Raw genomic sequence first — 288,358 nt, forward strand, 5'->3', positions numbered from 1 at the left:
TCACATCATCCTCTTTGAAGGGGTAAAGTTTAGCCATCTTGGATACTAAGGAATTCTTTCGTTCCACCTTTTTCCACTCCTCCAAGATGATTTCACCCAACTCTCCCAGGAAGGGAAAATTAACACGCTCCTTATTGAGCTGTTTAAAGTACTTCTTCTGCTTGGGAGGGGGAACAGCTGACTCCTCCCAATTTAAGGTCTCTCTGACCGCTTTAACTAGGGAAGGCACCAAGGTATATTCAAAACCCACGCAGGGATCCTCATCTTCAGAGTCGCTACCTGACAAGAGCATCGACTGATGGCTTGTGTGGGCTGACTCGAAATCTTCCTGTACCTGTAGTGCTACAGGGGAGGGGCTTGGGGAAGCCGTTGCAGTGTCTTGAGAACGACTGACACCCAACTCTGCCAAAGAGTCCTTAACCACTCTCTTGACCAAAGCCTCAATGCGCTGATCGGAAGTATCCCTTTCTCCCGCAGCCTGGGAGAAACATCTATCACAGAAAAGCTTCCTCTCCGGGACACTAGCGCCACAGCCTCTGCAACCTGCTTTGTCAGGTCTCCGTGCGTGGCTGGCTGAAGTAGATGATTTTTGATGATGTGAGCCCGAACGGGACTTTCCTGTAGAGTGCCGGTGGCGAGAGCTTGAGCGTCTTTCACTTCTTTGAGAAGAGTGCCTAGTCTCTGAACGAGGAGGGCTGTGAACAAGAGAAAAAACAGAAAAAACAGACAGGAAGCTAGGAACACTTGAGTTCCTACCCCCACCCCCTATAACCCACAGCCCCACTAAGAAGCCCCAAATACCTGTTAGGGGCGGGCTGACCACCGGAGGGCAAAGTAGCTTCCATTCTGATGCTGACCTACAAGAATGAGCCGGACAGCAATGTCAGAAAACCAGCAAAAGAGGAGGGGGGGGGAGGGGGGGGGGGGCTCCCAAACTGGGGCCAGTACTCACCAAGAACCAGAGGTTAGCAGGCAGAGCGGCAGCGAACAGCAGGCGTCCAAAAACCGATCAGATGCGGAGTATGGAACACCCAGTATCAGCAGTGTGTATAAACACAACACTGCTGACAGTTCTGGGGTTTAAATATGGCGCCTGGTGACGTCATCAGCGCTCGCCGCCGACGCCAACTCACTGCGCATGCGCCGCGCTCTTACTGCGCACGCGCGAGAGCCAAGCCTCGTTCTGGAGGCGCCGCACATGCGCAGTAGCGCACCGCACCGGCGGCCGGTCAGGAAGTGAACCGCTGACCGGCCCCGGACCACTAGCCACCAGGGAAGGCAGGAAAGACCAGGTAAGAGAAAACATATAAACAAAGGCAATATAAGCATACAAAATAGCTGCCATGGAGTGTACTCACGAACCGCAGACCACCAGGGATGGATGCATACCGGACTTATCTCTTTCAAGGGTACCGGCCACCCGCAGCAGCTGGGCTTTTTGGCCAAGGCTGCTACATCTTCGCCCCTCCTCCATACCCCGCAGCAGCTGGGGCTTATTGGAGAGCTCCATACCCGACAGGTAGAGCCATCCATCACCCGGAATCCATCTTCAGGTAGGATATCAGGTAATCCTTTGGAGGACAAAAAAAGAACACGTGTGCTGAACAGGAGCAAAGATTTATGGGAGTGAGGTCCTATGGGTAGGTTTGGAGGCGGGGCCAAACCCGATACGTATGCTGCCATGGAGTCTGTCAGGAAAAGCATTTTTAATTTAGTAATTGTAAATCTTGTAGGGGGTTAAGATTTGTTTTAGGTAAGATAAAAAAGCAAAATGCGCACTATTGTTTCTGGTCCCCACTACGGGTACAAACAACAAATAACATACAAGTATGTGGAATCGCTGCGATCATCAGGAGCAGGAGAATAAATTATGGGATGTTCATTGTTGGTAGATTATGATGATATGCGGACATTTTTTATATATTTTATAAATAAATGTATTAAGATAAGATATATTAAGCCTTTTTTTTTTTTTATATTTTGTGCCAGTTTTTCTTTGATAATATAAAAAGTCAGGAGATATCCATTACCACCAAATGAAAGCTAAAAAAAACGGTATAATTTATCTGGAGTAGTTGCAATGATATGTACAGTTTTACTTACACATGTCAAAATTGCAAAACTGTGTTCAGGCATTAAGATTTGTTTTACCCTTCAGCAGCACTTTCAAAATGCATTTATTGCCCCTTTTCCCTGATCTAATATGTTCCGCCCTCACCCTCCACAGAAGTATACTTACTGAGGTCTGATAGTTACGGCATCCGTTGTTTGTCTACATCCAGCTGTGAAAGGCTCCCTCTAGACTTCTATGGGGCTCAACTTCCGCCACCCCTGGTCAGGAGAAGCCTACAGGGCTGTCATGCACAAGCATGCCCTGGAGAGGAAGTCTTTCAAAACAAGGTCCCTTCACAGCCCTATATTCCCCCTGCTAGCCTACCCCCTCAGTACAGACTACCACAGCACTAGCCCCTTAGTACAGTCGTCCCCCCCCACAGCATTGAACCCTCTGTACAAAACCCTCCCCAGCAGAGACCTCTTAGTACAGACACCTCAGTACAGACACGTGCCCCCTACCCCCTACCCCCTGAGTCCAGACTACCACAGCACAGACCTCTTAGTACAGACCCATGCTAGCCTACCCCCTCATTACAGACTACCACAGCACAGACCTCTTAGTACAGACCCATGCTAGCCTACCCCCTCATTACAGACTACCACAGCACAGACCTCTTAGTACAGACCCATGCTAGCCTACCCCCTCATTACAGACTACCACAGCACAGACCTCTTAGTACAGACCCCTCAGTACAGACCCATGCTAGCCTAACCCCTCAGTACAGACTACCACAGCACTAGTTCCTTAGTACAGACCCCCCCCCCCACAGCATTGAACCCTCTGTACAAAACCCTCCCCAGCACAGACCTTTTAGTACAGACCCATGCTCCCTTTAGTGCAGACCTCTCAGTAAAGCCTCCCCCATCCAGCATAGACCCCCTAGTACAACCCCCCCCCCCAAACTCACTCACCAGATGTAAAGTTCAGAATGAGAGGGGGTATTCCCCTTGGCTGTGTCATATGACCAGATCAGGGAAGGGAAGGTCTTCTCTTGGTTCTGAACTGCCACTGTCAGTGGAGCAGAAGTGGCAATGACAACAGACAAAAAAAAAAAAATCTTAGGAGGACACAACACCCACAAAGAGTCAACACTGTTAGCTTATGTATGCAGGCAGGTTAAAGTAAACTTCTTTTCCATTTTGGATTTGTAAAAGTCTAAAAGGAAATGCCTTAAGACGCCTGCTTTTACCTTCATTCGACCAAAATGTGCACCTCTGATTTAGTTTTCCTTTGTTACCAGTGACTGACATTGCTGTTGACACCTGTACCTGCTGTGACATTTCCAAAAAGAGCTACTCTCATTCATAGAGTAGGAGACCTCAGAATTTCTGTCACTGGTCATACAAATACTTTCCCAGCTGTGCAGTACGGAGAATTATTTTAGCTTTAATATAATATTGCCTTCAGAGTGTCTGGTCATCCTGGCCAGCACTGAAATTAATCCTGTATGTCTAATGCATTAAACTATGGTTTAGAAAATATATATTTTATTGAGAGAAAATAATTGAAGACCTATGGTTTGGAAAAGACCAACCACATAGTTCCACAAAAGAAAAAACTGGACTTTCTAAGGCACATTGTAAAATGAATCAATACGACTCACAATTGATAAAATGTAATTTTATTCCAAAACAATTATTAAAAGAGTGAGGAGAAAATAGACAATCCTCATTCAAATGACATACATAAAAAAGAAGAAAAAAGAAAAAGAAACATTGCTACAATAGTAACCCAAAACAGTTTCTATCCCAAGTGGTCACAGAGGACCAAAGGGAGGACTGTAAAGGTGAGTACTAAAATTGTTACAGTGTCATATCTATTTAATCATTGCAGAATCATATCTAATCAATGGGTCTACGCGTTTCGCAGCGTGCTTCTTCAGGACCGATTTATATCAGAAATTTCTGCTCAAAGGGTGTAGCAAATACCTCCCAAGCGGACATAGAAGGCGCGGAAAAAAGGGGGAGGGGGGGTATTGTAACCTTGTGAGTTGCACTTGAATTGCCTTCTTGAACAGATTGGCAGTCAACCAAATAAGCCTTATTTCAGGGTTCCAGTGAAAAAGATTTTTTAGATAGTTGGACAGAGGATCAAAAAGCCCCGTAGTAGAAAATCACTGAGTATATTACATCAGTGATTACAGATATGTATTCTTAACTCAATAAAGTACCTTCTTTTGCTCTCAGTCTCCTCCAAAACTCCAAATCCATTTTTTATGCTAGTGTGGTTTGACTTCTTGTTTGAAGTTGGCTATGTTTGTTCTCCATGGTCCCAATGCATGTAGGAATGTAGCCACCCTCTCTTGCTTGCTCCAGAGATGGACTATGGGATTTGTGGTGTACATAGAGCAGTGCACATGACCACAACTAAAGTACTCTGATCGTTTCAAACAAATTGAAGTAAGAAAGAAAAAGAAGAGGTTTGGGAGCCCACAGAGGAAATTACAAGAAAGCAGAAAGACAAAGTAAGACATTTTGTGAAAGATAGATCACATGGTCATTAAGTAGTGGATGTGTATTGATTATTTTTGGAGAGTAAGGATATTGTTTAGTGCCGCTTTAAGTGCAGAAAATTGACACGCTAAACAAAGTTGCAATTCATTTTGCCAGCAAAGCTGCATTCCTGCTTTAATAAAAGATAGTCAACAATGATTAAATCAGGTCTCTGATACTAAAATCAAGTTTGAAGTGTAACCTTAGCCAAAATGTTTGCTTTTTTAAAGTTAAGCTAAGCACTACAGCCCCTACTGATTAGTGATTAGTGACACTTTATTCCTTATGAAAGAGGAAGTAAACCCTCCCCTGTAAAGCAAAGGCATAATGAGCTAGTATGCATCTCATACTAGCTCATTATGAAATACTTACCTTAGAACGAAGCCCCGCAGTGCCACCCACTCAGCGACAGGACGGCCAACATGTTCAGCCGTCCTGCTTCCTGGTTCGCGTCCTCCGGCCATCTGATTGGCCGGAGACTTGATTACATCACTCTCGCGCATGCGCGTGGGAGCCACAGTTCACGGCACAGGGCTCTGAAAGAATGGCATGGGTGGCCGTTCCTTCAGAGCGCATGCACCAATGATGTCATCGGCTGCATGAAAAATTCATATCTCCTAAACGGTGCAAGTATAGGAGATATTTACAGGACCTATAGGTAAGCCTTATTAAAGGCTTACCTATAGATACAAGTCCCAAGAGAGGGTTTACAACCACTTTAAGAACCCTGCCCTGAAGGCTATGCTACATTGTTTGGACTAAATGTTGCCAAATGTTTGGAACTGTATTGCATACAGAAGAACGGATGTTTGTGAAGATATTTTTTGGAAAGTTAATTAAGTTCTACAACAGCCACTGCTATGCCTCGCTACTGACTATGGGCAGGGCCGCTGATAAGGCAGTACAGGCGGCCCTGCTGTACTTTTATTTCTAGGGATTTTGCAGCTGTGACGGCAACTCTGCACATGCTCAGTTTTCAGTGAGCATTTCCTCCCTATCACATCTGAGCAGCCCATGTGACTATAGAGTCACACATGTGGGCATACACACAGTGGTAAATGACAGCCCACTCCCTCCTTCCTCCTTCATGCCCACTAACCAGCTAAACACAGTGGGAGCTGGATATTACATGTAGATTAACCACTTCTGGACTGGAAGAATTTGCCCCCTTAATGACCAGGCTGATTTTTGCGATTCAGCACTGCGTTACTTTAACAGATAATTGAGCCATCGTGCGACACTGTACCCAAATAAAATTGATGTCCTTTTTTTCCCACAAATAGAGCTTTCTTTTGGTGGTATTTGATCACCTGTGCGGTTTTTATTTTTTCCGCTATAAACAAAAAAAACACAATATTTTTCACTTTCTGCTATATAACATTCCCCAAAAAAAAAATTCGAAATCTAATTTTTTATCCCTTTAGACCAATTTGTATTCTGCTACATATTTTTGGTAAAAAAAAAAAAATCGCAATAAGCGTATTTTGATTGGTTTGCGCAAAAGTTATCGAGTCTACAAACTAGGGGAAAGATTTTTGTCATTTTTATTTATTTATTTACTAGTAATGTCGGCGATCTGCGATTTTTAGCAGGGACTGCAACATTGCGGCAGACAGATCGGACCCCTAACTGACATTTTTGACACTTTTGGGGGGACCAGTGACATTACTACAGTAATAAGTGCTAAAATTATGCACTGTTACTGTAATAATGACACTGGCAGGGAAGGGGTTAATCCAGTGGTGATCAAAGGGTTAAGTGTGAGCCTAGGGGGTGACTTCTAACTGTGGGGGGAGGGGGGTTGACAACAGCTGACTGTCATTCTCTCTCAGCAGGGAGCAATCGCGCGTGCCCCCACCAGTGGTCCCGCGAAACAACGTACAGTTACGTCATTTATCAGGACAGAGCCAACTTGTCGCAGTATATGTACTGCTAGTGGTCAGCAAGTGGTTAAAGTGATACTAAACACACACTGTTTACACTTTACATTGCCTCTTCTATTTATGTATGTGGAAGAAGGCACTGTAATTACTGTAATAAAAAAACATCTAAGTACCTATGTGATATCCAGCTGTCACTTGACCCTGATCTCTCCCAGCCTGTCTGCAGGAAGCATAAGCAGAAAGAGCTTCTAGTGCTTCTCTGCTGCTGATCACATGTAAAAAACAGCCTTTGGAATGCATTGTAAACTGTGACAGGAAGTCAGGTAAATCTGGGAATGTAGTCACTGAGAGGAGACACATTCCCACCTGCTTTGAAAAGTTCACTAATTATTATAGGGTGTCGGCTGCCAAAGGCAGCAGGAAGGTGTAAAGAAGTTGAAAAACCATTCAGCTGTTCAGAATGAGGAGATCAAGGCCTCTATAATTTGTCCAGAGAAAATCTATTGAGTGCTGCCTCCTGTCGCCGTGTGGGCTGGGAGAGGAAGGCAGACAAACGGCTGCATCCTGACGCCATGTGGGTAGAGGACAGTCCTGTGTGCCCCCTGAAAGCTGAGTGAGCATGGGGAAGACCTCCTGAAGCGGTGTGCGCTCAGGAGGGTAAAAACGAGTGAAGACGTCTCAAAGGTGAGAAGACGAAGTGTTTCTGTGTGAAAGAAAACAAAGGGACATGTTCAATGGACAATGTTTTGTGCTGTGTGAAAAGCAAACAAATGGACATTTGAGTGTCTGCTGTAGGATCAGCAGTGTCGGCCCAACAGTAGGTTGGGAAGACTTCTTAGGTAGGTTCCAGCTGTGAGAAGGTAGACGCCCACAGCGGCCAGGATTTATTTTGTGTTTTATTTTATTTTGTTTTTTTTTTTCTGTCAGGATCTTCTCTCCTGCACACATAGATTGTGCAATCTCATGCACCAGATAAAGTTCATCAAACATTTGCACTTCCTTGCAGGGATCTTCGCTTCTGCCCGCATCCTCCACCATATGTGAGGGATTAGCTCGGTGGTAGGCGTAGATGACTCCTTGGGGAGTGCGTTTTCACAGAGAAATAGCCCAAAAGTGCTTGCAAACAACAGGTTTATGGTTTATTCTTCCAATTTCTTCAAACAAGTGCATGCAGCAAAACAACAAAATAAAATAAAACACAAAATAAATCCTGGCCGCTGTGGGCGTCTACCTTCTCACAGCTGGAACCTACCTAAGAAGTCTTCCCAACCTACTGTTGGGCCGACACTGCTGATCCTACAGCAGACACTCAAATGTCCATTTGTTTGCTTTTCACACAGCACAAAACATTGTCCATTGAACATGTCCCTTTGTTTTCTTTCACACAGAAACACTTCGTCTTCTCACCTTTGAGACGTCTTCACTCGTTTTTACCCTCCTGAGCGCACACCGCTTCAGGAGGTCTTCCCCATGCTCACTCAGCTTTCAGGGGGCACACAGGACTGTCCTCTACCCACATGGCGTCAGGATGCAGCCGTTTGTCTGCCTTCCTCTCCCAGCCCACACGGCGACAGGAGGCAGCACTCAATAGATTTTCTCTGGACAAATTATAGAGGCCTTGATCTCCTCATTCTGAACAGCTGAATGGTTTTTCAACTTCTTTACACCTTCCTGCTGCCTTTGGCAGCCGACACCCTATAATAATTAGTGAACTTTTCAAAGCAGGTGGGAATGTGTCTCCTCTCAGTGACTACATTCCCAGATTTACCTGACTTCCTGTCACAAAACATAAATAAATAATATCAATAAACTGTTTTAAATTGTCGAACAAATATATATTTGAATCAAATCTTTCTTATTTTGTGGAAATAACATAGTGTGGGCGGATTTCTGCCAGTCACAGGCGGTGTTGCACCCCTCCATTCTGTGTCTTAGATTTAGAGGGAGGTGAAGTCTACATTAACCCGCTTGACAAACGCCTGCCCCAGATATACTGCGGCAGGCTGACTCAGCTGCTCCAATCAACGTATGGGAATGTGTTGCATGCCGGACTATGACCATACACTGTGATCTGCATTTACGCATTTTTTATATAGAGTTTCTGTTTACAGTGGCTGCTAGTGTATACATCAGAGTTACACATAATTTTATTGCACAATTTATTCTATCTTTTAGACCACAATATTTATATATTTATATATATTTATAAATTATATATTTAGATTGGGAGCGCCGGGCGGGTGTATGCAGTTTATCTTCAGACACCTTTTTTAGTGTATGGGTACGTCGGTTCGCGGGAGCGGTCCTGGGGGCGAGTCCCGCAATAAATCACTGATCGCCGCCATTACTAGTAAAAAATAAATAAATAAAAATGTCATCTTTCCCCTAGTTTGTAGACGCGATAACTTTTGTGCAAACCAATCAATATACACTTATTGGGATTTTTTTTTTTTACCAAAAATATGTAGCAGACTATATATTGGCCTAAATATATGGGAATGTTTTATAGCAGAAATTATAAAATATTGTTTTTTTTTTCAGAATTGTTGCTCTTTTTTGTTTATAGCGCAAAAAATATTGCAGAGGTAATAAAATGCCACCAAAAGAAAGCTCTATTTATGGGAAAAAAAAGAACGTCAATTTTATTCGGGTAAGGTGTCGCACGACCGCGCAATTGTCAGTTAAAATAACACAGTGCCGTATCGCAAAAAACGACCTGGTCATTAAGGGGGAAAACCTTCCGGTCAAGAAGTGGTTAATACCTTAATAATGGAGCTCTGAATTATATTCTCTTGATGTTCATTTATCTGGTAATTGTCGTATAGTATTTGGCAATGATATGCAGCGATGGTGACTTCTTGCAAAACTGCTGCAATTTCTCATAACAGATGATTGTGTCTGGATTTCCCCCCCTTCTTTAGGAAATGTAATCAGCAACGTGAAACTGTACTGCTGATAGGGGTCAGACAAGAATGGCATTTTACTTTTTTCACTGTGTAACTCAAGAGAGAATTTCATTGATGGCTGAAAAGAGATGCAGTTCCGGAGTTCCTCCAGAGGAGAGAGCTACAGTGCTGCAGGAGGCGAGCTGCATCCTGGAAAATGCCTTTATAATCAGTTACATATCAGTTACATCTCCTACTCACAAACACACACATACATAGACCTTATCCCAGTGTCTGACTGATCTCAGTATGTGGTACTTGCTAGAGTGACCTGCTGCTGGTTGCTACCAGAGGCTCACAGATGTGGACAAGCTGAGAGGGGACAAAGTGACAAAGACTGCAGACTGAGCAGACATAGAGCAGTAAAGAGAAGAAAAGTACGAGGATTGCCACAGGAGAATGGGACGTACACATAATATAAGCTAGAAGCGTGCACTGCGTATCTGGATTTCCAGTAAGAGCTTTATGAAGAGCTTGGACTAGGAGAATGGATGACATGATACTGCCAGGCAATGCCACTCTTCTGCACAAGATGCTCTACTGGCAAAGAAAATACCTAGCTTGAACCTCACCAGCAATTTTACAGGTGGCCTTCAGAGATTAAAGCAATATTAAAGTCTAATTAAAAAAAAAAAAAAAGAAACATGTTATACTTACCTGCTCTATGCAGTGGTTTTGCACAGAGCAGCCCGTATCCTCCTCTTCTCGGGTCCCACTCTGGTGCTCCTGGTTCCTTCTTTCTGCCAGGTGCCCCCAGAGAAGGCAGCTTGCTCTGAGGGCACCCAAGCAGGCGCGCTCCTGACCTGTGGCTCCATGTGTCTATTCACAAACAGAGCCGCGGCCTAGCCCTGCCTCCCCCCCCCCATCTTCTGATTGGCTCACTGGCTGTGATTGACAGCACCCACTGCTGCCAAAAGCCAATCAGGAGTGCAAGTCCCCAGAGAGGCAAGGCTCTCGTGGACATCGCTGAATAGAGAGGGGGCTCAGGTAAGTGTTAGGGGGGCTGCTGTACACAGAGGGTTTTTTACTTTCATGCATAGAATACATGAAGGTGAAAAACCTTGTGCCTTTACAACCAACCACTTTAAACCTCAGCTGTGATTTTCTAGAACAAAGGAAAGTTTAAGAATGTCCCTTCTACAGGTAACAGAGTGTCGCGATCCGGGGTAAGGCCCGGAGACCAGTAGCTAGAGCAGTGGAAGCTCACACAGGAACCAGCAGGATAGGAACACAGGCAAGTCATCCAGGCAGATGACGCAGGCTCACCTGAGGTGCGGAGTCTAAGTACTAACCGGTTTTCACCAGCGATCCCGATGGTGGAGATGGATTTTGCTGCATGTTAGCACCAGGTCGCGGTCCTAAGGATTGCCCCACCAGGAGGTGAGCAAGACAGGGTCCAGTAGCAGATAGGGATCAAGCTGAAGCATAGTCAAGGAGTAGCCAAAGGTCGGAAACGGGTAGTTGCAGGTTGGGATTAAGCAGAAGAGTAGTTGAGGAAGAAGCCAAGTGTCGATAACGGATAATAGCAAAGATACGGCCGGCAGCAGGAGAGACAAGTGAGATATTGGCAGGTGAAGGCACAATATTCTGTCGACCAGGAAGTGCAAATACATGGCTTAAATCAGGAAGTTCATGGGAGGAGCAAAGGGTTTAAGGCAATTAAGATTCACAGCAGGATCATGCAAGGATTTGTACAGGGAGCTGTCCAGCATTCAAGGTAGCTCAGCGAGTAGAGTCATTGCCAGACGGTTCATGTCCAGGTCCTTACACAGAGGCTGTTTTTCAATGGGGTAGGAGAGGCTGTTCTGTCCCTCCATGGGGTGGGAGGAACAGAGGCTTCTTTGAACTTTCTATATGTAATATAGGCTGTTACATATGGTGGTAATAGAGGTGTTTTTCTACAGGAGGAGCTAACTGGGGCTTCTCTGTCCCTTCCACAGGTGGTGGTGGTGGATGTAATGGAGGATGTTCTGTTCTCAGAGGGTAGGGGTAATACAACCCAAATTCCAAAAAAGGTGAGACGCTGTTTTAAAATCTACATTAAAACAGAATGCAAATCTCATAAACCCATATTTTATTCACAGCAGAAATAGAAAACATATCAAACTTTTAAACTAAGAAAATGCACCCTTTTATGAAAAGAAATGTTAGACAGGGTGTAAGGTAAACTGGATTTCTAGTACCAAAAGGCAAGTGCAGATTCATGCTCATGCACATTCCAGATGTGCTAATATTAATGAGCAGAGGACCAATGTCACCTATGCAGTGCCAGTTCATTGTGCGCATATTCGTGCGCACACACTCATTCATTCGTGAGCACTTGGCGCCCAGTGACCTATTTATATTGGTCTATCACTGTTAGCAGTTGCTGAATGGTCTTCAGCTCGTTCCTGTGTTCCCGAGACCTGATCTGCTGTACCTGCTTACTCATATATGAACCAGCTTGCCTTTGGACTTCACCCCTGCTCTCGCTCTAGCTCTGTTACCTACTACCCTGACCTTGGCTTGTTTACTGGATCTGATCTGCCTGCTGACTCTGTACCACTTTGGCCAGCTGTTAATGACCTTGGCATATCTCCTGGACTTGCTTTGCCGGCTGATTCGGTGCCTCGTTGCCTGGCTGCCGCTGACTGTTGCTCGTCTCCTGGTTCTTCTTCTGTCCCATGGTCTGGTGGCAAGCTGCTACTGCATCCTGTTCCAAGGACTGCGACTACCCGCCCTACTCATCCACAGAGTGGACAACACCAGCTAGCTGCTACGGCACTTGTGTCACTCCTTGCCTTTACACTCTCTGTCTCCACCTTCAGGATTGTTAGGCGGGGGGTGCAAGAGAGACCTCCACAAGATTCCAGTCTTTACCAGGTACCTGATACAGGGCAACAAAAAGCTGGAAAAATAAGTGGTTCTAACAAGGAATTAAAAAATTGGAAAAATGGCAGCAGGTGCTCTGGACTGAGTCAAAATTTTAAATATTTAGCTGTAGCAGGAGGCAATTTAAACACTAAAGTGCAGGAGAGGGGTGCAATAATGAGTGTCTGCAGGCAACGGAGAGGATGGTGGAGGTTCTTTGCAAGTTTGGGGCTGCATTTCTGCAAATGGAGTTGGAGATTTGGTCAGGATCAATGGTGTCCCCAATGCTGAGAAATACAGGCAGGAATTTATTCATCATGCCATATCATCAGGGAGCCATGTGATTGTCCCCAAATTTTTTCTGCAGGACGACAACTGCAAACAAGCCAATGTCATTAAGAACTATCCTCTGTGTAAAGAAGAACAAGGAATCCTTGAAATAATGGTTTGCCCTCCACAGAGCCCCAATCTCAATGTTATCAAGTATGGTTGGAATTACATGAAGAGACAGAAGGATTTAAAGCAGTCTACATCTACAGAAGATCTGTGGTTAGTTCTCCAAGATGTTTGGAACAACCTACCAGCCAAGTTCCTTCAAAAACTGTATGCAAGTGTAACTACATTGAGGCTTTAAGTTATGCAATGCATTTTAATGGGAACATGTAACAAATATAAAGTAAGTGTCAACTCAACATGTCTGCAAAAGTAAAAATACACTTTGAGTAAATCCAGAAAGTAAAACTTTATTTGGAGCACTCTCTGTTTTTACCTATTGTGTAGACTTGTTCAGGTATTGATGAAAAAGCAACTAGAGAAAAAAGATTAACCACTTGAAGATTTACCCCCCCCCCCCACCATGACCAGGCCATTTTTTTGCAACACAGCACTACGTTACTTTAACTGACAATTTCGCTGTTATGCGACTCTGTACACAAATTTGATTACGTCTGCAGGTGTTTTTTTTTTTTTTTTTTGCCCTATAAGCAATAAAAAAAAAATAACCATTTTGAAAAATATATATATTTTTTTTACTTTCTGCTATAAAACATATCCAATAATAAAATTTAACAAATCAAATTTCTTCATTAATTTAGGCCAATATGTATTCTGCTACATATTTTTGGTGAAAACAATCCAGATAAGTGTATATTGATTGGTTTGTTATAGCGTCTACAAACTGTGGCATATTTTTATTTATTTATTTATTTTTTACTAGAAATGATGGTGATCAGCGACTTATAGCAGGACTGCAATTTTGCATTGGACATTCGGACACTAACGGAAACTTTTGACACTTTTTGGGGAGCAGTGACACTAATATAGTGATCAGTGATAAAGAATATGCACCGTCACTGTACTAATTACACTGGCTGGGAAGGGGTTAACAAAAGGGGTGGCAGGTGCTTTTACTAGGGAACTAGCTTTTGCAGGAACACAGGATCCATGCCTTCCCTACTGACAGAACAGCAACCTCCCTTGTTTACATAGGCAGTCTGCCGTTCTGTCTCTCTGCTTGATCATTGACAGGTGCGGGCAGACATTGAGTCTGTGGTACCCACCGCTGGGCTCCCGTTGTGTGTAACGACAGTGGGAGCAAGGGTCCAGTGCAGTGCATGCGCACCCCCAACTCGGAAGAGCCGGATCGCATATATATATACATGATCTGGCGCACACGTGCCGCCCTGTAGCAGTAAAACTGAAGTAGTTAAAACACTGAATAAAAATTAAACTATGGGCCCATTCACATCAGTGATCACTTGCGTGCGATGGTATGTATTATTCACAAGTGCTGCAGTGCATTGTTGCAATGAATCGCAGTGGTTGGGTTTGTTTTTATTTTTTTTATTTTTTTAAATTACATTTATTGAACTCTTCGTAATGGTAGCTCATTGCCAGGCATTATAACACAATTTTTTTTAATAAAATGTAAGTCTGCATCATTTTATCACAATTCGCACCAATGCAGCACACATGGCACTGCGACTGGGCATTAGATGTAAAGTCAATCTCCAGATTGCTTTAATTTTTCATAATTTTGCAAACAGTCACAATTTAAAATGTACTAATATTTGTTTATTATTGACTCAATACAGTTTTAGTTTTACATTTAGCAGGAATTGTGTAAGTTAGGTTGTGTTTCTGAGGACTAATAAAGATTTTTAGTGTATTTTATTGAGATTTGAGAATATTGTTTTTGATAAACATTTTCACAGAAACCTACAAAATTAGCAGTAGTTTATTTTTATTCTATTGGTCCTATGCAGAGATGTATAGTAACTAAGTAGAACTACTTTACTTCTGTACTTAAGTACTGAAAGGCGGTATCTGTACTTTCCTAGAGTATAATTTTTTTCTCCTACTTCCACTTTTACTTCACTACATTTTTTCGATGATTTCAATACTTCTACTCCGATATTTTTTTTTGTGCTGCATAGTTACTCGTTACAATTATAACAATTACCACTGACAGAACAGTAGATGGCAGGTTTCATGAGGCTCAAAACATGTGTATTATCAGCGCATACGAAAATAAAAGCTACTGTATGTATAAATAAAAGCTGCATTTGAAATAATAAAAAACAATATGATGTTCAAACTTTTGACTTCTTTCTTTAATAACTACATAACACAGTACTTGTACTTTTACTTTCAGTACTTAAGTACAAAAAATGTTGAATACTTTAGTACTTCTACTCAAGTCACTTTTTGATCGGGCACTTGTACTTTTACTCAAGTATGGGTTTCGAGTACTTTATACAATTCTGGTCCTATGGTTTCAGAAAATGTATGGTTTTAGAGTTCTTTCATAAACTCTGTAAGCTGTAAGTGAAAAATTATAACCTCCAGAATATTAGAGTAAGTTGTGTATCTACAGTTTTGCATAGCTGCAATTTTTATCTTTTCTTTAACAAGGGTAATTTAAAATATACAAATATTTGGTATTTGTTGACTTAATATTTTATTTTTTTGATTTTTAGATTTTGTAGGATTTTGGATGAAGTTTGTATGAAAGTTATGGTTCATTTTTGAGCGTTTATAATGATTTTAATGTATTATGAAAAATATAATATTTGATAAACATTTGCAAAACTATCACGGGGGGGGGGGGGGGGGGGGATTCTTTTAAAAACCCTGAAAGAAAAAAAAAAAGTGGAAAAAAAGTTGAAAAATTGCAACTGTTGTCTGGTCCCTGAGATTTAAAAAAGAGCACATGGCCTGGCAGTGAAAGCATTAAGGATAACATGACCCAATAACAAAAATTGAATACAGTATATTGTATCTTACCAGTCCTTGGATGTGGTGGCCTCATTAGTTTCTTTATTTTTCAAACTAATAACATTTTCAGATAGAACAGAAAACAGATTTTGATTGTACTAGAAATTTGGTATCCTGGTCACTTCCTGTGAGTTGAACTAGAAGTACAAACAAAGTTGTTTTTAAACTACCAATCTCGCACCCCCCATGTAATAGGGATGAACAAAGGAAGATATTTGAAGTCAAGCCTGGGTGACTTCCATTAATACACATATTCCCTTGCACACTATAAATCGTCAGATATCGTCAAAAACATTTATTGCACACTGATTACATCAGAAAGGACCAAGTGCAACATTTTGGAGCCTTGCAGGATCCCTTCATCAGGAGGTTATCTGATGATCCATGGTGTGCTAGCAAATATATGTATTGATCTATCATGGGTCCAGTTTCCAGCTGGCAATCACTTCAACACCCACTACCGATGAGCTCATATCCAGGAACGTGTGCGATGGTAATATAGACATTATACAGGGGGACAACCATGGCTCCCCTAAACTCTAATGGGCAGTTTTTGGGCTTAGATGCGCTTTATCATTATATTCACAATATTCTCTATTCTTACCTTCTAAAGCACACTGAAATAAATCTGATGCAGCTTCCCAGTGGATTCTGGCCTGGAAGTTCAACACTGAATCAGATATTTACTTTAACCTGAAAGTACAGAAATACATATTTATGTTGACTCTAGGGCTGCCTATAACAAAGAAACCAAGATAAACTTTACTCCATGGAACTTGAAAATTCATCAAGTTGCTAAGATTGATGAAGGCAAATAAAAAGTGTGGGTTTCCTCACTCAAGAGATAATTACTACAGCGTTTGAGAAGTCTTAAAGTATAACTAAGACCCCTTTCACACGGGCGCCCCCATCTTGCGGATTCCGCTTGCTCAACGGGGGGTCACTCCACTGATCCCCACTGAGCAGGCGGATGACAGGTCCTGTCCGCTCCGCTGTGCAAAGCAGACACGGTTTCAGTCCCGCTTTCCTCTATGGAAAAATCGGGTGGAAATGGACCGCCTTTCCATTTTCATCTGATTCTATCCGATCTGCAAAAAGGACCACCATCCTTCTAGATTTTGTGGGCAGGATGAGATCGGACATGTGTCCGCTGACATCTGCCACTCCATAGAGGAGACTGCAAGGTCCGATCAGGTCCGCCTGAAAAACTGACAGGCCGACCTGATCGGAAAGCCCGTGTAAAAGGACCCTAAAGGAAAATTGTTTTTTTTTTGTTTTGGATAGAGTGAATAGGGATTAGATCACTTGTCAGTTTTTAACGCTGTCTGTACCCCCATTAAGGAGATTCACCCTCCCTATTTGTTATTTGTTTACTATTATCATTGAAAGTGAAAGTAAAAATCTTTGGGTTGTCCCCAGAAAAGTAATAGAGGGGAAATCTTCCAATGGGGACACTAGTTCTGATGACCTTTTGGTCCCCAAGAAATTCCCTTAATTTGCAGGGATTTCCTCTCCCTTCCTGTTTGGTTATGGGACAGGAAGTGAAGGGAAATCTCCACAATGGGACAAAGATGGTGAAAAAAAAATCTGACTGGGATTATAACCCTCCCTTACTCTATCTCAAATTTAAAAAAAGTTTTGCCTACAGTTCTACTTTAATGAAGAGTAACAAAGGGCAGCTGATTACGGTATATCTTCCTCAATTGTCTAAAGTAAAAGATACATAAAAAACACTGTCTGTCGGCAGTATCAATTAACTTGATAAAACGGATAAAAAAACATATTTTATGTAGAAATATTCACCTGTTAGCCCCACAAGTGAATTCAGGCACATGGGATAATTAGGGTAGTATATAGCAGGTTCAGATAACACAACATTCCCACAGCTCAATAAAACACATGTAGCACCCTTGTTTTAATGCAAGGTTGCTGTTAAATTTAGTTGCTGGGCCTTAAATAGCCTGGCTGTAATTCTACTGTGGTTAATTGAACTTCCCCTCTTAATCTGGTTTGACTGCGTTTCTCCCTTCCATCAATAGGTGGCACTGTTGCCTCTGACACTAGTGTGAGAATTACAGTTAAACAAAGTGTTAATGTCCATGTGTCTCTCAGCCAATTACAGTGTCACTATGGCATTCTGGAAGATCTTATTTAAGAGGGGGGAGGTCCAATAATCGGTCTCTTCCCGCCCGGACCCCCTTGGGGGAGGGTGTGTATTGCTGTGCTGCTGCTGGCTAGGCCTGAAGTCTGAAGCCTGGTCACATGCCTGGGATTCTGCTGAGGAGAGCCAGCGACCCACATGGGAAAGATCATCCACAGACGTCCAGCAACCTGTGTGAGTAACCTGCCTGTTTCTTATGGAGGACAGCTGTCCAGACAGTACAGACCACAAAAAGGGATTGAATCTGGTGGAGAGAAGTTGCCTCCCAGATCGATCTGAAGTTTTATGGATACCTAATGATTCTCAAGGTCTGTTATCCTGTACCGCTGTCTGAGTACCTGTCTTTTGCAATGGGAGTCTGCCTAATAGACTGTTCTTAAAGGGTGTCCTGGACCCTACCCCTCTCTCCCTCAGTTTATTTTTGACCTGTTGAGAAGAAATAAACTATCCTGTTCCTTCAGCATAAAAGTGACTGGCGCCCATCATTTATTTTACCTGCATCACTACCCACCATGCCTGACAATCCACACCCACAGGAGGTATGTAGCCCCTCTCTGCCTCTGAAGGTCATCACTAGGCCCTAGGGGGTTCTGGGGGTCCGCTACACACATGAAATTTTACAAAGTCAGTTTTCAAAGATCAGCATAGATACCCGTAGATAGCCATCCAGTATTGTAGATACTGTAAGTTCCCTTACCAAATTCGTAGTGTATATTCCAAGTACAGTAAGTACAAGAGCAGTAATGTCTTACACAGTCCAGGCCACAAGTTTTTTGAGTTAGCAGTAACATACCTAGTTTAGGGGTGCACATACATGGGTAGTATCACTCATTACTAGTATACTGACAAAGCCTAATGCATTTTAACAGGACTTCCCATCTTTCAAGGAGGTGTTAGAGACTGTTCTTCCACATCTTTTTAATAAGATGTTACATGCTTGCTGCTAGATATTGCATATACTGTACGTATTCACCAGTCCTATTAGACTGTCACATTGGAGGAGATTAAAGCGGAGTTCCACCCAAAATTGGAACTTCCGCTTTAGGGCGTCCTGACCCCCTGACATGCCACATTTGGCATGTCATTTTTTTGGGGGGGGGGGGAGCGGGTACCTAGTTTTGACAGGTACCCGCTCCTACTTCCGCTTGGAGCGCCGTGGCGCCCTGAACGGGAGTTCTCCTCTCCCCCTCCCTCCCTGCAATCTTCTGGGACACGTCAGAGGTCCCAGAAGATTGCCGGCCAATCAAGACGCGCAGCGTGACTCGCGCATGCGCAGTGGGTACCCGGCTGTGAAGCCGCAAACTGTCACAGCCGGGTGCCCACAGCAGTGATGCCGGCGCCGAGGGAGAGGATCGAGGCTTCGGGCGGCCGCATCGCTGGACCGTTGGACAGGTGAGTGAATGGCTGGAACTCCGCATTAACTAAAACTGGAGTACTCACAATCTGGTGGAGCTGTGCATGGTAGCCAATCAACGTCTAACTTCATCTTGTTCAATTAGGCTTTGATAGTAAAACATGGAAGCTGATTGGTTTCTATGCAGAGCTGCACCAGATTTTGCACTCTCCAGTTTTAGTAAATCCCCTCATTGGGTCTAATTTCTTTGAAGAAGAAAAAGGCTTCACTTTTTTCGCACATCTTCTACTAGATGTTATATTCAAGTTGGAAGATAATCTATGTCTCGTTATGAGAATAAATAAAATGACAAAGTCAAAAGCAAATAATTCTTTATAATTATTATTTTTTCCTCGATTATAGAGTCTATTACCTCATCATTCATTGTGTAATCTCATGTCGTGAATATTTATTATAACACTGCCTTTTCTCATCTTTTTGTCAAAACAGGGGAGGGAAATTTTTTTCGCTTAAATATTACTGTTGTTTGTAGTGAGTGCTTTTCATATGTTTTATTTACATTGTAATACTCTAAATCTTTTCAAAAAAAGAATGCATAAAAGCAAATAATTCTATATAATTTAGTAGATCTGATGTATCACTTGTTACAGAAGCATTGAATTTCATATATAATATCCTTAGGCCTCATGGGGCTTTTATTTATTTATTTATTTTTTATATATAATCTTCATTTAACATTTTAGGAAGTAGAAATCGTAAATAAAATGAATAAAAACAACAAAAAAAAAAGGAGTTATCATTTGCTATTCAGGTGAAAACGAATAAAAACAATGAGTTATATCTGCACTATAAAGGGAGATTCTCCTATGTCCCAGAAAGTCAGCCTGTGGACATAACCCCTCTCCCATGGGAAGAGGACAGGAGGACCTTATTAACATTGAGCGCCATCTTTAACAGACATAAGACTGTGACATGATGACAAAACTACCGGTAGTATAAAAATGAGCTATTGTTCACACAACAAGAACATGATGTTCACACCCGTTTTGTTAACTGGTTAGATACAGCAATAGAAAAGTTATCACCTGCAGGATTTTGGTTCGCCAGAGCCAGTTGTTTAAATGTGGGGTCAACAGTTTTGGGGCTTTTGGAAGTTTTTGCCTAGACCCCTGAATGCGCCTCAATAAAAGTCTTAGTGGAGCAGGTAATAAGAGCCTTCATTTTATGAAAATGCGTGTTACTAAAACTCAATTTTTGAGGCTTTGGTGTTTTTTAAGCAGCGCAACTCCCAAGCAATACAGACTGACTGGAACTGAAGGAAGTGGCTTGGAGAACTTATGAATAGTGTTGAGCGAACACGGACTGTATTATTCGTGTTCGTACCGAATAATTGGATTTTTTGTACCCGAACACGGACACGGACACTTTACTGTATGTTCGGGTAAAAATCCGTGTTCGGTCGTTTTATTTCCGGGTTTTGCATGCTTTGGCGCTCTTTTCATGGCGGGCTTTCAACAGCCAATCAACAATCGTTTAACTGGTGTGCCTTAAGCCATCCCAGCCATGCCTGCAAATGTCTCAGTAGCTGTGATTGGCCGTCTGAAGCATGTGACCAAGTCTTTATAAGTTCGAGGCAGCCGCAGCGGCGTCATTATGCTGCTTAGATTCAGGGACAGAGCACACATCAATGTGCTGGCTGCTGATTAGGGAAAGATAGGCAGGAAAAAACCATTTGTGTCCGGATAGAATTGAGGGACAGGTCGGAGTGTTTAGGCAGGGCGAGTTGTAGGCATTTTAGGGATAGAGTCTGCTGAATTATATAGGGTCAGTGTCTTCTACAAACTACAATCGATATTGCTGTGTGGGGGGTGGGGTCTGCACTCAATCCTGATCTACGATCTCTTCTCAATCCTGTTAGGGACAGAGTCTGCTGAATTTTAGGGAAACTGTGTTCTACAAACTACAATCGATATTGCTGTGTGGTGTGGGATTGGAGATAGGCAGGTGTCAGTGATCCACATCCATTTTTCTGTGTGTGAGCTGCAGTGAACACAATCTTTTTGGGCTGCAGTGAACACAATCTTTTTGGGCTGCAGTGAACACAATCTTTTTGGGCTGCAGTGAACACAATCTTTTTGGGCTGCAGTGAACACAATCTTTTTGGGGTGCAGTGAACAAAATCTTTTTGGGGTGCAGTGAACACAATCCTTTTTGGTGTGCAGTGAACACAATCTTTGTGGGGTGCAGTGAACAAAATCCTTTGTGGGGTGCAGTGAACACAATCTTTTTGGGGTGCAGTGAACAAAATCCTTTTTGGGGTGCAGTGAACAACATCCTTTTTGGGGTGCAGTGAACACAATCTTTTTGGGGTGCAGTGAACAAAATCCTTTGTGGGGTGCAGTGAACACAATCTTTTTGGGGTGCAGTGAACACAATCTTTTTGGGGTGGAGTGAACAACATCCTTTTTGGGGTGCAGTGAACAAAATCCTTTTTGGGGTGCAGTGAACAAAATCATTTTTGGGGTGCAGTGAACACAATCTTTTTGGGGTGCAGTGAACACAATCTTTGTGGGGTGCAGTGAACACAATCTTTTTGGGGTGGAGTGAACAACATCCTTTTTGGGGTGCAGTGAACAACATCCTTTTTGGGGTGCAGTGAACACAATCTTTTTGGGGTGCAGTGAACACAATCTTTGTGGGGTACAGTGAACAGAATCTTTGTGGGGTGCAGTGAACACAATCTTTGGGGGGTACAGTGAACACAATCTTTGTGAGGTGCAGTGAACACAATCTTTGTGGGGTGCAGTGAACACAATCATTGTGGGGTGCAGTGAACTCAATCTTTGTGGGGTACAGTGAACACAATCTCATACTGAAGGTTTGAGGGTGCTGCCTGTTCCATACTCCCCCTACTCCTCATCTAGCCTTTTAGGGGTACAAACAATAGTAATTGGGGCCTAGTGTGGTTGTGTACGTGTGATATACATACACTTTTTTGGGATCATATTTTCTATTCCGCTATTTAATCAAAAACCTTTGGGGATCAGTTAAATTGGGGGATAGTCTGTGTTGGTACGTGTGAGAGAGATCCACCTTTCCAAGTTGTTGGGGTTCATCTCATACTTCTGAAGGTTTGAGGGTGCTGCCTGTTCCATACTCCCCCTACTCCTAGCCTTTTAGGGGTACAAACAATAGTAATTGGGGCCTAGTGTGGTTGTGTACGTGTGATATACATACACTTTTTTGGGATCATATTTTCTATTCCGCTATTTAATCAAAAACCTCTGGGGATCAGTTAAATTGGGGGATAGTCTGTGTTGGTACGTGTGAGAGAGATCCACCTTTCCAAGTTGTTGGGGTTCATCTCATACTTCTGAAGGTTTGAGGGTGCTGCCTGTTCCATACTCCCCCTACTCCTAGCCTTTTAGGGGTACAAACAATAGTAATTGGGGCCTAGTGTGGTTGTGTACGTGTGATATACATACACTTTTTTGGGATCATATTTTCTATTCCGCTATTTAATCAAAAACCTTTGGGGATCAGTTAAATTGGGGGATAGTCTGTGTTGGTACGTGTGAGAGAGATCCACCTTTCCAAGTTGTTGGGGTTCATCTCATACTTCTGAAGGTTTGAGGGTGCTGCCTGTTCCATACTCCCCCTACTCCTAGCCTTTTAGGGGTACAAACAATAGTAATTGGGGCCTAGTGTGGTTGTGTACGTGTGATATACATACACTTTTTTGGGATCATATTTTCTATTCCGCTATTTAATCAAAAACCTTTGGGGATCAGTTAAATTGGGGGATAGTCTGTGTTGGTACGTGTGAGAGAGATCCACCTTTCCAAGTTGTTGAGGTTCATCTCATACTTCTGAAGGTTTGAGGGTGCTGCCTGTTCCATACTCCCCCTACTCCTAGCCTTTTAGGGGTACAAACAATAGTAATTGGGGCCTAGTGTGGTTGTGTACGTGTGATATACATACACTTTTTTGGGATCATATTTTCTATTCCGCTATTTAATCAAAAACCTCTGGGGATCAGTTAAATTGGGGGATAGTCTGTGTTGGTACGTGTGAGAGAGATCCACCTTTCCAAGTTGTTGGGGTTCATCTCATACTTCTGAAGGTTTGAGGGTGCTGCCTGTTCCATACTCCCCCTACTCCTAGCCTTTTAGGGGTACAAACAATAGTAATTGGGGCCTAGTGTGGTTGTGTACGTGTGATATACATACACTTTTTTGGGATCATATTTTCTATTCCGCTATTTAATCAAAAACCTTTGGGGATCAGTTAAATTGGGGGATAGTCTGTGTTGGTACGTGTGAGAGAGATCCACCTTTCCAAGTTGTTGAGGTTCATCTCATACTTCTGAAGGTTTGAGGGTGCTGCCTGTTCCATACTCCCCCTACTCCTAGCCTTTTAGGGGTACAAACAATAGTAATTGGGGCCTAGTGTGGTTGTGTACGTGTGATATACATACACTTTTTTGGGATCATATTTTCTATTCCGCTATTTAATCAAAAACCTTTGGGGATCAGTTAAATTGGGGGATAGTCTGTGTTGGTACGTGTGAGAGAGATCCACCTTTCCAAGTTGTTGGGGTTCATCTCATACTTCTGAAGGTTTGAGGGTGCTGCCTGTTCCATACTCCCCCTACTCCTAGCCTTTTAGGGGTACAAACAATAGTAATTGGGGCCTAGTGTGGTTGTGTACGTGTGATATACATACACTTTTTTGGGATCATATTTTCTATTCCGCTATTTAATCAAAAACCTTTGGGGATCAGTTAAATTGGGGGATAGTCTGTGTTGGTACGTGTGAGAGAGATCCACCTTTCCAAGTTGTTGAGGTTCATCTCATACTTCTGAAGGTTTGAGGGTGCTGCCTGTTCCATACTCCCCCTACTCCTAGCCTTTTAGGGGTACAAACAATAGTAATTGGGGCCTAGTGTGGTTGTGTACGTGTGATATACATACACTTTTTTGGGATCATATTTTCTATTCCGCTATTTAATCAAAAACCTCTGGGGATCAGTTAAATTGGGGGATAGTCTGTGTTGGTACGTGTGAGAGAGATCCACCTTTCCAAGTTGTTGGGGTTCATCTCATACTTCTGAAGGTTTGAGGGTGCTGCCTGTTCCATACTCCCCCTACTCCTAGCCTTTTAGGGGTACAAACAATAGTAATTGGGGCCTAGTGTGGTTGTGTACGTGTGATATACATACACTTTTTTGGGATCATATTTTCTATTCCGCTATTTAATCAAAAACCTTTGGGGATCAGTTAAATTGGGGGATAGTCTGTGTTGGTACGTGTGAGAGAGATCCACCTTTCCAAGTTGTTGAGGTTCATCTCATACTTCTGAAGGTTTGAGGGTGCTGCCTGTTCCATACTCCCCCTACTCCTAGCCTTTTAGGGGTACAAACAATAGTAATTGGGGCCTAGTGTGGTTGTGTACGTGTGATATACATACACTTTTTTGGGATCATATTTTCTATTCCGCTATTTAATCAAAAACCTTTGGGGATCAGTTAAATTGGGGGATAGTCTGTGTTGGTACGTGTGAGAGAGATCCACCTTTCCAAGTTGTTGGGGTTCATCTCATACTTCTGAAGGTTTGAGGGTGCTGCCTGTTCCATACTCCCCCTACTCCTAGCCTTTTAGGGGTACAAACAATAGTAATTGGGGCCTAGTGTGGTTGTGTACGTGTGATATACATACACTTTTTTGGGATCATATTTTCTATTCCGCTATTTAATCAAAAACCTTTGGGGATCAGTTAAATTGGGGGATAGTCTGTGTTGGTACGTGTGAGAGAGATCCACCTTTCCAAGTTGTTGAGGTTCATCTCATACTTCTGAAGGTTTGAGGGTGCTGCCTGTTCCATACTCCCCCTACTCCTAGCCTTTTAGGGGTACAAACAATAGTAATTGGGGCCTAGTGTGGTTGTGTACGTGTGATATACATACACTTTTTTGGGATCATATTTTCTATTCCGCTATTTAATCAAAAACCTCTGGGGATCAGTTAAATTGGGGGATAGTCTGTGTTGGTACGTGTGAGAGAGATCCACCTTTCCAAGTTGTTGGGGTTCATCTCATACTTCTGAAGGTTTGAGGGTGCTGCCTGTTCCATACTCCCCCTACTCCTAGCCTTTTAGGGGTACAAACAATAGTAATTGGGGCCTAGTGTGGTTGTGTACGTGTGATATACATACACTTTTTTGGGATCATATTTTCTATTCCGCTATTTAATCAAAAACCTTTGGGGATCAGTTAAATTGGGGGATAGTCTGTGTTGGTACGTGTGAGAGAGATCCACCTTTCCAAGTTGTTGGGGTTCATCTCATACTTCTGAAGGTTTGAGGGTGCTGCCTGTTCCATACTCCCCCTACTCCTAGCCTTTTAGGGGTACAAACAATAGTAATTGGGGCCTAGTGTGGTTGTGTACGTGTGATATACATACACTTTTTTGGGATCATATTTTCTATTCCGCTATTTAATCAAAAACCTTTGGGGATCAGTTAAATTGGGGGATAGTCTGTGTTGGTACGTGTGAGAGAGATCCACCTTTCCAAGTTGTTGGGGTTCATCTCATACTTCTGAAGGTTTGAGGGTGCTGCCTGTTCCATACTCCCCCTACTCCTAGCCTTTTAGGGGTACAAACAATAGTAATTGGGGCCTAGTGTGGTTGTGTACGTGCGAGATACATACACTTTTTTTGATCATATTTCCTATTCCGCTATTCAATAAAAACCTTTGAGGATCAATTGAATTGCGGGATAGTCTGTGTCGGTACGTGTGAGAGAGATCCACCTTTCCAAGTTGTTGGGGTTCATCTCATACTTCTGAAGGTTTGAGGGTGCTGCCTGTTCCATACCCCCCCTACTCCTCATCTAGCCTTTTAGGGGTACAAACAATAGTAATTGGGGCCTAGTGTGGTTGTGTACGTGCGAGATACATACACTTTTTTTGATCATATTTCCTATTCCGCTATTCAATAAAAACCTTTGAGGATCAATTGAATTGCGGGATAGTCTGTGTCGGTACGTGTGAGAGAGATCCACCTTTCCAAGTTGTTGGGGTTCATCTCATACTTCTGAAGGTTTGAGGGTGCTGCCTGTTCCATACTCCCCCTACTCCTCATCTAGCCTTTTAGGGGTACAAACAATAGTAATTGGGGCCTAGTGTGGTTGTGTACGTGTGATATACATACACTTTTTTTGGATCATATTTTCTATTCCGCTATTTAATTTAACTGGGCCTCCATGCGAGACCTGTGTGCCTTGTTGCGCTGTTTTGAGTACTCCACCAACATGGCCAGTGGCAATGACGCCGTTCTCAGCTTAACTATCCCACTTCTATGCCTCCTTGAAAAAACAATTCGGGCGATGATGGAAGAGGATGTGGCACAGGATGAGGAGGAGGAGGAGGATGAAGAGGTAACATTTCCAAGGCTTTCAGGGCAGTCATTCGCAAGGGGCTCCGAGGGTGGGTTCCTGCACACGCAAACGCCAGGGACGCAATTGTCCAGCAGGGGCACAGTTCTGGAGGATGAGGAGGATGAGGAGGAGGAGGAGCTGGAGGAGGAGATGGAACCATGTTCACAGCAGGGTGGCACCCAGGCCAGCTCATGGCCATCACTGGTGCGTGGCTGGGGGGATACAGAGGACACGGACCATACACCTCCCACAGAGGACAGCCTTTCGTTGCCTCTGGGCAGCCTGGCACACATGAGCGATTACATGCTGCAGTGTCTCCACAACGACCGCCGAGTTGCCCACATTCTAACTTGTGCTGATTACTGGGTGGCCACGCTGCTGGATCCCCGTTACAAGGACAACGTACCGTCCTTAATTCACTCACTGGAGCGCGATCGCAAGATGCGCGAGTACAAGCGCACGCTGGTAGACGCCATGCTGCTGGCATTCCCATCTGACAGCGGGGCCACAGTGGAAGCACAAGGCAGAGGAGGAGGAGGAGGAGGTCGCCAACGCAACCAGGGCACCGCCAGCACCTCAGAAGGCAGGGTTAGCATGGCCGAAATGTGGAAAAGCTTTGTCAGCACGCCACAACAAACAGCAGCACCAGCAGCTCAGATGGAACGTCTTAGCAGGAGGCAGCATTTTACCAACATGGTGGAGCAGTATGTGTGCACACGCCTACATGTAGTGAATGACGGGTCTGCCCCCTTCAACTTCTGGGTCTCCAAATTGGGCACATGGCCTGAGCTTGCCCTTTACGCCTTGGAGGTGCTGGCGTGCCCTGCAGCCAGTGTATTATCTGAACGGGTATTTAGCACGGCTGGGGGCGTTATAACAGACAAGCGCAGCCGCCTGTCCAGAGACAATGTGGACAAGCTCACGTTCATTAAAATGAACCAGGCATGGATCCCACGGGACTTTTCCGTACCTTATGCAGAATAGCAATGGATACCGACCTTACCCACCCATTGTTCCATTTTTGCTCTTTCTCACTCTTTTGGGGTGTACCCTCATTTAAAATTTGTGAAAAGAAGCAGTGTTGGCTACCTCGTCCTCCTCCTCAGGGCCAGATTAATGTAGGGGCTATTGGAGCTGCAGCTCCAGGCCCCTACCTTTTATATAGGCCCCGGGTTGGCCATATTCACTGTTACCGCTCTTCTGTCACTTGTAAACACAGAAGTCTGGCTTCTATGCTCGCTTCCCCAGGCAGCACCCTCAGAACCTCCCCACACAGCGTGAAGGCCGGACAAGGAGGGACAGTTGGCGATGCATGGATGTGTTTATGGGCTTCAGAGACAGCATCCCATGTTGAATTAGGCATGCATGGCTGCACCCTTCCTCCTCTGGGTGCATGGCAAGGCACGGCCCTAAGGCCCTTCAAAATCCTCAGCACCAAGCCCATGATGCTGTTAATCCGGCCCTGGTCCTCCTCCACCGCCGCTTCCACCTACACCGCCCATAGGTGTGCGCAGCCTATTGCATTAAGGTGTGCACCCCAAAGTTGAAATACACATGCATGTGTTTGCCAGCAGGGAGAGTAATGTATCGGGGCCATGTACCTGTAGGCAAGGAGAAATAGAGCAGAGCAGGTCCCAGGGAGATCTTTCCCATCTCCTCACTGGCAATGCTATGTGCCCTAGGTGATTAGGGTGTGCCCAGGCACACCCAGCACACCCTGTGCGCACGCCTATGTCACCGCCACATCCACCACCACCTTAACCTCCCTCCTACTCCATATGGGCCTCGTCCTTCAGAGATGAAGAAGAACATTGTTTTATTTTTCTGTTTTTTTTTGTTGTTTTAAGTTATTTCCCTATCCACATTTGTTTGCAGAGCACTTGCCATGCTCTTAATTACGTTTTGCTGCCATTTGCAGCACTCTAGCCCTTTCCTTTGGTGTTTTAGAGCCATTTTAGTGCCTTAAAGTTCGGGTCCCCATTGACTTCAATGGGGTTCGGCGTCCGGGAAAAGTTCGGTAAAAGTCCGGGACACGGACCCGGACTTTTTTTTAAAGTTCGGCCGAACCCGTCGAACACGGACATCTAGGTGTTCGCTCAACCCTACTTATGAAATGTCTTCAACATTACAGAACAAGACCAGTTGAATGTACCTACTACTAGTTATGTAGCCTATTTCTTACTCAAGGCAGTTAGACGTAGACATGTGCAGTTTGTTTCCTTCTGAATCGAAATTCAAACCAATTTTTAGATATTTGGAAATTCGGATGGATCCAAATTTTTGAATCACAATAGGAACGGATTTTAAACAAATCTTAAATAATTTCTAACAAAACGAAATTTCATCTGAATTCAGATCAATTTAGAATCAAAATTAATTTGAATTCCAAAACGAATTTGTGTGCAAAAGAATTGGTGCTGTTTTGAAGCAAAGGAGTATTTAAATATTGATTTAACTTAGATTTTTCTTCTGTTCGCTCACTCTGCATTCTTTAAATTGATAAAAATGAACAAGTAAAATATATGTTTTTGAAAGAATTCTTACTTTACATTATTTTCTCACACCTGCCTAAAACTTTGCACAGTACAGTACACAGAGACAACAAAATGTTGAAGACTTTTATAACTTAGAACACTTCACATATTCTGGATAAACCTTAATAATACAAAGAAGATTAATGTGTCAAAAATCAAACTTTTAATATTTCTGGTAAATTAATAATTTTAGCATCATTTGTGTCCAGATCAACTTATATGCCTATTATAACCTAGGACCCTTCAATTTCTTTTCTGATTTAATTATTTTGAATATTTTAATTAATTTGATATAATCCATGCTTCCACACAAACAAAACAAAACAATAAAAAACATGATTAACAAAAAACGTCTGGACGCCAAGTATTTCATTACACAGGACTCTATCATGGCTAACCGCCATATATGAGTTTATCAATTGCAGTTTTGGCAAATATAGTGTCCTTTGTGTTACTCTCCTTGGGTGGTTGAGCTACACCTATAGATACTATCTAACAGCACAAAATAAAAATCTATAAAAAAAAAAAAAATATGTAGCAAAAAAATTATATAAATATATATATATATATATGTGTATAACCCTCAAGCAAAAGATTCCACTTTCATAATCTTAAAATGCTGTATCATAAATAAAATCCAATGATAAAAGGAAAAAAATATATATATAGTTGTGTACAGTGCGATTCCTAGAAATGAATATGAATTGTGCTAGAAAAAAGTGCAAAGTGCTAAATCACAAGTGTGTATCACAATAAATCCTTGTGCTTAAATGTACTGCATATCAATCCATACAATATATAAAGTGCTATAAATGATAAGTAGTATCTGTGGTAAAATAATAAATATATAAGTCCATGCGGCAAATATCAATCAAGTGTCCAATAAAGTCTTTTGTGACAATCTGTGCAAATAAATCTTCTATAAGTGTTCAAGCCACCAATTCGTGGCGGTGTCCCCAAACCAGGTGAGTGACCGGGGTGTCACAACTCACTCCTAATCGTGCACCCTCTTGTGATTGGGCGCTCACCTTATGTTAGATTCAATTGGGCTCAAATGCTGGATATCAAATGGTTAACGCCTCCAGGTGATCATATCCCATATATCAGCCACTTTCTCCGTAGTAATCAGCATATCATGAAAAATATAAAAGCTCACAATGGTGCTTATACCTTTTAAAAGCCTTTATATTTTATTAAAAATGTGGTAATGCACTCACATGCTTTGGTGCATCCATGCACCTTTAAAAAGCCATCCACGTGTAACAATCTTTAAAGTACCGTTGTGGTATAGTGGGAGACGCTAAAGCTGTGTCCTATCCTCTGCAGTGGATTCAGTCCAACAGCCTGACAGTCTCGCAAATTTCTCGGCGAAGCGCCCTGTCCGTCCTTGCCCTTCCCCTACGCGTGACGACACAAGTGCAGAGGATAGGACACAGCTTTAGCGTCTCCCACTATACCACAACGGTACTTTAAAGATTGTTACACGTGGATGGCTTTTTAAAGGTGCATGAATGCACCAAAGCATGTGAGTGCATTACCACATTTTAATAAAATGTAAAGGCTTTTAAAAGGTATAAGCACCATTGTGAGCTTTTATATTTTTCATGATATGCTGATTACTACGGAGAAAGTGGCTGATATATGGGATATGATCACCTGGAGGCGTTAACCATTTGATATCCAGCATTTGAGCCCAATTGAATCTAACATAAGGTGAGCTCCCAATCACAAGGGGGTGCACGATTAGGAGTGAGTTGTGACACCTCGGTCACTCACCTGGTTTGGGGACACCGCCACTAATTGGTGGCTTGAGCACTTAAGGAGATTTATTTGCACAGATTGTCACAAAAGACTTTATTGGACACTTGATTGCTATTTGCCGCATGGACTTATATATTTATTATTTTACCACCGATACTACTTATCATTTATAGCACTTTATATATTGTATGGATTGATATGCAGTACATTTAAGCACAAGGATTTATTGTGATACACACTTGTGATTTAGCACTTTGCACTTTTTTCTAGCACAATTCATATTCATTTCTAGGAATCGCACTGTACACAACTATATATCATTTTTTACCTTTCATCATTGGATTTTATTTATGATGCAGCATTTTAAGATTATGAAATTGGAATCTTTTGCTTGAGGTTTATACATATATATATATAATTTTTTTGCTACATATTTTTTTTTTTGGATAGATTTTTATTTTGAGCAACATTAATTATATATTTATTGGCTCTTTGCACTTTATGAGAAGTGAAGTGTTTGCGGCATTTTAAAAATCTAAGACAGGAAGGTTGCTCGCAGGAATCTTTGATTCTTTTACTATCTAACAGCAGCTCCATGAAAATCTGCTCCACAAGTGACACCCATCATTCCTAATATAATCAGTAAGACTGTTGTATCTATCTACCTGCCTCAAATCCAGTTCTGGGTTGGATAAATTCTCAATAACTGTTGGAACCACTATTAAAACATTAGTGGCATGTTGGAAATCTTAGCTCTAAAGGGGAGTGTATTTACCCAGCTATAAAATTAACATATCCAATCCCTTACAGCTCAAGCACCCAAGGGGGTTCACACACAGGATGTCCTGTGTGTGAACCCCCTTGGGTGCTTGAGCTGTAAGGGATTGGATATGTTAATATCTTTGCCAATACTGCAATTGATAAACTCATGTACGGCGGTCAGCTTTAATAGAGCCCTGTAGTGAAATACTTGGCGTCCGGACGCTTTTTGTTATTCGTGTTTTATTTGTTTCGTTTTGTTTGTATGGAAGCATGGATGATATGCACTGCTATTGTGAATATGTGTGTTTTCCTTAGTCTGGGTGTCCTTGATACCCTCTATTTTATAAGAGGCAATTTTTGATATGAAATAAATGTATAAATAAACACTATTTTTAAACTACCCAATTATGCTATACTTTTTGTCCTAGGAATAGTAACATTCTCTGTAGTCTCTAGTTACAGGGACCACTTTTTCTTATTTTGCTGTATAGCTATAGTGACAATACCGTATTGGTGAAAGGTATATTGGGTGAATTATATGGGAAATTCCTTTCTTTTCCTGGCTTATGGCCTTAACTTTCCTTGTTTTTGTTTATACAAAAAGATAGTGTCATCAATCACATGAGTTTCATGTTAATAATAGTAATTACAGTTTTATACAACTTACAAAGTTGCTGCCATAATTTGAAATATCAATTTTATATCTGTTATTAGAATCACATATTTACAACAAACTCTTGCAAATATTTCCTTTCATACTTCGTATGTATGTATTGGGTCTTCTGCCTACTGAGTCCCTCGGATTCTCACATGGTTACTATGCCGTTCCTGGTTAAAATTTAGTGACTATGTTGTTATTTTAGATAATGTGCCAGACAAGTCTCCCCTACAAATAGTGATAATTTCTATCTGTACTACTTACGGTACTTATCACGCTTGCCATCAATCCAGATCAGTCACACTCCAATATTCCATGGCATTCATCATAATGGAAGAGAGGAAGGGTGCATAAACCCAAAAAAAGATTTATTGAAGGAACAGTGAAAATACACTTACACTCTCATGTGTCATTCCTGACACTGGAATCAAACTCTCAAATAATAAAACACCACCCAGGTCCCAGCCGCGAGCTCAGGCTGCAAGCAGGGCCTGTTGGTGTCCTTTGCCACCCAAAGTTTTTAGATACTTTTGTTTGGGTGAGTACCCATTTCCCTACGAAGGTGGAGGACACTGGATGCATATATTATTCTTTCCTTTTATGTGCACGTCTTACACTCTATGTTTAGCACTGTTTGCCTTTTTTTTTATATATAAATCTTGTTACACATTGGTTTTTCACTTTCTTGAACACTTTTTGATTAATGATGAACTTTTACACTTCTATGAACTATTTTGATGATATTGATGAATTTGTATACATTTTTATACATTTGATTGATGAATTTGGACTTTCACATCTATTTACCGGTTCAGCATTTGCACTTTATTATTGCATTACACTAATTCACTCACTCATTTATTTGTGTGGAAATTTTGATTAGTATATTTTATTGGAGTTGATCAACACTTAGTGTAGCCCAAATAAGTGTTGAGCGCGGTTGCTAAGGCTTAAATTATAATTTCCCTTATGGGTTATCACAATGGCTGCTGGTTTTCTCTGATGTGTGGCACGAGATTTTATTGTTCTTTTTTTGAAAAAGTAGTACCTAACAAATTTTTGGATATTCAAATTAGGGATAGCCGATATGGTTTCTTCAGGGCCGATACCAATACCGATATTTTGGTCACAACGTATCGGTATGGGCCGATATTTTGTACATTTAAAGTTTTGAAAAATAAAGACAGTTTTTGACACAAATCTGGGACTGAACATGTTATTTTTTGTTTAATGTTTAATGGCTGGCTTGCTGGCACCCTGTGGTGGGTGGCTGGCTGGCTGGCTGGCACCCTGTGGTGGGGGGCTGGCTGGCACCCTGTGGTGGGTGGCTGGCTTGCTAGCACCCTGTGGATGGCTGGCTGTCTGGCACCCTGTGGTGGGTGGCTGGCTTGCTGGCACCCTGTGGTGGATGGCTGGCTGGCACCCTGGGGTGGCTGGCTGGCTGTCACCCTGTGGTGGGTGGCTGGCTGTCTGGCACCCTGTGGTGGGGGACTTGCTTGCTGGCACCCTGTGGTGGGTGGCTGTCTGTCTGGCATGCTGTGGTGGGCAGCTGGCTGTCTGACACCCTGTGGTGGGTGGCTAACTGGCTGGCACCCTGTGGTGGGTGGCTGTCTGGCTGGCACCCTGTGGTGGGTGGCTGGCTGTCTGCCACTCTGTGGTGGGTGGTTGGCTGTCTGGCACCCTGTGGTAGGTGGCTGGCTGGCTGGCACCCTGTGTTGGGTGGCTGGCTGTCTGGCCCCCTGTGGTGGGTGGGTGACTGGCTGTCTGTCACCCTGTGGTGGGTGGCTGGCTGTCTGGCACCCTATGGTTGGTGGCTGGCTTGCTGGCACCCTGTGGTGGATGGCTGGCTGGCACCCTGGGGTGTCTGGCTGTCTGTCTGGAACCCTGTGATGGGTGGCTGTCTGTCTGGCACCCTGTGGTGGGGTAATCTTGTTACACATTGGTTTTTCACTTTCTTGAACACTTTTTGATTAATGATGAACTTTTACACTTCTATGAACTATTTTGATGATATTGATGAATTTGTATACATTTTTATACATTTGATTGATGAATTTGGACTTTCACATCTATTTACTGGTTCAGCATTTGCACTTTATTATTGCATTACACTAATTCACTCACTCATTTATTTGTGTGGAAATTTTGATTAGTATATTTTATTGGAGTTGATCAACACTTAGTGTAGCCCAAATAAGTGTTGAGCGTGGTTGCTAAGGCTTAAATTATAATTTCCCTTATGGGTTATCACAATGGCTGCTGGTTTTCTCTGATGTGTGGCACGAGATTTTATTGTTCTTTTTTTGAAAAAGTAGTACCTAACAAATTTTTGGATATTCAAATTAGGGATAGCCGATATGGTTTCTTCAGGGCCGATACCAATACCGATATTTTGGTCACAACGTATCGGTATGGGCCGATATTTTGTACATTTAAAGTTTTGAAAAATAAAGACAGTTTTTGACACAAATCTGGGACTGAACATGTTATTTTTTGTTTAATGTTTAATGGCTGGCTTGCTGGCACCCTGTGGTGGGTGGCTGGCTGGCTGGCTGGCACCCTGTGGTGGGGGGCTGGCTGGCACCCTGTGGTGGGTGGCTGGCTTGCTAGCACCCTGTGGATGGCTGGCTGTCTGGCACCCTGTGGTGGGTGGCTGGCTTGCTGGCACCCTGTGGTGGATGGCTGGCTGGCACCCTGGGGTGGCTGGCTGGCTGTCACCCTGTGGTGGGTGGCTGGCTGTCTGGCACCCTGTGGTGGGGGACTTGCTTGCTGGCACCCTGTGGTGGGTGGCTGTCTGGCTGGCACCCTGTGGTGGGTGGCTGGCTGTCTGCCACTCTGTGGTGGGTGGTTGGCTGTCTGGCACCCTGTGGTAGGTGGCTGGCTGGCTGGCACCCTGTGTTGGGTGGCTGGCTGTCTGGCCCCCCTGTGGTGGGTGGGTGACTGGCTGTCTGTCACCCTGTGGTGGGTGGCTGGCTGTCTGGCACCCTATGGTTGGTGGCTGGCTTGCTGGCACCCTGTGGTGGATGGCTGGCTGGCACCCTGGGGTGTCTGGCTGTCTGTCTGGAACCCTGTGATGGGTGGCTGTCTGTCTGGCACCCTGTGGTGGGGTAATCTTGTTACACATTGGTTTTTCACTTTCTTGAACACTTTTTGATTAATGATGAACTTTTACACTTCTATGAACTATTTTGATGATATTGATGAATTTGTATACATTTTTATACATTTGATTGATGAATTTGGACTTTCACATCTATTTACTGGTTCAGCATTTGCACTTTATTATTGCATTACACTAATTCACTCACTCATTTATTTGTGTGGAAATTTTGATTAGTATATTTTATTGGAGTTGATCAACACTTAGTGTAGCCCAAATAAGTGTTGAGCGCGGTTGCTAAGGCTTAAATTATAATTTCCCTTATGGGTTATCACAATGGCTGCTGGTTTTCTCTGATGTGTGGCACGAGATTTTATTGTTCTTTTTTTGAAAAAGTAGTACCTAACAAATTTTTGGATATTCAAATTAGGGATAGCCGATATGGTTTCTTCAGGGCCGATACCAATACCGATATTTTGGTCACAACGTATCGGTATGGGCCGATATTTTGTACATTTAAAGTTTTGAAAAATAAAGACAGTTTTTGACACAAATCTGGGACTGAACATGTTATTTTTTGTTTAATGTTTAATGGCTGGCTTGCTGGCACCCTGTGGTGGGTGGCTGGCTGGCTGGCTGGCACCCTGTGGTGGGGGGCTGGCTGGCACCCTGTGGTGGGTGGCTGGCTTGCTAGCACCCTGTGGATGGCTGGCTGTCTGGCACCCTGTGGTGGGTGGCTGGCTTGCTGGCACCCTGTGGTGGATGGCTGGCTGGCACCCTGGGGTGGCTGGCTGGCTGTCACCCTGTGGTGGGTGGCTGGCTGTCTGGCACCCTGTGGTGGGGGACTTGCTTGCTGGCACCCTGTGGTGGGTGGCTGTCTGTCTGGCATGCTGTGGTGGGCAGCTGGCTGTCTGACACCCTGTGGTGGGTGGCTAACTGGCTGGCACCCTGTGGTGGGTGGCTGTCTGGCTGGCACCCTGTGGTGGGTGGCTGGCTGTCTGCCACTCTGTGGTGGGTGGTTGGCTGTCTGGCACCCTGTGGTAGGTGGCTGGCTGGCTGGCACCCTGTGTTGGGTGGCTGGCTGTCTGGCCCCCTGTGGTGGGTGGGTGACTGGCTGTCTGTCACCCTGTGGTGGGTGGCTGGCTGTCTGGCACCCTATGGTTGGTGGCTGGCTTGCTGGCACCCTGTGGTGGATGGCTGGCTGGCACCCTGGGGTGTCTGGCTGTCTGTCTGGAACCCTGTGATGGGTGGCTGTCTGTCTGGCACCCTGTGGTGGGTGACTGTCTTGCTGGCACCCTGTAGTGGGTGGCTGGCTGTCTGGCATGCTGTGGTGGGCAGCTGGCTGTCTGTCACCCAGTGGTGGGTGGCTGGCTGTCTGGCACCCTGTTGTGGGTGGCTGGCTTGCTGGCACCCTGTGGTGGATGGCTGGCTGGCACCCTGGGGTGGCTGGCTGGCTGTCACCCTGTGGTGGGTGGCTGGCTGTCTGGCACCCTGTGGTGGGGGACTTGCTTGCTGGCACCCTGTGGTGGGTGGCTGTCTGTCTGGCATGCTGTGGTGGGCAGCTTGCTGTCTGACACCCTGTGGTGGGTGGCTAACTGGCTGGCACCCTGTGGTGGGTGGCTGTCTGGCTGGCACCCTGTGGTGGGTGGCTGGCTGTCTGCCACTCTGTGGTGGGTGGTTGGCTGTCTGGCACCCTGTGGTAGGTGGCTGGCTGGCTGGCACCCTGTGTTGGGTGGCTGGCTGTCTGGCCCCCTGTGGTGGGTGGGTGACTGGCTGTCTGTCACCCTGTGGTGGGTGGCTGGCTGTCTGGCACCCTATGGTTGGTGGCTGGCTTGCTGGCACCCTGTGGTGGATGGCTGGCTGGCACCCTGGGGTGTCTGGCTGTCTGTCTGGAACCCTGTGATGGGTGGCTGTCTGTCTGGCACCCTGTGGTGGGTGACTGTCTTGCTGGCACCCTGTAGTGGGTGGCTGGCTGTCTGGCATGCTGTGGTGGGCAGCTGGCTGTCTGTCACCCAGTGGTGGGTGGCTGGCTGTCTGGCACCCTGTTGTGGGTGGCTGGCTTGCTGGCACCCTGTGGTGGGTGGCTGGCTGGCACCCTGGGGTGGCCGGCTTGCTGTCTGGCACCCTGTGATGGGTGGCTGGCTGTATGGCACCCTGTGGTGGGTGACTGGCTTGCTGGCACCCTGTGGTGGGTGGCTGGCTGTCTGGCATGCTGTGGTGGGCAGCTGGCTGTCTGACACCCTGTGGTGGGTGGCTAACTGGCTGGCACCCTGTGGTGGGTGGCTGTCTGGCTGGCACCCTGTGGTGGGTGGCTGGCTGGCACCCTGTGGTGGGTGGTTGGCTGTCTGGCACCCTGTGGTGGGTGGGTGGCTGGCACAGGGGATGTGGGTGGCTGGGTGGCTGGCTGGTACAGGGCCTGTGGGTGGCTGGCTGTCTGGCACCCTGTGGTGGGTGGCTGGCTGGCTGGCACCCTGTGGTGGGTGGCTGGCTGGCACAGGGGCTGTGGGTGGCTGGCTGGTACAGGGCCTGTGGGTGGCTGGCTGGTACAGTGCCTGTGGCTGGCTGGTACAGGGCCTGTGGGTGGCTGCCTGGTACAGGGCCTGTGGGTGGCTGGCTGGCTCGCTGGTACAGTGCCTGTGGCTGGCTCGCTGGCACAGGGCCTGTGGGTGTGGGTGGCTGGCTGGCACCGGGTTGCTGTGGGTGTATGGGTGTGATACACTCCCGCGTGACTAGTCCCAACTCCAGACAAGGCTGTCCAAGGTGAGGGAGGGGGCCTAAGAATACAGAATGATATCACAAAAATATTGGTAATATCGGCCAGTTCCGGGGGCCGATACCGATATATCTGGAAAAGTTGATATCGGCCCCCTGATAACCGGCTTTGCTGATAATCGGTCGATCCCTAATTCAAATCAAATTGATATAGATTGAAATCTAATTTGAATAAATTCCATTAGTATACGGCTGAAAAATTTGAATCAAATCGAAAAAACTAAACTAATTATGAAAAAGAATCATTCTAACATAACAAATGTAACTAAAAATAATTTTTAACTTAACAAATCCATCTGAAACTAAACAAAACATATTTTTTCATTCTGCACATGTTTAGTTAGACCCAATGTGACAACCTAATGGGACTAATGAACGCACATACGCAATGTCTAGAAGCAAGAATGTAGCAACCCATTACAAAGATGCAGAAGAGCAATGTCAACCACATTCAAGGAAGTTCCGTCAAATGCTTTAGGTTCTGTGGGTTTTCTGCAAACTAGGTTTGCTACTGGTAACTGTAGACACCACCAGCCAGGTCTCCAAATGACATTGCTGCTCGGAAACTTAGAACAATCTCTACAACACTGCATGGATATCCATGCCGATTTATGAAAACTGATATTGTAGGAGCTCATAAGTATTATTGAGCTGTGGGCACATTCTGTAATTAGAGCCTTTTTTGGCATCCCAAGTACCTGAATTCACTGGCTGGTTGACAGATAAATACTCCTACAGACAAATAGAGGAACTTTTACTATGTTTTATCAAGCTGTCCAATATTTATCAACACTGCTAGTGTATAGTATATATGATTGGTGAAGCATTTGCTCCAAATCCAACCATATCCAAAACAGATCTATGTACTGGTTAAGAAGAGGTGCTTCCCTCACTTGTTTCTTCTCCAATTTTGACCTTGAACCAGCTGTGTTAGACTAATACCTCGTACACACGCATCGATAGTTGGCCGTGAATTTTCGGCCAACGTCCGATCGGCCGATTTTCGGCTTGTTAGTATGATGCTTTCGACAACCGACTCCGACTTTTTGGCCGAATAAAATCTGGTGTGCAGGCTATAAAATTTTTGTTGGCCGTCAATACAACGGCCGATTTTCCGTCAGTCAGTACAGATTTCGGCAGACAAAAGTCTGATGAGCAAGACTGGGCATGCTCAGAGAAGAAAAAACACACGGAAAGTAAACCAGCACATGACATCATTTCTGAAGTTGGTTTTTGTTGGCCGAGAAAATTCGTGTGCAGTCTAGAGCACATTTCAACCAACACAACAACACTGGACAAAAGTCGGCCGATCGGTCGGCCGATTATCGTTGCGTGTGTACGAGGCATAAGGTTTTCATACCAGACCAATGAATTTCTACTGCAGCTATTACAGCAGATTTTTTTTATTCTAATAATTTAAAAAACACCTTGGTAACTACTGTGATTGAGAAATTGAATACATTGAATGCATTTATTTTTATAGAGCTATATTTCCGGAACATTTGGTATCAGTCAATGGCCTTCAGTTTATTTTATCTGAATTTGAAAGGTTTACTGAAGCTTGTGATTTTCAGCATACAATAGTCAGACAGATTCAGAGAACTGTTAAAATAGTCAAACATTTAGGACCCATTCACATCATAATGCAGTGCACATGTTTTCATGCATTAAGGCACGTTGTGTCTGGTTAGACAGCACATTTCAAATGAATGGGCTGTAATACACTTTAACACATGAAATAATAGGTCATGCTGCATTGTTTTCAGTTACTGCAACACAGTATTGTGAACAAGCATTACTCTCAAAGGTATTATAAAGTAAAACAGATCCTTATGCAATAATATTGACATGTGGTATTGCTGAAATAAGTCTCCTAAACACAAAGGATCACTAGCTAAGTCTCCTAAACACAAAGGATCACTAGCTAAGCTATTCAAGAATCACTGACTTTGCTCCATTCTGCCTAGGACTTGCTGGTCAGTGTCTCACAGGGGTTGATTTATTAAAGACAAAAAGACTGTGCACTTTGCAAAGGTGCCTTTAGCCAATCATGGCTCAGGGGCTAAGTCAACGCCCCACACTATATAAGGCTGCTGCTTACACGGCAGCCGTGTATAGTGTGATACAATAGAGATTAGGCAGGTAGTTAGTGAATAGTGTGTTGAGTTAGTTTAGTGTAGTCAGTGTAGCGTAAAGGCATACCCCACTTTTATAATGTATAGATATGTTGTAGTCTTGGGCCCCCTCTCAGTGTTCCCCAAGTTTTGTGTCCCTGTCATTTATAGTTCAGGAGCAGTGCCATGCCAAGCTGATCAATATTTCCCATAGATGCTAATGCTAAAGACAGGGAGTAGTGCCATGCCAAGCTGACCAATACTTCCCATAGATGCCAATGAGCACTGAAAGCTGACAACTGGTTTAGGCAGGAAGGGGGTGAAAGTGCCCTCTATTTTAAGTGGGGAACCCTATGACAGAAAAAAAACAGCATGGGGTCCTCCCCAAAATCTATACCAGGCCCTTTGGGTCTGGTATGGATTTTAAGCGGAACTCTAAGCCAAAATGTAAAAAAAAAAAAAATGGTGTGCCTCCCCCCCAAAAAAAAATCCATACCAGGCCCTTTGGGTCTGGTACATATTTTAAGGGAAACCCCACGCAACATTTTTAATGTTTCTGGGGTCCCCCCCAAAATCTATACCAAACCCTTATCTGAGCATGCAGCCTGGCGGGCCAGGATAGGGGAGGGGGACAAGTGAGTGCCCCCCCCCTCCTGAACCATACCAGGCCACTTGCCCTCAACATGGGGAGGGTGCTTTGGGGTGGGTGCTTTGGGGACACCAGTCTATCCAGTTCAACCTGTGATGTGTGAGTTTGCTTGTGTTTATGTCAAAAGTACATTGTATATTGTATGTTGTGATCGTTAAGGTGCCCATCTAACAGTTTTTTTAAACTATCGATCTTTCCTGCTGATACCACTGCCTGTGGAAGGGAATTCCACATCCTTACCGCTCTGACAGTAAAAAAAAAAACCCTCTACACAGTTTAAGGTTAAACAGCTTCTCTTCCAATTTCAGTGAATTGCCACGTGTCTTTTTAAATTCCCTTTCACTGAAAAGTTTTTTTCCCTATGCTAGGGTCATCAGCACAGTATTTGTACATTTCTATCATATCCCCTCCCAAGCATCTCTTCTCCAGAGAGAATACGTTTTCAAAGTTTGTACTCTTTCCCCATAGCTGAGATCCTCTAGTCCATTTATTAGCTTTGTTATTCTTCTCTGGACTCTCTCCAGTTCCAGCACATCCTTCCTGAGGACTGGTGCCCAGGACTGAATGGCATACTCAAGATGCGGCCAGGCCAGAGTCTTGTAGAGTGAGAGAATTACTGTTATATCTCTGAAGTGAATCCCCTTTTTAATGCATGCCAATATACTGTTGGCTTCATACAGATTCCCCCCAGATGTTCTCCCCCAGCGAGTAACTTCATATTTTAGCTCCCAAATGCATTACTTTACATTTTTCAATATTAAACCTAATTTGCTATGCAGTTGCCCACCCCATTATTTTAGTTAGGTCTTCTATGTAAGGTATCCAAATCATACGCAGAAGTTATTGCCCTGCTTAACTTTGTATCATCCACAAATATTGAGCTTGAGCTATTTATCCCATCCTCTATATGGTTTTGAATAAATTAAACAGAATTTGTCCCAAGACAGATCCTTGGGGGACACCACTTACCACACCAGACCATTTCATAGTTACATATGTAGCACTGCCCACTAGGGGACTGCTGAGAATTAGACTTTCTGGATTCCCCTGGGTTACCTTTAGCAACTGACAGCAGATAAACAGTAATGAAAGTTCTTGGCTCAGTCAATAATCAATCCAGGGGATGTTGATTTTGAGTTTCTATTGAGAACTTGGATAGGAGAAGGGATGAGTGGGATACTCCAACTATTAACTATTCACAGTCTTGAGGACAGCTAACTGTAGAATGTGGCAAGGCTGTTGCTTGTAACGCTCCTGCGTTTCATGTATGGTGTGGATTTTCAGCTGCAGAAATATTCCACTTCAGTAGTCATGTAAGAGAGATGCTGAGATACCATTCCCAACCTCAATGACTCATCATGTGTGGAAGGTCTTAATTCAGCTAGTAAATACACACACTCAACAAGCTGGTTCCTAGAGTGACTTTATGTATGTAGTAACACAGTGATGAAGATTTAAGAGACAGGTTGAGTGGAGGTGGTAGGTGACAGACACTTGAAGGTAAGACAGTAGCAGATGGATGCAGGTAGGTTTAGCAATCATGTATGGTAGCAGATGACAGAGTAGCAGGTGGACATACAAGAGTGATCAACCCAGTGCAGGAATAAGTAGCAGTAGTCTTAAGAGCTAGCAATCTAGATATGCAGATGTGATAAATAGTCTTTACTATGCAGAGCTAGATAGTGTAAGCTTAGTATAAGTTTATAGAGGGTTCCCCTGCGGGGTACTTAGCACTAATAGCAATACAGCCGAAGGTTGGTTCAGGAGGAGCGGATGATCCGGAAGCGGGATGCAGGGATCAGCGCAGCGAGGTTCCGTCAGCGAGGTATGCTTGCAAGCACGAAAGCTTCAAGCCAAGTTAGCATCCAGGTAAGGGTGTTTGAACGAACACATGTGAGTGAGAACCGGCGATTTAAATAGCCATCTAGTCCGGCGCTGAGTGATGACAGCTTCAGTCTTAAAGGTGTATGCGCACCTTTCCAAAAGAGAATGGTGGGGCGCATACACTTGTGAAAAGAGTAATTTAGGGTACCAAAGGTACCGGAACATTACATTGCTTCACTCTGCCACTGAAGTGAAGATGCTTTAAATGTTCCTGCTGGGATATTCTCTTCAGGGTTCTAAACGTGGCACTCAGTTTACTCTCACTGCCTGTGTGCTGACACCTGTCCACTTACTCTAGCCTCTGCAGTGGTCCCCTTCCTGGTAGACCCCTGGGCAAGTTACTCTGTACTCACAGACACTGTTTTTCCAGAATCACTGTTGCCTCCACCGGACCTCTGGGTTCAGCCATACTTTCTGGTTCACCAGGCCGACTGCCTGTGATCACCTTCCACAGCTTCAGAAGAGGAGACAGCAATCACCCTCCTTCTGGGACTTGGCTTCCCACCCAAAGACCCCCCTGCCACATGTGCCCTTGGCTTTTATGTCATATCCCAGGATGCACCACTTGTCTGTGCCAACTCACTGAGACAGCTACAAAAGCCTGTGTGTCACTGGCTGGGTTTCCTCCACTGTCAAACAGGCCTCCTTATTGGACACAGTGGGGACACTACTTCAGCCCAGGTAAATCACACATGGACACATGGAACAGGCCTAACAAACAGATCCTGTTCCCTGTGAAGCAGGGAGCACATAGATTTGCCTTGGGCCGTCCGTAGAAGTCTTTTGATGACGAAACACATCAGCACGTGGACACGTGGTCACCCTGACAACCGGATGCAGAGCAGCTGCCACGAACCTCTTCGGAAGCTTCTGGACGCTGACGAGCGGGACGATGAGCCTCCAGTGGCTGAGCTGGCGACCGGGATTGTCATATTTGTGCTATGTTATACACTACTTTATACATTTTTTCATTGTGAGTGTACATGTAGAGGGATAATGGTGTTTTAATAAAGTATTGTTAAACATATTGCCCTATGAAGCCCTTATTGTTTTCTCTCCATGCTGCATCACCCCGATTGAGCTGACTTTTAGTGGCAAACGATCTGTATTTCACTGTGAATTGGGCAGACTTGTATAAAGTACTCAAAATTTCTACTTGAGTAAAAGTATAAGTGCTCAATCAAACAGTGACTTGAGTAGAAGTGGAAGTGCTTGCAGAAAAAGTTACTTAAGTAGAAGTACTAAAGTATTCAACATTTTTTTTACTTAAGTATTGCAAGTAGTTTTTTCAAAAAATGTGCTACTTAAGTACTAAAAGTAAAAAGTACCAGTAGTTTTGAAAAAAAAATTCTACTCAAGTACTGAAAGTAGAAGTACAAGTACTGTGTTATGTAGTTATTAAAGAAAGAAGTCAAAAGTTTGAACATCATATTGTTTTTTTATTATTTCAAATGATTTATTCAAATGATTAACCTAAAGGACAATCACAATTCCTAAAGCCCCGTACATACGTACCGATCTTCGGCCGAATGATCGGCCGTCTTTTGTCCGAGGGCTGTCTTGTCTGTTGAAAAGTGCAAAAGACTGCACACGAATTTTGTCGGCCAACAACAGCCGACTGCAGAAGTGATGTCATGTGATGGTTAACTTTCCGTGTGTTCTTTCTTTTCTGAGCATGCCCAGTCTTGCAAATCTGCTGTCTGTCGGCCGAATTCTGTACTGACTGGCGAACAATCGGCCGTTCTGGTGATGGACAACAAAAATTTTAATGCCTGCACGACAGATTCTGTTCGGCCGAAAATGCGCTGTCGGCTGTCGGAAGCATCATACTAACAAGCCTACAATCGGCCGATCGGTCGTCGGCCGAATATTTACGGCCGACAATCGGTACGTGTGTACGGGGCATAAGGCTTTAACTTTTTGTAAACAAAAAAACAGATAAAGTATGTCCCTCCCTTCTCCTTTTAAAGCATCCACCTTTTAAAGCCAGGGGTGGTCTCCTTCCTGAGCTTCCTCACTCTCACAGCCAGGCAGATCACTTGAAGTTGAAGGGCCAGGGGTGGAAGGTGGTGTTTTTGGTTCATGTAGTGCTCATTTGCTTTGCTCAAGTCAAGTGCCACTGTCAGTGGCCACTGCAGTGCAGGCACAGCAGCACAGGCAGAGGCAGGCCGCAGGAAGCACAGGCACCACCACAACACAACACTTATGGTCCATGGATGGTCGGATAATCATCATAGCTGTCAGTCTCACTCTTCTTGGCTCAAAAAAGCCACCCATGACCCGTGTGTATATAATATTATTAATATTTTATATTGATTATTTGATTCTCAAATGGCACATTTGCCATGGCAAGGATTAGGCCCTCTCTTCACGGTCCACCTCACTCGCCTCATAGAGAAGAAGATGAGATAACAAAGAAAATGCTCCGAGTCCTGCTCCCGCGTCCCGCCGCCCGTGTCACAACTCCTCTCAGTAAGGGCCCTAAGGGGTGGAGTCTGAGTGACACACAACACGTTTAGAGGCGGAGACCTCGAGCGGGAAGACGGCAGCACGGCTCCTCCAGTGCGGTCTTAAAGCGGAGTTCCGGGCACAAAATCGATATTTTTTTTTGTGCCCCTCCGCTAGGTAGACATCACCTGAAAAGGAATTGGATAGTTAGGTTTTTTTTTTTTTTGTTTACTCACCTTGTAATTGAAGATCGTAAATACTCACCTCAGAGTACTTCCTCCCTCAGCGCCGCGGCTCACCCGTCACTTCCTGTCTCGCGATGATTCCTGGGAGCTGAACGTCATCGCTCCTAGGAATCAATGCGACGGCACCGGCCCCGCTCGTCACTTCTGGGCGACGCCGCATTCCCCTGCTAAACAGCTTCTGGGCATGCCCAGAAGCTGTGGAGGAATGCGGCGCCGCGCCGGAAGTGACGAGAGGGGCCGGTGCAGGCGCATTCTGGGACAAGAAGACGCGGAAGAAGACACAGAAGAGGACCGCGCCAGCTTCAGCTGCCCACAAGAGAGATGGAAATGCTGTGGAAGAAATTTTATAAGTAAGTATTTCTTCTAAAAGGTAAGTGGGAACCGGGACAGATCAGAGGCTAGCCATTGTGGAATGTACTAGCCCTGACTGTCCCGGGGGTAAGTTCATTGAAAAATGACTTCTGTGCCCGGAACTCCGCTTTAACTTGATGATCATGACAGTGATTCCGCAGGCCGCGGCGCGAGCGAGGCTGTGGGATTGATTGAATTGAGTTGTGCAGCCTACTGCTACACGCTACCCACTACTACTAAATTGTGAGTCAGTATATTTTATTTCATTTTTATATATAAAAGCGGTATTGTTGTGCACTACTAGCCACTAGATCTCCTGGCTGTCACTTTGTCACATGTTGGGGAATCACAGCGGCTCGGCTCCAGAAGTGGCAGATGTCCCCGTCATCCTGCCAGGGCCGCCAAGAAGTTCATCACCTAATCTTAAGTTATTAATAATAATATCTTATGAGGAGAGGACCTATGAGATTGAGAATTGAAATAATTAAATATATATGGCTATTCGAACCAGTGCAGTCAGTGCCAGTGCCACAGTGCCACCGAGACGCTATCCACCAGTGCCACCACCATTAAGTGTGTTGGTCGGTCACTCGAGCACTGAAGGAGGTGGAAGCATCTGACAAGCAATGTTCCCTCTAATTTTTTACTGTGCTGAGCAAATAAAAAAATTTCTGAGCGCAAACCTTTAGATTGAGCAATGGGGGGGGGGGGGGGGACGTCAATGCAGAGTGACCAGCTTGCCCCAATCAACTGCAGAGTGCCACAGCAATGCCCCCAATAAACTGCAGAGTGCCACAGCAATGCCCCCAATAAATTGCAGAGTGTCACAGCAATGCCCCCAATAAATTGCAGAGTGTCACAGCAATGCCCCCAATAAATTGCAGAGTGTCACAGCAATGCCCCCAATAAATTGCAGAGTGTCACAGCAATGCCCCCAATAAACTGCAGAGTGCCACAGCAATGCCCCCAATACATTGCAGAGTGCCACAGCAATGCCCCCAATACATTGCAGAGTGCCACAGCAATGCCCCCAATAAACTGCAGAGTGCCACAGCAATGCCCCCAATAAATTGCAGAGTGTCACAGCAATGCCCCCAATAAACTGCAGAGTGCCACAGCAATGCCCCCAATAAACTGCAGAGTGCCACAGCAATGCCCCCAATAAATTGCAGAGTGTCACAGCAATGCCCCCAATAAAATGCAGAGTGCCACAGCAATGCCCCCAATAAACTGCAGAGTGCCACAGCAATGCCCCCAATAAATTGCAGAGTGCCACAGCAATGCCCCCAATAAAATGCAGAGTGCCACAGCAATGCCCCCAATAAATTGCAGAGTGCCACAGCAATGCCCCCAATAAATTGCAGAGTGCCACAGCATTGCCCCCAATAAATTGCAGAGTGCCACAGCAATGCCCCCAATAAAATGCAGAGTGCCACAGCATTGCCCCCAATAAAATGCAGAGTGCCACAGCATTGCCCCCAATAAACTGCAGAGTGCCACAGCAATGCCCCCAATAAATTGCAGAGTGCCACAGCAATGCCCCCAATAAACTGCAGAGTGCCACAGCATTGCCCCCAATAAACTGCAGAGTGCCACAGCAATGCCCCCAATAAACTGCAGAGTGCCACAGCAATGCCCCCAATAAACTGCAGAGTGCCACAGCAATGCCCCCAATACATTGCAGAGTGCCACAGCAATGCCCCCAATAAAATGCAGAGTGCCACAGCATTGCCCCCAATACATTGCAGAGTGCCACAGCAATGCCCCCAATAAATTGCAGAGTGCCACAGCAATGCCCCCCCGCGACCCCGTGCACTTACCTCACGGACGGTCACGGCACTCTGTCTTCAGTCCCCGGCTTCCAGCTTCCCGCGTCTCCATCCTCCCGAGTCCCGGCGCCTCCTCCTCGGCCAATGGCATGAAGTTGGCCTTTCGGCCAATCAGGAAGCGGGAGGACCCGCTCCCTGATTGGCCAGGAGGAGGACCCGTATGACAATAGCGAATTTTCATTCGCTATTGTCACACGATGGGCGTGCTCTCGGGGTGCACGCTCTGCTCCCTGGCCGCTCCGTCTGCGGCTGCGCCGTCTAACTAGGTGCTTGCGCGGGACGTAATTTCCACTGCGCGTCCGCGCACGCGCGCACCTTAAAGGGAACACTGCTGACAAGTGAAGTGACACTTTAGATTTGCACACTGGAATTCATTTATGGACTTTTCGTTATAGATAGGTTTACACACTTCAACTTGTTGCACGCACCTGACCTAACTTATTTCATAACTTATTTTATTGAAATTTATTGTCATATTTTATATGAATTGAATTTACTGTTACATTGTGGGAATAATTATTTTCACTGCATTTAGGCTTTAGCACATTCATGTCACTTTATTTTTGATACTGTGTGGAGTGTGGGCAGGGCACTGGGGGCAACGATGATATTATATCGATTGCACAGGCACTTTATTCGCACAGCCAAGTTGTGTTTGTTAGTAGTTTCTTGATGCACTTTAAGCGCTGTAGCACCCTTTATTTGTTTGTTTCATATTTTCTTTTTATTGGAAAGATTTGGTATAGCAGCTTTTATTATACACAGCCTTTATTTTCGTATGCGCTGATTTACAAATAACATTATACACATTTTTTTGAGCTTTATGCAACCTGCCATCTACTGTTCTGGCAGTGGTAATTTTTTTAAAAGTAACGAGTAACTATGCAGCACAAAAAAATAATATTGGAGTAGAAGTATCGAAATCATCGAAAAAATGTAGTGAAGAAAAAGTAGAAGTAAGAGAAAAAAATTCTACTCTAGGAAAGTACAGATACCGCATTTCGGTACTTAAGTACAGTACTTAAGTAGTTCTACTTCGTTACTATACATCTCTGGAATTGGGACTCACTGCCTGTGGGAATGTTTAGAGATATCTATGGACATCTGAGGTATTCTCCCTGAGCTGACCCACAGTGGTGGATAACCTGCCTATTACAGCGATTTGGGTGCTTGCTGGCCCTTTTGGTGGATTTAAAGGCATAGTACATACTTATATTTGGTGAGTGAGCAATACTCGGGGTTTGGGCACGTGGTGCGGTGAAGGTGCATGAGCTTACTACACTCTATGGTGAACTATCATCCCATTCTTCGGATTGTTTCCATGTAATAAGGTCTCACCTAGTATATCTTTTCTATATTACTTTGTGAATATAGAATGTAATAGCACTGCTTATGTGTTTAACCCCATACGCTGATTAGCATCTAGGAGGTGTTATACACATCTTTTGTATTATCTTTGTTTATTTAAGAGGCAGCAGCTTCACCGTAATGGTATGTTCATTGTTGATTGTATATTGATTTATTGATACTGTATAATTTATTGATATATTTATTATTTAACTTCTCCTAAGTGCTGGGTGATTGGGACAGATTTGTGTTTACAGTTACTCCCAGTCTTATTTACATAGATTTGCCTGCTGCTCTGCTGTTAAGCAGACAGAACCAAAAACTATTCTGTCTATCTAGCACCTTACTAGAAGGGTGCTATACATAGTTACATAATTAATAAAGTTGAAAAAAGTCCATCTAGCTCAACCAATAATAAACAAACATAAAAACACAACCATACAATCCCATATACACAATCCTATACCCACAGTTGATCCAGAGGAAGGTGAAAAACCCCAGCAAAGCATGATCTAATTTGGCACAGCAGGGGAAAAAATTCCTTCCTGATCCCCCGAGAGGCAATCGGATATTCCCTGGATTTACATTACAGATAAATATTAGTACCCAGTTATATTATGTACACCTAGGAAAGAATCCAGGCCTTTTAAAAGCAATTTACTGAGCTGGCCAGAACCACCTCTGGAGGAAGTCTATTTCACATTTTCCCAGCTCTTACGGTGAAGAAACCTTTCCATGTTTGGAGACAAAATCTATTTTCCTCTAGACGTATAGTGCCCCCTTGTCCTCTGTGATGACCTTAAAGTGAATAACTCAATACCAAGTTCACTATATAGACTTGGGTATTTGTACATATTGATCATATCCCCCCTTAATCTCCCCTTCTCAAGAAAGAATAAATTAAGTTCCTCTAATCTTTCATCAAAGCTGAGCTCCTCCATGCCTCTTATCAGTTTGGTTGCTCTTCTCTGCACTTTCTGCAGTTCCCCTGTTATCCTTTTTGAGAACGGATGCCCAAAAATGAACTGCATATTCCCGATGAGGTCTTACTAATGATTTGTACAAGGGCAAAATTATATCTCTCTCTCTCTGGAGTCCATGCCTCTCCTAATAGCAAGAAAGGACTTTTCTTGCTTTTGAAACAGTAGCTTGACAACATTGCATGCTATTATTAAACCTATGATCTACCAGAACACCCAGATCCTTCTCCACTATGGATTCCCCCAGTTGTACTCCCCCTAGTATGTATGATGAATGCATATTCTTTGAGAGATATTCAAAAGAAAGCTCTCTCTCTGGAGTCCATGCCTCTCTTAATACAAAAAAGGACTTTGCTTGCTTTGGAAATCGCAGCTTGGCATTGCATGCTATTAAGCTTATAATCTACCAGAACACCCAGATCCTTCTCCACTATGGATTCCCCCAGTTGTACTCCCCCTAGTATGTATGATGCATGCATATTCTTAGCACTTAGTTCTCACTATTTATCACCACCCTTTGGACCTGCCCTTGTAGACACTTTTTGATCCAGGTACTCACCCTATTGTCCATGCCGCTATACCTCAGTTTGTTAAGTAAACATTTGTGGGGAACTGTATCAAATGCCTTTGCAAAATCCAGATACACCACATTCACAGGCCTTCCTTCATCTAGATGTCAGCTCACTTCTTCATAGAACGTTAATAGAATGGTCTGGCAAGAAGGATTTTGTGGATTTAGTGGTAATCAGCACGGATGAATCCGTGATGATTACCACTAATGATACCGTTTTCATTACTAAAATCTTGGATATAGTCCCTTATTATCCCCTCCATTAGCTTACATACTATCGATGTTAGGCTGACTTTTCTGTGGTTTCCAGAGATATATTTTGGCCCTTTTTTAAATATTGGTACCACGTTGGTTTTTCTCCCATCAGCCAGTACCATTCCAGTCAGTAAACTGTCTTTAAAAATTAGGAACAATGGTCTAGCTATCATCTGGCTGAGTTCCTTAAGGACCATCGGGTGTAAGCCATCTGGTACAGGTGACTTATTTATGTTAAGTTTTTTAAGTCCATTTCTGATACTGTCTTCTGTTAGCCATGAGAGTACATTCTGTGACATTTTATTAACACTACAGTCTTGGCTACTATATCCCTCTGTTTCCTTTTTGAAAAATGTGCACAGCGCTTTACAATATAAAGAGAGACAATACAGTTACAATACAATAAAATACAAGAGGGTTAAGAGGGCCCTGCTCATGAGAGCTTACAATCTAATAGGGTGGGGTATGTGGTACAAAAGGTTATAACTGTGGGGGATGAGTTGATGGAGGTGATAAAAGTTCAGTTAGTTAGAGGTGTGATAGGCTTCCCTGATGACATGAGTTTTCAGGGATTGTCTAAAGGCAGCTGGAGTAGGAAATAGCCGGACAGACTGAGGTAGAGAGTTCCACAGGATTGGAGAAGCTCTGGAGAAGTCCTAGAGGTGAGCATGGGAGGGGGAGACAAGGGAGCCTAGAGAGGAAACATGAACCCCTCTCTCCTTCCTTTTGTTTAGATGTAAGTACAATTAAAAACTAGTACTGTGTATAAAGTAAAGCATACTTCCAATAGCAAATTCTATCATTCGCTTCTACTAAAATAAGAAACAAATGATACAAGGGGTTTGGATTGTAGAAAAGAGTGCCAACACGATACCCTGGCAGAGAAACATCCATCTGAGCTATTGCAGCTGTGAATCTGACAAAATTCTCAATATTTTTAGCTCCTTCTATGTTCTACATCACAGGTGTCAAACTGTGGGCGCTCCAGCTGTTGCAAAAATACAAGTCCCATGATGTATTGCAAGGCTGACAGTTACAAGACTGACTCCCAAAGGCAGAGGCATGATGGGACTTGTTGTTCTGCAACAGCTGGAGGGCCACTGTTTGACACCCCTGTTCTACATAGATGGATGAAAGAATGGAGAGAAATGTAAGGAAGACTTTTCATAACACTAGAAAATCTCACTGTGCGATACCAATTCTTCAAAATACCAGTGGCATTTGGTATCATCCTCTTGGTGGTCAGAAAGAGCTTGGCTTTTGCTAATTGCAAGCAGTGCTCAGAAATGGGGACATTGCTTGCAGTCATTGTGCTGCTTATGGCCCATTTCACAAGGGCGCCTCTGCCTGGCGGAGTCCACTTGCTCAGCGAGGGATTGCTCCGCTGATCCCTGCTGAGCAGGCTCACTGTGCAGAGCAGAGACGGACGCAGTCCACTCTCCTCTATGGGAAAATCAGGTGAAAACAGACCGCCTCTGTCTGTTTTCATCTGATCGTATCCGATCCAAAATAGGAAAATTGGACCACCATCCATCCGTCTGGATTTTGCGGACAGGATCGGATCAGATAGCAGCAGATGTCAGCGGGGCCTATAGATACAAAAGTGGCCTATGAATACATAATGTTGCAATTTGAGATTTTTAACTTTAATATTTTTCTTTAAATGAAAATGTTGTCTAACAAACCCTCCAAATCTCTGACAATGTGGCACCAGTATTATTAAACTTGATTGTCCACCAGGCAGTCTGATGAGAACTGACTTGATGTCACAAAGAAGTATCGCATAATTCTGCTATGATTAGTGACAAGCCAAGATTCAGTGGAGCGTAATTAAGTGTTCCAGGAAACTGGTACTGACAGCTTTAACAAGACAACTTACTTTATCATAACATCACAAATTGAATCTCATAACTCATAACGTGAGGTCAAGGAAAATACGCTGTGATTGCCAAATTTTAATTTTAAGTCGCTGAACTACTGGGCAAGAAATCATCAATTCACATTCAATCAAACACTCATTTTACAGATTCATATTTTCTGCAAGATTTCTAGAAAGTAAGAGATATTCTTAAAAACCTACTTGAATAGTTCAGCTGCATACACAAGTTACACAACAAAAGGATTGTAGTATGGGCAATCTGGGAAAATCACATTGATAAAGCAGAAATGTATCACATGAAATCATTTAACTCAAGAGCTCCAATAACAAGAATGAAATATCAGCTTCTTACTGTAAGCAACATAAGTCCCCCAGCAAAGGATGAACATTTTTTTCTCAGCAACCCTGAATTAGGAAGCATATTAACAACATTGTATATGATGGCTAACTTCAAACTACATAGGCAAAAGCAGGTTTCATGTCTGTATGTTATTTTGCCTGATTAAGATTACCCACCTCAATGTCAACCTACTAAACCTCTTCCTTTCGAGGCCATTTTTTAGCTTTCTGTACTGTGATTGTTTGACTGACAATTACTCAGGCATGCAATCGTGTACCCATATTAATTTGATATATAATTTATTTTTTTTTTTTGAAAGATAGAGCTCATCAGGAGGTATTAACCACTTGCCGACCGGTCATGTTGACCGTACGGCGGCAAAGTGGCTCGATATTGTCCAGCGACGTAGACCTACGTCGCTGGACTCCTCCCCTTGTGGGTGCCGCGCGCGCGCCGCCGGAGGCTCGCTCCCGCTGTATTCAGTCACAGCGGGAGTCAGGCCAGCGGATGAGCGGCGGTGATCACCGCTGCTCTTCCTTGATCATCGGGATCGAGTGTGGAAATCCGCCCGCTTGTGTAAACAAAGCAGGCGGATCTCCTAAGTGACAGGCAGGGACAGATTGCAGGATTCAGCATAGCTGAACCCGCGATCTGTGCCTGTGTCACACAGTCCCCTCCCCCCACACACGTTAGTAAGCATCAGGCATACATTAACCCCTTAATCACCAATAAAAATTAACCCCTTCCCTGCCAGTGTCATTTTTACAGTAACAGTGCATATTTATAGCACTGATTACTGTAGTAATGTCACTGGTACCCCCAAAAGTGTCAAAAATGTCAGTCAAGGGTCCGATCTGTCCACCGCAATGTCGCAGTCGTGCAAAAAAAAAAAAATCGCAGATCGCCGCCATTACTAGTTAAAAAAAACAATAAAAATGACATAAATTTCCCGTAGTTAGTAGCTGCGATAACTTTTGCGCAAACCAATCAAAATACGCTTATTGCGATTTTTTTTTACCAAAAATATGTAGCAGAAAACAAATTGGCCTAAAATGTTAAAAAATTTTGATTTTTACATTTTTTGAGGGAATTTCATATAAAAAAATGTGAAAAATATTGTTATTTTTTCAAAATTTACGCTCTTTTTTTGTTTATAGCGCAAAAAGTAAAAATCGCACAGGTGATCAAATACCACCAAAAGAAAGCTCTATTTGTGGGAAAAAAGGGACATACATTTAATTTGGGTACAGCATCGCACGACCGCGCAATTGTCCGTTAAAGTAACGCAGTGCCAAATCGCAAAATATGGCCTGGTCAGGAATGGGGTAAAATCTTCCGGTCTTAAAACGGTTAAAAATACGCTCATTGAGAATTTTTTTGTCAAAGACATGTAGCTAAATACATTTTGGCCTAAATATATGACAAAAATTGAATATATTGGATATTTTTTAACTGTCAAAGTAGAAAAATATTGTTATTTTTTAAAAATTTTCGCATTTTTTTAATAATATTGCAAAAAATGAAAAGCACAGAGGTGATCAAATACCACCCAAAGAAAGCTCTGTTTGTGGGGAAAAAAAGGACGTAAATTTCGTTTGGGTACGGCGTTGCATGACCGCGCAATTGTCAGTTAAATTCGCACTGTGCCGAATCGCAAAAAGTGGCCTGGACGTAGGACAGCAAAATCCTCCGGTGGTAAAGTGGTTAAAATGAAAATAAAAATGACCCCTCTTTGAAAAATAAAAACTTGTTAGGGCGTTTGTTAAGAGACATGATGAGTATGTAGGAGATCTCATTTTTTGACACAATTTTTTTGAAGGATAGGGAAATATGCTGGTGTTAGGGTGGTTGAGGAAACTCTGAAAACTCAGGTTTTTGTGCACTGATCAAAATTCAAAAAACTTTTGTTTTTGCCCCCATTTTTCATGAGCTGAACTCAAAGATCTAAGACTTCTTGCATGGCCAGCATACTCGCCAATTGAGCATGTTTGGGATGCGTATACAACAGCAGGACAAGCGGCTCATTATCACCCTGGAAGGTTTGGGTCCGCAAACTAGCAATACCATGTCACAACGATGAAGGATACTTATTGGAACCCTTCTCGTGTCCTGTCTCCATAATCCCCCTCAGACTACATCAGAGCACATTATTGCACTGTGCGGCGCCTCTGGGAAAGGTTCGTCCACTAAAGTTGGAGCCCAAAGATTGGGTTAGAGAATCATGCCTTTGATACTAATTTGAGAAGCCAGAATGCAGCGTCACTCCTGACTGGTTTAAATCATCAAGAGGGGATATCACTGTAGAGGGCAATAAAGAGCACGACTACAACACGGGGGACCTATACTAACTGAAGGATCAATAGTCAGACTGGTCTACACCACCAGTCTTGTGTTTATAAGACATTTACTAATACAGGAGCCTATATATCCTGCCCACTAACAATACTTCTACATACAGCAAGAAATATCGGTATTGCTCGGTCTCTTTGGCCCTGACGAAGCCCGATGCGAAACGCGTTGGCTCATTGGGACCCTCAAACCGAATATCAACCAAGACTTCTTGCACCAACATCAGCTTGAAGCATGTATTAGTCCCCTATTAGCGGTATATTTCTGTGCTGTGGTTTTTAATGTTTTTCGGTAAATATATGGGGGATTCATTTCTTTTCTTCTAACAATCCCTCATATACTACAATACACTTTTATGATCAAAATAAATAAAATGTTCTATTTTTTATGAATCATGGATTCTTGGTTTTCCTTTTTCAATTAGGCCCTTAAAACCCATACTTTCTCTATTTTGTGATATATGTACCCTTTTGGGGCTTGGGCCAACTTCACGGTTATTTTTTACAGGTACACATACCTGTTGGCAGTTCTGGATTTAAAAGGGGGGGGGGGCAATTGTTCCAGACCCCCTATCAGAGAGGACCCCCCTGCCATAGGGGGCCCCAGACGTTCTTTATGAACAAAATGAAACCTTTTTTCCCTTAAGACTTCAGTAGTGTGCTAGTTAATGAAATTGTCCAGTTTTCAGCCTTTACCAAGTTATAGTCATGTCTCACTCCATCTCAACAGGCAGTTTTATTACATGATGAAGGGCTTGCTGATACCTTTCCAGGTGTTAATGTAGCTCTTAGAATATATTGGAGCTTGACAGTCACTAGTTGTTTGGGAGAAAGGCCATTCAGAAAATTGGCACTTATAAAGAATTATCTGAGAACCACAATGACCCATGAAAGACTAAGTGCTCTGTGTCTACTGCCTGCTGAGAGCAGTGCCTTCAAGATGATACAGTTTGATGAGTTAGTTAAAGATTTTGCAGATGCTAAGTGAAAGAAAGACTTTTTTCTAAATATTGTGTGATACATGACTTGCCAGTTCCAATTACCCAATTAATGTGTATTCTTACAGTCAATAAAATTGAGTAAAAAAATAAAAATTTGATTTTGAGGGGACCCTGAACTTAAATATGCCCCAGGCCCCCAAAGGCCTAAATCTGGCATTGTTACTTAGTTACATAGTCAGGTTGAAAAAAAGACACAAGTCCATCCAGTTCAACCAAAAAAAAAAAAAAAACAGTATTGAAAACCCAACCATACAATCCCATATACACAATCCTATACCCGCTGTTGATCCAGGGGAAGGCAAAAATAAACCCCAGCAAAGCATGATCTAATTTGCTACAGCAGGGGAAAAAAAATTCCTTCCTGATCCCCCAAGAGGCAATCGGATATTCCCTGAATCAACTTTACCTAAAAAAAATGTAAGTACCCATTTATATTATGTACACCTAGGATAGAATCCAGAGGCCTTTTTTAAAGCAATCTAGTGCCCCCAAGTGCATAACTTTACATTTATCAACATTAAACCTCATTTGCCACATAGTTGCCCAATGAAACAGTAAATTAAGGTGAGCTTGTAAGTTGGAGACATCCTGTAAAGAAGTTATTCCACTGCAAAGCTTGGTGTCATCTGCAAAGACTGAAATGCTACTTTTAATCCCAGACCCTATATCATTTATAAAGGCATTAAAAAATAAGGGTCCCAACACTGAACCTTGGGATACACCACTGATAACTTTAGACCATTCAGAGTAAGAATCATTAACCACTACTCGCTGAATTCTATCTTTTAGCCAATTTTCTATCTAATTACAAAGCGATCTTTCCAAGCCAGTCAACTTTACCTTACACATTAGCCATGTGTGGGGAACTGTGTCAAACGCTTTTGCAAAATCCAAGTATACTACGTCCACAGCCACCCCTCTGTCCATGGTTTTACTTACCTCCTCATAAAAAGAAATCAGGTTTGTTTGACCACTTCTGTCTTTCATGAATCCATGCTGTCTGTTGCTTAAAATATTTTTTTTCCAGCAAGAACTTATCTTTATGGTCTTTTATTAAACTTTCCAATATCTTCCCGACTATAGAAGTTAAACTAACAGGTCTATAGTTACTTGGCAAAGACTTTGATCCCTTTTTAAATATAGTCACCACATTGGCCCTACGCCAATCAAGTGGTACTATTCCAGTCCTTAACGAGTCCCTAAAAATTTGAAACAAAGGCTTAGAAATTACAGCGTTCAATTCTTTTAGGATGCTTGGGTGGATGCCATCTGGTCCAGGGGCTTTATCCACCCTTATTCTGTCTAAATATTTCTGGACCATATCACTTTTGAGCCATGGGAGCGATGTCTGGAGGAGGAATTAGAACTTCTCCCCTGGTGTTGGATCCTTGCCGGAGAGCCATGGTGTCTGGATCTGGATGAAGAATGCCGACTTAGCGGCCTGGTGAGGTCTCTATTGTCTCATGCGGGCTAACCACAGGGAGGCAGCAATTTATCCATTGCTGATAGAGGAGAGGGGGGTCCTGCCGGACTGCTGGGAGGAAGCAGCTGGTACCTGTGGAAAGACACACAGGGCCTGGGGAAGCTGCCACACACTGCCCGCAGGATTTCCCACTAGATAGGGGCTTGACAGCTGTTTAAATCCCACACCCTGTAACATCACGACCGCCTCCTCCAGCGCACACGCGCTGGAAAGGGCCAAACGCACAGTGAGAGCAGGGACCTGGAGCAACCACACATGCACGAAACTAGGCCTCGGATTCACTCGCTCATGCACAGAAGCCCCGTCGTGGCCTGGGAGCCGGAAGAGCTGTGGTGGCTTGGAACGCAGGATCGTTCCAGCCACTATGAGAAGCCGTTTAGCTCGAGCAAGGGAGAAAGAAGAAGATAAGGAGCAAACAGGACACATAATGACATAAACTGCTGCCATGGAGGCCAGTAGCGAGGACCATCTTCTGAGACCTTCCAGCTGCACCAACCGCGACCAACCCAGGCAAACATATAGGCAACCCACATCTCCATGGGGCATCCTGCCTGACTGCCATTTGCCCACCCATGGCTGGGTCTTGGGCTGGTTGACAATGCACCATCCAAAGTGCCCAATCAGACCCACAGCTGGGGATCAGTAGAACTAGGCTGCCACCATCTTCCTGGTAGGTGAATATAGGGTTCACAAGAGGAGGGAAAAAAAGGAATGCAGTCCCTGGCCAGGAGCTAAAATTTATGGGAGTGGGGTCCATTTGAATCTAGGTGGATCTCTCTTTTTTAATTTCTAGTGTGAATTAAAATTTTTGTTGATTAGAGCTGGCCACCAGAGCAGATGACCAAATGTATGGCAATTTGTCTGTCTGCAGCCAAGATGCAGAATTGTTGGATGGATCGATATGTCTAAGGACAGCATTAGGTGTGAACTGAGTGCATCATCTTTCAGTTTCCTTACTGACAAGTCTGTTGGTAGGCCACCTTTTCTGGAGCAAAATTTTTGTTCCTTTCCAATAAAAATCCTCTATGTGTCAGCTAATAAAGTTGGAAGCCAGTGTTCATGTCTTGATTTAGTTCCACAATCAGCGTTCAGTTACAATGGTATCACACTGCTGGAATTCCTATTTGCCTCCAACCACAGGATTGAAAGCTCAGCCTATTGCTTATGGAAGCTGTTGCTTAGCTGGAGGCTTGAAATGCTTCCTGCCAGCTAGGATATCATCATCTATTTCTAGGATGTTAATATAATTGGATTAGTGGAAAACAGTTTACCAAACACACAGGAAATGTAATTACACTGGTAATATATTTGCAAATAGAATGATTTTAGAAGGACTAATTGATTCAAAGATTTGTTCTTGCCATAGAGGTTCAAAAAGTATAATGGGCCCTAATAGGTAGAACTTGTGACATAATTGAGTAGATGCTATCTGTGTATTTTATTTTTGGTACAAACATTTTCATTACCTATGCTAGTACAAACATTATTACAGACAAAAGGCAGCCATTTTTTGTGCTCAGGAAAAATGCTTTGCATTGCATACATTAGGAATATATTAAACAAATGCATCTTGCAATGCATTCCTATGGGAAATAAATTTAAAAGAGCCAAAGCCAAACCTGGCTGGCTTAGCCGTAAGGTAAAGAAACTTATTCAAGAAAAAATGATGGCCTTCAAGAAATATAAATCGGAGGGGACGTTAGCGGCTTTCAAACAATACAAGGAATTAAATAAGAAATGTAAATATGAATTCTTTAAATATATCAACAGCAAAAAAACGAGGTCAGAGCATGTTGCACACATAATTAACGATGTTGGGAGGATGGTCAGAGAGGACAAGGAAAAGGCAACTGTGCTTAATGCTTTCTTCTCGAGGTGAAACGATTTTTGTAAAAAATAAACACTTTATTGAACTATTTACAATATAATACGAAATAACAAGTGTTATGGGTATTTGCCCATTGTATAAACATTTAGTGACATGGGTTGAGGCCCATGGTGAAAAGTGAAGGAAAGGGTATGAAGGTTTGTGACAGGTGAAGAGAGTGACTTTGTCAGACTTTTATTCTGTCTGTTTTTCTATGGGTTGGGAACTGTATTCAGAGAGAGGTCTGTCGTGTTATCCTACGCGTTTCGGCCAAGTATGGCCTTTTTCAAGGATTAGTCACCAATTCTATGAATGACAGTAATAAACATAATATTAGTATTGATGTGTACATACAATACTGTTAAAGAGTGATGTAAATTTCAATGTGTTACATACATCTTATTTTGAGTCCGTTCCATGCGTATGTGTATGCCTGTTTCCAGTATTTTTAGATTGCAGCAGGAACTCCAGCTGATGGAGATTGGACCCTATACAATCACCAGCACACGATACATGTCTGATGGTCTTGAGAAAAAATTACATTTCCTTTTTCCTTCTGCCAGGAGGTCTAAGAATACACCATCACTACATCATCCGCATGGGAGCAGCTGGAGTTCCTGCTGCAATCTAAAAATACTGGAAACAGGCATACACATACGCATGGAATGGACTCAAAATAAGATGTATGTAACACATTGAAATTTACATCACTCTTTAACAGTATTGTATGTACACATCAATACTAATATTATGTTTATTACTGTCATTCATAGAATTGGTGACTAATCCTTGAAAAAGGCCATACTTGGACAAAACGCGTAGGATAACACGACAGACCTCTCTCTGAATACAGTTCCCAACCCATGGAACAACAGAGAGAATAAAAGTCTGACAAAGTCGCTCTCTTCACCTGTCACAAACCTTCATACCTTTTCCTTCACTTTTCACCATGGGCCTCAACCAATGTCACTAAATGTTTATACAATGGGCAAATACCCATACCACTTGTTATTTCGTATTATATTGTAAATAGTTCAATAAAGTGTTTATTTTTTACAAAAATCGTTTCACCTTTCCCTTAAAGTCCCAACCTTTGGGTTTGAGGCACGCAACAAACCTCTAGTATTATATCACGGGACGGCGGCAAAAAAAACGACTATCTGGGCCATACAGAGACAAAAAAAACCCTTTTCCTAATGCTTTCTTCTCCTCAGTCTTTACACAGGAAAAGGAGGGGTACACTGACCATGACTGTATGGTTAACAGTAATTCACAAGACTGGATAAAATGAACACAAATAAATCACCAGGCCCGGTTGGTGTTTATCCGAGAGTACTTAAAGAACTCAGTAAGGTTATATCTAGACCACTGTTCCTGATCTTTGCTGACAGTATTATGACAGGAACTGTACCAGGTGACTGGAGAAAAGCTAACGTGATACCAATATTCAAAAAAGGGCAGAGGCATATCACGGGTAATTATAGGCCAGTCAGCCTGACGTCAATAGTATGTAAACTTCTGGAGGGGATGATAAGGGACTATATCCAGTTTGCTAAAATCAATATCATCAGCAGTAATCAGCACGGGTTTACAAAGGGGCGTTCCAGTCAGACCAGTCTGTTAACATTCTACGAGGAGGTTAGCAGTGAGCTAGACAGTGGGACACCAGAGGATGTGGTGTACCTGGATTTTGCTAAGGCGTTTGATACAGTTTCCCCACAAACGGTGGGTTTATAAATTAAGGTCCACAGGCATCGACCACAAGGTTTGCTCTTGGATACGGAACTGGTTAAAGGGGCGGGTCCAAAGGGTGGTAGTAAATAATGCATACTCAGACTGGTCTGAGGAGGTAAGTGGGGTCCCCCAAGGCTCAGTTCTGGGTCCAATTTTGTTCAATTTATTCATAAATAGCATTGAGGACGGGGTCAGTAGCTCAATCTCAGTGTTTGCAGATGACACAAAATTGAGCAGGGCAATAACTTCACATCAGGAAGCAGAAATCTTGCAGAATGACCTGAACAAAATAACAGAGTGGGCAACTACATGGCAAATGAGGTTTAATGTGGATAAGTGCAAGGTATTGCACTTAGGGACTAATAACGCATTGGCAAAATACACGCTAGGGGGGGAACCTCTGGGGGTATCAAAAATGGAAAAAGATCTGGGAGTCTTAGTAGCAGATAGACTTAGCAATAGTATGCAATGTCAAGCTGTGGCTGCCAAAGCCGGCAGAATCTTAGCATGCATAAGGAAGGGGATGTATTCCAGAGACAAAACTATAATCCTTCCATTTTATAAATCACTGGTCCGACCGCATCTGGAGTATTCTGTCCAGTTCTAGTCACCAGTCCTCAGAAGGGATGTGTTGGAGCTGGAGAGAGTACAGAGAAGGGCAACAAAACTGATTAGGGGATTAGAGGACCTTAATTACGAAGAGTGTTTAGAAGTGCTTGATCTATTCTCCCTGGAGAAGAGACACCTAATGCCCCGTACACACGTGCAGATTATCTGAAGACTTTTGTCTGTAGACTTACCAAAACCATATAATATGAGGTCAAACCTAAACACTTTCAATTTGTATGCAATCCGGCAGTCCCTTGCACTACATAGAAAAGGTAAATCTGAAGACAAAAGTCTTCAGATAATCTGCACGTGTGTACGGGGAATAAGAGGGGACATGATAGCAATTTACAAATACCTCAATGGTGATCAGAGCATAGAAAAAAAACTATTCAGTCGCAAGGAATGTGTCATGGACTTGCAATAGTTTGGCAAAGCTTACCTGTCCCATCATGTCTGTATTAGAGGTCAGACTGCACTTCTGGTTCCTTTTTATCACCTCTCCTTCCTGTTCCTGCCCCACCCAGGTCATCACAGGAAGCCTATATTAACCAGTGCACTGCAGGCCTGCTTTGCTGTTCAACAGTATTAGTTCCTGTTTCCTGTTTGCCGTGTGCTTGAAACTACTCCTCTGTGTACCGACTTTGGCTTGTCTCTGACTATTCCTGTTTGCCTGTTACCCTGACCTTTGGCCTGTCCATTGACTACCCTTGTCTGCCTGTTACCCCGACCTCGGCTTACCCTTCACCATTCTGTGTGTCCTGAGTGGCTGCTTCCCTTCTCTCCCTACGGAGCGTGACGTGGGGGACCCCAGGGGCCGCGACCTGGGCCCAGCTGCAGCGAAGTCCATCCTCACCACTAGAGGCCCTGGTGAACACCTGCTGGGTCTTAGACTCCGCGCCCTGGGGAATCTTGGGTTCACGTTCCGGTCCATCTGCAGCAGTCTGCTATAGGGTTCACTACCTTGCGCTGCACCCCTGCCTCCAACAGGGTGCAGTTGTCACCTGGCCACAGGTGACCTGACAGAATGCATGAGGACACGAGGTCATACAATGCGATTAGAGGAGAAGCGTTTTAACCTCAGGCTACGCAGGGGGTTCTTTACAGTAAGGGCTAAAAGACTGTGGAATTCTCTACCACAGATGGTAGTAACTGCGGGGAGTATGGCTACTTTTAAAAGACTTTTGGACGTACATCTCAAGGACATTAACATTCAGGGGTATGGGAAATGATCACACCTACACAGGTTGAACTGGATGGACTATTGTCTTTATTCAACCTCAACTACTATGTAACTATGTAACATTTTTTGACTACTGACAGCATGACTTAACACAAAATAATTTCTCTGAAGTCAAAGATTGAAACTGCAGTCAGGGATTTTATGAAATCTAAAGGCTGTGTCCAGAATGCCTTCAGGAGCCATATTGTGTTGATTTTTTAGGAGATTACAGGGGCTGCAGTTTGAAAAGGAAAGGTAATATTTAATGACATTAAATTACAACATGGCTTGTGTAGCAATTGTATATGCTATATATATATATATATATATATATTTTTTTTTTTTACTCACTATATTGTTTCCCACAAAAGTGGAGTTACCTTTTAAGGACTACAGTGATTATGAAATGTGAGGTTCAACAGTTACTTTTGTACACAATCAGTTTCTGGTGCTATAAAATGCAGGCCATCTACTTCCTGTTCGTCAAAAAATGATCTGCCCTAAAGGTCAGCGAGAAACAATGTAATCCTGCGGAGCTTTTGGAAGAAAGGATCTCAGACATAAACAAGCAGGCAGAAAAGCTCTACTGGTGCAGACATGTCGTGTAAGAAAAGTGACTGCAAATTAAATTGTTTCAGTGTCACATAGCATCTATTCTCAGTTCTACTGTCATTTTTTTAGTAGAGGCACGGAAAAGAGACCTTAGCTATTAACTAATAAACAGTTATTCTGGGGCTTTTCCTAATAGCAGAATGGCTAAACACGAGTGATACCCAGTGGGATGAGCATTCCATGTGGCATGGATTTGCCATTGAAGTAGTCAATTTCTTTTTGGAACCCTATACCAGCTGTACACTGGATTTCCGCATATTTTTCCTGGATGTTTTACAATATTTGTTAACACACAACTTTTTTGTCTTCAATGGGGAGTACTACTTACAGAGGTGCGGGGCCACGATGGGGCGAAATTTTCAACCTCACTCGTCAACCTCTACATGCGGTGGTGGGAGCGGGAAACCCCTTTAGACAGCATATCAAGCTGTTCCATCATTACATAGATGGTTTAATATTCATTGTGGATGAATGTATGTGTATTATGGATGGAGGATCAGATTTGTGCTGATCTTCTCAAGGTTGGAATCAATATTGTACCCAGGAGGGCCCCCACACTAGGGAATTCACTGTCTCCCAGCTTTTATAATCCTAGTAAAATACAGTCTGCTGCATGGCTTCAATTCAAGGGCAACTGTTTCTGTGGTGACACTAGTTGCCCCTGTTGCAAGCACATCATTAGGGTAATGTTGTTCGCTCCTACTCGGCTGAGCGGGAGCATAAAATACTTTTGTTTTTTAACTGTAACACCAAATATGTAGTGTACATTATCCACCTGCAAAATATGTTACGTGCAGTACCTAGGACGCACAAATAGGTGTTTAAGAGAAAGATTATATGAACATTTGATTAGTTCATGTGCATGTAAAGGCAGGAGCCCCAATACTTTGGTAATTTAGTGTATACTATATTGTTCTGTGATTCTATTGCCTTTTTCTTTTTAATGTTTAGTTATGTTAGTATGGATTGATTAATGATTTTAAACAACTGTGTCCACATGTCATGAATTGGTTAGCTGGTTACCAGAGTAGCTGCAGGTGCATTTCCTGTTGGGTGTGCACAGCTGGGTTCTGGGCTACTTCTGTGCTAGGAGTAAGCAGGAATTGTCCATGTGAAATGCGTCAACAGTGTTCCTGTCTTTTCCCTGGCATAGTGACAAATAAAGAATTTTAAAGGCTTCTATTCCATTGTGGTGTTTGGCCATCTCTTTTCCATTATCTGCATACTGACGGTGGTGAGCCATGTGGAGCACCTGCAGCGGCCAGCAGCTCATTACTTGCCTGAGTGGTATGCACATCATGTTGAGAATGGTTATGCTGCAGCTCCACAAGTGGCTAAAATGGCAGGTTAAAGCATATCTATGGTCAAAATATTAATCTGAATGATATTACGTTGAGAAGAACCCCACACATTTACTTCTTTGAATTCATTATGCTCTGTGAGTGTCACAGAACTGGCATTCTGAATTACAAAGGTGCTGAGAGGAGGAGTTTCAGGAGACAATAAGGGTATCAATGTTTTTAGGCAGAAACGTACTGTACCATGGGATATGTTGTCCTTAGAAATGGAAAGTAAACAGCAGATGGGAAGCTGAAAAGCACATAGGGCAGTGGTTCTCACCTCCTATCCTGAGGACCCATTAACAGGCCAGGTTTTGAAAGATAACTGAAATACATCACAGGTGATCTCATTTGCTGCTCAGTGATTGCAGTATTCTTGTCTGCATCTCCCCAAGGTAATACTTAAAATCTGGCCTGTTAGTGGGTCCTGAGGACAGGAGTTGAGAACCACTGATGTAGGGAATCCAAGTAGTTGTAGAACGAGATTACCAGCAGACAGGCAGCAATTACAGGGGTCGCAGAGGTCGCAATTGTGACCCGGCCCCATGCGGCCCCCCTGTATGCCTGAATAGTTGAAGCGGTGGGGCAGCTCCATATGGGACTGAGCTTCCCGATCCTCAGAAGAACTGTAAATCAGCACTGCAGGAGAAAGTGAAAGCAAGGGAGAGGTGTCTTGCACAGTGTATGCTCTCTGCCTCCCCCTACATTGCAGTACCCAGCAGGGAGAATGAAGGTACAGTGCTAACAATTTTTTAAAAAGGCTGTATGTATGTATGTATGTGTGTATGTATGTGTTTGCTTCTGCATGTCTGTGTGAGTCCGCATGTGTGTGTGTGTAATGTCTGCCTGTGTACATGTGTTTATATGTGTCTGCATGTCTGTGTGTGTGCATAATGTCTGCATATGTGCCTGTGTTTATGTGTCTGCATGTGTGTGTGTTTGTGCATGTGTGTGTGTATATATGTGTATGTATATGTGTGTGTATGTACGTACATGTGTGATTGCATGCGTGTGTATGTATGCACATTACTTTTAATTCTGATCCCCTATTTCTGTAGGATAAGAACTGATTTTTTTCTATGGCTTGTCTAGAATACCAACAAGAAAATACTGTTCCTCTGAAAATGAATCCAGGCTCAGATCAGATTTTCAGAGGCATTTGACAAGCAGTGAAGAGGCAATATGTTGTGCCGTGATTGTAAATATGTTGAGAAACACTGATATAGAGGAACTGATCCCTCCATTTTCCTCCTGCAGCCACTGAATGCCTGCGGGAGGGAGAGGCGAAGCGGCCGGAAAATGGAGAGATCTGTTCCTCTATATGCAGTTACCCCCCACTGCTGCTCCAATGCAGCTTCTTTCTGCTGCCCCCCCTGTGTATTCTTCAGCCGCCCCTGTGCTTTTCCTGGTCTCCTGCCCCCCCCCCCTTATTCCAATAGGTATGCAGGAATCCCCCCTCCCCTCTCCCGCCAGCTGCTGCAGGGTATCTGTCATGATGAAGCCTTTCCTGAATGGAAAGTTATGCCCCGTACACACGTGCAGATTATCTGCAGACTTACCTTTTCTATGTAGTGCAAGGGCCTGCCGGATTGCATACAAATTGAAAGTGTTTAGGTTTGACCTCATATTATATGGTTTTGGTAAGTCTGCAGACAAAAGTCTGCAGATAATCTGCACGTGTGTATGGGGCGTGTGTATGGGGCATTAGTGATCCGTACCTATTCCATTCATAACTGAAATATCCAAAACTGGGTTTACTATGCTTCAGTTTGTGAATGAACAGGAAGCCTCTGTACAGAGCTATTCCCGTCATTACATTCTGTGCAGCTGAGGCTGCATAGATGGAGATTGCAGGCCGTGCCCTCAATCTCTCTGTCTCGAAAGTGAAACATCAGAGGTTTGTTTAGACCCCTGATATCTCACCAAAGCCCCCAACAGGGCTCCTTAAAAAGAATATTGTAAAAAATAAATAAATAAAATTAAATGGTAGAAAAATAAAAACTACTGGCACCAGTGGCAAAACTACCAGGGTCACAAAAGTCACACTTGCGACCCGGCCCTGGCGTTCTGCAACTTGGCTCAGAGGGAAGGGCCCCGGCCGGGTGTCAGGGAGGCCCTTCATGGTTTCAAGCAACCTAAATTGGATTGTCAAATATATCTATCGTTTGTACTGTTTTTATAACGCTGACAGCCTTCAACCAGTGTAAGACAAGTCAGTTATAAATTATTATGTACAGTGGGTAAAGAAAATAATCACCCCTTTAAAATAATCACATTTGCATCCTGAAATGAAGACAGACATCTTTTGTTTTATCCAGCTGTTTTTACTCAGTGCAACTTATAACATCCAAGTGAAAGATATAACACCAACATATCAGAGAAAAAAAAAATCAAAAACAGAATGAGAATAACTGAATAGGGGAAAAAGGATCACCCCCCTGTGTAAGTATTTTGTTGGACCATCTCTTGCTTTAATTACAGTCTTTAGTCTGTTGGGATATGTCTCTACTAACGTTGCACATCTAGACTTTGCAATATCTGCCCACTCTTCTTTGCAGAACTGCTAAAGTTCAGCTAAATTTGATGGTGACCGTTTGTGGACTGCAGTCTTCAAGTCATTCCACAGATCTTCAATGGGGTTTAAGTCTGAGCCCTGACTAAGCCATGTGAGGACATTCAGCTTTTTCTCCTTTAACCACTGTGTGGTCATTTTTGCTGTGGCCATATGGCCTCAGAATCTTCGAGGTGCGTTTTGGCAAAGCTCAGTCGTGAATGCATGTGGCCTGTCTTAATGAGTGTCTTTTTTTCTTGCAACCCTCCCATATAAGCCACATTTGTGAAGATTTTCTGACATTGTTGTAACAAAGCACATGATGACCACTCTATCATAAATTTCTGCAACTGCTTCAGAGTTGCTGTAGGCCTCTTGGTAGCCCATCTAACCAGTTTAATCCTGGCTCTTTATTCCAGTTTGGAGTGCCGTCCTGATCCAGGGAGGGTCTGTGTTGTACAAAATACCTTACACTTCTTAATAATATATTTCACTGTTCTTCTAGCCATTGATAAAGCCTTTTAATTTTTTTTGTATCCATCTCCTGACTTGTGCCTGTCCACAACTTTATTCCAGAGATTTTTTTGACAGTGCCTTGCCACCCATAGTTGATTGTTTGCTTCAGTTGCACTACCAGTGGCTGAATTGCTGCAGGTAAGCTCTTTTCATGCTGAGCTAATCAAAATTACCACAGCTGATCACAGTTAAAAGTCAAATGGCCATTCAGAAGGGGATTAGCTACACCTGATAGAGTTTACAAGTAATTTTAAGGGGGTGATCTTTTTTCCAACTCAGTGATTCTGTTTTTGAATTTGACATGTTGGTGCCATATCTTTCACTTGGATGTTATAAGCTGCAGAGTAAATACAGCTGGACAAAAACTGTGTCTGTCTTCATTTCAGTCTGCATAGCAACAAAAACGGAATTTTTGTAAAATCTTACCTGTAAAATTCCTTTCTCTGAGTCCTCCGACAGTCGCCGCCTCTTCATATTCGTCACATATGGGGTATTAGACTTTGCTCCGAAGGAGTAGCTAGGCAACAGAATATGTTAACATTAAAGCTTTTAACATATCCCACCCTCAAGGGGTGGTCCCCTCAGTCAATACCCTCCTACTTCCTGCAACCATATCTCAGTTTCAGTGGAATAGCAGTAGAGTATACAACCAAACCCCAAAAGAGGGGCGGGGGCGGCGACTGTCGGAGGACTCAGAGAAAGGAATTTTACAGGTAAGATTTTACAAAAATTCCGTTTTCTCTTACGTCCTCCGACAGTCGCCGCCTCTTCATATTCGTCACATATGGGGACGTCCCAAAGCAGTGCAAACATGAGGGGTGGGAAACGCATCCGCGCCGAAAGGCAACGCAGTCTCCGCATCAAAGAAAGGAACCTTACCAAAGGAAGGAAACCAGCTGGGCTACAGGAAAAATAATTGCTCAACAGGAGCAACAACCCAGGAAAAGACAAAGAACCAGGGGATAAAAAACTTATCCCAACAGCCAGAGGTCCCCAACAAGGGACCCTAGGGAATTGCCGCACTAAGAACCTTGCGGCCAAAAGAAGCATCCGCCGATGCCTGAACATCTACTTTGTAGAATTTTGTGAAAGTGTGTACGGTCGACCAGGTCGCCGCCTTACACACCTGGGCTACAGAAGCCCCATGACGACAGGCCCAAGACGTACTCAGAGAACTAGTAGAGTGCGCCTTCACAGGCACAGGGGGAACCTTCCCCTGCAAGGCATACGCCTGTTCAATGGTCTGCCTGATCCATTTGGCGATGGTAAAGGCCGACGCCGCCATGCCCTTCCGAGGACCCTCAGGAAGAACAAACAAGGAGTCCGTCTTTCGAAAAGACTCAGTCGATTTAAGGTAAACCCTTATCGCCCGAACAACATCCAAAGAATGTAGTCTCACCTCCTTTGGATGTTTAGGCTTCGCGCACAGCGAAGGCAAGACAATATCCTCATTAAGATGGAATTCCGAAACTCGCTTCGGAAGAAAAGAAGGATTAGGTCGTAAGACCACCTTATCCAAATGAATAACCAGATAAGGAGACTTGCAGGACAAAGCCGCCAGCTCCGACACTCTGCGAGCCGAAGTGATCGCAACCAAAAAGGCGACCTTTTTGGACAACATAGACAACGAGATCTCCCTGATCTGTTCAAAAGGAGCACGTTGTAACACAGATAGAACGAGATTCAAGTCCCAAGGGGGCAGAGGATCCCTCCTAGGAGGAACCAGATGCCGCACTCCCTGAACAAAAGTGCCAACCAAGGAGTTGGAAGCCACGGGACGTTGAAACAGAACGGCCAGCGCAGACACCTGACCCTTTATCGTAGCCAGCGCCAAACGCTGATCGACACCTGTTTGAAGGAAGGACAGCACTCGGGAAACCGAGTACGTGCGGGGTGAAAACCCCCTGGACTCACACCAGGCAAAATAGGCCTTCCAAGTACGGTAATAAACCTTCCCCGAGGAAGACTTCCTCGCGTTGATCAAGGTATGAACGACCTCTGGGGAGAGACCCTTCTCCTTCAGGACCTCGGTCTCAACAGCCAGGCCGTCAAAGCCAGCGACTGTAAAGCAGGATGGTATATCGGCCCTTGAGACAGGAGATCGTCTCGAAGAGGCAGACGCCACGGGGCGTCGACCGCCAGATTCACGAGGTCTGCGTACCAGGACCGGCGAGGCCAGTCCGGTGCCACAAGAATCACCGTGCTGCGTTCCGAGTGTAACCTGCGAAGGAACCTGGACAGCAACTGAATCGGTGGAAACGCGTACATAAGCTTGTACTGATGCCACGGGGCCACTAACGCGTCCGACGCGTCTGCCCGAGGGTTGCGCGTCCTTGCCACGAACCTTCTCACCTTGTTGTTGAGACGAGACGCGAACAGGTCCACATCTGGAAGACCCCACTTCGCGCACAACATCTGGAAGACAGCCGGGTGGAGAGACCATTCCCCCTGATCCAGGGTCTGGCGACTCAGATAGTCCGCCTGCCAGTTCTCCACCCCCGGAATGTGCACCGCCGTTATCGCCGGGACATGAGTCTCAGCCCAAGACAGAATGTCGGCCACTTCTCGAGCCGCTCGGGCACTCCTGGTGCCCCCTTGGTGGTTGATGTAGGCCACCGCCGTGGCATTGTCCGTCTGCACCCGAACCGGGCAGCCCTGCAGCCGGTCCGTCCAGCGATGAAGACAGAGATTTATCGCACGCAATTCCAGAATGTTGATCGGAAGGGAGGACTCCCCCTCCGACCAAGTTCCCTGGGCGGACAGAACACCCAGAACACCACCCCAGCCCGACAGGCTGGCATCCGTGGTGATTACCGTCCACGAGATAGGACGAAACGACTTGCCCCCGGACACCATCGGGGACTGGAGCCACCACAGAAGGTCTCTTCTGGTGCGATGACTCAACGAGATTTGAAGATCCAGAGATTGAGGTCGCCCGCCCCACATGGGCAGGATCTCCGCTTGGAGACCCCGCGTGTGAAACTGGGCGAAGGGAATCGCCTCGAAGGCCGAGACCATCAATCCCAGACATCTCATGCACGTCCGCAGAGACGAGTGCGGAACGTCCCTGAGGGACCTGACTTCCTCCTGAAGAGTTCTGAGTTTGTCTTCCGGCAGGAAGAACTTCGCCTGCACCGAGTCCAGGATCATTCCCAGGTAGGGAAGACGAACCGACGGACTCAGTGTCGACTTTGGAAAATTTATCGTCCAACCAAACTCCTGCAGAGTTTGCATCGTGACAGACAGGTCCTTCTCCAGACCCTGGCTGGTCGCAGACCGAACCAGAATGTCGTCCAGATAACCCAGGACAGAAATGCCCTGGGCCCTCAATAACGCCAGAACCGGTGCAAGCACCTTGGTGAAGACCCGCGGAGCCGAGGCGAGACCAAAAGGCAACGCCACGAACTGGTAGTGATCCTCCGCAATGGCAAATCGAAGGTACCTCTGGTGACCCTCGAAAATGGGGATGTGAAGATACGCAACCTTCAAATCGATGGAGGCCATGAATTCCCCCGGAACCAGGGCAGCCACCACCGACCGAAGGGATTCCATGCGGAACTTGCGAACCCGCACCGAGCGGTTTAGAGCCTTCAAGTCCAGAATTGGACGAACCTTGCCCTCCTTCCTGGGCACGGTGAACAGATTGGAATAAAACCCCCGAAATCTGTCCCGATGAGGCACCGGAACCACCACTCCCTGAGCCCTCAGGTCCCGCACCGCCAGGTGAAGGTCCCGTAAACGCTCTGGAGACAGTTGAAGATTTGAGGGAAAAAATTTGCTCTCCGGCCGAGAGAGAAACTCGATCTTGTAACCAGATCGAACGATCTCCTGAACCCATCTGTCCCGCACGCGGGCCAACCAGGGTTGAAGAAAACCGAGCAAGCGTCCCCCCACCCCAAAACTGGGTGAGGGCGCCCCTTCAGGCCGCACTGTTATGGGCTGCGGATCCGGATTGACCGGACTTCTGTTTCCCAGACCAGGGCTTCTTCTGAGAGCCTTGACCTTTGAACGGTTTGCCCTTGTAGTGCGACCGAAAGGCACGAAAGGACCCCTGAGGGGGCCGAAAATTAGCATGCTTCTTCCCAGAAGCCCCCTTAGCCTTGGGGAAATGGGGCAAGAGAGTGCTCTTACCTCCGGTGATCCCCTTAATCAACACATCCAAGGACTCCCCAAAAAGGCGAGACCCATCATAAGGCAGATTGGCTAAGGTCTTACGTGAAGATTGGTCCACCGACCAACATTTCAACCAAACCAGGCGGCGAGACAGCACCGCCACGCTGTGCACACGTGCAGCCAACGGGACTAAGTCCAAGTCCACATCACACAGATACATGACACCCTGGTGGATTTGATCCACCATATCCAGGGTCGCCGGCGAGGCCGAATCGGCCACTAGGACGCGCCTAAGCATCTGCGTCCAACTTGCGACAGCCTGGGCCGCCATGAGAGAGGCAAACAGAGCCTTAAGCATAGAACCCGTAACAGAATAAGTATGACGGGCAAGAGACTCCAATCTCCTATCCGTGGCATCACGGAACACAGGGGAATCCTCTGCAGGAATCGCAGTGGATTTGTTTAAAACCGCAATTGCGTGATCCACTGGGGGTGGCACACACCACCTTTCATCAGTGGAAGGCGAGAAAGGATAACGCAGCTTGAACCTACTTGGTACAGCAAAAGGTTTGCGTAGATTGCGCCATTGTTCCTTAACAGCGCGCTGAAAATCATCATTGCAGGGAAAAACCTGCGGCCTCCTGCGTTTTCTCTGCATCCCATAAGCCGCCAAGGCAGCGGGGGGACACACTTCATCCTGCAAATGCAGCGTTTGTTTTATGGAAGCAATCAATTCATCCATGATTGCAAGCTCTTCAGGCGAGCCAGGGGGAGAATTATCAACCCCTTCAACTTCAGCCTCCACCTCGGACCCCACTAGATCCAGGGAGGAGCGGGACCCCGATAAGGAGGCCCCCGCCATAACAGCCCCATCACCTTCACCCTCAGAATCAGAGGAAAGAGAAACTCTGGGTCTCTTAGTAGATTGAGCAGCCACCAGCATCTGCACCTGAGCAGCAAGGCCAGCCACAATAGTGGCTAAATCCCCCCCTGGGGGGGAAACAGCGGTCCCCTGGCTTTCCACCAAGGCGGTAGGAAATTTGCCCTCCTGAGAATCCATTGCCCCAATATCAAATGCCGAATAATAAAGGGTTAACTGCCCCTTTAACAAGCGCAGCGAGCGCAGCCCACCGCACCACACACAAGCACAATGAGACCCCAACAGGGACAATAAAACTGACACAGGCAATGGATAAGAAGGATATAACCTGAGGAGACCCTCGCCGCTGCTGCTGCCTCGATCGGTGAATCCTGGAGAAGAGGAAGTGATGCGGCCAGGGCGCTCTATTAAAGCCTATGGGAGGCTACAAGAAAATGGCCGCCATGCATGTAAAACATGCGGCCGGAGCGAGTGTAGGCAAAATGGCGCCGTTTGGCGCCGAAACCGCCGCTCCACAGTACAGTAATGCACACATGTTATCCATGTATAAAAAAAAACATGCTAGATCGCCGCAGCGATCGCTGTATAGTGCCCAAACATGCCCAAAACATGCCCCACAGCACACAGCTTCTCACACTGACAAGGCTGACACACACAGTGTCACACAGCTCCCCCCCCTTGCAGCCCACAGCATGCAGCCGAGTGATAGGGAGACAAACAGTGAGAACAGAGGCAGGTTACACAGTCCCAGACTGACACCCCCCCAGACAGACAGGTCCCCACATAGATACACTTACCTCACAATGGCGTGGGGGACCCGCACAGGTGAACAAGCCGCTGCACATGAGGCAGGGAGAGTCGCATACAAGACGCACAGAATGGGGGTTAAGAAACCGCACAGCGTCCAGTGAGGTAGCCACCTCACCAATCATCCCTGCACCGAACAGGGATGGGTCGTTCACTGTGCCAGGAGCGTTACCTGGCTGAACGCTCAATGGCAGGCTGGGAAGCCACTGACCCACGACCTGCGACCAGGGGGATCAGCCCGAGACCCAGCCCGCATGATCCTCTTCATCCGAAGAACTAACTAATGCTGAAAAAAAGATCAGCTAAGTAAAGGTAGAGAGAAAACTCAAACAAAAAATCAAAAAAAAGAAGAAAGAGTCTGGGGCACAAAGCCCCAGCACAGAGAGAGCCAGCCACTCCTGACAAGCTAGACATTGAAACTGAGATATGGTTGCAGGAAGTAGGAGGGTATTGACTGAGGGGACCACCCCTTGAGGGTGGGATATGTTAAAATCTTTAATGTTAACATATTCTGTTGCCTAGCTACTCCTTCGGAGCAAAGTCTAATACCCCATATGTGACGAATATGAAGAGGCGGCGACTGTCGGAGGACGTAAGAGAAATGTGATTTTAAAGGGGGTAATTCCTTTCTATACCCACTGTAGCACCTACAGTAGGCATTCTGCAACTATTGCCCAGGCCAACATTCATTCATTCATTCATTCATGTGTCACTTGGAACAAAGTGCTAGACCACTCGCAGATGACTCCATCAAGTGAATCCAGTAATCAGAAGAAGTGGACAAGATATGCCTATTAAACTCTTGAGATAGGTAACCCCCGCGCTGCTGGAAGAACAGAGTGTGCCTAGACAAGGTTACATGTGCAGAAGGGCTTTGCTGCGTCTAATCGGTTATTATATGATAATGGTGCATTTCTTACAGATTCAGTTGTTACATTTAACTGTATTAGTGGATCCTGATAGACAGTCAAACTTTAGAATGGTAGTAGAAGTACATTCGCTAATTACTCCCGATCATCTTTGTTTCTGCTTTTGCCTCCTGCCTACCCTGGCCTCCAGCCTGTCTATGTTTCTATTTTGTAGTTCTGTACCATATTTTGTGTTGCCTGTTCAGGAAGAAAAACATTTGTCTCCAACTGCCTTGTACAGACATTGGAAAGGCAAAAAAAAAAATGATATATATATATTTATTACAGGCAATTATATTTTAATAGATGAATCACCAGACTTTAAAAATATAACATGAGACAAAAGAAAAAAGGTTAGGGTAGCGACCAAAGATAATTGTACAAAATTACAAAATGCTTCATTAGACAAATATTTCCCAGCCCTTTAGCAAGCAGGCCACCTTCTTAAAATAATTTATAATAGAACAGTGGGCCACACATTGTTCATCAACTAAGTTAGTCCTCCAAACTGTGCTTGAAAATCAGAGGTCGCTCAACAACTATTTAAAGCGAAAATATATTTAGAGTAAAGGCCCGTACACACGATACGAAAATCGGAAGGAAAATTTAGTCCGGCGAAGGATCTGCCGATTTTCGGTTTGTTAGTATAGTGCTTTCGACAGCCGATTACGAATTTTTGGACGACAAAAACTGGAAGTGCAGGCTCTAAAATTTTTATCGTACGACAACCCACGTCCGATTTTCATTTAATTAGTACAGTTTTCGTCCGAAAAAAATCATAAGAGCAAGACTAGGCATGCTCAGAAACTAAAGAACAAATACAAAACAATTCAACACATGCCATCACTTCTGAAGTTGAATTCTGTCGTACGGGAATTTTCGTATAAAAGTAACCTCTTCACTTTCGACATGAGACTAGCATGCAACAAAAAATGGATGACAGATCGTTCGATAATCTGATCGTGTGTGCAAGGCTTTAGGCTTTAAGGAACTGAGCTATTTCTTTATTATTAGTTTTCTTTCCATCTCAAAAAGCAATTGTTCCAAACAACTTACTTTTAATTTAGTAGTTTGTTGTGGGATTTGACATACAATTCTTTGTTTTTTAATAGTTTCTCACACATTTTTCATATAAAAATGTATGGATAATAATCATGTTTCTGCATTTGTCAGCCAGTTTTATTCTAATACATTCATATCCAGAGAGAGTCTTTATAACTTCCTGCTCTCTATCACTTAAAATACTGTTGATAGTCATACTTGCAAAAAGAGTTGATCAACGTCTTTAGAAACTCGGCTGACAAAGGAAGAAATGTTGGCATTAAGGGCCAGAGAAAGGAATAGTAAAAAATGAAGGCTTAAACCTTGCACCTATTGGAGTATTATGTCCACTAGGTTCACTTTGGTTGTCATCATCCACATGGCGTTTCTCCTACAAATCGCTCAGACCTTTTAATGCTCTGTATTCTCTTCTGCTAAATTGTCATCCCCATCCTCAATGAAGTCACTTCTTTTAGATGAAGGTATTTTAGGATGTTTTTTAAGCAAACATACATAAATCTTTGATAGCTTCAAACATATCATTCTAAGAGAAAGTGAAGGTGGACCCTATTCAAAAAATTATAAGTTCATCCAGTGACATTTTCCTCAGGGATAAAGTAGTGACTAGATTTTTCATTTCTGTGGAATAGATAATTTTCCAAGTTGCCAGTTTTGGGATAGCACCCAAATCTTGTGAGAGAGCACATATTGGATGTTCAAACTCGTTCGGGTGAGCATCCAATGTGGATAGTGTAGTACTTGATAACATAGAAAAATGAAGCTATACAAGACAAGATATTGAAGAGGTTTATATATTTTGTGCAATCCACTCTTTTGGATTAGAAGTTGTTTGTGATTGCATAGTAGATGATGATTTTTTTGCTGGGCCACATTGTCCCCTAAGGTTCCTCATTGGATCCTCTTTACTCTGGATTGCCATATCACAGTGCTTATCTACCTTTCAATAGGACTGTGGCCTATAGTGACATTTGATACCTGCTTCATTGAATCCCTGTCACAGTGTCACTATTATAGTGTACAGATCTTTTTTCTGATCACTGTATAATTGTCACAGGTGCCATCAATTAGCGTTAACGTTAGATAATGTCAAAACAGGATAGCGTCAGATTGCCTGCCGCATATTTAGTAATACATTTTAACCCTTTGATTGCCAGTGACACGCACACACTAAACACCTCCATTACTAAGTATAGTGTCTGAACGAATCAATATGTTTGATCTGATCAGAACTATACTAGCATCCCGAATAGTTTAGTATAGTGTTCAGAAAATACAGCGTTAGCAGGATCAGCCCAGCATCTGCGTTTAGCCCCTCCACCCCCCCCCCCCCCAAGAAGTGAGGAATCAGCAGATTACTGTCACTTCCAATACACAGCACACTAAACTGCAGCCTTAGCAGTTTAGTCAGGCCTGACCTCTGCTAGCACTAGCAGTTACATTTTTTGGTAGCGGTTCAAACAGTCCTTGACAACCAGGTGCTTTTTTACCTGTGAGTCACACTAGGTACCGATAAATTTATTGGCCAAAATGTCCAAACAGAGGTACACTAGTGAAGAGGCCTACTTGATGCTGAGCATGACAGATGAGAGCGATGGGGAAGCCTTACTGTCAGAATCAGGCTCAGTATATGAACCTGAACAGAACAGCAGCACTCTGACAGATAGCTCTGATGACAGAGTAGTGGTCCCTGCTAAGGTCAGGCTTACCCGACCCTGTTCTTCTGTTGTTGAGGTGCAACAATCGCAGGCTTCAGATCTGAAGAAGGGCCATGCCCAAAACGCGTTGTCAGGACAACCAGACACACAGCAGCTACTCACTTTGGTCCCTTGTTTCATCTGCACTGTCACCGGCATTGCCACTCACCATCAGCGGCTGATCAGCGGTTCAAGCCTCACTCTGGATATCGTACCCCTAGGGTCTGACGTCACGTCCGGGTTACCTCCCGGTCGGTACCCCCCGCGGGTGGTTTAGAGTGGCCACACACGGCGACCCTCTCAGCCTTTCAACATCTGCAAATTTCCATCCTTCTTTGTCACCACCTTCTACTAGCCCGGAGTACAGCAGAGCTGCCCCACACTGCTGCACCGTCCCTGGCAGGTCCCATGCCTTCCACAGCATGCTGGATGGACACCCATTTGTGAGTCTCTGATCCCTTATTTGGCTTCACCCCTGCAAACTAAGAGGGTATTTATGCATAAGATGTACTGCTGTCTTATACCACTGATTAACATTTATGGAACTAATTTTATAATTAAACCTTTTATATTTTATTTATGACACAGTACTTGGTATCAATTATGACCACTATCGTTATCATCGCCTATCATCTGGTGGGTTCATATAGCGCTTACATGTAGTTACGCTTTGCGTGACTGTGTTTTTGAGTATCCATCCTGGTGCTCTTTTTCCACATAGCTGCTTCTTGACCCCCAGGTGTTATTTGTCATTCACTATGGAGGGGGCGCTGGTCCTGTTATATTAGCGCCGGATCTATTCGTGTTTACAGAGAATAAAAAAAAGAACATTGCATGTATGCCCATCATTAGAAGTGGGTGGATGCTGGAACTCTAATGGTGGGCAAACCACACACTTTCTGGTATCGCTTTTTGCGGTCGGCTTTCATGTAAACTAAATCCTAGCAGATAATTAGCCGCTAGACTGCTTTTACAAGCAATGGGAGGGAACTCCCCTCCTCCCACGGTTTTCTTGGGCTCTCCTGTCCCACCAGAATGGCTCCAATCATCTCTATGGCCTAAGATACCAGAAGCTACAAGCATTTTATGACTTTAGGTTCGCAAGATATAAACAGCACCATTGGGAAATTGGGAAAGCATCTTATCACACCAATCTTAGTGTGGTCAGATGCTTTAAGGGCAGAGGAGAGATCCAGACCCCATTTTTTTTTTAAAAAGAGTACCTATCTACTTATTGCTATCATAAGGGATATTTAAATTCCCTGTGATAACAATAAAAATGACAAAAAAAAAAAAAATGAAAGGGAAGATGTCAAATAAAAAAAAAGAAAAATAAATAATAATATAAAAAAAAGTTCAAGCACCCCTGCCCCCCCCCCCCCCCCCGTGTTTGTGCTCAAAGGCTAACACAAGCATCAGTCTGGTGTCCTATGTAAACAGCAAGTGCAGCATGTATGTTAGGTATCGGCGCAAATTTCAGATCGAGGGCAGTAATTCTAGCAGTAGACCTCCTCTGTAAATCTAAAGTGGTAAAGGCTTTTAAAAATGTACGTAGTTTGTTGCCGCTGCACGAGCCTGCAAAATTTTAAAGCATGTCATGTTTGGTATCTATATACTCGGCCTAAGATCATCTTTTATATTTTATCAAACAATTGGGCAATATATAGTGTATTTGTGCATTAAATTTAAAAAAGTATTTTTTTCCCCAAAAATTGCGTTTGGAAAAAAGGTATTTGCTAAGAGGCACTGTGAGTATTTTGCAGCTCTCATTTATTTTGGAAAATGAAGAAAGAAAAGGAAAATGTATTTATTTTTTAATTTTCAAAATTTTGTGCAAAAAGCGAGATCTGCAAATTACTCAAAATGCCTCTCAATAAATAGCTTAGGGTGTCTACTTTCCAAAAAGTGGTCATTTGGCAGGGTTTTGTACGGTCTTGGCATTTCATGGCCTCCAAAACTGTGATAGGTAGTGAGGAGTGAAATCAACAATTTACACCCTTAGAAAGCCTGAAGGCAGTGATTGGTTTTCAGGGTACCATACACAGCTAGACTGCCAAAAAGTCTCACACATGGGGTATGTATGAATGTATTTTGGGGTGAAATTCCACATATACCCATGGCATGCGTGAGCAATATATAATTTTAATAACTTTTTTTTGTAATTTTTCAAACACCAATCTCAGGAAATTCCTTGGGCTGTCTACTTTCTAAAAAGGGGTAATTGGGGGGGGGGGGGGGGGTTGTACTGCCCTGCCATTTTAGCACTTCAAGAAATGAGATACGCAGTCAGAACTTCAAGAAATGAGATACGCAGTCAGAAAGTAAAAGCTGCGTAAATTCCAGTATATACACCATAGTTTGTAGACCTATAACTTTTGCGCAAACCAATATGCGCTTATTGAGATTTTTATCAAAGACATGTAGCTAAATACATTTTGGCCTAAATGTATGACAAAAATTGAGTACATTTTTTATAAGAAAAAGTAGAAAATGTTATTTTTTCGTTTATATCACAAAAATCACAGAGGTGATCAAATACCACCAAAAAAAAAAAAGGTCTATTTGTGGGGAAAAAAAGGACATAAATTTTGTTTGGGTACAGCATTTCATAACTGCGCAATTACCAGTTAAAGTCACGCAGTGTCAAATTGCAAAAAATGACCTGGTCATTAGGGGGGGTAAACCTTCCGGTCCAGAAGCGGTTAATTAAAACCCCAAAATACTGCCCCCTTAAACAGAAGCCCATTTTTTTTTCTTTTTTTACGGGGAAGCCTTGTTGCAAGGAGAGCTAACCAAACCCACAACGCCTATTAGCCATTGTAAACCTGCTGGTCATAGTTGAAAGATCATGCAGCGATTTGTGGTTTTACATGTAGGCCTTAAGCTCATGGTAGCAGTCATGGGCATCTGAGCCTTTTAGTAATAACAGTAACCCTTACTATGACATGCCTTTGGGTTGTGGTATGCGGCCAGGTTACTGAACTTACCCTATACACATTTCCACTCAGAAAGATTGACCAATGGCAGCTAAAGACATACTTGCTGTCTGGTTGTTGTCTCCCTATAATAAAGGCAGTAGTATATCAGTTCCATCATTTTGGATTTTTGCACCAATTCCACATTGCCCTATAAGGTTATACATCTGGCTTTCTTATGTCTTCCTTTAATTTTCTACATTATAGATTTTTAGATAGTTATGAATAAAAGTGAAGTTTTAGGTCATAGTGGTCTTGGTGTGCGGGAATAGCGCACCCCTGCTGATGTTTATCTATTAACTACTTCAGCTCTGGAAGGTTTTACTTTTGATTAGCAGGAACACAATATCTCTTCCTCCCTCTGTGACAGAACAGCGGTCTGCCTTGTTTACATAGGCAGACCGCCGTTCTGTCTCTCCTACAAACAATTGGTGGGTCCCGGCGGCCATCGCACCCGCCGAACCCGCTGATTTGTTTCCGATTGTGTCCAATCCGGCGCGCAGCCCAAAGCCAACAATGGGAATCACGTACAGATACATGATTTTGTGCTCAAGGGCTGACCTGCCGCAGTAAATGTACGTAAGGCAGTTCTTAAGTGGTTAATATTTCCCACATAAAGACCAATCTTACAGTATTAATGTACATCAGGTAGTCTTTTGTTTATTCAGATTCAATATTTGTCATACTGAATGCCCTCTGAAGAACCCTTTGGCTTTTACAATGGCTATCACATGAAGAATTCATCTGACAATGTCCTACTCAAGGGGCAGGTACTTCCTTCCACTGGAGCCATAGGAGCATCTTGGACTGTTCAACATCAGGTTTCCATGTCTCAGATGTGCAGAGCTGCCACCCAGCCTTTGGTTCAAACATTCACTAAGTTCTAATTTCTGGATGTGACCGCTTCTGCAAAAGGCTTGCAAATAATTGTGTGATGATCCAGACCTAACATTACCTCACAGTTCCTCTTAAAGTGATTTTAAAGTAAAAAAATGTATTTCCCCAAATTAAATAAAACTAACAAAACATGCATTTTCTTTAAGTTCCTTCTCAGTGCTTCTGTTTTTAATTGGCCCTAGCCACACCACTATATTCCCATTCTCTCTGTGCCCCTTGCACTGCTGGAACATATAAAGTCCTGTGTGAATCTCCTGAACATGCGCACTCGAACTCGCACTATATATTACAACTCTATGTGCTGCACACACAGCCAATGCGAGAAGGACACAGAGCAACTGTCAATCACTTATGTGGAGGATAGGTGTGACTTTTGCTTTTTCTCCCTCTCTAATGATCCTAAAACATTAGGGAACAGAGAATGGACTAGATTTTGATGCTCGTCAGCATCTCCACTCACAGAACACCTTGCATTTCGTGAAAATATTGCAAGACATTTTTTTAACTGAAGAGGTACCAAGCAAGCAAACCGCTATGATCTGTGAACTGCAGCCGGATCTGTAGATTTCAGAGCTGGTAGATTGGCACTTACTGTACAAGCTGAATGAAAGTAAAAGTTTTCCTTTATGCAGTATCAGCCACATGTCACAAACTTCATTAGTGGCAATTCAATTTTACAGTGCGAATGTCCAAAAATAGTTTTTTTGATCATAGTTCAACTTTAAATTGAAAATAAATTTCTGCTCATTGACTCAGTGGGGGGCCTCACATTTCAAACCTGTAGTTTATGCCAATTACAACCATTCTGGTTCCGTTTCTCTTTTTTTGTTTGCACTATAAAAATAAGAACTAGATTATCATTGCTACAATCAACACAGATGCATTAGATACAAGACACCCACTGTTTAGTTCAGTAAAAGCTATCAGAGGTAGGAATAAAATGAGTCACATTTTAATAAACAATAAGGTTATTTTCTAATTTTAAAAAACAAGGAAACATAGTATAGGTCTTCAAGTGAATAACGCAAAGAGTGATTGGCCAATATCAAAAAAGGAGTAAAAATAAAACCTACACAAATTACCAGTACAATAAATCACACACACGTTCAAATTCATTAAGCAGAACCAAATTCGCCCATCCATTTCTCATATTTCTCTAGATCTGCAGCAGAAACAGATTTTGAGATTTTCTTTAATGCCAAATTAAAGTCTGTCATTGTCACAGGCATCTGTAGTTCATCCTTTGACAGTGCACGGATCTGTTCTGGAGTTAAGCCCTGGATTCTCCTGCGCATGGCCATCATGGAGGCATCTCTGGAAAACAAGTCAACATAAAAATGTAGTTTGCTACAAAAAGTGCAACACAGAGATATAGTATTGTTTATAATTTATCGTAGAGTCGGTTGCAAAATCAGCTCAAGCTGGATAGTTTCAAAATACCTAAAGCAGCTGGTATCCTGGAATGCCCCTGAATCTATTTCTATCATGGATATTAGCCAACATGATATGCAATGAGCAGGCTACTGTACAAAACAGTTGTCAGGCTTCGATATGCTACAGAAAAATGGTGGCCATTCACACTCAGGGCACGGCTTACTGTGACCAAAACTGAACTAGGCAGTATGGGATGGCTTAAGCTCCACTCTCCACTCACAGGAGAGGTCCTTCAGACGTGTTTCACCCCCCCCCCCCCCCGGTGGCCTTAATTGTTGAGCCTTAACGATAAAGCCCACTAGGGCGAAACACATCTGAGAGACCTCTCCTGCGGGTGGAGAGAAAAGTTGGAGTCATCCCATACTACCTGGTTCAATTTTGGTGACAGGGAGTTGGCATCCTAAGTGCGATTGGATGCTTTAGTTTTTTTTTTTTTATTGCTAGCAGATAAAAGATCTTTTTTTGTTTTTTTTGCAGAACAGACTTTGCATATCACTTCTGCTAAAAACAACCCCCATAGCAATTTTTAGAATGTTATACATCAGAAGTAGCCAGTGAAGGAAAGGACATCAACAGCGTAGGACTCGGAAAAAAATGGTGAAGAAGATGGCAGCTCCAGCAAATGGAGTGGTGAGGGACAGCTCTGATCTGTTATCGCTGGAGTTAAAAACCGGCAGGTGAGTGCAGTTCAGTTTTAAGCAGCTTAAATCAGCTAAATACTTTTCAACAAAACAAAAAGTGTCCAAAACCTTGTTTGAATTCTTTACACAGCAGATGCTGCCTGATCAGAAAAGACTGTCTCCACATAGAAAGCAAAGGTCCTTCTCTCTCAGCATACTTGCAGAGGATAAGTTCTACTCAAGCTGTGGTTTTCTAAAGAAAACAAACCAAAAGACTTTACACACCTTTTGTTTTAAAGCACCTGGAATGATGGGCCCAGCTGATGTAAACAAAATCCAGTTGGGCATTAAAAATAAATACAAAATAAAAAGCATGGGATGGAGGTGACCAATGTGCGGGAGTGTAAGAGTGTTCTTGTGATCCTCTTGTTTTCCAGGAAGAGTGGCAACGCCCTCACATAGGGAAAACGGGTCAAAAGCATGGATCTGAGTTAAGGGCCACTTTTTTTTTCTCTCTAATCGTTGGGGTTTTTATTGTTTGCACCTAGCAAATTTGAATTGGGTTGGTTGGGCCTCCAACGCCCTTTAAAACATAAATAAATAAATAACAATAACTATCAAACCCCCAAAAAAACACACTCACTTCATATAGCCCCCCTCCCCCTACTGTAGTATCCTCTGCCCCTTCACATCATCCCCACTGTAGTATCCTCTGCCCCCCCCGCACTAACCTGTGCATCCCTTCACATCACCCCCCCCCCGTAGTGTCTTCTGCCCCCCTTTAAATCCCCCCATGAAGTGTCCTCTGTTCCCACCATAGCAGTGCCCTGTGCCTCCCCTAAAGCAGTGTCCTCTGGGCCCCCTTCACCTTACCCTCCCCCACTGTAGTGTCCTCTGCCTACCCCTCCCCTGATAGCAGTGTCCTCTGCCCCCCTTCACATCACCCCCACTGAAGTGTCCTTTGCCTTCCCCCCATAAAAGTGTCCTGTGCCCCCTTTACAGTCCCCTCCATGTAGTGTCCTCTGTCCCCTCTAAAGCAATTTATCCTGCCCCCCTTCTCATTAACCCCCCCCACTGTAGTGTCCTCTGCCTGCCCCTCCCCCGTAGCAGTGTCCTATGTCCCCCAAAGCAGTGTCCTCTCTTATGTCCCCCTTCTCATTACAACCCCAACAATGGTGTCCGCTTAGCCTCTTAGCCTCTGTCCCCTTTACTTCACCCCCCCAGTAAAGTCCTGTGCCCCCCCCTCCTCCAATAGCAGTGTCCTGTGCTCCCTGCCACCCTTCACATCACCCCTCCCTGTAGTTTCCTCTGTCCACCCCTTCAAACCCCCCCCCCCCAACACACACACACACACACACACACAGTGTAGGTAGATGTCTACCTTAACACTGGTACACACGGAAAAGCAGAGAGGAGAGTGAGAGGTGTCACAGTACTGGATGGAGGGAAGGAGTGGGAGCTGCCAGAGTTAACTTTTCACATGAACAAGCTGGTGATTGCTTGCTAGGACCGCCCAGCTTCCTAGCAACCAATTACCTGCTGGTTAATGTAAACTCTGGCAGCTCCCGCCCTCCATCCAGTTCTGTGATTTTGCCTGCTCTCCGTTTTGCAGTTTTGGGGGGGGGGGGGGGAGACAGCGAAGGCTGAGGGGGAAAGGACTGGCAATGCACGGCAGTGTTCCCAATCTGCCTATCCGCTGGACAGGAATCACAGCTCCCGGACTCTTCAAACTTTGGCCATCTCATCTAGGCCTCACCTGTTTTTACAAATTAACTACAACCAATGGACCCATAACATTCCAGCGCTTGAGGGACCAACATAGCCTCCCAGCCAGCTAATGAAGCTACAGGTCAAACAGTACTTTCATACAAGCATTTTAAATCCACAACAACATTTCACCATATTTAAACAATGGTGCAAAGATGACCCCACTCCCTCAGACTTGTATCCATTATATGCTGAAAGCTATTAGAACATTCCGTAAATACACCACCTATCAAGTAGTGCAAATCAGACCCTGAGCCTACACTAGATGAAGACTGAAATTAAATATGTCTCAATAAAAGCTTGATTGCCCTAGAAAGGAACTACAAAAAAAATGTATATGCTGGTGTGTGGTTCCAAGTTGCATAGCCAGCTTTATACCCAACTACCCATCTGTCTCGTTTCAATGATGCATGAAAACAGGGATATTTCTTCTCATATGGCTGAGGCGCCATGGCAATCAAATTCCAAAGTATAAAGCATAATATATGCACTTTGGGGCAACCACATATGTAAAGATCCTTTTGAAGCCTTATCAACTCTCATACTGACATATATTGATAATTAAAAACATTTAAGTTTCTTAACCACCTGTGTATGGCCACTAAACAAACTACTGCCAAATCACGAAAGAGCCAAATCCTTTCCTGAAGTAAAAGTGTGACTGTCTCAGACCATGGTCTTTAAAAAAACAGATGACCAAAATAACAGACAGAATGGCTCCGTATGAAAAAACCTGGGAACCATGGGCACTATATTACTTCCAGGGAAATTTGACTGTTATCTTCTGACACTCAAACGCTACTTATAAGTCCAACTGCCCAGTTTCCCCCCCTTCGCCCATCTATATCTACCTCCTCTCTTTCTCTTTCTTGCATTTTTTCATCTATCCATTTAGTTATGACATCTTGATACCTACAAATCATACACTCCTGGTAAAAGCTAAAGCATAGCCACTTTACAATGTTATTCCATACCAGACATCTTTGTATGTTCTATGTATACACATTTTGTGTAACTGTATTGCTGTACTGAAAAATGCTAACACCACTGTCTTTACATTACTTGTACTTTTTAAAGAAACATATAGAGATATTGAACAAGAAAAAGGCTGGCTATTTAGTCCTTAGGGGATAGGGTGGAAAGACAAAAAGGATACTGTAAATGTACTATGCTTGAAAGTCCACTTATGCTTTAATGTCTGTGTAAAAATGTCTTTTTACTGAGAAATAGCCTTCCTAAAGATAATTAAATAAAACTGCAAAAATATTGGCAGAGATATTAAAATTTGTAATTACACTTCTAAGGAACTAAAAACAGATGATTAATTGTACAGGCAGAAGCGACAGCTAATGGACTACTAAATCATTAACAAAAGATTATTGTTTCATTCAGTGAGTTTTCACCTTTAGCGTTAAACAGACAAATGAATTGGGCATTACAATGAAGGAAAATTACACATTAACATTGTGCATATTAAATCACCTTGTGTCTAGCTCTTGGCCATCCATCTTTTTTTTTTTTTTTGAGTGGTCAAACAGAATGGAAAAGTTTTTAGCATTGGATGAACATGGTCCTAAAGGCATACTATGACACCAAGGTGAACTCATATTAAAGAGAACTGTAAAACCTTAAAGAGAACCTGTCCATAGATCCTTATTTTTTCACTTCCTTTAAACAGGGTAACAATGCTGTATTTTTCAGTCAAATTGCACAGCAGTGTTGTCATCCTATAGCCTTGGTAGCTTTACCTATATATAGGTGATTTTAAATGGAAGTCAACGCTCTTCCCTCCCAACAAATTTCTAGCTCCCACAGTTTGTACCCTCAACAGTTCTCTTCTGATAAGCCCTGTTCTGTGGTTGGTCTATTTTTTTCATGTTAAGGTCAACTGGCAGGTTGTAATGACAAGCATAATAGTTTGCAAATCAGGCTGAGTTACCTATTAGCTCCATCTGCATCGTCAGGTTAGAAGTGAAAGCAATAGTCATGTCTAATGCAGAGATGGGCCAGATAATTGAGCATGCCAGGAGTGCTGATTGTTTGCCCCTAGTCATGTCCGTAACTTTGCAGACATCTGAGCAAGGTGTTGCATGTATTGGGGGGTCACTCCCAATGCTGGAAGGGGCTGTGGAGTAGTGGCTACCGGTGGGGTCTGTTGGTCATCTTGGACAAGCCCCACCCTTAACAGTTATACAGTTTCTACGCACTATCCAAACAACATCTCCTAAACATTCTTTACCTCCCACGCAGTCATTCAAACTTTTAAAATTTCACACTGTCTCTGCTTTCTGTACCTAGGAATTAAAAAAAAAATCATACCTGCAAACATTAGTTATATCAGCACCAGAATACCCCTCAATTTTCTCAGCAATGACATCCAAGTCCACTCCAGAATCCAACTCAACTTCTCGTAAATTTATCTTCAGCAATTCAGCTCTTCCAGCAGCTGTAAGAAAAAGGGAATTTTGTTTTTTTTGTTTTGGATAAAATATGGTAGAGATAATTTAGGTTTCCTACAATAAAACCAGAACTTTACAATATTCCATTTGTTCATTCTAATCTAAAAAGACTAGGCACAAACTCTCCAAAATATTATCCAAACAAAAGAAAAGAACTTTATCTTCAAGAGCTACAATATCCAATGATAAAACAAAAGCATTAAAGCGTAACTCCACTTTTGTTAAAAAAAAAAAAAAAAAACATTCCCCCCTGGGTGATCTATGTACATTACAAGGATCATAACAAACTTTGTTGCAGATTCCTACCTTCTGTTATTCTGAAGAAATCCCTGTTTGTTCCTCTGTGCTGAGTGGGTCTAATGGGAGTGGTTTCATAATTATTAATCAGCTGTGGCACCTGCAGGGCACTAATGAGGAAAGCTGCTGGGCCTGCATCCCTTTAGACGTGTACCTATTGGGAGTATCTCACCAAAAATAACATTTATGTTGCAGGGGGTGCCTGAAATCTGACTTGTATCTTAGTGTAGACTTCTGGGAAAATTGGTGAGCCAATCACAAAAGCAGGAAATTATGTTTCTGGGGTGTGGTCAGCATGCATTCTGTGTACAGAACAACTTCAGGTGGCCATATTGCATTGCATTTCCAGAAAATTACAGCAGGTGCAGATTGAAACAGAAAGGTCATTTTTAATAACCTTAAATACAATATGACTGGTGTCGCAATTGAATACACTATATTTTTTTTCTTTATTTGCTATCCCCCCCCCCCCCCCGAAAGTGGAGTTACCCTTTAAATACAAAGACCTATACGCACAGTAGACAATTGTCATATAACACCTGTGATACAACAGTAGTGAATGACAATTAGGCTGCCCATTGGACAGATCATATACTCTAGGGATACCAGTTTAGGTGAGAGACAAAAGTTAGGTTTTAGCCAGAAGCCTATCTTGATGTAGAGATTAAAGCAGAAAAAAATATTCTTGTGTAAGGTGAGGATTTTTCAATAACTGATATAGAATAACTTCAGTTTTTCTGATTTCCCCTAAACATTAATTTCCATCTTTCTATTGGCTAACTATTTTCAAATAATCCACTTGCCAACTGTTGCCAAAAAAAATATCAAAATGGAGGGCAACTGATTAGTCACCAGTATTGCCTGTAGCCTCTGTGCAGGCGATCTTTTCCCCAGAACCTACTTATCATGACTTTACCATTTTCCTGTGTGGAAGCGACTAGCTTGGTAGGAGTGGGCTTTGCTTCCTCATGTCAAGCCCGCCTCTGAGGAGGGCCTCAGAAGAACAGTAACCAGCACAACAGTGACATTGCCAACTAGCACAACAGTTTGATTCTTGTGAGATAAGCAGTCATTGCACTGCGTTAGCAATGGACTTAATTTATAAAAATAATGAAAGAAAAGGGTCTGTGTTACTTAACACACAGGATTAGATTTCTACCTTTATTTTTCAACAGTGGGTTAAAACTGGGATGTATTCACCATACGAATTTGGGCTTGTGCCTAGGGCTGTGCCAAAGTCTTCTTTTTCTCTAATAATTATGCAACCTGAGTTACTGGGAATATCTGTGAAAGAAGGCGTCATTATGACAGTATGAACCCTAAATATGTCATGGAAAACTGAAAAATACATAGAGATTGACTATGGCCCTGGACCTGTATAGCACCCTGTGGCTCGCTACACTTGTTGAAACAACATGCCAAGGAGAGCAGCTAACGCAGGATCCAGTGCCCAAAGCAAACATTACAGGCTAGCCCAACTACAATGGGGTCTGGGTACGGTTCTCAAGGTAAACACTGAGGGTTACCAACATGTAAACTGCTAGGTCCCCAAGGGCAACAGGCAGTCAATCCTTTATGGAAGCACTTGAAGAAAAAGGAAATAGTTTAAAATAAGAAAAAACCCCAAAAGCAGGTCTATCACCTATGGACACTTGCAAAAAAAGAAAACAGAGTCTTTATGGAGTGGGTGAGGTTATTTGAGAGTGCACCTGGGGCAGCCCTAGCAAATTTCTTCATCAGTGTCCAATTACCTGAAGGTACGATGCATATAACCCATATGTACCCTGTACATTTAACATAATCTGTTATTGCTAGAAGAGGCTTTATGTTTCTTCTGACAAAAAATAGGTTGTTCCCATTCACCATGAAATTGGATTTTTGACTTACTGTAAAATCTATTTCTCTGATGTTCATTGACAGACACAGCCCCTGTCATTCTTGACCATTGGGTTATGCAGCCCCCTACAGAAGTAGGACACTAGGCAGAAAAAAACTTCAGGGTACACCCATGGGCAGTCCCAGGGGGTATACTCCCTCTCCCTGCTATAGTCACTCAGTTTTTGTTACAAGCAGTATAAGGAGAATTATAACTCCACAGAGGAGTGAGTGCTGTGTCCATCAATGAACATCAGAGAATTGGATTTTACGGTAAGTCAAAAATCCCATTTTCTCTTTCGTTCATTAATGGACACAACTCCTGTTATTCTTGACCATTAGGATGCCCCAAAGCAGTATTAAATATGAGGGGTGGGAAACAACAAAAAATTCCCAAGGTTAAACATTAGCCAACCAGGCAACAGGGGCTCAACCATTTGGAACCCACCTGAAGAAAATAATACACCCTCAAGGAGGATCAGGTCCTCTTAAACACCAGCCTGCAAAACCTTGCGGCCAAAGGAAGCATCCACAGATGCCAACACATCCACTTTGTAAAAGTGTGCACCTACAACCAGGTGGCCGCCTTGCAAACCTGCGTCACTTGAAGATGGAAGGCCCAGGAGGCACTAAGAGCCCTAGTAGAGTGTGCCTTGACAGGGAAAGGACGAACCTGACCCATGATGGAATAGGTCTGAACCACCATCTGTCTGATCCATCTGGAAATGGTCGAAGGGAAGCGGATAACCCCTTGCGAGGTCCATCCGTGAGCACAAATAGAGAGTCTGACTTCCTGAAAGACTCCATAACTGCCAGTTACACCCTAGTTGCTCGGACCACATCCAAGGCATGCAAGGCAATTTCCTTCAGATGTTTAGGCCTGGGACACAGGGAAGGCAACGCAATGTCTTCATTCAAATGAAAGTCAGAGACTGAGTGACTATAGCAGGGAGAAGAAGTATACCCCCTGGAACTGCCCATGGGTGTAGCTAGAAGTTTTTTTCTGCCTAGTGTCCTACTCCTGTAGGGGGGCAGCATAACCCAATAGTTAAGAATGACAGGAGCTGTGTCCATCAATGAATGAAAGAGAAAATTATTTTTTTTGAGTCCACTGAAGGACAAAGTCATCAATGTGTGGTTACTCTGGTGCCTATAGGAGGATTGGACATTGGCAAAAAAATAAATTGAAAGCCATCTTACTACCAGCATGCCTCAATTTGTAGCAAGCAGTACCAAGAACATGATCATAAGCACTGTGCCCTCAATGGATTCCAAAAAAGGATTTTGAGGTGGGTATTTTCTCCCCCTTTGAAAGCCACAAGAAGTCATTAAAGGCTAAACTTTTTTAAAAAAGAAAAAAAATAATATATGCTCATTTGTTTCCAGGTAAAAAAAAGCCATGGTGGAAGATGGGACTTGTAGTTCATTTGTTCACAGAGGAATATGGATACATTGCACATTATGGCAGGAGCTTCAGAATCCTGCAGCAGACTGAGTTTCGCTTTAACGCAAAATGTTCATAATGCATACAGAATTCTTTTATACGAAGTCTCGATTAGGTCATTTTAGATATGAAGCAAACACTAACTAAATGTTAATGACTGCTGACTAAGTTAATTAATTTGCTGCCAATGAAGCAGAAAAATACTCAAAGTCAGAGGGAATGGTGTAAGCAGTTTTACAAGCAGATATAAATATATCTTAATTCACAAAAATACATAATTAGAGAGCTTCATAAACTCACAGAGCCTCTGGCTCAATTGATAAGGACCAACATTAATATTTAGGGCCTTGTACTGGCAAGATAAATACCAAATGATATGTTCCTTTGCAAGACCAATTCCATCATCTCGCCATCAGTGTTAATTTTGACATCAAATTTCGATTTAATTTTAGTCATAGTCATAGTCTTTTGACTAAAATGGCGTTTTAGTTTTAGTCGTATTTTAGTCTACTATAATGTACATTTTAGTCGACTAAAAACGAATGGGTTTATTTAAATTGTAATGCGTTATTTAAGCATTTCTCAACTCATTATATACTCCCGGAGTAAAAATCGAACAACATATTATTTATGGTATGAAGGTTTGAACATGCACAACAGGCAGATTGAGCCATCGTAATATATAATCAGTGTTCATTTTGACGTCAATGAAAATATTTTCGTCGGCAAAATTAACACTGCTTACCACTCCACTTCATACTTAAAGTCCTGTATCAATCCAACTCTGTGCTCATCTGCAGGACTTCTCTCCTCTCTCTGCTCTCTCATAGACTTGGCTGAGAGCAGCAGGAGCCATTGGCCTCTAATGCTGTCAGTCAAACAAAGTGAGGAGGAAGCGAGGGGTGGGGCCGAGCTATGCTGTGTGTGTCTATGGACACACAGAGTCTGTTTTAGAAGCGAGCCTGCACGTGTGCCACCACAGGAAGCAGCTTCCTATAATGGCACACAAAGAAGAAAAGCCTAGAGCACCCACAGGGGACCCCAGAAGAGGAGGTTCGGGACTGATGTGTGTAATACCACTGCACAAAGAAGGGAAGTATAATGTGTTTTTTTAATTTAAGGGAAAAAAAATAAACTTTACAATCACTTTTACCGTTTCTGAGTGCTCGCAATATACTGTAGGTTCCCTCGAACATTCCAGAATTCTACAAGCCCAAGTTAGATGATTTATTTGGAAGCAGGGATGACTCGGAACATCTACTCACATCCCACACCTTGGAAGACTAAATTGCACAAATCAGCCAACTAAAAAAGTGCCATACCACAACTGAAACCCCCCTTTAGAGGAGTATAAAGGCAATGGAAATTGAACCTATTTTATGGCTTCTCCCAAAACAAATCATTTTACAGTCCATTCCAAAAGAGTTTGGGACTCCAATAAATACTCCAGCAACCTCTCATCGACATAACATATCTTTCAGATGATAGCTTCAATCTAATATTACATTACTAGGAAAATTATACTCTGTGGATGCAATAAAACCCTTTAAAATTTTTCAGGAAAAATACAAGCTCCCTGCCTTCGAACTCTTCCTATACATTCAGAATATAAATTTCATCCTAAACACTGTTAAATCACAGCAACCGAAGGACTTTTATACACAATTTGAGCTCAAATATTGGGATGATCCCCCAGGCCTAAACTCCCTACTCCTGAAATCTCCTTTCCAAGTCACCCCAAGCATATGTTACAAAATTGCATGCAAATTTAGGTTCCCCTTTTAGCAATAAAACATGGGCACAGATGTGGTCTACCATCAAGTCCTGCTACCCAAATGTTCCCGGTTTTGGAACAAACTTCAAAATCATCTGATGGTACTTAGTGCCAGAAAGAATAGCAGATAGTAATCCCAAGAGTTCCTAAAGCAGTAATAAACCCCAAATCAAACATTTATTTTATTGCAGCTTTCTAATCCCAAGATGTGGTGGCCGCATTTCTTTTTTTTAGGCTATTTCCCCTCTGTTTTCTACTAGTAACTTGGCCAGTAATGCACCACCTGTATTAGAGTGCCTACACTCTGGATGAAGGATTGACAGAGACACGTTTGGACAGCAGCATTGTTAATCTTGGAGGGGGGGGGGGTGTTAGATGTACTAGCAGATTTAAATACATTAACAAAGTGAAGCTAAGCTCCAGCTAACACTTTTGAAGGAGATACAGCAAAAGTTATTTTCCTTTTAGGATAAAGGTTTTACATAAATAAATAAAAGCAGAACATTGTAAGACCTCTGTAAGTAGTAAATTGTTTGTATAGTCAGATCACCAGTTGAAAAAAAAAAAAGGAAAGAAAGCTTTAAAAAAAGAAATGGTAAGCTTCAGTATAATAAATGTTTGTTTTTGGATTTAATAACACTTTAAGCCCTCCATTGGCATTGGATTGCTGAGTGTGCTCCAGCTGGACAGATTTGCCTGCATTTTCTGTCCCAAGTGATACTCTATGTATCAGTATGAGACAAAGTGCCACCAGGACAAGAAGCAAGAGAATCTACCAATGTGGATGCACAAAGAAATAATAACCTAAGAGGTTCTAAAATGTACCCACTCATTCAAGAACAAAAAATGTTTTGGCTGGAGTTGGGCTTTAAGTCTTGATCGAACCTGAACTACCATTGGTATTTTGGTACCTTTCATAACCCATTAAGGATATAGATGATATAGCAGGAATGATTAAAAATGATTTACTGCTTTATCTGTCCTCACCTGTAGGTAAGGCTATGTATATCCTTTTCTCTAATCTCCTTCGTAAAGCCTCATCAATGTCCCATGGGAAATTGGTAGCAGCCAGAACCATCACCATTTTCGATGGATCATCATTTTCCAGGGCACCTCCAACACCTAGTGTAATAAAGAAAATGACATTAGTAGAAGTAAACAACAAGAACAAACTAGTATAAAAAAAAAAAATATGCAGCATGATTTCACTGGCAAACAAACTTCCCCTCAATGCTTTTAAGGATTTTGAAATTCTGTCATCTCATCACAGAAACTCACAAGATTGTTCTGGTAGTTCAAGGAGGTATATATTTATAAAGCAGAATGACTCCCGCAATCTTTCAGATGGTATCTGTGTACATAGTGACTGGAGATTGGACCTTGAAGGCTGAACATAAAATAACTAGCGCTTTGCAGAGGAAAATGGGCTACATATAAAACTGTATCCACTGCCCTCAGACTGTAATTATTACATTTTTCTTTGTTTAGCTGTGCCCATAGAAGCATTTAGCTAGTTCCACACACAGCAGTTCCACTGGTATATCTGCTGCTTTTATGATTTTTTTTTCTGGTTCAGCTATAGATGTGTTCTGTCCTCTCCTGATCTTCTTGATAATTAGAAGATATAGGCTTTAAATTCTGCAGAATACAATGTGTTATACTCTAATGCTGGGCATACAATAGGCAATTGCATCCTGACCGCTTCGTCTGCAAGCATTTTGAATATTTATCAGCGCAAAATCTCAAGTTAGACTTATTGGTAACTTGTTTTCCAGTAGTCTTTCAGGACAGCACCTGAGAAAACGTAGCTCCTCCCACCAGAAACAGGAAACACTTCACCACCAAAGTTTAAAAGGAGGCTTCTCCCTACACATCCTCAGTTGTGAAAAAAATTGGTGATAACCAAACCGAACTGCGCAAATGGGTGTTCACACACAAATAAATTACAGTGTACTAGAACTTTCTATTAGTCGTGAATACATGAATAAATAGATAAATATGTGAATAAATAATTCTGTATAAATATGTGAGAATGCCTTCCACACTGCGAGCAGCAAACAACCAACGTGTTAACATGATGAATGTGAAATTTAAAAGTATATATTGCGCTCAACAATAATTATTCACAAAAAGTGCATTGGTGCAAATAAATAAATAATTAAAAAAAAACAGTCAATTTGTGCTTAAAACCATCAATGGTGATTGAAAACCACAACAATTGAAAAAAGCACGGGCTTATCATAAATAAATAAATAAATAAATAAAGTCCTTTGGTGCTTAAAATATCAAGGTGATTAAATGGTTAACCGCAGCAGTGATTAAAAGCACAGACTTGATAGAAGTGGTGTCTAAAACCTTCACCTCCACACCTTCACCCAGTGCTCTTAATAGATACTCCTTGCAATAAGCATTGGTTTCCACAAAGAATCCCGACCATCCACATAACATTTCCTCTCACCAGCAAGGATGTATGACCAGATGTTAATGGAACTCCAAATTAAAGGACATATAGGGGCAATAAAAAGAAGGCTCTCATTGTGCAGTATAATCAGTGCAATCAGCATTTTATTGATACAAGTTGCATTTACTACATTTCGTATGTTATTCTGCCTTAATACAATAAAAATTCTTGGTTTGTTGGAGTGTAGAACGCCGATCCACGCTTGCGTTGCACCAACCCGGAAGTCTACGGTCTCACGTGTGTAGGGAACATCTAAAATTTTATGCACAGGACCAATTTGTTCAGTGATCTCAAATTGAGAATTATGCAAAAAATGTTCCCGAAGATTTTTCCATAGGCAGTAGAGAACCCCTGCTGTTGTTCTTCTGGCAGTACCGGTATAGCAACTCTCAGCAGAATAAGTTCTGGATCAGGGAACTGGCCAGAGATTTGATCGTATTCTTTGGAATATTTGTTACTAAACATCTTCTTGGGGGGGGGGGGGGGGGCTCCTCCGAATTCTAGGACATAACTTTGGTAGACCATATCCAAAATTAACCGACTTAAAGTAGTGATGGTCTTCCATAGCAGAAGAAACCCCTGCAGTCATTAGGACTTCTCGAACTGTGCAGGTGGATGGAAAGGGACTTTTTTTTTTTTTTTTTGTTTAAAAGGTCTAAGTTTTCCTTTTTCTGTTTTTTGAGTTATTTGAGGACAACAATTGTCTAGATGGCTGTGCTTTCTTCCTATTAACAAGGAAAAAAGTATTTTAGAAGTGGAGTCCCTAGCCTGCTCCCAGTTCCTAGGTGTTCTAGGTGGGGAAAAGCCTCCTTTTAAACATTGGTGGTGAAGTGTTTCCTGTCTCTGGAGGGAGGATATACGATCTCTCAAGTGCAGTCCTAAAAGATGTTTTGGGAAAATTTCACTCAATTAATATTTTTTGCATTAACCAGCAGAATACTTTAACTGTATATAAAATAATTTTTTGCTTTAGATAGACAGGGAATTTTTTTTTTTGCTGTCTATGCCCTTTATAGGGGGATTCATTCAATGTGTCCTGATGACCACTATTACCACAACTGAAAGTAAGAGAAATTCCAAACTTTCAAGTTGTTGCCAGCTTGGACCAATCTAACTGTATATACCATACCTGGGTGATGCCCCTGGAAATCACTGAAATAAACATCACTACCTCAGTGATCTCCACTTGTTCAGGGTATGGTGCTACGTGGCTGGCCCGATGCATTGTAAAAATGGGAGGTCGGCCACTCAGCAGTAGTCTCTGATTGAATGAGATGGAGGGCGTGACATAACCCCCAACCTCTACCCTTCATCCAATTGGAGAACACTTTATATTTATTCAGAAAAAGCAAAGCATTCTCACTCATGCCAAGCAGCCGACCTCTTGTATTCACAATGTATCCAGTGGTGAAGATTTGTTAACTGTTATATTTTGAGATTTAATATATCTCAGATATACTTTGGGTTAATAAATGTTCTTTGATCATGAGTGAAAGCTTTAACACAACAAAAATGTATTGGTAAATAGCAAGGGGGGCTAAACTAATACACAGCAATCTATCTATACTACAGAAAAGGGGGAAAAAAATCATAGGTTAAATAAACGAATACAGAGAATAATATTCAAAACATTAAGATACAAACAGCAAGACAGACAACACATAGAATAAGCATTTAGATATAAGTGCCAGAGGTATTTTCCATAATTACCATGCACACGAGGGCCTCTTCTAGTCTGGTGTTTCAGAGCGTTCTCTCTTCCAAGAGTTAAGCTAATATAAACCTATCTCTCATAGACTTGCATAGGGCCATCCTGATCAGAGGAGCTATCTTACCCCTCTCCTCCCTACAGGCGTATCTCATCCAGGATTGGACAATTTCCCCATCCCCTAGGTTTAGCATAACTCAGCCCCTAGCTAGCACCTCCTCTCGGGGGGGGGGGGGATAATAAGGTTAGGTCATATCCTGAGAAAATTGTCCATTCCTGCATAGATGGCCACTTTCACCGCATACCTAAAGAGAGCGTCTTTGAAGTAGAGGCAGAGATAATGAAGGAAGTGAAATGGCCTGGTCTAATCTGCCCCGTAAAATCTGCGAAACTGAACTTAATTAAGGTGTTGTCTTTTCTCGCATACAAGTTTACCATGGGTAAATAGCAGAACATCTTTAGGGACACACATTTGTTTAGCCCAACCTAACATTCCTGCACTTCAAAAGGAATTGGTAAATCAATTAATTTCTTATACTAAAGCCTGAAAACTGTGTTCACACAAATATCTCATACCACTAAGTCTATATATACATATCTATTTACAGTTGCTAATGGAGATTACACATAAACTCCTCATAGGGCAACAGATTGGATGGCAGCAAGTGAGTGCTTTGATTTTTTGCAGTGCTGTGCTGTTATACCATGTTGTCAGAGTCTTTTATGTACTGTGGGCTTATTTGAAACAAGGAAAAATAGGAATTTTGAAGTACCTGTAGAATGTCATATCTCTGAGTAAGAAATCGATTCATAGACCATGGGTTACATGCCACTACCTTCATGTAAATTGACACTGGTAAAAGCTTAGCTGGGTCTGCCACCCAGTGTACCCAATATAACCGCTGTCTACTTCATGACGCTCTAGTATTTTTAGCAAGCAATGAAGAGATCACAGAAAAAAAGAGGGGAGGGACCTGCTTCCTTTACTTTACTCCAAGACATAGAATATACTAGTACGTCAAAATTATTATCATTATCATACTATGCACGAAACCGGAATCGATTCATAGACCATGGGAAGTCCCCAAGCAATATATAGGGGGCTGAGCAAGAAATCAGCTACACAGCAGCCCCACAGGAAAAAAAAAATAGCAGCAGAAGCACCTTGCAGCCAGAGCAAGCGATGGCCCAAACAGCCACTTTGCAAAAAAATTGTTTGGGAGAAAGGTTAATAGAATTTTAGGTGGAGGCTCTGTGTTTAGCGCACTTGATTTATTTTTTCTACACATTAATCCACAAATAGCAGAAGAAAGTAAGTAAGCCAAATCTTACTGGATGTAATAGAGAACAGGAGCAGCCAGAGCCAACTCATGCATACCAGTGCATTGGAACCAGGGCCGCTGATAGAAATCATGGGGCCCCGTACAGCCTACCTGACGGGGCCCCCTTTAGCCCCACCCTCAACTCCGCCCCTGGTCCCGCCCCAGACCCTGCCTTATATGTGCTGCTTTTACTAACAGAACAGTCTGTTTTTTCTCCTTGCTTTGCAGTGAGACTAAATAGCCAGATTGCTGATCTGTGTACAAAGCATACAGCAAAGTCAGTATAACTAGCAGAAGATGGAGATATATAGGCTCACAACATGCACTGCTCTTTTACGTTTGGAAAATTGTTACTGCCATCAGAACCTTATCACACAGGTATTTTGTTACATGACAGGGTCTCTTAAAGAAATACAGTGATTATAAAAATTTGTAATCAGCCATTGCTGACCATTGCTTTTGAAAATGCTAGCTGCTTTACTGGCACATGATGCAGTGGCTTCAATACATTCTGCAATTTTAGCTAAAATTAGCAAAACTAATTTAGGTGGGTCTTATATTACAAAGCAAAGTATGCTTATTTATTTAGGGCCCCTTCTCCATGCTGCAGTACAATTAAAAATAAAAAACCTGTGGGGGAAAAAAAGTTAATAATTTACTTAGGAAACGTACTAAACCTGCAGCTTACATGTGCTCCATCCACAATATAGTGTGGCTCCCTCTGCTCACTGTAAGCTGTCTCTCCTTGCCACTGCTGCTGCCACCCGCCTCACATAAGCCTCTTGATCTCGGCTGCTGAGTGGGGACCTGAGTGGAGGAAGATCACTCCGCCAGGGTAGGCAATGGGCAGCCACAGTGGCAGGCATCCAGGACTTTAGCACAGCAGCCAGCAACATGCGGAGCAGGTGCGGGAATGCACATGCGCCCAAAATTGAAAAAAAAAAGTCCCTCAACTGCTCCGCCTCCACCATCCCATAATCAGAAAGGGGCCCTGGAATTGAATGTAGTATATAACACTCCCTAAGCTAGAAGGAGTGGAATGAGCGGGGGTGCATTTTGTCTGTGAGGCTGCCCGGGCCCTCCCTGCTAAGCTCATGTACTGGCTTATCAGTGGCCCTGCACTGAGAACCCTCAAGTGTTTTTCTAATGGGGTAATGTCTGTTGAGGACCATAGCATCAGGAAGTCCTGAACCTCTTGCAAGTCAGAACCCGGGATCCATAGGACCTTGAAGTGCCTAGCCCCGAACTGATCAACAATGGGGTCGGGCCCCAAAATCATGCCAATCAATAGCCCTGTCTATGAATGACTTGTAATGTCTCTATGGGTGGCCAGATGTAAATGCACTCATATCCATTTTTACATCATGCTAGCTTTGATCTATAACATTTAGGTCTGCAGACCCGGAGGAAGGAGGGTGTATGGACACAAGTCCATTTACATCCAAACCCCCATAGACCTACATGGAACATTCAATCAGATCCGCATGTAAAGCTGACAGGCGGACCTAATTGAAAAGCTTGGTTGAAAGGCTATTTAAGGGGAGCGGTGGTAGTGGGAGGTAAAAACATGGCTCAGCTGCATGTTCTTACTCCCCCCTTTCCCCTTCCAAACACAAGAGTGAACTAGCAACTCATGCTTATAATCATATTCATTATGATGATCACAGCACAGCATGTACTTTATGGCTCTGTGTCACATGGCTGCTGGGTGCTGACTTTGTTAAGGCTGCACTGTGTTACAATCAGTATGGCCATAAGTTAACAAAGTCTTCACCCAAAAGCCATATAACACAGAGCCAGAGCCATAAAGTACATGCTGTGCTGTGATCATCATAATGAATATGATTATAAGCACACAGTCAGGGAGTCAGAGCTGTACCTTCCTTCCATAGAAGTCTGCCAGTGTCACTGTGTACTGCTGAGCCCTCTCATCCATCTCTCATCAGTCACTTCCTCATTCCACAGCATGCACAAACGAATCACTCCGCCAGGGCGGCCGGAACTACATATTCATTCAGTGCAGCATAGACACAGTGCACAAGGTTAGTGTGCCTACGCCCCGAAAATGGAAATAAAGTCCCTCCTCTGCTATCACCTCCTGGGCCCCTCTGTTGACCTCATGGGGCCCAGGAAAATATATTTATACACCCTGTAATGAAATTGAAGTGGGGGATGGAATTTAAAGGATTTCTATTTATTTAGGCAGAAGTTAACTTTAAAGCTGCCCGGGCCCCTAGTGGAGCTCATGGAGCCCGGGCCCGGTACAGCAGGGCTGGTTGTACTGCCCTATCAGCGGCCCTGATTGGAACTCTCCCTGTGTGCCTTCTCTCTCAGAATGGTTTTCGCGCATCAACAAAGTAGCAGAAATGGAGGAGTTGATTCATATAGCTAAAGAATATCCAGCCAAATATAATTCAACATTTTCAAACAACAGATACATATCACCGCATAATGAATGCTCTCTGTCACTCACAGACCCATACCGACACTACAAATACATGACTGAGACACTCTTTAAAAAAAACAAAAAAAAAAACCATCTTCATTACCATTTTAAACAGATTAGACACTTTTATTCCTATGGAGCTCTGTCTTGAGCCTACCGTTGACATTGAATACCGCCTCCATGGCTAATGACACACTGGAGATACAGGAAAGGAAGCTGTAGAGTGGCTTTCTGTGAGATCTCACCAGCGTCTCTCATGCCCCCCCCCCCCCCGACTATATTCCCCTGGCTTTTGGCAAGGGTTTTCCATCCTCATTCCACTCCCTTTCTACATGATTCCTTTCTATCTAAATACCCTGCACGAGATTACAGGCTTTAAAAAACTGAATTTTTGTAAAATCTTACCATAAAATTCCTTTCTCTGAGTCCTCAGACAGTCGCCGCCCACTCATACAGTCTTCACCAATGGGTATTGACTTAATCTCCACAGGAGTAACTAGGCATAAGACTTGTTAAAAAACAAAGCATTTACATAGACACACCTATGGGGCTGTCCGACTGGTCCAATACCCCCCTGCAATCAGCCATCCCAACTCAGTTTGGTAGCAAGCAGTTAAGTCTATAAGAACCCCAAAAGAGGGGTGGGGGTGGCGACTGTCGGAGGACTCAGAGAAAGGAATTTTTACGGTAAAATTTTACAAAAATTCAGTTTTCTCTTACGTCCTCCGACAGTCGCCGCCCACTCATACAGTCTTCACCAATGGGATGTCCCAAAGCAGTGTAGACATGAGGGGTGGGAAACGCAACCGTCAGAAAGGCAACGCAGTACACACATCAGAGAAAGGAACCTTACATGAACAGAAAGGTAACCCTCTGGGAAACAAAAGCTCAACAGGAGAAACAACCCAGGAGAGCAAATAACCAAGGGGATAAACAACCCCAACAGCCAGGGACCCGCAAAAAAAACAGGGTCCCCTTACGGTACTGCCGCACAGAGAACTTTGCGGCCAAAGGAGGCATAAGCTGATGCCAGAACATCAATTTTGTAGAATTTTGAAAAGGTGTGCACTGACGACCAAGTCGCAGCCTTACACACCTGGGCCACCGAGGCCTGATGCCGGAAAGCCCATGACGCACTCACCGCTCTGGAAGAGTGCGCTTTGACAGGGAAGGGCGGTACCCGTTCCTTCAAAGAATAGGCCTGTACAATTGTCTGTCTGATCCATTTTGAAATGGTCGCCGCAGACGCAGCCATACCCTTCCGAGGTCCCTTAGGAAGGACAAAGAGAGAATCCGGTTTCCGAAAGGATTCAGTCAACGACAGGTAAACCCTGATCGCCCTGACAACATCCAAGGAATGCAAGTCAACCTCCTTAGGATGCTTAGGATTCGCACAGAGCGAAGGCAGGTAGGAGTCTGATAAGCACTATGTCACTAGCCAGAGAGGAACTTTTGGTTGCAAGGTGAAAAAGCATCACCAAATTTAAACATGTAAACGTTCTAAAAACATCACCTATAATGCCAGAGAGTGAGACAATAAAAAAAGGTAGGGAAAAATCCTAAGATTGTAAGGCTCCCCCACATGTGTGCCGTGCAAACCTCTTGTCCATCAAGACATGTAAAGCCAGGAACCAGTGTGTATAGAGGTAAAAGGGAAACCCTATCTTACCTGCTCAACGCAGCTGGGCCTGTTCATGTTGCAAGATACTCTCAGCATGATGGGCATACCCTAGAAGGACTCCTAGGGTCTGGGTGCCACATAAGAGTAGACCATAGCCCTGGACCTGTAAAGCTACCTGCAGCTAACTTCACTTCTTGCACCACTTGCTAAGGGGAGTGCTAAATGCACGATCCAGTTCCCAAAGTAACATTACAGGCCTGGGTACGGTTCTCAAGGTATAGACAAGGGTAACCAATCCGGAAACTGTTAGTAAGCCATTAATGCAATAAGCAGTCAGATTTTGATAGAAGGATCAGTAAAGCGAGGTAAACTAAATTTGGTGAAAATGGCAGGAAATTCTTCTCCAAAAGGAGAAGGCGTCCGTTTCCTAAGTACACTAGCAAAAAAACTGTAGCCTCATGAAGTGGGCGGGGGTTCTATGGGTATACAGAAGGGAGACCTAGCACAGCTTTTGCCAGTGTCCAATCAACTGAAGGTAGTGGCATGTAAATTACAGTCTATAAATCGATTAATGTGTCCTGTATTATATGTTAAAGATCCAGGTGCTACCTATAGCAACCCATTAGGTTTGAATTCATGTACACTACCAATTCTACACTGTAATAGGACAGCTTAGTTCTTCAGTGCTTAGCATTTAAGCCTTGTAGCACTGGGGTTCTCAGTTTGAATCTAGACCAGGACATTATCCATGTGGAGTTTGCATGTTATCCCTCTGCTTGTGTGGGTTTTCCCCTGGGTATTATAGTTTCCTCCTACACTCCAAAGACATGCCAGTAGGTTAATAGACACCTGTCCTAAATTGGTCCATGTATGTATACATGTGAGATAGAGACCTTAGATTGAGGGCAGGGACTGTTGTGAATGTACAGTATTGTAAATCACTATGTAAATTGATGATACCATATAAATACCTGTAATATACATACTGTATACTATATATATATATATATATATATATATATATATATATATATATATATATATATATATATATATATATTGATCTTATAATTGGTATGGTATTTTTGACAATTAAACAAAAATTGCCTTGGTTTCTCTGATGCAATTCAGCAATTGGTTTTAATGGAGTTAGATATATTTATTGATACATGTCACACAATGATAATCCATAAACAGACATGACTGTTAGGTACCATACCATCCATCTGAACGAGCAGCTCAGACTTGACTCTTCGGCTGGCCTCATGTTCATCAGATGTTCCTCTACGGCTGCAAATCGAGTCAATTTCATCAATGAAAATAGTAGTAGGTGCATAAAACCTTGCCTGTAGGAAGCAATATCTTTGTTACTGATAAAATATATAATAGTAAATCATAAATGTATAGGTGTGCATGTATAACAAAATCACATGAAGGAAAAACGGAATTTTTGTAAAATCTTACCTGTAAAATTCCTTTCTCTGAGTCCTCCGACAGTCGCCGCCTCTTCATATTCGTCACATATGGGGTATTAGACTTTGCTCCGAAGGAGTAGCTAGGCAACAGAATATGTTAACAATAAAGCTTTAACATATCCCACCCTCAAGGGGTGGTCCCCTCAGTCAATACCCTCCTACTTCCTGCAACCATATCTCAGTTTTAGTGGAATAGCAGTAGAGTATACAATCAAACCCCAAAAGAGGGGCGGGGGCGGCGACTGTCGGAGGACTCAGAGAAAGGAATTTTACAGGTAAGATTTTACAAAAATTCCGTTTTCTCTTACGTCCTCCGACAGTCGCCGCCTCTTCATATTCGTCACATATGGGGACGTCCCAAAGCAGTGCAAACATGAGGGGTGGGAAACGCATCCGCGCCGAAAGGCAACGCAGTCTCCACATCAAAGAAAGGAACCTTACCAAAGGAAGGAAACCAGCTGGGCAACAGCAAAAATAAGTGCTCAACAGGAGCAACAACCCAGGAAAAGACAAAAAAACCAGGGGATACAAAACTTATCCCAACAGCCAGGAGTCCCCAACAAGGGACCCTAGGGAACAGCCGCACTAAGAACCTTGCGGCCAAAGGAAGCATCCGCCGATGCCTGAACATCTACTTTGTAGAATTTTGTGAAAGTGTGCACGGTCGACCAAGTCGCCGCCTTACACACCTGGGCTACAGAAGCCCCATGACGACAGGCCCAGGACGTACTCAGAGATCTAGTAGAGTGCGCCTTCACAGGCACAGGGGGAACCTTCCCCTGCAAAGCATAGGCCTGTTCAATGGTCTGCCTGATCCATTTGGCGATGGTAGAGGCCGAAGCCGCCATGCCCTTCCGAGGACCCTCTGGAAGAACAAACAAGGAGTCCGTCTTTCGAAAAGACTCAGTCGATTTAAGGTAAACCCTTATCGCCCGAACAACATCCAGAGAATGTAATCTCACCTCCTTTGGATGTTTAGGCTTCGTGCACAACGAAGGCAAGACAATATCCTCATTAAGATGGAATTTCGAAACTCGTTTCGGCAGAAAAGAAGGATTAGGTCGCAAGACCACCTTATCCAAATGAATAACCAGGTACGGAGACTTGCAGGACAAAGCCGCCAGTTCCGACACTCTGCGAGCCGAAGTGATCGCCACCAAAAAGGCGACCTTTTTGGACAACATAGACAACGAGATCTCCCTGATCTGTTCAAAAGGAGCATGTTGTAACACAGAGAGAACGAGATTCAAGTCCCAAGGGGGCAGAGGATCCCGCCGCGGGGGAACCAGATGCCGCACACCCTGAACAAAGGTGCCAACCAAAGGGTTGGAAGCCACGGGACGTTGAAACAGAACGGCCAGAGCAGACACCTGACCCTTTATCGTAGCCAGCGCCAAACGCTGATCAACACCCGTTTGAAGGAAAGACAGCACACGGGACACCGAGTATGTGCGGGGTGAAAACCCCCTGGACTCACACCAGGCAAAATAGGCCTTCCAAGTACGGTAATAAACCTTCCCCGAGGAAGACTTCCTTGCGTTGATTAAAGTATGAACGACCTCCGGAGAGAGACCCCTCTCCTTCAGGACCTCGGTCTCAACAGCCAGGCCGTCAAAGCCAGCGACTGTAAAGCAGGATGGTATATCGGCCCTTGAGACAGTAGATCGTCTCGAAGAGGCAGACGCCACGGGGCGTCGACCGCCAGATTCACGAGGTCTGCGTACCAGGACCCGTGAGGCCAGTCCGGTGCCACAAGAATCACCGTGTTGCGTTCCGAGTGTAACCTGCGAAGGAACCTGGACAGCAACTGAATCGGTGGAAACGCGTACATCAGCCTGTACTGATGCCACGGGGCCACTAACGCGTCCGACGCGTCTGCCCGAGGGTCGCGCGTCCTTGCCACGAACCTCTTCACCTTGTTGTTGAGGCGAGACGCGAACAGGTCCACATCTGGAAGACCCCACTTCGCGCACAACGTCTGGAAGACAGCCGGATGGAGAGACCATTCCCCCTGATCCAGGGTCCGGCGACTCAGATAGTCCGCCTGCCAGTTCTCCACTCCCGGAATGTGAACCGCCGTTATCGCCGGGACATGAGTCTCGGCCCAAGACAGAATGTCGGCCACTTCTCGAGCCGCTCGGGCACTCCTGGTGCCCCCTTGGTGGTTGATGTAGGCCACCGCCGTGGCATTGTCCGTCTGCACCCGAACCGGGCAACCCTGCAGCCGGTCCGTCCAGCGATGAAGACAGAGCCTTATCGCACGCAATTCCAGAATGTTGATCGGAAGGGAAGACTCCCCCTCCGACCAAGTCCCCTGAGCGGACAGAACGCCCAGAACTCCACCCCAGCCCGACAGGCTGGCATCCGTGGTGATTACCGTCCACGAGATCGGACGAAACGACTTGCCCCCGGACACCAACAGGGACTGGAGCCACCACAGAAGGTTTTCCCTGGTGCGAAGACTCAACGAGATTTGAAGATCCAGAGATTGAGGTCGCCCGTCCCACCTGAACAGGATCTCAGCTTGGAGACCCCGCGTGTGAAACTGTGCGAAAGGAATCGCCTCGAAGGCCGAGACCATCAATCCCAGACATCTCATACACGTCCGCAGAGACGAGTTCGGAACGTCCCTGAGGGACCTGACTTCCTCCCGGAGAGTCCTGAGTTTGTCTTCCGGCAGGAAGACCTTCGCCTGCACCGAGTCCAGTATCATTCCCAGATAGGGGAGACGAACCGACGGACTCAGTGTCGACTTTGGAAAATTTATCGTCCAACCAAACTCCTGCAGAGTTTGCATTGTGACAGACAGGTCCTCCTCCAGACCCTGTCTGGTCGCAGACCGAACCAGAATGTCGTCCAGATACCCCAGGACAGAAACGCCCTGGGCCCTCAATAATGCCAGAACCGGTGCAAGCACCTTGGTGAAGACCCGCGGAGCCGAGGCGAGACCAAAGGGCAACGCCACGAACTGGTAGTGATCCTCCGCAATGGCAAATCGAAGGTACCGCTGATGACCCTCGAATATGGGGATGTGAAGGTACGCATCCTTCAAATCGATGGAGGCCATGAATTCCCCCGGAACCAGGGCAGCCACCACCGACCGCAGGGATTCCATGCGGAACTTGCGAACCCGCACAGAGCGGTTCAGAGCCTTCAAGTCCAGAATCGGACGAACCTTGCCCTCCTTTCTGGGCACGGTGAACAGATTGGAATAAAACCCCCGAAACCTGTCCCGATGAGGCACCGGAACCACCACTCCCTGAGCCCTCAGGTCCCGCACCGCCAGATGCAGGTCCCGCAGGCGCTCTGGAGACAGTTGAAGATTTGAGGGAAAAAATCTGCTCTCCGGCCGAGAGAGAAACTCGATCTTGTAACCAGATCGAACGATTTCCAGAACCCATCTGTCCCGCACACGGGCCAACCAGGGCTGAAGAAAACCAAGCAAGCGTCCCCCCACCCCAAAACTGGGTGAGGGCGCCCCTTCAGGCCGAACTGTTATGGGCTGCAGGTCCGGATTGGCCGGACTTCTGTTTCCCAGACCAGGGCTTCTTCTGAGAGCCTTGACCTTTGAACGGTTTGCCCTTGTAGTGCGGCCGAAAGGCACGAAAGGACCCCTGAGGGGGCCGAAAATTTGCATGCTTCTTCCCAGAAGCCCCCTTAGCCTTGGGGAAATGGGGCAAGAGAGTGCTCTTACCCCCGGTGATCCCCTTAATCAACACATCCAAGGACTCCCCAAAAAGGCGAGACCCATCATAGGGCAGATTGGCTAAGGTCTTACGTGAAGATTGGTCCACCGACCAACATTTTAACCAAACCAGGCGGCGAGACAACACCGCCACACTGTGCACACGTGCAGCCAACGGAATCAGGTCCAGGTCCGCATCACACAGATACATGACACCCTGGTGGATCTGATCCACCATATCCAGGGTCGCCGCCGAGGCCGAATCGGCCACTAGAACGCGCCTAAGCATCTGCGTCCAACTTGCGATCGCCTGGGCCGCCATGAGAGAAGCAAACAGAGCCTTAAGCATAGAACCCGTAACAGAATAAGTATGACGGGCAAGAGACTCCAGTCTCCTATCCGTGGCATCACGGAAAACAGGGGAACCCTCTGCAGGAATCGCAGTGGCTTTGTTCAAAACCGCAATTGCATGATCCACTGGTGGAGGCACACACCACCGTTCATCAGTGGCAGGCGAAAAAGGATAACGCAGCTTGAATTTACTTGGTACCGCAAAAGGTTTGCGCAGATCGCGCCATTGATCCTTAACAGCGCGCTGAAAATCATCATTGCAGGGAAAAACCTGCGGCGTCCTGCGTTTTCTCTGCGTCCCATAAGCCGCCAAGGCAGCGGGGGGACACACTTCGTCCTGCAAACGCAGCGTTTGCTTAATGGAAGCAATCAACTCATCCATGATTGCAAGCTCTTCAGGCGAGCCAGGGGGAGAATTATCGACCCCCTCAACTTCAGCCTCCACCTCAGACCCCACTAGATCAAGAGAGGAGCGGGACCCCGATAAGGAGGCCCCTGCCAGAACAGCCCCATCACCTTCACCCTCAGAATCAGAGGACAGAGCAACTCTGGGCCTTTTAGTAGATTGAGCAGCCACCAGCATTTGCACCTGAGCAGCAAGGCCAGCCACAATAGTGGCTAAATCCCCCCTGGGGGGGAAACAGCGGACCCCTGGCTTTCCACCAATACTGTAGGAAATTTGCCCTCCTGAGAATCCATTGCCCCTGTAATGCCAGACAACCAAGGGTTAACTGCCCCTTTTTAGCAAGCGCGGCAAGCGCAGCCCACCGCACCACACTCAAGCACAATGAGACCCCCACAGGGAATATGCAAACTGAACACAGGCAATGGATAGCAAGAACAGAAGGATAAAACCTGAGGAGACCCTCGCCGCTGCTGCTGCCTCGATCGCTGTTCCTGGAAAGAGGAAGTGATGCTGCCAGGGCGCTCTATGTAAGCCTATGGAGGCTACAAGAAAATGGCCGCCATGCATGTAAACCATGCGGCCGGAGCGGGCGCAGGCAAAATGGCGTCGTTTGGCGCCGAAAACGCCGCTCCACAGTGCATTAAAACACACATTACATTCCAATATAAGAATACATGTTAGATCGCCGCAGCGATCGCTGTATATGCCCAAACATGCCAAAAAAACATGCCCCACAGCACACAGCTTCTCACACTGCCCAGCCTGACACACACAGTGTCATACAGCTCCCCCCCCCCCCCCTTGCAGCCCACAGCATGCAGCCGAGAGATAGGGAGACAAGCAGTGTGAATAGAGGCAGGTTACACAGTCCCAGACTGACACCCCCCCAGACAGACAGGTCCCCACATAAATACACTTACCTCACATGGCGTGGGGGACCCGCACAGGCGAACAAGCCGCTGCACATGAGGCAGGGAGAGTCGCAATTCAAGACGCACAAAATGGGGGTTAAGAAACCGCACAGCGTCCAGTGAGGTAGCCACCTCACCAATCATCCCTGCACCGAACAGGGATGGGTCGTTCACTATGCCAGGAGCGTTACCTGGCTGAACGCTCGATGGCAGACTGGGAAGCCACTGACCCACGACCTGCGACCAGGGGGATCAGCCCGAGACCCAGTCCGCATGATCCTCTTCGTCCGAAGAACTAACTAACGCTGACAAAATAACAGCTAATTAAAGGTAGAGAGAAAAACTCAAACAAAATATTAAAAAGAATAAAGAGTCTGGGACAGAAAGTCCCAGCACAGAGAGAGCCAGCCACTCCTGACAAGCTAGACATTAAAACTGAGATATGGTTGCAGGAAGTAGGAGGGTATTGACTGAGGGGACCACCCCTTGAGGGTGGGATATGTTAAAGCTTTATTGTTAACATATTCTGTTGCCTAGCTACTCCTTCGGAGCAAAGTCTAATACCCCATATGTGACGAATATGAAGAGGCGGCGACTGTCGGAGGACGTAAGAGAAATATATTTTTAGAAATGTAAACTAAAACATATGGGGGTAATTCATAAAGGGTTTCATAGATGCCCCTTGAATTTTATTGGGCCTCAACACTGCAATTGCCAGAAAAAAGGAACATGAATCTGTCCGTGGCCATCTAGGAGTTACGTTGTTACACACTGGACACTCCTTCCACAGTGCGCTCCTTCCCTGGCTGGTTTTGTAGTGGAGTGGGTGGAGCCTGATAGAGAACTGAAAGACTAATTCTCCATCAGGTCTGCCTTGCTCCTAATTGCCAGCAGATGGTAGTGTGTGGATTCATAGCCACTATTTAGTCCAATAGCAGCTTTCTAGTACACCCACTGCCATCTGCTGCCAAATAAAAGCAAGGCAGACCTGATGGGGATATAGTCTCTCAGTTCTATCCACCCAAAAGGCACTGTGACCATCGGGACTAGTTCCCCATCAGGTCAGCCGTTTATAAGAATTTGTGCTCATTCAGCCAAAAGAACGTTTGTGAGGTCAGGTACTGATGTTGGTTGAGTAGGCCTGGTTCAAAATCTGCATTCTTAAGCTGGCTATAAATGGATTGAAATCCGATCAGTTCAGCAGGAACTGGTCAAATTTCAAACAAAGTATGGTCTTTCCTGTTTATGAGAAGTCAATCAACTTCTCACAAACAGGACTGCTATAAAATTTGGGCTCGATCAGCATTGCAGCAAATAGGATGGAGGATTTGGTTCAGTTTTTTTTAGTTGAGCTGGTTGGCTGAACCTAGAAAAACAGAGCAATGTATAGGCAGCCTTACTTCTCTCAGAGGTGTTCAATAGAGTTGAGGTTGGGGCTCTGTGCAGGCCACTTGAGTTTCTCCACACCAAACTCATCAAACTATTTTTTCATTGACTTGGCAAGGGGATGCAGCATTATCATGCCTCTGTACACAAAGCCAATTATTCTGTGCTGAGAAAACCTAACTTCATGAAAATTATAAATCTCTAGTTTGCAGTTAGATGTGAAACAGGGGCCTAAATATTGTTTCTGAATTATCAGTGATATGCAAAACTAAATTCAAGACAAATGTGAATGCTGTCAATTTGGATCTCGTAGAAGTTGCCTAGCTGCCTCTGGCTTAAATTCTGACTTGGAAAAGCATAAAAACGTAAAAAGTCATAACTCCTGATGTGTATATTTGTTCTAAGATAACACAAACACCATAACAGTAAGGCAATTAAGGTTTTCAGAAAGAAAGGTTAGCAAAAGCAGCCTCCATATTCTCTCACTACAGGTTTCCTTAAATTAATTAGTTTGGTAATCCCTGGCATACACGCATACAAGCTTGCTCAGGATCTGGTATTCACAGAAAAGCACGCTATAGGAGACCATATGATTTTACAGAAGGAGGTAGCTTGGTGTACTTACACAAGAATGATGAAAAACAAAAGCCCTGGGCAGATATTTTAGATTAACCACTTACCCACTAGGCACTTAAACCCCCTTCCTAACCAGATCAATTTTCAACTTTCAGTGCTCTCACATTTTGAATGACAATTACTCAGTCATGCAACACTGTCCCCATATGAAATTTTCATCCTTTTTTTCACACAAACAGAGCTTTCTTTTGGTGGTATTTAATCATAATTGGGTTTTTTATTTTTTGCGCTATAAATGAAAAAATACCAAAAATTTTGTAAAAAAAAATGCATTTTTCTTCGTTTTGGTTTTAAATTTTGCAAATTTAGTCATTTTTCTTCATAAGTTTTGACCAAAATTTATACTGCTACATATCTTTACAAAAAATAAACCAAATAAGTATACATTTTTTGGTCTTTGTGAAGGTTATAGAGTCTACAAGCTATGGTACCAATCATTGGAAATTGATCACACCTAAAGTACTGACGGGTAAAATAGTTTAAAAGATCGTATCACATCCCTGGTGGTCTAGCGGTGCGGGCTGCTTGTTCTCCTCGCGGTGAGACAAGCTACTTCCGGCTTACGGTCCACTCGGTATGACGTGATGACGTTTGTGCGGTCCAAGCTGATGCGTTTCGTCACTTCCGGTGACGTCTTCAGAAGCTCCAAAGACGTCACCGGAAGTGACGAAACGCGTCAGCTTGGACGGCACAAACGTTATCACGTCATACCGAGTGGAGCGCAAGCCGGAAGTAGCTTGTCTCACCGCGAGGAGGACAAGCAGCCCGCACCGCTAGACCACCAGGGATGTGATACGATATTTTAAACTATTTTACCCGCTATATGGGAAATAAAGAATTTAATCCTATTGAATTGCGCTATTTGGAGCCTTCTTTCTTTTACATACCATCATCGATACCTCGGACGGAATCACCTGTCATTGGAGACCATCCAAAGAGGTTACCTATTGATCCCAGGGGGCTTCTCAAGCCTGATAGGTTCTAATACCGTATGGTATATAGAACCCACTACATCTGGTAAGTGATCCAGCCCTTTTATTCAGCAAGAATTTGATGTCACAGCGTTTTCTTGATCAAGCACATGCACTTTTTTGAATTGAATATCCACCTATTTTTATTATCAAGGACATTTTATTAATCTTTGAACACAGAAGTCAAAGTTTTTTATATAATATATATAATTTTTGGACTGTATATCTATTAAGGACACGCATTCTCTCATCTATATATATTTATTCTTTGAGCACAAAAGTCACTTGTATCCCAATTTTTTGTTGAATTTTATATATGCAGATACACCATTTTCATGGATTTATTTATTGAATTAATATACTTATTGAAGTAATAATTTTATAATTTTTAACACTATTGGTATTTTTATCACTCATTATTTGCACAATATTTTAGATATTTGTTCACAGAAATTTTGGAATATATATACTGGTATCATACCAATTACTGAAACTCAGGCAACCTATACAGGTATTCATGGCTTCGAGCAAGCGCTGTACTTTGGTCTTAAATTAAGACCTTAGATATTTCACTGACGTGGCACGGATGAGCACTGAAGTGGCATGGATGTGGCATGGATGAGCACTGACGTGGCATGGATGTGGCACAGATGACCACTGATGTGGCTTTGATGTGGCACGGATGTGCACTGATGTGGCATGGATGAGCACTGACGTGGCATGGATGTGGCACGGATGACCACTGGCGTGGCACGGATGAGCACTGAATTGGCATGGATGAGCACTGAGGTGGCATGGATGTGGCACGGATGAGCACTGATGTGGCATGGATGAGCACAGATGTGGGATGGATGAGCATGGATGTGGCATAGATGAGCACTGAGACGGCATGGGCAGGCACAGATGTCGCATAGATGAGGCACGGATGAGCACGGAGCACTGAGGTGGCATGGGTGGGCACGGATGTGACACGGATGATGCATGGATGAGGCACGGATGATGCATGGATGGGGCACGGCTGAGGCACTGATGGGACACAGATGAGGCACTAATTGGGCACAGTTGAGGCAGAGGAGGCGTGCAGCTGCAGTTTCTCTCCTCTCCTCGCACGCTGTACCGATTGCTGTGTACAGCGTACGAGGAGAGGAAAGAAATGAACCGGACATGCAGCGGTTTGTTGTGATGTAATCGCTCCGTCATTAGACGGATCGATCACGTGGTAAAGGACCACCCTCATTGGCCCTTTACCACGATCCGTGATGCATCGGGTCCCCGGGACCTGGCGAGCACGGACACTCCCATGTGCGTGCCCCAGGGGGCTCGCGGGAGCGCGATTCTGGGAGGACGTCCATGTACGCCTTCCCAGAACTAGACAACCACTTTGCAGCCGTATTTAAACCATGGGCCAGTCGGAAAGTGGTTAACTGGAGTATGCCAGGAAAGATGACCATTAGTTGGCTGGCCTAGCCCATTACATTTAAATAATACGTTACCCCAACAATTCATATTCCTGACACATGTCTGTTGTACCATGTTTTTATATGAAAATGTATCCTGTTCCCTTTGTATTGCTTCCTTTGTGTGAAATCCTGCCAGTCCACTGTTTTCCTAATAAAAACTGACCACACTAGGAATGAGAGCACAGTCTGGTCAGTTTTCTGGCTGTGCTGGGAACTCAGCCTGATCTTGTGCTGACATATCCTTCCCTTCCACCCTGCAGAGCCATTCACTGGGACGACCAGTGTACTGCTGTTTCTTGTCCCCTAGATCTCTGAGCTCCTTATGCAGTTAAGAACAGAGGGCATGTGATTACTTATAAAGAAAAAAAAACAAAAAAAAAAAAAAGGAGAAAAAAAAATTAGTTGCTTTACAAGGTGAGGGTTCACATGTACATTAAGCTATCCATAGAGAAGAGATGATACTCACCAGATATTTAGTTTTTTGATTGGACTAGACAGTATGTCTATGGTGGCAACATATAACTCACAGTTGACCAATCCCTGGAGGAGAGAGCAACCAAACTGGCTAAAAGCTAGATGTGGTCTTGTACAGGGTAAGGCATGGTAAAACCCTGCCAATTTTTTTCTCTTTACTTTCTTCATATTAGCATGTGCATTTGGGTGAGCCCTGTGCACACATTTATGTGACACCTGACTGAAAGATATACCTTCGTCTACCCTGGTATGTCCATGATCCAACTATAGGATCCTACCTCATTTAATAGTAGCAGACCATACAAACCAGCCATATTTGTCATACTGGTAGTCAGAATGTTTCTGTCTGCAGTACTTGCCATAACTTCATGTTTTATTTTGCTAGATTAAATCAGCATTTCAGAACACTGCATCTTCTTGCAAATACTCATACTGTACGCTTTCTTTAATTTTATCCTCATTTATATATAATTTTCCGTATCCCTAGATGTCTCTCTCTGCTGCTTTCAACATTTTAGACAGATGCAGCTGAATCATGCAGTGAATTACAAAGAATAATGTACCATTTCAAATAATAAGCGGACCAGCTTTTCAGACTCCCCTCTGTACTTGGATGTTAATGTTGAAGAAGAAACATTGAAAAATGTTGTTCCGCATTCTGTGGCTACAGCTTTAGCCAGCATAGTTTTGCCAGTTCCAGGAGGTCCAACCATTAGAACACCCTGAAAGGGAAATATTGGGTTAATATTACAATCTTGTTTATATGCAAATTTTAGGCAAAGATTAGGGGGGTGTCTAAAAAGGGGAGCTAATACTGCTCTTTGCTGACACATCAGATTTTACTTTATTTTTCAAGGCATTCATGAAAAAGGCTGTGGTGCAGAGCCTATGCTGTCTGCCAGATTTGTGACTTAGCAAATCTGCCTTGCAGCAATGGGGTCCTCAGTTCAAATCTTGGCTAGGACACCATTTGCCTGGAGTTTACAAGTTCTCCCTGTGCATGCATGGGTTTCCTCTGGGTACTCTAGTTTCTTCCCACACTCCAGACATTCTGACAGGTAATTGCCCCCTGTCTAAATCGGCCCTACTATGTGTACAGGTATGTTTGCACATGAGACAAGCACCTTAGACTGTAAGCTCCTTGAGGATAGGGAATATATAATATGTAGGCACTATATACATGTCTGTAAAAAAAAAAAAATGTATTTTAGAGATCCATAATGGAAAGCAACCAAAAGCAGGCCATTGATTATGCGATTTCTTTCCTGCAACCTTGTTCATTCCCCTATCGACACAGTCAGTGTTGATGGGGGAATCCCTCCCGTGGAGCTATTGTGTTATCTCAGTGGAGGGGTGTGGTGAGCCGTCACTGCACGGACAACAACATGATGACAGCTAGCAGTTATAGCCACTGGCAATAATTGTATGCTAAAAATCTGACATGCTAGTTGTACCAAAGTCAATCGATGGATAGACTTGGATACAATCAGCCTGCCCACAGATGTATTGAATCTCAGCCTCTCCTCCTGAACCAGCCCAGATTTGATCCATCTATGGCCAACTTTTGTCCAATTTAGGAATATAAAGAACACCCCACTACCAAATTACTGTCTGGTACTACGGTAGTAAGGTTTTACTTTAGTATACTATCTAAAATAGACCTACAGATCCTACTGAGCCTAAAAGCTCTATGTAGGAGAAAAGGGAGGGGGGCTGTGGCTGATGCCATTTTTTGGTTACAGGATGAACTGCAGATGGGATTCAGTGGTGCCTTCTCTCCACCTACAGCCTGATGACGGGAGAGTTAGGCCAGCCAAACCGTTAATGGGCATCGATCAACTTGAGAACAACCAGCCTGCCAGTTTGTCTTAGGATTATTGTTAGCGTCTGATGTAGCTGCTAGGGATAATCACTGTTTTCTCCTGGAGGGGATGGCTACCCCTGCCAGGAGCAGACAATAGCTCAGCAAGAGGGATTACCCTGTCAGCACTGCCTATGTTGATGGGGGAATTGTGCCAATTTCACACTGTGTATAGCCAGGCCTTAGGCCTTTCTCTTGTGGGTCTAGCTACCGACTAGCAATCCCCAGTGGATCACGCCATCAGCAACAACTGAACCACACTTAGCAGGCAATCAAATGGTGATATGCCACCTCTCACACACCTGTTTCTCCACCATGCTGCAATCACATCTATTGGAAACAGCTGCAGGGATGCCATGTTTACCCCTTTGGTACATACCCTATTTATTTTGGTGCACAGAGAAGCTCTCCGGTGGCCATTGCCTAGTTTTGACAGTCAAAGGGAGTTAAAAACCTGTTTCAAACCACCTGTTGCCACCTGACAGAATCCATGTGAAAAGGGCATTAGAGAGCAGGAGTAAGCTGATGTAGTCATCTATCTGCTCGCTCTATACTTTTCACCTAGGAAGCTAATACAAAATCAAACATAGGTACTTGCACTAGCTGCATTTAAAGCCTAACACGGAGGAGAGTAAAAATCCTCCCCTACAGTGGGTCTGTTCCTGCACTGCAAGAGTTAAACAATCATTTATGCCTAGGGGAAGGGAAAAGCAGTTTTACTTACCCAACCCTTTGCTCCCTTTGCAGCCAGCACTCCCCCATGTCCTAGTAATGGACTGCTTCTTAGCATTCTCCCGTCCCTTGCAAGGCTATGGGCCCTGCATCAGTCCTGATGTTAGAGGGCATCCAATAGGGGAGAACAGGCTGAAGGACCAGTCTTGCAGTGTGTGGGAGCCTGCAGGAGTGGAGGATCAGGAAAGCAAAACTGCTTTTTCCCAGTCCCCTAGACATAAGCAAGCATGTAGCCCCACTGCAAAGTGCATGGTATATTGCTGCCTGTAAGTGGCAATTCCTGAACTGACTCCACCTCCTGAAACCTTTCCCTCCAGTACCCCTGTAGTTCAGAAGGCAGGCTCTGTAAATGTGTGACACAGCAGTGCCTACTCACAAGGGCATTGTGAATATATGTCACAGAATTTAAGGGGGGTGTTGAGATGCAGAACTACACTGCATCTAAACACCACAAACCAAAATCACTATTCAATTCATTTTTGACATTCAAAGCAAACTCACCCACCCAGCCATGCTTTATTTTGCTGAGAAATAACTTTGAAAAACACCCTCCTATTATTTCTGGCTGTGGCAATCTTGATTCTATGATTCATTTAGCATTTACTTCCTGCAGACCATCTGCCCATTGCTCAGGCATGCAGGCAGTAGGGCGTGCTCAGCTGAGAAAACCCCTCCTCCCCTCCCATAGACTCCAGGGATGTATGACATAATTTGCCTAGGCCAGAAACAAGGAAGTAACTAAAGAAATGTAAAAAAAAAAAAAAAAAAAAATAGCCAATGTTGATTTCGCTCTTCCCCCATGATTAAACTCCGGGGGCACAGCAAAATGGGTTGTGGGCATGGCCTGGTTGGAGCCCTGGCTAAGACTGCCACATACCCTTTTCAGAGGACTTGCAGCGATGTGCAGCTTATGGGATACTTTTCCTGCTACATGGCAACGTCTGCCAAGACAAGCTCCGTTTTCGGCAGGCACTTCCAGCAGTTGCCATCGGATGAGGACTCTCTAAAGAGCCTGAGCGGCATCTATACTTTCTATCTGACCTATTCAACTAAACAATCCCGGCCCCAAAATTCCAGATTTAGCCAGCCGGGGCAGGCACCCAGTTCCTTCTCATTACTGAATTTTAAAATGTTGGGTGTACTAATCTTTAAAAATTTTTATGTTTAACTTTTACTGTATTGATACCTTAAAACAAAATATCAGTGATTATCAGTTCTTTACTAACCCGCCAGGGTCTTCTGATACCCTTGAAGAAGTCAGGCATCCACATTGGCAGGACTACGGCTTCTCTTAATAGCTTCTTTGCTTCCTCTAGATCAGCAATGTCGTCCCTATTTAATGAGATGGACAAAAAAGACAATCTGTAAGTCCTATAAAGCATCAATAATATTTTCATAAACCATTGGGGAGATTTATCAATTTCTTTATTTCTATGTAATTTGACACTACAGAGCCAATTTAGGAGCTAGACATACGGATCTCACAAAAGTGAGTACACCCCTCACATTTTTGTAAATATTTTATTACATCTTTTCATGTGACAACACTGAAGAAATGACACTTTGCTACAATGTAAAGTAGTGAGTGTACAGCTTGTATAACAGTGTAAATTTGCTGTCCCCTCAAAATAACAACAGCCATTATTGTCCATACTGCTGAAGGACATAGGTCTAGTAATCCATGTCCTTAGTCTGCTTGTTATCAGCAAACTGTTTTTCGGCTTTCTTGTGCATCATCTTTAGAAGAAGCTTCCTTCTGGCACGACAGCCATGCAGACCAATTTGATGCAGTGTGCGGCGTATGGTCTGAGCATGGGCAGGCTGACCCCCCACCCCTTCAACCTCTGCAGCAATGCTGGCAGCACTCATACGTCTATTTTCCAAAGCCAACCTCTGGATATGACCCTGAGCATGTGCACTCAACTTCTTTGGTCGACCATGAGTGGAACCTGTCCTGTTAAACCACTGTATGGTCTTGGCCATAGCGCTGCAGCTCAATTTCAGGGTCTTGGAAATCTTTTTAGCCTAGGCCATCTTTAAGTAGAGCAACAATTCTTTTTTTAAGATCCTCAGAGAGTTCTTTGCCATGAGGTGCCATGTTGAACTTCCAGTGACCAATATGAGAGAGTGAGAGCGATAACACCAATTTGAACACTAACGAGTCACATTTTCCCTCACACCGGTGAGGGAAAATGGCTAATTAGGCCCAGTTTGGACATTTCCACTTATGGGGTGTGCTCACTTTTGTTGCCAGTGGTTTAGACATTAATGGATGTGCATTGAGCTATTTTGAGGGGACAGCAAATTTACACTGTTATACAAGCTGTACACTCACTACTTTACATTGTAGCAGTAATTTCTTCAGTGTTGCCACATGAAAAGATATAATAAAGTATTTACAAAAATGTGAGGGGTGTACTCACTTTTGTGAGATACTGTATAAACCACCACTGATAATGAAAGAGAGTTTTGCAAAACCCTATGAATAAGTCACATAGGATGAAAAGCGTCAGAAGCCACAATTTTCCACCTGTAATCACTCTGTTTTCTACAGTACATGCTGGTTACCTATGGATGTCTGTAAGTGTTTTTGACCTTTTTAAATAAACCTAATTTTTAGCAGATTTACACTATGTATGTGCACTTTGGATTATTTCCACATATCGGTGTGCTGCAGGGAGACAAAGCCATCCCAGTCCAGGAATACATTGACACACTTTGATCGGCCATCCCTCGCAAGCAGACCACTTTATCCCATGGGGATTACTTAGCTTGATTGACCCATTTGCTATAAGGTACTTGGGCCCATATTTTCTGGTGAGCACATATACCTTTCTGTGTTGGTGTTGGGTGGCTTCTCACTGACGACTTTGAATGTTTGAACACTACAGCTTCACGTTTGGTTTTCCAGTATTTTTTTCACATCATGTTATGAACTTTGGACTTACCATTGGGACTTAAATGTATCAATTGATTTTTACTTTTTTATGCACAATTCTTTATGCATATTAATTAAGAGCTGAACTTTTATTCTATGTAATGTGTGTCTCTGCACAGTCCGTCTCCACCAGAAGTTCATTTGACAGGGTGACAATGGAATAGCACAAGTAGGAGATGGCTGTCACCCCATAACAGAACGTATAATAAAAAAATATATAAATGAGTGCTGCGCAGTACTCAAATAGAGTATACCAGGTGAATTTGTGCAAATGTATAGAACAGAATGTTCACTGAATAATAAAAGAATAATATGAAAAACAAAGTGTCCATGTACTTTCTTTAACCAATTAAGCCCCGGAGGATTTGGCTGCTAAACGACCAGGGGGTATTTTGCGATTCGGCACTGCGTGACTTTAACGGACAATTGCGCGGTCGTGCGACGCTGTACCTAAACAAATTTGACGTCCTTTTTTTCCCACAAACAGAGCTTTCTTTTGGTGGTATTTGATTACCTGTGCGCTTTTTACTTTTTGCGCTATAAACAAAAAAAGAACGTAAATTTTGCAAAAATATCAATATTTTTCACATTTTTTTATATGAAATTCCCCCCAAAAAAATGTAAAAATCAAAATTTTTTAACATTTTCGGCCAATTTGTTTTATGCTACATATGTTTGGTAAAAAAAAAAAAATCGCAAAAAGCGTATTTTTATTGGCTTGCGCAAAAGTTATCGCGTTTACTAACAAAGGGAAAGATTTTTGTTGTTTTTTTTTTTTTAACGCGTAATGGCGGCGATCTGCGATTTTTTTGCGGTACTGTGACATTGGGGCGGACAGATCGGACCCTTGACTGACATTTTTGACACTTTTGGGGTTACCAGTGACATTTCTACAGTAATCAGTGCTATAAATATGCACTGTTACTGTAAAAATACACTGGTAGCGAAGGGGTTAACTTTATTTGAGAGGGAGGGGCTGTGTGTGTCCCTAGGAGTGTGATTCTTACTGTGATTGGCTGTGACTTGAGGTGTAAGGACACTGATCAACGGTTCTACATAGTAGAACCGTGTGATCAGTGTTTTTAAACCGAGGAGAATGACAGGTGGCTTGTTTACACAAGCTGCCTGACTTTCTCCCTCTCCCCCGACGATCGCCGAGTGACCTTCACAGTTTGTGCCACATAAAATTCAGTGTAAAAAAATCCATATGTACTCAATAAATACATATGTACCATCATGCACAAATAATAGGAAAAAAACAAAAAGTCAGTGTGTTCTCCTAAATCTTCACACATCTCCACTCAATTTGTCTGTATACACCATTCAACACGTTTATCCTAAAAATGTAATGTAATTCCTCTTTTTATTTCAACGTCTTAATTTCCCCCCCGTGAATATGTAGAGTCTCATAGAGTGCACATCCCATCACCATAATACCTATGCTCTCAGCTTATAACTAGACCTAACAGATATTAGGATATATTCGCCTTCTCCTTTAAATGGAGTTCTCACAAGGCACAGCAGGGATCTCCACTGCAATATATAAAGGCTTCACAATACACTTCTATCCTCCATCATGTTAAGGTCCAGGACAATATAAAGCTAAAAAAAAAAAAAGAAGAGTATATAGTGCTCTCTGCTACGAATGTTATTTTTATTACAAATGTACTGCAGTATAGGGCAATACAATAGGATAGACCTCCAGCAAGATGGCTGCTCGTTCACTTCCGGGTTACAGCATGATGTTACCGACTTTCTCAGGAGTTCATGTTATTTCTGTATTTCTGGGTTTTCACTTAGGGCTCTTTCACACGGGCGTTCCGTATGTCCGTTTTTCATCCCATCCGTTTGCGGATGAAAAACGGACATAATGTATCTCTATGTAAATACGGATGTCATCGGATGATCATCCTCTGACATCCGTTTTTTGTCAGTTCAGTTCAGTTCAGTTTTTTTGAACGGAGGAGAACCCTATTTTTTCTTCCTTTCAAAAAACGGAACTGAAGCAAAAACGGATGTCAGTGGTGTCATCCGCAGACATCCGTATTTACATAGACATGCATTATGTCAGTTTTTCATCCACAAACGGATGGGATGAAAAACGGACATACGGACCGGATGACACAAGTGTCATCCGTGTCCGTTACAAAAAAAAAAAAAAGGACCTGATCGGGCAAAAAAAAAGGAACGCCCGTGTGAAAGAGCCCTTACAGGAGTGCTTGGGTATTTTTTGTTTTACCATAACAGAAAGTGCCTGAAACAGGACCTTTAAGGATAAGTTCACCTTTGAGAAAAAAAAAAAATGCACATCGTTTTTCAGGTAAAAAAATGTGCATTTTTTTTCTTTTTTACTGAAGGCCCGTACACACGTACCGATCGTCGGCATACAAACGTCGGTGGACGAAGGATCTGCCGATTGTACGCGTGTTAGTATGGTGCCTCCGACAGATGTCTGCGCACAATCCGCGGACAAAAGTCTTTCGTGCAAACATGAAAATATTTGTATGCCGACACCAGAACGGACGATTGTTCGCCTGTCAGTACACAATTCGGCCGACAGACCGCAGATTTGCAAGACTGGGCATGCTCAGAAAATAGAAAACACAGGGAAAGTTAACCATTACATGACATCACTTCTGCAGTCGGCGGACAAAATTCTTGTGCTGTCCTTGTGCTGTCTTTGCACTTTTCAGCAGACACCGACATCCCGGGGAGAAAAGAGGAACATTTGTAAGCCGACCATCGGTACGTGTGTACGGGGCTTCAGAGTCTGCAAAGTATTGAACCACCAATCTGCTGATCGCATGTGCAATCTGAGGCTCTTGCAGACTGTGTATCTGTCTGCTTGTATCTCACACAGGCAGGCAGTTACATTCTGACAGGAAGCTCATTGAAGTACCTACACCGACCAACAGCGCCATGGTAAGTTAATTGAGAACTACAAGCTGACAGCCGCAAAGGCATCTGTAGCATGTTACACCCATATTCAGGGTGTAACGTAACAAAAGGTGAACTTATCCTTTAAAATTACCGAAATGACTTTAAAAATCAAATTAACATTCTAAAGCTGAATTTCAGGAATGTGCAGGCATAGAAACATAGAAACATAGAATGTGTCGGCAGATAAGAACCATTTGGCCCATCTAGTCTGCACACTATGAATCAAGACCAATTAGGTGCATGTCACCTCCAGGACATGTCTTGATTTGTTGCACTCTCGAAGGACACACTCCAGCTGTGAGAGGAGAGAAGCACACACAGAAGCCTTTGAATTTTGTGAATGAGTCCACATAATACAAAGGCTTCTGTGAATGGGCAGAAGGAAGGGAGGGAAGGGCATAGCAGGCCCAGCGACTCTGCTCTTGAAGGAACAGAGACCACAGTGAGCCGCATTGGAGCTCCGGAAGTTATATTCCTGGATCACAATAGGCTTGTCAGATGTGGGTAATAGAGATAAGTCTACAAGGCAGTAGGCATCTTGTTAGACTTAACTCATGGTATGCCTGAATTTTTATAAGCTATATTATGGAAAGAAGTGGACTAGGTATGTTAAAAGTGCTATATAAAAATGGTGATAAAATCCAAAAATATTGATGTAACCCACCTAAAACTTTAAAATGTATGTGATGCCTAAAAATAACCTTACATTTTTGGTTAGATATAGCATTAAAGTGTTTTGCTATATCTGTGTGATCCTTTCAGAAATCTTGTGAGCGGATAACTTTCTGTGCTCTCTACCTGTGAATCACTCTAATCAGTGGTTACAAGGTATCTATGTAGACTACAGTACACAGTACACCTCCCCCTATGTTATGGAGGAGTAAAAGATGTGCTGTATTCCCCGTCCAAGGGTGACAACACTGTTTTTATACAGTGCCTTGAAAAAGTATTCATACCCCTTGAAATTTTCCACATTTTGTCATGTTGCAACCAAAAACGTAAATGTTTTTATTGGGATTTTATGTGATAGACCAACACAAAGTGGCACATAATTGTGAAGCGGAAAGAAAATGATAAATGTTTTTCAAAATTATTTACAAATAAATATGTGAAAAGTGTGGCATGCATTTGTATTCAGCCCCCCTGAATCAATACTTGTAGAACCACCTTTCGCTGCAATTATAGCTGCAAGTCTTTTTGTGTATGTCTGTACCAGCTCTGCACATCTAGAGAGTGAAATTTTTCCCCATTCTTCTTTGTAAAATAGTTCAAGCTCTGTCAAACTGGATGGAGAGCGTCTGTAAACAGCAATTTTAATGTCTTGCCACAGTGTCTCAATTGGTTTTAGGTCTGGACTTTGACTGAGACATGAATATACCTTGATCTTAACCATACTATTGTAGCTCTGGCTGTATGTTTAGGGTCGTTGTCCTGCTGGAAGGTGAACCTCCTCCCCAGTCTCAAGTCTTTTGCAAACTCTAACAGGTTTTCTTCTAAGATTGTCCTGTATTTTGGCTCCATTCATCTTCCCATCAACTCTGACCAGCTTCCCTGTCCCTGCTGAAGAAAAGCATCCCCACAACACGATGCTGCCACCACGTTTCACAGTGGGGATGGTGTGTTTAGAGCGATGTGCAGTGTTAGTTTTCTGCCACATAGCATTTTGCTTTTAGGCCAAAAAGTTCAATTTTGGTCTCATCTAATCAGAGCACCTTCTGCCACGTTTGCTGTGTCCCCCCGCAAACTGCAAGCAAGACTTCTTATGGTTTTCTTTCAACAATGGCTTTCTTCTTGCCACTCTTCCATAAAGGCCACATTTGTGGAGGGCACGACTAATAGTTGTCCTGTTGACATATTCTCCCACCTGAGCTGTTGATCTCTGCAGCTCCTCCAGAGTTACCATCTTCAACTCTTGGCTGCTCCTCTGATTAATGCTCTCCTTGCCTGGCCTGTCAGTTTAGGTGGGCGGCCATGTCATGATAGGTTTACAGTTGTGCCATACTCTTTCCTTTTTTGGATGATGGATTAAAACAGTGCTCCATGAGATGTTCAAAGCTTGGGATTTTTTTTTATAACACAGAACAGCTGTAATTATACTGAGAATAAATTACACAAAGGTAGACTCTATTTACAAATTAGGTGAATTCTGAATGCAATTAGTTCCACTAGATTTTAGTTAGAGGTATCAGAGTAAAGGGGGTTGAATACAAAGGCACACCACATTTTTCAGATATTTGTAAAAAAACTTTGAAAACCATTCATTATTTTCCTTCCACTTCACAATTATGTGCCACTTTGTGCTGGTCTATCACAAAATCTCAATAAAATACATTTACTATTTTGGTTGTAACATGACAAATGTGCAAAATTTCAATGGGTATGAATACTTTTTCATGGTCACTAAATCTCAAGACTGTTAAGCTCCAACTTATTACATTATTTTTCTGGGATTTGAAGGCACTTCAGCCTTTTCCACACTGCAGCTTGAAAACACCTTGTACAATGTGTTTTTTTACTTATCTAAAATGCAGCCAATTGTTTACAATGTGCCTGTATACACAATGTGACTGCCTTCGAAAGACTTTGTGTTGAGACTGGCACCCTCCTTCGCACCCTCTCCCAGATGTACTCCCAACTGATCTCCCAGACCTACTACCAACTGATCGCTCTAACTGATGACTACACTCCTCCTTTCCTACAGAAATGGGAAATGACACTGAACAGAACCTTCTCCTCGGATCAACAAATTTTCTCTTACGTCCTCCGACAGTCGCCGCCTCTTCATATTCGTCACATATGGGGTATTAGACTTTGCTCCGAAGGAGTAGCTAGGCAACAGAATATGTTAACATTAAAGCTTTTAACATATCCCACCCTCAAGGGGTGGTCCCCTCAGTCAATACCCTCCTACTTCCTGCAACCATATCTCAGTTTTAATGTCTAGCTTATCAGGAGTGGCTGGCTCTCTCTGTGCTGGGGCTTTGTGCCCCAGACTCTTTCTTCTTTTTTGATTTTTTGTTTGAGTTTTCTCTCTACCTTTACTTAGCTGTTCTTTTTGTCAGCATTAGTTAGTTCTTCGGACGAAGAGGATCATGCGGGCTGGGTCTCGGGCTGATCCCCCTGGTCGCAGGTCGTGGGTCAGTGGCTTCCCAGCCTGCCATCGAGCATTCAGCCAGGTAACGCTCCTGGCACAGTGAACGACCCATCCCTGTTCGGTGCAGGGATGATTGGTGAGGTGGCTACCTCACTGGACGCTGTGCGGTTTCTTAACCCCCATTCTGTGCGTCTTGTATGCGACTCTCCCTGCCTCATGTGCAGCGGCTTGTTCGCCTGTGCGGGTCCCCCACGCCACTGTGAGGTAAGTGTATTTATGTGGGGACCTGTCTGTCTGGGGGGGTGTCAGTCTGGGACTGTGTAACCTGCCTCTATTCACACTGTTTGTCTCCCTATCTCTCGGCTGCATGCTGTGGGCTGCAAGGGGGGGGGGGGAGCTGTGTGACACTGTGTGTGTCAGCCTTGTCAGTGTGAGAAGCTGTGTGCTGTGGGGCATGTTTTGTGGCATGTTTGGGCATTATACAGCGATCGCTGCGGCGATCTGACATGTTTTTTTATATGAAGACATGTGTGCATTACTGTACTGTGGAGCGGCGGTTTCAGGGTCAAACGGCGCCATTTTGCCTACACTCGCTCCGGCCGCATGTTCTACATGCATGGCGGCCATTTTCTTGTAGCCTCCCATAGGCTTTCATAGAGCGCCCTGGCAGCATCACTTCCTCTTCTCCAGGAACACCGATCGAGGCAGCAGCAGCGGCGAGGGTCTCCTCAGGTTTTATCCTTCCTATCCATTGCCTGTATCAGTTTTATTGTCCCTGTGGGGGTCTCCTTGTGCTTGTGTTGTGGTGCGGTGGGCTGCGCTCGCCGCGCGTGTTAAAGGGGCAGTTAACCCTTTTATTATCCGGCATTTGTTGTAGGGGCAATGGATTCTCAGGAGGGCAAATTTCCTACCGCCTTGGTGGAAAGCCAGGGGACCGCTGTTTCCCCCCCAGGGGGGGGATTTAGCCACTATTGTGGCTGGCCTTGCTGCTCAGGTGCAGATGCTGGTGGCTGCTCAATCTACTAAAAGACCCAGAATTGCTCTTTCCTCTGATTCTGAGGGTGAAGGTGATGGGGTTGTTATGGCGGGGGCCTCCCTATCGGGGTCCCGCTCCTCCCTGGATCTAGTGGGGTCCGAGGTGGAGGCTGAAGTTGAAGGGGTTGATAATTCTCCCCCTGGCTCGCCCGAAGAGCTTGCAATCATGGATGAATTGATGGCTTCCATAAAACAAACGCTGCGTTTGCAGGATGAAGTGTGTCCCCCCGCTGCCTTGGCGGCTTATGGGACGCAGAGAAAACGCAGGACGCCGCAGGTTTTTCCTTGCAATGATGATTTTCAGCGCGCTGTTAAGGAACAATGGCGCAATCTGCGCAAACCTTTTGCTGTACCTAGTAGGTTCAAGCTGCGTTATCCTTTCTCGCCTTCCACTGATGAAAGGTGGTGTGTGCCACCCCCAGTGGATCACGCAATTGCGGTTTTAAACAAATCCACTGCGATTCCTGCAGAGGATTCCCCGGTGTTCCGTGATGCCACGGATAGGAGATTGGAGTCTCTTGCCCGTCATACTTATTCTGTTACGGGTTCTATGCTTAAGGCTCTGTTTGCCTCTCTCATGGCGGCCCAGGCGGTCGCAAGTTGGACGCAGATGCTTCGGCGCGTCTTGGTGGCCGATTCGGCCTCGCCGGTGACCCTGGATATGGTGGATCAAATCCACCAGGGTGTCATGTATCTGTGTGATGCGGACTTGGACTTAGTCCCGTTGGCTGCACGTGTACACAGCGTGGCGGTGTTGTCTCGCCGCCTGGTTTGGTTGAAATGTTGGTCGGTGGACCAGTCTTCACGTAAGACCTTAGCCAATCTACCTTATGGTGGGTCTCGCCTTTTTGGGGAGTCCTTGGATGTGTTGATTAAGGGGATCACCGGAGGTAAGAGCTCTCTCTTGCCCCATTTCCCCAAGGCTAAGGGGGCTTCTGGGAAGAAGCATGCTAATTTTCGGCCTTTCGTGCCTTTCGGTCGCACTACAAGGGCAAACCGTTCAAAGGTCAGGGCTCTCAGAAGAAGCCCTGGTCTGGTAAACAGAAATACGGTCAATCCGGATCCGCAGCCCATAACAGTGCGGCCTGAAGGGGCGCCCTCACCCAGTTTTGGGGTGGGGGGACGCTTGCTCGGTTTTCTTCAACCCTGGTTGGCCCGCGTGCGGGACAGATGGGTTCAGGAGATCGTTCGATCTGGTTACAAGATCGAGTTTCTCTCTCGGCCGGAGAGCAGATTTTTTCCCTCAAATCTTCAACTGTCTCCAGAGCGTTTACAAGACCTACACCTGGCGGTGCGGGACCTGAGGGCTCAGGGAGTGGTAGTTCCGGTGCCTCATCGGGACAGATTTCGGGGGTTTTATTCCAATCTGTTCACCGTGCCCAGAAAGGAGGGCAAGGTTCGTCCAATTCTGGACTTGAAGGCTCTGAACCGCTCTGTGCGGGTTCGCAAGTTCCGCATGGAATCCCTGCGGTCGGTGGTGGCTGCCCTGGTTCCGGGGGAATTCATGGCCTCCATCGATTTGAAGGATGCGTATCTTCACATCCCCATTTTCGAGGGTCACCAGAGGTACCTTCGCTTGGCCATTGCGGAGGATCATTACCAGTTCGTGGCGTTGCCTTTTGGTCTCGCCTCGGCTCCGCGGGTCTTCACCAAGGTGCTTGCACCGGTTCTGGCGTTATTGAGGGCCCAGGGCATTTCTGTCCTGGGTTATCTGGACGACATTCTGGTTCGGTCTGCGACCAGCCAGGGTCTGGAGAAGGACCTGTCTGTCACGATGCAAACTCTGCAGGAGTTTGGTTGGACGATAAATTTTCCAAAGTCGACACTGAGTCCGTCGGTTCGTCTTCCCTACCTGGGAATGATTCTGGACTCGGTGCAGGCGAAGGTCTTCCTGCCGGAAGACAAACTCAGAACTCTTCAGGAGGAAGTCAGGTCCCTCAGGGACGTTCCGCACTCGTCTCTGCGGACGTGCATGAGATGTCTGGGATTGATGGTCTCGGCCTTCGAGGCGATTCCCTTCGCCCAGTTTCACACGCGGGGTCTCCAAGCGGAGATCCTGTCCATATGGGACGGGCGACCTCAATCCCTGGATCTTCAAATCTCGTTGAGTCATCGCACCAGAAGAGACCTTCTGTGGTGGCTCCAGTCCCCGATGGTGTCCGGGGGCAAGTCGTTTCGTCCTATCTCGTGGACGGTGATCACCACGGATGCCAGCCTGTCGGGCTGGGGTGGTGTTCTGGGCGTTCTGTCCGCCCAGGGAACTTGGTCGGGGAGGGAGTCTTCCCTTCCGATCAACATTCTGGAATTGCGTGCGATAAGTCTCTGTCTTCATCGCTGGACGGACCGGCTGCAGGGCTGCCCGGTTCGGGTGCAGACGGACAATGCCACGGCGGTGGCCTACATCAACCATCAAGGGGGCACCAGGAGTGCCCGAGCGGCTCGAGAAGTGGCCGACATTCTGTCTTGGGCCGAGACTCATGTCCCGGCGATAACGGCGGTTCACATTCCGGGGGTGGAGAACTGGCAGGCGGACTATCTGAGTCGCCAGACCCTGGATCAGGGGGAACGGTCTCTCCACCCGACTGTCTTCCAGATGTTGTGCGCGAAGTGGGGTCTTCCAGATGTGGACCTGTTCGCGTCTCGTCTCAACTACAAGGTGAGAAGGCTCGTGGCAAGGACGCGCGACCCTCGGGCAGACGCGTCGGACGCGTTAGTGGCCCCATGGCATCAGTACAGGCTGATGTACGCGTTTCCACCGATTCAGTTGCTGTCCAGGTTCCTTCGCAGGTTACACTCGGAACGCAACACGGTGATTCTTGTGGCACCGGACTGGCCTCGCCGGTCCTGGTACGCAGACCTCGTGAATCTGGCGGTCGACGCCCCGTGGCGTCTGCCTCTTCGAGACGATCTCCTGTCTCAAGGACCGATATACCATCCTGCTTTACAGTCTCTGGCTTTGACGGCCTGGCTGTTGAGACCGAGGTCCTGAAGGAGAAGGGTCTCTCCCCAGAGGTCGTTCATACTTTGATCAACGCGAGGAAGTCTTCCTCGGGGAAGGTTTATTACCGTACTTGGAAGGCCTATTTTGCCTGGTGTGAGTCCAGGGGGTTTTCACCCCGCACGTACTCGGTTTCCCGAGTGCTGTCCTTCCTTCAAACGGGTGTCGATCAGCGCTTGGCGCTGGCTACGATTAAGGGTCAGGTGTCTGCGCTGGCCGTTCTGTTTCAACGTCCCGTGGCTTCCAATTCCTTGGTTGGCACTTTTGTTCAGGGTGTGCGGCATCTGGTTCCTCCTAGGAGGGATCCTTTGCCCCCTTGGGACTTGAATCTCGTCCTGTCTGTGTTGCAACGTGCTCCTTTTGAACAGATCAGGGAGATCTCGTTGTCTATGTTGTCCAAAAAGGTCGCCTTTTTGGTGGCGATCACTTCGGCTCGCAGAGTGTCGGAGCTGGCAGCTTTGTCCTGCAAGTCTCCGTATCTGGTTATTCATTTGGATAAGGTGGTCTTGCGACCTAATCCTTCTTTTCTCCCGAAACGAGTTTCGGAATTCCATCTTAATGAGGATATTGTCTTACCTTCGCTGTGCGCGAAGCCAAAACATCCAAAGGAGGTGAGATTACACTCTCTGGATGTTGTTCGGGCGATAAGGGTTTACCTTAAATCGACTGAGTCTTTTCGAAAGACGGATTCCTTGTTTGTTCTTCCAGAGGGTCCTCGGAAGGGCATGGCGGCGTCGGCCTCTACCATCGCTAAATGGATCAGGCAGACCATTGAACAGGCCTATGCCTTGCAGGGGAAGGTTCCCCCTGTGCCTGTGAAGGCGCACTCTACTAGATCTCTGAGTACATCTTGGGCCTGTCGTCATGGGGCTTCTGTAGCCCAGGTGTGTAAGGCGGCGACTTGGTCGACCGTGCACACTTTCACAAAATTCTACAAAGTAGATGTTCAGGCATCGGCGGATGCTTCCTTTGGCCGCAAGGTTCTTAGTGCGGCGATTCCCTAGGGTCCCTTGTTGGGGACCTCTGGCTGTTGGGATGAGTTTTTTATCCCATGGTTATTTGTCTTTTCCTGGGTTGTTGCTCCTGTTGAGCACTTGTTTTTTTCCTGTTGCCCAGCTGGTTTCCTTCCTTTGGTAAGGTTCCTTTCTTTGATGTGGAGACTGCGTTGCCTTTTCGGCGCGGATGCGTTTCCCACCCCTCATGTTTGCACTGCTTTGGGACGTCCCCATATGTGACGAATATGAAGAGGCGGCGACTGTCGGAGGACGTAAGAGAAAACGGAATTTTTGTAAAATCTTACCTGTAAAATTCCTTTCTCTGAGTCCTCCGACAGTCGCCGCCCCCGCCCCTCTTTTGGGGTTTGGTTGTATACTCTACTGCTATTCCACTAAAACTGAGATATGGTTGCAGGAAGTAGGAGGGTATTGACTGAGGGGACCACCCCTTGAGGGTGGGATATGTTAAAAGCTTTAATGTTAACATATTCTGTTGCCTAGCTACTCCTTCGGAGCAAAGTCTAATACCCCATATGTGACGAATATGAAGAGGCGGCGACTGTCGGAGGACTCAGAGAAAGGAATTTTACAGGTAAGATTTTACAAAAATTCCGTTATTTGTTTCGCACTTAAATTGTTTGTCTGTACACCATTGAAGAGAATAACTTTAAAATCCATACAAGGTGGTACCGTACTCTGACAGTGCTCCCTAAATACTTTCCCACGGTATCTGCCTACTGCTGGAGATGCCGGGAGGGGGGACTTTACTGCATATTTTTTGATCCTGCCCCAAAATGGAAATCTGCAGAATCTAGAAAAAAAATGTACTGATTATGTCCTCCTCCTGCACGTTTCGGACATTCCAGAGAAAAGAGATAAAAAACAGATTTTTTTTTTTTTTTTAAATCGATCCTACGTCACCTCTTCAACGCTGCCAAACTGTGTATTGGCCTGAGATGAAGGAACCCACATCCCCATTCCATCTCGCTATGGCTAACAAAAGTAGAATAACCTAAATGGATGAAAGACCTGGTACTATCCTTTCAGGATATACTGTACAAGACTACTGCAAAACATGGATTCACTGCAACATGTTTACATACTCTGAGGAAGTTAAAGCCCTCTTTGGATCCTGCACCTATTGGGGAGCTGAGCCCCACCACCCCTCTTCCGCACATCCCCCCCCCCACCTTCTTCTTCCTACTAACCGCCCTCCCTCCCTTCGCCCCGTTCCCTTCCTATAATTACCCCATCAGTATGGCCTAAAGAGAAAAACATATCCTAATTACTTTGATCGTAGTATATGCTTTTACCTAGTGAGGGTTTGACTGCATCATTGTGATACTAGTCACCTATATACTGACTGTGTTGTTATTAGTTACCTTTGACCGGTTAACTCTGCACTTTATGATAAATGTATTGATTGATATGCCTTCAGCTAGTTTCTGATACATGGCTAGGTCTCTATATTGACAAATGTTTCCTCTGTATTTTGTATTTCGATGAGTGCTGGATACTTTAATTAAAGATTCTGCAAAAAAAAAATTATGTCCAAAAATGCAGATGTTCAAAACATCAATACTGTGAGGAAGAGGCCTTAGACTATAAATTATTGAGTGGCAAAAGCCATAAAAAACACAAGGCCCAGGGCACTCAAGAACGGGTAATAATAGTGGTATATACTCTCTGAAAGGGCCACAGAAGCACAATTTTTGCAGATCAGAATTCTCTTTGCTTTCCAAATATCACCCAAGTGAGTTTCCTCATTTCACTGAACATGCACAGAGAATTAAAATAAACCCTCCTTATAAAAGAAAATATATTTCCCCATTAAGCTAGGATTTAGATTTTGCACACTACATACTAGCCTATGGCATTTATTAAAATGAGCTCCAGACATAGGACTTTGAAGCAGTATTTACCAGTACTCTGCACAAGCTTTTTATTTATAATACCGAGATATTCTCCTATAAAAAAAAAATCATCTCATTGCTAATACAACAGCTGGCCCAAATATGCAGCTTTATTGTAAATACATATTACATTTCAAGTAACTGGAGAATAAATTCCCAGGTAGGTGCAGGATTTACAGACTTAAATATAGCCCTATTTTACTAAGGCATAAATCATTTAAGCCAGTAACAATTTCCAATAGTACTTTTGTAAAGAGCAGGGATTTAACTGCACTGCTGCCTCCTGGTTTTCTGCATATGGACATTCTATATTCTTTAGTTCGGAAAAATAATATAAAATGGGAGGTATGCTTCTCTTATTCCAACATATCACCCAGAGAGAAAAGATCTTAGCCTAATCAGTCATGATATCAAGGTAAGAAAAACTTTTCTAGAAAGAAAGAGCTAGAGTTTCAGGGCCAGACAAACCTACTGAGCATAACAAATGCTGGTCATTGTAATGCAATGTGTGTCAGTCTCATAGAACTAATCTACTCATTTTTTGCAGTCAAAGTAACCTCATTCCCCAAAACGGTTTAGTCACATCAATTTACGGTTCAGACGCTAAATGGGGAGGCAACAAGGTGTAAAATTCTTATGTGCTTGAAAAGCCCCAGTAGCTTGTAGGAAAGATACCAAAAAAACAAATAGACAACCAAAAATTTCCAAAGGTCAAGCGCTAGGGAATAGGAAAAACATTAGGCGATTTAGTTTTACAGCACTTAGTCCCAAGGTTTCCAAAATGGTAACTGTGCCACAGTTTATATGTAAACATAAGAAAACGTATTAAAAGTAAAAAGCGAACAGTCATTGTTCGCATCTCAAGGGTGAATAGAACGTGACAGTCCATGTAGCTCTTAAAGTCTTCTGTGCAGTGGTTTTGCACAGGGCAGCCCAGATCCTCTTCTCAGGTTCCTGGCTGGAGCTTCTGGCCCCTCCCTCCTGTTAAGGGCCCCCACAGCAAGCAGCTTGCTATGGGGGCACCCGAGCCAAGCTGCAGCTCCACGTATCCATTCAGACATGGAGCTGCAGTTCGGCCCCACCTGTCTCTCTCCTGACTGGCTGAGTTTGATTGACAGCAGCGGGAGCCAAGGGCACCGCACCTGTGTCTCAGCCAATCGGGAGAGAGAGTCCCAGATGGCTGAGGCACTCATGGAAATCGCTGGATAGAGAGGGGACTCAGGCATTAGGGGGGCTTAGAGGAGCTGCTGCACACAGAAGGCTTTTTATCTTAATGCATTAAGATAAAAAACCTTCTGACTTTACAACCTGTTTAAGTAAACCAGTAATTGCTAGATGCGCTCATATATCGGACATCTCCACTGCAATAGCTTACTTTGCCCTGGAATAGAGGTCTGATGCTGCAGTGAAAGGAAGACTGACTCTCAAAAAATACAAGGGTGCAGGTCCCGATGGTATGAGGATGAATTGTAGTGGAAAGACTGAGACAGACGCCACGGTCACTGGGGCAGTGGGCATTGTGCAGCCGGTGCCAATAAGCGGCAAGCCGGAAGTCCAGTCGGATGGGAGCTGGAAATGGAAAGCAAGATTGATTGTGGAGTGGGCTGGGCTGTCGTCATGACAATGCATTTCGGGTGTGGGCCTTTTTCAAATTAATGTGACTGGGACAGCAGCATGACAGATGTAATACTAAAGGAGTAGTATATATGTTGGAATGTGGGTGCAGCCCTTAGTACGTGGGGAGAACTTCCAGATCTCTCCTATGTAAGACTTGGAGAGCATGTGAACAATATCAAAAGGGGTGATAAAACCCCATAATGTTTCCAAATATTTTAGGACCTATCACAATAGGGATCAGAGTAGCCTACAGTTTTGGGACATTAAAAGAGTTAAAAATCACTGAATGGAGAGGGGAGAATTACATTAGGCAGCTTAGCCGTAAGGAATCCTATTAGATATTTGAGACCAGAGTCTCGGTCCCTACAAGCTTAATTGTGGAATTCAATCTCAATTGCTTCATTTCTGATAGATGACTATATTTATTTTACCTTGTCTTGTATTTTTTAACATGTTTCATATACTATTCTGTTTTATATGTGAGAGATAGCCGTGGGTGTTTTCCCGGTTTCTAGGCTTTTCTGTGTTTTATTATTTTGCCTATTATTGTTCCAAATTGGGACTGTGTAGGAAGGTTTTTGTCTTGCATTGTTCTCCTCATTTGTCCTTAGGTTAGTTTTTTAACCATATGCACTGCCACATTAATATGTGTGGAGTCGCTATTTATAGGAAGTGTTTTCTTTTTAGCCAAGTAGATCTGCCGTGATAACTCAGTGGCGTTTGGTTTCCATGACTCTGGAGTTGCTATTTTACATGCGGGTGACACCTTTGTTCAATCCCCGCTGACGAAGTACTGCCCAGGACGTAACGCAAACAGAGGGTGGAACCTTTTGTGGATGCCGGCATTACCCGCAGCTATCTCCTTGCTAATAGTTCGAATTGTTTGGATATTACATGCGATTTTACCTACAACTTCGGAAAGTGCCGTAAATGTGAGTGTATTAATTTGTGCCTTTAATTATTAAATCTTGTCAAAGAGCACTATTCTGTTTCTTCTTTTTTCATGCCTATTTCATGAATGTATGTGACGGAACCCTAAACAGTGAGCAGAGTTAATGCTGGCACCTCGGCTTATGGATGTATTCCCATGAGGGAATGCCTAATTTGACCATCCCGTTAGCTCAGGGGTCACATCATTGAGGAGGAGCTGCCAACTTTTTGCTTGGTGGTGGGGGTTTTTAGAACATCTGTCACTTGGATGGCTATTAGTCTCAAGTCCAGGTTGTTTAATAGACTATCTTATACTTTCCTACAGTTTTAAAATTTTAATGTTTGATTGCATATGAACTTGGTTTGTGCTGCACTTTTTTTGCTGTTAATGTTTTTATATAGGTATTGTGAAAATTATTTTAAGTGTCCAGCCTGCATTCCCGTATAATATCTACCTATTATTGGGTTGCACTGAATTTTATTTTGTATTGGCTACCATGCACAGCTGCACAAGATTTCACACTCTTCAGTTTTAGTAAATCAACCACACTATCGCATCTAACAGAGCTAATGAAGACTCCGATAATGATTATCCTATAACAATAAGGGGTCCCAGGTTATAGATTACAGGTGTCTGTTTTTTCTGAGCATCTCAGGTCCACCTCCCCCCAGAACCACTAGAAGAGTATGGGCATAGGTTACCGGTCAACCACGGCAGCAGGAATGTCCCTTCAGTGTCTTAACAAAGTCATATTGCTTCCGTGCAGCAGTAATGCATCTAGGCCTCATGTGAGGCAAGGCCTCTAGTACTCATACACCCATGCAGCCTGTGCTAATGAAGGTGGAAGGTGGCCAGGTCACTTAAGGCAAGCAACTGAAACGGACTGGAGATCCACCTGGTGCTTCAAGAGCAGAAGCAGTAGCAGGATGGTGCTTCCTCTAGACTGAATGGTAGAAAGGAGAACACATTGCATACACAATGCTCCACCCACCAGATGCTGTCAGCACTCTGTGCCTCAGCCTAGCTCTCATCGCAGTAAAACAGAAGTGGCAAGAAGATTGAACAGGCACCTAGTGGTGTAAACAAATAGGTAGCTCTTAGTGCTTCAACCTGACAGGCCTTAATCATTGTGAATCTCGGGGTTGTGTCATGGTCCTTGACCTGGAAAGTACTCCACAACCAACTAACACAGTACACTCTGGTATGGAAAATGCCACAATGCAGAGCCCAGAGCCCAAAGGTCACATTCCAGACTAGCCCTGCATATCCAGTCTAGTGGGGTATAGTGTCCCAAGCTAGTGTTTGGGAAACACTGATCCAGATTGCTACTACTAAAGGCACCAACTCAAGCAGAATGCAATGAGGAATTGTGATTGAACTTCCAGAGGAAAAAATTCAAAAAGGAAAAAAAGGCCAAGAACAAAAATAATTAGTCAGCAGAGCTGAGGAAAAGGCGTCCAACCTTCTATGGCATTAACAAAAAAAACAAGGCATGCTGAGTGGAGAGGAAGGGTTATACCGAGGCTGCTTTATCATTTTTCTGTTTGAGTCTAAACACCCAGTAGGCAGTAGTATAACCATGTACAGTATCTGAATATCTGTGTCCCTCATGTGATGATAAAGAAAAGCATTTGAAAGATGCAACAAAGATGTGAAAAAAGTGGTGTTCTGGTCAGCCAAAATGTAACTTGTTGGGCTTAGCACTAATTGCTCTGAGCATAGCAGACAGCCAAATGCTGCACATCCCCCTGAGAACATCATCGCCACAAAGAAGCAGTATTGTTCTTTTCATCACATTTCATCTGCAAGGCTTACGAAAATGTGCTGGACAGCGCCACAGACTATACACATACCAGTGAATATTGGGATTCCTGGAAATAATATCCCTCTCTAAAGCGTCAACCAGATCTTTGTCATATCCAGCCCCATCAAACTTCTTTAATTCACCATCTCCACCCACGTCTTGCTGGTTTTTCCGACCCTGCACAAAGAAGAGAAACACAAGTTGAGCATGATTCAACTCAATAAAAACAAAATATACATTTTACACAATAGTTCACTCATTACTCTACTCTCACCCAAACAAAGAATACCTTCATATTTGCTAACCCAGCAAAAAGTATCAACAAAAGAGACTGATGACAGCCGCTAAAAAAGCACCTTATACTACTTGACCTCCAAAAGATTCAGCCCCCTTCCTGACCAGGCCATTTTTTTTGCAATACGGCACTACATTACTTTAACTGACAATTGCGCGGTCATGCAACACAGTACCCAAATTAAATGTATGTCCTTTTTCCCCCACAAAAAGAGCTTTTTTTTTGTGGTATTTGATCACCTCAGCATTTTTTATTTTTTTACGCTATAAACAAAGAACAACCGACAATTTCTAAAAAAAAAAAAACACAAAATACATTTTTTTTACTTTCTGCTCTAAAACATCCAAAAAAAAAAAATCAATTTAGGCCAAAATGTATTTTTCAACACATTTTAATTTTTTAATTTTTTTACTAGCAATGGTGGCGAACAGCGACATATAGCGGGACTGCCATATTGCAGTGGACAAATCATACACCTGACACTTTTTTGAGAACCAGTGACACTTTTACAGTGACCAGTGTTAAAAATATGCACTGTCACTGTACTAATGACACTGGCAGGGAAGTGGTTAACATCAGGGGCGATCAAAGTGTTAACTGTGTGCCTAGCTAATGTTTTGGTGTAGCTGGGGGGGATGCTTTTACTATTGGAAGGCATGGATCGGTATTCCTGCTTTACAGAAACACAGCATCAATGCCTTCTGTACTGAAAGAATGGCAATATTCCTTGTTTACATAGGCAGGTGGCTGTTCTGCCTGTGTACAGAACGATCAGTGGGTCCCAGCGAAAATTGGGTCTGCTGATCAGCCCCCGCTGCGTAAAATCATGGCGGTGAGCACTCGCACCCAATACCCGGAAGTGCAGGATCACGTATATATATCTATCACACACGTGATCCTGCGCAGCACGGTCGCCCTGTAACAGTAAATCGGCTATGGGGCGGTTGGCAAGTGGTTAAAGCCTGCAACTCCTCTTGTACACCACGCACAGCCTGCACACGGAGCACAGGACACACTGAGGAGCATCTACAAGGTAAATATTGGTGGAGGGAGTCTGCTTCAAGATGGTCACCATGACATCCTGAGTTAGACTTCTCCTACCTAGTTTTGCCTTTTGGACGCTGTCATGCACGTTTCCTACAGTAACAGAAGCAGGGGACATCTCACTGTGTGATGCTACATGACTTTGTTTTGCAAACTCGCAATTGTCCTTTGAAGACGATCTTGCATTATAATCAGAAGCCATTCGAAGATCCACTACTAACATTACATTGATAATTTGAGGATTTTTTTTACTTATAGCAGAACTAAACCCTCCTATCTACCTTTACAGCCAAGAAAGCGGTCATCTTCGCCTCTTTTTGATCTGCAGTCGCCAAGGTCCTGCACATGTGATCAATTAGGACACCAGCCATGTGATGGCTTGATAGAGAGCACATACAATTGTGGCAGTTATCATTCACGGCATGCCTTCTGTATAACTGTTTTGGGAATTGATCCTGCTTGGTCTTAACTTCTCCCCCTGAGAGCTGACCACATTTATCATAGCTGCTGTGCTATCAGATCATGGTCAGGGTACGTGTCTCCCTTCCTGTCAGCTCGTATTTAGGAGTGAGAAAATGATCTCCTTCACTCCCTGGAGTTCCCCAGAGCTTCACAGGTTGCCACTGGAGTCCTTTTACACTCCTCCATGATGACATCACGGAGCTGGTGGATGTTACAGACCTTGCGCTCCTCCACCCTCTGTTTAAGGATGCCCCACAAATGCTCAATATGGTTTAGGTCTGGAGACATGCTTGGCCAGTCAATCACCTCTACCCTCAGCTTCTTTAGCAAGGCAGTGGTCATCTTGGAGGTGTGTTTGGGGGGTCATTATCATGTTGAAATACTGCCCTGCGGCCCAGTCTCTGAAGAGAGGGGATCATGCTTTGCTTCAGTATGTCACAGTACATGTTGGCATTCAGAGTTCCCTCAATGAACTGTGGCTCCCCAGTGCTGGGAGCACTCATGCAACCCCAGACCATGACAATCCCACCACCATGACTGTAGGCAAGACACACTTGTCTTTGTACTCCTCAACTGGTTGCCGCCACACACGCTTGATACCATCTGAACCAAATACGTTTATCTTGGTCTCATCAGACCACAGGACATGGTTCCAGTAATCCATCTCCTTAGTCTGCTTGTCTTCAGCAAACTGTTTGCAGGCTTTCTTGTGCATCATCTTTAGAAGAGGCTTCCTTCTGGGATGACAGCCATGCAGAACAATTTGATGCAGTGTGTGGCATATGGTCTGAGCACTGACAGGCTGACCCCCCACCCCTTCAACCTCTCCAGCAATGCTGGCACTCATACGTCTATTTCCCTGGATATGACACTGAGCACGTGCACTCAATGTCTTTGGTCGACCATGACGTGGCCTGTTCTGAGTGGAATCTGTCCTGTTAAACTGCTATATGGTCTTGGCCACTGTGATGCAGCTCAGTTTCAGAGTCTTGGCAAACTTCCTATAGCCTAGGCCATCTTTATGTAGAGCAACAATCATTTTTTCAGATCCTCAGAGAGTTATTTGCCATGAGGTGCCATGTTGAACTTCTAGTGACCAGTATGAGAGAGTGAGAGCGATAACACCCAATTTAACACACCTGCTCCCCATTCACACCTGAGACCTTGTAACACTAACGAGTCACATGACACCGGGGATGTAAACCAATTTGGACATTTCCACTTACGGGTGTACTCCCTTTTGTTGCCAGTGGTTTAGACATTAATGGCTGTGTGTGGAGTTATTTTGAGGGGACAGCAAATTTACACTGTTATACAAGCTGTACACTCACTACTTTACATTGTAGAAAAGTGTAATTTCTTCAGTGTTGTCACATGAAAAGATATAATAAAAAATCTACAAAAATGTGAGGGGTGTACTCACTTGTCTGATGCTATTAAACTTAATTATTTTTTATGTATTCGTTTTTTGTTTTGTTTTTTACATGTCATGTGACCGGTGCGGCGCCAACTGGAGCTGCACGGCCACAGGGCCAAAGACTGCAGATTCCTCTTCGGACGTATCTTGCATACTTCAGAAGGAATCTGAGCCCCTCCAACTCTGCTCCTTCGGCTGCATAGAAGGAAAGGAGAGGGGACTTGTCACCGCAACTTCAAGACAAAAATAGAGGTATTTCCCATATGAAAACAAACAAAAAAAAAGATTAAGGCCTCTTTCACACGGTCCGCCTCCATAGGCGGATCCGTGTTGCTCAGCGGGGATCGATCCGCGATCCCCGCTGAGCCGGCGGATGACAGCTCCGTCTCCGCTTGCAGAGCGGAGAGGGAGGTGTCTCAGCCCCTGCTGCTCTCTATGGGGGATCGGATGAGAGCGGACCGCCTGTCCGCTCTCATCCGATCCGATTACTGAACGGATGGAAAAATAGGGTTTCCATCCGTCCAGATTTCACGGACAGGATCGGATACGGATGGCAGCGGGTGTCAGCGGAGGTGTCTCCGCTGACACCCGCTGCCCCCATAGAGCTGCATGGAGGATCCGATCAGATCCGCCTAAAAAACTGACAGGCGGATCTGATCGGATCGCCCGTGTGAAAGAGCCCTAACACTGTACTGCCTATATAATAGTTTATGTTATGATACAGTAATTTGGGCCACTTGGGGTAACAACCACTTTAAATAATCTATCAGTGAATGTATTTTTAAAGAGAAATCCTAGCTTTTACCTTAATTTTCAAATCAAACTTGGCCAACTAGAACTTGGTCAACTATAGGTTTTCAAGCAAATTAAATGTTAAGGTGATACAAAATTAATTACACACAAGGAACCAGCATGTTATTTTTATGTGCAGGTTTCAAGACATCTACTCCATCCCACTATATGGCCCATTTAAATGATATAAATCGCTTATGTACTGGCAACTCCAATTAATTGCTGGTGTATAAGACCCCATTCACACCTCAGCATTTTGTAGCTTGAAGCTGGAGCTGCAAAACACTGGAGGAGAAAAAAAATCAATTGTTCTCTATGGAGATTGTTCACATCTTCACCACAAGTCAACGCCTGAATCTCCAAAAAGTTCTTAAGCTTACTAGCTCATTTTGCCTTTGTCTTACAGTTTTGTTTTTTGTTTTTTTTAGGAGGTTTACAACCTCCTAAGTTTCACCTGGTCATCCTGCCAGTACTATACTTCCTCTACTAAAGTGACAACATTCACTCACTGTATTGTATCTATGGAAGTGCGTTGTCACCCTAGGGCAGAAAGTGTGTTGGGATAACATCACTTCAAAAATAGGTGGGAGGTGGTCTGTAGTGCACAGATGTAAAATTTTGAAGGTCTGACAGCACTTTTGGGGAATTTGGGGCAGCAGAGGCAGAAAATACAGAAACTTACTGGCTTTCTAACAGATTAATAGGCATTTGCTGTACTTGCAGCATTTTTAATGCAACAAAACATGGAGGAATTTGCACGCATTGGAGACAGATACTGAATACAGTTTTATGTTTGCACCTACATATACTTTAAGAACTACATTTTTTGCAGTCTATCGACCCATTTTGCCCCATGTTTACTATGCATCTGTGGGCTGTCTGAACATCAGCTAATGAATGGATGGATGGCCAGCCTGAAGTCTAAGCAGCTGCCTCACACAGTACTTCATGCTCTCAGTCCATACTGACTATTTTAAATCCTTAGCATTAGTAAATAGATAGGAAATTATAACATTTTAACTTGTTTTTAAACTTTTTTTTTTACATTTCTTCAATTAATCCCTGCTAGGCAAATTAGGACATACCTTCCAGGTGTCTTTAGGAAGGGAGGAGGGGGAAGGGGTCTTCTCAGCTAAGCACATCCTCCTGCTCACATGCCTGAGCTAAGGGCAGAGGAATTCCAGTAAGTAAATGCTACATGAATGATCTGCCCTTTCTTAAGATAGCCACAACCAGAAATGCTGGGGGGGAACATGGAGACATGGATGAATGAGGGAGTTTGCTATGAATATTAAAAATCAATTAAGCAACAATTTTGGTTTGTGGTGCTCAGATGCAGTGTAGTTCCACTTGCAGGAAATACATCGGCAGTCTGCTGGCTGTTATTATAGAGTCCTCAGATCTGAGGTCTCCATCTTTATGTACTGTAAATATTAGGGAGGGCAACCTAGGGAGGGGACCTGTACAATAGTGTATTTTAAAAATTATAGTCTGAAGGCCTGGAGCTTCCAGTCCTTGTAAAGCCACGACACGTTTACACTAATCACAAGCTTTCCGCAAGAACCTGAACAGCCAACTACAAACTAATATAATCTCTATATAAGAAAAGTATAATAAATCTTATTAAAATATTGAAAAGCTGCAGTTACTTTGGATTCTTTGAATATCTCATAGTTGACATGTAATTATCAGAGAGGTTTGGTTTCATCTCTACATTTATAAGGAAAACACTATCTTTTATAGAGCTGTCAAAAAAGCATTATAAAGGAGTTGAATTCATAGACTTCTCTTTGCTTGTCTTACTGAATTTAAGAAAGTTGCAGTATTCTATGTGGCACACTTTTGAAAAACTATTTCCTGCCTGCCATCTAGTGACCATTCCTAAAAGAAACATTCAGAAATCATTACATACACTTTAATATTAATTACATCTTACTAGTTCTGGATTGGACCCCCTTTTGCCTTCAGAACTGCCTTAATTCTTCATAACATAGATTCAACAATGTGTTGGAAACATTCCTCAGAGATTTTGATCCATACTGACATTATAGGAGATATTACTGTAGATTTTCCAGCTGCACATCCATGATGTAAATCCACCACATCCTAAAGGTGCTCTATTGGATTGAGATCTGCTGACTGTGGAGGTCATTGGAGTACAGTGAACTCATGGTCATGTTCATGAAACCAGTGGTGAGATGATCAGAGCTTTGTGACATGGTGCATTATCCTGCTGGAAGGAGCCATCAGAAGATGGGCCCACTGTAGTCATAAAGGGATGGACATGGCATTTAAACAATGCTCAATAAGGGACCCAAAGTGTGCCAAGAAAACATCCCCCACACCATTATGCCACCAGCCTGAACCATTGTTACAAGGCAGGATGGATCCATGCTGTTTACATCAAGTTCTGACCATACCATCTGAATGTCGCAACTGAAATCGCGACTCCTCAGACCAGGCAACGATTTTCCAAACTTCTATTGTCCAATCTTGGTGAGCCTGTGCAAAATGTAACCTCAGTCTCCTGCTCTTAGCTAACAGGAGTGGCACCAGGTGTGGCCTTCTGCTGCTGTAGCTCATCTGCTTCAAGGTTCGATGTGTTGTGCGTTCAGAGATGGTATTCTGAATACCTTGGTTGTAACAAGTGGGTTTTTGGGTTACTGTTGCCTTTCTATCATCTAGAACCAGACTGCTCATTCTCCACTGACATCAACAAGGCGTTTTCCTCCACACAACTGCCACTTACTGGATAGTTTCTCTTTTTGTGACCATTCGCTTTAAACCCTAGAGATGGTTGTGTGTGAAAATCCCAGCAGAACAGCAGTTTTTTAAATATTCAGACCAGCCCGTCTGGCACCAACAACAATGCCACATTCAAAGTCACCTAAATGCCCTTTCTTCCCCATTCTGATTCACTTGGAAGGATTGGGAAACAGAGATTTCGGGCACAAGAGTTTTGTTAAAAAGATTTCTTTTATTCAATACAAAACTAAATATTTTAAAATCATAGAAAAATACAGGCAAATGATTGTGTATTAAGGACACAGTGAGACCACATGACAATGGTCTATGTTATACAATGTCTCAGTGCATAGAACTTATAAAGGTCGGTTTATATACAGTTCAAAGTACAGGATCATTAGTAGTCATATAATCCTTGGAAACGTATTGCTTGTTATCAGAAGAACCGCCGACGGACACCCAAATAGTATGGTGTCGGTCAGCAGGGTCGACTGAAAATATAAGTTAACATTCACCATGTAATATATGACCTTTGCTCGACATGTTTCGCTTTCTTAGACAAAAAAGCTTCATCTGGAGCATATCATTTCTTTGTCTGTGTGAGAAATAACAATATTTAGATGGATTACATATATATGTTACCTCATTTTCAGTATGTTATAATTACAATTACATATAATTTATCTTTCCTTTTAATTACATATAATCGTCTTACACATCTCAAATAAGTCCTTTTATTTTTGCAATATCAACACAATATAACATTGGGTCTTGAGTTGCATTCAGATACTAGGGGAGTTTAGGGGAAAAGAACGGAGGTTGCCAATAGTGAGTATATGTGGGGATCCATGCTGTAGTTATAGTATAAGCATGTATATCCTATTTATATACCTGGTAAATGGACAGAAAAATGTATACATACCTGTACATATAGTCATCAGGCACATATCTTAATCTCCATAGAGAATTCTTTAACGAGGAGGACTGTGCGTTTTGGGAAGCTCAGAGAGGCAATGTATAGTGACATAGTAGTGAGGGTAGTCACTCCATGTCTCATATCTGGGTGGGTGAGAGCAGAAAAACAATGTTTCTCAGAGTAGTAAGCGTTTTAGTTCTATGATATCACTTTAAGGGAAAGCCCATAGGAGTGCCACACCATAAGCTCGAATGTTCTAAAGTGGTAAAGTCAGTGTGTCTCATGCTTGTTATAAGAGTGTATGAGTACCCATAGAGCCCATAGAACATTTGCCCTAAATGGGGGGGGGGGGGAAGGAGGGAGGGGGGGACAACAGAAAGGACACATAGTCATTCTGGACCGTAAAAGAAGACAGGTGCCATGCGTTTATAAACGATTATACACCAACATGCAGAGTTTGCCCATTCGTATATGGGCTACCCCTATAGTAAAATGTATATCATGTATATTAATTTGCTTTCACACACATATGTGGATATGTGTGTGTGATCAATTTCGTGTCCGGCCCACCCTCCTCCATAATGGTGGGGGGGGGTGACCAGGGTTATATGTAAATAAGCAATTGCTACATGAGGTCCAAGATGAGTACATGCAAAGCGTACTTAGACTAGACATAAGTAATAAGCATAGTAGTAAATAGAGTGCCTCCCAAAATGATAGATCACTATGCAGTATAAAAGTTCCAAACATACACGGACACCTTAGCAATGCTCACCAAACTTAGGCAGGACCAGAGCTTAGATGTAGGGAGCGTGTCTCCTCTGCTTGTATGTCGGCTATTAAGCACAGTAAGATTAAGGTGAATTCCCGGATATCATAAAAGTATAATGTTACAGTATTAATACTGGCCATATGAAGCTTACCCCTTGCCACGCTGTTCCCAGCTTCCGCACAGTCCTCACCGGATGGGGAACCTCCACCATACCAGGGCTTGTAAATGGCGCCCTTAAGTAGCATGGATCCCGGGTGGTTCGTCAGACGGACGTCACCGCCCCGGCCACTCCCACCGGACATCGCTCGAGAGCCAGCACGGGGACACCCCGGCGAGGCTCTCGGCTTAGTCACTGGTGTATGCAGACTATACAGAGGCAGGAAGTGCCTCCGCAGTCCGCTCAGGTGCCACAGGAAGTTCCGCCCGGAAGGGGCGGGACTGACCTGCGGCCTATCTGGCCGCACATATCTCACTGATGAGGCCGACCTCCATGCTTACCCACATTGCCCCCACAGGATCGGTCCGCAATTACATGAGAGTTCTAATTGCCTGAAATGAAAAAACAACACAACAAAGACAGAATTTATATATTTAAAAAAATACAGATATAAAAGCATATTTCGCTAAGGTACAAAAATGTTCCTGGTGAAACCAGGAAATATATATTGGTAACTCCTCACATCAAATAGGTCTTATGACACATATATCCCTCTTCCTGTCTTATTTATAACAAACAGTTTTTTGTGCTATATATCCCTGTTTCATCAATATTATAATCTTGAGGATTTACAATAAGTCAAAATATGCAACTCTCTCTTGGGGTTTGAAGTATGGAAGTGTTTCTAGTAGGGGGCAGTTCAGCCCCTGTTCTTTCATTAGGGCTGTTACTATTGAAGCCCTTACTAGTGGTTAATGTCAAAAAATAAACATGGTTATAGAATAATTCTTGATAAACAAATATGTTACCAATATATATTTCCTGGTTTCACCAGGAACATTTTTGTACCTTAGCGAAATATGCTTTTATATCTGTATTTTTTTAAATATATAAATTCTGTCTTTGTTGTGTTGTTTTTTCATTTCAGGCAATTAGAACTCTCATGTAATTGCGGACCGATCCTGTGGGGGCAATGTGGGTAAGCATGGAGGTCGGCCTCATCAGTGAGATATGTGCGGCCAGATAGGCCGCAGGTCAGTCCCGCCCCTTCCGGGCGGAACTTCCTGTGGCACCTGAGCGGACTGCGGAGGCACTTCCTGCCTCTGTATAGTCTGCATACACCAGTGACTAAGCCGAGAGCCTCGCCGGGGTGTCCCCGTGCTGGCTCTCGAGCGATGTCCGGTGGGAGTGGCCGGGGCGGTGACGTCCGTCTGACGAACCACCCGGGATCCATGCTACTTAAGGGCGCCATTTACAAGCCCTGGTATGGTGGAGGTTCCCCATCCGGTGAGGACTGTGCGGAAGCTGGGAACAGCGTGGCAAGGGGTAAGCTTCATATGGCCAGTATTAATACTGTAACATTATACTTTTATGATATCCGGGAATTCACCTTAATCTTACTGTGCTTAATAGCCGACATACAAGCAGAGGAGACACGCTCCCTACATCTAAGCTCTGGTCCTGCCTAAGTTTGGTGAGCATTGCTAAGGTGTCCGTGTATGTTTGGAACTTTTATACTGCATAGTGATCTATCATTTTGGGAGGCACTCTATTTACTACTATGCTTATTACTTATGTCTAGTCTAAGTACGCTTTGCATGTACTCATCTTGGACCTCATGTAGCAATTGCTTATTTACATATAACCCTGGTCACCCCCCCCCACCATTATGGAGGAGGGTGGGCCGGACACGAAATTGATCACACACACATATCCACATATGTGTGTGAAAGCAAATTAATATACATGATATACATTTTACTATAGGGGTAGCCCATATACGAATGGGCAAACTCTGCATGTTGGTGTATAATCGTTTATAAACGCATGGCACCTGTCTTCTCTTACGGTCCAGAATGACTATGTGTCCTTTCTGTTGTCCCCCCCTCCCTCCTTCCCCCCCCCCCCCCATTTAGGGCAAATGTTCTATGGGCTCTATGGGTACTCATACACTCTTATAACAAGCATGAGACACACTGACTTTACCACTTTAGAACATTCGAGCTTATGGTGTGGCACTCCTATGGGCCTTCCCTTAAAGTGATATCATAGAACTAAAACGCTTACTACTCTGAGAAACATTGTTTTTCTGCTCTCACCCACCCAGATATGAGACATGGAGTGACTACCCTCACTACTATGTCACTATACATTGCCTCTCTGAGCTTCCCAAAACGCACAGTCCTCCTCGTTAAAGAATTCTCTATGGAGATTAAGATATGTGCCTGATGACTATATGTACAGGTATGTATACATTTTTCTGTCCATTTACCAGGTATATAAATAGGATATACATGCTTATACTATAACTACAGCATGGATCCCCACATATACTCACTATTGGCAACCTCCGTTCTTTTCCCCTAAACTCCCCTAGTATCTGAATGCAACTCAAGACCCAATGTTATATTGTGTTGATATTGCAAAAATAAAAGGACTTATTTGAGATGTGTAAGACGATTATATGTAATTAAAAGGAAAGATAAATTATATGTAATTGTAATTATAACATACTGAAAATGAGGTAACATATATATGTAATCCATCTAAATATTGTTATTTCTCACACAGACAAAGAAATGATATGCTCCAGATGAAGCTTTTTTGTCTAAGAAAGCGAAACATGTCGAGCAAAGGTCATATATTACATGGTGAATGTTAACTTATATTTTCAGTCGACCCTGCTGACCGGCACCATACTATTTGGGTGTCCGTCGGCGGTTCTTCTGATAACAAGCAATACGTTTCCAAGGATTATATGACTACTAATGATCCTGTACTTTGAACTGTATATAAACCGACCTTTATAAGTTCTATGCACTGAGACATTGTATAACATAGACCATTGTCATGTGGTCTCACTGTGTCCTTAATACACAATCATTTGCCTGTATTTTTCTATGATTTTAAAATATTTAGTTTTGTATTGAATAAAAGAAATCTTTTTAACAAAACTCTTGTGCCCGAAATCTCTGTTTCCCAATCCTTCCAAGTGAAATTGATCAATTGAGGATAGGGGCACACCCTAAATTGGATACGTCATGGCCAAGATGGCTGCTATCTGTGGACACATGACTTATAAAATAATTCTGATATAAAGGTGGAAGCACCAGCCATCCTGGGAAGTGGCAAGCAGCAACAGTATATAGGTTTAAGTATCACTTATTACCTTTTATACATATTATATTTGAACAGTATCATATGGAAGGATCGTGAAACATCTTTTATGCTAAAAAAACCCTGTAGAGAGTTGCCTATAATTTTTTAGCGCCAATTTTTGGCCTGCATCTGGCGTTTGAAGATAATTTTGTAGTTGTCTATTTAGTCAAGCCATAATTTATATACATTTCTCCAAAAAATAGAAATCTATATAGAAGAGACCATAAATCACTCTAACAATAACTGATAGAACTCATAGGACAACCATGGATTTCGTTGGAAATGCATGGACGGGTCTTATGACTGAAATTGAATCTACCTGTAACATCCCGGCCAAGGACGATATAAGCCTAAACCAATACATTAATACAGTAAAGAGACTTATTAAAAAAAAGTCAAATCTATATTGGCATATAGAATTTTTCTTGAAGTATATACAGGCAAATGTATGCCCTATGGGTCTGAGGATTCATCTATTCCCCTCCTTCGATAATGCTTCGAGCGAGTTTAGAACTCTGTGGGAACGTATTCTAACCAAATGTAGTACCGACTTGTGCCAGCTGTTGGTGTCCCAATATAAATTGGACCTAGCTACTTTGGACACTGAGTTATCATCTTTATATACTAAGAACGAGAATCTAAAAAAACATATACATTACGAGGCAAGATGGAAGGAGGTGAAGGAGTATGGAATCAAGCTTAATAGGGATATCATTGGTAAAAAACAAACTAAATTTTTAAAAGATAAGATGGCCTTCACGGAAGGCTATGCCTACCGGTGGCCGGGACCCAATAGTTCAAGGCGACCCCGCTACTCGCGAGGCCCCCGTGAACAGATGTTGAATACAGGTCCAAGGGAAACTGACTGGGAATCAGACTCGTCTTCGATCTCCGCACAATCTAATAGATCCAAAACATCGATTAGATCTAATCAAGATACTAGACCAAAAACAGACATGGCGACACGTAAACGAGGACAACAGGAAGGAGCCAATTACACACCACGCTCCAAAAAGCGACCCGATGAAACTTCCAAATTTCAACCATTAGGAACTGGGGGGACACAAATTGGACAGACTGTTCGATCTGTCGAGGCACTCACACAAGATGGTTTGGAAGCACAGGACCCTTATTTGGGACCCCTGGCTCTCCAAGCGATACAAATGTTGCAACCCTTATCCACTAACACTAACCCAAGTAATCCATCCACACAGGACTTCACATCCAATTCTCAAACACATTCACTAGGTGCTGCGGCACCGGTTTTTTCTAACACATTACCTTTAAATATACCCAGCACTACTTCTCTTAGACAAACCACTATTGATGGACACTTTGCAGCTTCACAGGCCCAGGCCTCAAATTTTCCCCTGAGCACATCACTAAGCCTTCCCACCTAAAATTATCAATTATTAACTTAACTCCTTATCACTTCTCCCCCCAAGAACAAGAGGTCCTTGAACTTGGCCTCACTTTCTGTCCATCTACTCCTATGGATAGATATGAGACCATAAAGGACGTCTATATGTTCACAAGGAACTTGACGTATAAACATATTTACGACCCAGAAAGACAACGCAACACACAAGATAAAGAAATTTCAGAAAAAATAAAACATTATACAATGCAAGAATTCCGTGTTCTACGGGATCTAATTTTACTATTGGAGGAAGGCAGTCTTCCGGATTCCCAGTCCCCCGACCAACCTATACAAACAAAGACAGTAAATCCAAGACAGGTTCCCTTCAAACCAAAATCCAATAATTTCCCTGACTTGACTACAAATCCCAACCTTTTGGCTTTTTTGACCACAGTGGTAGGTGAGATTAAAAATTGTGAGCTAAAATCAACACAAAATAATCTTTCTAAACAACAACTACAGATGCTTAACAAACTAAAAAACCATACAGACTTGGTCATCAAACCCTCAGATAAGGGTGGTAACCTAGTATTGATGACTCGAGAGGGATACGAAAAAATGTGCCTTAATATCCTCTCAAATCGTACATGGTACAAAAAGATATCCCCATCGGTTACTACAGAATTTAAAGCAGAGTATTTGGATATAATTGGACGTGCATATCAACTGGCTCTTATAGACAAAGACTGTTATAATTTTCTTAACAACAAATTTCCGAGACAGGCGACATTCTATTCACTCCCAAAAACCCATAAAAATTTAACTTCTCCACCCGGGAGGCCTATTGTATCGGGCATTGGAAGTTTAACTGAGAATGCAAGTCGTTTGATCGATTACTATTTACTACCACATGTAGTGCGGCTACCGTCATACGTCAAGGACACACTCGAGTTCTTAAAAATGATTGAAGATATGGTGGTTCCTCCCGACGCCCTGCTCGTGACTTTGGATGTGGAGGCATTATACTCCAGTATCCCTCACGAGCAGGGCGTCGGGATGATACGCACATTCTTATATGAGCAAGATCATCACACTTGGCCATTTTGTGATTTCATTTTGGAACTTCTATTGTTTATTTTGAAACATAACTGGTTTACTTTCAACGGGTCCCACTACCTCCAGGTGCAGGGCGTGGCCATGGGCACTTGTTGTGCCCCGGCCTACGCCAACCTGTACCTGGGGGGGTGGGAGCGACAAATCACATCAGATGAAAATTTATCACATTTTTTTTCCTCTGTGGCAATCTGGTTTCGTTATATAGACGACATTTTTGCTGTCTGGACAGGTTCAAAATCAATGCTAGATGAGTTTATTGCCCAACTAAATATAAACGACTTCAACTTGAAGTTAACATCTACTATCAGTGACTCGAGTGTTAATTTCCTTGACTTAACGGTACTCAAACATGAGGATGGACACCTGACGACCAACCTATACAGAAAGGAGACGTCAGGGAATGTAATATTACATGCGTCTAGCGCCCACCCAGGGGCGCTTATACGTAGTATTCCATACGCCCAATACATACGCCTACGATGTAATTGCACATCTGATAAGGATTTCAAAATACAGGCTAACCTGTTACGAGAACGCCTAATGGCTCGTGGATACAGTAAGCGTTTGTTGAGAACAGCTTTCAACAAAGCGTTTTCTCAAAATAGAAACAGCCTTATCTTTAGAGCCAAACCTCCAAATGCGCAATCGACAGTTAAACTAATAACCAAATACTCCGCTCATGAAAAAGTATTGAGAGATATCCTTGAACGGAACTGGCATCTTCTTCGTGATGATCCTGTTATAAACAAATACGTGGGCAAACATCCCCAAATCGTTTTCAGGAGAACAAGATCTTTAAGAGATCAACTAACTACAAGCCACTATCAACCCATTAGAAATAAAGTAACAACAGGTAGAGGTACTTATAAGTGTCGCAAATGCGCTTTATGTCCTTGGATAGAGGAGAATACTGAATACACTTTACCTAATGGGGAGACATTTGCTCCAAAATTTCGAGCCGACTGTAGCACACGTGGAGTGGTATACATGATGCATTGTACCTGCGGCATGTTCTATATAGGTAAAACTATAAGAGAGCTACGCCAAAGGATAAATGACCATGTGTACGTATCAGCAGGGGGAAGGATGATCACGCCCGTGAGCAGACACCTTGACCTATACCACAGGTTCAATCCCAAAAAGGCAAGATTTTATGTGCTTGAGGTTATTCCTCAAGATCCTCGGGGTGGCAACTGGGACAAAAAAATTCTCCAGAGAGAAACTCTCTGGATAGAGCGTCTCAATGCCACTTATAGACCTGGGTTAAATGAAACACAGTCATACAAATCCTTTCTGTGAAGGTTTCCTTGCTTACCTAATGCCAACAGACCTAATTGACCTCGAGTAGTATACTCGGGTTACAATAATGGCCCTTTGTGGGATATATGGGTCAGGGTGTCGGCTTGGTTTTGGCGTGGTCATCCTCCCCCCGTATATATATATATATATTCAATTATTCTGATACCTCCTCACATCAAATAGGTCTTATGACACATATATCCCTCTTCCTGTCTTATTTATAACAAACAGTTTTTTGTGCTATATATCCCTGTTTCATCAATATTATAATCTTGAGGATTTACAATAAGTCAAAATATGCAACTCTCTCTTGGGGTTTGAAGTATGGAAGTGTTTCTAGTAGGGGGCAGTTCAGCCCCTGTTCTTTCATTAGGGCTGTTACTATTGAAGCCCTTACTAGTGGTTAATGTCAAAAAATAAACATGGTTATAGAATAATTCTTGATAAACAAATATGTTACCAATATATATTTCCTGGTTTCACCAGGAACATTTTTGTACCTTAGCGAAATATGCTTTTATATCTGTATTTTTTTAAATATATAAATTCTGTCTTTGTTGTGTTGTTTTTTCATTTCAGGCAATTAGAACTCTCATGTAATTGCGGACCGATCCTGTGGGGGCAATGTGGGTAAGCATGGAGGTCGGCCTCATCAGTGAGATATGTGCGGCCAGATAGGCCGCAGGTCAGTCCCGCCCCTTCCGGGCGGAACTTCCTGTGGCACCTGAGCGGACTGCGGAGGCACTTCCTGCCTCTGTATAGTCTGCATACACCAGTGACTAAGCCGAGAGCCTCGCCGGGGTGTCCCCGTGCTGGCTCTCGAGCGATGTCCGGTGGGAGTGGCCGGGGCGGTGACGTCCGTCTGACGAACCACCCGGGATCCATGCTACTTAAGGGCGCCATTTACAAGCCCTGGTATGGTGGAGGTTCCCCATCCGGTGAGGACTGTGCGGAAGCTGGGAACAGCGTGGCAAGGGGTAAGCTTCATATGGCCAGTATTAATACTGTAACATTATACTTTTATGATATCCGGGAATTCACCTTAATCTTACTGTGCTTAATAGCCGACATACAAGCAGAGGAGACACGCTCCCTACATCTAAGCTCTGGTCCTGCCTAAGTTTGGTGAGCATTGCTAAGGTGTCCGTGTATGTTTGGAACTTTTATACTGCATAGTGATCTATCATTTTGGGAGGCACTCTATTTACTACTATGCTTATTACTTATGTCTAGTCTAAGTACGCTTTGCATGTACTCATCTTGGACCTCATGTAGCAATTGCTTATTTACATATAACCCTGGTCACCCCCCCCCACCATTATGGAGGAGGGTGGGCCGGACACGAAATTGATCACACACACATATCCACATATGTGTGTGAAAGCAAATTAATATACATGATATACATTTTACTATAGGGGTAGCCCATATACGAATGGGCAAACTCTGCATGTTGGTGTATAATCGTTTATAAACGCATGGCACCTGTCTTCTTTTACGGTCCAGAATGACTATGTGTCCTTTCTGTTGTCCCCCCCTCCCTCCTTCCCCCCCCCCCCCCCCCATTTAGGGCAAATGTTCTATGGGCTCTATGGGTACTCATACACTCTTATAACAAGCATGAGACACACTGACTTTACCACTTTAGAACATTCGAGCTTATGGTGTGGCACTCCTATGGGCTTTCCCTTAAAGTGATATCATAGAACTAAAACGCTTACTACTCTGAGAAACATTGTTTTTCTGCTCTCACCCACCCAGATATGAGACATGGAGTGACTACCCTCACTACTATGTCACTATACATTGCCTCTCTGAGCTTCCCAAAACGCACAGTCCTCCTCGTTAAAGAATTCTCTATGGAGATTAAGATATGTGCCTGATGACTATATGTACAGGTATGTATACATTTTTCTGTCCATTTACCAGGTATATAAATAGGATATACATGCTTATACTATAACTACAGCATGGATCCCCACATATACTCACTATTGGCAACCTCCGTTCTTTTCCCCTAAACTCCCCTAGTATCTGAATGCAACTCAAGACCCAATGTTATATTGTGTTGATATTGCAAAAATAAAAGGACTTATTTGAGATGTGTAAGACGATTATATGTAATTAAAAGGAAAGATAAATTATATGTAATTGTAATTATAACATACTGAAAATGAGGTAACATATATATGTAATCCATCTAAATATTGTTATTTCTCACACAGACAAAGAAATGATATGCTCCAGATGAAGCTTTTTTGTCTAAGAAAGCGAAACATGTCGAGCAAAGGTCATATATTACATGGTGAATGTTAACTTATATTTTCAGTCGACCCTGCTGACCGGCACCATACTATTTGGGTGTCCGTCGGCGGTTCTTCTGATAACAAGCAATACGTTTCCAAGGATTATATGACTACTAATGATCCTGTACTTTGAACTGTATATAAACCGACCTTTATAAGTTCTATGCACTGAGATATTGTATAACATAGACCATTGTCATGTGGTCTCACTGTGTCCTTAATACACAATCATTTGCCTGTATTTTTCTATGATTTTAAAATATTTAGTTTTGTATTGAATAAAAGAAATCTTTTTAACAAAACTCTTGTGCCCGAAATCTCTGTTTCCCAATCCTTCCAAGTGAAATTGATCAATTGAGGATAGGGGCACACCCTAAATTGGATACGTCATGGCCAAGATGGCTGCTATCTGTGGACACATGACTTATAAAATAATTCCCCATTCTGATGTTCGGTTTGAACTTCGGCAAGTCGTCTTCACCACGTCTAGATGCCTAAATGCATTGAGTTGCTGTCATGTGATTGGCTGAGTAGAATTTGTGTTATCAAGTAGTTGAACAGGTGTACCTAATAAAGTGGCCGGTGAGTGTAGATACACCTTTTATACACTTCTCATCAGTGCTTAGAGAAAAACATTAAAAGGCTCCATGGGTTTTGCACATCAGTCTTTTTATTATACACTGAGGCAACAGCAGAAAATGGCCTCATGCACACTTCAGCTCAAAAACGTTGCTTTTACAGGCATTCGAGATTTTTTTTTTTTTCTGCCTCTAAACGATCTCCAGGTTAACCTATGTGTCTATGTATACAAAGGAGTTTAGAGGCATTTACAGGCAGGGGTGTTTAACGGCAGAAAAAAAAAACACATCACTTGTGCATTTAAGAGTGGGACTTTTGAGCATACAAAATGTGCAAAAGCGCCTAAATGTGCATTAACGCTAGGCGTGTTTAGGTGCGTTCCCATGGTAATGCGTTCTAATGGGCAGAATTCTGGCCAATAGAGTATTAATGCCAGATGTGGGGGCATAAACACGCATGCAAAAATGCAGCTTTTTACTGTGTTTTTGCTGTTACTAAACTCCTCTAGTTCGGGCCAGATTGGCCCAAACTAACTATGTAAAGTAGTCCTCACATTTTATACTCCGCGTATAAGACAACTCCCCCTTACACCCTTACATGAGATGTCAAGAGCCCCCCCACCATCATAAGTCAAGAGTCACCCACCTTTCCTTACATCACAATGAACCCCCTTACCTTGTGCTACTGCCAAGAAGAAAATGCGGGTGGATCTGGGAAGAAGAACGTGCAGGGTTCGGAGGAGGACCAGAGGAGGGCTGGAGTCAGCTAAATGCTAAGACCAGGGGAGGCAGGGGCAAGGTGGTGTTGTGGCTGCACAGAGAGGTGCAGGATCTGTAGGAGGAACTCTGCCCTTCTCTCTGCTGCAGACTGCTGAGAAGGGGGGGGGGTGGTCAAAGACGAGCCTTTCTGAAGTTGCACAGAGAAGCGCAGGATCTGGCAAAGGAGTTCTGTCCTCTCTGCTGCCGACTACTAAGACAAGGTAGGGGCAGAGACAAGGATGCCGCAGCTGCAGGAGAGGTCTGAGGGCCACATGAAATAGCCTGGGGGGCCGCATTCGGCCCGCTGGCCTTGTGTTTGACACCTGTGCATTACAGTTTACATCTACTGTATAGTGAGGGAAAAAGGTATTTGATTCCCTGATGATTTTGTATGTTTACCCACTGACAAAGAAATGATCAGGCTATATTTATTTTTAAATGGTAGGTTTATTTAAACAGTGAGAGACAGAATAACAACCAAAAAATCCAGAAAAACGCATTTTAAAAAAGTTATAAATTAATTTGCATTTTATTGAGTGAAATATGTATTTGATCCCCTATCAATCAGCAAGATTTCTGGCTCCCAGGTGTCTTCTATACAGGAAACGAGTTGAGATTAGGAGCAATCTCTTATAAGGGAGTGCTCCTAATCTCAGCTTGTTACCTGAATAAAAGACACCTGTCAACAAAAACAATCAATCAACCAATCAGATTCCAATCTCTCCACCATAGCCAAGACCAAAGAGCTGTCCAAGGATGTCAGGGACAAGATTGTAGACCTACTCAAGGCTGATTTGGGCTAGGAGACCATTGCCAAGCAACTTGGTGAGAGGGTGACAACAGTTGGTGCAAATATTTGCTAATGGAAGAAACACGAAATAACTGTCAATCTCCCTCAGTCTGGGGCTCCAAGGAAGGTCTCACCTCGTGGAGTTTCAATGATCATGAGAATGGTGAGGAATCAGCCCAGAACTACATGGGAGAATCTTGTCAATGATCTCAAGGCAGCTGGGACCATAGGGACCAATAAAACAATTGGTAACACACTACGCCATGCAGGACAGAAATCCTGTAGTGCCCGTAAGGTCCCTCTGCTCAAGAAAGCACAAGTACAGGCCTGTCTTAAATTTGCTAATGAACATCTGAATTATTCAGAGGAGAACTGGGTGAAAGTGCTGTGGTCAGCGGAGACCAAAATCAAGCTCTTTGGCATCAACTTAACTCCTCGAGTTTTGAGGAGGAGGAATACTGCCTATGACCCCAAGAACACCATCCCCACCATCAAAAAAGGAGGTGGAAACATTATGCTTTGGGGGGTGTTTTTCTAATAAGGGGACAGGACAACTTTACCGCATCAAAGGGACGATGGACGAGGCCATATACCGTCACATCTTGGTTGAGAACCTCCTTCTCTCAGCCAGGGCATTAAAAATGGGTTGTGGATGGGTATTCCAGCATGACAATGACCCAAAACAAACAGCCAAGTAAACAAAGGAGTGGCTCAAAAAGAAGCACATTAAAGTCCTGGAGTGGCCTAGCCAGTCATCCAGACTTTAATCCCATAGAAAATATGTGGAAGGAGCTGAAGGTTTAAGTTACCAAATGTCAGCCTTGATACCTTAATGACTTGAAGAGGATTTGCATAGGAGTGGGACAAAATCCCTCCTGAGATGTGTGCAAACCTGGTGGCCAACTACAAGAAACGTCTGACCTCTGTGATTGCCAACAAGGGTTTTGCCAACATTTAATAAGTCATGTTGTGCAAAGGTGTCAAATACTTATTTCACGCATTAAAATGCAAATCAATTTATAACTTTTTTGAAATGTGTTTTTCTGTTTGTTTTTTTGTTTTTTCTGTCTCTCGCTGCTAAAATAAACCTACCATTAAAATTATAGGCTGATCATTTCTTTGTCAGTGTCAGTGGGTAAACATACAAAATCAGCAGGGGATCAAATACTTTTTTTGCTCACTGTATATTTACTTATGGGATGAATGGATCCAATTTTAAAGAATTCTTTATTATCTTCTCTATTATCTTCATGACAGAAAAATCAAACCTTGCATAAAATTTAAAGCGGAACCCAATAACAAACATTTATTATACTGTAGCTTACCAATTCTTAGATGTGATGCCTGCATTTGTTTTCTTTTATTAGGCTTTTTTTTTTTTTATTAGGTTTCACCTGGTGATCTGTCAGTAAGTTTGCGGTTTTTCAAAAGAATAAGCTCTCTTGCAGAAAATATCAGTTACAGAGATGAGGCAAACCATTGAAGACTGGCAGGGGTGCGTACAATGATCAGCTTTTATTTATCTAAAAAATAAAACAAAAGCAGCCACCACATCTAATGATTGGTAAGCTGCAATATATTACACTTTTGGTAATGGGTTTAATACTGCTTTAAACTCCTCCCACATAGGGGAGATTTTTTTTTCTTTTTCTTTTTAGGATTTCTTATTATTTCTCCTATTTATATAATCATGTTTAATGGACTTGTATGCCAAGGGTATTCTGTCAGTTCTGTGATTGATATAATAAACCCAGAGTTTCCTGCTCCAGGGACACAGGAAATTCTGCCTGACTACAGTACATAGGCTCAACTTGCAGAACTAACAAAGGGGGCATTAGGGATACTTGTCCGCCTCCAGGGCACACCTTGCTGGCAGGGGGGACTAGTCTCTTCAACTGGAAATGCTAGCGCTATATTAGGTAGCAGGCAGCATTTCCTAATAAGGACATGTTGGAAAAAAAAAAGTAATGCACTTCAGGCTTAAAACAAATCAAATTACTGTGCAAACAAAGCAGTGATCAGTGCATCCAAAATTAGCGATTCTCTTAAATAAATCAAAAGTGCTCTGTGCTAAAAGTTCAAATCCTGTGTGGATAGCTTTCCTTGTATCCTCAGTGCTAAATCCCCAGTGCGTGGAAGAATTGGGGTGTAGCCTCCACCGGGTGTCCTTCACTACACTCAAGCCACACTAGCTGCTTACCGGATCACATTGACCCCTATTACAGGTAGTCAAAATGGGCATCAGAAACCGGAAATAGCAATCCTTCTCAGAATTCTCCTCACCAGGTTGTTCACCAATGTGGAAGGCACCGACAGGGGTTAGATATACTGGAGACAGAACAAGAACTTCTCATAGTGTAGTATGAAAGAATCCCATTTATTAAAATAAAGTAGAAACTTACATTCAAGTAGTCCGCATTTAGCCGGTCTAGAACAACAAACTGTAGCGATGTAGAATCAGGGGGCGCAATTACGGGGACGCGATTGGCCCCTGATGACGTCAGTTGTGTACTGACGAAATGCATCAGGACGTGGGAACGCCATACGTCAAACCAGGTCCCGGGAACGCAGGTGGAATGCGGAATCGCGTCCCCTGATTCTACATTGCTACAGTTTGTTGTGCTAGAATTGCTATTCACGGTTTCTGATGCCTATTTTGACTACCTGTAATAGGGGTCAATGTGATCCGGTAAGCAGCTTGTGTGACTTGAGTGTAGTGAAGGACACCCAGTGGAGGCTACACCCCAATTCTTTCACGCACTGGGGATTTAGAACTGAGAATATGAGGATACAAGGAAAGCTATCCACACAGGATTTGAACTCCCCCCCCCCCTTTTTGTTAAGTGCAGTTATAATTTAACAATTATATATAATTCTGACAAGACTGCACAGGTTTTGAAACAAGGCCACAGCTGATTGAAGTGCTGCTAAAAACCATCTCTAGGATTTCTTCAGTTAAATGGAAAAGCTCCAAAGTGACCCTGTAACAAAAATCCAAAAAGTAAAGTGATTTGGCCTCCGGGGAACAATCTGCACAAGAAAACCTGAACAGTTCTATTGTTATAAGAGACTTTCACTGGATCTGCAGAATAACTTGCTATGTTACGCTTTAGTGCTCAATGAACACGCACTATGTGCTAAAAGTGTGTAAGCTAAAAAATGCCAACTTTCTATTAAACATGTAATAAATGGAGAAGTTAATGCCAGAAAAGTCAAATAACCAAGTGACAGTGCAGTATTTACAGTAATTGATAAGGCTAAGCCTATATAAGAAAAAACATTTTCTTTTAAGTGAACGCAACACAGCTGTCAAAGGCATACGCCATAAAATCTGGTATAGTTTGGACGCACTACTTTACACTCTGTCTGTTTCTTTCTAGCAGGTAGGTGTGCAGCAATTCCTTTCTAGAGGAGAAATGTTCTCCAAACAAGTCTTGCGTTTACTAAACTCTCTACATGCTAATGCATATTTGGGAGGGAAGTCTTACATTTATGTTTAGTTTTCATTTGTTTTTAAAGGATTTGTCATTTTGGTCTCCGCTCTCCTCAAACTACGTCCTCTTAGTTGGTATTTTACTGTGCACCTCTTTTGGTCAAATTAGGAGGTAAGGAAATGCCACATATAAGAGAACCAGTGTCCACACATGAATGGACCAAACAGTGTTCACACATGAATGGACCAAACAGTGTTCACACATGAATGGACCAAACAGTGTTCACAGGTGAATGGACCAAACAGTGTTCACACATGAACGAACCAAACAGTGTCCACACATGAATGGACCAAACAGTGTTCACACATGAACGAACCAAACAGTGTTCACAGATGAATGGACCAAACAGTGTTCACACATGAACGAACCAAACAGTGTCCACACATGAATGGACCAAACAGTGTTCACACATGAATGATCCAAACAGTGTTCACACATGAATGATCCAAACAGTGTTCACACATGAATGGACCAAACAATGTTCACACATGAATGGACCAAACAATAGAAACCTTTTGACCACTGGCTGCAAAATTGCGGTAAAATCGCTACACGATTTTGCTGCGCTTTTTGCCCCGTTTTTAATAATAGGCTATGTGTACATGAAGCCTTAACCAGTTATTGTTTGTTCTGTATGTGATAATATACTGCATTTCATTCCATACCCTTGGCTGTTAAAGTTTAATTACGGCTGTAACGGAACCACAACCTCACAACGTGCTTGTGGGTTTCCGTCAGAATACCACTTCTTTCAGTCTGAACATAGATATCAGATATTCGAGCAGCCCCTATACAAAATTAGCCAAGAATAGCTTGTATAAGTACTGGAACCTTTATTGAAAAAAATCAAACCGAATATATAACTCACAGACTTCCCCCTCCTGATCAGATTACCCTACCGGGTCAGGTGCCTGATTACGTTATCCTATGCAGAAGAAATTGTGTACAGAAAAATAATTAACCTAAACAAGTTATCTAGCTATCTGAACAGAAACAATAGGTGAGTTAATTAACAAGTAACAATGGGATAGACATGCTTAACAGAAAACACATCACTCTTACTACACAGACAATAGCAGGAGACCAGCAATAACAGACATTGAAGAACATGGAACAGAGGCCAATGTGATAAGCTCTTTCAAAGAACATGTTCAGAACCAAACAGGCCAGGAATAGTCTTCATATATATTTCTTGAGATATATGGTTGATAAATATTGTTGTCCCATTTTGAAGTAATCCAATCCATATTCTCAGTGTCCATTAAGTACCTGCCCATCATTTCCTTGGTCACCCTGTGTCCCTAATAGACACAGGGTGACTTACACATAAGAGAGGCCCAGGGGGCTGAGAGAGGGATTTCCCAACCTCTCTAATGGCGCTTTTCCACTGCATGGAACCGAACGGTTCGGCTCGCTTTTGTGCTTTTCCACTGCTGGTACCGCATGGTACGGTGTAGGAACGGTTCGGTATGGTACGGCGGCGCTTTTCCACTGCATGGAACTGTACGGCTAGCTTAAACAGTACCACCTCAGTTGTGGTTCCAACAGGGCCATACCGGTACCATATACCACAATCCTTTGCATGCAGCCTTGACTGTTTGTCACTACTAGCCACTGATTGGTCAGAGAATCATTGTTATCCCAACCACTTACTTTAGTACTACTTTAGTGGAAAAGCAAACCATACCAAACCGTACCGAACCGTTCCAACACCATACCATGCGGTACCATGCAGTGGAAAACCAAACCGGGCCAAGCAGGACCGAGTAGAGCCCAGCCGGTACTTGCAGTGGAAAAGTGTCATAAGGTAAGCTGTGTTCCACAGGCCCCCAGCCAAAGGGACTTACAGGCGGAGACCCCAGACGGGTTGACTTCGAAGTTAGTCTGTCATTCCAGTCCCTCAATGCCTGTACCCACACAGTACCCCAAACAAATTGTCCTGAACAGAGCATTACTCACCCAGGCAACCTCTGCCTCTCTCGTAGAACATACCCGCCACTGGAGAGAAGCGTGGACTGGCTCTTCTCCCTGGAGTTCTTTCAGCCGCTGAAGAGAAGACGGGGGGGCTGGGCTCACTTCGTCATGCTGTTGGGGATCTGGGCTGACTGCCCAGCATTCGAAGACTGTAGATCTATCCATTTTCATCAGGAAAGCCATTCTTGGTTAGTTGGGGGCTGAAGCCAGCTGCACTCTGCTCTGTTGCCAGCTCTTCTGCTGGGGACTCCACATAATCTGCTCTGGCTAATGGTTGGGGAGGGAGGCTGGCTTCCTCCACTCTCAAACTGTGGATCTCTCGCTGGGGAGGACGACCACCTTTTTTGAACAGCTGCCTTCTGCTCTGACTGTTGGGCAGAGAGGACGACAACCTCCTCTCCCTTCTCCCCCTGGATCCTGATCTGCTGCTGGGGAGTGACGGCCACCTTCTCACCCTAGGCCTCCGGAACTGCCGCAGGTGTGGGGCAGAGGTCTTGGACCCTCTGTCCAGTTGTCAGCGCTTCAGCTGGAAAAGTTTCTTGTAACTCCACAGATGCTGCTAGCAGGAAATCCCATGTCCCTGTCAGTGGTGTAGCAGAAAGGTCGGCTGCCTCCTCTCTCGGGAAGAGTGAAGCTGCTGTTGCTGTTGGGCAGAACTCAGTGATGTTAGGCCCTGATGCAAGCTATTCCGCAGGGGGGTAAACTGAAAAGTCAGTGGCCTTGCACACATCTTCCTGGGTCACCAAGTGTTGCAGGTAGAGGTCAGCAGCACTATGCCTGGATGCCCGCTCTTCTGCTGTAGGCTCACTGGGTTGTTTCTCTTCAGCAGAAAAGTCTATTAAATTCCATGGCTGGGGAATGAGGATGGCTTCCTCTTCTCCCGTACCTTTATCCTGCTGCTGGACAAATGCATTCCTCCATCCGAGTTTGTCCTGTGCAGAAACAGGTTCAGCAAGGTGAGTCAACATTTGCTGCATCTGCCATAAGAGCTCTGCTTCCATAGCTGCGGGTGCAAGTGAGCAAAGTACACTGTTACTGCATCACATTGTCGACTCTTCAGTCAGGATTTCCGGACTGTCAGCTGGTTCTTTTGGATACTCCAAGGCAAGGGGAGCCCAGCCCTGGCACTGAGCAGAGTCTAGATGCAGTCTGTAGACATTCTCTAGCTCCCATTCCTGAATGGCCAAAAACTCTATATCTTCCAGTGCCCAGAACACTTCCGGGATGTTTAGGATCTCTTCTCTGTAATTCAAAATTTCCTCTAACCGCCACTCCAAATCCCTCCCAAAGTTAGGGTCCCCTGATAGCTTTCCATACAACAGTTCCACGGTGCCGTAGCCAAAGAATTTCACTGGGCTGTCATCCACTATCCAGGGGCATGCTTGGGATACATGCCAACGAAGGGCTCTATAGCTCTCTTCCAAACGTGTCTCTGCCCAGACCAGCCTGCTTAACTCAGCTGTCTGTTCTATGCGTGGAAACAAAAAAGATATTGGGGGGCAGACCCTAAAATGCACAATTCTCAGGTTGGTGCTGCCCAAAAGACTTATGGGTGGAGCACCCCACTCTCCCACATCAGAGCCTCATTAGCCTTGTCCACCTGTGAGTAGTTCCAGGAGGTGTCCCTTCATTGCAGTTCTAGCAGAGGAATCTGCAGCCTGCCAACTTTTCCCATGACAGGAGTGAGTATTGTCCTATGGTTTTGAGAAGTGGGATTATCTTCTCTATGAATAGTGTAGGACCCACTGAAAATGGGGTACTTTGATGTAGTGGTGGGCATAAGCACAGTATGGCCATATGGTGTGACCAAATCCCCATATTTACTTCATAAGAGCAGGTGTTTTTAAATAGCCATGCAAGATTTGAAAACCAATTTTTTTCTGTGTATGTGTGTACTATTATATTGTTCAATTTGTATATTGGTCTTTTAGCAGCACCAACCTGAGAATTGTGCGTTTTAGGGTGTACCCCCCAATATCTTTTTTGTTTCATTATAGTCCTGACCAGACTTATGGGTGGAGCACCCCACTCTCCCACATCAAAGCCTCATTAGCATTGTCCACCTGTGACCAATTTTTTTTCTGTGTATGTGTGCACTATTATATTGTTCAATTTGTTCTATGCGTGGTTCATCTCCCAAAAAAAAGCACCTGCAATCCATACTGCAACCAGTACCTTTCCTGGATGGAGGGGAGTATTTTTCCTGGTGTCGCGGTTCACGGGCTAGCTTTTCCTTCCAGAGTTCCAAGCGGATTAAATCATACCATCCTAGCAGGACCTGCTCTGATACTGGTCCCCTGTGCTGTATCCGCATCTCTTGCAACCTCCTTCCGAATTCCTCTTCCATGGCGGCTGGTATTTGTACCTCTCCTCTTCTGCTATCTGAACCTTGGATCCCAGTGGAGGTTTGGATGTCCCAGACTGCAGGAATCATCCCACTGCTTGCCACCAATGAGACAGGACCAACGCACAATATGCTTGTGGGTTTCCGTCAGAACACCGCTTCCTTCAGTCTGAACATAGATATCAGATATTCGAGCCGCCCCCATACAAAACTAGCCGGGAATTGCTTGTATAAGTTCTGGAACCTTTATTGAACAAACTCACACCGAATATATACCTCACAGGAGGACATCCCTCTCCTGATCAGATTACCCTACCAGGTCAGGTGCCTGATTGCGTTATCCTATGCAGATGAAATTGTGTACAAAAATATAATTAACCAGAACTAATTATAAAGCCATCTGGACGGGAAACAATAGGCGAGTTAATTAACACGTAACAATGGGATAGACATGCTTAACAGAAAACACATCACCCTTAAAGCGGAGTTCCACCCATTTTTAATAGGTTGGAATACATAGATCTTTGTAATCCCCTTTAAAATGGCTTTTACCAATGGAAACTTTTTTTTTTTTTTTTTGCTAGTAAATACCTTAATTTTGGCTTTATTCCTCCTCTCCTCACTTCCTGGTCCGATCGGCCATGACGTCATTCGGCGATCCGCAGTGTCTGCTGGGATGTATTCTACTTGCAGTAGCTGTATCTGTACTGAGCCGTGCCTGCCCCGCCTCCGCCCCGCCTCCTCTCATTGAATTGCATTGTATGAATGTATTAAGGCCGTTCTCTGCCCCGCCTCCGCCCCGCCTCCTCTCATTGAATTGCATTGTATGAATGTATTAAGGCTGTTCTCTGCCCAGCCTCCGCCCCGCCTCCTCTCAATACAACTCAATGAGAGGAGGCAGGGCGGAGGCTGGGCAGAGAACAGCCTTAATACATTCATACAATGCAATTCAATGAGAGGAGGCGGGGCGGAGGCGGGGCAGGCACGGCTCAGTACAGATACAGCTACTGCAAGTAGAATACATCCCAGCAGACACTGCGGATCGCCGAATGACGTCATCGCCGATCGGACCAGGAAGTGAGGAGAGGAGGAATAAAGCCAAAATTAAGGTATTTACTAGCAAAAAAAAAAAAAAAAAAAAGTTTCCATTGGTAAAAGCCATTTTAAAGGGGATTACAAAGATCTAAAGTTCCAAAAATGGGTGGAACTCCACTTTAATACACAGACAATAGCAGGAGACCACCAGTAACAGACTGCCCTCTCTTACATTCAAGAACATGGAACAGAGGCCAATGTGATTAGCTCTTTCAAAGAACATGTTCAGAATCGAACAGGCCAGGAATAGTCTTCATATATTTCTTGAGATATATGGTTGATAACTATTATTGTCCCATTTGAAGTAATCCAAACCATATTCTCAGTGTTCATTAAGTACCTGCCCATCATTTCCTTGGTCACCCTGTGTCCCTAATAAAAACAGGGTGACTTACACAATTATTTCAATTTCAACAGGTCAGACCTGTTTAAAAAAAGTAAAAAAAAAAATAAAAATTTCATAATAATCCATGTCCTAAAGGTATCATTTAAGAACCCGAAAAGGTTTAAATTACTTTTATGCATCCTGAGTTGCCAGATACTTGATTGCACCAAGTAACTGCTACTCAGAGTGCGTAAACATATTCTCGTCTTGCTGCTAGAAGCGAAGTATACTTTCTTGTCAAGTACTTTTACATCCAATTCACTCAAAGTAGACCTGCCTGGGCAAGGTGCACAGGGAGGCTTAAATCTTAGATTTTAGAGCTGCCTCAGAAGGAAATAGTCACAGAAGGCAAAGCACATAAAACGAACATAGTGTACAGAGCTATTAAAGGTCAACTCTAAGAGAGAATACAAAACATCAATTAATGCAGTTATGTAAAATTCAATAAATGCAACATGAGAAAATATGAAATGGTCTTGATGTCAGCTTTCTGTAATCCTTCACACTGCAGCATTTTGGCTGGAAGAGGAAGGATCAGTTCTAAAAGCTGGCTAAGCTTCATTGCATTACAAATGCAGAAAAGAAACATGCTGTAAGAAAAAAACAATAGAGTGATCAAATGGATGACACTGGTAATGGTGCTAAACTTCTAGGCAGGGGATAAAACAATAGAAATGATCTACCAATTTTCTTTCTTTTCCAATTTGGCCTCATGCACGCTGGACGGTTCAGCGTTTTTTAAGCGTTTTTTTGGCGTTAGTGTTTTTTGGAATTTTTAGCTATAAATCACCTCTCTGCTATTTTAGTAATTCTGCATTTCCCACAATGCAATGTTGACATAATTGCATCACATGGGTGTTCACACCCATGCGATAAGATTTAGGGGGGGGGGGGGGAGGGTCCAACAACATTTTGGTGCAAATGTGGAGCATTTTTTCCCACATCAAAATTGCATCGCATGGGTGTGAACACCCATGCAATGCGATTCTGTCAAGCTAACTGCATTTTGCAATCTGTTTTGGGATGTCGTTCATGGAACATTAAGCCCCCATTCACATCAGGCAGATTTGGCATGCGATTTGACATGTCGGCGGCGCACCAATTCCCAAAAGTATTTTCTGCACTACTTTTGGCAACTTCAGGGCGATTTCAATAGACATCTGTGCATGAACCCGTACAGAATGATTTCAAACCCGCCCTCATTGTGAACCAATGCCGTTCCCAGGAATAGGCTCTGATTTGACATGCGATTCGACATGACAAATTGCATGCCATATCAGCACAATGTCAACAGGGCTTCATGTTCCATGAACGATACCGCAAAACAGATTGCAAAATCGTTTTTGTTATTTTTGTTTTTTTACTGCCCCTGCCAAAAACTGCTGATAACAGCCCACAACCAAAGAGAAATAGATGGGGCTTTGTAAAGGCCAATGGAGAGAGGAGGATCACAGGTATCACACAATTGTATAAAAATTCATCTTTTTTGAACAAAACAATATAGGATAAAAAAAATATATCAAAAAGACATATATCCAACAGATGAACAGATGCGCCGATGGGCAGACCGGCCAGGGTGACCAGAATAAAAGGCTCATGCTGAAATAACCATATGTGCATGGATAGAAATTACATCCAGTGGCGGCCGGTCTATAGGGGGCGCAGGGTCGCCGCCCCCCCAATCTCTGTGGGCCAAATAAAAAAAATAAAAATAAAATAACATTTTTAGCCCACTAGGGGTGCGGGACTAACTATTGGCTATGGGGGGGTGGGGTTTTGCACCCCACGTGCTTGAAACAGAGCCGCCGATTGGCAGCCTTCTGGGGGTCATCGGGGCGCAGAGGGATGCGCTCCGACACTCCCCACTTTCTGGATGTCCTGCCTGTGATTGGTCCAGTCTCCAGCCTGGACCAATCATAGAGGACATCCCAGGTGACGTCGCGTGGGGGGCGGTGCGTGCATTAGTCACGCACTGTCCCAACGTCAGAGAAGAGGGCAGCGAGTGGCGGAGGAAGAACTGAAGAGGACGTCCGGTCTGGCGGAGCGCATGGAGGAAGAAGTCGACTCCCGGGCAGCACGCCAGGGAATCGGGACGGTGACGGGCGGCGCGCATGGAGGACTCAGTTTCGGAGGAAGAAGACAGCACCAGAGGTAAATGAAGTCTCAGGGAGGGGGGGGGCACGCACGCTGGTCTCTGCTGCATTGAAAGGGGCATATATACTGGTCTCTGCTGCATTGAAGTGGGCATATATACTGGTCTCTGCTGCATTGAAGTGGGCATATATACTGGTCTCTGCTGCATTGAAAGGGGCATATATACTGGTCACTGTGCATTGAAGGGGGCATATATCCTGGTCTCTGCTGCATTGAAGGGGGCATATATATTGGTCACTGTGCATTGAAGGGGGCATATATCCTGGTCACTGTGCATTGAAGGGGCATATATACTTGTCTCTGCTGCATTGAAGGGGGCATATATACTGGTCACTGTGCATTGAAGGGGGCATATATACTGGTCACTGTGCATTGAAGGGGGCATATATACTGGTCACTGTGCATTGAAGGGGGCATATATACTGGTCTCTGCTGCATTGAAGGGGGCATATATACTGGTCTCTGCTGCATTGAAGGGAGCATATATACTGGTCACTGTGCATCGAAGGGGGCATATATACTGGTCACTGTGCATTGAAGGGGGCATATATACTGATCACTGTGCATTGAAGAGTGCATATATACTGGTCACTGTGCATTGAAGGGGGCATATATACTGGTCTCTGCTGCATTGAAGGGGGCATATATACTGGTCACTGTGCATTGAAGGGGGCATATATACTGGTCACTGTGCATTGAAGGGGGCATATATACTGGTCACTGTGCATTGAAGGGGGCATATATACTGGTCACTGTGCATTGAAGGGGGCATATATACTGGTCACTGTGCATTGAAGGGGGCATATATACTGGTCTCTGCTGCATTGAAGGGGGCATATATACTGGTCTCTGCTGCATTGAAGGGAGCATATATACTGGTCACTGTGCATCGAAGGGGGCATATATACTGGTCACTGTGCATTGAAGGGGGCATATATACTGGTCACTGTGCATTGAAGGGGGCATATATACTGGTCTCTGCTGCATTGAAGGGGGCATATATACTGATCTCTGTTGCATTGAAGGGGGCATATATACTGGTCTCTGCTGCATTAAACGTAGCATATATACTGGTCTCTGCCGCATTGAAGGGGGCATATATACTGGTCACTGTGCATTGAAGGGGGCATATATACTGGTCTCTGCTGCATTGAAGGGGGCATATATACTGTCACTGTGCATTGAAGAGGGCATATATACTGGTCACTGTGCATTGAAGGGGGCATATATACTGATCACTGTGCATTGAAGGGGGCATATATCCTGGTCACTGTGCATTGAAGGGGGCATATATACTGGTCTCTGCTGCATTGAAGGGGGCATATATACTGGTCACTGTGCATTGAAGGGGGCATGTATACTGGTCACTGTGCATTGAAGGGGGCATGTATACTGGTCTCTGCTGCATTGAAGGGGGCATATATACTGGTCACTGTGCATTGAAGGGGGCATATATACTGGTCACTGTGCATTTAAGGGGGCATTTATACTGGTCACTGTGCATTTAAGGGGGCATGTATACTGGTCACTGTGCATTGAAGGGGGCATGTATACTGGTCACTGTGCATTGAAGGGGGCATGTATGCTGGTCACTGTGCATTGAAGGGGGCATGTATACTGGTCACTGTGCATTGAAGGGGGCATATATACTGGTCACTGTGCATTGAAGGGGGCATATATACTGGTCGCTGCTGCATTGAAAGGGGCATATATACTGGTCACTGTGCATTGAAGGGGGCATATATCCTGGTCACTGTGCATTGAAGGGGGCATATATACTGGTCTCTGCTGCATTGAAGGGGGCATATATACTGGTCACTGTGCATTGAAGGGGGCATATATACTGGTCACTGTGCATTGAAGGGGGCATATATACTGGTCACTGTGCATTGAAGGGGGCATATATACTGGTCACTGTGCATTGAAGGGGGCATATATACTGGTCACTGTGCATTGAAGGGGGCATATATACTGGTCACTGTGCATTGAAGGGGGCATATATACTGGTCACTGTGCATTGAAGGGGGCATATATACTGGTCACTGCATTGAAGGGGGCATGTATACTGGTCACTGTGCATTGAAGGGGGCATGTATACTGGTCACTGTGCATTGAAGGGGGCATGTATACTGGTCAATGTGCATTGAAGGGGGCATGTATGCTGGTCACTGTGCATTGAAGGGGGCATGTATGCTGGTCACTGTGCATTGAAGGGGGCATGTATGCTGGTCACTGTGCATTGAAGGGGGCATGTATACTGGTCACTGCATTGAAGGGGGCATGTATGCTGGTCACTACATTGAAGGGGGCATGTATACTGGTCACTACATTGAAGGGGCATGTATGTTGGTCAATACATTGAAGAGGGCATGTATGCTGGTCACTACATTGAAGGGGGCATGTATACTGGTCACTACATTGAAGGGGGCATGTACGCTGGTCACTGCATTGAAAGGGGGCCTGTACTGTGGGGTTTGTGCTAGGGAGCCTGTACTGTGGGGTTTGTGCTAGGGGGTCTGTACTGTGGGGTTTGTGCTAGGGGGTCTGTACTGTGGGGTTTGTGCTAGGGGGTTTGTGCTTGAGGGATTTGTGCTGGGGGGGTCTGTACTGTGGGGTTTGTGCCACTCTCAGTCAGTGTATCCCATAATGGGGTGTCTCCCACAGTATATCCCATAATAGGGCCCCTGCTCCCTATTATGGGATATACTAGTACTGATGGACCCCTTAATATGTGATATATTGGGAGAATTTGTTCACGCAAGCAAAATACAGGGGACAAAATGGGTGGAGTCTATAAGGGGCGGGGCTTCTTAGAAATGGGAGGGGTCAAATGGAAGGGCGGGGTCTTGCGCCCCACCATCTTAAAACTTCACCAGCCGCCACTGATTACATCCCATTCATCTTCAAGGTGTCACAATACACCTGCAGCTTAAATACACTTATATTAGGGAATCCCTCTCACACTGGATCAGTGGTGACGACAACTACTTAGTCTAACCCACTGTCAGCATGAGGCAGGCGTTTACCCGGGTTCATTCCAAGCAGTTTAACATAGATAATATAAACACCAGCAATTCACAAGCCTGCCTCCAGTGGTCAGGGGGTTTATATTATTTATGTTGAACTGCTTGGAATGTACCCGGGGAGCGCCTGCTTAATGCTGACAGTGGGTTAGACTAAGTAGTTGTCGTCACCACTGATCCAGTGTGAGAGCACCCCACCCCCCTCTTAAATCAGAGGTCAAGAATCCCCCGTCATCAGAAGTCAAGAGCCCCCCACCCTCCCTTACATCACAGTGCACCCCTTGTGCTGTTGCTGGGAAGAAGCTGGGGGCAGGAATGGAAAACAGAAAGTACAGGGTCTGGAGGAGGACCAAATAAGTGCTGGAATTAGTTGCCAGAGTCTGCTGAATGCTGAGACCAGGGGAGATGGAGAGGAGGGGAAGGGGGGGAGGGGTGCTGTGGCTGCACAGAGCGGAGCAGGATCTACAGTGCCTTGAAAGTATTTATACCCCTTGACATTTTTCACATTTTATCATATTACAACCAAAAACTAAAATTTTATTTCTGGGGATTTTATGTGATAGGCCAACACAAAGTGACACATAATTGTGAAGTGGAAGGAAAATGATAAATGTTTTCAAAATTTTTTACAAATAAATATGTGAAAAGTGTAGCGTGCATTTGTATTCAGCCCCCTTTACTCTGATACCCCTAACTAAAATCTAGTGGAACCAATTGCCTTAAGAAGTCACCTAATTAGTAAATAGAGTCCACCTGTATTAATTTAATCTCAGTATAAATACAGCTGTTTTGTGAAGCCCTCAGAGGTTTGTTAGAGAACCTTAGTGAACAAACAGCATCATGAAGGCCAAGGAACACACCAGACAGGTCAGGGATAAAGTTATGGAGATGTTTAAAGCAGCATTAGGTTATAAAAAAATATCCCAAGCTTTGAACATCTCAGGGAGCACTGTTCAATCCATCATCGGAAAATGCATAGAGTATGGCAACTGCAAACCTACCAAGACATGGCCGTTCACCTAAGCGGACAGGCGGGGCAAAGAGAGCATTAATCAGAGAAGCAGCCAAGAGGCCCATGGTAATGTAAATTCAGCTTCTTGGCCTAAAAGCAAAACGCTATGTGTGGCAGAAAACTAACACTGCACATCCCCCTGAACACACCATTACCACTGTGAAACATGGTGGTGGCAGCATCTTGTTGTGGAGATGCTTTTCTTCAGCAGGGACAGGGAAGCTGGTCAGAGTTGATGGGAAGATAGATGGAACCAAATTGTTAGAGTCTGCAAAAGACTTTAGACTGGGGGGGAGGTTCACCTTTTAGCAGGACAACAACCCTAAATATACAGCCAGAGCTATAATAGAATGGTTATTTATGACAGAGGAGACCCTATTGGTCTCTTCGGCCATAAATGCATCCTTCTACCTGTCATGTTCACTGAGCCACGCATGCACACCTCAGCGAACATTTACGGCCCCCCATCCACGATGCGGTGATGTTACTACCGTGCGCATGCGCGGGAGTGGCGTCATCGTGGCATGGCCTATCAAGTGGCCGAAGACAAAGGACCCAAAAGGAAGACTGGGCAAAGATGGAAGCACTGGGGCCCTGCCAGATCGGTTCCAACACTGTGCTTGGAGGACACCATATGACAGGTAAGTCTGCCATAATGTACTAATATGCTGTGCATACTAGTACATTATGGCATAACCCACTTGGGGGACCTTGAAAAAAAAAAATACAGCAGACTTTACTTTCGCTTTAAGATATCACTTCTAAGTCGATAACAGGAAGGGAAGGCCAGCAAATTGAAGATTGCTTGTCTCCTTCCCCTCTACCAAGAAACGCCCTCCATGCTGGTCCCAGGTCCACTAATAGGTGCACAGAGCCTGGAAAACATGGCAAGAATGCATAGGGGGGCAGTAACGGAGGTGTGGAAGCGATCTGGCAGCTGCACATATGTTAGTGGCAGGTCTGTACATCTCATATAAACTTTAACATGCTTATGTAATTGAAAAAGTTATTTTCAATTTTTTTAAATCTGCAACTTTCAATAAAGTAATATCCAAACAACCCCACCGAGAGGTCCTTTTTACAGCAGTTTCTCTTATGGGGTGACAACTGTCTCCCAATTGTTCTCTTATAATGTTACTCTGTCATATGTGCCCCTGCCAACACACATTGTGCAGACAGGGTTCAACATTTTCTTCAAGAGAGAACAATGATGTGCAGCCAACACCGCCACAGGTTCATAATATAGAAATTGGTCCAAGCAAGTCATTGGCTCCCAGCCCCGGCTTCAGGGGAGAGGAAGGACAGCTGATAGCAGATGGGTGACGTCACCGCACAGGCATTGCAGCCATTGCCAGCAATCTCTCCTCTCCCCTGAAGCTAGTGCTGGAAACTGATCACATGACCGGACCAGAGCACCCTTACAATAAGCAAGTATAGACACCTTTTCTCTACAGGCTAGTTAGTATAACTTAGAATAGGCTTAGCTCGGATGTACAGTTTAAAGTGGTTCCCAAGGCATAAGGTTTTTTCACTTTAATGCATTCTCTGCATTGAGGTAGAAATCCTTCCATTAACAGCTTCCCCCAGCCCCCCCCCCCTCCAAATTCTTACCTGGTTTCCCTTTCAGTCCAGCGCTATGCCCATCTGCAGCAGCACTGCTTTCTCATCCTGTATACACAGAATGCAATGGGCTCCTGCAACTGCCAATAAAATCCTTTGAGGAAGGAGCAGGGGCGGGGCTGAGCCGCGCTGTGTGTGTCTATGGGCGCACACAACCCAACTTGGGAGCACACCCACACGAGTGCCCCTATAACAACAGCTTGCTATGGGGGCAATCGAAGAGAAGGAGAGCCCCCGAAGAGGAAGTAAGGGGCTGCTCTTTTCAAAACTACTGCACAAAGCAGGTAAGTATAACATGTTTTTTTTTTTTTTAAATCAGTCTTTACACCGGCTTTAAGGATTCGATTTTAAAGCGGAGTTCCACCCAAAAGTGGAACTTCCTCTTATCTGATTGCTCCCCCCCCCCTCCAGTGCCACGTCTGGCATCTTTTGGGGGGGGGGGGTGAGCCAGTACTACCAGGTTTCCTTACCGGCAATGGCGGCAGTAGCACCCGACAGCCGATGGCTGGGGTGCCGATATCGTTGGATTCAAGGACAGTATGTGTAGCTGCTGACTTATTTTTTTTTCTGGGGCGGAACTACTCTAACAACGGTCTCTAACCAAAGATAGAAAAAATGTGATTCTTGACTTACCGAAAGATCCATTTCTCTGATGTTCATTCACGGACACAGTTTTGTTACAAGCAGTGTCAGAAGAAAGCCAACTCCACAGAGGGGTGGATGCTGTGTCTGTCAATGAACAGCAGAGAAATGGATTTTACGGTAAGTAAAAAATCCCATTTTCTCTTTCGCTCATTGGCGGACACAGCTAATGATTCTTCTTAACCATTGGAACATTTTAAAGCAGTGTTAAACATGAGGGGTGGGAAAAAGCAGAACAAAATTCCTAAGGCTAACCATAGCCAACCAGGTAACATGGAGGTCAACTATAAACAACTGGAGCTTACCTGAAAAAAAAACAATACACACCAAGGAGGACCAGGCCCTCTTTAGCAGCCCAGTCAGCAGCAACTCCAACCAGCCCCCCCTTAACAGCATGTCGCAACAGCCAGTTTATAAAACTTCACCCAGGGAGGGGGGGGGGGGGCGAAAGACCTACAGTGACCACCAAAATTTTAGAGGGACTGGGGGGGAAGGAGGGGAACCCGGGGGTCCTGCCAACCCAGGGTGGGGTGGGGCCCACCCTCCAGGAGTAGAGGGGGAACGGCTACTTACCTTACCAGGAACAGGGTGGGCACCGCTCCGGACAGACCACTGCGCCATCGTTATGTGGGTGCTGTCGGTCAGGAGGAAATGCTGCGACTCAGGCTGAAGCCAGTTCGTATGTGCCTCGCGAGACGTTTAACTTGCAGGCCAACCCCTGTCCAGTGGGGCTAAGTCATGGCCAACCTAGCACGGAGCTGCGGTTTGCACGTGCTCGCTAGTCGGACTGGGGGGACCCTAAGGATCCAGATTATCCAGTTCATCGCCCAGTCTGACACTTAATTGTAGATCACACAGGAACAAAATAAGAAAAAGAGGAAAAAAATCAATATAAAAAGAAAAAATTGCCAGGACCAGAGACCCCATCAAGGAATTAGGTAACATGGCCTGTTAAACCACTGTACGGTCTTGGCCACTATACTGCAGCTCAGTTTCAGGGTCTTGGCAATCTTATAGCCTAGGCCATCTTTATGTGGAGCAGCTATTCTTTTTTCCCAATCCTCAGAGAGTTCTTTGCCATGAGGTGCCCTGTTGAACTTCCAGTGACCAGTATGAGAGAGAGAGCGATAACACCAAATTTAACACACCTGCTCCCCATTCACACCTGAGACCTTGTAACACTAATGAGTCACATGACCATGGGGGGGGGGGATTGCTAATTGGGCCCAATTTGGACATTTTCACTTAGCAGTATACTCACTTTTCGTGGTGACAGTAATGTTAATAAATAATAAATAAATAATTGGCAAGTAGTGCAGAATTATTTTATAAAGTCCATCAGTTGACAAAAAAAGTATTTTTAAAACTATATCAAAGTGCAGGTGCTTTTGTGCTCAAGACATCCAAATTCGTAACTTTTCGTGGCGTAGGGTTCTTATTCCAGTGAATGTGGTAAAGGTGGGTCACTTACCAGAGATATTGGGTCTTATGTGCTATATAGCACTAAGACCGCACTCACTTGTGGGCCTGCCAGGCCGAAGGTACTGGGTTCCCTGTATGCTCCTGGTGGGGGTGATAGTTGGGTTCCTCCTCACCTATTCTCCACTCCTCAGGATATAGGGCCAGGTTTATGTAAAAAAGGAAATGCTCCAAGATGGTGTAGAACGTTTATAAAAATTTATTTCCCACATGGGGGTAAAAACAAAGCAGAAAAAACTCTGAAAAAAAAAAGAAAAGAAAAAACACCTTTACCACATTCACTGAAAAAGAACCCTACGCCATGAAAAGTCACGAATTTGGATGTCTTGAGCACAAAAGCTCCTGCACTTTGATATAGTTTTAAAAATACTTTTTTTGTCACCTGATGGACCAATTATTTATTTATTATTTATTAACATTACTGTCACCACGAAAATTGTTTGATGTTTTATTGCACTAGAACATAGTAACTATTTATATTTATCACGAGTATCTATTTATTCACAATTTATATTTTTCACTCATTTGTCACATTTAGGCCACCAGCAAGCGCTGTAGATAGTCCCCTTTGACTATTTTTTTGGTACCCATTTTGTCCTATAGCTGCTGCTGTAATATCAAAAAATCGTTGTTATACACAGTTTTATTTGTCACATAATTTTACCTAGGTGAGGGGGGGGGTACACTATATTTAGTGCTATCTTACTTCTTCTATACTCACTTTTGTTGCCAGCGGTTTAGACATGGCTGTGTGTTGAATTATTTTGAGGGGACAGCAAATTTACACTGTTATACAAGCTGTACACTCACTACTTTACATTGTAGCAAAGTGTCATTTCTTCAGTGTTGTCACATGAAAAGGTAAAATAAAATATTTACAAAAGTGTGAGGGGTGTACTCACTTTTGTTAGATACTGTATATATTTTCTATTTTATAGGCAAGTTGCACTTTAAATGATGTACGAATATACACCAAGAAGCACTTTTATTACACAAGTGAAAGGAACACAGCTGTCAAATGTATAAGATTTGGCATAGTTTCCCCAATTGCAAGCACTACAATCTCCAGGAGAAATATTCTCCAAGAAAGTCTTACTTTGGCCATATACAGTAAAACCTTGGATAGCAAGCATAATTAGTTCTGGAAAATTATAAAGGAGGAAGGAAGTGATTGGCGCTGCCTGGTGGGGTGTTATGGGAATGTATACATAGGGTACTATGCTTCTAGTAGGATATCCTATAGAAGCCTGTGTAATAATTTAATATTGGAATCTGTGTATAATCAACTAAAATCTGATAAATGACAGACCTGTATAAAACCAGAGCGGGTCTATGTATAATTTCTAAAAATGAAATAAAACCCTATATACATAGCATCAATAAATAAATTTCATACGTACAAAATGTGCAAAGAGAGGTGCAAAAAGTGAATACAAAAGGTGGAGTGCTAGGAAATAAAATAAAAATTGATCCAATGTGATCCAGTAATAAGTATGTGACCATAAAATGACAATTGGTAAGTATACTATAAAAATTCTTAATAAATATAAGTAAAGTAACTAATAACGTATATATGACCATAAAGTGACAATTGATAAGTATGCTCTTAAAAGTGCCAATAAATATAAGTGGAAAAAATGAATGAATAAATAATTCCCAATAAATAAATAAGTGCAAAAAGTGCAAAGGTGAACCAATTCCTTGGTGAATATATCCGTGCAAACTAGCGGTACCAAAAATGAAAAAATACAGACAAAAGGGTCAGTTAAAATAATCCAACAAATGGATCCAAGTAAATGTGCCGTCTCGGTGGTTTAAAAGTCCAAAAAGAGTCCTAAATAAGTGAGGTCCATATATGGTGGTTTTGAAGTGCTCTTTTCTCTATGCCCAAAGTATGGTCGGTGGGCAGAAGGAAAAAGTGTTCCCCTGAGCCTGGGGTCCTGCGCTTACCAGATTCCCTTACCCCTACAGGGGTAAACAGTGGGTCGATTATTAGGGGATCGCTCCCACACACTGGCAATCAGGATCTCCTATGGCCTTGGTATCGCTCCGTAGTAGTAATGAAGATGTCAGCTCAATAGGTATAAATAGGAATCCAGTACAGTGCCCGGGTATGCAGAAGAAAAAGGGAAGGAGCCTCCAATAGTGTAAAATTGTTTCACAGAACAGCTTTATTATATAAAAAAAGACATGTACTCACAAAGTATAAAATTCAAAGGTATGCCCGTCTGGCATAGGAGCCGCAACCTCCTCTCTTGCGGTGCACGTCTGAATGTAGCGTGCGTTCCGACCGCCGGATGTGCGTCCCAAGCCTCGGGTTCAGTAGACGGAAATGACGTGGTCACGCTCTCGACCGGTTTCGTCTCACTGACGTCATCTGGAGAAGCTTCTCCAGATGACGTCAGTGAGACGAAACCGGACGAGAGCGTGAGCACTTCAAAACCACCATATATGGACCTCACTTATTTAGGACTCTTTTTGGACTTTTAAACCACCGAGACGGCACATTTACTTGGATCCATTTGTTGGATTATTTTAACTGACCCTTTTGTCTGTATTTTTTCATTTTGGTACCGCTAGTTTGGCACGGATATATTCACCAAGGAATTGGTTCACCTTTGCACTTTTTGCACTTATTTATTTATTGGGAATTATTTATTCATTCATTTTTTCCACTTATATTTATTGGCACTTTTAAGAGCATACTTATCAATTGTCACTTTATGGTCATATATACGTTATTAGTTACTTTACTTATATTTATTAAGAATTTTTATAGTATACTTACCAATTGTCATTTTATGGTCACATACTTATTACTGGATCACATTGGATCAATTTTTATTTTATTTCCTAGCACTCCACCTTTTGTATTCACTTTTTGCACCTCTCTTTGCACATTTTGTACGTATGAAATTTATTTATTGATGCTATGTATATAGGGTTTTATTTCATTTTTAGAAATTATACATAGACCCGCTCTGGTTTTATACAGGTCTGTCATTTATCAGATTTTAGTTGATTATACACAGATTCCAATATTAAATTATTACACAGGCTTCTATAGGATATCCTACTAGAAGCATAGTACCCTACATATACATTCCCATAACACCCCACCAGGCAGCGCCAATCACTTCCTTCCTCCTTTATATTTCTTCAAGTGCTCCCCTTCTAGGGTCGCATTTTTGAAGTGGGCAGCAGCTAGGTGCGGTGTTCATTTGTACATATATACCCCCCATCCTAAGCGCGGAACTACACACACCCTTATTAGTTCTGGAAAATGCTTGTAATCCAAAGCACTCTTATATCAAAGCAAATTTCCCCATAAGAAATAATGGAAACTCAGATGATTCATTCCACAACCATTTAAGTCCTTCAGTTTATAGTACATATAAAAAGATTATAGCAATGTCATAGGTTGTGTAACCATAAGGCCTCAGGCACACGGGGTATTTTTGCAGCTGCTTTTAGGAGCATCAGACGTTTTTTTTTTTTTTTTTTGCAGCTTAAAAACGCCCCTCCATGTTATTTTATGGCCTCATGCACACACAGAAATTTTGAAGCAGTAAGTGGCATAGGCGTTTTCAAGCTGCAATAAAACCCCTGGGCCAGTGCGTTCTGAGGATCGGCGTTATAGCTGTAAAAACGTCTCCATCCACAAATGGCGCCTCCACATGGAGAATGGAAGGAAAATCCAGCAGGAGCTGCAGAGTATAAAAGAGAAGAGAAGTGCCTCGAAGTGTAGCAATATGGTTACAATTAATGAAGGTCTCTGTCTGGCACATAGCTTGTGGAATTTGGGAAGTATATTAAATGATTCTTCACAATTTCCAACGGAGCGATGTGCCAGAAAGAGACATCAGAATCGTCACTGTCATCATTTTCCGTACCGGATGATGAATTTTCCCACAAATCGCTATCGCTCAGTTCTTCAAGTAACTCAGTTTTGCTGTTGCTGTTTTCCAGTTCGTCTAAAAGCGCTTTTGCGCAAAAAGAACGCTTTTTGGACGCCATGGTCGTACTCAATTTTCCAGGCACAAAGACCTGGAAAAGCACAGGCAGGGCACTGGAAAAGTCACCAGGTGAAATCCTGTGGTGAAATGGCATGATGCAGTCTAATCTGTTAGGATCACAACTTTATATCATGTCATTTAGTGTATTTACATTTTTGAAATTGCTGCTGGTTCCACCACCCTGCGTCGCAATGCTCACAGGGAAGGGAAGTGCAAGACAGGTGCCGGCATCGGCCAAGCACACAGCGGGAGGACGGCGGGGGATCGCAGGGGAAGGTGAGTTTTAAAATGTACAGATTTCCATGCAAAATAATGGTACCCCTTTTCAACACCTGAAATCTGACATAATACCGCCAGGGATGTTTAAAAGAGGCACATCCGTGGTACAGCTGTCCACGTAGACCGTCCGCCTCACTGCCAGCTCTCACCGCTGTCAGTCTGCAATCATGTGAGGGAAGGTGAGGTAAATTGGCGCTGCCAGGGATAGTGTATCAATCAGTAGGTTAGGTGTTTTTATGTTATTTGAAATAACAAGGTGAATATAGATAATTGCACTGAACCAATAAATAAATGATACAATATAGAAATACACAATAATAAATAAATAAGTAATGCAATATAAAAATACACAATAATAGTAATGCACTATAAAAAAATAAAAGTGAATAAGTGCAAATAAAGTGACAGTGACCGGGTTGGAAATATATATAAATTATATAAATATAGGAAGGGATTGTGTATTCATATAAATAGATGATTAGATTCCATAAAATATAATAAATATCAAGTGAAGGAATAAATATATGGTGAAAATGGATTGTTATTAATCAAAGAAGGAAGGGGTGAGAAAACTAGCCAATGCTAGGTGTATCCAATGCGGTTGTCAAAGAAATTAAATTACCATAAAGTGATCTGGGAAAAACACAGATATACTACTTCAGTAAACCAAGTGAATTAGTGTTGAGGTGAACCAAAAAAATTATATATGAGCAAATGAATGGATCTGAATGATCCAGTAAAAAAAGTCCATACAAATGAGTAGATATAAAAAAATGAGTAGATATAAAAAACAATTGTTGTTCAAGAAAAATTCATAAGTGATGTATTGGTGAAAAAGATTGGAAAAAGTGAGTCCCAAGGTGGTCCCAAAACGTGGGTGCTGGGTGAGGAAACCAGTGCTCCCCTCTGGATAATTCCCGCACTCACCAGAGGGCGGCATCCCTACAGGGGTAACCAGCGTATAGGATTTAAGGTAGACCACTAAGCCAGGCAGGTCCCGAGCTCCACTCTTTTTGGGGTTACTCTCAATTTCACTTTCCCATGGAAATATGTGCTATAAATGGTATCTCCTCATACAGATAATTCATCCGTCAATAGTATAGGCAAGTTCCAGACAATATAAGGAAGAAAAACTCCATATAGTGAAGTACTGTATAAAAACTTTTGAGTTTATTAACAAAAAGCAAAGTACTCGCATTTAAAAGCAGTGAACTGTGGACATACGTGATAGGGACCGCAAACCCCTCGTCTAGCGGTAGTTTCCAGGAGCAGCCCCGATGACGTGATTTGATGACGAAACGCGTAGAGCGTAGGTACGTCAGTTCCGCCTGAGTGAGTGAGACGCATATCTGGTCGCTGAAGCGCACAGCGTCCCGGAAACTACCGCCAGATGAGGGGTTTGCCGTCCCTATCACGTATGTCCACAGTTCACTGCTTTTAAATGTGAGTACTTTGCTTTTTGTTAATAAATTCAAAAGTTTTTATACAGTACTTCACTATATGGAGTTTCTCTTCCTTATATTGTCTGGAGCTTGCCTATACTATTGACGGATGAATTATCTGTATGAGGAGATACCATTTATAGCACATATTTCCATGGGAAAGTGAAATTGAGAGTAACCCCAAAAAGAGTGGAGCTCGGGACCTGCCTGGCTGAGTGGTCTACCTTAAATCCTATACGCTGGTTACCCCTGTAGGGATGCCGCCCTCTGGTGAGTGCAGGAATTATCGAGATGGGAGCACTGGTTTCCTCACCCAGCACTCACGTTTTAGGACCACCTTGGGACTCCCTTTTTCCAATTTTTTTCACCAATACATCACTTATGAACTTTTCTTGAACAACAATTGTTTTTTACATCAACTTTTTCTATATCTACTCAACTCATTTGTATGGACTTTTTTACTGGATCATTCAGATCCATTCATTTGCTCATATATAATTTTTTTGGTTCACCTCATCACCAATTCACTTGGTTTACTGAAGTAGTATATCTGGCATTTTCCTACATCACTTTATGCTAATTTAATTTCTTTGACAACCACATTGGATACACCTAGCATTGGCTAGTTTTCTCACCCCTTCCTTCTTTGATTAATAACAATCCATTTTCACCATATATTTATTCCTTCACTTGATATTTATTATATTTTATGGAATCGAATCATCTATTTATATGCATACACAATCCCTTCCTATATTTATATATATTTCCAACCCGGTCACTGTCACTTTATTTGCACTTATTCACTTTTATTTTTTTATAGTGCATATCTATTATTGTGTATTTTTATATTGCATTACCTATTTATTTATTATTGTGTATTTCTATATTGTATCATTTATTTATTGGTTCAGTGCAATTATCTATATTCACCTTGTTATTTCAAATGACATAAACACACCTAACCTACTGATTGATACACTATACCTGGCAGCGCCAATTTACCTCACCTTCCATCACATTCCTGAATATAGATCACATACTATATTTTGGGGTAGGCTGCAGCCAATTTTTACTTCTTTACCCATTAGCGCGGATTTCTTAAACATACTTAGTCTGCAATCATGACTACCCTGCAGTAGAGCAATCTGAAAGTGAGGCTTGAAGCGCTTGTGGAAGGGATGACGTCAATGGCGGGGCGGAGGACGGTCTATGTAAACAGCTTTACCCTGGATGCCTGCATACTTAGATGTGCCTGTTTTAATCATCAACTATGTGAGTTGCTAAATGTTGAACCTTCATTAAATGTAACCACATTGCTACACTTAGAGGCGCCTCTCTTCTCTTTTATACTCAGTTGTGACATGACGCTATTTGTATATGAAGACATCGCTTGTTTTTCAAGTCAAAATTTATAAAAAAAGGAAATTTTTGCTTGTCTTGCAAAAGGCTCTCAAACCAAGTTACTCTCAATCCAAGGTTTTACTGTACTCTACATGCGAGTTCCTTTTTTGATAGACAACTCGTACATTTGTTAATGTTGCCATTTGGGACTACTTAAAAACCCATAGAAGACTCTGATCCATTCGAACTGGTGGGGCCACATTGAGCATATTGGGAGCCTGACCAAACAGAAGTGGTCGTATATAGACTGTATACAAATACAGTTCTCATTTAACCATAGTGTCCATTTTAACCATTTTGTTTGCTTAATTAGACCTTTGGTTAGTTACATGACAAAACTGGGAGAAAGTCAGGCAAGAGCAACAGAGAATTGTGATGGAAGAAAATATTACCCTTAGAAGTATTTTGTTGCTTTCAACCTTCAAACAGTTTTAAAGCTGTATATAGTTTTTATTCATAATTATTCAATATTATTTCCATTTCAACCTAACAGGTCAGACCTGATTTAAGGAAAAGCTGTGATGTCATATTTATCCAGCTCCTAATGGTTTCAATTACTTAGATCCATCAGGAGTTGCCAGGTACTTGTACTTGCTTGTACCAAGAAACTGCTTTTCAAAGCACTTACAAGCATTCTAGTCTAGCTGCTAGAAGCAAAGTATACTTTATCATTAATTGCATATGATTCACAAAGTAGACATGCATCTGACCAGGAAAGGTGCTCAGGAAGAATTAGGCCTTCAAGCACTTCAGGTTACCTCCGATTACGAAAATGTGTCAGGGAAGCAATGCACATAAAATAAACGCAGTTTATACTACTAATGAAGCTAAACTCTAAAAGGAGACATAAAACACCAAATCAATTCACTTACGTAAATGTATTAAATGAAATGTATTAAATGCAACTTGTGTAAGTTTGAAATTGTCTTGATATCAGCTTTCTTTAATACTTCATACAAAAGCATTTGGTCTGGGAGAGGTAAGCTGAACAAAAAACACACGTGCAAAAAAAGAAACATGCTGTAAAGGAGGTGAGCAAAGGGAGGACATCATCAATGTGCTGCTGCTCTCTCATTTTCCAACTAGCAGTCTGGAGATGTGTTCTTGATCAGGATGTGCTACTGCTGCATTGGTGATCAAGAACTTGGTTGGCAAGGTGTCTGGAATTTGAAACTGGCTATGTAGAATTACAAATTGTTTGGAAAGCTACAGTTCTCCCTGTATGTATTTCATTAGTGTGTTTAGCTTCTTGCCTGGAGTTCAGTTTTAACCACTTGCCCACCGCCTACAGTATATTTACTGTGGCAGTCAGCAGCTCCTGGGCAAACCGACGTTGTACTACGTCGCTCGCCCAGGAGCCTGTATGGGGCGAGCGAGCACCGCCGGAGTCGCGCTCCCGTCCGTTCACTGACATCCCCGCGCGAGTGTCCGGCGGCTCCGATGTCTGCCGCCCACTCGCGATCTCGCTCAGGAGAGGGAGAAAGGCAGACGACTGATGTAAACACAGCCGTCTGTCATTCTCCCTTAGATCATGACAGAGGCTATGCGATCCTGCTATGTAGGATCGTATGTCTCGGTTATGATCTAACAAGCCACGCCCCTTGACAGTTAGAATTACGCCCCTGGGGAAACATTTAACCCACTGATCACCAATAAAGTTAACCCCTTCCCTGCCAGTGTCATTTTTACAGTAACAGTGCATATTTATAGCACCGATTACTGTAGTAATGTCACTGGTACCCCCAAAAGTGTCAAAAATGTCAGTCAAGGGTCCGATCTGTCCGTCGAAATCCTGCAAAAAAAAAAATTGCAGATCGCCGCCATTACTAGTTAAAAAAAATGACATAAATCTTTCCCGTAGTTAGTAAACGCAATAACTTTTGCGCAAACCAATCAAAATACGCTTATTGTGATTTTTTTTTACCAAAAATATCTAGCAGAAAACAAATTGGCCTAAAATGTTAAAAATTCATAATGGGCCTGAATGGGTAATTATGAGGGAGGGAGGGATAAAGAGTATGGCGAGGGAAGGTAAGGGTTGAATTGGGGAGGAAGTTAAGTGTAACTCTCCCTAGTCTTTGCCCCCTATTTGATCACAGGTGTTTTTTGTTTTTTTTTCCCCTTAAGTTTTTCTGCAGTTTTTTTTCTGGTTATGTCACAAACACAAGAGGTAAGGGGTGATACGGAGTGATGAAAGGGGGGAGGATAAGGGGATGGGGGTGGTGGATATGGGGGGCAAGGATTAGGTAGAGAAGCCTGCTAACCCCTAGATTTTTCTTGGAGTAAAGACCGGTCCGAGTTTTTGCATTTAGGTGTGGGGTGCCTCCACCTGTCACGTTGCATTTTTCCTCCTCTCTGGGGAACAATTACAATATATAAGGTTAGTATAAAGTCCTAGGAGATGCACCTTTTATATACAGTATGTTTGTAATAGTATTTATGTTGTGTTATGTATGCAACCCAAATGTCCTTTGTATTTTTTGTTTTTTATTGTTTATTGAATGAATATTGCCCTGACTTTTTATGGTGATGTGCTGAGTTTTGTATTCCTTTGCTAAAATGAATAAAAATAATTTAAAAGTAATTCAAAACCCACTTAAAGCAGGTCAAAAGTAAGTAAACTGCAGGTCAAATGCACCTGTCCCTGCATTCTGAATGATCTCAGAAGTGTCTCAATCCGATTTTAAACTAATACCATCAACTTTAGCCCAAAGACCATTGCTATAGGCCCTTTTAGCAGTGAGCAGAATTAGTGTAATGTGTCTCTTGTTATCGATCTCTCTAATCATTTCTCTTTTATTTCTGTCTCTTTCAACATGTTTTCTTAAAAACTCTAAAGAGACTATCCCCTCACGTGCCAACTTCCCTGCCAAATGCCTGTGTTTCCAATTGCACTCAACAGTTCTTCCGCTATGTCAGGAACCAAAGCATGTGGCAGGGGATGCAGGCATTCAACAAATCACAAGAGTGTTGAATGCTGAAGACTTTAAAGGAAACTGTACTGCTTAAAGGCAGTGTAAGTATGCGTTGTTTTCTCTTGTAGATTCAAAGACTTTTCATTTTTTGAGAAGTGACAGAATTGCTTTAACCACTTAAGCCCCGGAGAATTTTGCTGCTCAAAGACCAGGCCCTATTTTGCGATTCGGCACTGGGTGACTGTAATTGACAATTGCGCGGTCATGCAACACTGTACTCAAATGAAATTGACGTCCTTTTTTTCCCCCACAAACATAGCTTTCTTTTGGTGGTATTTGATCACCTGTGCGATTTTTACTTTTTGCGCTATAAACAAAAAAAGAATGACAATTTTTTAAAAAACAACAATATTTTTCACATTTTTTTATATGAAATTCCCCCAAAAAATAAAAATTTGTTTTCCACTACATATTTTTGGTGAAAAAAAATCGCAATAAGCATATTTCGATTGGTTTGCGCAAAAGTTATTGCGTTTACTAACTACGGGAAAGATTTATGTCATTTTTATAGTTTTTTTTTTAAACTAGTAATGGCGGCGATCTGCGATTTTTTTTGCGGGACTGCGACTTTGCGGCGGACAGATCGGACCCTTGACTGACATTTTTGACACTTTTGGGGGGACCAGTGACATTACTACACTAATCAGTGCTATACGTATGCACTGTTACTGTAAATATGACACTGGCAGGGAATGGGTTAACATTATTAGAGAGCAAGGGGTTAAGTGTGTCCCTAGGGGCGTGCTTCTAACTGTAAAGGGGAGTGGCTTTTGATGTAACCACAGAGACATACTATCCTACATAGCAGGATCGTATGATCTCTGCTGTTACATCTGGGAGAATGACAGGCGGCTTTGTTTACATTAGCCGCCTGCCTTTCTCCCTCTCCAGCGGGAGATCGCGAGTGACCGGCTGACATCGGAGCCGCCGGTCACTCGCGCGGGGATGCCCGTGAATGAGCGGGGACGGGAGCGAGCCTCCGGCGACTCGCAGGCGAGTGACGTACCCATACGTCACTTTGCCTGCACGGGGCTGACCGCCACAGTATATGTACTTGCGGCAAGTGGATATATATATTTTTTTTTTTTCTCACCCATTAAAGTGTGACATTTGACTCCACTTTTGTTGAGAAAAAAAACATTCCCCTCTGGGTGTTCTATGTACATGGCAAGGCAATGGAGCAATGGAAATTGCATTATAACAACCTTTTTTTGCAGATTCCTAGCTTTTGTTATTCTAAATAAATCCCTGTTTGTTCCTCTTTGCTTCTGTGCTGAGTGGGTCCAATAGGAGTGGTTTCATAACTATCTGTCAGCTGTGCAGCTGCAGAGCACTAATGAGGAAATCTGCTTGGCCTGCATACTTTTAGACATGTTCCTATTGGGAGTATCTCACCAAAGATGACTTTTGTGTTCCAGGGGAAGCCTGAAATCTGACTTGTATCTTAGGCAGACTTTTGGTAAAAATGGTGAGCCAATCACACAAGCAGGAAATGTTTTTGGGGGGCATATTGCAAATTTCAGAAGATTACAGAGGCTGCAGATGGAAAAGGAAAGGTAATTTTGAATACCATTCAATTACAATATGATTTGTGCCACAATTGTACACACTATAATATTTTTTCTTTATTTGCTATTTTTTTTCCCCCACAAAAGTGTAGTTACCCTTTAATTCCACACCATAAAAAGATGATATGGGGGAGAGGGAAAAGTGTCTGTGATTGACAGAATAAGAAACTCCTCTCCTAAATCACCCAGCAGAAAAAATAAATAAATAAAACAAATTAAAAAAAATAGGGGGGGAGGGGGGGGCGTGGGCAGTGCTGTATCTTGGCCTAGGCCAACAAGGCCCAGGCGTAGGGCAGCACTTTGCAGGGGGGGCAGCAAAATATATCCTGATATGTCACTGGATTAGTAAGATTACTCCAATCTTATAAAATATTTGGACTTGTGTGTGCTGCCACTGATTAGTTCATTTATTTGTATAATGACTATGGACCTCCTATTTATTATACAAATAGGTGAAATAATCCTGTGAAATAATCCTATGATTACAATCAGTTCCAGCAAACAAGTCCAAATATCTTGAAAGAAAGGAGTAATCTTACTAATCCAGTGACATAAGGCTGCACTGGTGGGCACTGATATGCTGCACTGATGGGCACTAATAGGCTGCACTGGTGGGTACTAATATTCTGCTCTGATGGCCACTGATGGAGACTAATGGTGGGTACTGATAAACTGCACTGATGGGCACTAATGAGGCTGTACTGATAAGGCAGCACTAATATGCTGCACTGATGGGCACTAATGAGGCTGAACTTATGGGAACTGATGAGGCTGCACTGATGGGCACTCATAGACTGTGGTTGTGGTCTGTGGTTTACAGATTACAGGGCGGATCATAAACAGGAAGGGGTGTGGCCTTTACCGTAAGGGGTGGGTCATATTTAAAATAGGGGATGCACAAGTTTAGTCAGGCCTAGGGCAGCACAAAACCCAAATACACCACTGGGCGTGGGGTAGAGGAACACAAGTGCCAATGCAGGGCTTGTTCCATTTCCCATCCACTGTCTCTTTTACTTATTATGGGGTTTCCTCCACCACTCCCTCTCTTCTCCTTCGAAATATTTTCATTACCCCCAACCAGAGACTGTTTAAACTCTACACCAGCTTCTCCAAATTCCATAGAAGTTCGAATAGTTGCATGCATCATTCCATTATAACCACTGCAACCTGAGGATGTCCATGGACATCCTACTGGCAGCAATTTGGTTCTATCTACCTCTCAAATCCATTCCCACAGTTGCTTTTTTCATTGATTTACAATATTTCAAGATCAATACCTTCGCTGCGTTCATCAAAAATGGAGTGATAGCCATTTTATCCTTCTTCCTCGCTCGCTTGTAGCATGAAATAAACATTGCCAGGGGTCTTGTGTAATTTCAGAATTTCTAATCATCTTAATTATGTTTAAAACTTTCTTCCAGTAGAGCTTAATCTTTGGGCAATGCCACCAAATATGGGCATGCGTTCCCTCGCCCCCACACTCTCTCCAACACTCATATGACAGTACTGAATTGATCTTGTGTAATTTGCATGGAACATACTATCACCTAGTCAGCAGTTTGTAATTCATTTATTTTATCCTCGTATCTGTTGAGGTAAAATGAACATTTCTCTACCTACTGTATATATCTAAATCTATAACTTTAAACTTTAGGCTTTAGGGATAGGTAGATATAATTAATGCTCCCATCCATTAAAGAGACATGAGAGCCTGGGGTCCAGGAATGACATCAGCATCTTGTAAAAATGAGAAATGCCATGTCTAGTTATAGACCGGGAAGGGGGGGCGGGGGGGAATAAGTGTTTCTAATGGGTTGAGCTCATGGATTGAGCAAAAGGGGTATTGGCAAAAAGTCCACAAAATGCTGAAGCTGTCTAAATTCCCAGGCATCCTATGGTGAAGAGACGTACCTACCTCTTAATTCTAGTAGTAAGCAAAGGACATTCCCATTCAAATCATCCCTTAACCACTTCTGGACCGGAAGGTTTTACCCCCTTAAGGACCAGACCATTTATTGCGATACGGCACTATGTTACTTTGACAATTGTGCAGTCATGCAACGCTGTACCCACATAAAATGTATGTCCTTTTTTTCCACTTAAATAGAGCTTTCTTTTGGTGGTATTTGATCACCTCTGCGGTTTTAATTGTTTTTGCTCTATAAACATAAAAAGAGCGACAATATTGAAAAAAAAAAAAAAAAAAAACATTTTTTACTTTCTGCTATAAAACAGAGCCAATAAATTAAAAAAAAAAAAATCTAATTTTTTCATCGTTTTAGGCCAATATGTATTTTGCCACATATTTATGGTACATCGGGTACATCGTTTTGCGCAATAGAGCCAACCTGCCGCAGTATATGTGCGGCGGCTGGTCAGCAAGTGGTTAATCTCAAACACTCTGAAGTTGTCCAATTTAAATAGGTTTTATTCTTGTTCCCTGATGGGAAGTAGCTTGTACCTGAAAGGGGCATTAAGGGACTATTGTACTGCCATTTCATGTTTTTATATACACTGAACAAAATTATAAGATGCAATACTTTTGTTTTTGCCCCCATTTTTCATGAGCTGAACTCAAAGATCTAAGACTTTTTCTATGTACACGAAAGGGCTATTTCTCTCAAATATTGTTCACAAATCTGTGTAAATCTGTGTTAGGCCCCTTTCACACAGGCGGACCGTTCAGATCCGCCTGTCCGTTTTTTTTGGAGGATCTGAACGGTCCATCCATGCATTCCTATGGGGCATCGGATGTCATCGGAGACATGTCCGCTGACATCCGATCCGTTAAATCTGGACGGATGGAAACCCTATTTTCCATCTGTTCAGCGGATCGACGGTCCGTTCCCATCCGATTTCCCCCATAGAGATGCATGGGGAACTGACAGCTCTGTCCCCGCACATAGCGCGGAGACACAGCTGTCATCCTCCTGCTCAGCGGGGGAATCGGCGGATCGATCCCCCGCTGAGAAAAACGGACTCTATCCGACAGACGGAGTGTGTGAAAGAAGCCTAATAGGCCATACACACTATAAGATTTTCTGAAGACTTTTTCCTTTAGACTTACCAAAACCATATAATATGAGGTCAAACCTAAACACTTTCAATTTGTATGCAATCTGGCAGGCCCTTGCACTACATAGAAAAGGTAAATCTGAAGGAAAAAGTCTTCAGAAAATCTTATAGTGTGTATGGCCCTTTAGTGAGCACTTCTCCTTTGCTGAGATAATCCATCCACCTCACAGGTGTGGTATATCAAGATGCTGATTAGACAGCATGAATATTGCACAGGTGTGCCTTAGGCTGGTCACAAAAAAAAGCCAATTAAAATGTGCAGTTTTATCACACAGCACAATGCCACAGATATCCAAACAACTTTAACACCAAAACGCTCACTCCGATGGGAATAATAGGCGTGCCGCTCTCCTCAAACGGGGAACTCCAAGCAGAAGTGCATAAGAGAGAAAGAAAGGAGGCGCACACACACCTAGTGCATTACCCTTGGACACCTTTTGGAACTATTATTGAAAAGCCAAAAACATACTCACAGACATAAAGAGCATATATATCGCATTAAATGAGTCCACCACACATGGAGGTATTTATCCCTGTCGTTGGACCGCTGATGCATTTCGGGAGTCACGCTTCCTTCCTCAGAGCGCTGCCAAAACAAGTCAGCGGTCCAACGACAGGGATGAATACCTCCACATGTGGTGGACTCATTCCATGCAATATATGCTCTTTATGTCTGTGAGTATGTTTTTGGCTTTTCAAAAAAAGTTCTAAAAGGTGTCCAAGGGTAATGCACTAGTTGTTTGCGCCTCCTTGCTTTCTCTCTTATATAATGCCACAGAAGTTTTGAGGGAGCATGCAATTGGCATACTGACTGCAGGAATGTCCACCAGAGCTGTTGCCTGCGAATTGAATGTTCATTTCTCTACCATAAGCCATCTCTACGAATTGAATGTTCATTTCTCTACCATAAGCCATCTCTAAAGGCGTTTCAGAGAATTTGGCAGTACATCCAACCAGCCTCACAACCGCAGACCACGTTTAACCACACCAGCTCAGGACCTCCAAGATCGTCTGAGACCAGCCACCCGGACAGCTGCTACAACAATCAGTTTGCAAAACCAAAGAATTTCTGCACAAACTGTCAGAAACCATCTCAGGGAAGCTCATCTGCATGCTCGTTGTCCTCATCGGGGGCTCGACTTGACTGCAGTTTGAGGTCTTAACCAACTTGAGTGGGCAAATGCTCACATACAATGGTGTCTGGCACTTTGGAGAGGTGTGCTCTTCACAGGTAAATCCCAGTTTTCACTGTACAGGGCAGATGGCAGACAGCGTGTATGGCGTTGTGTGGGTGAGCGGTTTGCTGATGTCAGCGTTATGGATCAAGTGGCCCATGGTGGCGGTGGGGTTATGGTATGGGCAGGCGTATGTTATGGACAACAAAAACAGCTGCATTTTATTGATGGCATTTTGAATGCACAGAGATACCGTGACAAGATCCTGAGGCCCATTGTTGTGCCATTCATCCACGACCACCACCTCATGTTGCAGCATGATAATGCATGGCCCCATGTTGCAAGGATCTGTACACAATTCCTGGAAGCTGAAAACATCCCAGTTCTTGCATGGCCAGCATACTCACTGGACATGTCACCCATTGAGCATGTTTGGGATGCTCTGGATTAGAGCATACGACAGCATATTCCAGGTCCTGACAATATCCAGCAACTTCGCACAGCCATTGAAGAGGAGTGGACAACATTCCACAGGCCACAATCAACAACCTGATCAACTCTATGCGAAGGAGGGAAAATGGTGGTTACACCAGATACTGACTGGTTTTAGGAACCCCCCCCCCCCCGAACCCCCCCAATATTAAAACTACACATTTTACAGTGGCCTTTATTGTGGCCAGCCTAAGGCACACCTGTGCAATAATCATGCTGTCTAATCAGCATCTCGATATGCCACACCTGTGAGGTGGATGGATTATCTCGGCAAAAGGAGAACTGCTCACTAACACAGATTTAGACAGATTTGTGAACAATTTTTGAGTGAAATAGGCCTTTTGTGTATAGAAAAAGTCTTAGATCTTTGAGTTCAGCTCATATAAAATGGGGGCAAAAACAAAAGTGTTGCGTTTATAATTTTGTTCAGTGTAGGTTGTCCCAGGCTCTTAAGTTTTTCGGCTGTAATAGAGGCTAAGTCCTTAGATAAACCTCTGAGCTGCCTCAGCAACCAGTCTGGCCCAAGTATGTTTCATTTATGATATCCTCCAATTGTACCCAGTTCTTAAAAGGGGCACTATTCGTCCAGTCAATTATTCTTGCCAGAACTGCTGCTTTATGATAATTCTCAAGGTCCGGTAGAGACAATCCCCCAGTTGACTTAGATCCAACAAGCATTTTATACGCAACACAGGGGCCTCTGTTTCCAGATAAGTCTCTTTAACAATGATCTAAGAGTTTTAAAGTAAGCCCCCTGGAAGATATAAAGACCCTTCGGAAGAGTCACCATTTTAATCATGTGTATCCTGCCCTCCAGGAAAGCCTTGCTTAATTTTCAGAAGAGGTAGATAATTATCCAGATATAAACCCGTTACTGACGCAGATACATGTATGCCTAGATATTTCAAGCCCTTTTATTTCGATTCAAAAGGGTACAGGGGTCTAAAGGGCCCTAAGCGCCCCTTGGGGGGATAGGGATGTTTAAGATTTCTCTACCATGACCTTTTAGGTTTGAGATTTCCCCTTATCTTTTCAATTCCATTAGAATGTTAGGGAATGTTTGTCTTGGATTAGATGTATAGAACAATGCCATCAGCAAATGTAGATACCTTATGGTCTTGCCCAGCTATTTCTATGTCTTGTATATCTAGATTTGCCTAGTTCGTCGCTAAGATCGGGTTCTAGAGATAGCACAAATAACAATGGAGAGAGTGGGCATCCCTGCCGCGTTCCATTATAAAGCGCAAATGGCCACTACAGGGTCCCATTTACTTGTACTTGAGCAGCTGGTCTGGAATATAATGCCTCTATCCATTTATACATATGCGGGCCTAACCCAAGATGTCGTAAGGTTGAAAGCATATAATTCCAGTCCAACCTGTCAAAAGCCTTTTCGGCATCGATTGACAGGAAAAGGACTGGTTTCTTGCTTTTCTTAACTCTATGCATTAAAAGGATGCTTCTCAATACATTGTTTCTCGCTTCCCTCTCGGGGATGAAGCCTGCTTGATCTTTCTCTATCCAATCTGGTATATAGCTCTTTAGCCTCCCAAATAATATTTTTGCATAAAGTTTAATATCGTCATTTATTAATATTATTGGCCTGAAGCTGGAGCAAAATGCTGGGTCTTTTTCTTCCTTAAGGAGTAATATATAGGCTACTAAGGCTTCCGTGCGCATTTCTATACCTCCCCCAACAGAGTTCATTTATGCTTGAAAAAGAGGTGTTAAAATCCCTCTACATTATTTAAAGTATAAAGACGTCTACCCATCTGAGCCTGGGCTCTTACCAAATTTGGTACAATTATAAGCGGTTTCTATTGCTTCTTTAGAGACTTTCTTATCTAGATTAGTTACAATTTCTTCTGATAACATGAGAGGTTTTGCCTCTTAAGTAATGCTCTACTTTATTCTTCCTAGATTAAGTTTCTTCAAGCTTTTGGGCATTTATCACTTTTCATAGTGGTTGATAATATTCCTGAAAAACCTTTATATCACTTGTAGAATGTTTCATCTCTCCTTTCTTATCCTTAATTTTAGCTACAGTGTATATATCACGATGTATACCTTGGTTGTATTGTTCCTGCCAAACATTTCCCTGGTTTATTTCCCATCTCATAATATTGTTTAGCCATTCCATTAAATGCCTGTTTAGTATCTTGTTCCATTAAAGCTTTTAAAGCCTCCTGTTTTTCTACTAATCTTACCATAATTTGACATTTGTTTGATTTTTTATGTATTTGTTCCAGACCTTAGATTTCCGGCGCTCGCCATTGTTTCCTCCTCTTCTGCTATTAACCTCCCTCTTATATATTAATATTATTACTATACAGGATTTATATAGAGCCAACAGCTTACGAAGTGCTTTACAATAAAAAAGGGGAAAAGCACAATTTACAATACAGTTCAATACAAAAGGAATAGGAGGGCTCTGCTCATGGAGCTTCCAATCTAAAGGGAAGGGGGAAGTGGTACAAAAGGTGGTGGCTGCGGGGGATGATCTGATGGAGGGGACTCAAGTACAGATCTTAGGTGGAGGTGGTGTGGGCTTCCCTGAATAAGTGTGTTTTCAAGGACCGCCTAAAGGCGGACAGGGTAGGAGCTGATCGGACATACTGGCATAGGGAGTTCCAGGGGATGGGAGAGGCTCTGTAGAAGTCCTGGAGGCGAGCGTGGGAGGAGGTAACAGGGAAACTAGAAAGCAGGAGGTCTTGGGGGGAACGGAGAGGACGATTTGGGCGATATCTGCAGATTAGGTTGGTGATGTAGCTAGGGGTGATGTTGTCTATGGCCTTGTATGTTGTGGTTAGTATTTTGAATTTTATACCATTAGATAGGGGAAGCCAGTGAAGAAATTGGCAGAGAGGGGAAGCAGTATATATGCCTTGTGGGATTTAAATTCCTATAGACCTGAGTGGGAGTGCAACCCCCTCACTTCCCCAATAAGCAATAACCTGCCCCTTCACTATGCCCTGAACGTGCAGTTCAGCTCTCTCCAGATCCCATTAAAATCAACTCTGAAGACTCTTCCCCACAATTTTATTCGGCAGGAGGTGACCCAAATATGGATGTCTGTTGCTATCAGCACTGCGGATTAGCAAGGTCAATTTAAGATGTATACAAGATTTGGATTATACTTCTCAAATTTAAACTATGAATCAGCAAAAAGCTTATAGAAGGTCAGTGCAAACGTATTTCATCTTTTCTGGAATTTTTCTGTCCCCGGATCCAGGACTACTAGCCTCAAATGTGATCTGGCATACAATGTAAGTTAGCAACTGCTATTCCTAACACCAGAAAGTGTTGTTACTAGGTGTCCCCTGCCTTTAAACACCTATGTGTGCATGGACACATAGGCTAACATAGAGAGGCATTTAGAGGAAAAAAAAAAACCCTCAAATGTCTGTAAAACAGGCATTTTTTAGCTCAAGTGTGCATGAGGTCCTAATAGCCAGCAGGAACAAGTTCTACTGATGTGTTTCATGCTCTTTAGGAAGGTGCTGAGCCCAGCGCAAAACACACCATAATAGAGCTTATTCTTCTTAGTTATTTTATTATTATTTCATGTATCAGTGTGCAGTGTTAGTATTGCTGGTACAATAAATTGTAATTCATAGCAAAGGATCAGGCAACTGTCTTGGCTGCTGGAAAATCAAGGGTGGGTAAATATGGGCAGGTAGTTGCAACCTATTGCACAGAATTACTCCTTGCACCGAATGATTAGAAAAGCCCGACAGTATTAATGTATGCATCCTATTTTCCTGATACCTTACACAAATCTAGTACATCCTGGAAGATGAGCACTATACTATTTTGTAGTAACCCCACCCCTCCCTCCTCCAATATAATTTTAACTAGACCTGTGCCAGGCAGATTAACTGTCTGTAGGAAAAAATAGAACGCTGTGCACTGTAAATGACTCAGACTGCAGAATTCTGACACTCCTGCTCATATAACTGCATCTACCATATAGATTTTTTATAATTTATTGTATGATTAAGTTGCTTGCAAGCCTATTTTTGACAAAGCTTAAGGTGCAGGGAACGTCAGGCATGATTTTTAGCAGGCAAGAGCCATTTTCTATTTATCTCAGAAGACCACAAAGGAGGTAAATAAAGCTTATATTCGACAAGACATTAATAAGGCACCAAGGAAAGCCCGCAGGATAGAATCCTTTATGCAGGATCTGAAAATGATCGGAACGGCGGTGCCGTCTGCAACACTTCTGCTGACACTTGTGGCTGGTTGCTAAGCAAGCCTGCTGTTCAATCAGTGTGCCTGCATGCCAGTCACACACTAATGAGCCGCTCTCCCAAAACCGTGTTCAGAAACCCACACAAACTGCAGTCTGGCTGCTTTATTATGACAATCTTCTCAAATGCACACAAAAATAAATTGCTCTTCATACATTTTAAGAAAAAAAAAACCCCATACTTTCACTAGCAAGGATATAACAAGACCTAGATAATAACTTTCCTTTAAAAGTAACCTATTTAGAGAAAGGCTAAGGCTGCCATTTTCTAAAAGCTCATGCACCTGGATGCATACAGTATAATAATGACAAAAAAAAGAAAAAAGGCATATATTGGTGCTTGGGAGCAATCAATGACAGGCTGAAATGCACAGCAGTTGTACACACATTTGAGCAGTATTTGCAAACAGGGCCATATGCGCATAAGCATGTATGTACCTATTGCAGAAAGTTCTTGTTTGGGGCATATGCTATACGCATGTACCGCTTATGTATGCTTTGCGGTCAGCAGGCTATACACACCATCTTTGACTTCCGAGCACTAAAAGACACACTATTTTTTATAAAATGTTTGGGTGTGCGCATAAGCCCTTAGAAAGTTGCAGCCCTTTCTATTTAAAAAGCCTAACAGGTAGACAGAAGGCGAGTTGAAGGAAAGCAATTAGAAGGACCAGATTTGTCAGACTGCCGTGTGTGCTTTATTAGTTACCCACTGGGCTGCTTGTATGGTCAAAGGCTGGACATATATTATACAATGTTCTTGTAAAGTTTTCCTTCAGATTTACCAAAACCATATAATAGGAGGCCAAATCTAAGCACTTTTAATTAGTATGAAGTCGGGTAGGCCCTTGCGCTACATAGTTGAAGTTAATTCTAAAGGAAATTGAACAAGCAAATTGTATAGTATATGGCTAGCTTTATAGATGGAAACCTCAATAGCCAGCGTGTACACAGGAAGTTGGCAACACTGTTGCCAATTGTGAAACAGTGGCTTGGAGTTGCTATCCTGCAACAGGAAGTGCTGTTATTGGTAGGATCTCCAGATCCAAAGCATACTGAAAAATAGGTTTACTGTACAAATGTTGGTTAAAAAAAAAAAAAAAACCTCTATCCATACCTTTAAACACATGCCATACCTACCTGTTCTAAGCAATCAATTTGAACAGAGCATCCCTGATCCTCCTCTTCTTAGGTCTCCCGCCTGCGCTCATGGCCCCTGCCAAGTGCCCCCATAGCAAGACGCTTGTTAAGGGGGCACTTATGCACGCTTACTCCCGTGCCCTGCTCTCTATGCTCATAAGACACATAAAACTCAACTCAGTCCCGCCCCGTTCCCTCCTCACTGGCTGTGATTGGCAGCAGCAGGAGCCAATGGGTCCAGCATCTTCACCAATGAGGAGTTAGAGACCCGGAAGAGCTGCTGCCCTCGTGTACATCGTTGGATCAAGATCGGGCTTAAGTATTATGAGGGCTGAGGGGGGAGCTGCACACTAAAGATGGCCAGTTTCTGCTCAACCCCCCCCGTTGAAGGAAGGTCAAGATCCAAGCCACCAAGCAAGAGCGAGAATGAACCCTAAGAGACTCACACCACGCAGTGTACGTCTTCCACGTATGATGGTAGGTCTTCCTAGAAGTAGGTTTCCTAGCTTTTAGCAGCGTTGGAAACACCGACTCAGACAAACCTCTATCCTTCAGCACCTGGTGTTCAACAGCCAAGCTGCCAAAACCAGCGACTGTAAAGCAGGATGAAAGATTGGTCATTGGGACAGCAGATCCTCCCTGAGAGGAGGCTTCCAAGGAACGCTGGCAACCAGCCGCACCAGATCAGCGTACCAAGATTGGCGAGGCCAGTCCCGGGCCACTAAGATTACTGGAATCCCTTCTTCCTCCATCCTGCCTAGAAATCTTAGCAGAAGCTTGAGAGGAGGGTAGGGGTAAATCAGACGATACAGAACCACGGTGCCACCAGCACATCTGTGGCGTCCGCCAGATGATCCCGTGACTGAGCATTACAAGGAAGGAAGCAGAGATAGCAGATTCTTGTCCCATTTGGCCAGAATCTCCCTTGCGGGGACCTCGTATAGAACTGTGCAAATGGAACCGCCTCGAAGGTGGACACTATGAGGCCCAACACCCGTATGCAAGTACGGAGGGATGATCATCTGCTGGACAGCAGGAGACAAATTAAAGCCTGTAGTTTCTGGAGTCTGTCCAGAGGAAGGAGCACTCTGGCTAAGGCCGAGTCCAGAGTCAGACCCAGATAGTCCAGCTTGTGGATGGAACAAGAGCAGACTTCTGAAAATGCAGAATTCTGCCAAACTCCCTCAAGCTCGTACAGTGATTTCCAGGTTTTCCACCAGAGCAGTAGGAGACTCCGCTTGCAGAAAGAAGACGTCCAAGTAGCCCAATACTCCAATGGCATAACAATGCTGGCACTGGGGCCAAAACTTTTGTGAAGACCGGAGGAGCAGAGGCGAGACCAAAAGGTAACGCCACAAACTGATAATGCTCCTCTCCCATGGCAAAGCGGAGAAAGTGCTGGAAACCGACACATTTTGGAACGTGAAGGTAAGTGTCCTTGATATCGATGAAGGGAAGAAAAGTAAAACCCCTGAAAATGTCCTAAAGTCGGAACTGGGGCCATCACTTGTAAAGTAAAAGGTCTTGCACCGCCCCAAAAATAGTCTGTAAGCAGATAGGGGACAGTCGCACGTCGGAAGGAAGAACCTCACCGGAGGGTAAGAACGAAACTTGATCTTGTAGCCTGACCGAATGACCTTGTGGACCAACAGGTACAGGTGAGGGCGCACCTTCATGCTGAAGGGGCCTTGTCCACGGGTCTGCAGAAGCTGGCACTTGACTTGCCTGACCAAGTTTGCTTGGATCCTCCAGAGGAGGCCCGAAGGCCTCCGATCCCCTGTTAGTCGACCCTGAGGGATGAAATAACTTCTCATGAGTGAAGAAGGAGGGTCCAAGTCTATGACGAGGGTCCTTGCCCTTAGTAGCCTGCAGAAGAAAGGTACTCTTCCACCTGTGAGACCTTTAATAATGTCATCCAGGGTAGCTTCAAACAGGCAATCTCCTTGAAAGGGGAGATCAGTCAAGGCCTTTTTAGAAGTCTGGTCCACAGACCAGCAATTGAGCCAAAAGGCATGCCAAAGGACCACTGCCAAAACAGAGAGCCGAGCCACTAGGGGAGCCGCATCCAACGAGGCACAGCCTCCGCCTTCCTGTCAGCCGGATCCTTAAAGGCCAGGAACTCTTTAACCGGAATCATGGTTGCCTTTTTCAATGTGGAAACCAGAGGGGTTCACCACTGGTGGAACAGTCCACTTCTAAATAAGGGACTTCTCATAGGGGTATCGTCCAGCAAATCACTTAGGGACCCCAAGGGTCCACACTCTAGCGACAATTCTGCCAAAATAGGCAGAGAAATGAAACACATTTGCCGCTCTGGATGGTTTGTGAGTGCCAAAGGGAACCTGCACCTTCATCGCAGCTGCACCTACGTCCTCCATCTTTAAGGTCCCACGTACAGATACAATCAGTGCTTCCACCAGTGCCTTTTCGTGCGTGATTGCAGATGTGGCAGAATCTTCCTCACTATCTGAGGATTCCACCCACGTGGTCGCAGACCCAACAGGGTGACCCACATCCGCGGCAACCAAAATCAGATTCAGGATCTAATGAAACAGTTGAGGCAGGGGAAGGCGGGGGGGATGCTTTTGGCTAGCCCGTCACCCTAAAGCCACCTCCACCCAGGACACAAAGGACTCCAGGACCGCCGTCATTGCATCGACAGACTGATGGGACCCAGAGGGTCCCGCAGCCTCAGAGAGGGGATCAGGTGGGGAGATGTGCTCCAAAGACTCCATAAGTCACCAGGGAACCCAACAAAATGTGTAAAACACTGCAAAGGGACAATCCCCACCGTGCTGGCACACCACCCAGTCGCCAGGCACAAAGCTCCAAGTGATCCTCAGCAGAGAGGGAGAAGACCCCACCAGACTCACTACGCAGAAGAAACAGGCATCAGCAGCGAACAGGATAATCTGCACTCCACACGCAGCGATCAGGACGCGAAAAAATGCAGGAGTCAGCACCAGGGGATAAGGAGGGGCTCCCACCACCGAAATCACCGCCCACAGGACTCCCCTGTCATGGCTGCCATGATTTTCAATGGCAAACCACCGCAAAATGGCAACTGGACGACACAAACATGGCCGTTGTGCATTGAGCACACAGGCTACAAGAAAATAGCAGCCCCAGGAGGGATCACAAGGACAGGCCCAGGCAGGATGGGGGACCCTGGCAAAAGCCCCCACCAGGTACAAACCCCCCCTCACAGCCAATCATCCGGTCGTTGGTGGAGCATCACCCCCTGCCCCATCGCCAGCATAGCGCCCTGCCCCCACCCCAGGAGGTGGACCAGACAAGCCACACAGCCCCACTTATGGGCGGTAGGATGGGGGGACAGTTCCCAACCGTTCCAAGGAGGAGCCCACGTCCACCCCAAAACTCTTCATGGGGAGAAGAGGGACAGCTACTCACCATACCAGGAACCAGGTGGGCACCGCTTCAGACAGAACCTCCACTCCATCGAAATGGGGGGGGGCTGTCAGCCAGGAGGAACGCTGCGACTCGGGCTGAGACCTGGTCGTCTGCGACCTCGCGAGGCATTTGACTCACAAGCCAGCCCCCGTCTAGTGAGGCCATGTTGCAGCAGACCTACCGCGGAGCTTAGCTCTGCGCATGCTCGCTGACCAGACTGGGGTGAGTATTGGATCTAGATTAGCCCGTCGCCCAGTCCAGCAGTTATAGTTCGGCTATAGTTAAAAGGTTCTTAACATATAAAGTCCTTGTTATTCCATTTGTAAAAAAAAAAAAAAAAAAAACAACAACAATTTAAAAAGCAAGTTTATTTTATTTACTGAATAAGCTGTACTTTTATTTCAAGAATAACATTTTTGTATACACTGCATTTCACCTTCCCAGTGTAACAGAACTACCATATTTATCGGCGTATAACATTTTCCTCCTGAAAATGGAGTGCAAAACATGCGTGCGTGTTATATGCTGATGTTAAAAGAAAAAAAAAAAAAAAGCCAATTGGGGAGGGTGCCAGGCAGGGCAGATCCTGGGCGGGTGCACAGAGTGCTCCGCGCCCAGAGGCAGAGGGGGGTGGGCCAGGCAGAGGGGAAGGGAGGGCGAGTGTTACTGGATTACTCCCGCTTACCCGGCGGTCACTGTCATACGAAGTCCCGCCTCCTTCAATAGACAGCACAGTGGCCCAATGCCAAGACGTGTGATGTCTATCATAGGTGCCCGTCAAGGAGGCGGGACTTCCCGTGACAGAGATCGCCTTGTAAGCGGGAGATCCCTGCTCTGTGTAATCTCCCCTGTGTAATGGGCACTGGCGAGGCTGCATTGATGGACACTGCACTGTCCCCCTGAGGAAGACACGTGACCCTGTCTCGATACATGCAGGGGAGGGGCCAGGACTGTGACAACACCTAGGAACCAACGTGGAGCTGGAGGCTAGGTTTGTCTGTGAGGCTGCTGCTTACACTGATTGTCCCAAAAACTATGTATCTTCGGATTGTGAACGCTTGTGTTGGTTTGGTGCGCTGCAAGCACCTGTAAAAAGTGAGTACCCTGTGATCTTTTTTAATAAATGCAAATTTTAAAAGGGTATAAGCACTATTGGCTTTTTTTTATCTTTCATTCATTATACCTGGATACTACAATCCGTAATGAGAGGAGCCTAGAAGGAGGATGGAGAAGTGGGCTAAAAAGCTGGTTTGGATAACGCTTAATTTCAGTGATCACATTACCCCAGGTGAGAATATTCCTGTTGGTGGAGAACATCAAGGTGGCACACTATTGTTTTTTTGCACTGAGAAGGAAATGCACGGTGGATCAAGCAGTGTGTGTGTTTTTTTTATTGATTTTTTTGCTTTAAAGTTTCTTTGCAAACAATCATTTGCATGGACTCTTTCCTTGTTCCATGGTGTTTGCATGTTTATGTTGGGCAATATTTCACTATATGTATGCACTTTTTAATATTTCAATATGGTTATATTCTGATTATACCGTCATTTAGTATTCAAATAGCGCAGCATTTATTGCGCATTGATGTCATAACATTGCTTTTGGGTTTTTACATCGGAGACCCGATCAGAGCCGAATCCGGCTTTGTTTGGGTATTCGGCAAGCCTCTAGCTGCAGGCATTACCCCGGTAAACCCCCCTGAAGCCGAGGCCGCATATTTGCGTCTGTCGGCGTGAAGAGGTTAAACACCTGTCAGCTTTCCTGTGTGACAAATTTGACCTATTTGAAAAAACATGGAATCCATGAATTAAATATTTATCAGGTGCCATTTGATATACTTGAATGGGTACTTAGCTGGATCAAACAGGTTGTAGTTTACTGTCTACTTTCTTTTTCTCTCTCTTCTAACCTCTTGCTTATCTTCAGCTGCTCCCTCGACATTTAGGCCAATTGTCTCACTGAGCATTTAAGAGACACCAGTCCAAGACCCCAGGGCTTAGACCCTAACTAAATAGGGTGCTACGAGGGACTCGGATGGCTATGGTTGAAGGATGCTCTGCTCATGACTTATAGCTCACCTAACACGCAGGGCAGCCCGTTTGTTTCATGCAGATATAATATACAGTGGGTAAAATAAGTACTGAACAGGTCACAATTTTTTTAGGTAAATAGATTTCTAAAGGTGCTATTGGCGTGAAATTTTCACCACATGTCTGTAGCAATCCATATATACAAAAAACGAAAACAAATAAGTTCAGAAATTAAGTTATGTGTAATAAAATGAAATTACACAGGGAAAAAGTATCGAGCACATGAAGAAAGGGAGGTGCAAAAAGGCATGGAAAGCCAAGACACCAGCTGAAATCTATCAGTAATTAGAAAGCAATCCTGCCCCTTGCCAGTGAAAATTTGATTTGTATCAGCTGGTTCAGTCTCAACTGATGGCCTATAGAAAGACGTGTCTCGTTACCAAGGTGTCACACAAGAACCATCTCATGATGGGTAAAAGCAAAGAGCTCTCTCAATACCTTTGCAACCTTATTGTTGCAAAACATACCGATGGCATTGGTTACAGAAGGATTTCTAAACTTCTGAATGTACCAGTGAGCACTGTTGGAGCAATTATCCATAAGTGGAAAGAACATAATTTCACCATAAACGGGCCACGACCATGTGCTCCTCACAAAATTTCTGACAGAGGAGTAAAAAGAATTATCAGAAGAGCTATCCAAGAGTCAAGGACTACTTGTGGAGAGCTTCAGAAAGACCTGGAATTAGCAGGTACAATTGTTTCAAAGAAAACAATAAGTAATGCACTTAACCGCCATGGCCTGTATGCACACACTTACCATGCAAGACTCCATTACTGAAGAAAAAGCATGTTAAAGCTTGTTTAAAAAGTTTGCTGCACAACATTTAGACAAGCCTGTGAAATACTGGGAGAATATAGTCTGGTCAGATGAGACCAAAATTTATCTTTTTATATTCCATAATACACACCATGTTTGGAATCAAATGGCACTGCACATCACCCCAAAAAACACCATACTAACAGGGAAGTTTGGAGGTGTGAATATCATGGTGTGGCGTTGTTTTTCAGCATACGGTACTGGCAAATCTTCATGTCATTGAAGGAAGGATGAATGGAGAAAAGTACCAAGACGTTCTTGATAAAAATCTGCTGCCATCTACCAAAATGGTAAAGATGAGACGAGGGTGGACATTTCAACAATACAATGATCCCAAATACAAAGCCAAGGAAACTCTCAATTGGTTTTGAAGAAAGAAAATAAAGCTGATAAAATGGCCCAGCCAATCACCTGACTTAAATCCAATAGAAAATCTATTTAAAAAAAGAACTAAAGATCAGCACATTTCAGTTAGGGTGTTCAATACTTTTTCACGGTGTCATTCCATTTTATTACACATAACTTTATTTCTGGACTTATTTGTCTTGATGTCTTTGTATGTATGGATTGCAAGAGTTGTTACCATCATGTGGTGAAAATTTCATGTCAATAGCACCTTTAGAAATATTTACCTAGAAAAATGGTAACGTATTTAATACTTATTTTACCCGTTGTATTGTTACCCTATATTTTGATGATATTGAAATAGGTGAAGTAATGGGCCCTAGTAGTGTGTGTGCGTGTATGTATGTATGTATGTATGTATGTATGTATAAATATATATATATATATATATATATATATATATATATATATATATATATATATATATATATATATATATATATATATATATATATATATATATATATATATATATATATATAGTACAGACCAAAAGTTTGGGCCCACCTTCTCATTCAAAGAGTTTTCTTTATTTTCATGACTATGAAAATTGTAGATTCACACTGAAGGCATCAAAACTATGAATTAACACATGTGGAATTATATACATAACAAAAAAGTGTGAAACAACTGAAAATATGTCATATTCTAGGTTCTTCAAAGTAGCCACCTTTTGCTTTGATTACTGCTTTGCACACTCTTGGCATTCTCTTGATGAGCTTCAAGAGGTAGTCACCTGAAATGGTCTTCCAACAGTCTTGAAGGAGTTCCCAGAGATGCTTAGCACTTGTTGGCCCTTTTGCCTTCACTCTGCGGTCCAGCTCACCCCAAACCATCTCGGTTGGGTTCAGGTCCGGTGACTGGAGGCCAGGTCATCTGGCGCAGCACCCCATCACTCTCCTTCTTGGTCAAATAGCCCTTACACAGCCTGGAGGTGTGTTTGGGGTCATTGTCCTGTTGAAAAATAAATGATGGTCCAACTAAATGCAAACCGGATGGAATAGCATGCCGCTGCAAGATGCTGTGGTAGCCATGCTGGTTCAGTATGCCTTCAATTTTGAATAAATCCCCAACAGTGTCACCAGCAAAGCACCCCCACGCCATCACACCTCCTCCTCCATGCTTCTCGGTGGGAACCAGGCATGTAGAGTCCATCCGTTCACCTTTTCTGCGTCGCACAAAGACACGGTGGTTGGAACCAAAGATCTCAAATTTGGACTCATCAGACCAAAGCACAGATTTCCACTGGTGTAATGTCCATTCCTTGTGTTCTTTAGCCCAAACAAGTCTCTTCTGCCACTCGTTTTCCTTTAGTTGGCTGCTTTTTTCTTGCTATAATACAAATTCTAATCAGGGCCGTCTTTATTCTTGATTGGACCCTGGGCAAAAATTTTCTTGGGCCCTCTTGAATCCACTTATCAACTATTTGGGGGCTCAAGGGGCAGCTGCTTTGGGCCCCACAACAATGACTAGACCCGGGGCAGCTGCCCCTTTTGCCCTGTGTTAAAGACAGCCCTGATTCTACCAGTCTATTCAGTAGGACTATCAGCTGTGTATCCACCTAACTTCTGTATAACACAACTGATGGTCCCAACCCAATTTATAAGGCAAGAAATCACACTTAATAACCTGACAGGGCACACCTGTGAAGTGAAAACCATTTCAGGTGACTACCTCTTGAAGTGTGACTCTACAATTTTCATAGTCATGAAAATAAAGAAAACTCTTTGAATGAGAAGGTGGGTCCAAACTTTTGGTCTGTACTGTATATATATATATCTTATGCTCTTAGTATTACACCAAGGGAATGATATAACTACCCTTTCTAGTGACCTCATGTTTATGTATGAAGAAAATGTTAAAATGTGGTTATATGCAATAACATAATTCTTTGTAAGTCTTCAAAAATACTTAATAAAAATTATTGGAAGGAAAAAAAAAAAATCAGCACAAGGGGCATTATTTACCAATCCCTTGCTGCTGGCTCTTGCATTAGTTGAAACCTTCGTCCTTTGAACCTCCCTACCACCTCACCTCTGTAATCTTATGGTTCAGCAGGGGTTATTAAAAAGCCGAGGGACCTGTCATATGCAATCATCAAGAGTGCCTATTATGCACACATTTTCTATTCATAGAAGCTGTACTATAGCTTCTATGAATGAAACATGATCTATGAATGGAGAAGGCAGGCTTTTCCTTCATCCGCAAGTCCTCTATTCATAGATCATTTTTACTCATGTACTGCACTGTGTACATTTGCTAAAAAGTAAAATCTTGTCACATCTGTCCACACAACAATCCTTCAATAATGTTGTGGTACATTTAGTTGGTTTGATTTTAATACTGTGTGGGGGACGTGCTTTCACAGTGGGAAGGCAGAGATCAGTGTTTCTGCTTTGTAGGAACACAGGATAACAGCCTTCCCTTGTCACAGAAGGGCTATCAGCCTTTACATAGGCAGACCGCCGTTCTGCCTGCGTCCCGAACAATGGCCAGGTACCCGCTGATTGACTCCCACTGTGCCCAATCACAGCAAGAGCGGGTCACTGATGTATCTGTACATGATTCTGGGAAAGGAGCCGCCGCTCTGCAGTAAATGTACGTGGGGCAGTCGTCAATGGGTTAAGCACATATGTGATCAAGTAGTAGAACGTTAAACTTGTACACATCCTTTGCTATTAAACTTACAACCATCCATCTGTCTGAAGGTTGTCCTATGTGCCCTGGTAAATTCATTCCCAGATGCTCAATCCTAGAGAGAGTAAGTAACAGTGATGATGATTTTCTTCTTTGTAAAAATACTATTTAAGCGTGGACTGATGGAGTCAAAAGACTTTATAAATCTTTTGAACAGGTTATATTACAATTTGGTTGTAAATGAATAAAAATGTAGTTAAATCAGTCTCTTTAGGAATTGTGTTCAACATACAGGTGTGACAAGAAAAATGCTGCAGCTCAGATATGTTCACAAACTTTTTTTTTCAGAAATGTAAAATGACATTATTACAGGATTATTAAATGAAAAAGAAAAACCAAACAGAGGAAACGTATTATGAAGTCAGTTTGTTCTGGAAATGCTGCCTTGATCATATAAAATTCTGTTTCTTCATGCCTTCTGTGTGACTTCTCTGATGTTATCGGTGGGAAATACTGCAGGAACACAACCACAGGCCTGCCAGATACACAAAATGTACAGCAGATGCTGCTAGGCAAGAGGGAGTTATTAAGCAGCACTGATCAATATGCTGCGTGTTTCTGCTTTTCATGGTTCCGCAGCGTCATCAATTTATTGCAACACGCACCTGCACTAGACTGTGCCATAGACAGAACAGGAAAGGGAGATTGCTGCTAGTAGTAAATAACGGTCTATATCATTACTGTAAAAATGGCACTAAGCTTTTCCAGGGAGGCCTGCGCCTGTGAGCAGTACTGCTAAACAAAGACTATTATTATTTTTGCTTGGTCTTGTTGGCTGCTCTGTCTCCATGGATAACAACCATGGAAACAAAATTATTATTTAAATAAAAATTAAAAAAAAAAAAGCAAAATTAGCTTTTCTGAAATGTAGGGTTTACCATACAAAACAGACATATTTAGATCTGTACCATGAGAGAAGGATAAGGAAAAGGCCATGTAAACCCACTTATTTTGTCCCTTTTGCTCTGTTAAAATTGAATGCTAGATTTGTGCAAGTTAACCTCGTAGTGTTCCCCCACACACATTGCAGGTGTCTGGTAAGGGCACCCAGTACCCAGTGACATAAAAAAATTGCAATGATCGCCATTTTATTCCCTAGGATCTCTGCCAAAAAAAAAGTATAATGTTTGGTGGTTATAAGCAATTTTCTAGCAGAAAATACGGATTTAAAAGGAAAAGTTCACCTTTTCATAAAGCATAATAGATGCACATTTTTTTGCAGGTAAAGAAATGTGCATTTATTATTTTTTGTTGCAGGAGCCTAGAAAGCATTGCACCCACTATCAGCAGATCGCTGATTATCAGGCAGGTCTCCTGCAGATCTGTCAGCGTATCGACTTGCTTGTACCTCATACAAGGAAGCGGATACATGCTGACAGGAAGAATGAATGAACTACCACAGTGCTCACAGCACCATGGTAGTCCATGGAAAACTACCGTAAAGGCTGCTGGAGCTTGTTGTTTTCCATTCACCGAGAGCTGTGAATAATGATGCTGCCGGGTGGACAGAGCCCCGCTTGGCAGCGTTTTTTTTTTACATTTTGACAGCTAGCGTAAGGGAGAAGATTCCCCGCTAGCTGTCACAGCAGGGGAGCAGGAGGTGCGGGAGCCGATGCATTCATAACATGTTACACCCCGAATATGGGTGTAACATGTTATGAAAGGTGAACTTATCCTTTAAACTTGTAAACAAAGTGCAGGAAAAAGCCTGATCGGCAAATGGTTAATAGTGTGGCATGTGCCTTTCCAAATCATGTCCAATCAACTTAATTTACCACAGGTGGACTCCAATGAAGGTGTAGAGACATCTCAGCAACAATAGAGAAATAGGAGGCACCTTAGATACATTTCAAGTGTTGCTGCAAAGGGTCTAAATACTTATGCCAATGTGATATTTTCATTTCTAAAATTCTGTTTTCACTTTGTCATTATGGAGTACTGGATGCAGATAAAAGTGGAAAAGTGAAAAGCTCATTTGCTTCCTCCCCCATTTCGCACCTTTCAGGGGGAGGGGGGAACGGGTACCTGTTTTTGACAGGTATCCTTCCCCACTTCCAGGAGACAGCACTGCGGCGCTGTCCCTCAAAGTTCGCCCCCTCCTTCTCCCACTGCCAAGCCAAGTAGAATGTGCAGCGCACTTGGCGCATGCGCAGTAGGGGATTGCCTGTGAAGCTGAAAGGCTTCACTGCTGGTTTCCCTCAGAAAGAATGGCGGCGGCAGCACCCGGCAGCCGATCCAAAAATCAGCTGGGGTGATGACATCACGGGTTCCCTGGATAGGTAAGTGTCTATATATTAAAAGTCAGCAGCCACAGTATTTGTAGCTGCTGACTTTTAATTTTCTTTTACCCAGCTGGAACACTGCTTTAATGAAGAAAAAAAATGAATTTAAACAACTGTAGTATCAGGCTGCAACATAACAAAATTGAAAAAGTGAAAGGGGTCTGAATATTTTACGAATGCACTGTATATCTGAGGACTACAGAACCAATGTGGTAGAAAGAAATGAGGGGGAGGTTATTGTAGTCCTGCCCTAGAGTGTCAACATTGCTCCTCCAAAGCTACAGTATGGTGAGTGAGCACTGTGGCCCCCTAGGACAGGAAGTGTGCTACTGGTAAAATCAACAGGGGAAAATAAAATAAAAAAAGCCTTATAAAAGAAAACTAGTGAAGCCACCAGATCTAAGTATAAATAGGTTGCAATATTTTACATTTTTGTTCTTGGGATAAGATAAACTATAAGGGCTAATTCTATCTTTCATACCAGGTCTCATGTCACATGCATATTTAGGATATATCAGGTAGTATGGTGCGGCTCTGCAGCCACCATCCTCCAATGGCCTCCCTCCCCCTTTTCTGCAGTGCAGGATTCTTCTTCTCGTAGCATCATGTATTATTCTGAATTTGGTTCTGCCAGGACTGCCACACAGGATCTACGAATGGAAAAACTAAAAGTCCCATCTGCCATCGCGACATAGGGCCTCGTAGTTTTCATTGGAACATAAGTGAGGTGACCTGCACTTGTAGTTCATTGTTTACTTCCTCCAGCTCCATAGCCAAGGGTCCATATCCTGATACAAGAGAAAAAAGTGCTCTTGTGCTGGATTGGGCCCGGTTCACACAGGCATACTACAACATACGCCCGTACGAGGATGCACAGTGTTCCGTGCGTCCTAACGCAGGCAATCCCAATCAAGTCAATTGGGATGCAGCAGCTGCACGGGCGGCTTTGGTTCCAATTTGACATTCATAGGGGTGTGCAGCCCTGAACGCCAACAGTGTTCTTCGGGCCGTGCATCCACATCCGCACAGATGTCAAACTGGGATCAGCATCTGTGTCCTTGCAGCCGCTACATTCTATATGACATAATTAGGACTGCCTGCATGGGGATGAATGGAACACCTGTGCATAACCGTGTGGGCAAACACAATCCTTACATCAGCATATGTTGTAGTACGCCCATGTGAATGAGCCCTTACAGAGACACTTCCCGCTCTCCTTCACTTTTTTTTTGTACAAAAGTTTTATTAGATTTTAGAGGTTACAAAGTTTGTATTAATGAGCACAAAGGAAGGTAATTCCAGAAATGACAGGTAATAAAACAGTACGAACATTAACATACAATGAAACATAATATAATACTAGAGATAAACTTGTGAGAGAGATGGGGTTAGCTGGAGGGGGCAGGAAGGGAAAAATAGGGAATCAGAGAATGGGCACAGTGTGGAAGGATCAGGATGAAGCAGAGGGGCCAGTCAATTAGGATTTTTGCAACACTAGGAGCCTTGGATGGATCGCTAAATGACCCTCTGTCCTCAATTTCATTATGTACTTGCAGAGTTTTTAAAAGATATACAATGAGGAGATTGCATGTATTTGCAAAGATGTACTGAATAGGTTTTTTTTTTTGCCCGGGTGTAAGCTTTAATATTTCCCAAACAGTGCTTTTGTTTAAAGAATCTGCATTGGTGTTCTAGATATCTGAAGTAATGAATGTTACAGTATGCAAGCTCTGTGCCTTTGGGCTCTTTCACAAGGGCAGCAGTCTCTACCCTCCTTTTGAAAAGCGAGGCATTTGTAAATCCCAAGGCAGATTTTGTATTGAAATACCGTTCTGCAACTGCAAGCCAAGCGACGTGGTCCCATTAACCTCCATGGGAAAGTCTGTTTGTCAGACTCTGCAAGGTTAAATTTGACCTGGCCACAAAGTTTGTACTTGACTGCAAAGTCAGGATTTAGGTGGATAATAGAGGGAGCAGTAAAAACAGGCATCCGATTCACTTTGCCTCCTATTTGACATGGCTCTTACAGTATTTGAAAAGAAACAATATAATTTGCACAATTTTTACCTTGTCATCTTTCGCCCTGCCTCTGACATCCCTGTCTCGGTTTGAGGGTTTCTCATTCTTTGAAATAGGATGGGCTCTGCCCACTGGCCCATGAGCCTGTATTGCTGGAGACTCTTTCCGCAAAGGCTTTACATCTCTGTTAGGCCTTCTAACTTGTGGAGGAGCCCTAAGGAGACAACAGAATGGTGTTATTTTTATCTGGTTCAACAAACATTTTTCTCACTTATAATCTTCTGTAAGCATGAACAATCAAAATCAAAGCTTGTTCAAATGAATGCACAACTAGAGCTCCAGCTAAACCTTTTTCTCTTAGGTTTGGATAGAGTGGAGAATGGCTTTACCCTCGGACAGCTGTTTTCTGTCCCTGGTAAAGGGCTATCTTCTCACTTCCTGTCTCAATCACAGAAGTCAATGGTAAAGAAAGTGTAAGAAATCGAACGGCTGAGACCCTGGACACTACACAAACACTTTTTTATTGTCCATGTTCCTCCTGAATTACACTTCTCCATTCATGGGTAACAGGTAAACATGTAAAATATAGTTCTACACCATTGCAACTGAGTGTATTGAAATGATGGATACTTATTTTTCTTCTCTTACATAAATCACTTGACCCCGGAAAATGTACCCCCCTTCATGATCAGGCCATTTTTGTGATACAGCACTGCGTTACTTTAACTGACAATTGTGCGGTTGTGCGACACCGTACCCATATAAAATTCATTCAATTTTTGTACCACAAATAGAGTTTTTTTTTTTGGTGGCATTTGATCACCACTGCATTATTTTTTGCGCTATTAAAAAAAAAAGACAGGCGATTTAAAAAAAAAAAAAAAAAACACACAATTCTTAACAGTCTGCTATAAAGCATATCCAATAAAAAATGTTTAAACCTCCAATTTCTTCATACATTTAGGTCAATATGTATTTTGCTACAGGTTTTTGGTAAAAAAAAAAATCCCAATAAGCGTATATTGATCTACGGGAACGTTATAGCATCTACACACTATTGGATATATTTATGGGATTTATTTTTTATTTTTTTACATTAGTAATAGCAGCAATCGGTGACTTACAGCAGGACTGCAATATTGCAGTGGACAATCAGACACTAACTGATACTTTGCAGGAACCAGTGACACTAATATAGTGATTAGTGCTAAAAATACGCACTGTCACTGTACTAATGGCACTGACTGGAAAGAGGTTAAATATATAGGGCAATCAAAGGGTTAACTGTGTGCCTAGACAGTGTTTTTGTGTACTGTGTGAAGTGTTTTTGCTAAACCAAGAGATGGATTTTGTTCCCTGCTTCGCAGGAACACAAAATCCATCCCTTCTCCCCTGTCAGAACAGAGATCTGCCTTGTTTACAAAGGCAGACCTGGTTCTATGTATTTTACCGACGATCAGAGGGTGCAGCAGACATTCAGGGTCCGGCACCCACAGATCGGCTTCTGCTGTGAATAATCACAGCAAAAGTGGCCCGCAGGCGGAGCGCGCACCCCCTGCAGGCAAAAGTGCGCCCCCCTGCATTCTGCAGAAGTGCAGAATTGCGTATATATACACACACATAATCCTTCACAGGATAGCAGCCCTGTAGCAGTAAAACGGCTATGGTTCTGTCCTTAAGTGGTAAATGAGGTGCCACTGCATGAATCCTTAGACCAGGGGCGTCTAACATGCGGTCCAAGTTGGCTATGAATGTAACAAACAAACATCGTAAACGTACTTAAAAATTTTGAATTTTTTGTGAAAGTGCTGTCCTTTGGGCTGATGAAAATTTGTCTTTAGTCTCTTTACTGGACTTTTATAAGTTTTAGTTTTCCAAATTAAAAATATCCTTCTCTTCGCAATCAAGCCTTACGCTGGCCATACACTAGCCGAAAAATCGTTTTAACTCGTTTTCGAATAACGAACACTCGGCCATAAGACCAAACGATTTTGCCTTCATGTAATGACTGAAATTTGATAGATAAATCATTTAATGGACACAAATGAATCCGTTGTTTGTTTGTTTTGTCACATATGCCTAGTGAAAACAGTTCAGGCGAGAAACACATTAACCTTTCAATTTTTCGTTTGTTCGGCAGAATTTTCCAAACTGTTCCTTCAAACTACTTACTGAAAAGTTAAAGCCGATTTTCTATTTTTGCCCATTAACTGGATGAAAAACAAACAAACAGACAGATTTTAAAACGATTTTTCAGCTAGTGTATGGCCAGCATTATTCATGTCATCAGTTTTTGGCAGGACCAATGTTTATGAGCAACTATTGTTAACGATGAAGCACACGGAGGGGAAATTATAACCAAAATATCTGATGAGCACCTTGAAAATTCATTGAAAATTGCTACTACAGTGTCAAATATTGCATAAGTTTTAGGTTTCCCTCTTTTATTTTTATAATCAAAAAAAGAATATGAAGTTTTATTACTCAGATAGGATTATGTATATCATTGATCAATAACTTTTGATCTGCCTGACTTTTTCTGCTCATCAGCTATCCTTATTGTTAGTGTATTTTATATGTGGCCCAAAACTATTCCTCTTCTTTCAATGTGGCCCAGGAAGGCCAAAAGACTGGAAACCCCTGCCTTAGATTACAGTCCCAATATTTAGCTAGAAATACTGGCTTTTCCCCATGGAGAGGGGAGTAGATTCCAGAAGGGATATGTGGTGGAGCTAATGAGGTTGGGTCTGGCCGGTCAACAAAACAATTGCATGAACAGCCCCCTAACCTATTGCTTTAACAAAATTTAAAGATCGATCAATTTTTTGTACACATTTTGGCTGCATGATGATGCAAAACAGACCCAAAGAATAATGCTAACACTTTTGCATTCAACATAAACATGATTTAATGTGCAATTATGTTTATAAATGTTACTCCAATATATGTTTATCCCATACTACCTTATTGGAAAATAGGAGTATAAAAAATAAATAAGATGGATTGCTTTAGCTGTCTGAAGACCAAATGCTGTAAAACACAAGATGAGCTGTTTTTGCCAGTAACTTTGTCCACATGTCAATGCCAGACAAATGATGTCTTTACAGCAGAATCTAATATTAAGCCAGTCTGTCTCATAGCTCCGCAACAACACGCTGCTTTTAAATAAAAGGTGGCAGATTGTATCTCTGAGAGAGATTGCATCACGTTGGATAGAATCATTCAGCTACCAGACATATCGAAAATAAAACAGACTAACCAAGAGACAATTCATAAAAAATATCCCTCCGAGCAGATGTAACAATCCTACAAGCAAATGGAGATATTATTGATTGCACAAAACCACCAAATGAAGCTTTTGCAAGGAAATGCATGTCAGAAAAAAAGACAGCTTTCACAGTAAATAGCTTTAGGTATTTATTACAAGGTCAAACAGATCGAAGATTCATCTGAAGCATGATTCCAGCAAGCAGACTGTGAAAGCTTTGCAGATAGATAATGATGGATTTTGGGGTTTGTGAATTGTGGACATAATGATAGCAATGACAAGTTCAATATAAATGACATGATGAAATCATAAAAGTGGTCTGCAATCTTAAAGAAGACTTAACCTGCAATAAAATGTGCCTTTAGGTAACAGCGCTGGTACAAAAGTATCTGGGTGGGTCTTAAAAGAAGTTTGGGATTTCTAAAAAAAAAAAAAAAACAAAACATTCTCACCTCCATGCTGCAGCATCCCATGCTGGCTCTAAGACTGAGCATTGAATGATCATATGACCAATGACCATTTATCAGTCAGCTCTCAGGCTGCTCAGAGTGGAGTGTTTCAGTCACTGCTCTCCGCTCTGCTCCAAAAGCACTGACTGAAACGCCAAGCTAGGGAGACACGGGCACAGCTGGCTCTGGCTCTCAGCTGTGTGCTAATAGGCAGAGCCAGCTGTCAATCAGACCCACAGTCCGTTGACTCTGGGTCACAGGAGCACAATATTAAGGCCCCTTTCACACACTCTGTCTGTCGATCTGCCGATCCCCCACTAAGCAGGAGGATGACAGCTGTTCTCCGCGCTGTGTCTCCGCTGACATACGATGCCCCATAGGGATGCATGAGGGGACCATTCAGATCCGCCAAAAAAATGGACAGGCAGGTCTGAACGGTCCGCCTGTGTGAAAATGAGAGATGTGTGGTCAAAAAGGTTTGGCAATACTCCTTTGGACAGCAGCATTATCAATCTGGGATTAAAAGAGAGAGAGGAGGCACCTCTAAGTGTAGTATTAAAAGTTTTATTGGAAAAAGACATAAAACCACTCACAATGTAGAGAGGTCAGTAAGCCTGTATGGATGTCCTGTGTGAACCATCAGGAATCTCCTCAGGCAGACGTCACATCCTCCCCCAGGACAGTGTCCGCAATCCAGGCCTCCATATCGGCTCGTCTCTCTACAGTGATGAAACTTTACAGGGACACTTTTTAGACCCCCCAGGCAATCCAAAAAAAGTCATGCCTGCCTCCAAAAATGCCCGATAAATGCCTGCAAGAAAAACGGCCTGGTGGAGAGGAGCCATATTCCTGTTCTAATAAAAATTATAAGAAAAATGCTCTTTTTTTCTGGTTCTGGACATGCTACAGAGATGAAACTTCACAGGGACACTTTTTTCATATTCTGATTGGCCAAATACAAAGTCGTTCAAAGTCTTCTATCATACAAGTCGAGTAAAAAAATTTACAAGTCGCGCTGAAGTCGTGCTAAGTCACGCTGAAGTCGCGCTAAAAGTCGCCCCTTTATGAGGCGACTTAAAAGGTTGCGCTAGTGTGAATGGGCTCTAAATCAACTATATTTATTGTTGCCTTCCTTACATACATTTTTTATTTATTTTTATTTTTTACATTTTATTTTTAGTCCCACTTATGCTATGCCAATGTTTTATGGTACACATCATGGTCCAGAGCACTTGCGCTCATGTTCTAGTGTCAATCTGGGATTAACCGCTTGCCGACTGTATAACATAGATTTACAGCGGCAAGGTGCTCCTGGTGCGCCAGAGGCACTTCCAGATGAAAGGGGTGCGTGTGCGCATGCCGCCAGCGATGCAACCGTGCTAAGATTAAAACAAAGCAGATGTCGATCAGCGGGTGCCGGCCAATGGATTACCGCTGGCACCCTGATCGTCTGGAATTTACAAAGGACAAAGCCCTGTCTGTGTAAACGAGGCAGAGCCCTGTCCTATTAGCGGGGAAGTAATGGATTTTTTTTTCCCGCAAAGCAGGGAATAAAATCTATTACTTGCCTTAGTAAAATCACCTCACACAGTACACCAAAACACTGGCTAGGCACACATGTAACCCTTTTGATTGCCCTAGATGTTTAACTCCTTCCCAATCAGTGTCATTAGTACAGTGACAGTGTGTATTTTTAGCACTGATCACTGTATTAGTGTCACTGGTTCCCACAAAGTGTCAAAGTCGGATTGTCCGCCGCAATATCGCAGTCCTGCTATAAGTCGCTGATCCTTGCCATTACTAGTGAAAAAATAAATAAATAAAAATTCCAGTATATATCCCAAAATTTGTAGACACTATAACTTTTGTGCAAACCAATCAATATACGCTGAATGGCATTGTATTTTTTTTACCAAAAACATGTAGCAGAATACATATCGGCTTAAATGTATTAAGAAATTTGATTTTTTACATTTTTTATTGGATACATTTTATAGCAGAAAGTAAAAAGTATTTTTATTTTTTTTCAAAAATTGTCGCTTTTTTGTTTATAGCACAAAAAAAATTAACAAACAAACACAGTGGTGATACCACTAAAAGAAAGCTCTATTTGTGGGAAAAAAGGACACAAAATGTGTTTGGGTACAGCGTCACGTGATCGCGCAACTGTCAGTTAAAGTAACGCAGTGCCCTATTGTAAAAAAAGGACTGGTCATGAAGGGGGACAAATCTTCCAGAGGTCAAGTGGTTAAAGAAGTGTTAAGCCCTTCTAAATATGCAATGTGCATTTGACTAAAACATTAAACCTTGAGCAAGTAGGCCTTGGTAAGAGTTATGCTGTAGAGCAGGGGTGCTCAACCAAAAGCTATTTTCTTCTTTAGCGGTAAGGGTTTTTTCACACTATAAGTGCATGAAAATCGATGGGAAAACCAAGCAGATTTCACTTGCAGAGATATCAGTTTTCATGCACATCAGTTAGGGTCCTTTAACACGGCAGACTCAGTTTTCCTCAGCGGGGATCGATCCGCCAATCCCCACTGAGCAGGTGGACGACAGGTCTGTCTCCGCTCACTGTGCTGAGAGGGACCTGTCAGAGTCCCGCTCTCCTTTATGAGGAGATCGGATGAAAATGGATCGCCTGTCTGTTTTCATCCGATCCTACTTGATCCGATCCTCCAGATGGATGGAAAATAGGGTTTCCATCCGTCTGGATTTCACAGACAGGATAAGATCGGTGAGCAGCGGGTGTCAGCAGACATGTCACCACTGACATCCACTGAGGTGCAAGGAGTGTCCGATCAGGTCCGCCTGAAAAACTGACAGAGGGACCTGATCGGAAAGCCCATGTGAAAGGGGCCAAATGTGCCCTGTTCACACCAATGTTGATTACATGTCAGTTTTTTTTTTTTTCCGTGCAGAAAACTGCATACACATTGCAGATTCCTGTAGAGAAAAAATCTGCATGTTGTGGTGTGAACAGGGAACATAGAGAACCATTGTTTTCTTTGAGCCCTTGCAGAACACATGCAGAAAAACTGATGTCTCTGCACCATGGTGTGCAAGGCCTAAGGGTTTTATCAGTATCAGTGGTGAATGATTTTTTTTTCAAACCTCTGACTGCAACTTTTGCTGGACACCCTTGCCTGTTAACCACTTGCCGACTGCCTAACGCCGATCTACGTCGGCAGTCAGCCCCTCACAGGCAAAGTGACGTAGGGCTACGTCACTAGCTTGTGAGGGTCTAGGGAGCGAGCGCGCGCCCCCGGAGGCGCGCTCCCGCTCGGTCACGGACCCCCCCGCGCGTGTGACCAGCGGACCCGATGTCCGCCGGTCACTCGGCGATCGGCGGGGGAGAGGGAGAATGTCAGGCAGCTTGTGTAAACAAGCTGCCTGTCATTCTCCTCGCTGTAAAGACACTGATAAAACGGATCTAGTATGTAGATCCGTGGATCAGTGTCCATACAGCTCAAGCCACAGCCAATCACAGTAGAAAGCACGCCCCTAGGGATACACATAGCCCCTCCCTTCCAAATAAAGTTAACCCCTTCACAACCAGTGTATTTTTACAGTAACAGTGCATATGTATAGCACTGATTACTGTAGAAATGTCACTGGTAACCCCAAAAGTGTCACAAATGTCAGTCAAGGGTCCGATCTGTCCGCCCCAATGTCGCAGTACCGCAAAAAAAAAAATCGCAGATCGCCGCCATTACGCGTTAAAAAAAAAAAAACAACAAAAGTGACAAAAATCTTTCCCATTGTTAGTAAACGCGATAACTTTTGCGCAAACCAATCAAAATACGCTTTTTGCGATTTTTTTTACCAAACATATGTAGCATAAAACAAATTGGCCGAAAATTTTAAAAAATTTTGATTTTTACTTTTTTTTGGGGGGGAATTTCATATAAAAAAATGTGAAAAATATTGTTATTTTTGCAAAATTGACGCTCTTTTTTTGTTTATAGCGCGTGATCAAAAAATCGCACAGGTGATCAAATACCACCAAAAAAAAGCTCTGTTTGTGGGAAAAAAATGACGTCAAATTCGTTTAGGTACAGCGTCGCACGACCGCGCAATTGTCCGTTAAAGTCACGCAGTGCCGAATCGCAAAATACCCCCTGGTCAGGAAGGGGGTAAAATCTTCCGGGGCTTAAGTGGTTAAAGGAAGCTGAAAAATTGACTTACTTGTTGGACCATCTGATGAAAAGAAAGAAAAAAAAGCTTAAAAAAGGAAAACTAAATGGATCAACCACTTCCTTAGTTTTATGTTATTATAGCAAGTTTAATACTTAGTGGATTTCATCTTTAAAGTAGATATAAATCCAAAATGAATACATTTTAGTTCATAATAACACTTCGTATCATAAATAATTGACATTTTTTAAAATATACATTTTGCTCATCCTTAGTTGTATCTCAGTGCTGCACATCACCTACATTCTCTTATCACCTACTTCCTGTCTAGCGTACAGATGTGTGCAGTAAACAATGATAGCAACTCCCATATTGTTACAAAGGAACAATGCATTTCAGGCCAGGAGAAAGCAGTCAGTAGTAGCCCCCACACTGTGGCCAGTGGTAGGGCTGCAGTACAGTTCTATTGTCAGGACTCACTTGAAGGAGCCCAGGGGAAGCAGCAAGATCTGTCTCCTGATGGCACCTCTGGGAGAAAAGGGTTGCAGGCTGTCTCCAGCCTGAGGGCGGCATTTTTAGCATAGTCTGCTCTTTTTTAAGCCTTTAACCTCCCTGGCGGTATGATTCTTTCGGATTTTAGGTGCTGAAAGCGGTACCATTATTTTGCATGTAATTCTTGAGAATGAGCAGCCCAAACCAACTACCGTATTTATCGGCGTATAACACGCACTTTTTCCTCCTAAAAATGGAGGAAAAAGTAGCTGTGCGTGTTATACGCCGATATAAAAAAAAAAAAAATGTCCAGAAAGCAGCACGGAGAGGTAGAAGGGGGCGGGCGACGCCGAGGAGAAGGAAGGACGCGCTGTCATCGGAAGTCCCGCCTCCTATGCCGACGTCAATCATAGGCGCCGAGACTTCCGATGAGAGCGCATCCTTCCTTCTCCTCGGCGCCGCCCGCCCCCTTCTAACTCTCGGCACTGCTTTCTGGAGATTTTTAGTGATGGGTATAGGGGCGCTGGCGAGGCTGCAATTATGGGCGCTGGCGAAGGCTGCATGTATGGGCGCTGGCGAAGGCTGCATGTATGGGCACTGGCAAAGGCTGCATGTATGGGCACTGGCAAAGGCTGCATGTATGGGCACTGGCAAAGGCTGCATGTATGGGCACTGGCAAAGGCTGCATGCATGGGCACTGGCAAAGGCTGCATGCATGGGCACTGGCAAAGGCTGCATGCATGGGCACTGGCAAAGGCTGCATGTATGGGCACTGGCAAAGGCTGCATGTATGGGCACTGGCAAAGGCTGCATGTATGGGCACTGGCAAAGGCTACATGTATGGGCACTGGCAAAGGCTACATGTATGGGCACTGGCAAAGGCTGCATGTATGGGCACTGGCAAAGGCTGCATGTATGGGCACTGGCGAAGGCTGCATGTATGGGCACTGGCGAAGGCTGCATGTATGGGCACTGGCGAAGGCTGCATGTATGGGCACTGCACTGGCAAAGCTGCATTTAAGGACACTGCGCTGATGAGGCTGCATTTGTGGGCACTGGTAAGACTACATTTAATTTAAAAAAAATGTTCTGTTTTATTTTAAATTTCAGCTTTTTTCCTGAAATTTCTGCCCTAAAATTTAGGTGCGTGTTATACGCCGGTGCGTGTTATACGCCGATAAATACGGTATTTACATATGATTTCTTTTTACTGTGCGTTCTTCTTTATAACATCCCGGGTATGATAAAGTTTGAAACACAAAATCCTAAATTATAATGTAATAAATAACTATAAAATAATAACATAATAACACTTTTTTTTTTCCAAAAAATAACACTTTTTATTCAATAAATTATAGTAAATAACGTAATCAAAAACACTGACATTTTTTTATCAAACAAGGATGCAATATTTTTTTATTTTTTTTCCAAAAAGAATGTAAGGTTAGTTTTCATATTACTTCAATAAACGTCCCGGGTGTGGAAAATTTTGAAACAGGGTACAGCACAAAGTCCAACATCACAGTCTGGACAGTAGTACCGCGTTTCCTTTCTGATTTTCCGTCCGGGGTCGTCGCGCTTGGAACAGCAAACCACACACATCCTTGTGGGTGCAGGCTTCTTCTCCGTCGGTGGAATGTGGTCCATAAAATGACGACCGGTCAGTCGTTCGGGGTTCACAACACCAGCAGCACGGCGTCCGGATCTACTTACTGTTGGTGTTTGGTGCCTGAGAAAAATGAACAATTTTCCACACAAAGTCTGCATGAACCACAGGCTTGTCACTCTTCTTTTTTAGGAGAATGAATGCGTTCCACAAACACTGCTCCAGGAGATGCCTGAATATTTCTTTTGCTGTTTCCGCATTGCCGGATAGAAAGTCATGGCCTGGTCAGCTCTGTCCACACCTCCCATGGTGTTTTTATAATCCAGGACCAGTTGCGGTTTCAGAACATCTTTTCCCCCTTTTGTATGGACCATGACAGTGGCGGTGTTATGGATGGTACTCATCAGGCAGACATCTTTTTTGTCACGCCATCTCGGGGCCAACATTTTTCCTTTCTGCCAGGCAACTAATTCTCCGGGCTTCAGCTTTTTGTTGGCAAAGCTGGGGGGCATATCACGCCGGTTAGCTCTGACGGTCCCATACACATCTGTCTTATGTTGTAGGAGGAACTCAAACAGTTCTGGGGATGTATAGAAATTGTCTGTGGTGACACAGTACCCCTGATCCAGCAGAGGCTCAATCAGCGTCAGAACAGAAACGGTTGCCATCCCATAGCTGCTGAACCTTTGGTTGAACTTGGTTCCTCTCTCAGTGTATAGGACCGAATTCCAAATATATCCAGAGCTGGATTCACACAGCATTAATGATTTTATTCCAAAGCGTGCTTGCTTGGACGCAATATATTGTATCCAGCTGAGTCTCCCTTTATAGGCCATTAGACTTTCGTCTATGCAAATGTCTCTTTCTGGGACATAGGGCTGCTGGAAATTTTTCAAAATTAGTTGGTAAATGTCCCAGATCTTTTTGAGCGTCGGAGCTGGATGAGAAGTCTCATCAAAATCGTCATTATTGGTAAAGTGCAAATACCTCATAATGAGGGAAAATTTGTACTCCGACATAACGGTGCCAACGAAAGGAGTGGCCAATAATTTATTTGTGGTCCAATATCACTTCTGCAGGGGTTTCCCCACCACTCCCTGCAGAATAATTAGGCCCAGGAATTTCCAGATATCCGCACTGGTCACGGGTTCCCACATCCTGCTCCTTGAAAACTGCCGATGCGCTGCGGCTTGCTCCTGGTACCGATTGGTTTCCACAACAATTTTTTCGATAACCTCATCGGTCAAAAAAAGTTGCAGGTATGCCAAGGGGTTGTCCTCCTCAACATCGACTTTGATACCAGGTGCTCCGGTAAACAGGAACCTTGGGGGCGCTACGTGCTCCGTACCGCAGTCGATCACGCACCAAGTACGCACATCGCTCGGCACAGTCACAGCATCATCACTGAACTCACTTTCTGCGTCAGATGAAGAACTTCCCCATGAATAGCTGTCACTCCACTCTGCAAGCGATTCAGGATTGCTGTCGCTCTCGCCCAGCAGGTCATTATTATTATTATTATGCAGGATTTATATAGCGCCAACAGTTTGCGCAGCGCTTAACAAAAAGATCATATACCGCTTTTGAGGTTGCGGCGCGCTTGTTTGAGGCCATGGTCGCTCTGCAATGTCCAGATACAATGTATAGGAAAAATGCAAATGCAGGAAGTGCAATGGAGAAAGCACTGGGGGGCAATCAAAGGTCAATTTATTTTATTTAGGGAATGTAATCCAATAGGATTACAGTGTATCAGTGTGTTTGTGTGTTATACTTTTTGAATTTGCCACCGGTTCCACCCCCCTGCGGACGTCACGTCGCAGGAGACGGAAGCCGGGGCTCACAGACGATCGGGAGGAAGCTCCGCCGCCACATACTGCCCGCATACATCGCTGGATCCCGGTGACAAGGTAAGAAAAACCTCTACCAGGATGCGGCGATCTTCCTAGCGGTACCCCGAGTGTGGCTCGGGGTTATCGCTTTTGGCTCTAAAATTTAACCCCGAGTCACGCTCGGGAATACCGCTAGGAAGGTTAAGTTAATTTGTTTTTATACAAAATAAATAAACCATTTTTATTGCACAAGATCTGTTTGATCTTATTTTCATCGTCTTTTATTGTTTAAATAAAATAAACTAAATAAGCTGCAGATTTGAAAATGTTGAAAAGAACTTCTGAAAGTTCCATTAAAAAAAAATTGTTTTTATACATATTGTTTCTCAACCAGGATGCTGTGGCACCCTGGGGTGCTGTTTGTGTTCCCCCATTGTGCCATGAGCATGGGAACCAGTTTGACCTGGAGTAGCATCATGAGTCGCCATAATGCGGTGTGGGCCAGCTGCCAGCACCATAACAACCAATTACACTCTAGGGCCAGGATGCATGGTGTGATTTGTTGCCATGGGGATAGTACCTGACTCAGCAACCCCTTAGCAATGCATGACCCTGCTCCAGGGCAAGGCATCATACAGGGCTTCCCCCAGCATGGAAAGGGCAGAAGTCTGTGTCCTCCAGCGCTTGTCCATCTTTGCCATACTGCTGGAGACAAAAGCTAGGGCCCGCCTGATTTTAAGATGGGACTGTGTGGTTGGAGGGGGGATCTGTGATGGCAGGACTGTGTGATTTGGGGCTCTGTGATCGGGGGAACATATGTATAGGAGGCTTTCAACAAATTCCCAATTTCTCTTTGGGATGAATAAAAGGTTTCTGTTGTAAAGCGAGATCACTAATGTGAAGTTAATTTCATCAAGGTGGTTGTGTACACTGTCCCAGCCTCAGGTTTCCAATTGATAAATAACAAAATAAACGGGCCCTTTAGCCAGAACTCCTGGCTCTGCATGTTTATTGTAGGTTTGTAAAGGATAACAGCTTTAGGAATTATAAGCACTTCTCATCATATCAAAAATATCACAATGCAAAACCTTTAAGAGCACCAAGAGAACAGTTTTAAGAGCAGGTTTTGAATTTGCAGATAGTTTTCTCTCCAGAATGTATAGGTTAAAGGCAGCCAAACAGATGTCCCCAACATCTGGGATTTTTAGTGCTAACAGTAATCTGCACCATTATTTATTCACTCACCTGTGTTCTGCTGGCACTGGTGGAGGCCAGACTGCTGGGTCCCTTGCTGGTTCATCTTGTAAAGCAACAGGAAAATCTGCAGGCTTTTCAATTTTAAAGGATTCTAACGTATTTACAATAGTTTTCACTTGTTCGTACTCTTCCACTAACTCTTGGCACACCTGAAAAAGGAAAACATAACATTACAAACATGTTCTTTTCATGTCTTGGATATCAATCTGGTAGACTGGGGCATACTGGGAGGACTGCATTTGCATGCAAACTACCTTTAGTAACTCCCACATGGGATGTGGGCTCTGATTTGCTGCAGCTTCTAATGCACACAGTGAAAAATTGGAGGATGCATTTGCAGTGCATTAGAGCAGCCTGTACAATTGTTTATGGCTGACAGTAATGCTGGGCATAGAAAATTCAGCCAGTTTAGCAGGGACCGGCCAAATTATGATCTGTGTGTTACTGTGTTGTCCTCTCTGTTCGACAAATTGACTTCCGTCAAACATGCAAGACAACTTTTGCTGATCAGTGGCTGCAGCCAGTCCGTTGCAGTTGCTGATCCGTGTATTCTGACAGCAGCAGTAGACACTGTCAGAATACAATGTCCCAAGGGAGGGGTTAAGGAATCCCCTATCCACCTAGCTTGTGTGGTTGGAGGAATCTGTTTTTTTTTGTTTGGCTGAAAAAAAAAACTAAGACCAACAAAAATAAACTGTCTATGACCAGTGTAAAGCGTAACTAAAAGGCAAAAATGTTTTCAATTTTGGATAGAGTAAGGGAGGGTTATAACCCGTCAGTTTTTTTTTTTTTTTTTTTTGGGGGGGGGGGGGGTTAGCCATCCGTGTCCATTGCAGAGATTTCACTTCGCTTCCTGTTTCATAACCAGAACAGGAAATGAGAAGAAATCTCTCAAAAAGTGAGGGAGTCCTCAGGTGTCGCCATGGTCACCAGAACCATTATCCCCATTGGATGATTTCCCCTCCATTATTGTTCTGGTGTCAACCCAAAATTTGTTATTTTTTTTTACTTTTACTGATAATGGTAAACAGGACAAATGGAGAGCGTGAATTTCCGTAACGGGGGCACAGACCGCAATAAACTGACAGGTGTTCTAATCCAAAGATTTTAGGAAGTACAGTGGTATGGTATATCTTGATATCTGTGGAATAGGTGCAGGGAAGGTTCTCAAGTAAAAAAAGTCTCCTAAAAAACTCACATAGTATATAGGTTTCACTTTAGAAGGGTCCCGTTATCTACTCAGTGAGAGGGTAGCTATTAAGAGACCTTATTAAAAAGTCACAAGAGTACATCCTGCCAGTTCATAAAATTCTTAACACAGTGCGGATTGGGTAAAAAACTGCAGCCAAGAAAAGATGCTACTGGCAACATTGCCCACAGAGACTAAAGGGATATGAACGTCATAGAAAACAGCAACTCTAAGCAGCCAGAATGTGATTAGCTATGAGCAATCCCTATTCCTTTAGTTTAGTGAGCTATAGTTTTTAAAATGATAAATGCACTTTTTTTAAATTCAAGATATAAAGAAAATACAGGTGCACTTGTATTAAAACAAAAATTGTATTTTCAAATCAGCCATCCCCGCTTTATCCATCTGAAAACATAAATAAATACAATATCTTGCATCTGACCAAAGTTCTCATTGTCAGGCCTATCTTGACCCAGTAAAGGTATTAACCACTTAAGCCCCGGAAGATTTTACCCCCTTCCTGACCAGGGTTTTTTTTGCGATTTTTTACTGCGTGACTTTGACGGACAATTGCGCAGTCGCGCGACGCTGTACCTAAACGAATTTCACGTCCTTTTTTTCCCACAAACAGAGCTTTCTTTTGGTGGTATTTGATCACCTGTGCGATTTTTTGATCATGCGCTATAAACAAAAAAAGAGCGTAATTTTTGCAAAAATAACAATATTTTTCACTTTTTTTTTTATATGAAATTCCCCCCCAAAAAAATGTAAAAATCAAAATTTTTTAACATTTTCGGCCAAATTGTTTTACGCTACATATGTTTGGTAAAAAAAAAAAAAAAAAATCGCAAAATTGTATTTTGATTGGTTTGCGCTAAAGTTATAGCGTTTACTAACAAAGGGAAAGATTTTTGTCATTTTTGGTGGGTTTTTTTTAACGAGTAATGGCGGCGATCTGCGATTTTTTTTGCGGTACTGCGACATTGCGGCAGACAGATCGGACCCTTGACTGACATTTTTGACACTTTTGGGGGTACCAGTGACATTACTGCAGTAATCAGTGCTATATATATATATATGCACTGTTACTGCAAAAATGACACTGGCAGGGAAGGGGTTAACTGTATTGGACAGGGAGGGGTAAAGTGTGTCCTAGGGGCGTGATTCTAACTGTAGGGGGACAGGTCTCCTAGTGTAAAAACAAAGATCAACGGTTCTACATAGTAGAACCGTCTGATATTCATTTTTACACAGGGGAGAATGACAGGTGGCTTGTTTACATAAGCCGCTCTGTCTTTCTCCCGCTGTACCGGCGATCGTAGTGTGACCGGCGGACATCGGGTCCGCCGGTCACACGCCCGCACTCCTCTGTGAACGAGCCGAGGCGGGCGCGCGCTCGCCCGCTATTGGCTCTAAAAGGAGTGACAGGCGAGCGACGTAGACCTACGTCACTCTGCCTGGCCGGGGCTGACTGCCGCAGTAAATATACTGTGAGCAGTCGGCAACCGGTTAAGCCACCAGCGATCCATGTTCCCTGAAATGTTGCATGTGTGACATGCCTGGGCATACTGAATACTGCAATCCCAGAAACACGCACTAATCTGAGAAATGAGTCAGTAGTTAGGCCCCATTCATACTTGTGAATGGGGCCCTTTGCGATTGGCTGTGGAAGACCCATAGGAAGTTCCTGCAAATGGCTCCCACAGATATAATCACAAATGGCCTCATTTGGAAGTGTGAAGAGGCCTAAGTGTGTATGACCAAGTGTGCTATTAGTGTCAGTCAGAACACACACTGCACCCTTTGAAATAGGAATAATAGAGATTTTACGGTAAATGAAAAATCCCATTCTCTGATATTCATTGATGGACAGCTCCAGATTCTTCTTAACCATTGGGTTATACTGCCCCCTACAGGAGCAGGACACTAGGCAGGAAAAAGCTTGAGTACGCCTATGGGCAGTCCCAGGGGGTATACATCCACTCTCAGCTAGAGGCACTCAGTTTTGTTACAAGCAGTGTCAGAAGAAATCCAACTCCACAGAAGGATGGGTGCTGTGTCCATCAATGAACATCAAAGAAATGGATTTTACAGTAAGTCAAAAATCACTTTTTCTCTTCAGTTCATTGACGGACACAGCTCCTGATTCTTCCTAACCATTGTTACACATGAGGGGTGGGAAAACAGCAGAAAAAAATTCCCAAGGCTAACTATAGCCAACCAGGTAACATAGAGCTCAACCATAAACTGGAGCTCACTTGAAAAACAAAACGCCATCAAAGAGGACCAGGTCCTCTAAACAGCAGCCAGCAAAACATTGCGGCCAAAAGAAGCATCTGCAGATGGCAACACAACCACTTTACAAAAAACTTCGTAAACGTGTGCATCGACGACCAGGTGGCCACCTTGCAAACCGTCACTGATGCTTGAAGACGGAAAGCCCAAGAGACACTTAGTGCCCTAGTAGAGTGTGCCTAAACAGGGAAAGGAGGAACCTGACCCCTGATGCAATAGGCCTAAACCACAGTCTGTCTGATCCATCTGGAAATAGTAGCAGAAGAAACGGACAACCCTTTAAGAGGTCTGTCCGTGAGCGCAAATAGAGAGTCTGATTTCCTAAAAGACCCTGTAGCTCTGGGGACAAGTGCAGGTTGAAAGGGAAAAAACCTTTCCAGAGGACAAGACAGAACTCAATCCCGTAGCATGACCAAATAACTTTGTGGACCCACTTGACCTGTACCAGGGAGGTCCATGGATCTGGAAACCAGCGAAGACGTCCCCCCACCCAAGATATGGGTGATGGTGCCCCTTCATGCAGAGGCAGCCTTGTCTGCAGGTCTGGAGGAGCCCACTTATGGCTTGCCAGACCAGGTCCTCTTGGAACCTCTGGTGGAGGCCCTGACTTTTGATCCATAATCTTGAGATCCTGAGAGACAGAGGCCACTTAGGAGTAGAGGAGAATGGCCCACGTCTATGACGGGGTTCCTTGCCCTTGGTTGCCTGCGTAAAAAAAAAAAAAAAAAAAAAAAAAAAAGAGTACTCTTCCCACCACGAGACCCTTTCCAAAGAAGCTCCAAAAAGGCGACCCCCCTACAACTGGGAGATCAGATAAAGCCTTCTTAGAAGTCTAGTCCGCAGACCAGCATTTCAGCCAGACAATATGCCGAAGGACCACTGCTGATACAGACAGCCTAGAAATCAAAGGAGCAGCATCCAAAGAGGCATCACAGACAAACTGTAGCTCCTGGACCAACCGGTCTGCCAGCTTCGCAAAGACAGGGGGAAGCTATTCTCAATCCAGGTCCCAGCATAAAAGCTTAGCCCACTCGATCAGGGTTTCCGACACCAGGGAAATAGTAATTACCAGCCTAATTCCCGAACCAGCCACAGAGCACATATGGTGGGCCAGAGCATCTGCTCTCTTATTAGCTGGACCTGTAAAGGTCAGGGACTCCTCAAATCGTCCCGTCCACCTTTCACGCAGTAAATCCTCATAAGGACACCGCAAGCAAAAATTTCCTAGCAACCACTGCGCTTTGGACAACCCCACAGTTTGTGACATGTTGTCAAGGTAAGCGGAAAGAGGAACACCCTCGCCATTTTGGAGGGCCCGTGGATGCCAAAAGGAACCGCTGCCTCTGACACAGCATCAGCCGTGACCTTCATTTTTAATTTTTCACGCACTGACACAAACAGTGCATCCACCAGTGCCTATTTAGGCGAGGAATCATCCTCACTAATTAAGCACTCTAGGTGCATGGACGCAGACCCAGTAGTGTCGCCATATACTGAGCTCACCCCGAAAAGTAGCCCCTCTTTTTTGGTCACTGTGGGTCTTTCGGAGGGTGACCCCCTTGCTTTTTTTTTGGGGTCCACAAATGGACCACCTACTGGACCCTGCAAAAAAACAAGGGGGGGGGGTCGCCCTCCAAAAGACTCACAGTGACTGAAATTTTAGAGGGGCTCGGGGGAAAGGAGGGGATCCCGGGGGGACCAACCATCCCAGGGAGGGGCTCACGTCCACCCCAAAACCCTCAAGGTGTAGTGGGGGGACAGCTACTTACCACACCAGGAACAGGGTGGGCACCACTCTGGACAGGACACTGCTTCATTGTAATGTGGGTGCTGTCGGCCAGAATGAAATTCTGCGACTCAGGCCGAAGCCAGTTTGTATGCGTCCTCGCAAGACGTTTAATTCGCAGGCCAGCCCCCGTGCAGTGGGTCTATCTCGCGGCCGACCTAGCACAGAGCTGCGGTCTACACGCACTCGCTGGTCGGACTGGGGGGACCCTAAGGATCTATATTATCCAGCTCATCGCCCAGTCCGGCACTTGATTGTAGTTCTCACAAGAACAAAATAATAAAAGAGGAAAAAAATTCCATTTAAAATGAAAAAATAGCCAGGACCAGAGATCCCACCAGGGAACTACTGTACTGTAGGTCCTTACTCCTGACTAGGCAGAAAAAAACAAAATGCCTATAGCTGAGAGTGGGTGTATACCCCCTGGGACTGCCCATAGGCGTAGTCAAGCTTTTTCCTGCCTAGTGTCCTACTCCTGTAGGGGGCAGTATAACCCAATGGTTAAGAAGAATCAGGAACTGTGTCCGTCAATAAATGAAAGAGAAAAAAAAAAACACCTTACATCTGCAAAACTGATAAAAAAAGGGGCCTGTGTTGTGTGAGGGAGGCTGCCTCTATATATATATCCAGCTCACTGTTTGACACTCTATGCGACATATGCAATCTAGTGTCCTTTTGTGCCTCCTCTAGACCACACACAGATGCTTTCCACTTCAGTATTCCACGGATACAACCTTTCATCCATCAGGAACGTTTGAGGTCATTTACAGCCTTTTCTAACCATGAGGAACTTGTCTCTTCTATCCATGAACTAGTCTTTGAGAGATTTATTCAATAGTCCTTTCTATATATGTTTTCTACACAGGGATCTATCACCATCACCCTGACTATTGTCAGTACTTGGTTCTATGACCCCTACACAACCTATACAGTTATATTATTGCTAAGCACTAATGGCATTATGGGTCTTTCTGTACTGTTCAATGGAGGGTGAGGGGCAGGTTGCATGTTTGTTTTTAAATGCGTATGTCTGTTGTTGTCCTTGGCACCTTTTCATTTCATGTCATCATGCATGAACCTTTGATCTGGGTTTTGTGTGATAATTTTTCATTAAAGTATACACGTTTTTATATCCAGTGAGTGTTTAATAACTAATTGTGGATTGGGTGGTACAGAGTAATCAAACCAGTTTCTTTTACTGAGTATCTTTCTTCTTGGTGGCAGCATCATGCTGTGGCAATGCTTTTCTTCAGCAGTGACTGGGAAGCTAGTTAGAGTTGATAGGAAGATGGATGGAGGCAAATACAGGGCAATCATAGAAGAAAACCCTTTAGAGTCTGCAAAAGACTTGAGACTGGGGCAGAGGTTCACCTTCCAGCAGGACAACGACCCTAAACATACAGCCAGAGCTACAATGGAACGGTTTCGATTAAAGAACATTCATGTGTTAGAATGGCCCAGTCAAAGTTCAGACCTAAATCCAATTAAGAATCTGTGGCAAGACTTGAAAATTGCTGTTCACAGACGCTCTCCATCCGATCTGACAGAGCTTGAGCTATTTGCAAGGAAGAATAGGCAAAACTTTCACTCTCTAGATGTGCAAAACTGGTAGAGACATCCCCAAAAAGACTTGCAGCTGTAATTGCAGTGAAAGGTGGTTCTACAAAGTATTGACTCACAGGGGCTGAATACAAATGCACACCACACTTTTCAGATATTCATTTGTAAAAAATGTTGAAAACCATTTATCATTTTCCTTCCACTTCACAATTAAGTGCCACTTTGTGTTGGTCTATTACATAAAATCCCAATAAAATACATTTACGTTTTATGGTTGTAACATGACAAAATGTGGAAAATTTGAAGGGGTATGAATACTTGGCACTGTAGGGAGTGCACCTAGCAGTGGTTGTCAAATAATTAACATGTAAATACACACTAAATCATCAATCCACCCACCTAAATAAACTCCCATAAGGAATTTACCGTGGTGGTGGGGATTTTTACTTGCATGTTCTTGCAGCACTTACCTGGCAGTGATATACATCACAAGCTGTTGGAACTACTACAGTGCATCCGGAAAGTATTCACAGCGCTTCACTTTTTCCACATTTTGTTATGCTACAGTCTAATTCCAAAATAGATTAAATTCCATTTTTTTCCTCAAAATTCTACAAACAATACCCCATAATGACAATGTGAAAGAAGTTTGTCATCAAGGATGTCTTTGCAAATTTAATAAAAACAAACAAACAAAAAATCCTATGTACAGTCCATAAGTATTCACAGCCCTTGCTGAATACTTTGTTGAAGCACCTTTGGCACCAATTACAGCCTTAAGTATTTTTGAGTATGATGCTACAAGCTTGGCACACCTATTTTTGGTCAGTTTCTCTCATTTTCCTTTGCGGGACCTCTTAAGCTCCATCAGGTTGGAAGGGGAGCGTCGGTGCACAGCTATTTTCAGATCTCTCCAGAGATGTTCAATCGGATTCAAGTCTGGGCTTTGGCTGGGCAACTCAAGGATATTCACAGAGTTGTCCCATAGCCACTCCTTTGTTATGTTGGCTGTGTGCTTAGGGTCATTGTCCTGTTGGAAGATGAACCTTTGCCCAGTCTGAGGTCCAGAGCACTCTGGAGCAGGTTTTGATCAAGGATGTCTCTGTACATTGCTTCATTAGTTTTTCTCTTGATTGTGACTAGTCTCCCAGTTCCTGCCCTGTAAAACATCCCCACAGCATGATACTGTCACCACCCTGCTTCACTGTAGGAATGGAATTGGCCAGGTGGTGAGCGGTGCCTGGTTTCCTCCAGACATGAGGCTTGCCATTCAGGCCAAAGAGTTCAATCTTTGTTTCATCAGACCAGAGAATTTGGTTTCTTATGGTCTAAGAGTCCTTCAGGTGCCTTTTGGAAAACTCCAGGTGGGCTGTCATGTGCCTTTTACTGAGGAGTAGCTTCGGTCTGGCCACTCTACCATACAGGCCTGATTGGTGGTTTGCTGCAGAGATGGTTGTTCTTCTGGAATGTTCTCCTCTCTCCACAGAGAAACGCTGGAGCTCTGTCAGAGCGACCATCTGGTTCTTGGTCACCTCTATGACTAAGGCCCTTCTCCCAAGATCCCTCAGTTTGGCCGGGCAGCCCGATCTAGGAAGAGTCCTGGTGGTTCCAAACTTTTTCCATTTACAGAGGATAGAGGCCACTGTGCTCATTGGGACCTTCAATGCTGCAGACATTTTTCTGTACCCTTCCCCAGATCTGTGCCTCAATACAATCCTGTCTCAGAGGTCTACAGATTTTTTGGACTTCATGGCTTGGTTTGTGCTCTGACATGCACAGTTAACTGTGGGACCTTATATAGACGACAGGTGTGTGACTTTCCAAATCATGCTCAATCAACTGACTTTACCACAGGTGAACTCCAATCAAGTTGTTGAAACAACTCAAGGATGATCAGTGGAAATAGGATGCCCCTGAGCTAAATTTTGAGTGTCATGGCAAAGGCTGCGAATACTTATGTACACGGAATTTTTTTTTTTTTTTTTCTTTAATAAATTTGCAAAGATTTCAAATAAACATCTTTCACGTTGTCATTATGGGGTATTGTTTGTGAAATTTTAAGGAAAATATTGAATTTAGTAGATTTTGGAATAAGGCTGTAACATAAATTGTGGAAAAAGTGGAAAAAGTGATGCGCTGTTAATACTTTCCAGATGCACTGTACATTCATGATTATATGGACTTTTTCTATATTATTGTTTATGATTGTTTTTTCCCTGATTAATTAATGATTGCTGAAAAACACATTAAACATTAGATTAAAGACATTGGTTCTTACTCACAGATAAATTATAGGGGATTGCGCAACATTTACTCTTTTATATATGTTCAAGTGATTTTTTTTTTTTTTAGTTTATGCTTGCAGCTTTAATTATTCACATATTTCTGCGCAGATAATCACGTACATTAATACCCCCTTCCTAACCAACGATGGCGCAAAACTCCTTGGTTACTCCCTGGTTATCTCTCGCCTCGACTACTGCAACTCCCTCCTCGTTGGCTTACCCTTACATCCCCCCTTCAATCCATCACGAATGCTGCTGCCAGACTCATCCACCTTACCAACCATTTAGCGTCTGCTACCCTCTCTGTCAATACCTCCACTTATTTAATAAAATTCAAAGTACCAAGAACAACTTACAAAGCCATCCACAATTCTGACCCCAGCTACATCACTAACCTAGTCTTAAAATACCAACCTAATCATTCTCTTTTACACCCCAAGATCTCCTGCTCACTAGCTCCCTTGTCATCTCCTCTGAAGCTTGCCTCCAGGACTTCTCCCATGCTCCAGAACTCCTTACCCTAATCTGTCTGACTATCTCCTATTCTGTCCACTTTTAGACGGTCCCTCAAAACCCTTCTCTTTAGAGAAGCCAATTCTGCCCCCACCTAACAACTGTACTTTTATTTTCTCCATGAGCTAATCCCCCATTACCTTTTGTATCACTTGACCCGCCCTCTTAGATTGTAAGCTCTAACGAGCAGGTCCCTCTGATTCAGAATGTATTAAATTGTATTGTAATTGTACTGTCTGCCCTTATGTTGTAAAGCACTGATGTTGTAAACTGATGGCGCTATATAAATCCTGTATAATAATAATAACACATAGTATTGTAGTGTATCTATGCATAAATCCTTCAGTTGTATCCAACTCTCTTCAATTCTATGGGTCAGCTCTCTGGGCACGACTTCTGATATTCTTCAAAGCCAATTTTTTGGCGAATTCTTTTACAAGGTAGCTCCCCAAGTCTTTCCTCAACCCTCTCCAATTGCTTGGCTTAGGACAATAAACTTACTAGTATCTTTTTGGAGTGCGGGAGTAAACTGAAGTACCCAGAAGAAACACCACAAGCACAGGGAGAACATGCAAACTCCATGCAGATGGTGTCCTGGTCAAGATTCAAACCAAGGACCCCAGTGCTGCAACACATAGGTAGGTGCTAAATACTAAACCACTGTGCCACCCTAACACAGTGTAAAATACATTAACTTAAAACTCAGTTTGCCTTGGGTCAGAATGCTATTTTTACTTGTTTCAAATATGTCCCAGTGTTGTGAAACGCACAGAATAACAAACTCTGACAATACAGGGTAACAACACAGCACTGCACACAATCAAAGCACTTACTTGTTGCCATTTGGTCTTCACCACTGGATCCCTAATACTCTGGAAGTGTTTTTGAATTTGCTGGATTACTCCCTGGTAATAAACCATAGATGAGTCATAATTTCCAAGCAGCGCGTATTCTCTGCCCTTTTTAGCATTGTCGCACATCTCGGCCAGATTCATCCTTGGGAGTCTAGAGAATGCAGACAGAAAACAGGAGAAAAAGGTCACATAGTTATGCAGAAAATGCACAGCTAAAAACAGAAATTTCAAGCCTAATATTAAGAAAATTATTGATAAAGTTTTAATATAAAAAGCTTGAATGTCAGTTATAACTTTTGGTGATAATAATAAAAATCTGTATATACAGCTACATCTCAAAAAATTAGAATGACATCAAAAAGTTACTTTATTTTAGTAATTAAATTCAAAAAGTGAAACTCATATTTTATATAGATTCATTACACACAGAGTGATAAATTTCAAGCATTTCTTTATTTTAAGTTTGATGATTATGGCTTAAAGCTAGTAAAAACCCAAAATTCAGTATCTCAGAAAATTAAAATATCACATAAAAATAAAAAAAAAGGATTTTTATTACAGAAATGTTGGCTTACTGAAAAGTATTTCCATGTACAGTATATTATGCACTCAATACTTGGTCAGGGCTCCTCTTGCATTAATAACTGCATCATTGCGGCATGGCATGGAGGTCGATCAGCCTGTGGCACTGCTGAGGCATTATGGAAGCCCAAGTTTCTTTGATAGCAGCTTTCAGCTCATCTGCATTGTTGGGTCTGGTGTCTCATCTTCCTCTTGACAATACCCCACAGATTCTCTATGGGGTTTAGGGCAGGCGAGTTTGCTGGCCAATCAAGCACAGTGATACCATGATCATTAAACCAGGTATTGGTACTTTTGGCAGTGTGGGCAGGTGCCAAGTCACAGCCTTCACGCACTTGTTCTGAGGGCCATATGGGAACATCCACTCAGAACAATGAAGCTCCCACTTGCCAGTTTATATGCAGTGGCCAGGTTGGAGGAGGTTAAACCAGGTATTGGTACTTTTGGCAGTGTGGGTAAGTGCCAAGTCCTGCTGAAAAATGAAATCAGCATCTCCATAAAGCTGGTCAGCAGAGGGAGGCATGAAGTGCTCTAGAATTTCCTGGTAGAGGACTGCGCTGACTTTGGACTTAATAAAATCCAGTGGACAAACACCAGCAGATGACATGGCTCCCCAAATCATCACGAACTGTGGAAGCTTCACACTGGATCATGCAACTTGGATTCTGTGCCCCTCCACTCTTCCTCCAGACCCTGGGACCTCGATTTTCAAATGGAATGCTAAATTTTCCACAGTCAGTGATGATTTAGGGAGCCATGTCATCTGCTGGTGTTGGTCCACTGTGTTTGATCAAGTCCAAAGTCAGCGCATCTCTCTACCAAAATAATTCTAGAGCACTTCATGCTTCCCTCTGCTGACCAGCTTTATGGAGATGCTGATTTCATTTTCCAGCAGGACTTGGCACCTGCCCAGACTGCCAAAAGTACCAATACCTGGTTTAACCTCCTCCAACATGGCCACTTCATATAAACTTGCAGGTGGGAGCTCCATCATTCTGAGTGGATGTTCCCATCTGTCCCTCAGAAGAAGCGCATGAAGGCTGTGATCACAGGACACAGCCAAGACGAGATCGGGATATGGGTCCTGTGTTTGGCTCTCCCGATCACGTGATGGCTGTGTCCAATCACAGCCTTCACAATGTGAACAGAGACACTTGCCTCTGTGACAGTTTTTCCTGCAGAGCTCAGTGTGGGGGGGGGGGGGGGGTTTGGGGGTTGGGGGAGCGGGGGAATCTGCAAGATCTGTGACAGCTTTGTGTCCCCATAAAACATCTGTACCAGTGCACAAAACATCTGTCAGTCCCCTATCACATCTGTACCAGTGCACAAAACATGTCAGTCCCCCATCACATCTGCACCAGTGCACTAAACATCTGTCAGTCCCCCATCACATCTGCACCAGTGCACTAAACATCTGTCAGTCCCCCATCACATCTGCACCAGTGCACAAAACATGTCAGTGCCCCATCACATCTGCACCAGTGCACAAAACATGTCAGTGCCCCATCACATCTGCACCAGTGCACAAAACATCTGCAATAGAGCACCATTGTGACAACGTCCTTCGGTGACCGATCAACATCTGTCAACGTACCAGTGTCCCACCAATAAATAAGTAAAACATTTAAAATGCCTCCATGCTTGCATGTAAAGACGAACGCACACGCTGGTCCCATACGCATACATAAACAGCGATAGCACCACACATGTGAGGTATCGCCGCGAACGTCAGAGCTAGAGCAATAATTCTAGCACAAAACCCACCTTATATAGCGTCGCCTAAGGAGATTTTCAAATACCAAAGTTCGGCTCCATTTCACTAGCGTGCGCAATTTTACAGTGTGATATGTTTTGTATCTATTTATCCAGCGCAACGCCAAATTTTATATTTTACTGAAAATGTGGGTATTATATTGTCTCTGTGTGCATTGAAATTTACGAAAATTTAATTTATGCATTAGTCTTTAAAATTGCGTTTGAAAAAACTGCTGCGCAAATACAGTGTGACACAAAAATTTGCAAAACCCACCATTTTATTCTCCAGGGCCTCTGCTACAAAAATATATAATGTTTGGGGGTTCTAAGGCATTTGCTAGCAAAAATACAGATTTTTACTTGTAAACAAAAAGGTTTAGAAGAAGGCCTGGTTTAAAAGTGGATTATGGCTGAAGGTGCTATTTGGATGTTGTGCTTATCTATGTGGCCAGGCTGTGAAAAAGTCTCACACGTATTAATCACCATACTCAGGAGGAGTAGCAGATTGTGCTTTGGGGTGTGGTTGCAAGTATGGCAATGCCGTGTGAGAGATATAACTTGTAAATATGACATTTTTGTGAAGAAAAAAAAAATAATTATAATAGTTTCCTAATTTTCCAAGGAATTGTGGGAAAAAAAATTACAACTTCAAAAAACTCGCCTTGCCTCTTACTATATACCCTGGGCTGTCTACTTTCCAAAAATGGGTAATTTGGGGGGTATTTGTACTGTCTTGACATGTCTAGGCCTCAAGAAATGAGTCCGGAAGTCAGTACATCAGGTGAGATCAATTTTCAGTGATTGGCACCATAGCTTCCAGACTCTATAACTTTCACACAGAACAAATAATATACCCTGATTTGGGTTATTTTTACCAAAGAAATGTAGCAGAAACAAAGAAAAACAATTTTTTTTTCAAAATTTTCGTTCTTTTTTTATTTGTTGCGCAAAAAATAAAAAGCCCAGTAGTAAATAAATACCACCAAAAGAAAGCTCCATTTGTGTGAAAAAATGCTAAAAATTAAATTTGAGTATAGTGATGCATGACCGCGTAATTGTCATTCAAATTGTAAGAGAGCTGAAACCTGAAAATTGGCCTGGGAAGGAAGGGGTCAAAGTGCCCAGTATTGAGGTGGGTAATGATCATGGTATTACTGTGCTTGATTGGCCAGCAAACTCGTCTGACCTAAACCCCATAGAGAATCTGTGGGGTATTGTCAAGAGGAAGATGACTGACACCAGACCCAACAATGCAGACGTGCTGAAAGCCGCTGTCAAAAAAAACCTGGGCTTCCATAACACCTCAGCACTGCCACAGGCTGATCGCTTCGGTGAAACACTGCATTGACGCAGTAATTCATGCAAAAGGAGCCCTGACCAAGTATTGAGTGCATATTATACTGTACATGGACATAATTTTCAGTAAGCCAACATTTCTGTATTAAAAATCCTTTTTTATGGGTCATATGCAATATTCAAATTTTCTGAGATACTGAATTTTGGGTTGTCACCAGCTGTAAGCCATGATTATCAAAATTAAAATAAAGAAATTCTTGAAATATATCACTGTGTGTGTGTGTAACACAGCTATATAAAATATAGGAGTTTCACTTTTTGAATTGAATTACTGAAATAAATTAACTTTTTGATTATATTCTCATTTTATGAGATGCACCTGTATTGCTGCAAACTGTACTTATTAGGATTCTATGTATTGATTTTGGTAGGGGCTGATAAGATACAAAGTTCAGGCTCAGCAGCACTCCAGAGTCTGAACTGGCCACATAACAGGACCCTGGCATTATTTCAGGAAAACCTCTATTTAATCAGCCTTAGCTATGTCATGTGACAGATTTATAGTTTTTTTAAAATAGAAATGAGAATTCTGGATTTCAGAAAATACTAAGTACTCAAGCTTTTGTCTTTTTAAACATCTGTAAGGGCTCATTCACACCATATCTTTAGAGCTGCATTAATATGCATAGATCAACATAGGCTCAATGCAAGGGCACATATAAAAAAACGGAATTTTTGTAAAATCTTACCTGTAAAATTCCTTTCTCTGAGTCCTCCGACAGTCGCCGCCTCTTCATATTCGTCACAATGGGGGTATTAGACTTTGCTCCGTAGGAGTAGCTAGGCAACAGAATATGTCAATATTAAAGCTTTTAACATATCCCACCCCCAGGGGGTGGTCCCCTCAGTCTATACCCTCCTGCTTCCTGTTCCATACCTCAGTTTCAGTAGAATAGCAGTAGAGTACATACACAAACCCCAAAAGAGGGGCGGGGCGGCGACTGTCGGAGGACTCAGAGAAAGGAATTTTACAGGTAAGATTTTACAAAAATTCAGTTTTCTCTTACGTCCTCCGACAGTCGCCGCCTCTTCATATTCGTCACAATGGGGACGTCCCAAAGCAGTGCAAACATGAGGGGTGGGAAACGCAGCCGCGCCTAAGGCAACGCCGTCTCCACATCAGAGAAAGTAACCTTACCAAAGGAAGGAAACCAGCCGGGCAGCATGAAAAAAACTTTGCTCAACAGGAGCAACAACCCAGGAAGAACAAATAACCTAGGGATAAAAAACATCCCAAAACAGCCAAGGGCCCAAAACAAGGGACCTTAAGGTACTGCCGCACTAAGAACCTTGCGGCCAAAGGAAGCATCTGCCGATGCCTGAACATCCACTTTGTAGAACTTTGAGAAGGTGTGAACGGACGACCAAGTCACCGCCTTACACACCTGGGCCACAGAAGCCCGATGATGACAGGCCCAAGACGTACTCAGAGATCTAGTAGAGTGCGCCTTCACAGGCATAGGAGGAACCTTCCCCTTCAAAGCATATGCCTGCTCAATAGTCTGTCTGATCCATTTGGCGATGGTAGAAGCCGACGCCGCCATGTTCTTCTGAGGTCCCTCAGGAAGGACAAAGAGAGAATCCGTCTTGCGGAAGGATGTAGTCGAATTCAGGTAAACCCTGATCGCCCTAACAACATCCAAGGAATGTAAGGCCACCTCCTTCGGATGCTTAGGCTCCGCGCAAAGCGAAGGCAAGACAACGTCCTCATTGAGATGAAATTCCGAAATCCTTTTCGGAAGAAAAGAAGGATTAGGTCGCAAGACCACTTTATCCAAGTGAAGTACCAGATACGGAGACCTGCACGACAAAGCTGCCAGCTCCGAAACTCTGCGAGCCGAAGTGATCGCCACCAAAAAGGCGACCTTTTTGGACAACAGAAGTAACGAGATCTCCCTGATCTTTTCAAAGGGAGCCTGTTGCAACACGGACAGAACAAGGTTCAAGTCCCATGGAGGCGAAGGCTCCCTCCGAGGAGGGACCAGGTGTCGCACCCCTTGAACAAAAGTGCTAACCAGAGAATTAGACGCCACAGGGCGCTGAAAAAGAACGGCCAGAGCAGAAATCTGACCCTTAATCGTGGCCAACGCCAAACGCTGGTCCACGCCCGTTTGAAGGAAAGCCAACACTCTCGAAACCGAATATGAGCGAGGGGAATACCCCCTGGACTCACACCAGGCAAAGTAGGCCTTCCAAGTACGGTAGTATATCTTCCCTGAAGAAGCCTTTCTAGCATTGATCAAAGTATGAATGACCTCCGGAGAGAGACCCTTATCCTCCAGGACCTTGGTCTCAACAGCCAGGCCGTCAAAGCCAACGACTGTAAAGCAGGATGGAATATCGGTCCTTGAGACAGAAAATCTTCCCGAAGAGGCAGACGCCATGGAGCGTCGACCGCCAGATTCACGAGGTCTGCGTACCAAGACCGGCGGGGCCAGTCTGGCGCCACCAGAATCACCGTTTTCGGTTCAGAGGACAACCTGCGAAGGAACCGGGACAGCAACTGAATTGGTGGGAATGCATACATCAGCCGATACGGATTCCACCGAGCCACCAACGCGTCTGACGCATCTGCCCGAGGATCGCGCGTCCTTGCCACGAACCTTCCCACCTTGTTGTTCAGACGAGACGCGAACAGGTCCACATCTGGGGAACCCCACTTCGCGCACAACATCTGGAAGACCTCCGGGTGGAGCGACCATTCCCCCTGGTCCAGAGTCTGGCGGCTCAGATAATCCGCCTGCCAGTTCTCCACCCCCGGAATGTGAACTGCCGTTATCGCCGGGACGTGCGAATGTCGGCCACTTCCCGAGCCGCTCGGGCACTCCTGGTGCCCCCCTGGTGGTTGATGTAGGCCACCGCTGTGGCATTGTCCGTCTGAACCCGAACCGGACAGCCCTGTAGCTTGTCCGTCCAACGTTGAAGGCAAAGATTTATCGCCCGCAATTCCAGAATGTTGATCGGAAGGGAGGATTCCTCCTCCGACCAAGTACCCTGGGCGGACAGAACGCCCAGAACACCACCCCAGCCCGACAGGCTGGCATCTGTGGTGATCACCGTCCACGAAAACGGACGAAAAGACTTGCCCCCCGACACCGCCGGGGACTGCAGCCACCATAGAAGATTCCTTCTCGTGCGAAGACTCAACGAGATCTGAAGATCCAGAGATTGTGGTCGCCCGTCCCACCTGGACAGGATCTCCGCCTGGAGATCCCTCGTGTGAAACTGGGCGAAGGGAATCGCCTCGAAAGCCGAGACCATCAAACCCAAACACCTCATGCCCGTCCGGAGGGATGAGCACGGAACGTCCCGAAGGAACCTGACTTCGTCCTGAAGCGTTTTGAGCTTGTCTTCCGGTAGGAAGACTTTTGCCTGAACCGAATCCAGAATCATACCCAGATAGGGAAGACGAACCGACGGGCACAGCGTCGATTTTGGGAAGTTTATCGTCCAACCAAACTCCTGCAGAGTTTGCAACGTGACGGACAGGTCCTTCACCAGACCCTGACTGGTCGCAGACCGAACCAGAATGTCGTCCAGATACCCCAGGATCGAGATACCCTGGGCTCTCAATAAGGCCAGAACCGGTGCAAGCACCTTGGTGAAAACCCGCGGAGCCGAAGCGAGACCGAAGGGCAACGCCATGAATTGATAGTGATCCTCCGCAATGGCAAATCGAAGATACCTTTGGTGACTCTCGAAAATGGGGATGTGTAGGTACGCATCCTTCAAGTCGATGGAGGCCATGAATTCTCCCGGAACTAGAGCAGCCACCACCGAGCGTAGGGATTCCATGCGGAACTTGCGAACCCGCACAAATTGGTTCAGAGCTTTCAAGTCCAGAATTGGACGTACCTTGCCCTCCTTTCTGGGCACAGTGAACAGATTTGAATAAAACCCCCTAAATCTGTCCCTATGAGGCACCGGAACCACCACTCCCTGAGCCCGCAGGTCCTGCACCGCCAGATGCAGATCCCGCAAACGCTCCGGAGACAGTTGAAGGTTTGAGGGAAAAAACCTGTTCGCCGGCCGAGAGAGGAACTCGATCTTGTACCCAGACCGAACGATCTCCTGAACCCACCTGTCCCGAACGCGGGCCAGCCAGGGTTGAAGAAAACCGAGCAAACGTCCCCCCACCCCAGAACTGGGTGAGGGCGTCCCTTCAGGCCGCATTGTTATGGGCAGCGGATCCGGACTGGCCGGACTTCTGCTTACCTGCCCATGGTTTCTTTTGGGAGCCTTGACCCTTGAAGGGTTTGCCCTTATAGTGCGACCGAAAGGCACGAAAAGACCCCTGAGGGGGCCTAAATGAAGCATGCTTCTTACCTTGAGCGCCCTTAGCCTTGTGAGATTGGGGCAAGAGCGTGCTCTTACCCCCAGAAATCCCCTTAATCAGCGTATCCAGTGAGTCGCCAAAAAGGCGAGTTCCCGAATAGGGCAAATTAGCCAAGGTCTTACGAGACGATTGGTCCACAGACCAACATTTCAGCCAAATCAAACGGCGGGTCAACACCGCCACGCTGTGCAAACGTGCAGCCAAAGGAATAACATCCAATTCCGCATCACACAAATACATGACACCCTGATGGGTCTGATCCACCATAGCCAACGTCGGCGGCGGGGCAGAGTCAGCCACCAGGACGCGCCTGCGTACTTGCGTCCAATCCGCAACAGCCTGAGCCGCCATAAGGGAGGCAAAAATAGCCTTTAGCATGGAACCGGTAACCGAGTGAGTATGACGGGCGAGAGACTCCAGTCTCCTGTCCGTAGCGTCCCGGAACACCGGGGTATCCTCTGCCGGAATCGCAGTGGATTTATTCAAAACCGCCACCGCGTGATCCACCGGAGGCGGCACACACCAACGTTCATCAGTGGCGGGTGTGAAGGGATAACGTAGTTTGAACCTACTTGGCACAGCAGAAGGCTTTTTAAGGTTGCGCCATTATTCACTAACAGCGCGCTGAAAATCCTCAGTACAAGGAAAAACCTGCGATGTTTTGCGCCTCCGCTGTGTCCCATAAGAAGCCAGAACGGCAGGCGGACATGGTTCATCCTGTAAATGCAACGTTTGTTTGATAGAAGCAACCAAGTCATCCATGATAGCAAGCTCTTCAGACGAGCCAGGGGGAGAATCATTAACCCCCTCAACCTCTGCATCCCCCTCCGACCCTGCAAAGTCCAGGGACGAACGGGACCCCGATAAGGGGACCCCAGCCATAGCAGCCCCATCACCTTCGCCCTCTGAAGCAGAGGAGATTGAAACTCTGGGCCTTTTAGTGGATTGAGCAGCCACAAGCATCTGCACCTGAGCAGCCAGGTTAGCCACAACTGTGGCCAAATCGCCCCCCTCAGGGGAAACAGCAGCAGCCCCTTGTCCACCCAGTAAGGTGGGAGGAAATTTGCTTTCCTGAGAATCCATGCCCCCAGAAGTGTGCAGGAGAAAAAAAGGGTAACTGCCCCTTCAAAAACGCGGCTAGCGCAGCCCACCGCACACACACACCAGCACAATGCGACCCCCACAGGGAAAACTATAAAACTCAGGCAAGGAACACAGGACTAAGGAGGATAAAAACCTGGAGAGAACACTGCTGCTGCTGTATCGATCGGTGTGCCCAGGGAAAAGGAAGTGATGCAATAGAAGCCGCTCCTATAAAGCCTATGGGAGGCTACAAAAAAAATGGCCGCCGGGGGAGGAGGTACATGCAGTGCTACATGAGGCCGGAGCGATCGCCGCCAAAATGGCGGCGCTTGGCGCCAAAAACGCCGCTCCCAGCTACAGAAGAAGCCCTCATATGCCTGTATAAAAACATTAAAATGGCGGACCGCAGTAGCGGCCGCCGCATGTTGCACTAAACATGATCCACACCATGTCCTACAACATATAGCATGTCACACAGAGAGATCACACAGTTATGCACACAGAACAGTGTATCACAGCCCCCCTCCTTACAGCCCACAGCAGCATCCAGACAGGGAGTCCCATAGTGTGAACAGACATGCAGGGTTACACAGTCCTAGACTGACACCCACTAAACAGACAGGTCCCCACACAGAGTACACTTACCTTCTGAGTGGCGTGGGGAACCCGCACAAGAGATCAAGCCACTGCACATGTGACAGGGAGAGTCGCAGCCAGGACGCAGGAGGACTGCGGTGCGAAACCGCATGGCGTCCAGTGAGGTAGCCACCTCACCATAGCATCCCTGCAGCGAACAGGGATGGGTCGTTCACATGTGCCAGGAAAAATACCTGACTGAACGCTCGATGGCAGGCTGGGAAGCCACTGGCCCACAACCTGCGACCAGGGGGGCCAGCCCGAGACCCAGCCCGCATGATCCTCTTCATCAGAAGAACTAACTAATGCTGACAAAAGTAACAGCTAAGTAAAGAAAGAGAAACAAACTCAAATAAAATCAAAAAGAAGATAAAGGCTGAGACAAAATGCCCCAGCACAGAAACAGCCAGCTAACTCCTGAAAGCTAGACATTGAAACTGAGGTATGGAACAGGAAGCAGGAGGGTATAGACTGAGAGGACCACCCCCTGGGGGTGGGATATGTTAAAAGCTTTAATATTGACATATTCTGTTGCCTAGCTACTCCTACGGAGCAAAGTCTAATACCCCCATTGTGACGAATATGAAGAGGCGGCGACTGTCGGAGGACGTAAGAGAAAAATGGTTTTCCTTGGAACCTGTTTGTACCATAACTCTGCCTTGAGGTGCAGGGTGGTAAGCTGCATATAATTGTAGAATGTCTGTATTTTCATGTAGGGTAACACGCAGCAGTGCAAAGAGTTGAATAAAGTGTCAATTAGTAACACTTTAATAAAGTAAAAAAAAAGTTAACAAGTGTGTTGTAACAACCAAGGCCGGCGCTACCTGTAAGGCGACCCAGGCAGCCGCCTAGGGTGCAACTTAGCAGGGGCGCTGGTATCCTGCACCTGAATCAGTAATGGACAGGCCGCAGGCCTGAGCAATACAGCAAGCCACGCTATATGAGGACCGCCAGCGTCGCCGAAATCCCCATAGGAAAGAATTGAATAATGCTTTCCTATAGGAAGGTCGAATGGGCGTGCGCATTAAGTCTCCCCCGCCGACTGACGGGCGGGCGAGGAGAGTAGGCAGAGCCTGACCCAGCATCGAGGTAAGTCACTGAAGGGGTTTTAACCCCTTCAGCACATTGAGATGGGGGGTGGGAGAGCATATGGGGGGGCGGCAATTTTTATTTTGCCTAGAGCGGCAAAAATCCTTGCACCGGCCCTGGTAACAACACATCACACCCTCCCTACACAACACACCCCAGCATGCATGCTTTTAGTGTGCAGGATGGTGAGAACAAGCCCTTAAAATGTATGGAAAGCCAAAACTTAATTTTTAGCTTAGGATATAGCAGGGAAGGATTAGAACCCCAATCATGTTTTTATTGCGGTCTGTGTCTCTGCTAGATAAATTCACCCACTCTATTTTTCCTGGTGACTATTACGAGAAGTGGTAGGTAATCCAAAATTTTGGCACTGTCACCAGACGTGAGGGAAAATCTTCCAATGGAGGACATTTGTTCCAGAGACAACTGTCCAAGATGAGATTTTCCCTAGTTTTGTAAGGACTTCCCTCACACTTCCGGTTGTGTCTCTGGGGCAGGAAGGGAAAAAAAATCTCCCCAATGGGATAAAAAAAAAATAAACTGAAAGGGATTTTACATCTTCCCTACTGGCTATACATACACTTTAAACAAACAGAGCAGCAGAAGATCACGGCTAAAGCCCCGTACACACGTACCGAATGTCGGCCGAACGATCGGCCGTCTTTTGTCCGGTGCTGTCCTGTCGGTTGAAAAGTGTTAAAGACTGCACACGAATTTTGTCGGCCGACAACAGCCGACTGCAGAAGTGATATCATGTGATGGTTAACTTTCCGTGTTTTTTTTCTTCTCTGAGCATGCCCAGTCTTGCTCATCTGCTGTTTGTCGGCCGAATTCTGTACTGACTGAGGAACAATCGGCCGTTCTGGTGTTGGCCAACAAAAATTTTAAAGCCTGCATACCCGATTTTGTTCGGCCGAAAAGTTGCAGTCGGTTGTCGGAAGCATCATACTAACAAGCCGACAATCGGCCGATCGCTGAATATTTACGGCCGACAATCGCTACATGTGTACGGGCCTTAAGAAGACATTTAGGCCCTGTTCACACTAATGCAACTTCGGAGTTGACTTGAGTCGCCCAGAAATGCATGACAGTAGGAGTAATTTTTTTAAAAAGGCGCCCATTCACATCCGCGCAACTCAGCACAGTGCAATTTTGCAAAAAAGGTTCCTGTACTACTGTAGTGTGATTCCAGCACAATTTTGACTCCATACAATATGCAAGCAAATTCAAAGTAGCATCCAAGTTGCACTACACAATCACACTGAAAGTCTGCTCAAAAAATTGGACCAGCATAAAGCATAGTACACACGTGCCAAATGTCAGGTGGCATCGGCTAGTTCAATAGAAACCACCCAACAAGTGTACTGTAGTCAGTACGACTATGACAGTTTGGCCGTCTTCTGTCGAAGGGGCATGACTGAAAAAGGTCTGCCGATCAGCTCCTGATCAGTGCTCTCAGCCAATGGCTGAGAGCACTGACCAAATTGTTCTGGTGGGGGGCTGTCCCCCTGTCAGAACACAATAGCACAGCAGGGAAGATCGCTGTACTAACATTGCATAGTTAGTAGAGTGGCTCCTCCTGAGCAGTCAGCTATTTTCAGCAGGGCTGAACAGAAAAAAAATGACTGATGTGTACTAGGCTTGAAAAACATCTTGTAAAGATGTGAGATAAGAGGAAACCCCTTTATATCCATGCATCAGCATCTACACTATGGCAGCTTTCAATCTTCAGGATCCTCCTGACTATTCTAGTTTTTAATCAAAGCCACTCTCCTTGTATTATCATGAGTCCCTTAAAAGGGGCACTGTAATAAAAAGATCATAAAAGCTGACATTGCAAAAGCCTTTAGGAAATGCTTGTTTCCTGACTGTAACGTTGATGCTTTGGCTTTAAAAGCTTTCTGAGTAGCTGACCTGGAACATGTATAGAAATAAAGAAAGAGAAAAAAAGAGCCAGTACATTGCACAAATTTACATTTTTTATTGTTGGTACATTTTGTACCAACAAAGAGAAAACAAAAAGTGAAAAATAATTTTCAAAGCTGTAAACACACTACAAGATATTTTTCATAGTATTAGGACATGTGTGAATAAGGTGTTGCACTAAACAAATACATATCTTTAAATAAATAAAAACTAAAGCCTCGTACACACGCAACGATTGTTGGCCGTGAATTTTCGGCCAACGTCCGATCGGCCGATTGTCAGCTTGTTAGTATGATGCTTCCGACAACCGACTGTGACTTTTCGGCCAAACAAAATCTGGTGTGCATGCTATAAAATTTTTGTTGGCCGTCACCAGAACGGCCGATTGTTCGTCAGTCAGTACAGATTTCGGCAGACAAAAATGTGATGAGCAAGACTGGGCATGCTCAGAGAAGAAAAAACACACAAAAAGTAAACCAGAACATGACATCACTTCTGCAGTTGGTTGTTGTTGGCGGACACAATTCGTGTGCAGTCTAGAGCACCTTTCAACCAACACAACAACACTGGACAAAAGACGGCCGATTGGTCGGCCAACAATCGGTGCGTGTGTACGAGGCTTAAGACAAATTCTTGTGTGAAATATCACGCTATATATTCTTATGTGAATTATCCAAGTATAAAACAGTCCACCTGTGGAGTTATCCAATCAAAGTGCCAAATAAAGGCAAGTTCTCAATGTTCAACCACCACCACTTCTTGGTACCACCACCTTGAAGGTACAGATGTAAGCTTTCCAACAGCAGGGGACCCTCTAACTAAAGAGAGGTCAATAATGGCTCATATATTAGTCATCATCCAGACTATATCACTTTCACTGGCGGTATTCAATGGCTTTCACAGTAAGTGTTCTGTATATCTTCCTCACCTTCCAACCAGTTTTGGGAGGGAAAAGGAGAAAACTATACCACATAGCACAAACCCTTTTAAAACTGTTTATTAATGCTTAAAATTTCACTTGGGATGATGTCAGCTTTCCGCTCCGCCCTACGCATTTCCTGCCCCAGAAGACGTCAGTTGCGATTAAATGCATAGGGCAGAGCAGCATGTTGATGTCATCGCCATTATTAACCTCTCGTTAGTTTACTGTTGGTAAGCTTACATCTGTACCTTCAAGGTGGTGGTTCTTGAGCATTGATCACTTACCTTCATATGGAACTTTTATTAGATAACTCCACAAGTGGACTGTTTTAGACTTGGATAATTCACATATGGATATATTAAAATATTTCACACATTCATTTTTATTTATGTATGATATGTATTTGTTTAGCACAACACACACTTTTCTGACATACTTGTGGGTACAAGGTTCAAAAGTACTTTAGCCAGACACAGCAAGACAGCTAGCTTTTTTAGAAGGAAACAAGTAACGGCAGTCCTCCTACTTTCCTCCTGGTCACTTTACAAAACTGTGTTTACCTTATGCATTTATACTATGCCAATGGCCAACATAATTACTACACTCTAAAACTGAACAGCAATACCACGGTAGCTGCGAAGTGGATCAAAGCTAGTATGTTTTGGGTTTTTTAAGAAGGCTAGGGATGAACGCATTGTTTTCCCTGACCTGGTATTCTTCCTGAACCAGGCCAATCTGCAGCAAGCCAAACAACAAAGAGTACATAAATTATGGGGTTGACCAACCCGCCACATCACTTGCCCAATTACTAAGCACCAGACTGTAGGCTTCTGAATATCAACCCTTTAAAGCAAATCTCAATGTCTGCTCTGCTAAACTGCTGATTAAGCAGCTTTTAAACATTGCTCTTTGCTACTCAAGGCAAAACTTATAATAGCCAATAGTGAAGAAAAGAAAAAAAAATGAATGCAAGCTTACAATGTAAAGGCTCCCTGGAATCAGCATATAGTTCTTTGTATGTTTGTGCACACTTACAGTCCTGTATATGACACAAGATCTATGTTCTCTAATCGGAATCTTTCTATATTTGATCATGCCCCTTTTAGTATTTTTATTGACTAGTTGAGGGTTCTTAATTATCTGCTGTATATGAACATCCCCTTGTCTGGGCCACCCCTATCTCTACAACTAAGTCTTATCAGGGTAAATTGGGTCAGGGAGACGTGGATGCATGCACGGAAGCTCAGTGAACAGATCTATAATAACATTTTATGTGCAGTGAGACGTATAATGTATGGCCTTTTATTGGATGAATAATGAAGTGTGCCTGAGCAGAGGAGGGACCTGGGAGGGAGAGTGGAGTTTGAAGAGGTGCTTTCTTAGTTGAAAATCATGAACAGATTCTCTTTACTGTTATTATTATTATACAAGATTTATATTGTGCTAACAGTTTTCTTAGCACTTTACAATATAAAGGGAGACAATACAATAAAATAAAATACTAGAGGGTTACAAGGACCCTGCTTGTGAGAGCTTTTAATCAAATAGGGTGGGGCAAGTAGTACAAAAGGTAATAAATATGGAGGATTAGCTGAAGGAAAAGTTAAATGTTCAGATGTTAGTTGGAGGCAGGGTCGGCTTCCCTGAAGAGATGAGTTTTCAGTGATCACCTAAAGATGGCAAGAGTAGAAGATAGCCAGGCAGATTGAGGTAGAGAGTTTCAGAGGATGGGAGAGGTCCTGGAGAAGTCCTAGATATGAGCAAGGGACGAAGAAACAAAAGAGATAGAGAGCAGGAGGTCTTGGGAGGAGTGGACGGTTTTGGTGATATTTGGAGACAAGATTTGTGATGTAGCTCAGGGCAGGGTTGTGGATGGCTTTGTATGTTGTTAGTATTTTGTATTTTATTTGCTGGGCAATTGGATGTCAGTGGAAGGATTGGCAGAGAGAGGTGGAGGACACTGAGCCATTGGTAAGGTAGAGGAATCTGGCAGCAGCATTCATGAGAGACTGAAGAGGGGATATCCCACGGAGAGGTAGGCCTATGAGAAGGGAGTTGCAATAGTGAAGAAGAGAGATAACAAAGGAGTGAATGAGTAGCTTGGTGGTTTCATTAGTTAAGATGGGGCGAATTTTAGAGATGTTACGAAGGTGAAGTCTACAATCTTTTGACAGCATTTGGATTTAGGGCTGAAAGGACAGGTCAGAGTCTAGGATTACACCTAGTACCCTGGCATGAGGGGAGGGACTTTTAGTTGCATTATTGATCTTTATGGAAAAATCAGGGAGGATGGCACGAGTTTTGGGGGGGGGGGGATGCGGGGATGTAATATTACAAGCTCCATTTTAAAACGATTTAGTTTAAGGAAGTGGTCTTTACAGGTATTAACCTCAGTTACTTATTATTTAGAGCTATAAAAGTTTCCACATCCAAAATATGGAGACGTTGGGGGTTATTTTAGGTACCCAACATCTACTCTCTGAACAGAAACATGGGCCTGGCATGAGTTCGGCCCTGAACATTGACTATTTGCCCGTTCCGCAAACACCTGAATTGTCAGGGTGTTGGACTATTTATTTGGCCCGAATGCACTGGAAGCCCTAATTGGCTGAAGCAAGGCTTTTACTGCAGTATATTGAAGTGCGTCAGTGCAGTGTTACTGCAGTTTATTGTAGTGTCAGTGGAGTGTGTCTGTGTAGTGAGTACTCAAGCTAAAGTGCACCAAACACCACTATCCATTGATTAAAGTGCATCCAAGTACACATTTCCCCATCTCTATTACATTTCAGTGATAAGCCCCCCCCCCCCCCCCCCCCATCATGTCTGGGAGTCCAACAAGGAGAGGCAGTTGTTCCCATGGCACTGTAAGGGGCCAGCAGTGTCTGTGTTCCCAGGCAAAGGTGGATGTGGTCCGTCTTCAGGGAGGACACCATTTCCTCTGTTTAGTGATGCGAGCTATCCAGCCACAGCATGCAGAGGAGGTGGTGGTCTGGCTTACTAAACCATCCTCATCCTCTATTACCCAGACAGAGACTAGTGCACAGTCCACCGCAGCTATCAGAGAGGCTTATGTCTTGGAACTCATCCCGTCCCCACAGAGGGAGCAGAGGTTGAAATATCTTGAGGACAGCTTAAAGAGGAGGAGTTTATGAAATGCCTTTCCAAACTCTGCTAAGTTACAGTCTCATGGAAAAGCTAGTTTTGCTTCTGTTCTGGTCAAGAGAGGAGCGCTGGACAAGGGTGGGCGCCTCAGTGATTCATTTCAAATTTTTTTAGTCATCAGTGCCCAGGGCTGTCAGCTTCCTTACCCATCAGCATCTGCATCATATGGTGAGAGATTATCTAGGGGCGAAAACAGACATGGAGAGCTTTCCAGTTGACGATCCATTGGTTTGCTGGATCGTGAGAATAGACCATTGGCCAGAACTTGCCCAATATGCAATTGAGCTGCTGAGCTATCCTGCATTCAGCGTTCTTACCGAATAGGCATTCATTGTTGCCAGAGGCTTTGTGACAGATAAAAGAGCGCGCCTGTCCACAGACTCCGTTGACCGGCTGACAATTATCAAAATGAATAAGTCCTAGATGAGCAGCAGCTATCAAGCCGTTGATGCTGATGTCGCCGATTAAGTGTTTTTTTACCTGTTTGACTGGTGCATATAGATTTAATTTTTGACAGCAAGGGCAATTCTTGTTTTCATCAAGAGTACCTCTATTGGGTTACGGTGTGAAGACACCACCAACACCCAAAGCCAAATTTTTCTGCACCTTCTAGCCACAGCCTGCCAAACAGACACCAGAATTTATTCAAAAAAATCTCTAATCTTGTTCCAAGTGCAATAAGATGTGGCCTCATCATACAGACTGGCTCCCCAAGCCGTTGTTTATAAAATAAAGAAAGCTTGCAGGAAAAATTTCATTTTATTGGCTTTATAAACTTAATTTTTGCTGCAGCAGGTTCTATACATGGTATAAACGTGCCACTTTACAGGCAAGCTAAGAGGACCCCCCCCCCCCCCGACACTATATTTAAAAGGAATTTTTCATTTTTATTGTTTCACTTTAAGCATCAGTAAATCACTGCTCATTTACAAGTTGTGTTTTGTCCCCCAGGACAGTACCTGGACCCCCATACCCTTTGTATGCCCAATAACTTGCATCTAAGCCTTCAAAATGGGCAATTTTGATTTTTCCAGTTTCCAGTCCTATAGACTTCAATATGGTTCCTTGTTCGGCTCCAAACTTGGGGGGGGGGGGGTTTGGCCCATCACTACCCGTGAGGCCATGGAATTTCTTATACTTAGCAGACCGACCAGACCCATGCTGTCCAATGGTGGATGTTAAGCCTGAAGCCACTTAACCTCTTTCTGTCCGCGCTATAGCCGAAAGATGGCTACAGGGCGGACCTTAATTGCCTGGAGGGCGTCCATGTACGTCCTCCCGTGCATGAGCTGCCTGCTCCCTGCAGAGCGCACACGGCTCGCTCTGTGATCATTGAGTCCATAAGACTCAGCTGATCACAGATCCAAGTAACGGACCAGTCCCGGTCCCTTACCACATGATCAGCTGTCAGCCAATGACAGCTGATCATGTGATGTAACCAGCAGCCGACAATCAGCTGTTTTTTTCCTCCTCACGCTGTCAGTTTGAGGAGAAAAAAAAGCCGATCGCCGCTGCTGTCAGAGGGATATCAGTCCCGAAGAGGAGAGGGGGATCTGTGCCCACCATTGCCAACTACCAGTGCCCACCAGTGCCAACTACCAGTGCCCACTATTGCCACCTATTAGTGCCCACCAGTGCCCCATCATGAGTGCTGTCCATAAGTGTCACCTACCAGTGCCTATCATTGCCCATCCGTGCCACCCATTAGTGCCACCTATCAGTGCCACCTATCAGTGCCCTTCAGGGCCGCCCATCAGTAGCCACCAGTGCCGCCCATAAGTGCAACCCATCAGTGCCGCCTCATCAGCGCACATCAATGAAGGAGAAAAATTACCTGTTTGCACAATTTTATAACAAACTATAAAAAACAGTTTGTTTTTGTTTTTTTTTCAAAATTTTCGGTCTTTTTTTGTTTGTTAAGCAAAAAATAAAAACCCCAGTAGTGATTAAATACCAACAAAAAAAGCTCTATTTGTCTGAAAAAAAATTATAAAAATTTAATTTGGGTATAGCGTTCCATGACCGCACAATTGTCATTCAAAGTGCGACAGCGCTGAAAGCTGAGAATTGGCCTGGGCAGGAAGGGGTTTTAGTGGCCAGTAGGCAAGTGGTAATGTATTTACACACTGTATACATTTAAGGCTCTGTTCAGATAATGGTGTCCCGGATCACGGGCAGAATCACCGCGATCCCGAATAATTGCAAATCGCGGGATGCCTGTGCAAATCTGGTGCAATAGCACCCCAAATGCAGTGCGATTTTGCAGCGATGAATCGCGGTAAAATCGCGCAAACAGAATCGCGGCCCAAAATAAGTTCTTGACAATAGCAACGCCACGTTTAAGGTGCCTTTGCAAGTCACAGGAATCTCACGGGCATCCAATGATTTGCAATTAATAGGGATCACGGGCAGAATTACGGCGATTCTGCCCGCATCCTGGGATGCCAATATGTGAACTCAGCCTTATAAAACATTATAATTTTATAATAATAATAATAATAGAAGAATAATAATAATTTTTGAACTGAACAGCAAGTACCTGTTATCAGCCTTCTGTAGTTCCCTGTACAGCAGGGATGAAGCAAGCACTATGAGCCAAGCAGGCTCTGCCAGAAACATGTACTTAAATGAATAAAAAGGAAGAGCCGAGTAAACTAATTCAGGCCATACATAGGTTGAATCCTAAATTAATTTTCTTTTGAAAATCCGAAATTTAGTGTTGTTTTGTAATGCGATGGTGCCAGCATGATTTCGAAATTTGACTAACTAAGTCTTCAATTTCACCTCATTCAGGAAAGAAATTGCTACAGAAAAGAAATTTTATGGCCGGTAATTTTTTTTCCAGGTCACAGCTAACGCACATTCATTTTTTGAATATATTTCTCTCTCATCACTGATAAGAAATTCATTCGTTTTTCAAAAAATTTCCAAACATGCCCGATCAATCAAATTTGACTGCCGCACAAAAATTGGCCAATGCTGTGGCCCACCAATGGTGCAAAATCCAAAAGAAAATTCATAATTACGATTATCGAAAGAAAATTCCTTCGGACCCATGTATGACTGGCTTTAGTCATAATTTAGTGGGCAGCTGCTCCTTTATCATCCAATCAGCAGGCTGGAGGTGTGTTGCTGACCATATTTCTGTTGCAAAGGAAGTCCAGGTCCTGGCTATTCTAACAGTAGATTAATAACATGACTGCCTGAACAGGATTCAAAAGTCTTTTTTCAGGTAAAACTTTGCCCATATGTTTTAAACTTTGTATATAGCAGCTAGCCTGGAGCTCATGTTTAAACAAGAAAAACACACATGGTGTTGCAAAATCCCAATGTGCCATACCAGAATCCCATATTTACCCAGATCACTTTCATTTAAATTTAATTTTAATGTATTTTGTCGTTTATTTTGAAAAGAAATCTACAATATAGGTTTAGTATCATTTATCTTTTTGTAAAACTATGCACTGAATATATATTGTATAATATTGAATATAAACACAAATATAACATACATGATCCCTTTATATGAAGAGGGTACCGCTGTCTTCAAGTGCAGCTTTGAAAATGAAAGGCAGAGAGAGCAGTCATGCCTTTAGGCTACACAGGCAGTTGCTCCTTTAGGCACTTTCATAAATGAGATCCACTGTTTCCTGGGAAACACGACTTTAGACAAAACTATAAATGCTTTTGAAGTTTTGTTTCTTTGTTCTAGTAACAGGCGCTCTACAAAGCTATACTATATAAGTTTTCTTTAAAAGAAATCTGTCACCAAGCTAACATTAAACCACATGCTGTTTTCTTGCTTTTCCTGAGCGCAGAAAACGGTTTTAATTGCTTCTAAAATCAGCATAACTGGGGTAGGGGAGAGTCGAAATATTTGTGCTATAAATGATTAAAGAGCCAGTCCACCCAAAAGTTATATTTTGTAATTAAATGTGAAGCATGGTAAGCTTTGCCTGCTGTATTGCAACTGCGAGATCTCCTTGCCACTAGTCCTGACTACTTTTGTATGTTCCAGCATCTGTTATTTTCTACATAATATATAATATAAAATTCAGGAGGGGGAATGGGACCCCTTCTTAAGGGCCATAGATAGAAACAGGGCCTCGAAGGCAGATATTCCATCACCCAGAAACTCAAATGCAGATATCACCCCAAGGAACTTAAAGTGATTGTAAATGCTCAATTTTTTAAAATTAAAATAACAAACAAGTTATACTTACCTGCTCTGTGCAATGGTTTTGCACAGAGCAGCCCCGGATCCTCCTCTTCTCAGGTCCCCTGCTGGTGCTCCTGAACCCACCCCCCCCACCAAACAAGTTTCCCCATAGCATGCTGCTTGTTATGGAGGCACATGTGTGTGCTCGCTTCCAAGCCCCACTCTGTGTCCACTGAGGGAGGGGCTGCATGCAAATTATTTTTTTTTTAATTAATAGAGAGAAGTTCATTTGGCTGTACTTCTGTGGATCACAGGAGTGCAGCTCGTTTTCCACTCCTGGGACCTGTTTTCAGCAGACAGCAAGCTGAAGACCACTGTCGGCTGACATCTCAGAGCCAGTCCAGGCTTGACAAAGATTGCGAACATATGGTCGGGATCCGCCCGCATGCCTGGACCGGCACCTGGCTCAGCCTCTCAGCAAGCCTCTGAAAGCCTGAGCTGGCCGCTCTCGCCCCCTTCACAGCCCAGCGCTACCGTGAACGCTGGAGGGGCAAAGCAGAGAGTGGTGACCGACAGTCACCAGCTCTCTGCTTAGGGAGAACAGAGTGATGCTGCATCCACCTAGATAAGTATAATTGTCTTTTAATGCAAAGAATGCATTACCACTTCTGGACCGGAAAGATTTGCCCCCTTAATGACCAGGCCTTTTTTTGCGATTCGGCACTGCGTTATTTTAGCTGAAAATTGCGCAGTTGTGCGACACTGTACCAAAATAAAATCGATATTCTTTTTTTACCACACAAATAGAGCTTTCTTTTGGTGGTATTTGAACACCTGTGCGATTTTTATTTTTTGGGCTATAAACAAAAAAAAAAAAGAGCAATAATTCTGAAAAAAAAAACAATATTTTTCACATTCTGCTATACAACATTCCTCAAAAAAAAAATAAAATCATAATTTTTCAACCTTTTTAGGCCAATTTGTATTCTGCTACATATTTTTGGTAAAAAAAAAAAAATAAATAAATCGCAATAAGCGTTCTTCGATTGGTTTGCGCAAAAGTTATCACGTCTACAAACTAGGGGAAAGATTTATGTCATTTTTATTTATTTATTTATTTGCGGTACTCTCTGAAGAGTGTTCGCATTGTACACAGTTTTGGGGCGCTTGTAGAGTGGCTCCATTGACTCAAATGGGTTGTGCTCAAATAAAAGAGAGGTTATGTTTATCTGCTCTGTGTAACAGTATTACACAGAGTAGTCCCTTACCTTCTCTTTGGTGGAACCCTGCCAGCGCTGTCTGCTACTTCTTTCTCCTGGTGTGCCCATGAGCTGGGCTGTGTGCCTAGATATAGACACACACAGCCCAGTAAGCCATGCCCCCACTACCGATGAGAGGATAAGGTATGTTTTTTTAGGGGTGGGGGGGGAGAAGAACAGTTAGCAGGGTGGTTTTTACCTTAATGCAAGGGAAAAAAACATTTAGACTAACTTAAATATTAATAACATATCTTTAAGGGTCCATTGACATCATTTGCATTGGGCCACTGTAGTGAATAGAAGAAAAAAAAAAAAAGAAACATCACGATTGGTGCTTTACTACTGTGTTCTCCCAGCACAGCTGCTGGTGGAAATGAGCCCTAAATGTAACCAAGTTCCTGAATTTGTCTTGATATAAGCTACCAGTTCTCATATAATTCCTGCACTCAGACTGGGGGAGTTAGGGTCAGCAATAGGAGCCAATCGTGCTCATATGCATCCACATGTGCCAACAGGGAATTTGCTAAACGACAGAGAGCAGAGTGAGCTAAGGAGGGTGGCCCAAGCAACGTGCTGCAGCAGCTTCATTTTCCAATCAGAAAACTGGGAGTGTGTTTCCACCGTTGTTCTTAAGTAAGGTGTGATGCCGCAGCAATAGTGGTTGAGGTTATGGCCGCACATGTGTATTTCTGTATATGGATTTATCTGCTTCCCTGAAAATTTACTAGAACTCTGTGGCTTCATGACCAGTGGCCTGTCCAAACCGGCTACATTGCAATAAATCACTTATGCAGAAAGAAAAAGCAAACCAGTCAAAATCAGTAATCGCAATAATCAAAAAGACTCTTCACCCTTGGTACAGGGATACGGGGGGTTCTTGACTAACACAAATTTAAGGTTCTGCATTGTTAAAACAGAAAAGCCCCCAATTTAGGGCTGCCACGACGCGTCGACTACAAAAAATCGTCGACGTGCGTGAAAAGCGTCTACGCGTGACGTCACACGCCCCCTGGCCAGCCGCCGCGCCGCTTGAAATTCCCCCACCGGGCTCCGTCCACACCGATGCCGGAGACAAGACCGTCCACACCGATGCCGGAGACAAGAGGTGATCGCTGACCGTCTCCAGCACCCCTGTACTCCGCCACAGCTTCTGCCGCAACGCCATCCTCCCCGATCACCCAGCTACTTAAGAGATGTCACATGTGCGGCACTACACCGGATTGTACTGTACTGTGGCGGCTTGTAATGGCCTGTACTAGGTGGGAGGGCTTACTGGGGGGTCTGTACTGGGAGGGGGCTTACTAAGTGGTCTGTACAGTACAGACCACTTAGTAAGCCCCCCCTCCCAGTACAGACCCCTCAGTAAGCCCTCCCACCTAGTACAGACCCCTTAGTAAGCCCCCCTCCCAGTGCAGACCCCTCAGTATGCCCTCCCACCTAGTACATACCACTTAGTAAGCCCCCCTCCCAGTACAGACCCCTCAGTATGCCCTCCCACCTAGTACATACTGTACTAGGTGGGAGGGCTTACTGAGGGGTCTGCACTGGCAGGGGGGGTTACTAAGTGGTCTGTACTAGGTGGGAGGGCTTACTGAGGGGTCTGTAATGGGAGGGGGGCTTAGTAAGTGGTCTGTACTAGACCACTTACCTTACTCCAGCAGCCTTCCTCTGTGCTGTGTGACCAGTCACTGCGACTGGCGGTGACACTAAGCCATACATACAATTCCAGACTGATAGTCCTGCATTGTAAATGAGGGCATCAGGGACCTGCCTGCAACCTGGCCACGTCAGCAGGCAACCAATGGATAAATAGAGAAGACAACAATCTGTAGAAGCAGCAGTGAACAAAGCACCAGTGGTGACAGGAAGTAGGCAAACTAAGAAATATGACTGCCACAAAGTGCAAATATGCTGGGCGTGCCTGCAAAAGTCCCAGGCTTTATTATAAAAGCAGTAAAGTGCATGTAAACCTTAAATCTATTTTTTTTTATGAGGTTTGTCATCATGTCTCATTTTAAACAGTTTTCTTAAGAGCCGGTTCACACTACCGCGACCAGAAAGTCGCCCCATGAAGGAGCGACTTGTGACTTTGAAGAGACTTGTTTAGAGACTTGGAAGCGACTTGGAAGCGACTTGGAAGAGACTTGGAAGAGACTTGGAAGAGACTTGGAAGAGACTTGGAAGAGACTTGGAAGAGACTTGGAAGAGACTTGGAAGAGACTTGGAAGAGACTTGGAAGAGACTTGTGCACTACTTTGAAGAGACTTAAATGATAGGAGACTTTGTCTGTGGGGAATGCCTGGCTAATCTTTATCTTCTTCCTGGAAAGTCTGATCACAGTCGCTTGAAATAAGATAAGGATCCGACTTAGAGGCAACTCCCATTGAAGTCTATATGCACAAGTCGGATAGAGGTCGCCTTGAAGTAGTACAGGAACCTTTTCTGAAGTCGGAGCGACTTCAGTAGTGCATTTTAAGACGGCTCTCATTCATTTACATTGAATTTGTGATGACTTGGGGGGACTTGAGGGCACACAAGTCGTGTCCCAAGTCGGAGTAGTGTGAACCAGCTCTGAAGGAGTACAGCCAAAGCTTGTTTGGCTGTACTTCTCCTATGGATCACAGGAGTGCAGTTCATTCTGCACTCCTGTGACCCATTTTAAGCAGACGGCTAACGGAACAGCGCCGCTCCAGGCTGGGGCAAGATCGCAACAATAAAGTTGGGATCCGCTCACAAGCCTGGATGAGTACCTCGCTTAGACTTTCAGCAAGCCGCTGAGAGCCTGGACCAGCCGCTCCTGCCCCCTCCACAGCTTAGCGCTCCAGTGAGTGTGGGGGGTGAGACCAGGCAGCGGTACCCGACAGTCAGCAGCTATCTGCCCACAAAGCTCTGAGAACCGAGCGATCAAGGGTCTTTGATTGCTCCGTTCTCAGTCTCAGAGTCGGCAGGGGACCGATACTGCATCCACCTAGGTAAGTATGATTTTGAAAAAAAAACATACTTCTCTTTTAAAGTACAACAAAAGGTTCCCATTTGGCATTCTACACAAATGAAAAGGGGAGAAATGTTTGCGCTATAAATGTGAACTCAATAATAATTGAATCAAAGAAAAACATGAAAAAAAGGAAAGCAGCATACACAGACCTATAGGAAAATCCAGACATAAATTTAAATAAACGGGTAGCGCTAACAATAAATCATGACATAATCCAACAATTGTAAACGATGATTATCGTCCCCAGACGACGTCAACCCTATGACGAAACGCGTTGGGCAATGCCAGACGTGATGTTGGCATGCCTCCTTAGCCAGCTTTTTCATTTGTGAGTGCTATTAGCAGTTTTAATGTATGGGCATGCCTGATTGCTCCTTTATAATGTGAGTGCACCCTTTTAAATAAACTTGATTGCATTTTTAAGATGGTATCACGCTATGTGCCTTTGTTATCCTTTTATCTGCATGGCTCCTATGCAGCTTTTCTTGAATGTATCAATACCATGACATCCTGAGGATTGACACCTGGCGTTCCTGTTAACCCTCTGTTAAGCGCTTTTGGCCTTTCCATTAATTTGGGTGGCCATTGTGATTTGGTAAGCTGCCATCTGGTGTATTTTACCCCAGGACTAGGTGTGGCCAGGGGCTGACTGACAGGCTATAGGCTTGTAAATCAGCAGTGATAATACTGATAGCCACACCCCCCTGCAACATCTCCCCCCCCCCACCACCCATTGAGGAGAAAACAGGCACAGCCTACATGAGAGCGACAACTCTACTGTGAATTCAGGAACAGTGCAGCATTGTTGCATTGTTGTTGGGTTGCTTCACCATTACGGGAAGCTGTGTTAGATTAAAATCACTGCAAGCTCAGCAAGTATTTTCAGGAGGACAGAGAGAAATCTTTAGGCGCGGATGCAACCATAGTGTGGTGCTATTGCATATATTCATGTATTCAATATGTGGACGTAGTTATATTTAATGCAAATAGTTGCAACTTTGCTGAACCAAATTGCTCAGTTTTGCTTTTGCAAGTGGGAGCACTTTCATCCTACAAGGACTTCATACGGCGTCCTCCCACTCGAGTGCAGCGGTGCAATCTGTGTCCCGCTGTGTCCAGCAGACACAGCAAAACACAGACTGCTGTACCTAGCCACTGTATGCTGCCCTGGTACCATATGATTACTGTGATCAATCACAGCAATCACATGTCAGTTGTCAACAATGGCTTTCATTCACAGTCACTGTGTTTAGTATTGTGATCTCTGTGATTGGTCACAGTGATCACATGGTAAAGAAGCCAATCACAGTGGACCCGTACCATGTGATATCTGTGGTCTATCACAGCTATCATAATAGTACACAATGGCAATTGAATGGATGCCATTCATAAATATAACGGCTTGTCAATAAAGGGTCACTTTTGTCCAAAAGCAATCTGCTAAAACAAAAATGAATAGAAGTACAATTTCTGTGGACCATGTGTTCAAATGACACTACTTGACTGCTCCGGGTTTGGTCCAAACTTAAGTTGGACCAAACCAGGAAGCAAGCTGTCATTTTGATCAATTCAGCACCCTTACAGCGGTATTCATGGCATTTCCCGCCCCACAGCCCTATTCAACAAAGGGGTAGATGCTCCTGACATCCCTGCACTAATGTTGCCACGTGGCTATATTTAGTTAATGACACTGTCCAAATATGTGGCCATATTAAGTCAATGAAGTCATGAGCATCTCCACCCAATCCTGGCTACAGCTGATTGGCATAGTGACAGCTTGCTTCCGGTTTTGGACCAAACCTATATTCGGACCAAACCCGTGCTCATACCTAATATCCACTGCTTTTGTGGCCTGCTTATACTTGTAGTGCCGCTCTAAGTAAAAGAGGGAAATGTGTATAATCCAGTTGGTATTCAGGAATGGGAGCTGAATAGCATACTTAGAAAAGTTGCCGCTCTCCCAATCCAGTCTGTGTGGTTAACATGTGTGAGATGGCCTCAGCTTTGTACCACTCCACAAGCCACGCTCACTGACATGTTTCACCCCACCCACTGGGGCTTAGCCTATGTTTACTGTGTAAATTATATTATCCATAGACTACGCTTTAAAAGCCTTCACAAGTTACCACTTTAGATTTACACAGGAGGTCTGGTGCTAGAATTATGACTCTGAATCTGACATTTGTGGTGATACCGCACATGTGTGGTGCGATCGCTGTTTACATACTGAAGGAACTCCTTCTGCTGCTTGTAAAAGAGCAATCTAGCGGCCATTTAGCTGCTAGGGTTGCTTTTACAATAAAGAGCTCCGCCGGCTCTATAAGAACAATACTGGGATGATGCCCGCAGGTGCAGGCATTGTCCCAGTATAACCACTTAAAGTTGGGCGACATCCCGGTTCGTTGCCTGGCATTAAGTAGTTAAATTTGTGAAAGCGAAAAAGTTCCACTTTCACAAACTGTGAGTAGGCAGCGCTTTGTTGCAGAAAACACATGCAAAGACACCCGAAGACACCACAATTATCCAAATACATTGTTGTTTATATACTTTTTGTAGATACGCATCTTGCACCTGCTCCTGAGGAAGTGGAGCGAATTCCACAAAACGCATCAAGCATTTTAGGATGCAATTCTTCTGTTACAATCATGCGTTTATATGTTTGTTTTATATGCATTCTTGCCTATCATGAACCAATATTGTATTGTTTACTGAGATTAACTACGCAATCAGCTCATTACTCTAAGGGCCCTTTCACACTGGCTTTCCGCCCGGCGGACTTCGTTTTGCTCAGCGGGGATCGATCTGCCGATCCCCACTGAGCAGGCCAATGACAGGTCAGTCTCCACTCTCTGTGATGAGACAGACCTCTCAGATCCTCGCTCTCCTCTATGGGAGAAAGGTTGGAAACGGACCGCCTGTCCGTTTTCATCCGATCCGATCCTCCAGACGGATGAAAAACATTTCCATCTGTCTGGATTTCACGGAGAGGATCGGATCGGATGTCAGCGGACATGTCACCGCTAACATCCGCTGCTCCATAAAGGTGCACATGGAGCATCTGATCAGGTCCGCCTGAAAAACGGACAGGTAGATCTGATCGGAAAGCCTGTGTGAAAGGGGCCTTAGTGTCCTTTCACACAGGCTTTCCGCCCGGCGAACTCCGTATTGCTCAGCGGGGGGGGGGGGGGATCGATCCGCTGATCTCCGCTGAGCAGGCAGATGACAGGTCTGTCTCCGATCACTGTGCTGAGATGGACCTGTCAGATTCCCGTTCTCCTCTATGGCAGATCAGATGATAATGGACCGCCTATTTGTTTTCATTTCATCCTTTCTGATCCTCCAGATGGATAGAAAATAGGGTTTCCATTTGTCTGGATTTCATGGACAGGATTGGATCGGATAGCAGCGGGTGTCAGTGGAGATGTCACCGCTGACATCCGCTGCTCCATAGAGGTGCATAGAGCGTCTGATCAGGTCCGCATGAAAAACTGACAGGCGGATCAGATTGGAAAGCCGTGTGAAAGGGTCCTTATCCATATGTTAGCGTGCTATGATTCAATAAATTTTGATGAATATGTTTTGCCAGATACATAGCAGGTGTCAGCGGGGGGACTGGAAAGAGATCAGTGAACTTCACTGACCCCCCCCCCCCCTCCCTCCAGTGAACAGAAGAAACTTATACAAAGTCACATACTCCCGTACTAGGCTGTACACGGCATGGCCCCCCATTTGACTGACAGCCAATGGCTCCTGATGCGGCCCGATCCTCCTGTGAGAAGAGCAAGACAGAGAAGAACTGCACATGGGCACAGCGCTGGATCAATACAGGACTCAGGTAAGTGTTTCGGGGGGTGAGCACAGCAACTGGCAAAACATTTTTTTTACACCTTAGGTAAAACAAAACCTTTTAGCTTTAGAAGCACTCTATGTAACATATAATAAAAAAACATTTTTTCCCCCATGTACACACATTAGAACATAAACACATGCGGCAGGTGCACCTATGTACAGAAACAATAAAATAATGATACTTACCTCTCCTTCAATTGTCCAATGCCCTTGCTGGCATTTTCCACCTACCTTCTACCAGATGCCAGGCTGTGGCTGTCTTCATTGGCCGGCTCAGGATGTCACTCCTGCTCATGTGCAGGAGTTCAGCTATCCTGGGACACAGGATGGGGGCCGGAATGTACAAGGAACTGTGCTGGCAAGCATGTTTAACCCTTTTACTGCCACTGATGTATGTGTGGCAGTAGGGGGGGGGGGGGTCTTACATGCACTCTGCAGGAAGTGTGTGTAAGGCAGCCCATACATGAGTCTTTTTTTTTTTTTTCTTCTTCAAGCAGCGGGTTGAATAAAAAACTCTTGATTCCCCCATCTACACATTTGAGATGGACGGAGGAATCCTCTCTGCTGAGCTATGGTATACTGACAGTGGGGAGACACTGATCAGCACTGTCAGCTATAGCCGGCGGCCCTGATTGAGTGGGGAAAATCCAACAGGCTGGTTGTACAGAAGTCAATCAGCAGATGAATTTCTGTGCAACCAGCCTGCCCATACATGGATTTAAATTCGGCCGGCCCCTGCTGAACCAGCTGAATTTCGATCCACATATGACCAGCCTGAAGTGATTCTAAAAGTTGTAAAAATTTTTATTTATTTTTGTTAAATAACAAACATGTTATACTTGCCTGCTCTGTGCAATGGTTTTGCACAGAGCAGCCCTAAACCTCTTATTTTTGGGTACCCCGTCGGCAGCCCCAGCTCCTTCCCCCTGCTGAGTGACCCCAATAACAAGCCACTTGCTATGGGGGCCTCAAGCAGGCTGTCCATTCATACAGAGTGTGGCTCACCCCTGCCCCCTGTTCCCTCCTCCTTGGCTCACTGGCTATGATTGATAGTGGAAGGAGCCAATGGCTCCCGTTGCTGTGTGAGAGAGAGCCCCTGCTCCCAAGCACATTGCTGGATTGAGATGTGGCTCAGGTAAGTATAAGAGGAGAACTGCACCCAGAAGGTTTTTTTACTATATTGCATAGAATGCATTAAAGTGCACTTCACCCTACTGAGGGCGATCCCGCCTCTTCACCACTCCTCCCTTCCTCTGCAGGAATAGGTCATTGCTTTTTTTTTATGTCTGCCCCACCTCCCCATGCTGCTCACTCGCCTCAGGCAAATGACATACACACTGCCCGCTGTGCCTCCTGGGATATGTACATCACAGATCCCAGGAGGCATAGCCTTTCATTTAAGAACAGAAGGAGGGGGGTGAGGGTAATCGTGTGTCATTGAGAGGCCCGTCTGATAAACCCGAATGAGCCGGCGGGTGTCTTGTAGACGTCAGAGAGAACACGGCGGTGCAGAATGGAGCTGTGGCTGGGCATGAGATGATCTCAGTGGGTCAATGCTGGATCCACTGGATGGGCGAGAATCTGAAATGTGTAGATACCACCATCAAGTAAGCGGGGCAAAAAATAAAATAAGGGAGGTCAGCCGGAGTTCCTCTTTAAAGTGAAAAAAAAACCTTTAGAACCAGTTTAAATGTGACGGCTGTCAGATGGAAGTCATCCAGCAGCTGTACTGCTACCTGATCACTTCCATACTCCCTGGTTAACTGATAGCATGCGCCCCCCCCCCCCCCCCCCCACCATGTTTCCGGGGCTCTGTGTGCCCATCAGTAGACCTGGGGCTGGCATGGCTGTTGCTGCAGGGTAGGGGGAGGGATATCTGTGAACATCTGTTTGCTGATCTCCCCTTCCTGTCACTCCTAAGTCCCAGTGTCCCTGTCCCCATTCAGTATGGCTGGGGAAGAATCTAATGGAGTGCAATCTGCACTGCATTCATTTTAATGGGGGACAGAAGAGACATTAGGGGTCTGTTGGACCCTTGATGCCTCGATAGGAGACCCTGTCAACAAACAATGCACCACATAGCGGACTTCATAGGATGGTAATAAGCATAACAGAGGTCATTCCAACCCGATGGTCCAGGAATCCCCAATCAATCCCAGTATCAGACTTCTCTCAGAACCCAGCACAGTCTCCTCACTGTAGGGTTGATTTATTAAAAAAACTGCAGAGTGCAAAATCCTGTGCAGCTGTGCATGGTAGCCAATCAGCTTCTAACTTCAGCTTGTTCAATTAAACTTTGACAATAAAACCTGGAAGCTGATTGGTTACTTTGCGCAGCTGCACCAGATTTTTGCACTCTCCAGTATTAGTAAATTAACCCCTGTGTGTACGATCACAGCTCATTCTTCCTTCCTTAATCTGTCTTCTCTCCTGTGTGTGTATTATCACAGTACAGTCAGTCTTCTCTCCTCAGTGTGTGTATTATCACAGTACAGTCAGTCTTCTCTCCTCAGTATGTGTATTATCACATTACAGTCAGTCCTCTCTCCTCCTCACTATGTGTATTATCACATTACAGTCGGTCTTCTCTCCTCAGTGTGTGTATTATCACATTACAGTCAGTCTTCTCTCCTCACTATGTGTATTATCACATTACAGTCAGTCTCCCCTCCTCCTCAGTATGTGTATTATCACATTACAGTCAGTCCTCTCTCCTCCTCAGTATGTGTATTATCACAGTACATTCAGTCTTCCCTCCTCCTCAGTGTGTGTATTATTCCAGTACAGTCAGTCTTCCCTCCTTAGAATGTGTATTAACACATTACAGTCAGTCTTCTCTCCTCAGTATGCATATTATCACAGTCCAGTCAGTCTTCCCTCATCAGTATGTGTATTATCACAGTACAGTCAGTCTTCTCTCCTCAGTATGTGTATTATCACAGTACAGTAAGTCTTCTCTCCTCAGTGTGTGTATTATCACATTACAGTCAGTCTTTGCTCCTCCTCAGTGTGTGTATTATCACAGTACGCTCAGTCTTCTCTCCTCAGTGTTTGTATTATAGCTGTACAGTCAGTCTTCTCTCCTCAGTATGTGTATTATCACATTACAGTCAGTCTTCTCTCCTCAGTGTGTGTATTATCACAGTACAGTCAGTCTTCTCTCCTCAGTATGTGTATTATCACATTACAGTCAGTCCTCTCTCCTCCTCACTATGTGTATTATCACATTACAGTCGGTCTTCTCTCCTCAGTGTGTGTATTATCACATTACAGTCAGTCTTCTCTCCTCACTATGTGTATTATCACATTACAGTCAGTCTCCCCTCCTCCTCAGTATGTGTATTATCACATTACAGTCAGTCCTCTCTCCTCCTCAGTATGTGTATTATCACAGTACATTCAGTCTTCCCTCCTCCTCAGTGTGTGTATTATTCCAGTACAGTCAGTCTTCCCTCCTTAGAATGTGTATTAACACATTACAGTCAGTCTTCTCTCCTCAGTATGCATATTATCACAGTCCAGTCAGTCTTCCCTCATCAGTATGTGTATTATCACAGTACAGTCAGTCTTCTCTCCTCAGTATGTGTATTATCACAGTACAGTAAGTCTTCTCTCCTCAGTGTGTGTATTATCACATTACAGTCAGTCTTTGCTCCTCCTCAGTGTGTGTATTATCACAGTACGCTCAGTCTTCTCTCCTCAGTGTTTGTATTATAGCTGTACAGTCAGTCTTCTCTCCTCAGTATGTGTATTATCACATTACAGTCAGTCTTCTCTCCTCAGTGTGTGTATTATCACAGTACAGTCAGTCTTCTCTCCTCAGTATGTGTATTATCACATTACAGTCAGTCCTCTCTCCTCCTCACTATGTGTATTATCACATTACAGTCGGTCTTCTCTCCTCAGTGTGTGTATTATCACATTACAGTCAGTCTTCTCTCCTCACTATGTGTATTATCACATTACAGTCAGTCTCCCCTCCTCCTCAGTATGTGTATTATCACATTACAGTCAGTCCTCTCTCCTCCTCAGTATGTGTATTATCACAGTGCAATCAGTCTTCCCTCCTCAGTATGTGTATTATCACAGTACATTCAGTCTTCCCTCCTCCTCAGTGTGTGTATTATTCCAGTACAGTCAGTCTTCCCTCCTTAGAATGTGTATTAACACATTACAGTCAGTCTTCTCTCCTCAGTATGCATATTATCACAGTCCAGTCAGTCTTCCCTCATCAGTATGTGTATTATCACACTACAGTCAGTCATCTCTCCTCACTATGTGTATTATCACAGTACAGTCAGTCTTCTCTCCTCAGTGTGTGTATTATCACATTACAGTCAGTCTTTGCTCCTCCTCAGTGTGTGTATTATCACAGTACGCTCAGTCTTCTCTCCTCAGTGTTTGTATTATAGCTGTACAGTCAGTCTTCTCTCCTCAGTATGTGTATTATCACAGTACGCTCAGTCTTCTCTCCTCAGTGTTTGTATTATAGCTGTACAGTCAGTCTTCTCTCCTCAGTGTTTGTATTATCACATTACAGTCAGTCTTCTCTCCTCAGTGTGTGTATTATCACATTACAGTCAGTCTTCTCTCCTCAGTGTTTGTATTATCACAGTACAGTCAGTCTTCTCTTCTCAGTGTGTGTATTATCACATTACAGTCAGTCTTCTCTCCTCAGTGTGTGTATTATCACATTACAGTCAGTCTTCTCTCCTCTGTGTGTGTATTATCACATTACAGTCAGTCTTCTCTCCTCAGTGTGTGTATTATCACATTACAGTCAGTCTTCTCTCCTCCTCAGTGTGTGTATTATCACATTACAGTCAGTCTTCTCTCCTCACTATGTGTATTACATTGGAGTCAGCCTTACCTCCTCAATGGAGGGAGCTCCGTCCTCTCACCCAGCAGAAGCACCACAATAGGGATAAATGAAGCTGTGATCAGGGATGGAGGAGCCGGCCGCGGGGGTTCCGGGATTTGTAGTTCTCGAAGGCCCAGCGGTCTCTATCAGTGTACGAGCAGCAGACTACATCTCCCAGGATGCCCCGCGCGGGGTCGGTGATCCAGCTGGTGGAGACTCGTGGTTCAGGAATAGGGATCGGGATGCTGCTCGGGGAGGGCGGGCGGCTCTGTAGCCGGGGACGGGCGGTATGATGGGGTGTCAGGCTGGCCTCGGTATCAGCCGGTGTACCAGTGACAAGCACCACGCCTCGTCTATCAGGCGGCTATGTTTGGGGTGTTGTCATGGCTGCGGCCGGATGCTGCGACCCAGGATGAGGGGGAGGAGTCTGGGTGTCAGTTATACAACAATTAGGTGCAGTACAGCACAGGGCTCATCACTGAGTACAATGCAGATTGCAATGATTGGAGGAGGGATCCTTTGTATTAGGTATGAAATGAAGAGTAATCCTCTGTGATCTCTTCTATGGTGTGCATTGTACAAGAGCTGCCAGTCACTGAGCACAGCAGGGATGGGCATTAATGACACCCACATCTCACCGATCATTCCAGTGATCGATAACAACACAGCACCACAGATACACCTACAATGAGCGCCTCCACCCCAAACAGTAAAACATTAACGTGCATTTTACATAAATAATCAGTATGTGCGCAAAACAAATCAAACATCTATGTGATTATAGGTGGCTTTTATAGATCAGGAGCATCAGGGTTACATTTGTGTTGTTTTGTCTATATGTTGAGTATTAAAGCAGTTGTAAAGCCTTTTTCTCCCCTAAAATAACAAACGCGTTATACTTACCTACTCTGTGTAGTGGAAATGCACAGAGCGGTCCTAAACCTCTTCTGCCCCAGAGCACTCTTAGCTCCTCCCTTTTTTGTGTGCCCCCTTGGCAAGTGACTTGCTTTATGGGGGCACACCTGTAAGCTTGATCCCAAGCTGGCCTGTGTGCATCCATTGATACACTCAGCGCGGCTCAGCCTCGCTCTCCGCTCACAGGATTTGATTGACAGCAGGAGACACTGCAGACAGACACAGCGCAGGTGAAAGATAGGGCCCAGGTAAGTATAAAGGGGAAAAATTAGATATGTGCGCTCCTAGGTCGCAGGATGTCTAGGCGCATCAAAGAAAAGGTAAAAAAGTGCCACATCCTAGTTAACAGAATTGAGAGTGGGGGAAAGAGAGATTGGACTTTATAGGCACCAATGTAAAATGATATGTTCTTTATTTAGAAAAGATTTTTTTACAAAAACACATACATAATAAACCACAAAAAGGGGGGGACATATAAAAAGAGCAACATGTCATATACATTAATAATTGCAGTATGGCGGCAGAGCCTACAAAAAGGAGTGCCAGTCACATAGCCTTATCAGATATTGATTATTGTACAGTGTACAGCCTTGATGTGGCCCTGCAGCTTTCACATGCGTTTGCAAATGTGTGCTAACTAAACCCCTGTATTGACGCAAACTGTTAGACAGGCCAATTTGGTTGGTAAGCAGACTGGTTGGCAAATTGAACTGGGAATTTTATCTTTGTTTGTTTCATGTGCGTTGCCCTTCCATGTGTTCTTTGCTATGAAGGCCAGTTATAGGTGGGGGCAGAGGCCATTTTCTTTGTTGTATATGTGTACTGGTGAGTGGACATACTGGGTGCCTTTGCTGTAATACTATCAGCTAGGCTTCCATTATGCCCCCAATTACCTTTCAGGAGGGATGGGCCACCTCCAGGCTCACCTGCCCCCTATCTATCCATTAGCTTGCATGTGCTCCCACTGTGGAGACTCTTTAAAATTCATTAGAGTAGGACTGCAGGTAACAGGGAGCCTTGACGTGGCCCTGCAGCTTTCACATGTGTTTGCAAATGTGTGCTAACTAAACCCCTGTATTGACGCAAACTATTAGACAGGCCAATTTGGTTGGTAAGCAGACTGGTTGGCAAATTGAACTGGGAATTTTATCTTTGTTTGTTTCATGATCGTAAACACAGATCCCCGCTGAGCAGGCAGGTGGCAGCTCTCTCTCCGCTCTGTGTACGGAGAGGGGGATGTCAGAGCCCCATGCATCTCCATGGGTGAATCGGATGAGAGCGGACCGCCTCCCATCCGATCCCCTGGACGGATGGAAAATAGGGTTTCCATCCGTCCGGATTTCACGGACAGGATCGGATGCAGATGGCAGCGGGTGTCAGCGGAGATGTCTCCGCTAAAATCCGCTGCCCCATAGGGATGCATGGAGGATCCGATCAGGTCCGCCTAAAAAACTGACAGGGAGATCTGATCAGATCACTCGTGTAAAAGGACCCTTAAGCGGAGTTCCAGCCAGCTGTCAAAAAGCAGCTAAAAAAAGTAAAGAGGAACTTCCCCCTTTTGGATGGAATTCTGCTTTAACCACACGAGCTCCAGCGACGTATCCATACATCGCATTAGTTTGAGCAGTTGTACCAGGACAATGCCTGCAGTTGTTTTTTTTTTTTTTTTTTTTTTAGAGATAGCAGTCAGCTCTCTTGTAAAAGCAATACTAAAGACTATCTAGCTGCTGGATTGCTTTTACAAGCAGCGGTAGGAGACTTCCCCACTCCGGCCACCTTCTGCTGCTTTCTCGTGCTCTCCCGTCCTATTGGGAGACCCGAGAGATAAGGTGGCATGTCCACTGGCTGATCAGAGAGTCCAAAAGAGCCCAGATTTGCTTTAACCATGAATAATGATCCTATAATTATTGCTCTCATTCCAGTGTGCAGGGTCATATATTACATGTGTAGTAAAATCAAGGTTTTTGTTCACAGGCGCCCCCAAAATGTGTATGTAGTTTCTTATGGTATTGGCGGGATAGGGATGACATCAGTAGCAGTGGTGGTAGTGGGGATAGGGATGACATCAGTAGTGGTGGTAGGATAGGGATGACATCAGTAGCAGTGGTGGTAGTGGGGATAGGGATGACATCAGTAGTGGTGGTAGGATAGGGATGACATCAGTGGCAGTGGTGGTGGGGATAGGGATGACATCAGTAGCAGTGGGAATAGGAATGACATCAGTGGCAGTGGTAGTGGGAATTAGGATGACATCAGTGGCAGTGGTAGTGGGGATTGGGATGACATCAGTGGCAGTGGTGGTGGGGATAGGGGTGACATCAGTGGCAGTGGTGGTGGAGATAGGGGTTACATCAGCGGTAGTGGGGATTGGGATGACATCAGTGGTGGTGGGGATAGGGGTGACATCAGTGGTGGTGGGGATAGGGGTGACATCAGTGGCAGTGGTGGTGGGGATAGGGGTGACATCAGTGGTGGTGGGGATAGGGGTGACAGCAGTGGCAGTGGTGGTGGGCATGGGGGTTACATCAGTGGCAGTGGGAATAGGAATGACATCAGTGGTAGTGGGGATTGGGATGACATCAGTGGCAGTGGTGGGGATAGGGATGACATCAGTGGCGGTGGTGGTGGGGATAGCGATAACATCAGTGGTGGTTGGGATAGGGATAACATCAGTGGCGGTGTTGAGGATAGGGATGACATCAGTGGGAATGATGAGGATAGGGGTGACATCAGTGGGAGTGGTGGTAAGGATAGGAATAACATCAGTGGCAGTGGTGGTGGGGATAGGAATGACAATGTCCACTGCCACTGATATCATCCCTATCCTCATCACCACTGCCACTAATGTCATCCCTATCCCCACCACCACCGCTACTGATGTCATCCCTATCCCTCCCATCACCACTGCCTCATGGGAGGGGGGGGAGAGATCAGACAGAGGGATGGTGGTGGGAGGGATGGGATCAGGCAGAAGGATGGCAGTGGGAGGGATGGGATCCGGCAGAGCTATGGCAGTGGGAGGGATGGGATCAGGCAGAGGGATGGCGGTGGGAGAGATGGGATCAGGCAGAGGGATGGCGGTGGAGGAGATGGGATCAGGCAGAGGGATGGAGGTGGGAGAGATGGGATCAGGCAGAGGGATAGCGGTGGGAGAGATGGGATCCGGCAGAGGTATGGCAGTGGGAGAGATGGGATCAGGCAGAGGGATGGCAGTGGGAGAGATGGGATCAGGCAGAGGGATGGTGGTGGGAGAGATGGGATCAGGCAGAGGGATGGAGGTGGGAGAGATGGGATCAGGCAGAGGGATGGCCGTTGGAGGGATGGGATCAGGCGGTGGGAGGGATGAGATCAGGCAGAGGGATGGAGGTGAGAGAGATGGGATCAGGCAAAGGGATGGAGGTGAGAGAGATGGGATCAGGCAGAGGGATGGCCATGGGAGAGATGGGATCAGGCAGAGGTATGGCAGTGGGAGAGATGGGATCAGGCAGAGGGATGGAGGTGGGAGGGATGGGATGAGACAGAGTAGAGGGATGGCGGTGGGAGGGATGGGATGAGGCAGAGCAGAGGGATGGCGGTGGGAGGGATGGGATGAGGCAGAGCAGAGGGATGGCGGTGGGAGGGATGGGATGAGGCAGAGCAGAAGGATGGTGGTGGGAGGGATGGGATGAGGCAAAGCACAGGGATGGCGGTGGGAGGGATGGGGTGAGGCAGAGCAGAGTGATGGCGGTGGGAGGGATGGGATGAGGCAGAGCAGAGGGAAGGAGGTGGGAGGGATGGGATGAGGCAGAGCAGAAGGATGGCGGTGGGAGGGATGGGATGAGGCAGAGCAGAGGAATGGCAGTGGGAGGGATGGGATGAGGCAGAGCAGAGGGATAGCGGTGGGAGGGATGGGATGAGACAGAGCAGAGGGATGGCGGTGGGAGGGATGGGATGAGGCAGAGCAGAGGGATGGCGGTGGGAGGGATGGGATGAGGCAGAGCAGAGGGATGGCGGTGGGAGAGACGGGATGGAGAAGAGCAGAGGGATGGCGGTGGGAGGAATGGGATGGGGCAGAGCAGAGGGATGGCGGTGGGAGGGATGGGATGAGGCAGAGCAGAGTAATGGAGGTGGGAGGGATGGGATGAGGCAGAGCAGAGGGATGGGATGAGGCAGAGCAGAGGGACGGCGGTGGGAGGGATGGGATGAGGCAGAGCAGAGGGATGGCGGTGGGAGGGATGGGATGAGGCAGAGCAGAGGGATGGCGGTAGGAGGGATCATGGGATGAGGCAGAGCAGAGGGATGGCGGTGGGAGGGATGGGATGAGGCAGAGCAGAGGGATGGCGGTGGGAGGGATCATGGGATGAGGCAGAGCAGAGGGATGGCGGTGACACGGGGCTGCACAAGTGCACAGCACTGAAGGCACTTACCTTCTCCCCGCCGCCACCGCCCCCCCCCCCCCCCCCCCCCCGCCGCAAGCAGCCCGGCCCCAGACTGAAGGAGCTGCCGCAGCTTACTTTATTCAACCTGACTAACTATGCGTTTTTTTTGTTTTTTTTTGGTGAGATGCACATGATAGGTGTAGTTGTGGTCTTGTTTTCTGTGGTCAACTTACCATGTGTGCATCCCAATTTATACATGCTGAGCATTCACTAGAGTGGCACAGTGATCAATCACTCAAAAGTGTACCCGCTGAGCAATTTATTGTTTTATAGATGGTCAACCTCATGATTGGCAGCACACAGTAGCTGTCACCTGAGGAGTGAAACACAAGGTTGTTAAACTAACAGACTGTGTGGTTTTGATCTAATTCAGAGGTCTTTGAACTTTCTAAACAGAGGACCAGTTTACTGTCCTTTAGACCTCAGGGAGCCAGACTGTGCCCAGTGGGAGCAGCAAATGCCCCAGGGTCAGTGTGAGTAAAAAATTGCCCCAGGGTTTGTGAGCATTGAAAGTAAAAAATGTCTCCACCACTGATGTCAATGGGAGTGATAGTGCTCCATTATTGGTGTCAATGGGAAGAATAGTGACCCATCATTGGCACAACTGGAAAGAATAGCGAGTGCCCTAATCACTGGTATCAGTGGGAGAATCACTGGCAAAAATAGTGTTCCTCATTGGAGTTAGTGGGGAGAAAGTGCCTCATCATTGGTTGTGATGGACCCCGCACCCAAGAGGAGTATGTCTGCCGTATAAGCTTCCCTTGCCTGGTAACCAGCACGTTCCATGATCCGTTAGCACACCCAGTCCCTTGTCGCGACATCAGTGTAGGGTGGTAAGAAGCATAAGACTGTTTATTCAAACAAAGGCACAAAGAGCTATACACTCAGGGGACAATCCCCCCCCCCCCCTCTTTGTATAATGACACAGGGCAGAGTAAACTACATTCAGTAACATGACACACCGGTATGTTCAACTTTCCAACAGTAGACAGTCTTTAGGAAGGGCTGCTGGAGAAATCCCCCCTCCCCTCTAGCAGCTAATCCACTTACATACAGTATATACATCCTGTAATAGGTTGATCCCAAGGCAGACAGATACAATAGAACAATTGGATACAGGCACTTAACAATAACAAACCCTACTCACCTCAAACAATCTAACAATGGTCTATGAGACAAACTCCTACAAGCAGCCTAAAAAGGTTGAACCAATTTATCTCCATACATTTCTTGAGGAATATTGTTCATAAAGATTACTGTTCTAAGTGAAAGAGCTCCTTCATTCTTTCAACACAAACCACACATATAGAACCCAGAATAACTGGGGTAACACAAAATGCTGAGTCCGGTGTGGTTGTACTGTAAGTCTGGTTGGTGCAGACCCGACTGGGGTTCTTGGTCACCCTGTGCCCCTAATAGACACAGGGTGACTTAAACATAGGAGGGGCCGGGGAAGCTGGGTAAGGAGTTTTTCCAACCCCTCTAAGGTAATCTGGGTTCCACAAGCCCCCCGCCCAAAGTGACTCCTGTCACATTGGTATCAATGGGAAAAATGGTGCCTCACCAATGGTATCAGTGGGAGAAATAGTGCTCTATCATTGAAGCAGAGGGGGAAAATAGTGCCCCATAATTTTTATCAGTGGAAGCAATAGTGCTCCATCATTGGTTTTAATGGGAAGAATAGTGCCCCTTTGTTAGTATTAGTGGGAGGAAATAGTATGCCCTCATTGGTGTCAGTGGGAGGAATAGCACCTTGTTATTGGTATCAGTGGGAGGAATAGTGCTCCATTTTTGGTGCAAAGGGGGCGAATAGTGCTTCATCATAGGTGTCAATAAGGAATAATAGTGGTTCATTATTGTTATCAGTGGGAGAAATAGTGCTCCATCATTGTTGTCAATGGGAAGAATAATGTCACATCATTAGTATCAGAGGAAGGGATAGTGCTCCATCATTGGTGCAAATAGGAAGAATGGTGTCCTATTATTGATGCCCCATTGTTGGTACCAGGAAGAGGAAAAGTGCTCCATGATTGGTGCCAATGAGTGGAATACTGCCCTATTATTGGGTCAGTGGGAAGAATAGTGCCCTGTTGTTGCAGTGGGAGGGATAGTGCTCCATCATTGATCTCAATGGGACGAATAGTGCTTTAGCTTTAGTATAAATGTGAGGAATAGTGCCCATCATTGGTAAGCAGTGAGTAAAATAGTGCCCCATAGTTGGTGTTGGTGGAAGGAATAGTGCTCCATCAGTGGTTTCAATTGGAAGAATAATGCCCCATCATTGGTATCAGAGGGGGGATAGTGCTCCATCATTGGTGCAAATGGTAAGAATGGTGTCCTATTATTGGTAGGTTAAATCTTTGTTTTAGGGCAACCAATTTGCATATTATTTTATATATACTGTGATTCTGTACTTACCAAATATGCTGCTGAAATCTCCCTCCACGAAGTCTGGCTGCAGCCATTTTAACTGTGGGCAGTTGAAGCTGCTGCCTGTTCACTTCCTGGATTTATACAGACACACAGAGGCACACAGACACACATACACACACACTCACACCACTGCTTGCCTGCACATCTCCCCTCTGTGGATGAATACCCATGAATTTCTGCAGTCTCCTGTTATCTCCACCCTCATCCAGCCCCCTCCAGTTTTACAGCTCTCATTGGCCCTCCTATGACTCACCCCTCCTTCCTTGCTGACAAACTCTCAAGAGAGAGAGAGAGTTGTGCATGATAATGTTAGCCTAGGCTTATTACCAGATAAGAAAGAGGAAGTGGGCTGTATAAGGGATTTACTGGCAGAAAAAAAATGTTTTCCTATCCAAAGTTAAAACAACAAGGACAGAAGATTTAATAGATGGAAATATGAAAAAATAACGGAAGGTCTGCTTTAACCAGTTTCACCTCTAATAGAGATTTTAAAAATGACAATACATTTTGTATAGTTATCCCTTAACACAGTGGTCCCCAAAATTTCTTGACCCATTGACTGGTTTCGCAGCAGCCAATTTTTCCAGGGACAGGATATTCAGTGGGTCATTCCTTAGCCCCCCTTCACACCACAACACCCCTTTATAGCACAGCCCCCCCCCCCCTTTATATCAGTTTCCACGGTCCATTTTTACATCACAGTCCTCCCTTAACATTATAGCTCCCCTTTACATCAGTGTCCCTTTACAGTGCAGTACCCTTTACATTAATGTAACAAGGAATATACTGTAAAGGGGGGCTGTGATGGGAAGGGGACTGCACTGTAATATAAAGGGTGCTGTGATTTTAAGGGGACTGCACTGTAAAGGGGCACTGTAATGATTACAGTGCCCCTTTAAGTCACAGTGCCTAATTATATTACAGTGCCACTAGCACTCACAGCCCCCCTATCACAGTACCTCCTTATATTACAGTACCACTAGCACTCACAGCCCCCTATCACAGTGCCTCTTGCAGTCATGCCCCTCTTTTCTCTCTAACCTCATACTGCCTCCTGCTCCCTGTGCAGATCTCCAGCTCCTACCACTCCCTGCACTGCTGATAGGATGATACAGTTGGCGGGGCAAGAGAGCCGGAAGAGGACACACAGACATGGCTGCACAGCAGGAGTTGCGCTGCGACCGCGGTCTGTAAAAGCCCTGTCAGGACCGTGGTACGCACTCATCAACAGAGGTTGGGGACCCCTGCTTTAACAGTTGAAACCCCTGCCCCTAGCAAACCCCCTTAATAGGGCACATCAGTGCCCATCAGTGGGTCCTCATCAGCACCCATCAGTGCCATAAAAATGTGTGGAAAATGGGTTAAAAAAATAAGTTTTCATTTTCTTTCCACATTTTCCAAAAACTTGTGGAAAAAAATGAAATGTTCAAAAGACTCATTATGCCTTATGGAATATACCTTGGGGTGTTTGCTTTCCAAAATGTGGTCATTGTGTGGGTGTTTTCATAGTCCTGGTGCTCCAGGGCTTTCAAAAGTATGATAGATTTTCAGGGAATTAGATGTGTAATATATGTCCCTAAATCACCTGACTTGGATGTTGGACCTTTGTATATGGATAGGCTGTGAAAAAGTCCCATACATGTGATATCGCCATACTCAGGAGGAGTAGTAGAATGTATTTTTGGGTGTATTTTTTCCTATGTACATGCTATGTGTTAGAAATATCTTATAAATGGACAACTTTGTGTAAAAAAAAAAAAAAAAAAACTAGTTTTCATTTTCTTTCCACATTTTCCAAAAACTTGTGGAAAAAAATGGACAGATTTAAAAGCCTTTTTATGCCTCATTGAATATACCTTGGGGTGTTTGCTTTCCAAAATGGGGTCATTTTGTGGGTGTTCTCAATGTCCTGATGCTCCAGGGCTTTCAAACGTGTGATAGGTAGTCAGGGGCTGCTTATTATTTTTGATTTTTCCCCATGCATAACTACTAGAGTCATGTTGACCCCATAAAAATGGATTTTTGTAAGAACTTACCGTAAAATCCTTTTCTCTTAAGCTCATTGACAGACGTAGTCTTCTTGATTCTCAAGAGCTGGGTTATGTTGTCTCCGCAGGAGTAGGACTAGGCAGAATGACAAAACGTTCTGGCTCCACCCTAGGGGGCAGTCCCTGAGGGTATATCCTCCCTCTCTCTGCTACAGGGAATCAGTTCTGTTTAAAGCAGTACAGAAAAATTAACCCAACCCAACTCAATGATAGAGGGGCGGGTACTACGTCTGTCAATGAGCTTAAGAGAAAAGGATTTTACGGTAAGTTCTTACAAAAATCCATTTTTCTCTATCGCTCATTGACAGACGTAGTCTTCTTGATTCTCAAGAGCTGGGACATCCAGAAGCAGTGCCACAAATGAGGGGTGGGATTGACAAAATCAAATCCAATCTAGTAGGCCCAACCGGTGCCAAACTAGAAGTTTTAAAGGCTCATTATAAACAAAGAATGAGACTAAAGAAAAATTTTCCAACGGAAAAAACCCTCGAGGTAGACCACTGGTCTCCTCAAATTGCGGCCTGCAAAACCTTGCGGCCAAATGAGGCATCAGACGATGCCATTACATCAACTTTATAATGTTTAGAGAAGGTATGCACCGACGACCAGGTAGCCGCCTTGCACACCTGGACCACTGACGCCTGATGGCGAAAGGCCCATGACGCACTAAGTGCCCGAGTGGAGTGCGCCTTAACAGGGAACGGGGGCTCCCGACCCTTAATAGAATAAGCCTGCACTACCGTCTGTCTGATCCATCTGGAAATGGTCGCGGCAGATGCAGGCAACCCCTTTTTGGGTCCATCTGGGATCACAAAAAGTGAATCCGTCTTGCGAAACGAGTCTGTCATTTTCAAGTATACCCTGATCGCCCGGACCACATCCAAGGAGTGCAAAGCAAATTCCCGAGGATGACTGGGCTTAGGACACAGGGAAGGTAATACAATTTCTTCATTCAGATGAAATTCTGAAACTACTTTTGGTAGGAAGGATGGATTCGGACGAAGAACCACCTTATCTCTATGAACCCCCAGATATGGTGAACAACAAGATAATGCGGCCAGTTCTGACACCCTGCGTGCAGAAGTAATAGCCACCAAGAAGGCCACCTTCTGGGACAACGTGGGTAGAGGAATCTCCCTAATATCTTCAAAGGGAGGTTTCTGAAGAACCGACAACACTAAATTAAGATCCCAGGGGGGTAACGGCGCGTGCACTGGCGGAGCCAGATGTCGCACCCCCTGGATGAAATTCCGCACCAAGGAATGAGTAGCCAAAGGCTTCTGAAAGAAGATGGCTAATGCTGAGACCTGACCCTTGATAGTACTCAAGGCCAGTTTCTGCTCAACCCCTTGTTGCAGAAAAGCCAATATTCGACTAATCGAATAAGACCGAGGACGGAACCCCAAAGGTTCACACCATGCAATGTAGGACTTCCATGTGCGATGATAAATCTTTCTGGAAGTCGCTTTCCTTGCTTCAACTAGAGTAGGAATAACTGAAGCTGACAAACCTTTGTCCTTCAGCACCTGGGTCTCAATAGCCAGGCCGTTAAAGCCAGCGATCGTAAAGCAGGATGGAGGATCGGTCCCTGAGACAGTAGATCCTCTCTGAGAGGAAGTCTCCACGGGACGTCCGCCACCAGTCTGACCATGTCGGCGTACCAAGCTCGACGAGGCCAGTCCGGAGCTACCAGGATTACTGGGATTCCTTCCTCCTCTACCCTGCGAAGAAGTCTTGGCAGTAACGCGAGAGGAGGGAAGGCATATATTAGCTGGTATTGCCCCCACGGGGCGATCAGTGCGTCTGCGGTTTCTGCTAGAGGATCGCGGGAGCGAGCCACGAATCTCTGAACTGTCCTGTTGAATCGTGATGCCAACAGATCCACATCCGGGGTGCCCCACCGTAGGCACAACTGGTGGAAAACGTCTGGATGGAGGGACCATTCCCCCTGATCCAGGGTCTGACGGCTGAGATAATCTGCCTGCCAATTCTCCACCCCCGGAATGAACACCGCAGAGATTGCTGGAACAAATCGTTCCGCCCAGCGAAGAATGCAAGCCACTTCTTTGGCCGCTCGGACACTCTTGGTGCCCCCCTGGTGATTGACATAAGCCACGGCCGTGGCATTGTCCGACTGGATCCGAACCGGGCTGCCCTGGAGCTGCTCGGTCCAGTGAATCAGACAAAGTCTGATCGCTCTCAGTTCCAATACATTTATCGGTAATCTGGATTCTTCCGGGGACCAAAGTCCCTGGGCAGATAATTGACCGAGAATTCCTCCCCATCCGGATAGACTGGCATCCGTGGTCACTATTGTCCAATATATTGGCAGAAATGACTTTCCCTGGCTGAGCATTGGAGACCGAAGCCACCAAACCAGAGACTCTCTGGTCTGTTTGCTCAATCGTATCTGATTGTCCAGGGATTCCGGATTCCGATTCCATCTGAGGAGAATCTCTTGCTGAAGAATTCGGGTATGGGACTGGGCAAATGGGACTGCTTCGAATGAAGCCACCATCAACCCCAGAACCCTCATGCAAGTCCGAAGGGAAGACCAGCTGTTGGACAGTAACAACTGGACTGCTGATTGAATCTTTCGAAGTTTCCCTACCGGAAGAAACACTCTTGTCCTGACTGTGTCTAGAATTAGACCCAGATATTCGAGCCTCTGGGTGGGAACCAGAAAAGACTTTTGCTGGTTCACCAGCCACCCGAATTCCTGTAAAGAAATCATAGTAATTTCTATGTTTTGTAGCAAGGTCTGAGGAGACTCTGCATGAAGCAGAAGATCGTCTAGGTAACCTAGAATCGATATACCTCTTTGGCGCAGAAGTGCCAACATTGGGGCCAACACTTTTGTGAAGACCCGCGGAGCCGTGGCGAGACCGAAAGGTAACGCCACAAACTGATAGTGGTTCTCCTCTACGGAAAAGCGTAGAAAACGCTGATGTCCTGCGAAAATGGGAATGTGAAGATAGGCGTCCTTGATGTCTATGGACGCTAGGACATCCCCTGGATGCAGGAAGGCTGCTACCGTGCGAATGGACTCCATTCTGAATCTTCTTATGTTGACGAAAGAATTGAGTGCTCTTAAGTCCAGAATTGGACGCACTTTGCCCTCTTTCCTGGGTATTGTAAACAGGTTTGAATAAAACCCTTGAAACCGTTCTGTCCAAGGAACGTGGACTACCACTCCTTGTTGTAGTAGATCTGTGACTGCTCTCCGCAGATCTTCTAGACGATCCGGAGATAGTCGGATATTGGAAGGGAAGAATCGCGCCGGTGGGAGAGATCGAAACTCGATCTTGTACCCTGACTTTATGACCCTGGCTGAGCATTGCTTCGCAAACCCATTTGTCCGGGATTCTGGAAAGCCATGGATCCGGGAACCGGCGAAGACGTCCCCCCACCCCAGTTATGGGTGGGGGCGCACCTTCAGGCTTTGGATGGTTTATCTTCAGGTCTGGAGGGGGCGGGCTTTTGCTTGCCCGACCAACGACCCCTGACGCCTCCTGTAGGAACCTTGGAGGACTTAGTTTTTTCACCCGCTGGACGAAAAAACCTCTTGTGAGCAGAAAAAGAAGGCCCTCGTCTTTGACGAGTTCCTCTACCTTTAAAATTTTGCGGTAAAAAGGTGCTTTTTCCACCGATGAGATCCTTAATGATCTCATCTAAGTTGGCTCCAAATAGACGTTCTCCTGAAAAGGGGATATTAGCCAATGCTTTTTTGGAACCTTGGTCGGCTATCCAACCTTTTAGCCACAGTGTACGCCTGAGAACCACTGCTGAGACTGATGCTCGCGCCATTAATGGAGTGGCGTCTAACGCCGCATCACATACAAACTGTAACCCCTGTATCATTTGTTCCAACAAATCTGATACCGCCTGAGGGACTTCTTCTAAGTCCCGGCGTAACCACTTGGTCCATTCAGTTACAGCCTGCGAAACCAGACCAATAGCAATTATTGGCCTGAAAGCTGATCCAATCAAGGAAAACATGGTGCGAGACATAGCTTCTATCTTGCGATCCACTGGATCTTTAAAAGACGGAGCGTCTTCTAAAGGAATAACCGTGGCTTTATTCAATCTAGCAATTGGTGAATCCACCACAGGTGGTTCTGTCCATTTCTTAATAAGGGTTTCCTCAAACGGATAACGCCTGTCAATGCGTTTGGAAATATTAAAAGTGCGTTTTGGCAGACGCCATTCTTCATCGATTGGATTGCCAAAACATTTGGGCAATGGAAAAACCTTTGCCACTTTGATGCGCTTTTTAGTCCCAAAAGGGATCTCAGTTTCAGCTATTTCTGATGGAATACCCTGTAACCTTAAAGTCTCTTGAACAGATACAATGAGTGCGTTTACCAACGCTTCCTCTCGGGCTATGGCAGATGCCGAAACATCCTCCTCACTGTCTGAAGAGACAGGACCCGAGACACCAATACCAGATGAAGTACCTGCAACTGCAGAAATAGGCTCAGAGTCTGAATCCGAGGTTTCAGATAATAAGGGGTTAGGCGGGGGTCGCTTTCTTGCGCTCTGTCCCTGACAAGCCACTTCCAACCGGGACACAAAAGTTTCCATAATGGCTGACAAAGATTCAATTGTCAATGGGGTGCTGGAGGATCCCGCAGACCCCTCGAGGGGATCCGGAGGAGATACATGAGTGGCAGGGTCCATGTTAATACAGGACACTTTTGCCAGCAATAAACAAAAAAACTTTTTTTTTTTTTTTTTTTTTTTGTGTGTCTCCCCCTAGCGCAATAGCGCCCCTCAGAGTACCTGCTTCTCGATCCCAGAGAGAGAGAGAGAGGGACCCCCAAGGCTCACCAACCGATGCAGTGCAGTTTCCAACAAACTGCAGCCAGCGTCTGTCTTACACAGACTGGAAGGAGCTGTTTGCTTTTTCCCGGGCAGAAGGCGTGGCTCCGCCCCCTGTGTACGCCTTCCGGCGTTCCCAGCCCTCCACGAGGAAGCTGGGCTCACAAAACATGGCCGCCCCCATAGAAGAGACATAAGACTCCAAAAACATGGCGGCCGGCGTGACCTGAGGACATACATGCATTCGGTCTACGGCAAAATGGCGGCGGACCGCCGATATCGTCTTCCCAGCACATCCACCTGCACTCTGCTGAGAGGTGACATATGGATCTACAGAGATACACTGCACATAAGGTAGGATTATACCTCCTATGTTTGCTGTAATGTTACAGTCTGCTGGGTAGAGTGTTAGCTCTTGAACCAAGTCCACTTCCCACAAACACATGCTATATTACAAGGGGGACTTGTAAGTGTCAGATATATACTGACCATATATGGAGGGGCCCATAATATATACTGCCTCATAAATGAGGAAAAAAGGGAACGTTTTACTCACCATACCGAACCGACAGGCACCCTCTCTTCATAATACCCTCTCCACCGAGGTGGGGGTTTGTGGACGCCTCGACTCTCTGGTCCTGGCGTCCAAGCGAGCTTTTAACTCGCAAAGTCAGTCCCTTTACTGGGACTCCGTCGCGGCCGACTCAGTGCACTGGTCTGCACGCGCTTTAGGCAGAAACCGTGGTGACCACTGGATCTCACATCCAGCCCGTCGCCCGGCCCCGCATACTTACTTGAATATGTCGCGGCCGACCAAGCGCAATGCCATGGTCTGCGCGCGCTCGTAGGCCGGCTGGGGTGACCACAAGTGTCGCCCAGTCCGGCATTTTTGCTTGAAGATCTCACAGGAAAAAAACACTGGAGAAAACTACCTAAAAAATGTCTTTTTCTTAAAGAAAAAAAGTCTTGCCAGGACCAAAAGATCCCAGCAAGGAACTTAGGTCCTTACTCCTGACTAGACAGAAAAAAACTGATTCCCTGTAGCAGAGAGAGGGAGGATATACCCTCAGGGACTGCCCCCTAGGGTGGAGCCAGAACGTTTTGTCATTCTGCCTAGTCCTACTCCTGCGGAGACAACATAACCCAGCTCTTGAGAATCAAGAAGACTACGTCTGTCAATGAGCGATAGAGAAATAGAGAGTTTGGCACATTGTTTTATTTATAAGTATATCTAAAATCAAAACAGTTTTAGTTTTAGATACAGTGGAGAGGTATTAGAACACCTGTCTGATCTTTATTACCGTCTGTGTCCCCATCACCCTCTCAATTTGTCCAATTTATCACTATCAAAATAAAAAAAATAAAAAATTCACATTTTTTGTTATCCCTAGAACAGGAATAGATGAGAAATCTTCCAATGGGCAAAATAGTTCTGGTGACAACCAAGGATTTCCTCACTTTAGAAGGATTTCCACCCATGTCTTGTTTTGACTATTGCATAGAAAGTGAAGAGAAATCTCCCCAACGGGATCTCAATGGCAAAAAAAAAAAACTGGGTTACAACTCTCCTATACGCTAGCCAAGATAAAAAAAAATGTTTGTCTTTAGTTCTACTTTATATTACATTGAAATGATGTTCTATTGTTACAAATGGCGAATTGCAGTATTTTTCGAGTAAACATTTTATTTTTGTCACAGTGAAAGGTTTTCTTTATCTGTGGCTTCTGTACTAAAGAAAACTTAAAAGCTTTAAGTCTACAGTCTGATCTCTGTTCTTCTATTAAATATAATGAATGAATCGTCTGGAAGACTCATCACTTTATCACTGTCCATTACCGAATGAAAATATTCTGCTGGTAATGCTGGCAAAGTTCCCAGGTACCTAAGAAAAACAAATGAATCAACATTTTGAAGTGTGTTGCAGAGATGCAGTGTGTATGCCGTCACCGACCCCTCTGCAGCCAATGATTACTTTAAGGGCTCAACAGCAACAAAATACAAATTGATTGATCACATTGTTTTCCCATTCTGGTCAATAGGATACAATCACTTAATTTGTAATCCATTCTGCTTCCATGAGTTACTATAATGCTTGCAACGTTTCTATAAATCCACCTTTCTTTTTAATAATTGTTGAAAGAAATCAAAGAATATTAGTATTATAGATCCTTGTCCGTTTTGATGAAGCAAGATGGGATAGAAATCCCATTCTTACATACAACACATAAATGCCACAAAAACAAAATTGTAAAAAACTGTTCACACCTCTGTGATGTAATAATCTTCAACCCAATTAAAAAAAAAGTTCAAAGAAATGAAGTGAGACATTCAAAATCCACTGATGCCGTATAGTAATCTTGTAAGGCGACCAAACACCTTATGCCCTCCACCACAGGTAACGATGGCCTCTTACAAGAATAAATTGGTTCCCCACAACAGAAATCAAACAAGCTTTTACTTCAGCAAGCCTCTAGGCATCCATCCATGGCTAAAGCAATCTGCTAGCCTCAGACTTCAAATGCCTCCAAGGTTAGACCAGATATGCCACACATAGGGAAAACCCGCCAAATGATAATTAGAAAAAATAGACCTATGCTTACAGAGGTAAGAGCAAACACAGCATGTAACAGCAAGTAGCAGTGCCTCACCGGCATCCACCCAGCGGGTGTGATGATGTCACAGGTCTGGCCCCACCCAATGCAATGATGCTGTTTGACAGCGAAACATGTTGGGCGGGACCAGACCTCTGACGTCATCATGCCCACCAGGTGCAGCTCGGTACACATATTATTGCACTAAGGGCAAAATATTTTTTTTATTTATTACATAAATGCCAACTGTCCCGGATAACTGGAGATTACAGCTGCAATGGGAGGGGGGGGGGGGGGATTCCTATATAATTAGGAATAAGCCCACCCAAAAAGTGGGAGAGATCTTGATGGAGCCGCCAAGAATGTGGGCCAGGCAGTGGGTGGGGGTGACAGTGTGCTTATCTTTACTATTATATGTTGCCTTCTGAATATCCATAACAAGAGTACCATAGATAGTACCATAGCTTACCCTATGACATTTCACACTTCTTAAGGGAATAAAAGTGATGGGATATCAGCTGATACACAGCGACTTAAATATCTTATGTTTTTTGCTTAGAGAATGCCAGTCTTCCCATCTGTAGAACTAGACAACATGAATAAGAAAAAAATATGAAGTTCCTTTTAAATGCATTGATCAAATGTTTCTTCTCTCTTTCATCTCTGATCAGGGAATTGTTTGACTGCAATGGACATCGCACTTAAAAATATATTCTAGGTTCTCAGATCTTAACATCTAAGGGATCATAGGTAGGGCTATAGCATACTGCAGACAGGCCAGGTATGCAAAAATGTCCACATCTGCCTTCATTGATCTTATCTCCTACTGTTTTACTGTGGCTGCCTGGCTTTGAAGGGAAAGTGTTTAAAAAAAAAAAAGGTTGTTTAATTGAGCAATTAGAAGCGCAGAATAGGTAAAACATAGAAGAAGATCATATATATTATATAAAATAGCTGACATACACTGATTCTGTATTGAAAAACAGAAATTAAAATCCTTCATATCCTGAAGAATTTCTGTATCTTTTGAATGTTCCTAGGAGTAATTTCTCATACATTAGTCTACTACATCCATGCCAAGTATACACAGTTGTACAAAGATTTTACTAGGCTCAATGGCTCAGTACAGACAGGTGCCAGTGAAAAATCTATAGACAACCTTGGCACACCTGCTGTTATTGAAATACAAATCCAGATAAACTTTGCAAGACTTTGACAGTTAAGGGTATGGCTCCCTTAGACAGAAGCCATATGGACTTTGTACTTTCACCACTGCTAGAATCCTGCTGTTGCCTACCCCGGATCTATACTGATGGTTTAGAGTTCATTCATATTTACTTCTCCTCTAAGTGACCATCCCATCTAGAACAGCTTTTGATATGGCCGCTTGTGTTCCATAGCCTTAAAGGCCAACTTTTAATTTAAAGAGAATATGTCATAAAAGTTACTCAGGAGGAGTTATTAA

General features: G+C 44.1%; 1 protein-coding gene across 1 annotated transcript; it reads right to left on the bottom strand.

Moving 5' to 3' along the window:
- Positions 1–82,606: 82,606 nt before the first annotated feature.
- KATNAL1 (katanin catalytic subunit A1 like 1) lies at positions 82,607–235,859 on the bottom strand. Its single transcript, XM_082247671.1, has 10 exons — positions 235,677–235,859; positions 225,204–225,364; positions 212,229–212,394; positions 137,500–137,627; positions 118,412–118,517; positions 115,156–115,314; positions 104,057–104,183; positions 94,267–94,401; positions 87,750–87,876; positions 82,607–82,923 (listed from the first exon to the last, which is right to left on the bottom strand). The coding sequence occupies exons 1-10, from the start codon at positions 235,836–235,838 to the stop codon at positions 82,725–82,727; spliced, it is 1,470 nt and encodes a 489-aa protein (XP_082103797.1). The 5' UTR covers positions 235,839–235,859; the 3' UTR covers positions 82,607–82,724.
- Between the last annotated feature and the right edge of the window lie 52,499 nt (positions 235,860–288,358).

Source organism: Pelophylax lessonae, assembly GCF_965119305.1.
Source record: "Pelophylax lessonae genome assembly, chromosome: 2".
Classification (NCBI taxonomy): domain Eukaryota; kingdom Metazoa; phylum Chordata; class Amphibia; order Anura; family Ranidae; genus Pelophylax; species Pelophylax lessonae.

Excerpts from the sequence above, each read along its gene's own strand:
- KATNAL1 (XM_082247671.1), bottom strand. The coding sequence starts at position 235,838 with ATGAATCTGGCCGAGATGTGCGACAATGCTAAAAAGGGCAGAGAATAC. Across the intron at positions 137,628-212,228 it reads GCAGGGCGAAAGATGACAAG|GGTCGGAAAAACCAGCAAGA; the intron begins GTAAAAATTGTG and ends TTCTTTGTGCAG. Across the intron at positions 115,315-118,411 it reads GTATCAGAAGACCCTGGCGG|GGTGTTCTAATGGTTGGACC; the intron begins GTTAGTAAAGAA and ends TTTCCCTTTCAG.